A 288,358-nucleotide genomic window follows, 5' to 3' on the forward strand; every position below is an offset into this window, starting at 1 on the left:
ACCAAGATAAAACGTCTCCAATTCGCACAGGAACACAAGGATTGGACAGTCGAGCATTGGGAAAAAGTCATGCGGTCCGATGAATCACGTTTCCAGTTGCATCATGCAGATGGCAGAGTAAGAATTTGGCGGAAACAGCATGAAAGCATGCATCCCACATGCATGAGTACAGCCCTTCAAGCTGGTGGGGGCAGTGTTATGGTTTGGGGCATGTTTTCCTGGCATGATTCGTGTGGAACAACGTCTGAATAGCACAACATACCTAAGTATCGTTGCTGATCAAGTTCATCCTATCATGTTGATGGCGTATCCCAATGGAGACGGCTTCTTCCAACAAGACAATGTGCCATGCCACGGTGCTCATATTGTGTAGGAGTGGTTTCAAAAACATGAGGGAGATTTTACCTTGCTTAGCTGGCCCACCACAATCGCCAGATCTCAATCCAATTGAGCATTTGTGGGATGAAGTTAAAAGAGCCATCAGGCAGCTGGTTCCACAACCATCAAATCTCACAGAACTGGACAGTGCTATTCATCAGGTATGGTGTCAGATTCCTTGCATCACCTTTCAACATCTTGTGGAGTCAATGCCAAGAATAATCGTTGCAGTATTGAAGGCAAAAGGTGGCCCAAAGAAGTACTGATGGGGTGGTCATAATAATCTGGCCACCCAGTATATATATATCCCACGTTCAAAGGCTGTTAACTCGTGTTGTTTACCCATATCTTCAGAAAAAAATCACTTCTACTGTCGTGGTAAACAACCTGCTTCCATATTTATAATGGTCTGGCCCAGTGGTCGGCAAACTCATTAGTCAACAGAGCCAAATATCAACAGTACAATGATTGAAATTTCTTTTGAGAGCCAAATTTTTTAAACTTAGACTATATAGGTAGGTACACTGTTATTAACTTAATTAGGGTACTCCTAAGGCTTAGGAAGAGCCATACTCAAGGGGCCAAAGAGCCACATGTGGCTCGCGAGCCGCAGTTTGCCGACCACGGGTCTGGCCCTCTAGCAACTTCAGCACGAAATTATAGCTGATTTGCCTACAAATGTCAGGTGGTCACAATAATCTGGCCATTCAGTGTATATATGTTATGGGTAGAGTTTAACAGATGGTATAAGGCCAATGTTCCAAGTGAAACAATTAGAAAAAAATGAATGTGACAAAAATTATATTTTTTAATGCGTCAGAGTGATGTGGAGACAAAAAGGACTGGATAATATTCCCAGAGAGGAGAGAACCTTTTCTAATAAGTTTATTCTCGCAAGCAATTTTCTTTCCTGAGAAAATTGGCTAATTCTGGCCTTGGATTAAGGATTGGATTTATGGCAGATAAAGGGACTTCTAACATGGGTGAAAGAAAGCAGGTGGATCTTTGGGTAGTTGCAGAGGCTGGCATGACAGATTGGAAATTTGAGGAGCCCATACAAATGCTAATCAAAAGAAAGCTAGCTGAAGTGGCAACGTTAATATCAGAAAACTGGACTTCAGAACAGGAATACTTCCTGGGATAAAGAGGAAAATTACATAATGACAAAGAGATCAATTAACCAAGAATACACACACACACAAAAGTGCACATGTACTAACAACAGATCTTCAGAATACATGAAGCAAAATATGGTAGAGTTGAAAAAATAAAGACAAATTTGAAATTATGGGTGGCAATTTCAACATGCTTCTCTCTGTGATTAGTAAAACAATTACATCAAGGCCTGTCCAGGTAGCTCAGTTGGTTGAAGTGTCATCCCCATACACCAAGGTTGTGTATTTGATCCCCAGTCATATATAAGAATCAACCAATGAATGCATCAGTAAGTGGAATAGCCCTAGCTGGTTTGGCTCAGTGGACTGAAGGGTCCCAGGTTCGATTCTGGGTCAAGGGCACATGTCGGCGGCATTGTGGGCTCAATCCCCAGTAGGGGGCATGCAGGAGGCAGCCGATCAATGATTCTCTCTCATCATTGATGTTTCTCTCTCTCTCTCTCTCTCTCTCTCTCTCTCTCTCTCTCTCTCCCTCCCTCTTCCATCCTCTCTGAAATCAATAAAAGTATATATTAAAAAAAGAAAACTAAAAGTGATAGACTGGAAGAAAAATATTTGAAAAACACATCTGGCCGAAACCGGTTTGGCTCAGTGGATAGAGCGTCGGCCTGCGGACTGAAAGGTCCCAGGTTCGATTCCGGTCAAGGGCATGTACCTGGGTTGTGGGCACATCCCCAGTAGGAGATGTGCAGGAGGCAGCTGATTGATGTTTCTCTCTCATCGATGTTTCTAACTCTCTATCTCTCTCCCTTCCTCTCTGTAAAAAAATCAATAAAATATATTTAAAAAAAAAAAAAAAAAAAAAAAAAAAAAAAAAAAAAAAAAAAAGAAAAACACATCTGTAGAGTGAGATGATAATGAAAGCAAGCTCTCAGGATTACTGTAATAATAAAATGAGATAATCCCCATGTAGATCATTTAGTACAATGCTGGTTAAAAGAAATGTTTAATAAATTTTAGGTATTGCTATTTCTAAATAACTGAAATTTTATTTCCAATTTCTATTAAAGTTATTCAAAGTAAATGATATTTAAAGGAGTGTTTTTTAATTTCTAAGTTTATAAAAATTGTATATCTTTGTTTAGTCCAAATTTTATTGCAGTGTGATCAAAGAATGTGACCGGGATGATTTCTTTTCTGGGAATTTATTAACATTTTCTTTGTTTTTTAGCAGCTAGTTTATGTTGCATGTATGTTTGAAGAGATTGTGCATTCACTGTTTATTGCATAAAAGCCCTTTACACCTATTCAATCACGCTTCCTTTTATTTTAAGTAATATTTTAAATCCTTACTTGACAATATGTTTATTGATTTTAGAGAGAGGAAGGGAGGGGGAGAGAGAGAGAGAGAGAAACATCTATGTGAGAAACATTGATTGGTTGCCTCTTGTATGCACCTCAACAGGGACTGAACCCATAACCTAGGTACATACCCTGACTGGGACTTGAACCTACAACCTTTTGGTGTATGGGATGACATTCAACCAACTAAGCCATACCAGCTATGGCCAATCAAGCTTCTTTATTGTGTTATTCAAATCCTCTCTGCCCATATTTTTTTTTCTACCTGATCTGACAATTTCTGAGATATTTTGAAGTCTTCCAGAATGGTTTGTATTTTATTTTTATTTTTTTATCTTTATTGTTGAAAGTTTCACAGATGTCCCCTTTTTTTCTCTCCATTGACCCCTTCTAGTCAGCAGCTGCCCCCTGCTCCAGGCCTTCACCAAACTATTGTCTGTGTCCATGGGTTATGCAGCTATGCATATACATTTTTTGGTTAATCTCTTCCTACCTACCCACCCACCCATCTCTGAGATTTGACAGTCTATTCCATGCTTGTATGCCTCTGAATCTATTTTGTTCATCAGTTTATTTTGTTCTTAATGTTCCACATATGAATGAGATCACGTGATACTTGTCTTTCTCTAACTGGCTTATTTCACTTAGCATAACACTCTCCAGGGCACTCTATGCTGTCTCAAAGGGTAAAAGATCCTTCTTTTTTACAGCTGCATAATATTCCATGGTGTAAATGTACCACAGTTTTTTTATCCATTCATCTACTGATGGGCATTTGGGCTATTTTCATATTTTAGTTATTGTAAATTGTGCTGCTATGAACATGCAAAAAAATGAAACTAGACCACCAACTTATACCATATACAAGAATAAACTCCAAATAGGTAAAAGACTTAAATGTAAGTTGTGAAATCATAAAAATCCTAGAAGAAACCATAGGCAGCAACATTTCAGACATCTCTTGTAGCAATATGTTTGCCGATACATCTCCTAGGGCAAGGGAAACAAAGGAGAGAATAAACAAATGGGATTACATTAAAATTAAAAACTTCTGCACAGCAAAAGAAACCATCAACAAAATGAAAAAGGATCCCACTGTATGGGAGAAGATATTTGCCAATGATACATCTCATAAAGGGTTAACATCCAAAATATAGAAGGAACTCATGCAATTTAACAAAAGAAAGACAAACGATCCAATTAAAAAATGGGCAAAGGACCTAAATAGATACTTCTCCAAAGGGGATATAGAGATGGCCAAGAGACATATGAAAAAATGCTCAATGTCACTAATCATCAGAGAGATGCAAATTAAACCACAATGAGATATCACCTCATACCTGCTCATGGGAGGACAACCAATCGATGTGTCTCTCTCACATCCATGTCTCTCTCTTTCTCTCTCTCAACCTTCCCCATCCCTTCCACTCTCTCGATAAATCAATGAAAAAAATATCCTCAGGTGAGGATTAACAAAACAAAACAAAAAAAGAAAGAAAGAAATTGAGGCACAGAGAGGTGAAGAACTGTCCTGAGACTATAAAATTGGCAAGTGGTAAGGCTGGGATTTGAATCCTGGATTTATCTAAGCTCTGAAGCCCAGGGGATTTCCCTGAGAGTGAACCTCAAGCCTGGCCGGCCCAGGAGTGTGGATCTGAATTCAGGTGAGAAACTGGAGGCTGAAGGGAGACCACAGCAGACTCTTCTCCTTAAGAGGAGTAGCTACAGTACCTTTAACACTGGAGAATTGTAGCACCAGATGTCAAGCTGAACAGACAACGTCAGCTGCTTGGGAAATTTCTGTAGACCCATGGAGACGTGTATTTTAACTATGCATTAACTAAGCTCTCAGCTCCTGCACTATTATTATGGATAAGCTATTGAGTTTTCTTATTAACCCCTTTTGCTTTTTCTTGCATTTTGCCATTTCCCCCTTGGCCCAAATAATTCCATAACTCCATTCCATAAACAAGTTATTGTTTGGCTTCTTTATGGTAGGGACTATGCTATATGTTGGAGATACATAGAACAGTACCAGGAGCCAGGGGTGGGAAGGGTAGATACAAGAATCTACAAGTATCATATAACGAGATAGTGTCTGACAGAAGACTATGGAAGCACTATAGGACCACAGAAAGGAGACAGCTAACTCAACCAGGTAGGTAGGTGTGGAGTGGGGAAAGGATAAGGGGAGACTTCTGAAAGGATGCAATTCTTGACATATGATTGAGCCCTTCAGATGATAAGGACCATAACTAAATGGGCAAGACTTTTTTGGAGGAAGAGAGATTCATGCTATAAAGTAAGGGAGCAGTGAAAGCCTCCTCCTGAGGGTCTGAGAACATAAATCAGCTACTAGAACTGCATTGGAAGCTAAATGACCTCTAGCTCCTGAGTTATCTTCAAGTCTATGAAGTGCATGTTTCTGGATTTCTGGGTGGTTACTCTGGATTTCCCAGAATAAGACTGGCCAATGATCTGTTCTTACTGTGCCCCCTTCACTCTGGAGCGCCATCAGAAAATCTACCCAGCTCCAATAGGCTATTGCTCCTACCATTACTAAGCAACTACCCTGTCTTCTGTAAGCCTTTTCAGCTTTCCTTCTTGAAGTTTCTGCTTACTCATTGCCTCTACTGGATGCTGTTGTCTAACGGTTTCTAAGATCTGCCTTCTCTTGTGTGTCAACTACTGTTCTTACTGCCAACTGCCTAACCCTTTCTCTTTATCATATTTACATTCTCCAAGAAAGAAATCATTTTGTTAATGAATTATTAACCTCTTCTTTGGGCAAAACTCTTACATTGAGAGAGAGAGAGAGAGAGAGAGAGAGAGAGAGAGAGAGAGAGAGAGAGAGAGAGAGAGAGAGAGAATGTGACAGAAACATCAATTGATCAGTTGCCTTCTGTATGCACCCTGACCGGGGATCAAACCTGCAATCTGAGCATGTACCCTGACCAGAAATCGAACCTGAGACCTTTTGGTGAACCAGGGGACACTCCAAGCAACTGAGCCACACTGGTCAGGGCTCCAGTTTGGGGAATATTTTTCTTTCTCTGCAATTCTACCTACCCACAACCCCCACTTCCTTCTCTCTCTCTTTCTCTCTCTCCCTTCTTCCCTCCCTCCTTCTCTTTCTCCCTTCCTTCCTCTCTTTCTTTCTTTCTTTCTTTCTTTCTTTCTTTCTCTTTCTCTCTCTCTCTCCCCTCTCCCTCCCTCCCTCCCTCCTTCTCTCTTTTTCTTTCTTTCTTTCTTTCTTTCCTTCTTTCTTTCCCTTGCTCCCCAGATGCTCTTATCTCCTTAATCTCCTGGCAAAATCTCAAGGAGCAAGGAACCTGGAAGGCAGATTGCTGGGCACAACTCCAGGGATAATACTGACATCGCATTCTAAGGAGCTGAAGTCCAGGAGGTTTATTTAAAATGTGACTGGTGCCCGCTGGAGTTGTCTAAGGGAGAGGCCCTGTCAGACAATTTCTTTATGCCTGGGAATGCTCCCTTGAAGCCTGTTTGGAATGAATGGGAGGGAGAATATAAGAACATAAACCAAATTACTAGTCCAATAAATTATCCTGTCACATACTTATTTTTTTATTTGTCCCCTGTATTTGTACTTCACTTTAAAAGAGATATATCAGCTGATATGTCTAGTGTTCCAATTAGGTTGCGAACATCTTGAAGATTAGAACACTACTGTGTTTACCACTTATTTTTAAATCTTTCTGAGGTTGCAGCAGGATAATTTGTACACAATAGGTACTAATAAGTGCCTTGAAATGAACTGAGGAATAACAGAATTTGACGAGGCTCTACCAGTTCAGACTGCACTGGTGCTGACTTCCTCATTGTAGGGCTCGAGGGCCTTTTCCTTGTCACATTTAGAGTTAGGCAAATATGCTTCTGCTTTACCTGCTTCTGTTCACAGCTGCTGCTGGCCTGAACTTCCGAGATATCGAATTTGTATTTGGGACCTTTCTAGCCGTAAGTCAAAATAAACACTTCTTTTAAAATTCAGACAGATGATATTAACTTGAACCTTCTTTAATAAAAGGAGAATTGTGGGTCACAACACAAACATGTGTGTGGTTCTAACAACAGTGGAAAATTTCGAAGTGAAATCAAAGCAGTACCTGGCATTCATTTTCATAATATCTTTCACTTGAAGAGCCAAGTACATTGTGAGAACTTTATCCCGTTAAACCTCAGAGATAAGTAAAGGGACCTGAATGAATGGCTTGTATAGATAGGGCCACACAGCCAGGTAGTGACAATGTTGTCAACAGCCTGCTGCCTTGCCTAGTCAGGCTACTTTGCCTGAACATACCACTGTTTCTTTGTGTTGTTTTAATATATTTGTATTGATTTCAGAGGGGAAGGGAGAGGGAGAGAGAGATAGAAATGTCAATGATGAGAGAGAATCATTGATTGGCTGCCTCCTGCATGCCCCACACTGGGGATTGAGCCCCCAACCCCAGGCATTTGCCCTTAACCGGAATGGAACCCTGGACTCTTCAGTCCACACGCCAACGCTCTATCCACAGAGCCCCACTGGCTGAGGCCCTCTTCTGTAATCTTACTTTCTCTTTTATTGGCCCTCTCCCCCATTCTCTCTCCTCACCCCTTCTAAAGCTATTAAAATAATGAAGACAAAATCATATTACAGCATTGAAACTTAATATATCAGCCCTTCTAGGAGTAGATGCATTTTTAAAACCACCAGCTTAGACCAAAGAAATTAACCATTACTTTCTGGTATGAAGAAATATTTTTTTGAAGGTGGAAAGCCTTCCTTCCTCATTCCCTCATAAGTAATAATAACATGCTGGTGATTACATATTCCTCTTTCAGCTCCTAGAAAAAGTTTGCAATGAAAAAAAAAAAAAAGCAGAGGAAGTAATGATGAAGGGGAAAGAGAAGGATAAAACATTTTGTTTTTATTTTTAAGGGGAAAAACAGGAGAATAGAGTAAAACCTTATCTTTTCTGTATCTGTAAATGACCATAATCTGTGAAAATGAAATATACACTTTAAGCACTTAACCAATATGTATCACTGACAAAACCTATTTTAGGCCAAATCTTTTGTCAGAACAATCATCACTAATAACGTAGAGTAAGTCTGTAAAATGGTCTCTCTCCCATTCTTTCCCTCTCCTATACGCTTCATTAAGGATCTGAGCACAGAGCTAACACTGGGCCATGCATCACTCACACATCCCATGTGACCTGTCACGACTTCATGCCAGTGCTCATGCTGCTCTTGACCTGAAATTCTCTTCCCTTAGTGCTCTGCCAAATGAACTTCTGTTCACCCAACGAGACCCAGTTCAAATGCTAGCCAAGAGGCCTTCTCAAACAGCTCCTTTACCCTGAGCAGGACCAATATCCCCCTCCACTATGTCTCCATAGCATTAGTAGACACAATTCTGTTTTAGAGCTCACCATCTTGTATAATAAATATATATTAATGTGTCTCTCTGCTCCGAAGAATGTAACCTACTACAAGTAGGGACCAGGTCTCTCTCTTTCTTGTTTTATATTTTCTGTGCCCAATACTATTATGCATGTTAAGTGTAGGATACATGTATATGCTATAGTCTGGACGGTATAAAAAGTTTATAGTTTCATAAAGGAGACAAGGTTTACAGGCATAGGAGAGGTATAATGTATTGGGCTAAGAAAATTAGATAACTACTGAATTCAACAAACATTTACTAAACACCTAGGAGTAAAGAATTATGCATGAGGGCTACTTAGGATAAATACATAGTCACTGCCTTTGAGGTGCTCACAACCCATCCACCTTATAGATTGCCTTTATAGGTATGTGTGCAGCACTCCTGTGGTTTAGATATCAATTTCCATGTTGTTCCTCATAACAACCCTGTGAGGTAGGTCATTATTTTCATTTTTATGGAGATGTAAACAGAGGGTTTGCATTCCCAAGTCTTCTGACTCCAAGACTGAAGTCTTTCTTCCCCACTACATCAGTGTTTCTCAAAATTTTCCATTTCTGATACACTTTTACAGGGAGGATAGACTTATACTCCCCGGGGTTGGGAAATATAAGCTCAAAATCTAATGTGTAATCTTAAAATTCATGCTTACTATAATATTTTCCATTATTTCTCACTGAGTCAAACTGAAGGTCTGAGAAAAATAAACCCCGTTGGTTCTGGGTCCTTGAAGGACCTTAGTACAAAGTTTCAACACCAGAGGGTGGCACTTACAATTTCAGAAGCACAGGACTACGCTGCTACCTTTACTCAGGGTGTCTGGGTTTGGCTGAGAACCAACACAAGCTCTGGGTAATTTCATCATGCTTTCTTTATGTTTCCAGTGGCATAATTGTATTTGCAGCTATCTCTGTAGACTATAACAAAATGTACATTCCACTCCCAGGTATTAAGTGAGCAGCGGGGGCTGTCCCTTTCCTCCTTGCGAGGGTTCTCATTCTGGCAATAAGATCCCTTCAGTCCAAACCATCTGCCACCCCTCTCATTGCCAATCGAACCTGAAGGAGTCCCAGATGTCTCCTTCAACTACCTGCTGCTGGTCCTTGAAGGCCCCAAAGGCTAAACAATCCCCTCTTTTCAGCACTGCCGCTAGAGGGCAGCTCAGGGTTGCAGCTATGCTGAGCCCTCTAGTGGCTGCTGGGGTGTCATGGTTCTTTCATGGAACCCATAAAAAACTCAGAAGTTGTACTCAGGAAGCCAGCCTAAGTGACACCCGGTAGCGAACTTTTGAAAAAAGTCTTGGTTCTCAGCTTCGTTTTTTTAAGGCCAGGTCTCAGATACATTACCTTTCTTGGATGAATCTCCCACTTCCTAGGATCTCCCCTTCCCAGGGTATGGCAATGTAGAGCCATCATTCTCTCTGGGCCAGGTGAAAAATTAGAATCTGAGAGACTTGGCAACTTTCCCCAGTGCCCTTTTACTTCCTTCATCTCCCCCACGAATATAGAGCTTATACATACATTCAAGATTTTTCAGTATAACCATGGCTTGCAGGTTCTGCAATTAGACTTGCAGGCTTCCACTCCTGGCTCTTTCATTTACTAATTGGGTAACTTTAATAATGCTCTTTAACCTAAGCTTCTGTTTCATCTGTCAAATATGGAGACTAGCACCTGCCATATACAGTTTGGGGAGGAATAACTACGATAATGTATGAAAAATGCTACGTCTGGCACACTGAAAGTGCTCAACATAAGCTATTTTTATTCTTCGAAGCTTCTGTCTAGTGCACAGCAGGTCTATCAACTTGGTACAGAAAAATACTATCTTTACCTAGGACTCAGGGTACATATGCAAATGAATTCATAAACAACCTTTATTTCCCTAAAGTGGCCACCACGCTACAGGTTATGGAAAAGGGGGCCTGTTTGTGTGAAACAGTGCAAAGGGTATTCAGGGTGCAAAGGAATCCAAGAGGCCTGGAATCTGCATGGAGGAGCTGTGTTTTGCACACAGGTGTCCTCCCCGACTCTCCCCCCGCACCCCAACCCCACCATGTGCAAGCATTCAGGGTGAATCTGGGAGTGGCGTCCAAGTGCACAGTGGTGCAAAAGTAAGAGGGTTTCCGGCCAAGGAAGGGAACTGAGCTCTCCAAAGGCCAGGAACCCAAGCCAATCAGATGCCCCGCCCACCCGGAGTCTAAAAGGTGGCAGAGCCTCATGGCCCAAAGTCCAAGCACACAGCAGGGAAAGTGGCCAGGGAATCTTGTCAGGTAGAGAGACCTGATAGAAACTGTCAAAAAAAAAAGTGAAAAGCTGAAAAGCTCAGAACACCCACGGGCCCAGAGAAAGGTCAGTGTGAGCGCAGCAGCTGTTGCATCTGGTGCCAGGGGCCCTGGCTGTCGTCTTCTACACCCAGGCAGCGGAGGCCTCCCTGATCAGCCCCACCTAGGAAAGCCAATTCTGCGCTTAAAGGGGACTGGCTTGTTTCTGGTCGGGAATCTTGCTCTTGGTGGGCAAAGCTCTCTCTTACATATGCATGGGGGGCGGGGGTGGGGGGTGGGAAGGGGGCAGAGAGTGCCACCGCGGGTTCCACTGGCTCCAAGGGGCTGGCGGCCGCAGCCTGAGCCTCCATGTTGAGAGAACCACGCGCGCTTCTTTGCAGAGGCAGGCGGGGGCCTTGGCTGCCAGGGACCCTGACAAGCCGCGACTTGAGCTGTGCCTTCGAGCCTGGGTTGGCTTGAGAGCGGCACCGGGGAGGGCGGGCGATCCCGGCACGGGGGTGCGACGGGAGGCGAGGGGAACAGCATGGGCGAAGGCACGAAAGAAGAATGAATCTGCTGCGCGTGGAGAATGGCATGGAGACTCCCCTGATTGGCGCGGGGAGCGCCGGCGGGGGGATGGCGGCCGCGGTGATTGGACGGCTGAAGTGGGGCCAGATTTGGAGGGCTTCGCATGCCGGCCGAGGAGCACGCAGCCCCGCGCCCGACCGGCCGCATCCCCTACAAGGTGGTTAATCCCAACGGGTGTTTGCCTTCGGGGGCTTCGGAGAAGCCAGCGGCGTACGCGCTTACCTGCCCCGGTTCTCCTCACCGGCCCCGGGAGAAAGCCATCCTCCCGGGTGGAGGGGCGGGGAAGGGGGGTCATGTGGATGCATTTGACTTTCCTGGCTTTGAAGATGGGGGAAAAGAAATCCCATTTCCACGCCAAACATTAAATTCGGTTTCTCCTCTCCCTCCTCCTCCTCCCTCGGGCCCTCTTTCTCTCGCCAGCACTTCCCCCACGTTTTCCTGCCCCCCTCCACCCGCGCGGCCAGTGGCCTCCTCGCCCGGCGGCGGCGGCGCGCGTTCCGGGCCCGCCTGGTCCGCGCCCGCCCTCCGCCCCCCGGGCGCCCCCCTCCCAGCCCCCCGCGCCCGCGCCGGGTCACCCGCACACGCGGGTCCACGCCCCCCCGCCCCCCGCCCGGCCGAGCGGCCGGTGTTTTGCCGTCTGCGCCGGGCCGCAGTGCGGCTGCGCGCACGGGCTGCCTCCGGGCTGGCAGCGCAGCGGCGGCCGCGCGGCGGCGGGGCCGGGAGCGAGCGGCGGCGGCGGCGGCTTGGGGAGTGGCGTGGAGCGGAGCCTGGGGCTGCAGCCGCGCGTGGCTCCCGGAGGAGGAAGCCCCAGGGGCAGGAAAGGAAGGCCGGGCCGTGAAGTCCCTGAGCAACCATTCTCCTCGGACCGGGGGGAGCCTCGCCCCCCCCGACCTCGCCTTCTGACGCCCCCTCCTCACCCCCCCTAGCCGCGGCCGCTGACGAGAGGAGGCGGCGGCGGGGGGCTGAGGGGCGCCGCCATGCCTCTCCCGCGGTGAAGCGCCCCAGCCGTCAGGAGCTCCTCGGTCTCCCCGGTGATGTCCCCCAGGCGGCAGGCGAAAGCGACTCACTCGAGCCCTGGGGTAAAGGCCTAGCTTATCCAGCTTCCTTCCTCCTCCTCCTCCTCCTCCTCCTCATCCTCCTCCTCGTCCCCTCCCCCTCCTCCTCCTCTCCCCCTTCGACCTCCCCTCCCCGCCTCTCCCCCTCACCCTTCCCCGCGCCCCCATCTCCCCTGCCTCCCTCCCACCCTCCAGCAGCGATGGCAGAGGAACAACAACAGCCGCCGCCGCCGCACCCCGATGCCCATCAGCAGCCTCCCCCCAGCACCCCCAGCCCGGGGGTGGCTCTGCCAGCCCTGGTGCCGGGGCTGCCAGGGACAGAGGCCAGCGCGCTGCAACACGAGATCAAGAACTCCATCTGGTAAGAGGATCCACCATCGCGGGGTGCAGCAGCCCGGGCACATTTCTGCTGCAAAGGGGGTGGGGGCGGCGGCGGCGGCGGCGGCGGGCATGGAGCGGCGGGCATGGAGCGGCGGGCGCCCTCACTGAACGTGGGGGTCCAGGGTCAGATGCATATTCATGGGGCCTCGGGAGGGTGGGAGGCGCGCCTCGGCCCCGGGTCTGCCGAACCCCCCCAGGCGTGCACCCCCTCCTCCGCGGGGAGGGCAGATAAACAAATTATTTGTGGTTTTCACTTGAATACGGGTCGGAATTAAGTCATCTGGCGTGATGATAGCGTGAATTTGGGACCGAGGGATGGGAGATGTGTTTACTCCTTGTTGCAGTCGTACGGGGAGGACGAAGTGTATGGTGAATTTTCACCAAACAGACACTGTGCGTAAGAATATTCACAGGCAGCACGAAGCCTAACGTGCCTCTTCCTTTCCGTTGGTGTAGCTGCTGTTTCTGAATGTTTTTGCTTTCTTTATTCAGAGATTCAATTTCTCTCCCAGGGAGTTCATTCTTTGCATTGATTGTCAAGAAAGGGCTTCTTTAGGATAAGGTATTTTTTAAAGGTGGTAGTTTACACTGTAAAATGTTGTTGTATTTTAATTTAAAATAAATGTTTTACCACCTCGTGTGTGGTTTTTAGAAACCATAGATAAAATACCCTTTGCTATTCCTTGTACGAGAATTTCCAATGTTTCCGCATTAGATTAAACTCTGAAAGACTGGTGCCAGCCTTTTAATAAGTACACCGAGTTAAGTCTGTCCTTTAGAGCCATTGCAAATATTCTTTGAACATGAACTTGCATTTTTTAAAACTGACATTTTTTAAAAAAGTGTAGTGCTATTTTAAAAATGGAAAGCAATATTTGGAATTTGGTTTCAGAGACTACTTTTAATAGAACTTTTAAAATAGAATTGTGGTATAAAAAAGCTCTGATTTAAAAAATGAAATCTTGCACGTCCATCATTGAATATGACTACTAAAATATCAAAACTCCTTTTATATTGCAATTTCAAAAGAAATGTATCGTAAAATAACTGACATTGCAGTACAATATTTACACATTTGAAAACAGTGACAATTTCTAAAATACAAAATTAAGGTTTGTTATATAGTAATTTCCATTATTTTCCTGGTGTATATCCACATTGTCATGATGCTAATATGAAGTAGGTCAGTGCAGGCTTTAATAGTTTTATACTAGCAGTAGTGGGCAGCTGAGTATCTTGCTTTCAGTTTTAATTTTAAAATGAAGTTTAAATGTTTTAAAGGTAATTTTTTGACTTTGACAGTAGTCATGTTGTGGCAACTTGAATATGTCAGGAAAATAGTAATGTGTGTATGAGTGAGTGTGTCTGTGACAGAGAGAGGGAGGGGGGGAGAGAGAGAGAGAGAGAGAGAGAGAGAGAGAGAGAGAGAGAGAGAGAGAAGGCTTTATTCTTCAATGGTGATACCCTCAGCTCCCTATTAAAGCTGTAATTTGAAGGAAGAGATGGTTAAGCTTCTGCTCACCAGAAACCAGAATGCCCCCCTACCCCCTATTAAGTAACTTGATGCAACTTAAGTGTCCCTGAAAACATCATTAAATTGAATAAGCACTTTGTTTTTTTCATTCAGGTAAGGGGCACCCAAATTAAAAAAGACTAAAATCTTTTAAGAAAGACATATTTAAAAAGTTGAATTAGTGATGTATATTTTGACTTATTATGAGAGCAATAGGGGAAAAAGAACCTTCATTTTATAGTATTTTAAAAATAAGAGTAAGTTGTATAGATAACTGACTGAAGTGTTTGAATAATGATGATAGTGGAGTGCTCTTTTTGGTAAATCATGTGATTTAATAATTCTTTCATTGATAATTTATGTTTACACATCCATTACAATTTAACTCCACTGACTTTAATGTGAGAAAACTTATCCTGAAGCAGAGTGCACTTTAGGTTTTGATACTTGCTCTGGAAAAATAATGGCCAACAAAGACTTTAATTTGCAAATGTACAATTTTAATCTTTATTTTTAAATTATAATGGCACACTTACTGGCATTTAATTTTCAACTTTAGAAATCCTATTTGCAAAAGTTGCTTCTTTATATTATATTTAAAACTTCGGAAAAACATTAGTGATCATAAACAGCATTAGGGAATATATTTAATGTATAGTCTCATATCCGATGTTCCACAAGACTGGATTTATAGATTCATCAAGTAACTATATAAAGACATTTAAAAGTGAAATACCTTCAATACCATCTATGAAATAGGGTGTCCCAAAAAAAGTATATGAACTTTAATAGCAGATAGCTCAATTTTGAAAATGAAATTTCCTTTAATAAACACTGCCTTTATAATTATTCAAAGTGTATGTATATATTTTTTGGGATACCTTATATATATATATGTTAAATTAAAATCTCTTTTTGACCATTATAAACATTTGAACAATAATAGATACAGAGGCAGAGCTGCCTCAAACAGATTGTCAAACTGCAGCGGGAAGGCCGGGGAGGGTTGGGGGGCAGGAGGTAGGGGGGTAAGAGATCAACTAAAGGACTTGTATGCTTGCATATAAGCATAACCAATGGACATAAGACACTGGGGAATAGGGGAGGCTAGGGGACTGTCTAGGGCGGGGGGATAAAATGGACACATATGTAATACCCTTTGTAATACTTTAAGCAATAAAAAAATAAAAATTAAAAAAAAATAAAAATAAAAGCAACTCAAAAAAAATAATAAAACCTCTTTTAATAGATAAGATTGCAATTCTTTAGGCGTCTCATTGTACATTTCTTTTTTTAAAAAATATATATATATTTTATTGATTTTTTTTGTAGAGAGGAAGGGAGAGGGACAGAAAGTTTAGAAACATCGATGAGAGAGAAACATGGATCAGCTGCCTCCTGCACACCCCTTACTGGGGATGTGCCCACAACCAAGGTACATGCCCTTGACCAGAATGGAACCTGGGACCTTTCAGTCCACAGGCCGAAGCTTTATCCACTGAGCCAAACCGGCTAGGGCTCATTTTACATTTCTTGAAGTAACAATGCCTTCTTATCAACTTTTTTTATCACCTGATAATATTCTGAGAGATTATCAGTTTTGTTGTTTCCTATATCAATCTTTGGTAACATTACTAATGAGAATTTTAAATTACATTAAACAGAAATAGCCGAACATTACTAATGGCAGTTTAAAATCACATTAAGCAGAAATTGTTAAATGAGTTTTGCATTTACTTTGATCCCAGAGTATATTGGACTTGCAGATCACAAACATGTCTGTACTTGTTCTCCTATTCTGCAAATATAAATATAGTATGCGATGTCGGCCTTTAGCTGGACAATAGAGTTATTTATTATCCCAGTTCATAATTACTTATTTTTGTTTGTTAAATTAAAGTGATGTTTGTCAAAAGTAAGTCCATGATAATTTCAAGCATCAAATTAGTCTTTGAAAAAGATTAAGTAGATGGTACTTAATGGGATCAGAAATTATATTTCTTGGAAGGCAGCTATGCTCACCACTATACCACCAACGCAACCTAGAAATTATATTTCTTAAGAATTGGAAATATGTATTTTAAAGATAGTTCTAGAAAATAAAGCTGCTACTAACTTGATAGTGGTGTTATATTTGTTTAATATATTTATGACTATCTTTAAGTGAAGTCCAAGTTAACAAGCCTGCATGGACCTTTCTTGATCTACCTCATTCCCAATCCATAGACTCCAGCTTGCTTATGCTACTCACTTGAAAGGGAATTTATTTGCAGAAGTGTGTTTAATACTGAATATACTGTAAGAAATGTTATCTATATTTTCTAAGCAATAGAATTTTAATATAAACTTTTCATAAAAAATGAAAACTAGTAACCTGTGTCCTTTTCGTAAATGAATATTCATAGTGTCAGCCTAAAACAAAGCCACAACCTAATCCCATTGCAAACTTCTTTAACTTACTTAAATTGCACCCCTCTTTAGTTATCTAAAAAAAGAATACCAAGGCAAGTTTTTCTTTCCTCTTATCTCCAAGTGTCTTAATAGGTGTTGTTTTTTTTCTATTTAGCTTAAACAAGCAAAAATTTACTAAGTGTTTTTCTTTGTGTTTTTGAAGCAGGTTTTACTTGAAACCCTGATAGAATAAAACTGCCGTGGAAAAAATAGAATAGAAAAAAATTACATTTGCATTCTATTCTGCCTGTTTGTGGTTATTTTTAAGAATAATCATACCTACATGGGCAGGAGTGATTAACATACTTGCAATTAGGCTATAATGTGTAGCCTACAAACCTTTTCCTAGAAATTCAAAAGAATCCCTGATGTTTTATTGTAGATAATGTTCTAATACTGTATTTACTCAACAAACAAATTCAGGGATTCTTAAAAGAATTAGTGGTTATTAACCATTGTTTTTATTTATGTAACTTTATTTTCAAGTAAGGCCTTGTAAACCTCTTAAAACAGTCTTAGAAGTTGTGTCATTGCTCTACCCACTTCATAAGAGTGAAATTGAATGACAGGTAAACTATAAGATTCCTCTGATTCATTATCAGACCTGGAAGCATTGCAGGGACCAGAGCTCCTTGTCTTTATTCAGTCTTGTGAGTCATATAGATTTCTGAATCTGGCACATTTTAGATTTACAACTATAATCAAAGTAGAATTACATATGTGGACCATTTGGGATGTTATCTAAATTCTAATTTAATCCCACATTGAGCAATTTTGTTGCACTTTCTTATTTCTCAGTTACAGTGAGCAAAGTATGGTGATCCTAAGGTTTACGTAGTGATTCCATATTAGTCCTGATTTCTGTCCCCTGTCTTAGAACTTAGTAGTTTTGTCCTTGGTTCTGGGTCAGGCAGTTTATTAACTCTGTCTGAGAAACAGTTATATTTTCTTCAACTGTAGTGAGAAACATTTACTGTAAAGCTCCTAACTGTGGAGTTTACTTTAACCGTAGCCCATGATCTTCATTTTACTTTAAAGTTAGAGACTGACTAGTACATCCACTGGCTTTCATATATTTTCCATTAATTGGTTGACATGCTATCTGCCCTGAGTTCAGTCTGTCTTACATACCAAGCACACCCAAAACTTAAGGTGCTTTTTGCTTGTCTATATTGAGGCCAGCTGTGATGGTTGCATCCCAACACTAAGTGTTTCTGATTCCAGAAAGAAAGCAGTTCCTGTTCTCCTCTATGATTTGAAACTGATGAAATTGTCTGCTCTATTGACCAGAAAGGCAAGTTAAGCAATTTCAAGCCCCTTGACTTTCTGGCCTTGTTTAGCTTAGGCAACGTGTGTGTGTTTGTGTGTTTATGTATGTTTGCATAAATAATTGACCAATTTACTTTCCCCATTGGGAGTTGTCTTTAATGATGTTATGTACAGAACTGATTTAGTTTCTATATCACTATTATTTTTTGGTTGTATTGGGGGAAATGAGCTTCACAGTGATAGAAAAAACAGAAGTGTCTCATTTGTTGTGAAACATGCTTTGAATAAAAACATGTCTAGTCACCTTTTTATATTAGAAAAATAATGTTGCACATTTAAAAGTGTTCAAATGAAAATAATTAAAATGAAATGTTGACAATTGCTCAAATTTGAGCACTTTGTGCAAGATCATTGTGTAAGTACTCGCCTGAGTACCTGCTATATATGAAGTACTATGCTAGAGACTGGCATTTGAGGAATGTCCATTTACTTGTAATATTAACCTAAGCAAAAATGTGCAATAAAATATCTCTTTTATTTAGTTAGGGGACCAGGGAAGGAGGTGACAAGTGCAAGAGTGTTAATTGTGGGAAAAATAGACCTTAGTTTCCTTGTCTAGAAAATGAAAGGTTCAATTAGATGACCTTGCAAGTTCCTGTAGGTTAAATTATGACTCTTGTTACTAAATTAATATTGACAACAATAAGAAAGCATACCATAAGCACAGTGAAAACTAACAGCATTAACTAATCATAGGCAATCAGCAGAACATTTTCACTGAACGGATTGTTAGGATTTGTCAGCCTTCCCTGGGGTTTTAGCTCTGGAAGACTATCTGAAGGTGTTACTCACTTATTGTTACCTTGTGTAAGAGTTCTTTTTTGTGAAATTCAGTCTGCAAATATTTATTGGGCATGTATTTCATTTAAAGTTAGGAGTTGTTGCTGATTATACAAAAATTATGTATGTAAAGCTATGTGGTATCCCTGTTGTTGGGAAGTATAATAGTTGTTAATTGAGAGATTGCACTGGGGGGTGGGGGGGTATTTGTATGCTTGATTTGTTTATAAACTGGTGCTCAATTCTTATAAACACCTCATACAGGAACTTTTTTCTATAGTAATGATTTAATGTTTTTAAGGCAGTGGTGAATATTGTAAATTTGGTTATGTAAATAAGAAAGGTGTGTATTCTTTTCAGAATAATTCAGGCTAGGGTAGACGTTTTAATGTGTAGTTGTGACAGAATATTCTTTAAGAACAAGACAATAAGATGGTCACTACTCCATATCGCCCACAAAACTAGACCACTCTTATCCAGTGCCTCCCTTTCCATCAGTCTTTCTGTATCTAGTTTCTTTCTCTTCTGCTTTCTCAAGGGTTCTAAGAGTTCAGGTTAAATATGAGCATCATGGAGCAGTAGGAAGAAGAATCTGCCTGCCTTGGGCAGGATAGTAAATAAGGAACAATAAGCTCTGAAGTTTAATGCACTTGATTGCTGACTATGAGATTAAGATAGTTAACACTTAACTTTCACCCACATGAATAAAAAGTAAAATGAATAATTTTTTTTCTTGATACATTTACTTTTTTTCTGTTTCATGGCTATGTGCCTCCAATTTATAAGAGGAAATAGGAAACAATGAGGCTTGGTTAATTATGCACACAGTACCTCTATCAGGCATCTATTAAGGTAACTCCTATATACATTACAAAACATTGTGTGGGAGGTGGCGTTTTGTACTTGTCATATCATAAACTGAAAGCACATAGATATTTGCTACTTGAATCTCTTATTTGGTTTTTGAATTTAAAGAGTGAGAGGTCAGAATGACAGATTGCAGTCTGTCATGTCTTAGAATTTTGGAAAATAAGAATCCATATGGTGTGAAATACCATCTCCTCCAAATAGCCTTATCTAATATATGTGTGTGTGTGTGTGTGTATGTGTGTGTATATATTTTAAACAGAATTTATTCATAATCTGGGTTTGGATAGCAAGGGTTCATGTGGCAAAAGGTACTTTCTTGCTCATTCCAACAAAGGATTAGCAAATTCACTTGAATGGAATGCTAAATCTGATTAATTAGTGATGCTTACCAAGGGCATAGGAATAGGAAGTGATGGTAGTACTATAATTATCTACCCCTTGCTTTCTGAAATCTGTAATTTTTAGGATTTGAGTTCTATTATAGGTACAGCATCAGAACTATTGGTTATCTTAGAGGGTATTAGTCCCTAGGGCTATCGTGTTTACATTTTTCTACTTGTATTTTTTTCCTTTTCTTTTTTTATGACTTTCCTACTTTGGTCACCTGATACTACCAAGTAGCTATAGGATGAGAATAGGGGATTACTGTATGAAGTGGGTACTTCAGTTTGCACTATTCATAACCCTTTTTCTTTGCTTTCATTATCTTGTATCTCTATTTATGTGCTGGTCTCTATCTGCTACCTTAAAAACCTTTCTCTTTTTTCTATTGATATAAGTGTCTAACTTGAAGATCCAGCTCATGTGCCACCCTTCAATGAAACTTTTTCCTACACACAGGGAACAATGACCTGAGTTGTATAAATTAATTTTTTTTCTAGTAGTTTAGACTGGCCTTATCTAAGATGAGTCTATTTTAGCGAATTTTTACTGAATTAATGAAATACTCCCTATGTAAACATTTCTAATATGTAAAGTTCATAGGAATTCAGAGACTGCATATGCCTGAAACAAAGCAATCACTACATAATAAGTAATTTATAATATGACAATAAAATATTGTGGTGTAGCCAAGAATTTGCCATTGTTTTTTTGCAGTATATATGGAATTTAAAAAATTTAATTAGATAAATTAAAGTTTGGAGTAAAGTTGGTGCTTTTGGGAAATTTATTTGAATAAGATGCTTTAGTTGATGTAAGTGAATCACTTGCCTAATTTGATTGTAGTCATTAGATTTATGCAGTGTGATCTAAAAAATTAACTGTCAGATTAGTAATCCCTTTTTCTGAAGGAGGAGATATTAGCAAGGAGTGTGTGGCCAAATTCTGTACACACACATTTTAAAGAAGTGAGAAGGTCAAAAACTAATCCTGAGTTTACAGAAGATAGTGGTCAAGATAGTGGAATTTCTACCAGTATCAATCCTTTTACCTAAATTTTAATGTACATTCAAAGGTAGAAGAATGAATGTAAAGTAATAATGGAGAAGAAAAAAAAGTTGGGGGTGCATGGGAACTCGGGCAGAGGACCAGGAGCAATCTCTAGCAGTCTAAGTAGTCTTGGAAGAGGACTGTACCCTGAATTGACTCTCAGTGACGGACGGCACTTCATGAAGAGCATTAGAATATTTGGTGAGGGGTCCTCTCATTCAGTCCATATCTCCTGTATCTTGGCACCTATCTATGTACTTTTCCATTATCAGAGGCAGTTTATTTTCCCCTTTTGGATTCATCTCTTTCCATGTGTTTATGGAATTTATTCTAACATATACCCTGTTTCTGTCAGCATTATCAAATTGTTTTTTCCCATTGGCTGCTTTTCCTGTTACTTTGTACATTCTTATGATGTCCTTAAAGCAGCAGCAAACAACCTTGGAGAAAAGGTTTTGCAGTAAACAAAGAGTTGATCTCTCAATGACTTAGAGAGTTCATTCATAGTCCTAAGAAAAAAATGTCATTAGGTAAGTGAATGAATAATGTAAATACTCATTTTGTAAGATGAAATATAAACAATTAAAATGCAAAAATCATTACTGTCAGTGATAAAAAAAATAAAGCAGAAAACTACTGTTTTTTAAAAATATGTTTTTATTGATTTTTAGAGAGAGGGGAGGAGTAGAGAGATAGACACATCAGATGAGAGCTACATCATCAATCAGCTGTCTTCTGCACACCCCCTACTGGGGATTAAGCCAGCAACCAGGGCATATGCCCTGACTGGAATCAAACCAGTGACCGCTTGGTTCATGGGTAGACATTCAACCACTTGGCCCACAGTGGTTGCGGGGCAGAAAACTATTTTTGACCACTAAGAAAAAGATTGAAGAACTATAGTAACTGTTCGCTAGCTGATCTTGTCCAGGGTTTTGTTGTTTTCCATATTCCTTTCTCTCCCCTCCAGTCTCTCAATTTCTATCCTGTTGTACAATATGTAAGCCCACTCATATTTTTGGTGGAGTAGGTGTGAACATACATCTTACAAGCGTTAACTGTATTTGCACTTAGGTGGTAGAACAATGTATGATATTTTTCGCCCTACTTTATTATATTTTCTAAATGTTTTTGAATGAGCGAGTGTTATTTTTAGTTTGGAAAAATACCCAAACAAGTAAAATAATGCCTTTTGTCTATCCTGCTGCTTTTCCTTTTAGCTGAGGTCTGTCCACCAGGCTTCCACCCCCACACACTGATCGATCTTCTTTCTGCTCTTGTCCCTTTTAACTCTTGCATCCTGGCTTCCAGCGTTTCTTGCCAACTCAGTGGCCCTTTTTCAGTCTTAATCTTTCAGTACAACTCTAACTTTTCTTGTCATTATGATTTCTTTGCACTTTTGAAATTCCCATTCATTCCTTTTTCAGAGCTGCCTTTGTATCAGTTACTCTGCCTGGCATTGGGGATTCCATGAGCAAGAATGTGAAATCCTGTTTCATGGACCTTACCTCTGATTGATTGACATTTTATTTTCCCTGCTCCCTTCTCAGTGGTTCTCAACCTTCCTAATGCTGTGACCCTTTAATACAGCTCCTCATGTTGTGGTGACCCCCAGCCATAAAATTATTTTCGTTGCTACTTCATAACTGTAATTTTGCTACTGTTATGAATCGTAATGTAAATATCTGATATGCTATATGTGTTTTCCAATGGTCGCAACCCACAGGTTGAGAACTGCTGCTTTAGATGCTCTTTAATTGTGAATATCCAGACTTATTTCTCAGCCATCTATTGTTTTTCTCTTTTCACTTTGCTAAAATCAAGAAATAGTTGGGCTGGGCTTGGCCAGTGTACTTAGTTGGAGTGTTGTCTGTGCACTAAAAGGTCGCAGGTTTGATTCCCTGTCAGGAGGGCACATACCCAGGTTGCAGGTTCAATCCCCATCAGGGTGCACATGGGAGGCAATTGATGGATTGATGTTTCACTCTTATATCAATATTTCTCTCTCTCTCAAATCAATAAAGTCATGTCCTTGGATGAAGATTAAAATAAAAAAGAAGGGATAGATGGGCTGAACAGACAACTCTATCATATCTACTCATTCATTCACCAGAATACAGGGAGCTACCACTATTATATTAAACTTGGCATTTTCATAGTAACCCTTCTTCTGTGCCATGGTGCTTTGGTACCTCAATTTGCTTTCATTTCCAGTTCTACTTTTGGTAGTAGATATCACTGTTCCTTCAGTCTATCAGACTCGCAGTATTGATTTCATATTTGATTTTTCTCTCATTCCCATGTCCAGTATTTTAACAAGTTGCCAAGTTTGCATTGTCACTTGAGTTCCTCCTTACTTTCCTACTTATACTCCAGGACCATAATTCAGTGCTTTACCATTTCATTCCTGGATTATTATAGCAGCAACATAGCTGCTCTCTGCTCCCCAAACCCCACTGAACTATGCTGTATATTGCTGCCAAAATAAATCTAAAATATCCTTTTTCATGTAATCCCCGTCTGAAAACATACAACTTCACCTTACCCACCATGTCATGTCTAAAGATTTTCGTCAGGTTTCAATGTGGGTGTAATCTAGCCTAATACAATCAATCCAACCCTATTTCTTGCTGTTAACCAACATTTAACTCCACTTCAGTCCAGTGGACACTTCGATATCTGCCTTTTGTGGTTCTGCTTTTATTCCTGCTTTATATTTTTGTGGAATCTCCACTTCCCTGTCTCCAAAACCTACTTAGTCATATTTTAACCGTTTTAAGTCATAGCTCAAATGACAGTACTTTAAACATTCTTTAGCTACTCTAGTCCAAATTGGCCTTTTCTTGATCTCATGTATAGTGAGTTCTGTACAATTAAGCACTTAAGCACTTTTAATATTTTTTAGTATGCTGCTGTTGTTTTTTTGTCAATTTATATTTTTCAATTACAGTTGACATACAAGATTATATTAGTTTTATTATTATTTTGTAAAATATATTTTATTGTTTTTTTTACAGAGAGGAAGGGAGAGGGATAGAGAGTTAGAAACATTGATGAGAGAGAAACATCAATTCAGCTGCCTCCTGCACATTCCCCACTGGGGATGTGCCTGCAACCAAGGTATATGCCCTTGACTGGAATTGAACCCGGGACCATTCAGTCCGCAGGCCCACGCTCTATCCACTGAGCCAGACCAGTTAGGGCTATATTAGTTTTAAGTATACACTTGTGGAGGTGGATGGGTGGTGCTCTGATGTGTTCTGAAGCTGTCCACCAGGTGCACTAGCTAAGGGGCTTCCCAGGAGGTGCAGGCTACGGTCAGCTACTACCTGTGTTCTGCCTGGGGCTACTTAGCATGAGCTACAAAGCAATCTGCAGATGGCTGCTACTTCTGCTGGGCTTAGAGGTGCTCAGGAGAGGTCAAGCTGCAAACCAAGGCTGGCTACTGCTAATCGGGCCTGGGTCCATTTAGCAAGAGATATGGAGAATGCCAAGGCCAGATGCTTGTTCAAGAGATTTTAGGAAAATCTGAAGCTTGAGCCAAGACAGGCCATTCATAAGTAAAGGAGTCAGCAAGCTTTCTCTGCAAAGGACCAGATAGTAAATATTTTTTGCTTAAATATTTTTTGCTTTGGAGGACATAGGGTCTCTGTTGTATCAAGAAAGTAGCCAGGGACAATATATGAATGAATGGATATGGCCAGATTTGTTCCACTGCTGGCAGGATTTGGCTCTTGGGCAGCAGTTAATGGACTCCTATATCCCATCACTGGGAAAACTGCTCGAAGAATACAAATAATCATTTCAATTTTCACTCCCTTTTATTGACAAACAGTAGATGATAGTCATCTGCTTAATATTAATTATATTGTAATTCTCCCTTGGATAAACCCAGGATGATGTGAAAGCATATTAGAATGCAAACTGAGTGAGGAATACTCTTAACTCATCTCCCAGTGATGATGATAAAGTATATTGACTTTTGGTTTCTGGTCTGACACATAAAAAGCTTGGGAGGCCTCACTCCTGTCAGCACTAGGAAAAAAGCTGAACAAACTGAAAATCAACAACTCTTCATAAATGCATCAGAGAATTGAGGTCACAGGGCCCTGAAAAATGGAGGCAGACAGGCAAATAGAGAGAATCACAGCTTACAGATAGATGGCAGAAGCCCAGGAATAGAAGCCCAAAGCTAAAGCCACTATAGATAGTAGCACTGTAAACTATAATTTGCTGGAGGCTTAGTGTGAGCTAGCTTGAGAATGTCCTGTTTTTAGGGAAATCCCCACATCTTCCTGAGTTTTACCTCCAGAAGCCCTACCAGGTTCTCCCTGTGAGATGTGAGAAAAATCTCTTATTTTCTACATAGGGGGAGGAGGGGTGAAAGAGGTAGTGGGAAGAGGCAAAAAGTAACCATCCTATATAATAAAAGGGTTATATGCAAATCGACCAAATGGTGGAATGACCGGTTGCTATGATGCACTCTGACCACCAAGGGGCAGACTCTCAACACAGGAGCTGCCTCCTGGTGGTCAGTGCGCTCCCACAAGGGGAGCACCGCTCAGCCAGAAGCTGGGCTCACGGCTGGCGAGGACAGCAGTGGTGGTGGCAGGAGCCTCTCCCACCTCTGCGGCAGCACAAAGGATGTCCAACTGACGGCTTAGGCCTGCTCCCAGGCCTAAGCCCTCAGTCGGACATCCCCCGAGGGCTCCCAGACTGCGAGAGGGCACAGGTCGGGCTGAGGGACTCCCTGAGTTCACGATTTTCGTGCACTGGGCCTCTAGTTTTTAAATAACCTAGAGCTCTCTCTTCTCTTTAACAAGGCCTGCCTTAAGGGAACCTGTTTTACCATAGTCTAACCAACTGGGGGTTGGGAAATACCCAATTCCAGGCCTCTCTAATCTTCCATGTGGGGGAAGGGAATCACAAGACAATAGCATCCCTCACCCTCACTTTATCACCACATTAGTAGGTATAATAATTGGATAACTGATGAAACAACCATAAACCTCAGACTAAGCTTTAATATGAAACAGAAACTATGGACACTGGCTTTTGTTTTGGGCATGATGAAGACAAGATTGGACTTTTTCCATGGTGGAATGGATGGAGATGGGAAATTGGAAACCCAGGAATGGCAGCCTTTTATTTCCATCCAAATAAATCTTGCCACATCACAGTCTTCCGTGCATGGGTCTGTGAAGTGCTTTTCTCGTGGAAGAACATGATTTCCACTGACATTGCTAGTATACCTGTTTTGCAAGAAATGTTAGAAGTTCTATAGAGAAGGAAACTGATATAGGTCAGAAACTCAGTTCTATATAAAGAAGGGTGAGGCCTGGCTGGTATGGCTCAGTTGGGTGAGCATCATCCCTGCACCAGGAGGTTGCTGGTTTGATTTCAGTCAAGGGACATACCTGGGTTGCAGGCTCAATCCCCAGTAGGGGGCGTGCAGGAGACAGCCCATCCACATTACTCCCTCTCCTTGATGTCTCTATCTCTCACTCCCTTTCCCTTCCCCTCTCTGAAGTTAATAAAAACATATTTTTTAAAAAATAACGAAGAGTAAAAAGGAATAAATGAAGATAAAATCTTCTTTATGTTTACTTGCTCTAACAGATAAGTTTGTTTTTTGTGATTATAGCTTACGGATAAGTGAAATGAATGATAGCAGTGTTGTAAGGGATCAGAAGAGGAATTGAGCATAATCTTAAAAGGTACTTGCACTAACTGTGAAGCAGTATAGTGTTTGAAAAGTGGAGTGGGATTAGTTATAAAAGAACATTGAAAACTCTAGAGTAACCCCTAAAATAATTTTATTATTTTTTATTTTTTTAATAATTAAATAGTTTTATTTTATTATTTTTTAAAATATATTTTATTAATTTTTTACAGAAAGGATGCGAGAGGGATAGAGAGTTAGAAACATCGATGAGAGAGAAACATCGATCAGCTGCCTCCTGCGCACTCCCTACTGGGGATGTGCCCTCAACCAAGGTACATGCCCTTGACCAGAATCGAACCTGGGACCCTGGAGTCCGCAGGCTGACGCTCTATCCACTGAGCCAAACCGGTTAGGGCCTAAAATAATTTTATTTTATTTTAATTAATTAATTTATTTTATTTTAAAAAATATATTTTATTGATTTTTTACAGAGAAGAAGGGAGAGAGATAGAGAGTTAGAAACATTGATGAGAGAGAAACATCGATCAGCTGCCTCCTGCACATCTCCTACCGGGGACGTGCCCGCAACCCAGGTACATGCCCTTGACTGGAATCGAACCTGGGACCTTTCAGTCCGCAGGCCGACGCTCTATCCACTGAGCCAAACCGGTTTTGGCGTAAAATAATTTTAAAAGGAAGTATAATTAATATGTTAAGAGACCAGAGAAAAAAGAATTATATAAAATGTAGAATAAAATCAGAGAAGGCAGAAATAGAAGACAAAAAGAAAGAAAGAAAAAGGACAATGAATAGAAATTAATTACAAATACGGTATATATTAATCACTTTAAATGTGAATGTTCTAAATATACCAATTTAAAGACAGATACTATCTAAATAGATTAAAAAACACATAAGACCCAACTATATGTTGTCTACACATATATCATTCACAGACTTTGGTACTTCATCATTTAGTTACCAATTATTTGTAACATACTTCAGAACATTTGCTATAAGAGTTGCAAGCAAATGGTGAGGTACTTAAATTATAAAGAACTCAAGGGAAAATGGCCATATTTTGTGCCCAGTTTAGTATATAAATTATATAATTTCCTTCATTTAGAATTAATTTTACAAGTAATTATTTAGCACTTCTTATGTAGATTCTGTTTTTTTAAAAAACTGCGTGAATAATGTACATACCATTAAATTTGCCTTTTTTAGGCATGCACTTCAGTGATTTTTAGTTATGCATTCATTACCATGATCTGATTTTAGAATGTTTTGATTTCTTTTTAAAGCATTTGAAAAGTGAATTATATTGACTGACTGGATTGATTAGAAGTGGAAAGGTTATTTAATTATAGCATTGAAGGTTCAAAGGCAATAGGAGAGGTAGAGTTTTTGTTTTACTAGTATATGTGGATGAGACTTAACAATAGGACATGGGTTTCTAGAAACTTAAAAGATGAAGTTGCTCTTGGTTTTTGGTGTTTTTTTCTCTCTCTGAGGTCTTTCCTGAAGTCTTTTTATCCTCTGTGGATCAGGCTTTCATTACTTTAGATGTGACAAAAAGCTCTCTTCTATTTAGATACTTACTACTAAAATAATTAATTAAATACTGCTTTGAGCTTCATTATAACTGGTCAAATACTTGTGTGAGTCTTATTCCTGTGGCGCACATTATTTTCAGACATTTCTACTTCATGTATTTGTAATTATAGAGCACAATGTGAACTGTCACTTTTCTGTAACATTTTAATACAGTGAGTTGATTGTACTTACTTTAATTTTCTCTTTAAGATGGTTAGAAAATTTCTCTGCCAAGCATGAACACTTAACAAAATAGAGTTACTTTATTTTAAAAACCGTGCATATATGACAGTTTTAAAGAAAAATAATCAGAATCACAAAGAGGTAGTCCAATGCCTTGGTATACTGGTAAGTCATTGTAATACATTCTGAAATTAGTTGCCTGGGTTTGCTACCCAAATCACATAATCTTTTGATGTTGTTTCCTTTTTCAGTAAAATAGAAATAGAAATAGTGCCTATCTCATAAGGTTGTAGTGAAGATTAAATGAGATAATTCATATAAAACATTTAGTATAAAATCTGGCATATGGTAAGTATTCAATAAACATTGGCTGTTATTTTTTAACCACAATAAAATTCAAAGAACTTACCATCTGTTTATAAGATTATATGATTATTTCTGAATCTTATTACTCTATTACTGTGCCTGTAATAGAGGGAACCATGATGATATTTGAAGAAAGAGTTTTTCCAGGCTGAAGAAATAGCAAATGCAAAGGTAGTGAGAAGGCCTCTCCAGGACGCCAATTGGCAAAAGTATGATGGAGTGTAACTAACCTCAGAGGTAGTGGAGGGGCAGATTTGTGTAGGGCCTTGCAGGTCTAATAAGCACTGAGATTTAGGCTTTATTCTGAGATGAGAGCCATTGGAAGGCTCTGAGCATAGGAGTAACATGACCCAACTGGTGATTTAAAAAGCTCAGGTGTGGCTCAGTGGTTGAGTGTGGACCCATGAACCAGGAAGTCATCGGTTTGATTCCTCGTCAGGGCATATGCCCAGGGTTTGGGCTCCATCCCCAGAAGGGGGGTGCAGGAGGTAGCCGATAGATGTATCAGTGTTTCTATCTCTTTATCCCTCTCCCTTCCTCTCTCTCTAAAAAATCAGTAAAAACCTTTTTTTTTTTTTTTTTTTTAAAGGCTCAGTAGGCTGTTGCTATGTTGAAAAGAGACTATAGAGGAGCCAGGGCAGAAACAGGGAGAACAGGTTATGATAGGTTACTGACATTTTACATTAGGGGTATGTGTGTGTGTAAAAGATGAAATAAATACTTCTAAATAGTTGTTAAATAGTGGTCTCAGGGTGTTGCAGTTAGCTTGAGTGATTTCATTTTCTTTATACTGTTCTCTCTTTTATAAATAATTTAACTTGAGTATTTTTATAAGCATAAACAATTTATAATTTTCTTTAAATAGAGCTGTAATAAAAATTATGCAACATATTAGACTCTGATTAGAGGGACATATTTGCATATTAAGTACAGTATCATAAATGCTATTACTAAATTTGCAAGATTTGCCTTCAAAGAGACCAAATGTTCATAATCTGTCTATTGGACTATAGTGACGTATTAGCAATTTGGAATAAATAACCTAACTAAATTAGTAAAAAGTGAGAATTAGATTGTAAAACATCCTATATAAAAAAAGGCTAATATGCACATCGACCAAATGGTGGAATGACGGGTCACTATGACGCACACTGACTGCCAGGGGGCAGACGCTCAACGCAGGAGCTGCCCCCTGGTGGTTAGTGCGCTCCCACAGGGGGAGCACTGCTTAGCCAGAAACTGGGCTCACGGCTGATGAGCACAGCAGCGGTGGCGGGAGCCTCTCCCACCTCTGCAGCAGCTTAAGGATGTCTGACTGTAGGGAAAGGGCCTAAGCCAGGGGTGGGCAAACTTTTTGACTCGAGGGCCACAATGGGTTCTTAAACTGGACCGGAGGGCCAGAACAAAAGCATGGATGGAGTGTTTGTGTGAACTAATATAAATTCAAAGTAAACATCATTACATAAAAGGGTATGGTCTTTTTTTTTTTTTTTTTTAGTTTTATTCATTTCAAACGGGCAGGATCCGGCCTGCGGGCCGTAGTTTGCCCATGGCTGGCCTAAGCCATCAGTCAGACATCCCCTGAGGACTCCCGGACTGCAAGAGGGTGCAGGCTGGGCTGAGGGACACCCTCCCCCCAAGTGCATGAATTTCATGCACCGAGCCTCTAGTTTTACATATAATGCAATTATTTTAAATAACTGGAATGAAACTATGGATTAACAATAGAGGTTCTATTTTTATTTTTATTTTTTTTTGTTAATTCTCACTAGAGGATATTTTTTCCATTGATTAGAAAGAGTGGAGGGAGGGGGAGAGAGCGACAGATAGAGACAGACAGGCATCAATGTGAGAGAGACAAATCAAATGGTTGCCTCTCTACATGTCCTGGGGTCAGGGATGTATCAAACCTGCAACCCAGATATGAGCCCTTGACTGGTAATCGAACCCATGACCCTCTGGTGTGTGGGCCAACGCTCTAACCACTGGCCAGGGCTGAGGTTCTATTTTAAAGACATGCAAATGATTATCATTATAACAATCTAGTAGCCTTATTACTATTGATTTCCTCTAGCAGTGGAGTTTTGTAAATAAATGTTTTTGAACTCAAACTCTTGTTTAAATAATTGCATACTCTTTGTTTAAGTAATTTAGATAATGGTTTCAGTACTCTAGTATGCGATTCTGGGATCTCTAATTGGCTTTGTTCCTACCTTCTTTCACCTGCTGTTCTTTAGTCTGGCCCACACTCTGCCAACACTGACACCCATCCCCACCCCCAGTAAATTTCTACTTATCCTTCAGGGTGCAACCTGTTAACTACAAAAGGAAGGAGTCTTTCCTGAATCTTTAAGGTAAAGTAGGTCCTTAATCACTCTTCTCCTAGGCTCTGATTCTTGTTTCTATGCATTACAATGCTAATGAATTGTTTGCATAATTTCTTAGTCTCTTCTGTTAGAATGTCAGTACCTTAAAGACTGGGGTTGTGTCTCTCTCACAGGTATTTTTCCAGTGCAGAATGAGTGCATGAATGCATAAGCTAACTCAGTAACTAGCAGGCTTTTAGACTTCATTTGGGGATCTGGTACAGTTTTCCTCCTCCAACTTTCCACTCTCCACCCCACCCCCTGCTGCTCCCCATGTAGTGTTTTAAGTTATAAGTTACGAAGTATAGAAGTTATAAATAAAAATAGCAAACTTGTTTTTACCATTAAAAATCTTAAGTTTTTGCCCTAGCTGTTTTGGCTCAGTGGATAGAGCGTTGGCCTGCGGACTGAAGGATCTCGGGTTCCATTCCCATCAAGGGCACATGGCCAGGTTGCAAGCTTGATCCCCAGTAGGGGGCGTGCAGGAGGAAGCCGATCAATGATTCTCTCTCATCATCGATGTTTCTGTCTCTCTCCCTCTCTCTTCCTCTCTGAAATCAATAAAAATATATATTTTAAAAATCTTAAGTTTTCTTGATATATATCATTTTCAACAGTATAAAAGTATAACTTATTGTACATTTTTGTTTACAGATAACCTTTTTAAGTGTTTAATTTAGTGTTAAAATATATAGACAATATTACAAAATAAAAACCATTTTATCAGGATTCAAATTAGTATAAAAAATACTCAAGTTGGGTGTTTTTTAGTTTAAAGTGTGAAATATTTTTCTGAAACTTATCTACATGTTCCCTTTTTCCCTAGTATGGTAGATTTTCCTGGTATATGTTATGTACTGCCTTATAATGTTTTATTGTAAAAAAGTGCTCTTAATAGAGATTTGTTAAATTTCATTATAAGGGCATGAGAGGGCGGGATGGGGATAATGTGGGGATAAGGACATATATGTAATACCTTAATCAATCAATCAATAAATGCTCCATCAATTTAAAAAAATTTCATTATAATTTCTCACTGGGGACATAGAGGAGGAGAGAAAACAATGTTGTGGTGTCAATGCCACACTTTTTTATTTTTAACCTCGGAAGTTATAACACGTCTGATTTGTGTAGCTTGACTTCTTACTGCAAAGAAAGTATGAGGGAAGGTCTGGCATATTGACAACCTATATACTTAGCTGTGATCCTTAAGGCTTACTTTGGGGTGATGTGGTTTCTTTCTCAAAGGCCATTCCCAGAGAATTCAAGATTAACTACACACTTAATTTTTATGTCTGTTTCAATTCTTTAAAAAAGTCTTCCTTACCAATTCCGCCACCCCACCCCACCCCCGGAGAGGGGGGCAAAAGTCCCCAGGATGTTCAGAGTTTTTCTTGTTTATTTATTTGTTTGTTTGTTTTTAACAAAACAGAGAAAAACTCCAAAGAGTTTCTCCAATATAAAACAGATTTGAGGAACCTCCAAACAGAAAGCAAGCTCCCTTTTGTTCTTTGGTTGGTGGTTTACCACTCTTGCTGCCATCCCAGTGTTGGGTGCCACTTTTCTTTGGAGCTGCAGTTTTGTTTTATGCTCTTCCTCTCTGGAGGGTTTCATTTAGTATATGCTCAATTATTTATAGTTTTTCATTCTATATATCACATATTTCATGATAAGGAAATCTTTGTGTACACATTTGAATACTAGTAGATAATTTATATCATCGTCACACTTTTGTTGCCCAAAATAGCAGATCTTAATACAATGTGTAGGTATTTACAGTTTCTTCTCTCTATTACTTTCTTGTTCCATCTTTGCTTCTAGCACATTTAAGCCCGGATTTTCTTTCTCAGTTCCTTTCATCTCTTTGTCTTTTTTTCTCTAGTTCCATTTCTGAAGTTCACGTGCATCTGTTTGTCACCCTACCCTAAGTCATCCCTTGCGTTCTGATTCTAGGTGACTTCCCTCTGGATAACTAATTTTGAATGCCTACACCTGTACTTCCTCTTTTTTATAGTTAATTGCCAGTTCCTCACTTTCCTTCTATTCATTCTTTAGGCAGACTCTCTCTGGCCTCCAAATATCTGCATTGGTCTATTACATCTACTTCTTTAAACTTGTATTTTATATATGTGGATCACCTAGTCTAAAACAGGATACAAGGTAATTTCCAGTAAATTGTGAAGAGAAGTATTTCCTCACAGGCAGCGCTCATGTTAATATAGTATAAGGTGCTTACAGTGGGTAATTCAGAACCTCCTAGTTTGTCTCCCAGAATGTTTCTCCATCCCTTTTGTTTTATTGTCTTGCCCTCTCTTATTCTTATCCTCCCCTCTTCTTCTACCTGTTTCCCACCCCCTCCCCCATATTTAAAAAATTATATAATTTATTAAAATGTCATGTCTGCTTTTCTTACATTTATAATTTGAGAAGTTGAAAGTTTTTTATATGAAAAAAGATTATGCAGAATCATTTAGTAGTGTAGTGTAGACAAGATGTGAGTCAGCAGGCACGTTTAACAGGAGTGTTCTAGGTAACAGCGTGCTTGCTTTAGTCTCCAGATATAAGGCTACCAAATTACAACCAGTTGAAGACAGAGATGGATTAAGCAAAAGGACACTTTGGGATTCCTAACTCCTGAAGTAAGATGTGAAATGTTATGACTTCTTTAAAGTTTCAATCTATCTGGATAGAGGTACAACTATGTCTTGCTTTTCAAAATAATAAAATAAGTCTCTATTGTTGCTGAAAATCAGTTTTTTTTAAGGAAATTGAATGTGTAGTCCAACATTGGCAGTGCAGTATAAAGAACTTAGGTTGCTCAGGCAACTGCTCTCCTGGATGTAGACAATGAACCGTGAGGGACTATAACCGAAATTCAGCCAGAGAAATCCAGTTTTTTAGGAAATTTTTCTGGGGTGCCGGTACTGCAGGGTATTGCTACTTGATTATGTAGCTGAGGTTATATGTGTTTAATCATTGTAGTAGTTTGAGATGAATGGGCTTGGCATATTGAAAACAAAACTATATATTTTGGACCTGCATAATTTGTTTTTGGATTGCAATTGTTTATCCCTTGAGTTCCAAATGTAAAACTATTACATTCAGTAATATTTAATAATGAAATCTTGTTGGTTACTGTCATTCTTTTTTTTAATTTAGAATCATAATCAAGTTGAATTTCAATTATAATACAAATATGTGATAAGGAGGCATCACAAAACAGCAGAAGGATTATTTAAGAAATGGTATGGCCCTGGCTGTTGTGGCTCAGTTGGTTGGAGTGTTGGAGTTGGTGTCAGGTTCGATCCTTGATTGGGTTATGTACAGGAGATAATTGATCAATGTTTCTCCCTCACATTGATGTCTCTCTCTCTAAAAATCAAAATATATCCTCAGGTGAGGATTGCAAAGAATAATAAGAGAAAGATGGTATTAATGCAATTGGTTAAAATGAGAGCCTCAACTCATAGCAGTCATTAACACAGATTTCATATGGATATACTAAACTATTTAACTATTTATTTTATTTTTAGTATATATTTCTGAAGCTTTCTGAAAAAAGCAATTTACTTTAAATACATATATATGGCATCAAACCTGCAACCCGGGCATGTGCCCTTGATGGGAATTGAACCTGGGACCCTTCAGTCTCCAGGGCAACGCTCTATCCACTGAGCCAAATTAGTTAGGGCATAAATATCCTATATAATAAAAACCTAACATGCTAAGTGTCTGGTCAGCCATTCAACCAATCAAAGCGTAATATGCTAATGATATGCTAGGACCGCTCAACTGCTTGTTATGATGTGCACTGACCACCAGGGGACAGACGCTCTGACTGGTAGGTTAGCTTACTGCTGGGGTTCGGCCGATCGGGACTGAGTGAGATGGGCCGGACATACCCTGGAGCCCTGCTGCGGCCCCCCCCCCCCCCCCCCCCGTCTGGCCAACCTTCCGCATCCCTCCCCAGCCCCGATCATGCACCGGTGGGGTCCCTCGGCCTGGCCTGCACCCTCTTGCTTTCTGGGCTGAGGGACCCCGCCCCCTGGCATGAATTTCATGCACTGGGCCTCTAGTATCTATAAATATAAAGAGCTAGGGTCCATAACGTCCACAATGAGGCTTGACCAAACACTGGAAGTCAGTACTGGGTCGCCACAGCAGTGCAGCGACCCAGCACTGACTGCCAAGGGGGCTGCAGATCAGGCCCGGAGAGAGGCCTGCAATGAGAGAGGCAGGATCTGATCTGCAGCCTTCATGGCAGCTGTTGATCAGCCATTGCCTCTCTTTCTTTCCGGCTTCATCAGCAGCCGCGCCTCTGTTTCTCTCCGGCCCTCTGAGGGGGCTGCTGATCAGCCCTGCCTCTTTGATCAGGCCCAGAGATAGCCCTGGAGATGCTGATTGGCATAGAAACCGACCAATCAGAACCAAATCTGGGTGAAGTGCCTGGAGCCAATGGTTGCCTAGGAGGCAGAGCTTTTGACGCTCACTGGCATAGAAACCAGCATATCATTAGCATATTATGCTTTGATTGGTTGAATGGCCGACCGGACACTTAACATGTTAGGCTTTTATTATATAGGACTAGGGGCCCGGTGCACGAAATTCGTGCACTGGGTGCGGAGGGGGGGGGGGAGTGTCCCTCAGCCCAGCCTGCCCCCTCTCGCATACTGGGAGCCCTCAGGCGTTGACCCCCATCACCCTCCAATTGCAGGATCGGCCCCTTGCCCAGGCCTGACGCCTCTGACAGAGGTGTCAGGCTTGGACAGGGGACCCCCATCTCCCCCCGATCACTGGTTCTGGCCCCCGCCCAGGCCTGAGGCCTCTGGCCCAGGAATCATGCCTGGGCAGGGGACCCCCATCTCCCTCTGATCGCTTGCTCCACCCCCCGCCCAAGCCTGACGCCTCTGACCCAGGCTTCAGGCCTGGGCAAGGGGACCATCATATCCCCCCAATCCCCAGCTCAGCCCCCCGCCCAGGCCGATGCCTCGGCCAGAGGAGTTGACCCTCATCACCCTCCGATCACCAATCACCGGATCGGCCCCTTGACCAGGCCTGAGGCGTCCGGCTCGGGCAGCGGGGACCCACAGCTGCAGCGGCCCCGCGATCGTGGGCTCCGCTTTAGGCCCAGGCAAGGGACCCCTAGCTCCCGGGACTGCCAGCTTCAACCGTGCCCAGCTCCCATTGCTGGCTCCACCCCTACTTCCTGCTATCACTGGCCAGGGCGGAAAAGGCACCTGATTCTCTGATCATGGCTGGGGGGCAGGGCAAAGGCGGCCCCAGGGCCGCCTTTGCCCTGCCCCCCAGCTCTTAGCTCCCCCGTGGTTTTCCGATCACTGTCAGTGGCAGGGGGCTTCTTCCTGCTTTCCCTTTCGCCTCCCTGCATTGTGCCTACATATGCAAATTAACCGCCATCTTGTTGGCAGTTAACTGCCAATCTTAGTTGGCAGTTAACTGCCAATCATAGTTGGCAGTTAATTTGCATATAGCCCTGATTAGCCAATGAAAAGGGTATTGTCGTACGCCAATTACCATTTTTCTCTTTTATTAGTTTAGATATTTATGCCCTAACTAATTGGGCTCAGTGGATAGAGCATTGCCCTGGAGACTGAAGGGTCCCGGGTTCAATTCCCATCAAGGGCACATGCCCGGGTTGCAGGTTTGATGCCATATATATATATATTTAAAGTAAATTGCTTTTTTCAGAAAGCTTCAGAAATATATACTAAAAATAAAATAAAGACAGATTTCATATGGATATACTAAACTATTTAACTATTTATCCATATGGAATCTGTGTTAATGACTGCTATGAGTTGAGGCTCTCATTTTAACCAATTGCATTAATACCTTCTTTCTCTTATTATTCTTTGTAATCCTCACCTGAGGATATGTTTTGGTTTTTTGAGAGAGAGACATCAATGTGAGGGAGAAACATTGATTGATTATCTCTTGTACACAACCCAATCAGGGATCGAACCTGACACCTCTTGGTGTACGGTAAAACACTCCAATCAACTGAGCCACAACAGCCAGGGCCATACCATTTCTCAAATAATCCTTCTGCTGTTTTGTGATGTCCCCATGGGATCGGGCGTAAACTGGCGGTCGGATATCCCCCAAGGGGTCCCCAATTGGAGAGGGTGCAGGCTGACCTGAGGGAACCCCCTTTCCCCCATGCACGAATTTCATGCACCGGGCCACTAGTCTATATATATAAAAGCCTAAGCGACTATTATGATCTGTCGACCGAACGACCCATCACTATGATGCATACTGACCACCAGGGGGCAGCCGCTCAATGCAGGAGCTGCCCCCTGGTGATTAGTGTGCACCCACAGCCAACCTCCCGCGGCCGTCGTCCCCCGCCCCCTGAGTCAGAGGGCCCCAATTGGCCCGATTGCCGGCCAGCCTGAGGGACCCCACCCATGCATGAATTTGTGCACCAGGCCTCTAGTATATATAATTTAAATTGCTTATAGGATCAAATCCAGACACCTCATAATTTATTTCCAGCTTGACTTTCTAGCCTATCTTCTCTGTCTTCCTTTTTCTTACACACAGTGTCTCTACCAGGGACCAGCACATTCATTTTACAAAATTTACTGTAAATACCATTAACTTGTTCCTTTTCACTACATGGCCCATCCTATCTTAATTATATTAGGTCTAGCTCTATTATATATTTAGGTTATATTTCTATCCCTGAAGAATATCCTTGCCTTGCACCCTTTGCCTGATAGATGCTTTGGAGTATTTGCTGTTCTCTGAAAACTCTCTACTATAGTCTTCCATGTCTTTTCCTTGGCTTTGGCTTTACCCTTTAGTAAGAATGCTTCCGTTTTCCCTCTGCATATTCCCCTTTCCCTCAGCTTTCAAGGCCATAATTGGGCCACTTCAGTTGTCTATTCTTTCTAGTGTTTTGTTGTTTTTTTTGCCCCCATTTTACTTGTACTTCTAGTACAGTATAGCACTTACCACAATTTGCACATACTGTACTCTTTACTCTATGTCTTTTTTTCCTAGTAGATGTTGAGCCCCTGATGGGCAGCAACCATATCTTATTCAACTTGGTATCTCCCCCAGTGCTATGTTTGCAAATATTTATGGTCTTAAGTTGATTTAAATAAAGATTTTTTACAGTTTGAATCACTAGTCAGAAGGATGTTTAGTCTATTTTTACTCATGCATTTCTTCTTATTTGATATATAATTGTAATGCACTATCTTTTTTTAAAAGAACGTTTCTATATCTTAAAAGCAGAGCATATTAGTTACAGAAAGCGGCAAAAAGGAATTTATTTCTACTATCTATAAAACATGTCTCTTTTGATTCTTTTTTACTATGAATAACTTTTTAATTTGTTTTTGTCTATTTTATGAGACTGACGCACTACCTACTGCGCTAACGAGGCACCTTGTTTTTGTCTATTTTAAATCATTGTTTAATATATTCTTTCTTAATATTTATTTAATCATCTATTCAACAAATATTAACAAGTACCTGCTATTAGGTAGGTATTCTTCTAGAACTCTGGGTTATAGCAGTAAAAAAAATAGTCATTATGTCTGCTTTTACTGGTATAAAGTTTGCATTGTAGTGGAAGGAGAAAAAATAAATAAAATATGTAAGTATGTGATATGGTAAATTCTCTAAAGAAAAGAAAAGCAGGACAAGAGGGACTATGTATGTCAGGGAGAAGATGACAGCTTTAAATATGTTGGTCAAGGAACCCTTACCAAGGTAACGTTTGAATAAAGACCTGAATTATGGAGTAAAACATGTGGGCATCTATAATGCATTTATTGGTGGGAACTAAATATCCAATAAAAAGAGAATGCTTGTTATTTTAATACTAGAGGCCCGGCACATGAAATATATGCGTGGGTACGGTCCCTAGGCCTAGCCTGCGATCAGGGCCATCTTCCCTGGCTGCCAGGAGCCGGCCCGACCCCCGCTGCCACCCATGTGGGTTCCCAGTTTGCCATCAGGTGATCAGAGCCTGACGGCTGAGGGGAGGGACTGAGAGGCCAGCTGTACCCACCCGCTCGCTGGCCCCCCCCCCGCCTCGGGTCACCCTCTGTGTGTGGGGCAGCCAGCAGGGTGGGGGCCTTGGCCTGGTTCTGCCCGATTCCCCCACCACCCACCCCCGGATCCCCATTCACCATCGGGCGATGGGAGCCTGCTGGCCGGGGAAAGAAACTGAGAGGTGGTCAGTGCACCTCATAGTGACTGGTCGAGCTGTTGTTCTGGTCGTTCTGCCGTTATGGTTGCTGGGCTTTTATTATGTAGGATTACTATTAAGATTCTGTTATATAGCCATAAAAAGATCCTCTGCCATATAATATATTCTGACTTGGGAAAATGCTTGCCATGCAGTATTAAATGGGAAAAGCAAAATATAAAACTAATTTCACCCACATTTTTTTTAAGGAATAGCTTATTGAATTTTAGAGAGGAAGAGAGAGGGAGAAAGAAATATTGATGTGAGAACACAACATTGATTGGCTGCCTGCTGCAAGCCACCTACTGGGGAATCGTGCCTACAACCCAGACATGTGCCCTTGACCAGGAATTGAACCAGCAACCTCCTGGTGCATAGGTTGACACCCAGTCAACTGAGTCACAATGACCAGGGCCACCCTAATTTTTAAAAATATTTTTATATGCATGTATATATGTAAATAGAACCAGAGGAAAAACACCGCAAATTAGCAGAAGTTGTATATGGGATGGGGGTCTTGGTTTAAATGTTTAAAAATTATCTTTATTTCTCAATTTTCTTAATGAGTATATACTAAGGTAACTTTTTAAAGTACTTAAAATTAATTTTTATATATTTTAACTACTAGATTCTGCCATAATGGAGCAACAGGTATTGAGCTTATCCTTTCTCCATAATCAACTATAAAACTGGAAAAAATATGTGAAGCAACTGGAACTTTTCTTAGCATTAGATAGCAAATTATTGGGCTGTGATATTTTGTTTTTGTGGTTTTACGTTTTGTTTAGTTTTGAAACAAATAGGTTTTATCTTATTTTTGCAGCATGCAGGTTCCACTCTCCATGTTTAATATAAAGTATAGAATAGAGGAGTTTTTGTGCTTATAGAGGTATATTTTATATGTATAATAGAGCTTTTTAAAATGAGAATTGATAGGTTATTCATTCAGCAAATATTGTTTACTCACTTACTATGAAAAACACAATTTAGTTCTGACAGTACGTTGGCAAATTAGTCTATCCCTAACATTACTCTCTTTCTTCTTATTATCTGTTAACCCCCTTCACCCATTTCTCCTATACTCCCACCCCATGCCTCTGACAATCACCAATATGTTTTCTATGTTTGGGTTTTTTATTTGTTTGTTTGTTTTTAAGGTTGCACATATAAGAGAGATCATAACATTTTTTGCTTTCTCTGACTTATCTAACATAGCACAATACCATCCAGTGCATGCATGTTGTCTCAAGTGGCAAGATTTCATTCTTTTTTATGGCTGAAAAATATTCCATCATATATATCACAATTTCTTTATCCATTCATTCATTGAAGGATATTTAGATGGTTTTCACATCTTGGCTATTGTAAATAATGCTGCAATGAACATGGGGGTGCTCATATCTTTTGAATTAGTGTTTCTGTTTTCTTTGGATAAATACCAAAAGTGGGATTACTGGGTCATATGGTAGTTCTATTTTTAATTTTTTTGAGGAACCTCCATACTGTTTTTCATAGTTGCTGCACCAATTTACATTTTCACCAATGGTGCATAAGGGTTTCCTTTTCTTCACATACTTACCAGCATTTATTATCTTTTGTCTTTTTTATAACAGCCATTCTGATAGGTGTGAGGTGCTATCTACTAGTAATTGTGGTTTTAATTTGCATTTCTCTGAGGATTAATGACATTGAGCATCTTTTCATACCTGTTGACCACCTGTGTGTCTTCTTGGAAAAAATCCCTGTTCAGATTTTCAGCCCATTTTTTAATTGGATTGTTTGTGGTTTTTAGTAAGGGCTCTGACTCTTAATAAGTAAAGGAAAACTCAAGAGGTGAACTCCCTCTGGCTTTTCAGACTGCAGCTCAGGGAAGTAGAGCCCAAACAGAGACCAAAAGTCTAGTAGGATGGAGGGAATAGTGATTGGAGTACATGACTGCTGAAGCAGGTGGGATTTGGGTTTCTAGAAAGGAGGGAGATGCTTTCAGAAATCTCCTCAGAGGTCCTTGATTGTTTGGTTAAATACTGAACTCCACATGTGCAAGTCTCTTTTCAGGAACAACTATGTATTTTTGCCTGAAAGTCAACAGGAGATTCTGGAGGTCACACAGTGCTAAGAGACAGAATTTCAACCAGCCAGATTAGAAAGTCCTTGCTGAGCACCTTAAGCATTAGTTGAGACCCCAGAAAGTCATATTTTAGGACTAAGGCTAATCTACCCATAAAGTAAGAGCTATTCTAGACCCATTCTAACAAAGCCCAAAACTAACCTTCACATTTATCGGTTGAACTGGCAGTGAATTAACTTAATGCCAGAACAAAACCAACTTTGAAGGACTTCCAGACCTTCAACAACATAATACCTATAATGTTCAGCTAAATAAAATATTATTAGACATATGAAGAATCAGGGAAGTGCACTCATTCAGAGGGGAAAAAACAAAACAATCAATTTGATCAGACCCAGAGATGACAAAGATGTGGGTTTAGCAGGCAGATATTTAAATTTTTTCTCTGGTAAATATGGTCAGGGATTTAAAAGAAAAGATGGGCATGAGCATGCACAGATAGGGAATTTCAGTAGAAATGGAAATTTAAATAAGAATCAAATAGAAAAAATCTAGAACAGAAAAATTCATTATCTGAAATGCACAGTTGACTGGATACGTTTAATGGAAAATTGGAATATGAGAGGGGTAGAACATATGTGTAAATGGAGTCCCAGAAAGAAAAGAGAGATTGGAGCAGAAGACTATTTAAAGATACAACAGTTGAGAGATTTTCAAATTTGATTAATACCCATAAAGCTGTGGAGGTCATCAAACCCAAAGCACAATAAACACAAAAGGAGGGCTTCAGTTCAGGAGGGCAGAGTACCAGTAAGTAAACTCTGTGCTTGCTTCCTCCCATGACCACATCAAAATTAGAACTAAAGTATAGAACAAACATCATAGAGAACTGCTTGAAGTTTAACTGAACAGAAATCCTATAACTAAGGATATACACAAGAAGCAACATCGAGATTAGTAGGAGTTATGGAGACACAGAATAGGCTGGTTCTATACCCATGTATGGTGGTTAAAAATCAGTAGGGTTATCTCGGCGGCAGAGGTCCCCCTGAGGACTGAGGGGTCCCAGCCCCATATCAGGCTCCCCAGCCCAGGATTTCAGTGCTAGGAAGAGAAGTAGTCCCCATAACTTCTGTCTGAAAACCAGTGGAGATTGTGGCTGAGTGAGACAGAAGGCTGCTGGAGTCCTAGGTGTTACTTTTCAGTTGTTGTTCTTTTTCAATCCTCACCTGAGGGGAGATATGTGTGTGTGTGTGTATTTCCCCCCAGTTTCTTTCAGAGAGAGTGGGAGGAAGAAAGAGAGAGAAACATCGATGTGAGAGAGACACATCAATTGCTTGCCTCCAGTATGTGTGTGACTGGGGGTAGGGAGCAAACCTGCAACCCAGGTATGTTCTCTTGACTGGGATCGAACCTGTGACCCTTTGGTGCACAGGCTGATGCTCTAACCACTAGCCAAGGCCCAGGCATTACTTTTTATTAGTAATTTTAATTTTTTAAAAATAATTATTTTTTTAAAGTATTATATATGTCCCCTATTCTCCCCCATTGACCAACTCCAGCCTGCCCCAGACCTTTACCACCCTATTGTCTGTGTCCATTGGTTATGCATATATGCATACAAGATCTTTGGTTGATTACCTCTCACCCACCCGCTCTGCCCTGGCCTTCCCTCCGAGATTCTGCACTCTGTTCCATGCTTCCAGGCTTTTTAAAATCGCAAAGGTTAGAGACAGAGATAATCTTAAAAAGCCACAAGAGAAAGACAGTTCATTATCTACAAGTGAGCTCCTATTATAAGACTCTCATCTGATTTCTCAACAGAAGCTTTGCAGGCTAGAAGGGAGTAGCATGAAATATTCAGAGTGATGAAAAGCAAGAACCCAGCTAAGCTATTGTTTAGAATTGAAGGACAGATAAAGAATTTCCCCAAAAAGATAAAGCTAAAGGAGTTCATCACCACCAAATCAGTATTATAAGAAATGTTAAAGGGACTTGAAGAAGAAGAAGAAGAAGAAGAGGAAAGAGAAGAAGGAAACTTAAAATATGAATAAAAATAATAATTACATTATCTATCAACAATTACTTTAAATGTAAATGGATTAAATACTCCAATCAAAAGTCCTAGGGTGGTTGAATGGATAAGAAAACAAGACCCTTAGGTATGCTGTCTACAAGAGACACTTCAGATCAAAAGACACACATAGACTGAAAGTAAAGGGATGGAAACATATTTCATGAAAATGGAAATGGAGAAGAAAAACAAAAAACTGGAGTAGTAGTACTTACACCAGACAAACTAATCTTTAAAACAAAAGCTATAACGAGACAAAGAAGGGCCCCACTTATGGGTATTTATCTGAAGAAACCCAAAACACTAATTCAAAAAGACATATGCACCTGTATGTTCATTGAAGCGTTATTTACAATACCCAAGATATAGAGGCAAACTAAGTATCCATCAATAGATGAATGGATAAAGAAGAAGTGGTACATATACACAATGGAATATGACTCAGTCGTAAAAAAGAATGAAATCTTGCCATCTGCAACTACATAGATGGGCCTGGAGGTATTTTAGTAAATAAAATAAGACAGAGAAAGACAAATATATGATTTCACTTATATGTGGAATCTAAAAAAACAAAATAAACGAACAAACTCATAGATACAGAGAACAAACTAATGGTTGCCAGATAGAATGCGGCTTGGGGGGTGTGGAGAAAAGGGTAAAGCGAGCCCCAGCCAGTATTGCTCAGTGGATAGAGCATCAGCCCAAGGACTGAAGAGTCCTGGGTTTGATTCTGATCAAAGGCACATACCTCGGTTACAGGCTTGATCCCCAGCCCTGGTTGGGGTATTTGGAGGAGGCAACCTGTTGATGTGTCTCTCTCACATCAATGTTTCTGTCTCCCAGTCCCTTCCACTCTCTCTAGAAATCAATGGAAAAATATCCTTGGTTGAGGATTAACAACAACAACAAAAAAGGTGAAGTGATTAAGAAGTATAAATTGAAACAGTCATGGGGATATAAGTACAGAATAGGGATTATCCTATATAATAAAAGGCTAATATGCAAATTGTCCTCTCAACTGGGAGTTCAACCAGGAGTTCAACTGAGAGCTCGACCAGGGGTCGGGGCCAGCTGGCCAACCACTGTGGCCCCTCCCCCTGGCTGGCACTGCCCCTGATCGCGCACCCCCTGCCCCACACAAATTCATGCATTGGGCCTCTAATAGTCAATAATATCAAAATAACTATGTTTGGTGCCAGGTCGATATTAGACTTATCAGGGGGGGGGTTTGTAAATTATATAAATGTCTAATCACTATGCTATACATCTGAAACTAATATAACATCAAATGTCAACTGTAATCGAAAAAAAAGTTTTTAAAAATTAAAAAATAAATACAAAGGATGGTATACTAATGCATCTCAAGTCAAATTTCTGAAAAACAAGCATAAAGAGAACATCTTAAAAGTAGCAAGAAGTTGGGGAAAGACATAGGGGAACAGTAATAAGAATGAACACAGACTTCTCATAAAAATAATAGAGACTGAAGATAAAGGAGTATATTCTTTAAAGTGCTGAAATAAATAACCAGGATTTATAAACCCAGCAGGATATTTATTAGCATTATAAGCAAATAAGACATTTGCAGATGGGCAAAAGCTAAGAATTCGTCACTATTGGACTTCACAGAAATAATACTAAAGAAGTCCTTCAGGCTAAGGGAAACACCAGTCAGAAACTCAGTTCTAAATGAAGAAATGGAGAAGGCCAGAACTGATGTTTATATTGGTAAATAATATTTTTTCTTGTTTTTTATTTTCTATGAAAATTCTATAAAACATTGCCTTCTTAAAACAAAAATCGATTGTGCATTTATAACACATACAAGTAAAAAACATGGCACAATAGCATGGAGGATAGTAGGAAGGCAGGTTGAATTGCATTGTTGTAATATGATGAAATCATATAATACTAACTAAAGGTAGACTGTGATAGGTTAAGTATATATATTGCAAATCCCTAAAGCAATCACTAAGCAAAGTGGTTTGGCTAAAAAGCCAATAGAAGTGACAAAATGGAATATTAAAAAAAATACCAGATGAAGCAAGGCAACCATATTAATATGTACCTTAAATGTAAATGTACTAAACACTTCAGTTATAAGGCAGAGATTTTCATACTGGATAAAAATGCAAGGCCCAGTTATATATTATGTATAGGAGACACACTTTAAAGATACAGATTAAATATGAAGGGAAGGAAAAAATGCTAATTATGAGAAAACTGGAATGACTCTATTAATATCAAACAAAATTTCTTAAGACCAAGTGTATTACCAGTGATAGAAAGGGACATTTCATGATGATAAAAGAGCCAATTCATCTAAAAGACAAAATCTTGAATATGTATTTGTGCCATACAAGGGAACTTTACTAAGCATCACACAAGACCCGATTAAACTAAAGGAAGAAATAAAAGTAAATATTGTAGTCTTACCAGTTAATAACTGAAGAATTATTACATTTTAGCTTTTTATAATAAACTGCCATATGTTGTCAACCTCTTTTTCTTGGTGTCATCCTGGTCACTAATTTTTGGAGGGGAGCTAAGTTTCTTCACTCATTTACATTTGTTCATTCAGTTTTAATATGCATTGACTCTCTAATTGTGCAAGTAGGTCTTTCTGTTATCTGGTATTGGTAGTGAGAATATAGGTTTGTCATAACAGACATAGATTTTCTGGTTATCTTCTAGATTTGTATTTCTTTGTACCTCACTTTATAATTAAGGTATATAAAATACTATGTATTGGAACTCAATACAGGATAGCATTATTATCTGGGAGAGTTTTTGTTTTATTTTATTATATATATATATATATATATATATATTTTTTTTTGGTTTTTTTTATATGGCAGTTATTAGAGCCTTCTTGTTGCTCACTGCACATACTGTAAAACTTGGGTCTCTGCTTCCTTCCTAAATGGAGAATAACTATACTTTTCTTTGTTATCCCTCCTTCCTTTTGGATGCTATAGATCTATAAACCAAGCTTACTGTGTTTTCCAAGTCTCCTGGTTCATAAGTCTAGCAGTATATTGCTCCAGCTGTTGTTTTCCAAATAGGCTATTCACAGCTTAGAGACACTATGCTTCTTCTGTTTTGGATTTAAGACCTAGGAGACTAATGATGTGGACAATAGTCATTAGTCAGTGAATTGTTGAAGGACTTATTGTTTAGGACTCCTCTTTTAGAGAAGGTAGAAGGAAAGATTAGTTTAAATCTCAGTCATAAGCAGGAACAAGGAATTTGGACCTTTTTAATATGTGAATAATTGAATCTGAGGATTAAACTCTGTGCTGTTGTTCATCCTATATAACAAAAGGCTAATATGCAGATTGACCAAATGGCGGACTGACTGGTCACTATGATGCGCACTGACCACCAGGGGCAGACGCTTAACACAGGAGCTGCCCCCTGGTGGTCAGTGTGCTCCCACAGAGGGAGCTCTGCTCAGCCAGAAGCCCTGAGCCGGGCTCATGGCTGGTGAGCACAGCGACGGTGGTGGGAGCCACACCCACCTTTGCAGCAGCACTAAGCCATCAGTCGGACATCCTCCAAGGGTTCCTGGACTGCGAGAGGGCACAGACCAGGCTGAAGGACACACACCACCCCCACCACCCCCTGTGCACGAATTTCGTGCACCGGGCCTCTAGTGTTTTAATAGTAATTGGTGCTGGCTCATTGCTGGAGAAATAATAAAAATGAAGGAAAAACTATGACAGATTGGTTTGGCTGAGTAAAAGAATATTGATCACGTCATTTACATGAGCTTTTTAGCATTCGTGCCTGAATACTTTGCCACAAAAAACAATTATGCATATCATTATATTTGTGTCAAATTAAAGTTATAATCAAATAAATTTCACATATCATGCAGTTCAGTTAATGTATCCTCAGACATCCTAACTGGTACTCAAGTTATATGGATATATGGACATTGGCGCATAATTTAAAATGTTTAGTGTGAAAAATAAAGTATTTGTTTTAAAATAGTTCATGTATCATTCATTTGCGCCATCAAGAGGAAGCAATCACACAAATCCAGAGTATGTAACACTCTGAACTCATCTGTCCTGGGCTCTTCAGAAAGTAAATAACAGGGGGAGAAAGTGGGAGTACTGTTCTAGACAAAAGATACAGGAGCCACTTACAATGCATGAATCTGATTTGATCTGTTCTGGGATAAAAGCTCTGTAAGGCATTCTTGAGATAATTAGGGAAAATGTGAATGTGAACAACATGAAATATTGTGGAATCATTCCTGGGGAAATCAGCTATTTATCATGAGGACTCTGAAGCCCATGGTGAGACCTATGGATGAGGAACAGCCTGTGAATGGGCCACCCAAAGTAGGTACTGCAGTCCCTGCTGCCATCCTCACTGAAACCTCATGAGAAACCCACTTAGGCAGAACCCACCCACTAAGCCACTCCCAAGTTTCTGACACACGGAAATGGTTAGATAACAAACGTTTGTTTAAACCACTAAGTTTTTAGGTAATTTATTACACAGCAATAACTAATATATACTCATTTTATGAAGCTGTTATAATCTTGGCACCCAAACCAAATAGAATATAAAAATGGCCTTTAATTCTACTATCCAACTCAAACATAGGAACAGAAAAGTAAAAAAAAATAAAAATTAGAAAATTGGAGACAGAAATGTATAAAAAAGGTAATCTTAGCTAGCTTGAGTTTATTACTGAGTTCAAGGTTAGTCCATTAGAAAATTTATTCATATAACTTACCACTTTAACAGGTAAAAGATGAAAAATTATTGATTATCTGAATTGATGCATGAGAAGAACTTTAATAACATTCAATGTCTGTTTATGATAAAACTCTTAGAAAGCTAGGAATAGAACTTCCTTAACCTGATAAAGGATACATACCTCTTAGTGAAAAAGACATAAAACACCCTTTTAAAGTTAGAACCAAAATGGGGATGCTTTTTATTACTATACCCACATTTTACAAAGTTCTTAACACATTCAGAAATAAGGAAAAGTAAAATAAAATAAGTAAAAGGAATAAGTATTGTAGGTTAATAGATATGGTAAACTCATTCTGCATAAAAATTATTGAAATTAAGATAATCTGGCAACAGTCATTTGCATTTGTATATACAATGATAATTTTATGTAAACTATAAAATGTAATTTATTGATTTGAGAGTAAGAGAAACATTAATTTATTAGTTCACTTATTTATGCATTTATTGGTTGCTTCTTGAATGTGCCCTGCCTGGAGATGGAGCTCACAGCTTTGTTGTAGTGGGGTAATGCTCTAACCAACTGAGCCCTGCCAGGACTTGTAAATAAATCTTAGAGATGTGCAAGCCTTTATTTTTAGAAGATTTTAGGACCTTATTGAAATACTTAAAATAATTTAAATCTAAATAAATGGAGAAACATAACAGGCTCATTGAAATAAAGACTACCATAAATACTTTTAAATTTCTTAAGGAGGTTGACAGAGTCAGTGCAGTTTTAATTGAAATAGTGTTTTTCAGTACACCACACAATCGGATTTTAAGCTTTTTGTGGAAGAGAAAATGGTCTATTTGGCTAAATACTCTTAAACGAAGAAGGGCAAAGTTTAAAAACTTACAATACCAAATGCTAAGACATTACAGTTATAACTACAGTGTGAATAGCACAGGGTTCCAGTTTCTCCCTATACTTACCAACACTTGTTTTATTTTTTTGATGGTAGCCTTTCTACTGACTCAAGGTGGTAGGTATCTCATTTTTTAATTTATGGACGTCCATTTTTTGAAAAGCTAGCTTTCCTTTGTGAAATTGCTTTTGTACCTTTGTCAAACGTCAATGGATCTGGTGCTCTGTTCTGTTCCACTGACCTAGGTGTCTATCACTCTGCCAATGCCATGAAAATGTCAGCTTCATAACATGAATTAGGAGGTTTTCTCACCTCTTTTGTTTTCTGGAAAAGATTATGCAGAATTGGAGTTCTTAAACGTTTGGTAGAATTCTCTAGCATTTCTGGGCATTTCTACTTATTCTAAAGTGTTCTTAATTTTGTGTCAACGTAATGAAAGTGAAAGGATAAGTCACAAACTGAGAGGAGATAGTTGCAGCACAACTGAAAGGTTAGTATTTAAAATAATATAAAGACATCTAAAGAATTTAAGAATTTAAGTAACCTTAAATTACTAAGAAAGAAAGGCAAAAAATTGGGCAAAAAGCATAACCAGGCATTTCATAAAAAGGGAACATGGTAATAGAAAAGAATACAGCAGCATTAGAACTTGGTTTGTTGTTAGAGCTCAGGGGAAGACAAATTGAGACAACCTTTCCATGCCTGCCAGATTGACAAAAATTAAATGTCTCCTACTACTGGCAGCTAAAACTATCTGTCCTGAATATTTGGTTAAGCATCACCTTCATTTTATGTTTTCTCTCCTTTGATCATGCAGGGGGAGCATTTAATCCAGATTTGGGATTTGGAAAGATCACAGAATACTTCTTGGTGTGTTTTCTTTTCTTTACCCTCCACAAACTATAGAAAAATCTCCCTCTTTTGGGAATATAACTCTTTTTACTCATATTGTTTTAATTGATAAGTTAAACAATAACTTATAAGTTTTTTTATACTTTTTGTTTCTGGACCATGACTGTTGTAGATGTTTCTATGTACATTAATTATTCTCGTTGCTTGGTTACTTATTTAACTTCGTGTTGTGAAGTTCACCGAGTTTGTAAACATGCCTAGTTTCAACTGCAGCAGTTTTAGAATCAGTTTAACCACTCCATTTGATTTTATAACATTTCTTGTTTAGTTTATAGGAGCATAGGGCAAAATAAGATGTTTTTGATAGGGTTTTAATTAAATTATTTTTTATTTTATAGCCATAATTATTTAAATGCAGGAATAGGGTGAATATTATAGCTTGACAGACAGACCTTTTATATTTGACCAAATTAAAAAGGTGTTCCTGATCATTTAGTCCTTAGAATTTGTGTTAGAATGTTAGGAACTAGACCCTCAAAGCTAGCCCAGCAATATACTCTTTTCTTAAAGCCCTTACCAGTAAAGCATTGATTTTCCCTGGGGTTATGAAAGTAGTCTTACCTATACTTCTAGATCATTATTTTCCAACTTGGGATACTAGTTCAAGATGATCTATGAAAACAGTTCTGCATTAAATGAGTTGGAAAATGCTGCATACTATAAATCTTTTTCTAACCCACCCTAAAATGGACAGAGTCCATGATATTGAATTAAGGTCTATAAATAGTTCTATAGGGATGGGGGAACCTATAATATGTTTAATTTTATTTAACTCCAAAATTCCTAGATTTACTTGAATATCAGCTACTTTTCCCATGGGATACCTACTTATATTGGGAGGAACAGGCCTCACTAAATGAGCTGTAGTCACTAATGTATGCATGCTAACTTTGCAGTTCTTTGTTCCAGATGGGTGGCTTCTAACATTTTCATACACCTTTATACTTGACAACTGTCTTTTGCCTGTTTTATGCTATAATCCCTTACTGACTACAACATATAAATGCTTTATCATCTTTGCCTGTGATTCTTGGCTGTAAATGAAGGACACTAGCTCTGACTTCTTGTGGGTGGATGGAAGGGAGATACCAGGTACTGATCACTTTACTGTTCTAGTTAAATCTAGAAAGGACTTACTCTGCATGTATCATGATAGAAGGCAGTCTACCCAAGAGATTGATAGTTTGATATACTTTTTAAGGAGTAAGTCCTATAATTAAGGAGTAAGTCCTATAATTAATAACTGATAATTAATAACTGATAACCTGTTTTGTCTCTGTATGCTTGTCTCAAAGTCAGTTATCAAACTTTCTTACATTCCTTTAAGTATAGCCCATGAGATGTACTGTGCCATAGACCTGTATTGTCAGTACACCAGCCACTAGCTCCTTGTGGCTGTCGCTAAACATATTGAGATGTTTAAAATACATACTGATTTCAAAGACTTGGTATGAAGAAAGGATCTAAAATATTTCATTGTTATTATATTGATTACATAGTGAAGTGGTAATATTTTTGATGTATTAATAACATTGCAATTAATTTCATTGTTTTTTACTACTTAATGTGACTACTAGATAATATAAGATTACTTATGTGTCTTAAATTATATTTTTGTTGGAGGGTGAGACTGTAGACACTATTCCCATAAACTGACAGTTCTTGGAGACGGAACCTCATTATTTAGGTTTTGTAAAGCTTTCTTCCCCAGGAAAGATCTCTGTTTTTGTTTATGTTTTGAAAACTTTTGGCCTAAGATTAAATGATCCTTTATCCCATAGTGTCTTTGAAGTATCCCAAGAAGAGATTATTACCAGACCTTCCTATGTGGAATTATACTTTAGACACAGGAAGAAAGATGGGAAATCTAGACCTTTCATGCTGTGTCATTGATACCTTTCATGCTATGTCATTGATAGATTATTTTACCTATTTCCATTGATAACTCTAATATCTTTTTTAAAAATATTTTTTTATTGATTTCAAGGTGGAAAGGAGAGGGAGAGAGAGATAGAAACATCAGTGATGAGAGAGAATCATTAATCGGTTGCCTCCTGCATGGATGCCCCACAATGGGGATTGAGCCTGCAACCTGGGCATTTGCCCTGACCAGGAATTGAACTGTGATCTCCTGATTCGTAGGTCAAGGCTCAACCACTGAGCCACACCGGTCAGGCAATTTTTCTACCTTTAAAATATATTAGTTTTGCCCTAACCAGTTTGGCTCAGCGGATAGAGCGTCTGCCTGCGGACTCAAGGGTCCCAGGTTCGATTCCGGTCAAGGGCACGTACCTTGGTTGCGGGCACATCCCCAGTGGGGAGTGCGCAGGAGGCAGCTGATCGATGTCATTGATATTTCTAACTTTCTATCCCTCTCCCTTCCTCTCTGTAAAAAAAAAAATCAATAAAATATATATTTTTTAAAATAGATCAGTTTTGGTATCTTCCTCTAAAGCATTGTTTATACCTTGAGTAATCTTTGAACTCCTTGGATAGCCTTCTACTCTATAGATTGGAGTGTTTTTAGATCAGGCTTCCTGCTTTTGTTTCTTTTAGTGCTTTGGGGGAGATAATTTTAATATTAACTATGACACTGGTTTTCATGTTTGTTGCCTTATATTATAACAAAAATCCTATGATTCTTGGATTAAATGGAAGACAATAGGACATCAAACTTGGCAGCTTCGTTTTTTTTGGAGTAGCTATCGGGATATTGAACCTTTCCTATACTGTCCAAATAAAATCTAGGAAAAAGTAGTAAGTCATGTCTCAAGAGTAAAGGCAGTATACGCAAGGGTCATTTTTAACTTCAAATTATTCTTTTTTATTATTAATCCTCACTGGAGGACATTTTCCCCATTGATTTTTAGAGAATGTGGAAGGGAAGGAGGGAGGGAGGGAGGGGAGAGAGAAAAAAAAGAAACAAACATGTGAGAGAGACAAATTAATTGGTTGTCTCTGAATGCAGCCCGACTGGGGCTGGGGATCGAACCTGCAACTTTTTGGTGCGTGAGCCGATGCTCTAACCACTGAGCACACCAACCAGGACAACTTTGAATTATTCTTGTAGCAGTTTACATGAGATATTAACATAGTTTCTAATCCGCGTATCTAATCCGTGCATCATTGCCTGAGTCTGCCATCTTAGAGGAAATTTCATTTAACTTTGGTCCTCTATAGCCATTCCCTCTTTGGTTTCCTTCCTTGTTTAGGAGAATCTCAGTTAAGTGTCTAATAATAAATACCATAGTTTGGTTTAATGCTTTTCAGTTTAAAAAGACAACATATTGCTGCAAGTATATTGATGGCACATAAGGTACATCCTGAGAAAATAGGTCAATTACCTTTATTCCCATGTTTTGTTTTCTAATTTAAAGATCTGCCTCCTGCCCTAGCTGGTTTGGCTCAGTAGATAGAGCGTGAGCCTGCGGACCAAGAGTCCCAGGTTTTATTCTGGCCAAGGGCACATGCCAGTGAGGGTCCTACAGGAGGCAGCCAATCAATGATTCTCTCTCATCATTGATGTTTCTATCTATCTATCCCTCTTCCTTCCTCTCTGAAATCAATAAAAAGATATTTAAAAAAATAATGATCTGTTTTATCTCTGACTCAGCTTTCTCATAACGTACTTAAGAAGATACTAAGCTGCATGCCTGTGTAATTCTTTTTCTGGAACTATGCAGTAGGGGAAGAAGAGTAATTTTCCCCACTGGGCTGTCCAGATTATTCTCTCTTGCTCTGTGTTTTAGTTTGCTTTTAAAAGTTTCATATGTTTATTATAAAAATTCAAACAACAACAAAAAGTGTAAAATGCTTTTTAAAGTATGGAAAGAGTAAAACCTCAAAAATCTCATCTTCCTATAGATGGTCTCTCTATACATGCACCCACCTCATTTTTCATTTCATTATTTTTTTGGGTATTGTTACCTGTTCTATGCACCAGGTAAATTTGCCTGTATTAGGAACCTGAGGCTGCCTCTTCGGATTAGCACTAGAGGGCATTGAAGCCTAGCAAAGAGTGTAAGACTTGGAAACTAGCCAAAACCTTTATCTTGCTCACTTACTGGCAATACCTAATGTTTTTTGGAGAAGGAAGTTCCAAACTAATGAGACCAGAGCACAATTTATTTTTTTCTTAATTAAAAACCCAGTGAAAAATAGAAGCATTAGTATCAGGTAGAATAGTAGCAGTGGTATTAGATAATGGGGCCAAATAAAAATCAATGTATGATCTTGAACAAGTCATTTAACCTTTTTGATTCTCAGTTTCCTTACTGTAAATGAAAGGTTTAGATTTAGTTTCACTTAACATTTACTAAGAATCTATTACTTGCTCGTTATTGCCATATGGCCATTATAGAAACCATCTTGTTTAATTTTCACAAAAACTTTGGAGCAGATGTCATATACCTGAAGAAGAAAACATTGCAGGCATAGAGTAGTGGCAAAATTAGAATTCTTTCTTTTACAAAAAATGTTTTTTTCTTGCTGTATTTACCATGGTTTTTCTTACTAGATAAATTTAGATAAATTGAAAGGTTCTTTTTAACTTTCAAACGTTTGTATGAGAAAAATGCCTTTATAGTATTTGACTGTACATTTGAATCTTATTGACTCTGAATTTTTATTTTATTTATTTTTAAATTTTGTTTTATTGCTTAAAGTATTACAAAGAGTGTTACATATGTCTCCTTTTTTTCCCCCTTGACATTCTCCTGGCCTCCGCTCCCCCCCAGTGTCTTGTGTCCATGGGATATGCTTATATGCATACATACACGTCCTTCAGTTGATCTCTTTCCCGCCCCCAAACTTCCCCAGCCTTCCTGCTGTAGTTTGACAGTCTGTTTGATGCTGCTCTGCCTCTGTATCTATTTTTGTTCATCAGTTTATAATGGTCTTTATTATCCATAAATGAGTGAGATCATGTGGTATTTTTCTTTCATTGACTGGCTTATTTCACTTAGCATAATGCTCTCCAGTTCCATCCATGCTGTTGCAAATGATAAGAGTTCCTTTTTTACAGCAGCATAATATTCCATTGTGTAGATGTACCACAGTTTTTTATCCACTCATTGCTGATGGGCACTTAGGCTGTTTCCAAATCTTAGCTATAGTAAATTGTGCTGCTATGAACATAGAGGTGCATATATCCTTTCTGATTGGTGCTTCTGGTTTCTTGGGATATATTCCTAGAAGTGGGATCACTGGGTCAAATGGGAGTTCCATTTTTAACTTTTTGAGGAAACTCCTTACTGTCTTTCATAGTGGCTGCACCAGTCTGCATTCCCACCAGCAGTGCACGACTGTTCCCTTTTCTCTGCATCCTCTCCAGCACTTGTCGTTTGTTGATTTGTTGATGATAGCCTTTCTGACAGGTGTGAGATGATACCTCGTTTTGATTTCCAACTCTCGGATGATTAGTGATTTTGAGCATGTTTTCATGTCTCTTGGCTTTCTGAATGTCCTCTTTTGAAAAGTGTCTATTTAGGTCCTTTGCCCATTTTTTGATTGGATTGTTTATCTTCCTTTTGTTAAGTTGTATGAGTCCCCTATAAATGTTGGAGATTAAACCCTTATCAGTGAAAACATTGGCAAATATGTTCTACCATGCAGTGGGCTTTCTAGTTGTCTTGTTGATGGTTTCTTTTCTGTGCAGAAGCTTTTTATTTTGATGTAGTCCCATTTGTTTATTTTCTTTTTAGTTTCCAATGTCCTAGGAGATGTATCGATGAAGAAATTGCTTCGGCATATGTCTGAGATTTTGTTGCCTTTGGATTTCTCTAGTATTTTTATGGTTTCTCGTCTTACATTTAAGTCCTTTATCCATTTTGAGTTTATTTTTGTGTATGGTGTAAGTTGGTGGTCTAGTTTCACTTTTTTGCATGTATCTGTCTAATTTTCCCAGCACCATTTATTGAAGACACTTTTTTTGACTCCATTGCATGTTCTTGCCTCCTTTGTCAAATATTAATTGAGCATATTGGTTCGGGTCAATTTCTGGGTTCTCTATTCTATTACATTGATTTATATGTCTGTTCTTGTGCCAGTAGCAGGCAGTTTTGAGAACAGCGGCTTTGTAATACAGTTTGATATCTGGTATTGAGATCCCACCTACTTTGTTCTTCTTTCTCAAGATTGCTACAGCTATTTGGGGTATTTTTTTATTCCAGAGGAATTTTTGGAGAGTTCATTCTAGGTCTGTGAACTATGTCGTTTGTATTTTAATGGGGAGTGCATTGAATTTATAGATTGCTTTGGGTAGTATGGACATTTTAATGATGTTGATTCTACCAATCCATGAACATGGTATGTTCTTCCATCTGTTTATGTCTTCCTCTATCTCTTTTTTCAACGTCCTGTAGTTTTCTGAATAGAGGTCTTTTACCTCTTTAGTTAAGTTTATTCCTTGGTATCTTAATTTTTTTCGTGTGATGGTAAATGGGAGTACTTTTTAAGTCTCTCTTTCTGTAAGTTGATTATTGGTTCATAGAAATGCCATAGATTTCTTGGCGTGAATTTTGTATCCTGCTACATTGCCGAATTCATTTATTAAGTCTAATAGTTTTCTGATGCAGTCTTTAGGGTTTTTTTATGTACAATATCATGTCATCCGCGAATAAGGACAGTTTTACTTCTTCATTTCCAATTTGGATGCCTTTTAGTTCTTCTTCTTGTCTAATCATAATGGCTAATACTTCCAGTACTATGTCGAACAGGAGTGGTGAGAGTGGGCATCCCTGTCTTGTTCCTGTTCTTAGGGGAAATGGTTTTAGTTTTTGCCCATTAAGTATGATGTTGGCTGTGGGTTTGTCATATATGGCTTGTATTATGTTGAGGTAGGATCCTTCTATTCCCACTTTGCTGAGAATTTTTATTAAAAATGGGTTTTGGATTTTGTCAAATGCTTTTTTTGCATCAATTGATATGACTATGTGGTTTTTATTTCTCAATTTGTTTTTGTGATGTATTACGTTTACTGATTTGCGGATATTGTACTATCCTTGCATCCCTGAGATAAATCCTACTTGGTCATGGTGTATGATCTTTCTGATGTGCTGCTGGATCCGATTTGCTAGGATTTTGTTGAGGATTTTGGCATCTGTGTTCATGAGGGATATTGGACTGTAATTCTCTTTCATTGTGTTGTCTTTATCTGGTTTTGGTATTAGGGTGATGCTAGCTTCATAGAATGAGCTTGGAAGTGTTCCTTTTTTTTTTTTTAAATATATTTTATTGATTTTTTACAGAGAGGAAGGGAGAGAGAGAGTTAGAAACATCGATGAGAGAGAAACATCGATCAGCTGCCTCCTGCACATCTCCTACTGGGGATGTGCCTGCAACCCAGGTACATGCCCTTGACCGGAATCGAACCTGCGACCTTTCAGTCCGCAGGCCGACGCTCTATCCACTGAGCCAAACCGGTTTCGGCGAAAGTGTTCCTTTCTGTTGAATTTTTTGTAGTAGTCTGAGGAGGATAGGTTTTAGTTCTTCCTTGAATGTTTGGTAAAACTCCCCTGTGAAGCCGTCTGGTCCTGGGCTTTTGTTTGCTGGAAGCTTTTTGATTACTGCTTCAGTTTCCTCCATAGTTATTGGCCTATTGAGATTTTTAGAATCTTCCTGATTAAGTTTTGGAAGGTTGTATTTTTCTAGGAATATGTCCATTTCCTCCAGGTTGTCTAGTTTGTTGGAGTAGAGTTGTTCATAGTATTTTCTAACAATCTGTTGTATTTCTGTGGGGTCTGTTGTTATTTCTCCTCTTTCATTTCTGATTTTGTTTATTTGGGTCCTCTCTCTTTGTTTCTTGTTGAGCCTGACTATAGGTTCATCAATCTTGTTTATCCTTTCAAAGAACCAGCTCTTGGTTTTGTTGATCTTTTGTATTGTTTTTTTTTTGGTCTCTGTGTTGTTTATCTCCACTCTGATCTTTATTATTTCCTTCCTTCTCCTTACACTGGGCTTTTCTTGTTGCTCTCTTTCTAACTCTTTGAGTTGTAGGTTTAGGTAATTTATTATCATTGTTTCTTGTTTTTTGCAGTAGGCTTGTAGAGCTATGAACCTCCCTCTCAAGACTGCTTTCGCTGTGTCCCATAGGTTTTGGATTGTTGTGTTTTCATTGTCATTTGTTGCCATGATGTTTTTTATTTCTTCTTTGAGCTCTCTGGTGACCCAGTCATTGTTTAATAGCATGCTATTTAGTCTCCATGTGTTTGATTTTTTTGGATTGTTTTTATTGTAGTTGATTTCTAGTTTTATGCCATTGTGATCTGAGAAGATGCTTGATATGATTTCTATCTTCTTGAATTTGAAAAGACTTTGCCTGTGACCCAATATATGGTCTATCTTTGAAAATGACCCATGTGCACTTGAGAAGAATGTATATTCTGTGGCTTTGGGGTGAAATGTTCTGAAGATGTCAGTTAATTCCATGTCATCTAGTGAATCATTTAGGATTGATGTTTCTTTGCTGATTTTTTGTTTAGAGGATTTGTCCAGTGGTGATAGTAGGGTATTAAAGTCCCCTACTATGATTGTATTGCTGTCAATCTCTCCCTTCATCTCCTTCAGAAGTTTTTTTTATGTATTTGGGTGCTCCTATATTGGGTGTGTATATGTTTACCACAGTTAGATTGCTCACTTTAGTATTATGAAGTGGCCTTCCTTATCTCTTTTTATGTCCTTCACTTTGAGATCTAATTTGTCAGATATAAGTATTGCTACCCCAGCTTTTTTTTCATTTCCATTCGCCTGAAAAACCCTTTTCCATCTCTTCACCATCAGTATGTGTGCGTCTTTTTTTCTGAGGTGGGTTTCCTGTAGAAAGCAGATATATGGTTCATGTTTTCTTATCCACTCAGTTACCCTATGTCTTTTGATTTGGGCATTTAATCCATTTACATTTAAAGTTATTATTGATAGATACTTGTTTGTCACCATTTTTATTCTTTACCTCTGTGTTCCTTCTTCGTTTCCTTTTTTTTTTTTTCAGCAGACCCTTTAGCATTTCTTGCATTGCTGGTTTGGTGGTAATAAACTCCCGTAGCCCTTTTTTGTCTGTGAAGCTCCTGATTTCACCCTCAATTTTGATTGATAGTCTTACTGGGTACAGTATTCTTGAATTCAGACCCTTCCTTTTCATGACTTTGTATATTTCATTCCATTCTCTTCTTGCCTGATGTGTTTCTGTTGAGAAATCAGTCGCTATTCTGATGGGGGATGCTTTGTAAGTAATTTTCTGACTCTCTCTGGCCGCTTTTAAGATTCTTGCTTGCTTCTTGGATTTGTGTTTTTTCTTCCCTATATCAGGGAAGTTTTCTGTCATTATTTCTTCAAACAGGTTTTCTATTCCTTGCTCAGTTTCCTCTCCTTCTGGCACCCCTATTATGCGGATGTTGTTTTGTTTCGTGTTGTCCCAAAGTTCTCTTAGGCCCTCCTGCTTTTAAATTTTTTTTTCGAGAAGCTGCTCTGCTTGGGTAATTTTTCCTAGCTTGTCTTCTAGCTCACTGATGCGGTCCTCTGCTTCTTCTAGTCTACTGTTGATGCTTTCTATGGAGTTCTTTATAGCAGTGATGTCATTTTTCTTTTCTTCTTGGTTGTTCTTCATTTCTTCTTGGTTCTTACACATATTGTTGAATTTGTCTTCCATTCTTTTCATCCACCTTATGACCATTTCTCTGAATACCTTCTCTGACATGTTGCTTGCCTCCATTTCATTTACTTCCTTTTCTGGCGATGCCTGTTTTTCTTTCATATGCGGGCTGTTTCTTTGACCTCTCTTCTCCAGGTGTTTGGTTATGTAGTTCTCTCTCTGCTGCGTTGATTTAAAGGCACAAAACACAACAAGGCACAATGCACAAGGCAATGAACACAAATGTATTCATGATACTAAGAACCCAAAATAAAGGTGACCACCAGAGAAAAGAGAATTCGGGGGTAAGGAAGAAAGAAGAAGAGAAAAAGAAAAAAATAGAAAAAGGGAAAAATATGAAATTGGGAAAAAGAAAAAAAAAGTAAGTGAGAAAAGAAAGAGAATGAAATAGAAGAGGGGAAGAAACTATTTATATGGGGAAAAAACTCCAGTAGAACAGCCACTAATCCCAACAAATTCCAGCAACAGATACCTAGAGATGATTGCAAACTCCAAACAACTAATATCAGAAGCCATAAATAACTGAAAAAAACAACAACAAAAAAGAAAAAGCGAAACAATCTCACAAAGAAGCATAAAAAACGCCCAATATAATCAACAATCAAGCAAACAATAAAATGACAGAGAGAGCGAAAAAAAATTTGGATAGTGAAGAGAAGAGAGAGGTGTATATGTACTTAGAGCAGGGGATTGGAAATTAGATATATAGGTAGGGTGATATTTTAACAGGGGGCAAAAAGAAGGAATAGGGAAAATCTAAAGCAGGAATAGGGTAAGGGAAATAGGACAACAAAAGGGGAAAAGTGAGGAAGAGAGTTTTGGCATAAAGGTAAAGTTGAGATAGAGTAAAATGATGCTAAAGGAAAGATGAAAATAGAATGCAGAACACTAATCCCAAAATAAAATAAAGAGAAAATAAAATGACACTTACAAAAAAAAAAGGTAAAATGGTGTAGTAGTAATAATACTGGTTAAAAATGAAAATGTACTAATTGAAAAGGTAAAATCAGGTGATCAAAAAAGAAAAAAATTTAGTTTCTTAAGTAAAAGGTGAAAAAAATAAAAATGTGCAGTAGTGAAGGTTCTTCACTTCCTCTACTCTTCTGTTTGGCACGCCTTAGTCATGTCAGGTATTCAGGAGAGTGTTGAAGTTCCCTACAATACATTGCTCCTCCGTATTGTAAACCACAGTCCTGATTTTAAAGCAGGCAGTATTTCTTTGTTTCCCAGTCTGCCTTTATTTGTGTTTACAGAAGAGTCAGTTCGCAGTTCAGCCCCGTGGTGGCAGTGTTTCTGGATTGACCTCGGAGGCTACAAGTCCTCTCTAGCCAGTATTTAGTTTTTGTTTTCCCTATCGCACTGAATACTGGTTTGGGAGAGTCGACTGCCCCAGAGCTGGTTCCTTGGTCGTTACTCCCCACTCTGATTCCCAGGTTCCACAAAAACAACTTTCCCCTGCAGTCTCTGTGAGTTACCCCAACTGGGCGATCTTACATATTGGGTTTAATAATCAAAAGCAAAGATTTAAGGAGAAAAAAAAAAAGCCAGAGTGAGCAATTCACTCAAAGTCTCTTCCGCACGTCCTCTCTCCACTGGCACTAAGCAGCCAGCACACTGGCAAAATCCGAGGCTGCCTTTTTGCACCCAGTCCAGCTATGGGCTGATTTTTAGAGTTCCCTTCTGCCAGAAGCCCTGTGGGACCCCTTCCACACTCGCGGATCATGCTGGACCCAGCGGCCACAAACTTTTTGGGGCGCAGACTTCCCCCGCGTGTGCATTGCTCTCTCCAACCTGAATCGCAAACCACACCTTTAGGCAAAATCTGACCTTTCCGTGAGGAGGAGCAGGGTTCGTCTGAGTCCAGGTATTCACGCTGCTTGAGATCCGGTGCTCCTAGGTTTGTAGCTGGACCCTGGGTGCCATGGTTGCAGGGTCTCTGCATGTATACACTTCCGATACACTACACTCAAGATGGCACGGTCTCCGCCGCTGAGCTGGCGCTCCGGGAGGCTGCCCGGTTAGGGGAGCCCGATCCAGCAGTCTCCAACAGTCCCCTGGAGTATAGCTGTCGCTTACCCACAAATTTACACTCTCGGTACACCCACACACTCTCCTTTCATTCTCTCACTCTCACACTGTCTTGCAGTCTGCTTTCCTTCAGCAGCCATCTTCTCCGGATCTCTAAATATATTTGAATTTTTATTATCAACCTGAAAATCTGTTTGCATTGAAAAAAAAAATGGGCAAGTAGATTTTTACCAAAGAGAACAGCAAAATTTGTTTACTAGTATTACCCTGCTTCCCCAAAGTACAGATTTTCACAGTCCTTTTAGAGCAGATTTTAATGGCAAGATTCAGCATTTGGAGTAACCAATAATCGGTGGCTGTTCAGAAAACATGATTAACAGTAACTCAGTAGACATTGGTTGTAGTTGGTGAATCCATAATTTTTAGTTTTTATATAGTCTTAGAGAGTTTAAGTTCTTCATATTTTTAATTAACATGAGAAGTTTTTAGGTCTCAAACTAGTCTCTTAGCTGTAGGACCTACATGGTTGATGTGCTTTTCTTTTCTTCTTCTTTAAGAATCTTTATTGTTGAAAGTATTACATTAGTTCTCCTCCCCCCCCCCCCCCCCACCGACCCCCATTAACCTCTTCCAGCCTACTCCCGTCCTCCTCCCGTCCTCCTCCCCACCCCAGGCTCTCACTACCCCATTGTCTGTGTCCATGGGTCATACATACTAGTATATCCATACAAGTTCATTGGTTGATCTCTTCCAACCCATCCTCCCCTCCCTTCCCTCTGAGGTTCAACAGTCTGTTCATGCTTCTGTGACTCTGGGTCTATTTTTGATCATCAGTTTATTTGGTTCATTAGATTCCACATAAGAGTGAGAGCATGTGACACTTATCTTTCTCTGACTGCCTTATTTTGCTCAGCATAATACTCTCCAGGTCCATCCCTATTATTGCAAATGGTAAGCGTCCTTTTTTGTTGCTGTGTAGTATTCTATTGTGTAAATGTACTGTAGTTTTTTTTTTATCCACTCATCTGCTGATGGGCACTTAGGCTGTTTCCAAGTCTTGGCTATCTTAAATTGTGCTGCTATGAACATAGAGGTGTGTATATTGTTTCTGATGAGTGTTTCAGGTTTCTTAGGGTATAGTCCTAGAAGTGGGATGATTGGGTCAAATGGGAGTTCTGTTTTTAATTTTTGAGGAAACTCCATACTGTTTTCCACAGTGGCTGCACCAGTCTGCAGTCCCACCAGCAGTGCACGAGGGTTCCCTTTTCTCCACATCCTTACCAACACTCGTGGTTGGTTGATTTGTTGATGGTAGCCAGTCTGAAAGGTGTGAGGTGATAACTCATTGCCATTTTGTTTTGCATCTCTTGGATGATTAGTAACTTTGAGCATTTTTTCATATGCCTCTTGGCTTTCTGTATGTCCATTTTGGAGAAGTGTCTATTTAGGCCCTTAACCCATTTTTTAATTGGATTGTTTGTCTTCCTTTTGTTAAATTGTATGAATTCCCTATTCGTTTTGGAGATTAACCCCTTATCTGATGTGTTGTTGGCAACTATGCTCTCCCATGTAGTGGGCTCTCTTGTTATTTGGATGATGCTTTCTTTTGCAGTTCAGAAGCTTGATGTGCCTTTCTTTTGAAAAGGATCTGCTAAGAACTCCCCCCTTTCTCAGCTTTTTTCCCCCTTTCTCAGCTTTTAATTTTGAAAAATGTTAATTATATACAAAAGGAGAAAAAATACAGTGAACTCTCATGTCCTTATTATTCAGCTTCAACCACTAGTCTCTTAGCTAATCTTATTTATATATACCCCCCCATTGTTTTGAAGGAAATCCCAGACATCATATAATTTCATATAAAAAAAGTTATGTGATTAACCCACCCAAAAAATCATAGAAATTCCTTAATATTAGCAAGCATACAGTCAGTGCTCAAATTTTTGTCTCATTTTTTGTTTTCTTTACAGTTTGTTTGAATCAGTACTCATATATTGCTATTGGTTAATATCTCTTAATCTATAGATCTTTTAAATTTTTTATTATAATTTTAAATTTCTTTTTTATTGTTTACTAGAGGCCCGGTACACGAATTCGTGCATGGGTGGGGTCCCTCAAGGTGGCCTGCAGAGATTGGGCCCCAGCCTCACAACCCCAGCTTGCGCCTCCAGCGTGGCAGCCCTGCAGCCCCGCAGCCCCGCTTGACACCCCACCTTGGCCTGGTGCCACCCCCTCACCTGCTCCACCATCCCACCTGCGGGGCAACCTATGGGGACTGGGCCCCCGGCCCGGCTCCCTCAGTGCCTTGGAGCCAGGCAGCAGCCCTGCCCCCCACTGCCACTGCTGGTCACCATCCACAGGGCGATCAATCAGGGCTTGGCTTCCCGCCTGGCTCCCTCAGTGCCTGGGAGCCGGGTGGCGGCCCTGCCTCCCACTGCTGCTTGTCTCTGTCTGGGGGAGGATTGATCGGGGCTGGACCTCCCGCCCGGCTCCTTCAGCGCCTCGGAGCCGGGCGGCGACCCCAGCCCTTGCCACCAGTGCTGGTTGTCATCTGCTGGGCCATTGGCAGGGTGATCAGGCCCCTGCTTGCACCTGCCTTGACCTGGCGCCACCCACTCACCTGCTCTGCCATCCCGCCATGGTCCCGCACTCATCGGGACCTGCTACTGGTGCCTGCGTCGCTGACGCCCACCATGTTCTGCACCAACACTTGGTGGTCAGTACACATCATAGCAAGTGGTCAAACTCCTGTTTGAACAACTGCCTGAGGGGACAATTTGCATATTAGGTTTTCATTATATAGGATGATTTTATTTACTTTTAGCTTGAGAGGAAGGGGGAAAGAGAGAAAAACTTGAACGTGAAAGAAACATTGTTCAGTTGCCTCCTGCATGTGCCTGGACCAGGGAATAAACCTGAAATCTGGGTGTATGCCCTGACCGGGAATCGAATTCACTACCTTTCAGTGCACGGGAGGACACTCCAACCAACTTAGCCACATCAGCCAGGGCAGATGTGAATTATTTTTAAGACAACATACTAAATAAATAAATCAAAATGTCCAGATGGGGGATTTGGGTTAGTTTCTGTGGCTTGTTTTTGTTTTTATAGTTTTCTGGCTACCCTTTGTAGTCTTTATAGAATTAGTCACTATTGCTATAGTTATTTTTTACAATTGTACAATTTTGTTTTCATTTCAGCAAACTAAAAGTGAATGTGTCCCATTTGTTACAGATAAAGTATAAGGTAAAAATACGTTTTAGGCCCTGATTGGTTTGGCTCAGTGGATAGAGCATCGGCCTGCGGACTGAAGGGTCCTAGGTTCAATTCCAGTCAAGGGCATGTACCTTGGTTGCGGGCACATCCCCAGTGGGGGGTGTGCAGAAGGCAGCTGATCGATGTTTCTCTCTCATCGATGTTTCTAACTCTCTATTCCTCTCCCTTCCTTTCTGTAAAAAATCAATAAAATATATTTTTTAAAAAATATGTTTTAGTATACAAAAAGGATCTGAAGTCAATAGTATTTATTTATGGGAGAGTTTGATTTTTTCCTGGTAAGGCTAGAATGTAAGAGCTTTTTACATTTGGTATATTGCATTGTACCTTCCCTACCTCAGATTTTTTGTGGGTGAAGTCTAGTATCTAGTGTCACAGATCTCTATTTCTGCAACACAAGAACTTTGAATCAAATACAGGGTGTCCCAAAAAGATGTATACACACTTTAACAGCTAATAACTCACTTAATTTTCACTCCTTTTCAGGTTTAACTGATTTGAAATAATGGGTGAAGCCAGACTAAGTTTTAAACAAAGAAAATTTATCTTAAAGTGCCACTAGACTTTTTTTTATGGGGACATAAAAGATAAAGTTTACAGCACAAAACCGGCAACAGTCCACAAATTGAGGGCACACAAATAAATGATGCTTGATGTTTGTGATTCCATTGCTTCACATTGTCAGTGGTACCTGGACCAGAATGGTCATCAGTTTAAAAACAGGCACGGACAACAAAAATTACTCATTTTTGTAGACTCTTAAATTTTGAAAATGAACTGTATGTTAATAAACACTGGCTTTATACTAGTAATCATTCAAAATGTGTATACCCTGTATCTAGGGATTATTAGTCACTCTGAATCCAGACTTTAGGACTCCAAATAAATGTGGAAATAGTATTGAACTTTTGGATGGAGGCCAAGCCTGGTGCTATAAGGGATGAGTGGGAGTGTCTTAGAATTATATTATCTGCGACAAACAGATAATTTATAAACAATTTGTTGAAACGGAGATAGGTTCTGAAATGTTCCTTTAGGCATACTGTTACTTACAATGTATTATATACTATGTCCTTTAGGCATACTGTTACTTACAATGTATTATATACTATGTTTGGCTCAAGACTTAAATTATTTAATTATATCATGTTTAACTCTGAAAAAGGGGAAATATTACCTGGTATTTTGGTGTAGTGTTTCTGTGAGGTAAATTAAACTAAATGGTGTTATCTGTTTGGTTTGATTTTTGTTGTTGTTTTTAAACACATGCTTCCTAAATTTACTATCTTGTTTAGGCCCACTTATTAAAAATGTTTTCCTCCAACTTCACTCTGTAATTTGATTTATCTCTCTTCCTTAAATTGTTCTGTGCTCTCATTATTGGTGTGTTTCCCCCTTTTTCATAAGATTGAGGTTTACTTTATAATATTGTGGTGATCTGACTTGATATGTAAAAGCTTGAACTGAAAGATTTAGAAGATGAGTGATTAGTATGATCCAAGGGTGGGAAGTGGGTTTGGAAGGGCAAACAAAATAGCTAGCCCAATAGTTTAAATTTCTAAGACATCAATTTTTGGCTCTCTGAAAGTTACATATATGTACATATCTATACTAATAAAAGGGTAATATGCTAATTAGACCGGACATCTTCCGGACATCCTTCTGGACATCCTTCCAGACAAAGCCACGGTGGTGGTGGCCAAGGCAGAGGCGGTTAGGGGCGACCAGGCTGGCAGGGGAGGGCAGTTAGGGGCAACCAGGCAGGCAGGCAGAGTGGTTAGGGGTGATCAGGCAGGCAGGCAGGTGAGCAGTTCGGAACCAGTGGTCCCGGATTGCAAGAGGGTTGTCGGACATCCCCTGAAGGGTCCTGGAATGGAGAGGGTGCAGGCCCGGCTGAGGGACTCTCCCATGCACAAATTTTGTGCACCGGGCCTCTAAAATACACGTGTGTGTGTGTGTGTGTGTGTGTGTATACACACACACATATATATATATACACACACATATATATATATATACATACACACACGTACACACACATATATGTATACACACACATATATATGTATGTGTGTGTGTGTGTGTGTGTATATATATTGTGTGTGTGTGTGTGTTTACTTTTGTGCGGATTTAACTTTTTTTCTTCTTCGAAGTATAGATTTCATGCCCCCCTTTTAGGAAAATGCTCTGTCTTAACACATTGCGTACCGCGTAGAAATCTCTAAGACATACGCCAGGGACCGCACGTTTTTGGGCAAAGTGCACGTTATTTAAATCATCATAATGCACTGTAGGTGTTGTTTTTCAATAATTATAACATTTTTATTTACAAAAACAATTAAACAGTTAAAGTTCCTAGTACTTTTTTAACGTATGGTACTGCGTAAAACATTTTCCTCTATGAAGAGGGACCAAACAAAATTTACATAAGTATCTAGATTCACTCCTTTTTCCGTGGGCGTGAAAAACGAGAACACTCGTGAGCGGTCCTTAACAGATGGCGCACGAAACACGAGAAAACTCCTGAGCGGTACGAAAAGTGTTAATTGTATACCCATCTGAATATGTTTAAGAGAGAGGCTCAACAAGCTAATAGGCAGCTCTTTGCATGTGGATGGGGCTTCTGTTTTCTGATTCAGTAGGTCTTGGGTGAGGCCCACAAATTTGCTTGTCTAACTAGTCCCAGGTAATGCTAATCCAGTAACCTTACCCACTTTGTTGGGGAATGCTCTTGAGATTCACATCTATGGAAGGATGGACAGGAAAAGAGCAGAGAGAAAGTTAAGCTGCAGTGCTGGAGAGTTCTGAAGCTGGAATGACCCTTCAGAGTTGCCCCAAGTTGGAACAAAGAGCTGGGCCTTTGAAACCCCATTGATCAGCCACTGGATGTGGGCTGACTCTGGAAGATGGTGTGAAGTTTTTTTCAGCATAGGCAATTCCCATAGGGGCTGACAGCTGAGGGCATTCTGCTGAAAGCACTTCCAGTGGCTGGAGGACAAACCCCTTCTTTCCTGAAAAGGGGAAATGGGGCAGTATATTACAGAGGCCATACATGCTCTTTCCTAGCTAATCCCTTCCCCCATCCTAGGACAGCCATTGTTTCTAATTTTTCTTTCATCATAGATTAATTTTGCCTGTTCTAGAACTTCATATAAATGGAATTGTATATAATGAGTTTTTCTTGATAGTGTCTTCAGCTCAGTATAATGTACACTAGATTCATTAATGTTCTGTGTATCAGATTTTTCTTAATTGCTCAGTATTCCATTCTATGAATATATCATTTTTATTCATTTTTATATTGACTTCTGTTGGATTGTTTCCAGTTTGGGATTAAAGATTAAATATTCTGTTCATATACAAATCTGTTTTGGGGGTCACACAGTGTTATCATTTCTTGTGCATAAAAACATAGGAATAGAATTGCTGTGTTATAGGATAGGTTTATATTTTTTAAATTGCTTTTGAGAGAGAAACATTGATTTGTTGATCTATTTATTTATGCATTCATTGGTTGGTTCTTGTATGTTCCCTGACCTGGGATTGAACCCACAACCTTGGCAAATTGGAACAAGACTCTAACCACATGTACTACCCGGCCAGTCCCTAAGTCAGTGATGGCGAACCTTTTGAGCTCGGCGTGTCAGCATTTTGAAAAACCCTAACTTAACTCTGGTGCCGTGTCATATATAGAAATTTTTTGATATTTGCAACCATAGTAAAACAAAGACATATTTTTGATATTTATTTTATATCAAATGCCAAAATGTATTTAAATGCCATTTAACAAAGAAAAATCAACCAAAAAAATGAGTTCGTGTGTCACCTCTGACATGCGTGTCATGGGTTCGCCATCACTGCCCTAAGTACTAAACTTTTCCAAAGCAATTTCACCTTTTACATTTCCACCAGAAATGTATACATCAAACATTTCTTTGATGACTAATAATGCTGAACATCTTTTCATGTTTTTATTGGACATGTGTACATCCTTTTTTGTGAATTATCTATTCTGGAACATTTGTGCATACTTTCTTTATGAATTATCTATTCCAGTTATTTTCTTATTAATTAATGAGTTACCTGTCTTTATTATTGAGTTGTGTCAACCTATGGTCATTGGCATCAATTTAACACCAACAGGAGTCCCCAGTTTGGGGTGTGGTGAAGAAGGAAACTATTCAGTGTGATATAGCACATCTGTGAGAACAACATTGAGCTATAGAACAACTCACTCATGTCACAACTCAATATGAAGCAGCAGTCTGTGAAACAGCATGTCAGTGGAACGGCTTTGGGGCCAGGCCCCTCTCTGGCTTGACAGCTGTGCTCTGCTCTGCCTGCTGTTCTCCACTCTGGTCTCTTGAGACATCTTTGGAGTTTCAACTTCTATGTTTCAGCTCCAGCTGGGGAACTGCAGTCTTCAGTGGAAAAGGAAAGCGCTCTCTGTGCCAGAGGGGAGCTGACTTATATGGACAGAGGTCCCCATCCTTGATCCCTGATTGGTCCATCTCATGCAAAGAGGACTCCAAATCCTTGCAGTTTGATTGGTCCAAAAAGCACTGTCCTTATTGGTCAGAATGTAGCCTTACTGATTGGTTGGTGAAAACGTTGATGGGTAATATAGTTATGCAGCTCTGATTGGCCAGAGAAAACCTCAGTACTGTTGGTTGAAATACTATTCCCAGAACTCCTTTATAAGGGCTGGCTCAGATGGCAGGAAGACAGTGTGGAAGGCTGGCAGCTTAGTGCATGCCTCTCCCTGAAGTGTGGTTTGTATGAGAGGCCTCTGTTTAGGAAAGGCTACTAGACTCTGCTTTTAAATTTGAGCCCAGTTAACCACCAGGCGTCCTTATTGATAGGCTATCTTCTTAGGATCCACAGTTGTAGGAATTCATTTAATATTCTGGGTATAAGTGTTTTATCAGCTATACTAGAGGCCCGGTGCACAAACTCGTGCATGGGTGGGGTTCCTTGGCCTGGCAGGTGACCAGGGCTTCTTGCCCAGCCCCCATCTGGGCCAATTGGGGCCGCCCACCCTGGGAGGTGGGGGGTAGGGCCCACGGGAGGTTGGCCGGCCAGGGGGAGGGGCTGCAGAGGTTGGCTGTGGGAGCACACTGACATCAGAGGGCAGCTCCTGCATTGAATGTCTGCCCCCTGGTGGTCAGTGCGTGTCATAGCGACTAGTCGACCGGTCGTTCCAGTCATTCGGTCATAACAGTCTTAACGGTTGCTTGGGCTTTTATATATATAGATGTTTTGTAAATATTTTCTTTTGGTTAGTGATTTATTTTCTAATGATGTCTTGATGAATAGAAGTTGATTTTCATTTTGATGATGGCTAATTTATTTTTTTTAAATGCTATTGCTTCGGGACCCTAAGACACTTTTGTATAGTCTCAGGTCATGATATTCTCTAATTACTTCATAGTTTAAGCTCTTATGGTTAATTTTATGATCCAACTAAGAATTTTCTATAGAATGAGGTATATTCATCTGTTTATAGATATATCCAGATATTCCATCAGCCTTTGTTGAAAGGATTTTCCTTTATGCCTTGAACTGCTTTGGTACCTCTTTTGCAAATCAGTTGAGTAAATAGAAGTTAGTTGTCATTCATATCACCTTTTCACTGCATATAATGTCACTTTAGTCTGGCTGCCTTAAGATTTGTGTTTTCATTCCTTTAACCGTGATGCAACTTTGTGTGATTTTCTTTTTAATGATCCTTCTTGGAGTTTGCTGAGCTTTTTGGATATCTAAGTTTGCATGTTTCATGAAATTTGAGGAAATTTTGGTTATATATCAGATATTTTTCAGTCTCATTATCTCTCCTCTCCAGTTGTACATAAGTATGTATCACTTGATGTACTACGAATCTCTGAAGGTCTGTTTATTATTTTGAAATCTTTCTCTTCCTTAGATTCAGTAAGATGTTTTGATTTTTTTTTCCGTTTAGTGACCTTTTTTCTGCTTTATCTGATTTTCTGTTAAGATAACTCAATGTATTTTATTCATTTCAGATATACTTTTATTTTCTAGAATTTCCATTTAGTGTTGTTTTTTCCCCTAGCTTCCATTTCTCAGCTGAGATTTCTCCCATGCATACATTTAACATGATTATATTTTACTTTAAATACTTGAACATATTTATAATACCTCCTTTGAAGTCCTTGTCTGCTAATTCTGACATCTAGATCATTTATGATTTGGTTTCTATGAGCTGTTTTTGTTTTTCTTTGACTCTAGGTCCCTTTTTTCTATTCATTCTGGTAGATTTTGCTTGTGTAATACACATTATGGGAAATATATTGTAGACTTTGGATTTTGTGAGTTTTCTCTGATGAATCTTATTTTTTGTTGTTGCTGTTGTTCTGGTAGACAGTTAACATGGCTAGATTCAACCTCCTAACATTATTAACCTCTCCTGTGATTAGGCAGCAACCGAAGGCTCAACTCAGATCTCTTACCTTTCTGCTGTTGCTTTTTGCTGGAAACCTTGGAGTCTTCTCTAAATGAAGGTTATTCAAATATTTGGGCATAGGTTATACAGAAATTTTGAGGCACCTTCCTTTCTGGGATTTCATCTCTCACTTTACAGTGGCTCTGGCAGCCCAGGTCTTTGTCCTCTGGCTCCTCTGCTGGCAAGACGCAGATTTCTGCTTCAATCCTGAGTGATCACTGCTGTGTGGGCAGATCAGTGCCCTCAGACAACAGCCTTATAAATACAAATCTTACCCGGTTCCTTTCTTTTAAGGATTCCCTCTAGTTGCTATCTGCTTTGGTTCACTCTCTTTCACCTTAGCGTTTGTTTTTATATTTTGTCCACAGTACATAATTGCCATGTGTGGGAAAGTTACTCCAATATAACTTAATTATGTCATTTTCCAAAGTAGAACATTGCAGTATTGAAGCATTATTTTATTTTGATTCATTCAAAGCATCCAATATTCAAAGTGTAAAGTTTTGAGGTTATTGGTTGCATTAACTGAAATGGGATTTAAATGCTAATTTTTATTTACTCTATAGCTATATGCAAAGGCACTTTTTAAAAAACATTTATTTGGCTCTAAATATTTATGGAAGGTAATTTGGTTGGTAACATCTTTTAAAATTACATAAACTACTGTATATCTAGACTTCATGCTTTCATTGCATTTTTACTTTAATTATTATATGACAAAATCCAAATGACTGTTCAATTACTTTATACTGGTTTCATTTGTATTATGTATTAATAGTTCACTTATATATAGTAGCTCACTTAAATTTATGTATACTGGCTTTATTTGTGTTATTTATTTCTAAATATATCTTTTCCCTCCAATTGATTACCATATTAATCTTTGCTATTATTTTTATGTCCAGGGAATCCTTTCCTGGTATGTGTTGTATATGTATGTGTATATGTGTATACACATGAGATGGGGTGGGAGAGAGAATCTACTTTTTAACAAGTTTTTAGAATTATAGATAATACTAGGGGCCTGGTGCACGAAATTCGTGCACTGGGTGTGTGTGTGGGGGGGGGGGAGTGTCCCTCAGCCCAGCCTGCCCCCTCTCACATACTGGGAGCCCTCAGGCGTTGACCCCCATCACCCTCCAATCGTAGGATCGGCCCCTTGCCCAGGCCTGATACCTCTGGCCTAGGCATCGGGCCCAGGCAGCGGGGACCTGCAGTGGCAGCGGGGGGCGCCGCGATTGTGCGGGCTCCGCCCCTGCCCTTGCAGGATGCCTCTGGCTGAGGCGTCCGGCCCGGGCAGCGGGGACCCGCAGTGGCAGTGGCCCTGCGATCGTGGGCTTCGCTTTAGGCCCAGGCAAGGGGCCCCTAGCTCCTGGGACTGCCAGCTTCGACCGTGCCCAGCTCCCATCGCTGGCTCCACCCCTACTTCCTGCTATCACTGGCCAGGGCGGAAAAGGCACCTGATTCTCCGATCATGGCTTGGGGGGCAGGGCAAAGGCAGCCCCAGGGCCGCCTTTGCCCTGCCCCCCAGCTCTTAGCTCCCCCCTGGGTTTCTGATCACTGTCAGTGGCAGGGGGCTTCTTCCTGCTTTCCCTTTCGCCTCCCTGCATTGTGCCTACATATGCAAATTAACCGCCATCTTGTTGACAGTTAACTGCCAATCTTAGTTGGCAGTTAATTTGCATATAGCCCTGATTAGCCAATGAAAAGGGTATCGTCGTACGCCAATTACCATTTTTCTCTTTTATTAGTGTTGATTATACCATTATGGCTTTTAAATACTAAACAAATCATTGTCCAGAATAGCAGACATACAGTAAAAATTATAATTCAGTGTAAACTGTGTCCTATATCTAAGTATAATACATTTGCACTTTTACATATCATTGAAAACTTGTTTATTCAGAGCATCTGTTAAAGTGATATTGTGTAATAACAACAGGTTGTCTGTAGCAGTGAATTCAGAAAACATTCTGATCATGTTTTGGGATTCACTATAGCACAGTGAATGGTAAATAGATGTGTGTGTGAGTGTGTGTGTGTGTGTGTGTGTGTGTGTGAAAAATGCAGTTTTAGTATGTAATGCCTGATCTTAATAAGGAGTTTTTACTTATTTTTTTTTTTCATAGTAGGGAAGACTACCGTATCATTCTTGTTAATCAAACTTTCTTTTTCTTTCAGCAAAACTGTACAATCTAAAGTGGACTGCATTTTGGTAAGTAAAATAACTAATCTTAAGATTCTATTTTGTAATAAGGCTTTTAATTTAAAATATATTATTCCTGAGTCAATATTTATTTTAAATCTAACCCAATTTTAGTGAATACAGCTTGACATTTAATTACAGCCTATGTGGCTATAAGCTATCTATTTCCCTATATTTCATCAATAATTAAGTCACAATCTGAGGTAATTGTATACTTTTGAAACATACTAAAGATCATGTAGCAACAAAAAACTAACCCATGAAGTGGGTTAAAATAGTACTTGATATCTTATGATATTACTATAAACCTCAATAAACTGGATATTTATTTTTCTGTTCTAATAATTCTAAAGAATTTGTTTAAAGATAAGATTTAACATGTTTGATAGGTTAGTTTTGTTGTGATAGCATATTTTGTCTTATTTCGGTTGCTAGATTTGGGGAATTAATCCCACAATAATAGTTTAAATTTAGGTTGTAGTTACAGAGCTCTAACAATTTGTTTAAATGAAAGCTTTTTAAAAATGTTTCATGGGACCCTGGCCAATGGCTTGGTTGGTTGGAGCATTAGCCCACACACCAAAAGGTGGTGGGTTCAATTCCTGGTCAGGGCACATACCTAAGTTGCAGATATGATCTTCAGTCGGGGCACATATGATAGACAACTGATAGATGTTCCTCTCTTACATTGACGATGTTTCTCTCTCTCTTAAAATCAGTAAAACATATCCTCAGGTGAGGATTAAATAAAATAAAATGCTTCATGGGTTAGTTTTTTGTTGCTATAATATACATTTCATGTTTGGATTGTTGGTCATTAGGAATTAAAGCCACCATAATAATAGTTTAAATTTAGATTGTATTTTTAGTTCCTGATATCTTCTCATAAACATGTAAGGGAAGCAGCATGCAGCTACTAAGGCTACTGGAATAGAACTGACTTCTTTCATGAAATTTCTGCTGATGGAATACTCCCTAGGTTCTAGAATATTCAATGACTACACTGTTAGATTCCCTCAAGTGTCATTATAGTTAGTCCTCTTGCTCTACTTGTGACAGAACTTTCTTATTCAGATTTGGGTCTTCTTATGAGCTAATTTTTCTTGTGGAGAAGGGAGGTTGTTTAGCGTCTGGTGTTAAAATAGTACTTGATATCTTATGATATTACTAGAGGCCCGGTGCACAAAATCGTGCATGGCGGGGGGGGGGTCTCCTCAGTCCAACCTGCACCCTCTCCAATCCAGGACCCCTCGGGGGATGTCCGACTGCTGGTTTAGGCCCGATCCTCACAGTTTAGGCCCAATCTTAAGTATCGGGCCTAAACTGGCAGTCAGACATCCCTCTCACAATCCAGGACCGATGGCTCCTAACTGCTCACCTGCCTGCCTGCCTGATCACCCATAACTGCCCCCCACACCCCCCCCCCCACCGGCCTGGTCGCCCCCAACTGCTCCCCCTCTGCCTGGTTGTCCCTAACTGCCCCCCCACCCCCAGCCAGCATGGTCGCCCCTTACTGTGCCCCCTGCCAGCCTGGTTGCCCCCAACCGCCCCCCTCTGCCGGCCTGGTTGCCCCTAACTGCCCCCCCTGCTGGCCTAGTTGCCCCCAACTCCCCTCTGCCGGTTTGGTCGCCCCCAATTGCCCCAACCCTGCTGGCTTAATCACTCCTCACTGCCCCCCCCCCACTGGCCTGTTCACCCCAAACTGCCCCTCCCTCCCCCCGCCGGCTTGGTTGCCCCTCATGGCCCCCCCCGCCACCCCCCCCCCCCCCCCCGCCGGCCTGGTCACCTACGTGACCTGTTTGGTCGTCCATTCGGATGTGACGGCCCCTGGCTCTTTACATATATACTAGAGGCCCAGTACACAAAAATTTGTGCACTCGGGGGGGAGGGAGAGGGGTCCCTCAGCCCGGCCTGTGCCCTCTCGCAGTCTGGGACCCCTCAGGAGATAACGACCTGCTGGCTTAGGCCTGCTCCCAGGTGGCAGAGGGGAGGCCCAATCCCTAGGTGCAGCCCCTGGTCAGGCTCAGAGCAGGGCCGGTTAGGGGGTTGGGGCACCGCCCCTGTCACACTCAAGGCAGGGTCGATGGGGAGGTTGCGGCGCCACCCCCTGTCATGCACAGAGCAGGGCCCATCAGGGGGTTGAGGAGCTTCCCCCTGTCACTCACAGAGTAGGGCTGATAGGGGAGTTGGGGCACCGCCCTCTGTCATACACAGAGCAGGGCGGATCAGGGGGCTGGGGCGCCGCCACTGTCACACTCAAGGCAGGGTCGATGGGGAGGTTGCGGCGTCACCCCCTGTCACGCACAGAGCAGGGCCCATCAGGGGGTTGGGGAGCTCCCACCTGTCACGCACAGAGCAAGGCCGATAGGGGAGTTGGGGCACCGCACCCTGTCACACTCAGGGCAGGGCCGATGGGGAGGTTATGGCTCTACCCTGTCACACACAGAGCAGGGACCGTGGGGGGCGGTTGGGGCGCCGCCCTCTATCACCCACAGAGCAGGGCCGATCAGGGGGTTGGGGCACGGCCAATGTCACACTCAGGGCAGGGCCGATGGGGAGGTTATGGCTCTACCCCATCACACACAGAGCAGGGCCCGTGGGGGTGGCGGTTGGGGCGCTGCACCCTGTCACACACAGAGCCGCAGGGCAATCAGGGGTTTGGGGAGCTCCCCCCTATCAGGCACAGAGCAGGGCTGATCAGGGTGTTGGGGCGCCTTCCTCTGTCATGAACAGAGCAGGGTGGATAGGGAGGTTGTGGCCCCGCCCCCTGTCACACACAGAGCCGCAGGGCAATTAGGGGGTTTGGGCGCTGCCCTCTGTCACGCTGATCCCAGTGTCAGGAGGCCTTGTGGCTCCACTGATCCTGGTGCTGGGAGGCATATTACCCTTTTACTATATACGATAGAGGCCTGGTGCACGGGTCGGGGCTGGCTTGTTTGCCCTGAAGGGTGTCCTGGATCAGGGTGGGGGTCCCCACTGGGGTGCCTGGCCAGTCTGGATGAGGGGCTGAGGGCTGTTTTCAGGCTGGCAGGTGACTGAAGCTCCCAACCGCTCCTTTTTTTTCTTTTTTTTTTATTCTGGGCCAGCTGTAGCTCTGAGGCTTGGCTCCAGCTCTTAGGCCTCGGCTGCTGAAAGCAGGTATCTGGTTTGTTTGGGTTCTATAATCGAAACACTGTTTCAACTCCAGCTCTGAGATCCCGGCTCACTGAAAACAGGTTTCTGGGGTTTTGTTTAGCTTTTATATTTGTAACAATGTTACAAACTGCTAGCTCAGAGGCCCGCAGCGCCAGGCGGGGAACGTTGGAATCCCCCGTCACTGAAGCAAGCAAGCCTCATGTTAGCTTCAAGCTGCCTGGCTGCCGGCCACCATCTTGGCTGGCAGTTAATTTGCATATCGCCCTGATTAGCCAATGGGAAGGGTAGCGGATGTACAGCTAATTACCATGTTTTTCTTTTATTAGTGTAGATCAGCCGTGGGCAAACTACGGCCCGCGGGCTGGATCCGGCCAGTTTGAAATGAATATAACTAAAAAAAAAAAAAAGACCATACCCTTTTATGTAATGATGTTTACTTTGAATTTATATTAGTTCACACAAACACTCCATCCATGCCTTTTTTCCGGCCCTCTGGTCCAGTTTAAGAACCCATTGTGGCCCTCGAGTCAAAAAGTTTGCCCACCCCTGGTGTAGATAGATTAGGTTACTAGAGGCCTGGTGCACAAAATACCTGCACTCGGTGGGGGGGGTCTCTCAGCCTGGCCTGTGCCCTCGCAGTCCTGGAACCTTCAGGAGATGTCCGAATGATGGCTTAGTCATCCCGGGGGGAACAGGCCTAAGCCAGTAGTCAGACATCCTTAGCATTGCCACAGTGGGGGGAGAGGCTCCCGCCACTGCCGCTGCGCTTGCCAGCTGTGAGCCCGGCATCTGGCTGAGCGGCGCTCCCCCCGTGGAAATGCACTGACCACCAGGGGCAGCTCCTGGGTTGACCGTCTGCCCCCTGGTGGTCAGTGCACATCATAGCAACCGGTCATTCTGCCATTCAGTCTATTTTCATATTAGCCTTTTATTATATAGGATTAGGTTCTAGGTAGGTGAATGATTAGTAAGTTCAGAGGGAAAGATGTAGCTTGATCAGCTCTGTGCTTTTTTAGCCTAATAGTTGAGAAAGTGGACTTTATGGGGATGTTTTCCCCTTTCACTTACTCGTTTTTATATTTATTTATTTATTTATTTATTTTATTTTTGCCTCACAATAACCCTTGGAAGTAGGTAATCTTGTTACCTCCCTTTTACAAATGATGAAATTGGTGCTTTTGCATTTACTTTAAAAATTATTGTTGAATACCACATCTTGGCCGATGCTAGATATAAGTGATACAAAATAAGATACTCCCTTGCTCTCAAGAAATTCAGTCTGACCCTGGCCGGGCTGCTTAGTTGGTTGGAGTGTCGACCTGTGCACCAGAAGGTTGTGGTTCGATTTTCCGTCAGGGAACATAGCTAAGTTGCGGGTTCTGTTCCTTGTCAGGGTGCATATGGAAGGCAACCAATCAATGTTTCTGTATCACATCAGTGTTTCTCTCTCCCTCCCTCCCCCTTCCCCTTTCTGTCTCTCTAAAGTCAATAAAAGCATATCCTCCAATGAGGATAAAAAAGAAAAGAAAAGAAATTCAATCTGTCAAAATATATTCAAGAGTGCTATTAAGACTTTTGAAGGTGGTGACTGGGATATTGATTGAGATCAGAGTGAATTTATAGGTAAATTCAGGGACTATTGATATTTTAATGACAAGTCTTCTAATCCATGAATGTTGTATATCTCCATATTAGTTGGTTCTTCTATAATTTCAGCAGTGACTTGTAATTTTCTGTATATAGGTTTTGTATATATTTTACTTAAATTATTTTGCTTAAAATAAGTATTTCAAGATGTTGGATGCTGTCAGGAATGGCACTTAAAAATGTTTTGTTATCCAGTGTTTTATTGCTAATATTTACATTGACCTAGTAGTCTGTGAAGTTATTAAGTTCCCATATTAGATCTAGTATCTTATATGGAAAGTCCTTTGGATTTTCTACCTACTTAATCATATTGCACATGAAAATCATTCCAACCTAAATGTCTTTTTATTTTTCTCACCTTGTTGTACTGCTAGAACCTCCAGGACAATGTTGAATAGAAATGGTGAGAGTGGATTTCCTTCCCTGTTGTTAATCTTAGGGGGAAACCATTCTTTCATTCACCTTACAGTATGACATTAGCATCATCTTTTTCATGGATGCTCTTTTCAAGTTGAGCATGTTCTCTTCTATTCCTTTTTTGCTAAGGGGAGTTTATCATAAATACTTGTTGGATTTTATCAAATTATTTTTCTGCACTTATCAAAATAATCACATGGTACTACTCTTGTATGTTATTAATGTGGTAAACTACACTGATTTTTTTAAAAATAAACCATCCTTACATTCCTGTGATAAACATACGTTGCATTATACATTTATATATTGCTACATTGGATTTACTATTTTTTTAACGACTCGTCTGTGTTAATTAGGGCTTTTGATTTGCTGTTTTCTTATAATGTCTTTTTCTGTTTTTGGATATCTGGGTAATGCTGGAGTTATGTAATGAATTTGGAAGTGTTTTTCTATTTTCTGAAGGAATTATTTAAAATTAATTATATTTCTTCTTTACTGATAGATTTCACTAGTGAAATCACCTGTGAGAAAGAATTTATAAGGCTATTAACTCTTCTGTTCTTAATGCAGTTTTGATATTTGTGTCTTTCAAGGAATTTGTTGATTTTTGCAGTATTATTAAATTTGGTGGTGTAACATTGATAATATTACCTTATTGCCCTTTACTAGCTGTAGGACCTGTAGCAGTTATCTCTTATTCCTGATAATGGCCATTTGTATCTCCTTTTTTTTTTTCTTGATCAGTTTAGCTCCAGGTTTAATAATTTTATTGATCTTCCCTTATAAATCAAGTTTTGGCTTCACTGATTTTTCTCTCTTGTTTTTGTCAGTTTTCCATTTTGTTTCTTTCCTAGTATGTATTGTTTCTTTTCTTCTGCTGACTCCTATTTTAACTCCCAAGTTTTCTAATAAGAAAACTTCAAACTTTTTTCTTTTCTATTAAAGCATTTAAAGCTATAAATTTAATGTTCTGAGCACTGGTTTAGCTTCTTCCCATACATTTTATGCTGTGTTTTCGTTATTTAATTAAATTTGTTTGCTATTTTCCATTTTGATTTATTCTTGTACCCATCGAATACTTAGATGTATGTTGGTCAATTTCTAAATGAGTATTTATTGAAACTTGTTTATGGTATATCTTAGTGTTTATTTCATATCTATTTGAAAAGAATGTGTATTTTACTGTTATTGAATGAAATGTTCTTTACATATCAGTTAGGTCCAGTTATTGTTTTTAAAGACGGTATTTATGCTGATTTTCTTTGTTCTTGTTATTTCTATTACTGAGAGGGATGCTAAAATCTCTCACTTGTTATTGTGAATTCTTTTTTCTCTCTGATCCTGTTAGGTTTGCTTCAGGTATTGAAGCTGCTATTAGAAGCATAATTATTAAGGTTTGTTATGTTTGATTTATTAATTGATTCTTTTATTATGGTATTTTCATTTTTATCTCTGGTAATATTCTGTGCAGTGCTTATTTGCTGGTATATCTTTTTCCATCCTTTTACTTTTAAGCAATCTGGGTCTTTATAATTAAAGTGTTCTGTTGTTACATCATATAATTGTGCCTTTCTTATTTAGTCTGACAAGCTTTGTTCTGTGATTACCGGTATGGTTGATATATGTATATAATTTTGATGTTGATTTCCTTGCTGTGCAAAAGGTCTTTAATTTCCCTTTATTTACAAAAAGTATTTTCCACTAAAACTATTTCAAACTTCTTTAACTACAGCTTCTAAAACCACCTCTTCTTCCATTGTCAGCAGATAATCTTACCATCCATTTCTCTGAGAAAAGTAGGTATTCCACAGAATCAACACTGTTTCTTATTCCCAATTCGATAGTTGCTTATTTCTGTACCTGTTGTCTTCCTTCCCTTTTTGCCCAACAGAAGAAATATTTTTCTGCCTGTCTTACAGTTAATCTCTTTCTGTGTAGGCGCTAGATTTTGTCTCTTCGAGAATGCACTTCATTTATTCTCTTTCTCTTGTTTTTTTTATTCTCTCATTTTTTACTTGCCTTTTCTTCTTAATAGTTAAATGTTTAATATTTTCCCCATCTATAATAAAAACATTTCCTGCAGCCCTTCTAGCTACCACCCTGTCTTGTTTCTTTCTTTTTAAAAAGAAAGTCAAAGTTAGGTAAAATGTTAATTAAATTCAGATTCATGCTTCACTTTCCATTCAGTCTTCAACACCAGTAACAAGTCTTCTAATAACTACCCCTTTGAAACCGTGTCTATCAAAGATACCATAGCCTCTTATTGCTAAACGTAATAGATGACCTCAGTCCCTAACTGACAATCATCTTTCAGTTAGCTCTCTTGATCATCCCCTTACTCCCCTGGTTCAAGTACATTCTAATTGTGTTAATTCCTTAGCTGCCACATTGTCCTGGTTTTCTGATTACATCTTAGGCTGTTCATTTCCACTTTTCCTTTAAGGCCCCCGCTCCTCTATTTAAGTCCTCTGCATTCTGTATTTGCCCTTGGTGATCTTACCTACTTTGATGGTTTCAGTTAATCTCAATATACTGATGATTCCTAATTATACATCCCCAACTTAAGCTCTAGACCCATATATCCATATCCATCTATTTTTAAAAAATTGATTTTAGAGAAAGAGGAAGAGAGAAGGAAGGGAGGGGAGGGGAGGGAGGGAAAGAAAAAAAAAAACATGGATCAGTTGCCTCCTACACATACCCTGACAGGATTGAATGTGGGTATGTGCCCTGACTGGGAATCAAACCCCATGACCTTTTGATGTATAAGATGACACTTAACCAACTGATCCATGCTGGCCAGGACTATCCATCTGTTTGTTATTTGACTAATTTTACCAGGATGCCTCATAAGTACTTGAAACTCAACTTTTTAAAAGCCGGTCTCATTGTATCATACTCCAAATTCTGAACCTATCTTTGTTAGTTTCCTATTGCTGCTGTATCAAAACACCATAAACTTCATGGCTTAAAACAATTCAAATTTATTATTTTTTAGTGTAGGTCAGCAGTCTGACACAGGTCTCACTAGGATAAAATGAAGGTATCAGCAGTGCTATGTTCTTTTTGTAGGCTCCAGGAGAAAATCTGTTTCCTTGCCTTTTGTAGCTTTTAGTAGCTGCAGCTTCAAAGCCAGCAGTTGGCTTCTGGAGTCTATATTGTATCACTCTGAAATCTCCCCTCAACCTCCCTCTTATCTGGACATTGATGATTATGGTGGGCTACTGGATAATTCAGGATAATCTTCCATCTCAATGTCCTTAATTTACATCTACAAAGTCTCTTTGTCATGTAAAATAACAGATTCACAGCTTCTGGGGATTAGAGGATTAGGATGTGAACTTCTTGGGAGAGCCCTTATTCTTTACCATACTATATTATGGTACTCACTCATCTAACCTAAAAACCTAGTGCTTGTTTTTCACTTCATCCTCTTCCTCAACCTACCTCACATTTAGTCATTCACCAAGTCCTATCAATTCTGCCTCCTTAATTGCTCCATCTCTGTCCATCCCTACTACCACTGCACTAATTCAGTTCACCACACTTGTTGGAATTATTACTACAGCTGTTTTTCTGCTTCTAGTTTCTCCACTTTCACTTCATTCTTCACAGTAAAATCACAGTTATTTGTATAAAATGTGAATCTGTTTATCTTATACCCTTGCTTAAGACCTTTTACTGGCTCCCCATTGTTCTATCTCAAGGCACTGAAGACCCTTCATCCTGAGGCCTTACTTGTATAACATCATCTTTCTCCACTCTCTCCGTGGGCTATCAGCAAGCTGTTATAGAGAACCGTTGTAGAGTTAGAGAAGAGACTGTATACGCTTAGTCTAGAACAGCATTGTCAATTAGAACATTCTGTGGTGGTAGAAATCTTCTCTATGTGCACTATTCAATATTGTAGCCACTAATCAGATGTAGCAATTGAGCTCTTTAAATGTGGCTAGCATGAGGAACTGAACTTTTATTTAATTTTAATTCATTTGAAGTTAAATACCCACATGTGGGTTGTGGCGACCATTTTGGATAGTGCTGATCTAGAACAGTGGTTCTCAACTGGAGGCACTTTTGCCTCTCAGGGGACATTTGTCACTATCTAGAGACATTTTTGGTTTTCACTATTAGCATCAAGTGGGTAGAGGATAAGGGTGCTGTTTAAACATCCTATAAAACACAGGACATCACCCCATAACAGACTTAACCCAAAATTCTCAGTAGTGTTGAAGTTGAAAACTCTGGTCTAGTGGTCTAGACTCGCCCACCCCCACTCCTTTTTTTGGGGGGTGGGGGGGCTATACCTAGTTATATTTTAATATTCATCTTAGCCCTAACCGGTTTGGCTCAGTAGATAGAGCTTTGACCTGCAGACCAAAGGATTCCAGATTCAATTTCCTGGTCAAGGATATGTACCTAGGTTCCAGGCTCCTCCCCGGCCCAGGCCCTGGTTAGGGGTGTGCAAGAGGCAACCGATTGATGTGTTTCTCTGTGTCTCTCCCTCTCTCTTCCACTCTCTCTTAACCCCTAGAGTGCCAGAAAACAGATCGTGCTCCTCCTGTCTTTCGCCAAAAGTGCTGGGAGCGCTATTGCGCTCCTCCTGCAGTGTCACTGTTAGATGCTAGTAGTTCACTCTTTATTGACAGATGGTACCTAAGTGCAGATTACTTATGATGCTGAATGTTTGTAGTTCTAAAATTGACCACTGGCATTTATCTGCCTAATTTTTTACAGGTACTACGATTTTATGAAGTTTACTCAGATTTTGTAGCCCTAAAGCTTCGAAATGGCGTCCAGTTCTAAGTCTGCTTTTATTAGTGATGATGATATTGCTAAATATGTCAATTCTTGCTGTGTAGATGACGATTTTGTGGAAGATATTGGAGAAGGGTGTCCCTCTATTTTGACCTTATATGTTTTGTTCAAATTTTTTTCTACTAGTATTTTATAATACAGTCAGCAGACAATATATGCCAAAGATGAAAACAAATGTAGTAAAGGTTTCCTTAAGTTTTTGAATATGTAACTTCATTTACTTGTGATTCATAATTTTTTACCTAAACTGCTGTAAAATCAGCAAAAATGCCTTGGCAATTTTAGCATAGTTCCTAGGATATTGGTTGGCACTCAAAGGGTTAAAAATCAATGGAAAAATATCTTTGGGTGAGGATTGGGGGAGGGGGGGAAAGATTCATCTTAGATATCATCCTCTCTGGAAAACTCTGTGATTTCTCAGGTCTGAATTTGATACATCTTCTGTCCCATAATATCCTGTGCTTACCTTTCTTTTGTGTTATGTAGTCACTTCTATGATAATTATAATTTCGTTTTTATTTGTTCTTGGCTTCTTATGTGTAGGAACCTATTCATTGGATTATGCCAGAGGCACATGAGGATGATTAATAAATATTTGTTAAGTGTATGAATGAGTATAAGTCTCTATTCAGAGTTGGGCCTGAATAAACTACGAAACTGGATCAACTAGAGCAGTGGTTCTCAACCTTGGCTGCACATTAGAATCACCTGGGAATCTTTTTAAAATCCTGATTTCTGGGCCTCATCCTCCGAAAATTCTGTTTCTTTGTTATGGGGTGGGGCCACAACATTAGTAACAAAGAAACAGAATTTCTAGAGGATGAGGCCCAGAAATCAGGATTTTAAAAGGATTCCCAGGTGATTCTAATGTGCAGCCAAGGTTGAAAACCACTGCTTTAGAGAGAAAGACCTGTTTTTTCCCCTAGTATCCTTCCCTTTTTCTCAGCTTAAGAATGCCACTTCCTTTCCCTAGTAAGAGATAACCATCCTAAATCACCCACTCTCATGCCAAGTACAGATGGAGAACTAAAACTTTATTGTATAGATTCAGGGAGGATTTAAGCAAGTGAAGTGGAACATACAGGCCAGAAACTAAGGGAAACTGATCAGCAGTTTAGCAGAATGGGTCAGAGCTAAGGCTGTGGGATGAAAGAGACCTGAGTTTGAATCTTTGCCCCTGCCATTATTGCTGTGGTTGATTCTGGACAGTTTTAACCAAATTTCTGTAAATAAATAAATAAATAATGAATGAATGAATGAATGAATGAATGAGGTAATAGTGCAGTGATGGTGAACCTTTTGAGCTCGGCGTGTCAGCATTTTGAAAAACCCTAACTTAACTCTGGTGCCATGTCACATATAGAAATTTTTTGATATTTGCTACCATAGTAAAACAAAGATTTATATTTTTGATTTTTATTTTATATATTTAAATGCCATTTAACAAAGAAAAATCAACCAAAAAAATGAGTTCGTGTCATAGGTTCGCCATCACTGTAATAGTGCCTAACCTACTGAGTTGCTGTGAATACGTATTAAGTGAAATAACTAGTGTAAATACAGTGCCTGATACATAGTAAGTATACAGGGCAGCTTCATTTGAGGGCATTGTATGTATGTGTGATTGGATAAGTGTGAATCTAATTGACTTAATTGCTATAAATTTATGTTTCTAGAAGTTTAACTTTAGTCAAGGGTCACATTTTATATTCATCACAGAACTTACCACTTAAAAATGAATGTTCACTATATGGAACCACTGAGAGTATTGAATCCCTCAAACACAGGAAGTAGAAGATAGAGAAGGGAATCACTTGGCTAAAACCATCCAGGAAGCCAGAGGTGCATATTGTAGAACAGATACCAGTATCAACACTCCATATTCCCTCCCCCTCCTTCTTTTCAATTTGGCTCAAAAGCCTTTTCAGAAAGTTTTTTTTTTTTTTTTATCTACTAGGAATGCATTCAACTGCAGATAAAAGAAAACTTCAGCTATTGGTGGTTTAAAGAAGTAAGAGTTCTTGTCATCCAATAAGTCCTAAGTTAGGCATTCAGGAAGTGGTGTAATAACTAAGCGTTGCCACCAAGAGTCCTGTGCTCTTTCTTTTTTGCTATGTCACTTCTGTCCTGTTACATCATTGATGGCTGCTGCACTTCCCCTCCTTTTGTCCAAGGAAGAAGGAAGAAGGGCAAAGGGCTTTCTTCTAGGGAAGCTCTGTCAATATTTTCAGGATACCTGCTTTTATTTTGAAAACCCACTTCAGGAATTCAGAGTAATAACCTCTAGAGTAGTGATTTTCAACTGGTGTCCTCAAAGAATTTTTAAAAACTGCAATACTTGACTATTTAGTCAGGAGCACTGGATCTCTTTCCCCTTAGAACAGTGGTTCTCAACCTTCCTAATGCCGCGACCCTTTAATACAGTTCCTCATGTTGTGGTGACCCCCAACCATAAAATTCTTTTCGTTGCTACTTCATAACTGTAATTTTGCTACTGTAAACAATATGTAATTATATATGTGTTTTCCGATGGTCTTAGGCGACCTCTGTGAAAGGGTCATTCGACCCCCAAAGGGGTCGCGACCCACAGGTTGAGAACCACTGCCTTAGAATGACAAATTTAAAAAATGACAACAGCCAAAACAATAGCCGACCAGTGTGAATGAAACAAAAGTATACCTTTTTTTTTTGGTCAGATCAGCAAAAAAATACGGTTTTTTTTGTATGCATGTGCCGCAGAATTTTAGTAATTAGTTTATGTGTGCCATTGAATGAAAATGGTTGAAAATCGCTCTTCTAGAGTAATGTCACTTGGGCACCCCTAGCTGCAAGAGAAACTAAGACAGAGTATTTTGTTTTCTACACTATTTATCAGAGCAAGATACAGAAAGAGCTGGTTAACAATATGCATGAGTCCAACCTATATGCTATACCTGCTTTCATACCCCTGCTTTTATGCACCCCCCCTAAAAAGTTCTGTACCCCTATTAAAGTTTTGCCATATAGTATGCTAATCACCAGATTCATTTTTCTTCTCCAAATATCTTTTGGAAAGAAGGACAGTGTTTTATGGCTTTGTATCTCCAGTGCTTTGCACAGTGTCTGGTATATGGAAGACACTCAGTAAATAATTGAATGATTATTCACAAATAGTAATTATAAAAAAGAATGCATAATATGTACATAATATCCTCTAAACAAAGTTTCTTTGCATTCTTTGTTGTGATTATTACTAGCATTTATTGAGTATTTATTACCATGTGCCAGACATTACATATTTCACCATTTAGTTCTCATAATTTGCCTATGAGGTTAATCTGTTATCATCTTCATTTTACAGATGAAGAAACAGGCTCAGACATGTTAAGTAATTTACCCAAGGTCATAAAACTTGCTAATTGGTAGGATTAGGCTTTTAATCCAGACCCCAGAGCCCAGGCTTTTAAAAACTATGATATACTATGTTGTTTTTTTAAATGTCTGAAATATGAGTTTACCTGTGAATTTTTTAAATATTACTTTATTTAATAATCAAGAAAATGTTTCTGAAATTAATTTTCCACCTTTAAAATTGATCTGAAATTAAAAAAATTAAAAGTTGGCTTTAGCTTACTGAATTTGAATATCAGTAATTTTAAATGCAGTCTGTTTTTTGCAAGCAGGTTGTTTGAATGCCATTTTTAAAACTTACAGTATGCTCAGTAAAAATAGCTCAGTAGTTTTAGTTATTCAAATTATTACAGTTGTGAAGACTATGGTACTATGAAATATGCTAAAAGTGAAAATATAAAATTGTACCTATGGTTTTTTTTAAATACATATTTTTATTGATTTTTGAAAATAAGGGAGAGGGAGAGAAACATCAATGATGAGAGAGAATCATTAAATTGGCTGCCTCCTGCATGCCCCCTACTGGGGATGGAGCCGGCAACCCAGGCATGTGCCCTTGACTAGAATCTAACCTGGGACCCTCTGAGCCAGACCAGCTAGGGCTATGGTATTTTTAAAGTCTAGCACTTTGCCTGCTTATCATTAAAGACAAGTGAAAGTATTTGTAAATAAAAAAAATTTTTTTTGTTAATGTTTTGATGCTTTTGCAATAAAACAGTTGATTTTAGTTAATTTTAATAACCAACATGTCTTAAATTTCTTGAGTTGTAACAATTTTAGATCTATAATATTCTACATTTATAAAGCTGATCCAATTATATTTCTCATAACCAATGTTTTAGTCAAGGTAAAACCTTACACTTGACATGTTCAATATTAGAGGATTAACTAGACCCTAGCAGAGTTTGAAAGCTGCTCAATTCATATTAACTGTCTTTATATCTTAGTTCAGTTAAATTGGTCTTACTTGATAGCCATAGCAAGGCCTAAAAGTGAGAGAAATAATACTGAACGTTTGGTGAGAGTCAACCACAGGAGGATGGGAAATAATAGTTCATGTTTCCCAAAATGTGGTTGTTGGAAGAGTAATTTCATAGGATGTTAATGTTATGCAAAAAAAGGTTTCAGAAGTCAAATATGTTTTATGAACTCTGGAACAAAAGCTATTACTAATATGCTGCTGTATATCATGAATCTTAGAAAGTATTCAGTGTGTTCCAAACTTTTCCCCCTCTTATAACTGGTGATCTAGGGCCTACTGTTTGTGAAGTGATGGGTAAAATCCGTAGGGCAAGTTTCTAGAACAGAGAAATTATTTCTCACATGTTACCATTCAGAACTATCAGGTGAACTTTCTGTTTCTATTACTGTGTTTTAGGTTTGTATACCACCAGGAAACAATCTTCCCACCAGTTTGGATATCCAGATCCCGTAAATTGATTAGTTTTGCTTTGGGGTTATTAGAAGTAATAATAGTTAAAAGGAGTAGGGCAAAGGGAAATGGCCATGTATTTTTATTTCCGTTAGGAATGGCTAATGCAAACAGTAAATAAGTTTCTACTTGTCGGGAAATCAGTTGAAAGCAAGAAGAAAAATATTCCTGTTTGATGAACTAGTCCCGTGGTCGGCAAACTGTGGCTCTCGAGCCACATGCGGCTCTTTGGCCCCTTGAGTGTGGCTCTTACTAAGCCTTAGGAGTACCCTAATTAAGTTAATAACAGTGTACCTACCTATATAGTCTAAGTTTAAAAAATTTGGCTCTCAAAAGAAATTTCAGTCGTTGTACTGTTGATATTTGGCTCTGTTGACTAATGAGTTTGCCGACCACTGGACTAGTCCATTCAGCAGCAATCCTCGTAAGATTATAAGAGTAAGAGTAGACAATCTTTGTTTACTTTTTCTCCCCATTAGCTGGAGAAATAAAAGGCTTAAATTCAGGAATAGGGGAGGCTGTGTATTTTAAATCCATTAAGTTCATATTTTAAACCTCCCAGGAAAAGTGTATTCTGCCTATTTTTAGAGCTCCGTAGTGACCAATGTTCTAAGAGAGGACTCTTACATATTGCCAGCTACTGCTAGGTTTTAAAAAATGCAGTATTGGCCCTTTTTGGCGACTGAGCCTAGCCTAATAAAACTATTGCTTTGCAGAGAATGCTGTATTTTGCACCTAGAAAGTCAAGTAAACTCACCTGGGCAAAAATTGAAAATGTCTACTGAGTTTCTTGTCATAGCTGAGTGTATGGGCTTCCTGGCTTGTCAGCTCTGCTGGGATAGAGTTTATTCGTGAGAGTTGACCAAAGGAGGACTTTCTAGGATTATCATTAGGAGAGGGAAGTTAAAAGTGATATGAGATTGCCAGAATGCCAGTTCCTTTTGGAGGTCTAAAGAAACTTGAAACTAGGTGACAGAGGCCATCATTCAGATTATTCAGTAGTGAGATAGGTTCCCTCCAAGGAAAACTCTCAATAGGGTCCTCTTGCAAAGGAATACAGTAGGAAATTCGAAAGGTTGAAATTGTGTTGAATCTGTAGTCAGTGTATCTGTTAGGTCCTGAATTCTGATTTAAGTAATCTTTAGGGCCTATGCTTTCTACCTCCTACCCCCACTGGAATAGTTTGTCCTCCCTAAGGAGGTAAACAAAAATTAACAGCCTAAGCTATGTTCTATAAAAATTTTTCTTCTTTAGAGGCCACCCAAGCCTGTTATTAGATAAACCTTAAGAACCAACTTTCTGGGCACACAAGTTGTCCATTACAAATGTAAAGGCTGAAAAGGAAATCACAACAGAGGTACTAACTACCCCCTCTGAAAAATCCTATTAAGCATAGTAATAAGCTAGTAGAAACAGGTAAGGGGAAAGCAGGGCAAGCAGTCTGTCTGTAGAAAGTCTGTTCCTTTATCTTGGATATCTATGTGGAAGTTCATATCAGGAATGCTGCAATAATGAATATTCCCTGGGTATAACCTTTCTAGTATCATTTCATCTTGGTTTGTGGCATCTTATTCATATGGCTTTCTCTGAATCTTATAAGTATATTTCAGAGATCCTGGATCCTAAAACATATGGACTGAATGACAATATCAAGCAGGCTTGGTCCAGCTAATCAAGTAGCCTATTGCTTATGGCCCTGGAAGAACTCATTCCTTGACGCTGTAAACCAGAGGAGCTATACTGGAGACCACAGACTAGATTTAAAATTTCAAATTGGTTGGCATATTTCAATATTAAAATTTCAAAATTTGAGAGTTCACAGAAAAAATTAGGTGTCTGGTTTCTCTTGAAAACCTAGGACACAGAGTTCTTATGTCTACATGACCACAGTACAAGTTATTCCTTTAACACATGATATATACTCTCCAATCTTCTCAGTCCCTGACATGTGTTTAGCTCCTCAACATAGATATTTTTGTTACCTATAGTCTACTTTAGTCATTTGCATTATCTGCCTGGCCATTGAGTTTGTGACCTCTGTGTTCCATTGTTTTGGGGTAAGGTTCTTCTGAGAGCCACAGGGTTGGGGAGCTATCACAGTATTCATAAGGACAGAGAGTGAGAAGAAAGCTTCTGTTTTTGTCTCTTTGTTAGGTGGCTTCTCTTTACTGTCAGTTCTTGCCCTGCTGGCTGTTACAACAGCCAGTCAATAGGAAGCCAAAGTAGAAGAAAGAATAGCAACTCTCTTGAGTCTTTCACGGTGCAAAACATTTTTATCTTTTTACTTCCGTGAAACCTTTCTTGATAACTCTTGTTGAAATTATATCCCCTTCCAACACTTTTTCTTTCTTTCTTTCTTTGTTTTTTTAAATGTTTTTATTGATTTCAGAGACAGAGGAAGGAAGAGGGAGAGGGAGAGAGAAACATCCATGTGAAAGTGAGAGGGAAAGGTCAATCGGCTGCCTCTGCACACCCCCTACCAGGGATTCAGCCCAAAACCCAAATGTGCCCTGACCAGGAATCAAACTGGTGACCTTTCAGTGCATGGGAGGATGCTCAGCCAACTGAGCTACACTGACCAGGGCCCAACACTTTTTCTTCATAGCATTTATCATCACGTAACATTTTTTATGAGAACCAGACTAGTAATATTAGAATGGAACTTTCTAAGATAGATTACACACTCTCAGAAATAAATGTGAGTAACTCACTCAAGGAATAATTCTTAACAAGAGGCACCCCTCCCAGATCTATAATGTGTCTTTGAGGCATGTATAATGTGTATACAACTTGAAAAGACTTCCTCCCTTTCTTCCTTATGGGAGAAAGCAGGCTTTCTCACCTCAGATCCTTGCTGTAATGAATGCTAAGTGATGACCAATGTCAACTTAATGACCCAGACTTAATTGAAATTAAAAATTTTGTTTGGGATGGCTAATTAAAATTTATTATGCCTTGAAAAGGACTTATTGTTGAATAGAAGACAGGGTTTATCTTGTGGTGGGGCACAGGGGTTACTGTTAGTAAAGACCTATCTCAGAATCTCATGTCTTCCCTTCAGTTACTTGTGGAGAAAAAATGGATGACTTTCAAAAGAAAGAGGTGTAAAATTTACTTGGAGGGGATTGGACTTGACAAATGAACCAGATTTAAATAGCTGGTTTTGTTTTGTTTTGTTTTTTTGAGTGTCACAAAAAGTAATAATCTGTATAAGGCCATGCCATTTGGAGGGTATTTTAAAACTCCTTTTATAATACATTAAGCAGATGAGGTTTTTTATCTTTAGTATGGGAGGACACCACAGGGTGTGGCAAAAGTAGGTTTACGGTCGTGAGTACATGAAACAGTTTATTACTGTATTACTATTTATTAATTATTATTTTTCATACAACTGTAAACCTATCTTTGCCACACCCTGTATAGAAAATATTTTTGTTTTATTTTTTTCTCCTTGCTAATTTTTCTGTTTCATAATTATAAAAAATACTGTAACTATTGTCAGCTAGCTTTCAAATTCATTTTATTGTCTCAAAGAGGAGTAGGAAAGGATACAATGGAAATCTCTCACCATTACCTGAAAGAAACTCAATTTTCATTAATACTATATTCAGAGATTGGCATAATAAATAAGCATTTGCTCTGGTAGACAACAAATTCATTCTTACGGTATTCTAGTTTTTCTATCTCTTTAATGTAAGTCATTTCAGACTTACAAGAAAGTAGACTAAGAGAGAAAGAAGGAAAGGTTTACTGGGAGCAGAGACAGGAATTAAAGAACGGACTTTTCCTCTTTGTGGCCTACACCTTTGTTGAGATTGTAGCTTTATAATTTTGAAGAATTGATTAGAAATTCAATTTTTTGGAAGCATAGTAGTAGCTGGGCTCTCATCTTTTCTTTCCATGCTGAAAGTTAAAAACTGACTAGAGTTGTCCAACCTCCTTCTCTCTACCACCCCATCCCTATCCCCAACTACTGGTGCATAGTGTCTTCTCAGGCAGCAAACAGAAACATTGATAATTACCAGAATAATCCAGAGAAATATATGATCAAAAAGGATGGTCACTTTTTGTAGAATTTAACTATGGACAGAGTCTTCTCCCTATTTCACAGAGACACAAATCTATGGGTATTTGAGCCCTCTGTCTGTTCAAACCATAGTACCTTGCTCTGTTAGTATTTTAGCAATATGCTCTTGTCTCAACATTTTATTTGGTCTTTAGTCATTTGGGCACTTATGTAGCCATGAAACTTGTTACCTTGTTGTTCATTATTTCAGTTTCACAGATTCAACTTCCTTTTTTATTAGTAAGCCCTGGGGAGAGGGAGGGATCAAACCGTATTTTGGAACACATTCATAAAAATAACCACTGTTTAAGTACAATTAATGTCTTGGCCATCTCTTTAACATTTTTTAAAAATACATATAATTAAATCCATTCTCAATTTTAGGTGCAGAACCTTTCCAGTATACACAGAATTTACTCAGAAATATCTTACATATCTACCTTGGAGTGTGAATTTTTCAGTGCTTATATTGCAGTCCCTTAGCGCTCCTTGAAATCAGAATTCCTCTAGGCTTGGTTGTAGTTCAGGCAAGTTGAAAAGGGTTTTTGTTATTTTTTTTTCCAGATGGTTGTGAATTCTGTAGGTTACCCAGCAGAATTAGTAAGAAGAAAGTGAGAAGCCGAAACCGGCTTGGCTCAGTGGATAGAGCGTTGGCCTGCGGACTGAAAGGTCCCGGGTTCGATTCCGGTCGGGGGCATGTACCTGGGTTGCGGGCATATCCCCAGTAGGAGATGTGCAGGAGGCAGCTGATCGATGTTTCTCTCTCATCGATGTTTCTAACTATCTCTCTCCCTTCCTCTCTGTAAAAAATCAATAAAATATATTTTAAAAAAAAAAAGAAAGAAAAAAAAAAGAAGAAAGTGAGAAACAGATTTTGAGTTTTGCTGAAGTTTACTTATCAGCCTTGCTATGCCCTAGTAACGGATGTCTTTTAAATGAACTCAGATCACATTCCTTATTTCAGAAGATTTTGAACAATTAAAACCATTTTCATTTTACATCTAATTTAGTAGGTTTATACAGTAAATCCTCACAATAATACGAGTACAGTAACAATTACTCTTTGCATTTGATTTATATTTTTTGAACTGAGAATAGAAAAAACAGTTTCCCCTTATAGTTTTACTAGGGGCCCAGTGCACGAATTTGTGCACCTTGAAAGGAACTGTGGGCGGCGAGGCTACGGTAGGCACAGGGTCAGGTCTCGGCCCATCCTCCGTGCCCTGCCCGGCCCCTCCCGCCCGAGCTCCCCCACCCTCTCCCCCGCCCCCAGTCCCCGGTCTGCCGGCAGCCCCACTCCTGCTGCCACCACTCCCACGCGCTGACAGCGCCTTCCCTGCTTGCATCCACTGAAGGCTTGGAGCGATTGGGGCTGGCGCCAGCAGTGGGTGTGAGCAGGGTGGGCACCATCAGTGGCTGTGAGCGGCAGCTGCTGCCCCGATCACCCCTCAGGAGCAGGGGGAGGTGGAGAAGTCCTCAGGGGCAATCAGGGCCGCAGCCACTGCTAGCACCTACTGATAGCGCCAAGAGATTGGGACCAGCACTGGGCACTGGCAGCGGGTGCAAGCAGCGGCTTTGGCACCGGCTGCAGGTGTGAGCGGGGCCCATCGCCAGCAGCAGGTGCAAGAGGCAGCTGCTGGCCCAGATCTCCCCTCAGGAGTAGGGAGAGGTGGAGGTGGAAAAGCCCTTAGGGGCGATTGGGGCCGGCAGCCACAGCTTGCATCCACTGGCAGCACTGAGCGATTGGGGCCAGCGCTGGCAATGGGTGTGAGTGCTGGGCAGGACCGCGGAGTGCAGTAGCAAAGAATTTTCAGTAACCACCAGAGGCTTGCTCCGATGACAGCAACCAGCGCCCCACCTTGGTCTGGTGCCCCCACTCACCTGCTCCACCATCCCACCACAACTGACGCCCACCATGTTCCACGAATGCCACCTGGTGGTCAGCGTACGTCATAGTGACCGGTTGTTTGGTTGTTCCAGTTGTTCCTCCGTTTGGTCTATTTGCATATTAGCCCTTTATTATATAGGACTAGAGGCCTGGTGCACAAAAATTTGTGCACTCCGGAGGGAGGGGGGGTCCCTCAGCCCGGCCTTTGCCCTCTCACAGTCTGGGACCCCTCGGGAGATAACGACCTGCTGGCTTAGGCCCGCTACCGGGTGGCAGAGGGCACGCCCAATCCCTAGGTGCAGCCCCTGGTCGGGCTCAGAGCAGGGCCGATTGGGGAGTTGGGGCGCCGCCCCCTGTCATGCACAGAGCAGGGTGGATTGGGAAGTTGCGATGCCACCCTCAGTCACGCTCAGGGTAGGGCCGATTGGGGGGTTGGGGCACCGCCCCCTGTCACACTCAAGGCAGGGTCGATGGGGAGGTTGCGGCGCCACCCCCTGTCACGCACAGAGCAGGGCCAATCGGGGTTGGGGCGCTGCCCCCTGTCATGCACAGAGCAGGGCCCATCAGGGGGGTTGGGGCTCCTTACCCTGTCACACATAGAGTAGGGTCAATCAGGGGGTTGGGGAGCTCCCCCCTGTCACTCGCAGAGTAGGGCCGATAGGGGAGTTGGGGCACCGTCCCCTGTCACACACAGAGCAGAGCCGATCAGGGGGTTGGGGCGCCGCCACTCTCACACTCAGGGCAGAGCCGATGGGGAGGTTATGTCTCTACCCCGTCACACACAGAGCAGGGCCCGTGGGGGGGCGGAAGGGGTTGGGGCGCCGCACCCTGTCACACACAGAGCAGGGCCGATCAGGGGGTTGGGGCGCCGCACCCTGTCACACACAGAGCAGGGCCGATCAGGGGATTGGGGAGCTCCCCCCTATCAGGCACAGAGCAGGGCTGATCAGGGGGTTGGGGCGCCTTCCCCTGTCATGAACAGAGCAGGCCGGATAGGGAGGTTGTGGCCCCGCCCCCTGTCACACACAGAGCCTCAGGGCGATTAGGGGGTTTGGGCGCTGCCCCCTGTCACACTGATCCCGGTGCCAGGAGGCCTCGCAGCTCCGCTGATCCTGGTGTTAGGAGGCATAGTACCCTTTTACTATATAGTATAGAGGCCTGGTGCACGTGTGGGGGCCGGCTGGTTTGCCCTGAAGGGTGCCCTGGATCAGGGTGGGGGTCCCCACTGGGGTGCCTGGCCAGCCTGGGTGAGGGGATGATGGCTGTTTGCAGCTGGTCACACCCCCTTCAGGGTGGGGGTCCCCACTGGGGTGCCTGGCCAGTCTGGGTGAGGGGCTGAGGGCTGTTTTCAGGCTGGCGGGTGACTGAAGCTCCCAACTGCTCCTTTTTTTCTTTTTTTTTTATTCTGGGCCAGCTTTAGCTCTGACTCCAGCTCTGAGGCCTCTGCTGCTGAAAGCAGGTATCTGGTTTGTTTGGGTTCTATAATCAAAACACTGTATCAACTCCAGCTCTGAGATCCCGGCAAGCTGAAAGCAGGTTTCTGGGGTTTTGTTTAGCTTCTATATTTGTAACAATGTTTCAAACTGCAAGCTCAGAGGCCAGCAAGGCAGGCGGAGAACGTTGGTTTCCTCGTCACTGAAGCAAGCAAGCCTCATGTTAGTTTCAAGCTGCCTGGCTGCTGGCAGCCATCTTGGCTTGCAGTTAATTTGCATACCGCCCTGATTAGCCAATGGGAAGGGTAGCGGACATACGCCAATTGCCATGTTACTCTTTTATTAGATAGGATAGTAGGTAGCTCTCAAAAAAAAAATCTCTCTCTCTCACACACACACACACACACACACACCATATAGTTCTCATAGCAAGTTAGGAAATTGAAAAGTAAGAATTCTAAACAAAAAGCATTGACAGACAGAGTCCTCATACCTTGACCTTTTCTCCTTCTTCCTTATTCAGTCATGTGGAAGCACAGCTTTCACAACTGCTGGGGCCTGAGAGAGTATATATATATCAGGCATGTGGATTGTTTCTGTAAATTAAAGAAAGGCTATAGGGTAAGGTTAGATTTTCCCCTTCTGGTCCTTCAGTCCTGGGCACTGGTGAAGAAAGATGCCTTTTAGTAACTATGCTCCTGAATTAGTGTCCCCTGAGGGGAAAGATAATTAGCATTTTTTTCACATTTTATTTTGTAGTTTACAAAATTAAGGGCAGACAAAGTCAAATGTGATTATCCTATCAATGGATACATTTTCCCTCCAGACATGGTAGCTTAACTGAAAAAACAGTCAAACTGGAGAATTTCAGCTTCTGGATTTTAAGCTGACTGTTCTAAATACAAATTTAAATTAAAAATTTTTTAAAAACCTTTTTTTGATATCAGTTTGAAAAGTAAAGAATAAAGATCTAATTATGATACCTGTTGGTCATCTTCCATGGAAACTCAGCCATTGGATTTTAAGCTGACTGTTCTAAATACAAATTTAAATTAAAAATTTTTTAAAAACCTTTTTTTGATATCAGTTTGAAAAGTAAAGAATAAAGATCTAATTATGATACCTGTTGGTCATCTTCCATGGAAACTCAGCCATTGGATTTTAAGCTGACTGTTCTAAATACAAATTTAAATTAAAAATTTTTTAAAAACCTTTTTTTGATATCAGTTTGAAAAGTAAAGAATAAAGATCTAATTATGATACCTGTTGGTCATCTTCCATCAAAACTCAGCCATTGTCAACCTGGGCATCTTCGAAAGGGGCGTATGCATCTCAACAGGAGAGTTTCTGCTGCTTCTGGAAATAAACCAGTACACCTTGGATGTAATGTCACTGTCAAGAGTTTGCATGGAAACTCCTCTATTAAGTCATTGATTGCTATAGTCTTTATAAGCATCAGCCCTTCCCCAATTTTATGACCTTGAAGAAAAAGAACTTAACACTTTAGGCAAGTGTCATAACAGGAAATACATCACTGCAAAGAAATTTATGTCAAACAGGAGAAATCCTTTTTTATTAACATTTGAGAAATTGATTCAAGATGGTCTCGAAAAACGGGAGCAGATCTCCACTCATACTGTGCCAGTGAAAAGTGGGAACATATTTCCTTACCATCTGCTTGAAGGTCTTCAAGTTTTAGTAATAAGACATAAAAAATTCTTGCTGGTTCTCTCCCATCCGTCTGGTATGTATTGACAGTTCAGACACAGATGTCCTACACAGACAAACAGAAACACTAAAAATTAACTCTTTTTAAAACATAGAATATTGTTTTAGGTATTGTTTTCATGACAGAAGACAACATGTGGAAAGTTACATATTTTGTTTCCAGTTCAACCTGGGAAAAGCTTTTATTTCTGACCTATTCTGCTTAGATTGATTCCTTTTCTCTCTAGGAGCCCAATTATTAGAAATATTTTCTAACTTGGATTTAATTAATGGCTCAGGGGGAAATTTGAATTATTTTACTCTCACCCCGAGGAAAGTCAGTGCTAGTGGAACATTGTCTTCAAAACTATAGCCAAGTCTGATGCTCAGTAAAAATCTAGGAGCCTTGCTCTTATGGTGTAGCTCCCAAGTTAGTAGAGGTCACCAGGCTAAATATTTCCTAAATTTCTTTAAATACTTGCTTTTTCAAATAAAAGATTCTATACTTGTTGATAGAATTGAATTATAAACCCTCCTGCCAAATTTGATTTTAAGCAAATCTATAATTCAGAATGTTTATGTAATAATAATATCTGTCATGCATGTATTTTAGAAATTGCTTTTAATACTCCCAAATTCACCATTTACCACTGTTTTACATATTTGAACATTAATAATCAGTCTGAATGGCTTGCTTAATGTCACAAACTAGTGAGTGGCAAATCTGGGATCAGATACAGGACTTCTGATTCTGTATATTATACCTTACCACTGTCCTACTGCTTTAAGTAGATTAGATTTAAAGGGTCAATCAAGCTCAAGTAGCAGCTGCCTCATTCATCTATAATATATAATAGAGGTCCTTTATTTTTGTTAGCTGTTAATGTATCGATAGGATACATGCCTCTTAAACCTCAGATTTATAAAAGTTTCATCAAAGCTGCTTTATTACTCTGCTAATCAGCTACTGGGTAATATTCTTATATGAAAAATTTCTATGACATAAGTTCAAGAAGAGTCAGTGAATCATTTAGATGGGGCATGAAAAATTAGAAGAGAATCAGTGAATTATTCAATAAATTATATTGGGACAATTAAACTAGCCTTGTGGAAAACTTTTAATTAGATCCCTCCCTTCTTTATATCTTAAATTCCAGAGAAATTAAAGACCTAAACACCTAAATGTGAAAAACAAAGCTTTAAAAAGCAAACATTGGATATCTTTATGGCATTGGGATAGGGGAGGATTTCAAAACAGGATGCAAAAATCACAGTTTATAAATGAAAAGATTGATATATTTGCCTGGAAATTATCACATGACTCAAAAACAAAATGAAAAGATAAGCTACACCTAGGGGAAGATATTAGCAGCACTTATAGCTAGTAGAGGATTAATATACAAACTACAGAATAAATATTCTCATATATTTTTTTAATCCCACTTTTAAATGTACAGTGATTATTTAGATGTGATCCTATGACCAGCATCACTGGGGACTTGTTAGAAATCCAGGTTCTCAGGCCCTCACTCTTGACCTACTGAATCAGAACCTCTAGAACTCTGGAGGTACAGTCCTACAATCTTTATTTTTTTATTTATTTTTATTATTTTTTTTTAGTCCTACAATCGTTAAACAAGCTCTCCAGGTGTTTGTGATGCATGAAAAATTTGACAGCTGTTGTATTAAACTCAAATGATAAATAATATGAAAAGATACTCAGTTTGATCAATCAGAAAATGTGAAATAAAACAATGAGATACTTTGGGTAATTGTATCCATGAGATTAGCTAAATTTAAATCTTAAATTTTCCTAAGGATGTAGGGAAATTGTAGCATTGCTGTAGGAAATATAAATTGGCATAACAGTTTTGGGGAGTAATTTGGAAAAACCCAATAAAATTGATGATGTATATCCTTTATGACCAAGTACTTCTTTTAGGTTTCATAGAAAACACTTGCACAGGGACATTGCAGTCACAAATAAGGACTTTCATTGCAGTAATATTTGAAATAGTGAGATTTTATAATAACTAATTACTTACTAGAGAAATGAATAAACTGGTTTCAATCCATATAACATCTATACTAATAAAAGCCTATGTGGTCATCACGCTCTCGCGCCGTGATGCCCTCGTGCCCTCATGTCGTAACAATCCATCACCAGGAAACTGGGTGCACAGCCGGGTGCGCAGCGGGTGCTCCCAGATGGGCGGGGAGCCGTAGGGGCAGGTCCCGGCTGCTCCATGCAGTGATGCCAGGGCCGGGACCACCCCCCCCCCCCCCCCCGCTCCAGCCTACCTCTTTGGGGAGATCGATTGTGGGGCTTCGGCATTGTGAGAGGGCACAGGCCAGGCTAGGGAACCCCCCCCCTCCCCCTCCACCCTACCCCCATGAGTGCACGAATTTCATGCATCGGGCCTCTAATTATTGAATAAATCTGTTTAAAAATCAAAGAATTCTGAACTAAATGCGGCAAAAGTTTGCATCCTTTAAATATGGATAGTGATACATGTGCTTCTACTTTGTAGACTTCCTTTTAAATACTTTAACATTTTACATTTTAAGTGGAGTATTAAAATATTGAAAGCATTCCCATCTGGCTCTGTTTATTTTTCAGGATTTTCCCTCAAAAGGTGATTGAGTTTAGATGAACCTTGATTTTCAGTCTAGTTGAGTGGGGAGGTATATCGAGACACTGAAAAACATTTTTAAAACAATCAGTAAATGTGAGTTTATTGAATATAAATTCCTGAGTAATTGCTATGGCCCAAAGTAGAGGGACACACAGGAATATTGTAGGATCATGTGTAAAAAAGTTACTAGAGTTTAATTTTTCACTAATATTTTTATTAATAGTAGTAAAGTAAAAGTTAAGTGGAAGAGAGCATGAAGGTTGTTCTGTGTTCTAAACTGGTATTTCCCAACTTTTTTTAGATCATGCCTATTTTGATAAACATGAATATCATATATTCTTATTTAATATAATTTCAAAATAAGTTAAATATTCTAAAAATGAATGAATGAAAGCTTTTCTTAATTACAGAGAGGAGCCCTTTTCTTCTCCCCACATTTTTATCTGCATGTATAAAAGGAATTTTGCTAGGCTGTGCTGCATAACAAAATAGGCCTGAAATATCAATGGCCTAATCACAAAATGTTATTTTCATTCACATTATGTGTACTGCACAAGTCATTGGAGGCCCCTGCTCTACATAGTTCCTCGGGAACTTTATTGACAGACACATGGCTTCAAAAGGGGGGGAAAGGATAGAGGTGACACATCTGTTCTTAACTATGTAAGCTAAGAAATCATATACATCACTTTAGCTCAGTTCAAGGCCCTGAGCTAACTGTAAAGGAAGCTGAGAAATGTAGGTGAGCAGATGGGGTTATAGGTGGAAGTGGAGTTCTTGCGATGTCTTTGATACAGAATTTTTGGACTGGAACCGGATTCTTTGTCCACAGGAATCAAAGAATGAATCCGCGAACAGAAAATGGTATAGCAAAGGTGGAGATTTATTGAAGAACAAGTACAGACTCCCACATGGAGAGAGGGAAAGAGTCCCACAGAATGGACTCCCAAGTAGGGAGGCGGAAAGGGTCCCACAGACTTCCTGTTTCCATGGTTTATAAAGGCTGCAGTTCCTGTGTCCTGATATCCCCTCTGATTGGTCAATATTCCCCTTCGAATTGGTTGCTATAGTGATTCCTGAGGCCCTCCTCCCTCCCTTTCCTCCAGGCTTTCTTCTCTTTATTTTGTAAATGTAGACCTTTCTTGGCTACTTCCAGTTCCCTTGTCTTGCGGAAATATACCTGTTGCTGCTTCCTTGTCTTATGTAAATCCAACTGTTGTTGCTCCCTTGTCTTATGGAGATGTAACTGCACCTGGTTTCCTTGTGTTATGGAAATGTACCTTCTCCTAGTCTGTAGCCCTGTGTTTTTCCAAGGACCCCAATTCTAAAAAATCCCTAAGCCTGCCTATATTTCCCTAAAATTCCTGCTTCATCTTGAGGAAAAGAATTTCCTGAGACTCACATGGGAGGATGAGTAATATTTATTCGGGTGGAAATAAACCCATGAGTTTCCAATGTCCCATTTCTTTCCATCTCCCCAGGGAAGAAGTTTAGTCTTGTCTTCAGCAGGGCCAGAATAAAGGCCACTGCCTGTAGTTTCTGCTCCGTATTAAAGTCCAGTCCAGTCCAGCATCCTGCGTGTGGTATGTGGCTGCTAAGGCCTCATGGCTATGGAGAGAGAGCGTGTGGTCAATGAGCAAGAGAGAATAAGAGAGAGGGAACTCTATGGATTTTAACCAGAGCTTCTTCAAACTAACCAATTAACTTCCCAAGATTTCATGCCCTTCTAGCCAGTCCATTGTTCCCCAGGTTAGACTGACAGGCAAGCACCTCTCCTTTGCCACTCCCACTTCTGCTCATGTGCCTATCTCCCCTTTCTCTCCCCAACAATCTAGTACCAGATGGGGGAAGGGCGGGGTGTTAATCCTCTTGGAGGAACAATGCTGGGTGAAGCTGTAGCTTCCTGGCATAGCTTCCCAGGTGACCATGCTTACAATGTCTGACTTTCCTTTATGAATATTAACTAGCTAATTATGACCATAACAATGGGATATTTGATGAACACTGTATCCCAGGTAGCTCCATGCTACTGGTCTTTGTGTAAATATTCTTCATCAGCCAAAACTTTAGAAGAGAATGAGATTGAGTGGTAGAATTCCAACACCTCAAACCTCTAAAAGTAACTCGATTTTGTTTATCTTGCATTGTACCTTTATTTTCCACTGGATCACATGATATCTAAGTGAATATAGAATCAGATAGTTAGACACAAGCTTTTCTGTCTAGAATGAGAAAGATTAAAGTATGTCTAGGTCATTGGCAACATTAAGTCTATAGCACTGCTTTGGGTTTCTTTTGTGTGTTTTTTTAAATTTTGTTTTATTGCTTAAAGTATTACAGAGAGTATTACATATGTCTCCTTTATTTCCCCCCTTGACATTCCCCCAGCCTCTCCTGTCCCCCAGTGTCTTGTGTCCATTGATTATGCTTATATGCATGCATACAAGTCCTTCGGTTGATCTCTTACCCTCCCCAGGCTTTCCGCTGTAGTTCGACAGTCTGTTCAATGCTGCTCTGCCTCTGTATCTATTTTTGTTCATCAGTTTATAATGGTCTTTATTATCCATAAATGAGTGAGATGTGGTATTTTTCTTTCATTGACTGGCTTATTTCACTTAGCATAATGCTCTCCAGTTCCATCCATGCTGTTGCAAATGGTAAGAATTCCTTCTTTTTTACAGCAGCGTAGTATTCCATTGTGTAGATGTGTTGTAATGTACCCCGCGAATCACAGAAGGACGCCTCAAGAAGTCGAATTAAAGAGTCACATTTATTGCAATCCGGGACTATGAGGGGGCATTCCCAAATCTCATAGCAATAAGATCGTGGCAAAACCAGACTTACATAGGCAAAAATCACAAAGGTATTGATTACATCCCAGGGTTTGGAATGTGGCACCTGGCTCACAAAAAAGCAAATTACAGAAGCAGAATTAAGCATGTTAATTACAGTTTCGGGTCTCTGGGTCACTGAATTGACAGAAATACATTATCTAGAGTCCTTGGGTAACCTGGGTTAAACTTAGGCATGTTATCTAAATTACAGTGTTGGGTCTCTGAATCACTGAGTTGATAGAAACACATTATCTGGAGCCCTCGGGTCTCCCGACCACTGAGTTGTCAGAACAATTTAGAGTAATTGTGCTGTCCTGGTCTCGGGACCACTGAGGCAGCTGGAACGCACCACCTGTGGCCACTAAAACAATTTAGGATAATTGTGCTGTCCTGTTTCCCAGGTACAGAAGAATGTGCTCTCTAAGACCAGTATGATAGCAATCAATGGAATAGTAATCGAATGGGATGACTTATACAATTTAGAAAATCAAAGTAACCTTTCTATTGTTAAGCCAAACAATAGGGTTAGAGTTAAACTACAGTTTCCACCTGAAATGGTTGCTGCCATACTTCAGATGTACCATAGTTTTCTAATCCATTCATCTGCTGATGGGCACTTAGGCTGTTTCCAAATCTTAGCTATAGTAAATTGTGCTGCTATGAACATAGGGGTGCATATATCCTTTCTGATTGGTGCTTCTGGTTTCTTGGGATATATTCCTAGAAGTGGGATCACTGGGTCAAATGGGAGTTCCATTTTTAACTTTTTGAGGAAACTCCACAGTGGCTGCACCAGTCTGCATTCCCACCAGCAGTGCACGAGTGTTCGCTTTTCTCCGCATCCTCTCCAGCACTTGTCGTTTGCACTGCTTTGTTTTTATAGGCAGAGGTTCAAAAAGTTTCATAAATACATGCTTCTGTGAATGGTGTGATGGATGACACAGGTCTGCTTGCTTATTTGGAGTATTATTAATTATCATCACACTGTGCATTATATCTCCACGGCTTGCTTATTTCATAACTGGAAATGTGTACCTTTTATATCCCTTTACCCATTTCACCTCCCCCGACCTCAGGCCACCACCAATCTGTTCTCTGTATCCATTTAGCTCCTTGTGTAGGGGGTAGAGATTGGGGGAACTTGTTTGTTTTCTTTGGTTGGTGGTGGTTGTTGTTATTTAGATTCCACCTGTAAGGGAGAGCATGTAATATTTATCTATTTCTGTCTGATTTACTTCACTTGGCATAATACCTCCAAGGTTCATCCATACTCTCATACATGGAACGATTTTGTTCTTTTTTATGGCTGAATGATATTCCATTGTGTGTGTGTGTGTGTGTGTGTGTGTGTGTGTGTGTGTGTGTGTAGCTCACATTTTCTTTATTCAGAAAATGATGTTTTGTATTACATTTTCTCAAACTTTGCCCATAATGATATTTAAAGGGTTTTTTTGTAACATAACCTACTTTGGATTTAATATGATAGGCATTGTTAGCATTAAGTGGTTGATGTTAATAATATTCAATAGAAAGTACCTTAGGAACTATATTTAAGACAGATTAAAGTGGGGAGAGGTTAGTGGCAGGGAAACCAGCTAGTTAGGCATTTTAATAATTTGAGAATCATTTTAAGTTCCTGAAGGGCAAGGATAATTGTTGTGTTGTTCATCTATGTATTTCCATCCTTTGTGTATGTTGTGATGTGCCATATAAGTTTATTGTCACTATAAATCATTTGTGGAACATGGCAGAAACTAAACTGAATAAAGGAACAAATGAATTCTCCTTTATTGTTAATAGAAAGACAACTAATGACATAGACTAAGTGGGTAGCTGGGAGAATATGCGGGAAAGAATTAAGAGGGATAAATAAAGGATTAAAGTGAAATGCACCAAGAAGAATAAAGAAGAAGAATAAAGTTAAGCAGATTCCGAAACACTGAACATTGGGGGACTGGAGAACAGACAGTATTAAGTAACAATTGGGGAAAGGAAATGTCAGTGTGTTTTCCTTTTTTTTTTTTTTAAGGGGAGAGTTGTAAGGATGTTGCTGGTAAATCTATTAGGTATTAGAGTGAAAGCTAATTGGAAAATGTTCCATCGATAGTGGAATGAAAAAAAAAAGGATTTAGGAGTTATTTACACATAATTGATAGATTAAATTATTTTTTGGACAAATTCTAAAATTAAGCTATTTTGTGGATGAATTCTGATGAGAATAAGAATAGACTAAGTTATATGATTTTAAGCTTTTCTAAAAAAAACAATGGATCTATGTTTAAGCTGTGTTTTATTACGTAAGAATAAATTCTGCTACCAGGAATTTGAATAATGTGCCCACATTTTCATTTGCAATACAATTAATTGCACTATCAAAATTTCACTATGATATTATTGTAATAGTATTTGTAGCACATTTAAAGCTTTTGTTCTGTGGCAAATTCAGCTGGGAAAGAAAGCTATATGGTCCTGTAGGTAGCAGAATTACTTTAAAGGGTACATTTATAGACAAAATGACCTAGTTACAGAACAGTAGCTAGAGAGCAGCGATTCTCAACCTTTCACAGAGGTCGCCTAAGACCATCAGAAAACACATATATAATTACATATTGTTTTTGTGATTAATCACTATGCTTTAATTATGTTCAATTTGTAACAATGGAAATACATCCTGCATATCAGATGTTTACATTACGATTCATAACAGTAGCAAAATTACAGTTATGAAGTAGCAACGAAAATAATTTTATGGTTGGGGGACACCACAACATGAGGAACTGTATTAAAGGGTCGTGGCATTAGTAAGGTTGAGAACCACTGCTATAGAGAATCATGTAAGTTGGTTCTCCAAGTAGCAGCCACTATTGCAAGTAGAGAATAATTAACATCTGCATAGTGCGGAAAGGGTTGTTAGCTGTACTTCAGTATTTTTAAACTCTGTTCCATCCACAGGTGATAGGATGTTCTGGGTTTTTGAGAATTAGGAAAGGATCCTAGAAATTATCTCATCTATTTTATAATTGTAAGGCTAGGCTAAGAACTAATAATAAATATTCTCTTGACTCCCAGTCTAATATTTTTCATTCTTTAAATGTGATTAAAAGTGCTAAACTTTGTCTATGATTTTATTTAGACCTAGAGCAGTGGTTCTCAACCTTCTGGCTCTTTAAATACAGTTCCTTATGTTGTGACCCAATCATAAAATTATTTTCGTTGCTACTTCATAACTGTAATGTTCTACTGTTGTGAATCGTAATGTAAATATCTGATATGCATGATGGTCCTAGGCGATCCCTGTGAAAGGGTCGTTCAACCGCCAAAGGGGTCGCGACCCACAGGTTGAGAACCGCTGATGACCTATAGTATGAGCATTAATAGGAAAGTTCCATTTTCTCTTACTTTTTACATGCAATAAACTTATCCAACATCTTAACTGTATTATTTTAATGATGAGGGGAAAAAAAGACTAGATTTTGTTTTCTTTGGCAGGTGATTCATTCAATCTGGTTTAAATTTAGATAGTATTTTATTTTTAAAGAGTTATTAATAAATTTTAAGAGAGAAACTGTTTTAAAATGATCTTTCTTTTCAATCCTTTGTAAACAGCAAGAAGTTGAGAAGTTTACAGACCTAGAGAAACTCTACCTCTACCTTCAGCTGCCTTCTGGTCTCAGCAATGGAGAGAAAAGGTATGTCTGCTTGTCTTTGCCTAACCTACAGTATTTATAGGACATCCTTGAGGTATAAGTGTGGTGTGGGTGTGTGTTTTGGTTGTTATTGTTTACACTATTCCTAAAATCATCAGAAAGCAGAGTGGCAAACAGTTGATCTTTTTAGTTCTGGATCACATTTGGTTAAGTGTTTACTTACCGTTTTTGCTAATTCATTTGTGTTCCTGGGTAAATGCTGTGAAATGCAGTTTTGGATGTGTTTTATAAATAGATTACTATTTTTATGCAGTATATAGGAATTGTGAAAATTGAAAAGAATACCAAAGAATAAGTATATAAGTTTGTGAGCAATAAAGTAACTGTAAGAATTTTTTAGGTACTGTCAGGTGAGCATATCACAGAATATTAAAAAGAAAAAAGTGAATTGCCTATAGGAAGCATGAATTTCTGATAAATGTAAGATGTTTTAAGTGTGCGGGGGTATTACTATATTTTCATATAAACATATTGTTACATCTAGAAAATTTAGAGTCGTTGGTGGTTCATGCATTCTGTTCTTAAAGTTCCTATACCCCTTTTAAAATATTTCTCAGAATTAATTTTATTCACATAACTTATACAAAGAAAATTCTGTTACTTTAAAATTGTGTGTACAAATAAAAGGAATGAAAACTTTGTTGCTTGTACCTCATTTTCCTTGGACCAAATTTTATAACTATTTTAATTATTTTCTGTCCTAGAAAATTGCGCAGTATCTTCTTTAGAATTAAATAAATTGTTATAGTTAGCTGAGATGGATGTCAGAATCGATAGAGGAGCTTAATCTATCTTAGGTGTTCATTTCATGAAATTAGTTTATAAATACACTGCCGTATAATGAAAACTTACAATATTTAGTGGTGGTGCTAGCCTGGAGAGGGGACCTAGTTATAGGAAGGAATGTAGGGGATATTTGTCCTTTTAAGATCACTCTGGTGTGAGTTATATTCTGGAGCATAGAGGGCTTTAGTAAGACTTCAGGGTAGTTACTTGAGAATGCTAAGCAAATAGGAAGTAAACAATTGCTTCCACAACTTCTGTTTTAAAAGTTTGATGATTTGGTAAGTTTATGCAAATAAACAGGCAAGTAAGTGAGCAACTATCCAGTTAGAGATAATTTTGGCCAAAACAAATACTTCATGTTGCCAATGCTCCATCACCTATGCCACTTTAAAAATGGTGAAGTGGGCTGGAACCAGATATTAACTTTAGTCCAACACTAGCTGCAGAAAATGGTCCACAACCACAGGAGGATGACTTATATATAGATAGCTGGGCATCCCCTGCGTGTCCTGAGTTAGGTTTGGTCATTTGTAGTGTGTTTACACACAATTATTTAGTGGAACATTATCTCAAAAATTCTCAATGAATTATTGTCTAGTTTGGCTAAAACGTGTTTTTGTTTTATGATTAGTGATCAGAATGCCATGTCATCTAGTCGGGCACAACAAAAGCATGCCTTTTTCTGGATTCGAAATACTCTAGAGGAACATCCTGAGACTTCACTGCCCAAACAGGAAGTCTATGATGAGTACAAGTAAGTATTATGTATATGTGTCAGGCATGGTGATGTATTAAAGAGCTTAAGTACTCTAGTTGGCTACAATGATTTATCATTGGTGAATATCACAGTGGTATATAGAGTTTAACTTATAAATCGCTGATATTCCTTCCATCTCTAAATTTCTCTGTTGGCATTTGAACAAAGGACAGGATTACTAAATAAAAGGATTTCTCTAGAGTTCATCTAGATGACTGGAGGCCTATTTGAGGTTAAGGGACAGTGGCATGGGATTGCTGAATAAAAGCATTTCTGTAGAATTCTTAAAGATAACAGGAGGGGTATGTCTAGAGTTAGAAGGAAAGTGGACGGCAGTAAAAAATAGTGCATATGGAAAAACTAAAACATGTGTTTTTTTTTATTTACAAATTTTATAAACCCAAACCTTTTATGTGTTTTTAATTTTGTTATTTATCTTCACCTGAGGACATTTTTTAAATTGATTTTTACAGAGAGTAGAAGAGAGAGACATTGATGTGAGAGAGACACATCGATTGGTTGCCTCATGCATGTGCCCCAACCGGGGCCAGGTATTGAACCTGCAACCCAGGTACATGCCCTTTACCGGGAATTGAACCTTCAAGCTTTCAGCAGGCTGTGTGGAGCGACCAGGCTGGCAGGGGGGGCAGTGAGGGGCGACCAAATGACCAAACAGCAGGCTGTGTGGGGCGACCAGGCCGGCAAGGGTGGGTGGGGGGCAGTTGGGGGCGACCAGGCAAGCAGGGGGGCATTGAGAGGCGACCAGGCCAGCGGGGGGCGGGGGGGGGTTATGGGCGATCAGGCCGCCAGGCAGAGGCGGACATCCCCCGAGGTATCCCGGATTGGAGAGAGTTCAGGCTGGGCTGAGGGGACTCTCCCCCCCCCCCCCTCCCAACACACATACTCCCCTGTGCATGAATTTTGTGCACTGGGCCTCTAGTAAATGTATAAAAAAGAAAACCAGCACCAGTAATCTCACTACCTAAAAATAAACATTTTGGTTTACTTATTTTTATTTTTTTCTAACACCTTTTCTTCATGTATATATTCTTGCTATTGTTTAAATTTGTCTCCACTATATACACAATTCTCTGAATGGAGGAACAGTTGCAAATAACATTGCAGTGAACATTCTTGACCCTATAATTTAATATAGATTATCAGAATTGGGGTGCTAGTTTAGCAAGAACCTTTATATATTAAGAATATTAACTATTAAAATATAAATTCTTAGGATTGCTATTTATTATTTAATTTTAATTTTTTATAAGTAGTTTGATCTGTCTACTTTTTTTATAGCTTGTACCATTCATTGTTATGATTACAACTTCCTCATGCCATTAGTAACTAAATACTCACATGCATTTTTCCTAGATATTTATTTCATTTTTGACATACAACCCTTTAGTCCATCTAGTATTTATTTTGGTAAATGCCAAAAGATAATGGACTCATTTTATTTTTTTCTGAATGATTAATTATCCAAACTTTATTTATTGAATTTATTTTTCTTTTAACAATAATCTATAATATAACTCATACCTTACTATAGTCTCCTGGACTGAATTATCTTCCTATGCATTTATCATTCTATTTCAGTACCATACCATTTTTAACTATTTTACCTATTAATTTTTTAAAAGCTAGTAGGATCAGTCTTCCATCATTATTCCTCTTTTTCAAAAATTTCCTTGGTTTTTATACCAATTTTTAATTTTCACACCAATTTTTTTCATATGAAGTTTGGAATCTTTTTTTTTTACTTTAAAAAAGGAAACATCAAAGGAATTATGCGAAAATTTATTTCAGAAAAATTACCTTTACAGCTAGGACTATATTTCTCATATATATATATACTAGAGGCCCGGTGCACAAAAATTTGTGCACTCGGGGGGGGGGGGAGGGAGGTCCTTCAGCCCGGCCTGTGCCCTCTCACAGTCTGGGACCCCTTGGGAGATAACGACCAGCTGGCTTAGGCCTGCTCCCGGGTGGCAGATGGCAGGCCCAATCCCTAGGTGCAGCCCCTGGTCAGGCTCAGAGCAGGGCCAATTGGGGAATTGGGGCGCCGCCCCCAGTCATGCACAGAGCAGGGCGGATTGGGAGGTTGCGATGCCACCCTCAGTCACGCTCAGGGTAGGGCCGATTGGGGGGTTGGGGCACCGCCCCCTGTCACACTCAAGGCAGGGTCGATGGGGAGGTTGCGGCGCCATCCGCTGTCACGCACAGAGCAGGGCCGTTCAGGGGGTTGGGGCGCTGCCCCCTGTCACGCACAGAACAGGGCCCATCGGGGTTGGGGAGCTCCCCCCTGTCACACAAAGAGCAGGGCGGATCAGGGGGTTGGGGCGCCACACCCTGTCAAACTCAGGGCAGGGCCGATGGGGAGGTTATGGCTCTACCCCATCACACACAGAGCAGGGCCCGTGGAGGGGGGGTTGGGGCGCTGCCCTCTATGACCCACAGAGCAGGGCCGATCAGGGGCTTGGGGCGCCGCCACTCTCACACTCAGGGCAGGGCCGATGGGGAGGTTATGGCTCTACCCCGTCACAGAGCAGGGCCCATGGGGGGGCGGGGTTGGCGTGCCGCACCCTGTCACACACAGAGCAGGGCCAATCAGGGGGTTGGGGAGGTCCCCCCTATCAGGCACAGAGCAGGGCTGATCAGGGGGTTGGGGCACCGTCCCCTGTCACGAACAGAGCAGGGCGGATAGGGAGGTTGTGGCCCCGCCCCCTGTCACACACAGAGCCGCAGGGCGATCAGGGGGTTTGGGCACTGCCCCCTGTCACACTGATCCCGGTGCTAAGAGGCCTCGCGGCTCCACTGATCCCGGTGCTGGGAGGCATATTACCCTTTTACTATATATGATAGAGGCCTCGTGCACAGGTGGGGGCCGGCTGGTTTGCCCTGAAGGGTGTCCTGGATCAGGGTGGGGGTCCCCACTGGGGTGCCTGGCCAGCCTGGGTGAGGGGATGATGGCTGTTTGCAGCTGGTCACACAACCTTCAGGGTGGGGTCCCCACTGGGGTGCTGGCCAGCCTGGGTTAGGGGATGATGGCTGTTTGCAGCTGGTCACACACCCTTCAGGGTGGGGTCCCCACTGGGGTGCTGGCCAGCCTGGGTTAGGGGATGATGGCTGTTTGCAGCTGGTCACACACCCTTCAGGATGGGGGTCCCCACTGGGGTGCCTGGCCAGTCTGGGTGAGGGGCTGAGGGCTGTTTTCAGGCTGGCGTGTGACTGAAGCTCCCAACCACTCCTTTTTCTTCTTTTTTTTCTTTTTATTCTGGGCCAGCTTTAGCTCTGGCTCCAGCTCTGAGGCCTCTGCTGCTGAAAGCAAGTATCTGGTTTGTTTGGGTTCTATAATCGAAACTCTGTATCAACTCCAGCTCTGAGATCCCGGCGAGCTGAAAGCAGGTTTCTGGGGTTTTGCTTAGCTTCTATATTTGTAACTATGTTTCAGAGTGCAGGCTCAGAGGCCGGCAAGGCAGGCAGGGAACGTTGGAGTCCTCCGTCACTGAAGCAAGCAAGCCTCATGTTAGCTTCAAGCTGCCTGGCTGCCGGCCGCCATCTTGGCTGGCAGTTAATTTGCATATCGCCCTGATTAGCCAATGGGAAGTGTAGCGGATGTATGCTAATTACCATGTTTCTCTTTTATTAGATAGGCTATATATTTCAGATAGGGAGAAAGAGCTAGAAACATCAGTGATGAGAGAGAATGATTGATTGGCTCCTCCTGCATGTCCCACACCGGGGATCGAGCCCACAACCTGTGCCCTGACCAGGAATCAAACCCTGACCTCCTGGTTCCTAGGTCGACACTCAACCACTGAGCCATGCCAGGCAGGCTAGCATTGAATTATTTTGTTATGTTTTGTTTTTCTTTTTTAAATTTTATTTTATTATTTAAAGTATTACACATAGTAGTACATATGTCTCCTTTTTTTCCCCATTGACCTTCCCCAGCCTCCCCTACCCCCCAATCCCCACACATGCCCTCCTCCCCTCCTCCCAGTGTCTTGTGTCCATTGGTTATAGCATTGAACTTCTTAATAGTAAAACTGAAAAATAGAAGATAATGTAGGACTATGTTTCTTAACTTAAATCTTTCTTATGCCCTTTAGTAAACTTTGAGGCTTTTTTCCTTCAATCAGGTTCACTTATTTTTTCTTAAATATATTCCTTGTTAATTTTTACATTTTACTTATGTTATTTATATTATGAAAAATATATTTTCCTATTGGTTTGTTTTGGTTTATAGGATATCTATAGAGTTCTGTTATTTATGTTGCAAATTTTATATTTACTGAACTTCATTTAATCTTAATTTTTCAGTTCTTTTGACTCTTCTGGGCAGAGTTTATTCTGTATATCTTCCTCATTCTCTTTATTACATTTAATAGATTTTCCTTCTGATTTTAAATAATAGCAGTGTTAGGCATCATTTGCTCTTACAGTTCTTTGATGTTAAAAATGTATCATTTCTAGTTGACTAAGACTTTAATTTATGAGACATGAATATTAAAATTCATCAAATGCTTTTTGAATATCTATTGACATTGTTATGTGGTACTTCTTCTTTGACCTCATGATATGATATATTATATAAAGATAGTCCCCAATGTGAACCCTTCTTTTATTCACTAGAATGATTGTCCTGTTCATATCAAGATCTGTAATCTTTCAGTATTCTTTTAGTTTCTGTTTTCAAGTATATTATGTAGGATCTTTGTATCTCTACCCATAAGGGAAATTAGTGTGTAATTTTCATTTTTTGTGCTTTGTCAGGTTTTGATATCAGGGTTAGACCAGCTTCATATATGAATTGAAACTCCCTAATTTTCTGTACTCTGGAACAGTTTTTACAAATGGGACTTACTTGTTCTTAAAAGTTTTAAAGAACTCACCTATAAAACCATCTAGGCCTGGAGTCTAAGTTTGAGGTAATTCTTCAAAAATTTTTGTAGTGTTCTTCTAGTTAGATTTATACTTCATTAGTCAATTTTGGTCATTTGTTTTTCCTGGAATTAATTCAGATTTTCAAATGTATTAGTATAGCATTACATATATTAGTCTCTCATAAACTGAATATCTTCTTTATCTGTTACATCCTTTTTCATAGTTCTAGTCTTATATACAGAATATATAGGGTGGGGCAAGAGTAGGTTTACAGTTGTGAGTACACAAAACAGAATTTATTCTTGTATTATTTATTAATTATTGTATTATTTTCCATAAGAAAAACTGTGAACCTACTTTTGCCCCATCCTGTGTGTGTGTGTGTGTGTGTGTGTGTGTATTTGCCCATTCTTTTATTTTTTATCATTTGTATCATTATTTTTAGGCAGTTTACATTATTATGTTTCTAAAGGTTTAATCTAAAATTGTCCATGGTCTTGAAATCTGGCCAATAGAAGAAGCTGGTGGAATGGAATGAACCTATTAGAAACTCTGGGGTATGCAAACACATAGCAACAGAGGCAGTAGCAACCACACTCTTGCTGCATGATGGAGAAACACAAGCATTAATCTTAAATGGATTTCTTATTAAGTAATATATAACCTGTTTGAACATTCTTGAAAATCTGTTTGCTTTCATTCTGGATAGAATCACAAATGTTCAGATTTGTAAACTTAACAACTTTGGCTCTAGTCTTCCCTGGCACAACTGTTCTCTCTCCAATCCTTTTTTTCTTAATCTGTTTAATGTTTTAATGAATACGATTATTTTAAATTTTTAGTGATGTGTAATCATTAATTTTGTATGTGTGACATTTTTGTGCTTACAACCTAACTTTGTATTTTCTGTTCTGTTAATCAATGTAAATTAAACTCTTAGGACATCCGCAAAGGTAGAAATAGATTCTAGAAACATGTTTGTTTTAAGAGCTTTAAAATAGTGAACATTTCATGACTTAAATGACATGTAACTGTTTATACCTATTCAAAGTCTAGATCAGGCCTAAGCATATGTGTATAATTTATAAATTTCTCAAATGTAAAATATATTATTTAATATTATAGCATCTGTATAAAGTTTAGGAAAAACTAAACTAAAAGTGATCAATTTTAGTCCCCCACAAATTTGCCAGCAAATGAGTCACTTCCACTTCACAGTCTTAAAGAATATGATTCAAATTATGCATTGATAAAAATCTGAGTTTATTACATGTCATAGGTTAAGGCAATTATTTACAGATAGACAAAACTATAAATATTAGTTTTGCTTTTTAGATTTTATCTTGAAATATAAATCACATATTATAATATTCACTTTAAAAAAAATCTTTATTGTTGAAAGTATTACATATGTCCCCTTTTTTCACCCATTGTACCCTTATAGCCCGCCCCCACTCTAGACCTCAACTTCCCTATTGTCTGTGTCCATGGTTATGCATATATGCATACAAGTTCTTTGGTTAATCTCTTCCCACCCACCTACTCCCTCTGAGATTCAAAGTCTGTTCCATGCTTCTATGCTTCTGGATCTGTTTTGTTCATCAGTTTATTTTGTTACTTAGATTCCACATATGAGTGAGATCTTGTGATACTTGTCTTTCTCTGACTGACTTATTTCACTTAGCATAATACTCTCCAGGTCCCTCCATGCTGTTTCAAAGGGTAAAAGATCCTTCTTTTTTACTACTGCATAATATCCCATGGTGTAAATGTACCACAGCTTTTTTATCCACTCATCTACTGATGGGCACTCGGCTGTTTCTAGATCTTAGCCATTGTAAATTGTGCTGCTTTGAACATAGGAGTACATACTTGCTTTCTGATTGGTATTTCGGTTTCTTAGGATATATTCCTGGAAGTGGGATTGCTGGGTCAAATGGCAGTCCCATATTTAGTTTTTTGAGGAAACTCCATACTATTTTCCACAGTGGCTGCACCAGTCTGCATTCCCACCAGAAGTGTATAAGGGTTCCTTTTTTTCCACATCCAGCATTTGTCATTTGTTGATTTGTTGATGGTAGCCATTCAGACAGGTGTGAGGTGGTACCTCCTTGTCATTTTAATTTGCATCTCTCTAATGATCAGTGACCTTGAGCATTTTTTCATGTGTCTCTTTGCCATCTGTATGTCCCCGTTGGAGAAGTGTCTATTTAGGTCCTTTGCCCATTTTGTAATTGGATTGTTTGTCTTCCTTTCATTAAGTTGTATGAGTTCCTTATATATTTTGGATACTAACCCTTTATCAGATGTATCATTGCCAAATGTGTTCTCCCATGCAGTGGGCTTTCTTGTTGTTTTGTTGATGGTTTCTTTTGCTGTGCAGAAGCTTTTTATTTTGATGTAGTCCCATTTGTTTATTTTCTCCTTAGTTGCCTTTGACTTAGGTCAGTGGTCGGCAAACTGCAGCTCACGAGCCACATGCGGCTCTTTGGCCCCTGGAGTGTGGCTCTTCCACAAAATACCAACCTCTGCGCATGAGCCACGAAGTTTCAATTGCACTGTACATGCATGCCCACATGTGGAATTTTGTGGAAGAGCCACACTCAAGGGGCCAAAGAGCCGCATGTGGCTCACAAGCCGCAGTTTGCCAACCACTGACCTAGGAGATGTATGCGCAAATACATTGCTGCGAGCGATGTCTGAGATTTTGCTGCCTATGGTTTCTTCTAGGATTTTTATGGTTTCATGACTTACATTTAAGTATTTTGTCCATTTTGAGGGTTTTTTTGTGTTATGGTATAAGTTGGTGGTTTAGTTTCATTTTTTATTTTTTGCATATATCTGTCCAATTTTACCAGCACCAATTATTGAAGAGACTGTCTTGACTCCATTGTATGCTCGTGCCTCCTTTGTCAAATATTAGAGTGTAATGGCTTGGGTCGATTTCTGGGGTCTCTGTCTGTTCTATTGAACTATATGCCTCTTCTTGTGCCAATACCAGGCTGTTTTGATTATAGTGGCTTTGTGTTATTACTTGATATCTGGTATTGTGATCCCTCCAACTTTGTTCTTCTTTCTCAAGATTGCTGCAGCTATTCAGGGTCTCTTTGGGTTCCATATAAATGTTTGGAGTATTTGTTCTAGATCTGTGAAATATGTCATTGGTAATTTAATAGGGATTGCATTGAATCTATAGATTGCTTTGGGTAGTATAGAAATTGTAATGATGTTAATTCTACCGATCCATGTACATGGTATATTCTACCACTTGTTTATATCTTCCTCTATCTCTTTTTTCAATGTCCTATAGTTTTCCGTGTACAAGTCTTTTACCTCCTTGGTTAAGTTTATTCCTAAGTATCTTAATTTTTTTGTTGCAATGGAAAGTGGGATTGTTTATTTTTTCACTTTTAAATTGTACAAGTTAGTTATTTTTTAGTGTATTTACAAAGTCTGGTATCAAACACCACAATGGCAAAATATTTTTATTCCCCCAAATCCCATATATTTTGATCATATTTTATTATAAATATATTCTGCCTATCCCTATCTTTTAGTTGGGGAGTTTAATTCATTTACATTTGCCATTGTGCTATTTGTTTTCTATAAAATGTCTTATGTTTCTTTTTTTCCTTAGTTCGCCCATTTCTGACTTCTTTTGTGTTAAATAGGTATTTTCTATTGAACCATTTTAATTCTCTTGTTTCTTCTACTATATATATTTTAAAAATCATTTTCTATAGTTGTTCTGGAGATTACAGTTAACATCTTAATTTATAAAGAACTAGTTTGGATTATGCCAACTTAACTTTAAAAATATGTATGTGTGTGTGTTTAAAAGTATGTGTGTGTGTATTAATTTCTGTTCTCTTCCCCATCCCCATTCATTTTTATGCATTGTGTACTTATTAACACAGATTTATATTTGGTGCTTTATGCAGTAGTCACTTAGATCAGATAGGAGTAAAGGGGTTATAAGAAAAAAGTACATTTAAACTGTATTGTTATATTTACCTATGAAGTTACCATTACTGGTGTTTATTTTATTTGTTCATGTGGATTTGAGTTACTGTTTGGTGTCCTGTCATTTAAGCCTGAATAACTGCCTCTAGTATTTCCTGTAGGATTGGTTTGCTAGTGATGAATTCTTTTATTTTTTTGTCTGGCCATTGAAGTCTCTACTTGGTTAGCTTAGTGAGCAGCTATTGATTAGATGGAGATTTCCTTAAACACCTTGAACCAATTAAATTTCCCAGGCTTTGTCAAAGGTTATGGGGGTAGAGGGCACTATAAATAGTTAATCAATTGAAAGCCTTTCCTTTGCCTTCACATCCTGCTTTTGGGGAGCCTCAAGTTTAGCCAGAGGTGAGAGCTTAGTTTTCTCAGGTCTTGAAATGCAACAGCTGTTTACATGTGCATGGCCTTTTAGATTCTCAGGAATGTGTCGAAGTTTTTCAAAGCTTTCATGGAAATCTTATTTCCCAGCTTTTTCTTTTAAGTTTTTGGTTAGTCTGTTGTTTGCTCCGACTATTATTCACTATCTTACACAGCTAAAAAGTTGAGATACTTGCTTGTAATTCTTGCTTTTTAAAAAATATATATTTTTATTGATTACAGAGAGAGGGAGAGAGAGAGATAGAAACATCAGTGATGAGAGAGAATCATCATCGGCTGCTTTGTGCACACCCCCTACTGGGGATCAAGCCTGCAACCCTGGGATGTGCCCTTGACTGGAATCGAACCCAGGACCCTTCATTCCACAGGCTGCCACTCTATCCACTGAACCAAGCAGGTGGCTAGTGCTGTAATTCTTTTCTAACAACTTCTCCAACCCATCCTTCCACCCGCAAGGGAGAAAGTATTTTACAATCAGCAAGCTCCCAAGACAGGTCAAATAACATTCTGTAGGTGGAGTTTTCTATAGAATCCATCTCACAAGACAAATAATGAAAGTTCTTTGGGATAAGGCTTTGAGAACACTCCACAACTGTGTTATGTTTATTCTGGTGACCACCAGGCTGAACCAGAAATACAGGCTATTACTTTTCAATGCTACTGCTGGAGAATGGGGGAATCCCTAGGGCAAGTTAAAATGGTACAAAGCTATTTTTATTGAAAACCAGCTATTTTCCTTGCATAAATACTTCCTAGTTTTCTGCAAGCCTTGGGTTAATTTCCAGAGTTTCTTTTTTTTAAATTAAAGAGTATTTCTAATAAAAGAGCAAACATAAGGTCAGTAAACAAAATGGAAAAAAAATAATGTGCATACAGATAACCCAATAAACTCAATAAGCATGCTTGATTAATGGGCAGATATTGGGCATTTCACCTAACACATAGAGAATATATCTTTTTCAAGCACATTTGTTGAAACATTTACCAAAAAATTACCTTGGACTAGGCTACAAAAGAAGGCTAAATACTTATTAAAAAATGTATATCATGCAGATCACATTTTGTGATTACAACAAATTAAATAAATTTGAAAACTTAGATACAGTGAGATTTTGCTAGAAAAAAATTGTTTACATTGAGACAGTATCTATATACCAGTTGACTATACACAGTGCTTTTCTTTCTCAAGTGATATCTAACAGTGAAATCTTAAATTTTTTTTAATTTAAATTCTTTATTGTTGAAAGTTTTACATATGTCTCCTTTATTCCCCCATTGACCTCTCCCCAGCTGCTCCCACCCCACAGCACATGCCCTCACCCCCCTACTGTCTTTGTCCATTGGTTATGCTTATATGCATGCATACAAGTCCTTTGGTTGATCTCTTACCCCCACCCCTTCACCCTCCCCTACCTTCCCTCTGAGGTGTGACGGTCTGTTCAATGTTTCTATGTCTCTGGATCTTTTTTTGTTCATCAGTTGATATTGTTCATTATATTCCACAAATGAGTGAGATCATGTGATACTTATCCTTCTCTGACTGGCTTATTTCGCTTAGCATAAAGCTCTCCAGTTCCATCCATGCTGTTGCGAATGGTTAATAGTTCTTTCTTTTTTATAGCAATGTAATATTCCATTGTGCAGATATACAGTAGTTTTTTAATCCACTCATCTGCTGATGGGCACTTAGGCTATTTCCAAACCTTAGCTATTGTAAATTGTGCTGCTATGAACATAGGGGGGCATATGTCCTTTCTGATTGGTGTTTCTGGTTTCTTGGGATATATTCCTAGAAGTGGAAGTACTGGGTCAAATAGGAGTTCCATTTTTAATTTTTTAAGGAAACTCCATACTGTTCTCCACAGCGGCTGCACCAGTCTGCATTCCCACCAGTAGTGCACGAGGGTTCCTTTTTCTCCACATCCTCGCCAGTACTTGTTTGTTGATGATAGCCATTCTGACAGATGTGAGATGGTACCTCGTTGTTTTAATTTGCATCTCTCAGATGATTAGTGACTTTGAGCATTTTTTTCATATGTCTCTTGGCCTTCTATGTGTCCACTTTCAAGAAGTGTCTATTTAGGTCCTTTGCCCATTTTTTATTAGATTATTAATCTTCCTTTTGTTAAGTTGTATGAGTTCCCTATAAATTTTGGAGATTAAACCCTTATCCGATGTCACATTGGCAAATATGTTCTCCATGCAGTAGGCTTTCTTGTTGTTTTGTTGATGGTTTCTTTTGCTGTGAAGAAGCTTTTTATTTTGATGTAGTCCCATTTGTTTATTTTCTCCTTAATTTCCATTTTCCTAGGAGCTGTATCAGTAAAGATATTGCTACAACATATGTTTGATATTTTGCTGCCTATGGATTCTACTAAGATTTTTATGGTTTCCCATCTTACGTTTAAGTCCTGTATCCATTTTGAGTTTATTTTTGTGTATGGTGTAAGTTGGTATTCTACCTTCATTTTTTTGCATGTATCTCTCCAATTTTCCCAACACCATTTATTGAAGAGACTGTCTTGATTCCATTGTATCTCGTACCTCTTTTGTCAAATATTAATTGAGCATAATGGCTTGGGTTGATTTCTGGGCTCTCTGTTTTGTCCTGTTGGTCTATATGTCTGTTCTTGTGCCAGTACCAGGCAGTTTTGAGAACAGTGGCTTTGTAATATAGCTTGATATCTAATATTGTGATCCCTCCAAATTTGTTCTTCTTTCTCAAGATTGCTGCTGCTACTCGGATTTTTTCCCCCCATATGAGTTTTTGGAGAGTTTGTTCTAGGTCTATGAAATATGCCATTGGTATTTTAATAGGGATTGCATTGAATCTATAGATTACTTGAGGTAGTATGGACATTTTAATGATGTTGATTCTACCAATCCATGAACATGGTATATTCTTCCATTTGTTTATGTCTTTATCTCTTTTTTCAACGTCCTGTAGTTTTCCCAGTACAGGTCTTTTACCCCCTTAGTTAAGTTTATTCCTACGTATATTAATTTTTTTTGTTACAGTGGTAAATGGGGTTGTTTTTTTAGTTTCTTAGGTTGATATTGGCCCACTTTTTCAGTTTTTTCATTGTTTTTATAGAGATTAATAAAACATGGGGAAGGAGAATAAAAATGTTGAGATTTAGAATGCAATCAAGCTTAACTTGCTATCAACTTAATATAGACAGTTATAGATATAAGTTGTTATATGTAAGCCATTTGGTAATCACAAAGCATGAACCTATAGTAAATACATAAAAGATAAAGCAACCCACTTATCACACCACTAAAGGATGTTATCAAATCATAAAGGAAGGGAGCAAGAGAAGAAGAAACAGAGCAACTACTGAAACATCATAAAACAACTAAAAAGGCATTAAGTTCATACCTAGTAATGATTACTCTAAATGTAAATGAACTAAATTCTTCAATCTGACAATGTAGAGGGACTGAAAAGAATAAAAATAAAAGACCTATTTATATGCTGTCTACAAGGAGACTTGCTTTAAATGTAAGGACACACAGAGACTAAAAGTGAAGGAATGGAAAAAGGAAACCAAAAGGAAGTTGGGGTAGCTATACTCCTATCCACCAAAATTAGCTTTAAAACAAAATCTCTAATAAGAGACGAAGGTGTTATATAATAATAAAGAGGTCTATCCATCAAGAGGATATAACATTTGTAAACATATACTCAAATAGGAGCACCTAAATATATAAAGCAAATATTAATAAATTTAAAGGAAGAAATAGACAACAATACAATAATGGTAGAGCACTGTAATACTGCAACTTACGTCAGTGGATTGATCATTCAGACAGAAAAATCAATGAGGAAACATCAGCCTTAAACATGTTAGACCACATGGACTTAACAGATATATACAGAACATTCCATCCAAAAGCAACAGAATATATAGTCTTTCAAGTGCACATGGATCATATATTAGGCCACAGAATAAGTCTTAATAAATTTAATAGAATTGAAATTATGCTAAGCATGTTTTCCGACCACAGTGGTATAAAACTAGAAATCAATTATAAAAGAAAAACTGGAAAATTCACAAGTATGTGGAGATTAAACAATGTGCTACTGAATGACCAATGAGTTAAAGATGAAATCAACAGATAAATTAAAAATTAACTTGAGCCCTAGCTGGTTTGGCTCAGTGGATAGAGGAATGAAAGGTCCAGGGTTCAATTCCAGGAAAGGGCACGTGCCCAGGTTGCAGGCTCGATCTTCAGTAGCAATGTGCAGGAGGCAGCCGATCAATGATTCTCTCTCATCATTGATTTTTTTCTCTTTCTCCCTCTCCCTTACTCTCTGAAATCAGTAAAAATATATATTTTTAAAAAATTAACTTGAGACAAACAAAAATCTTATATAATAAAGCAGTAATATGCAAATTGACCATTACTCCAACACACAAGATGACCACCCCCATGTGGTCAAAGATGGCTGCCCCCATGTGAACAAAAGATAGCTTGCAGGGGAGGGCAGTTGGGAGTGACCAGGCTTGCAGGGGAGGGCAGTTGGGGGAGGTCAGGCCTGCAGGGGAGGGTAGTTAGGGGTGACCAGGCCAGCAGAGGAGGGCAGTTGGGGGCAGTCAGGCCTTCAGGGGAGGACAGGGGCAACCAGGCCATCAGGGGAGGACAGTTAGAGGTGACCAGGCCAGCAGGGTAGGGCAGTTGGGGATGACCAGGCCGGCAGGGGAGGGCAGTTAGGGGCAATCGGGCCGCAGGGGAGTAGTTAGGTGTCGATCAGGCTGGCAGGGGAATGGTTAGGGGGTGATCAAGCTAGCAGGCAGAAGCAGTTAGAGGCAATCAGGTAGGCAGGCGAGTGGTTGGGAGCCAGCAGCCCTGGATTGTGAGAGGGATGTCTGACTGCCCGTTTAGGCCCAAGGATTTAGGCAGTCCAGCATCCCTCAAGGGGTCCCAGATTGGAGAGGGTTCAGGCTGGGCTGAGGGACACACCTCCCTCCCCCGCCCCATGCCCGTATTTCGTGCACCGGGCCTCTAGTGGAGATATAACATACCAAAATTTATGGGATGCAGCAAAAGCAGTTCCAAGAAGGAAGTTCATAGTGATAAATACCTATCTCAAGAAACAAGAATATATAATGGGGTAAGAACAGTCTCTTCAATAAATAGTGTTGAGAAAACTAGACTGCCACATGCAAAAAAATGAAAATTGACAAGTATCCTACATCATACCCAAAAATCAACTCAAAATGCATTAAAGACCTGAACATAAGAGCTGAAACCATAGAACTCCTAGAAGAAAACAGGCAGTAAGGTTTTGCCAGTGATTTTTTAAAAAATATATTTTTATTGATTTTTATAGAGAAAGGAAAGGACAAAGAGAAACATGAATGTGACAGCACAACATCGATCAGTTGCCTCCTGCACAACCCCCACCTGGGATTGAGCCAGCAACCCGGGCATGTACCCTGACCGGGAATCAAACTGGCAACCTTTAGGTGCACAGATGATACTCCAACTAACTGAGCTACACTGGTCAGGGCTTGGCAATGATTTTTTTCAATGTGACACCAAAAGTAAAAGCAAAAATAAACAAGTGGCACTACATCAAACTTAAAAGCTTTGCATAGCAAAGTAATCCATCAACAAAATAAAAAGGGAGAAAATATTTGCAAATCATATATCTGATAAGGGGTTAATACTTAGCAAAACATATGAAGAACTCATTCAACTCAACAGCAAAAACAAATTTTTTTTAATTAAAAAATAGGAATCTCTGAATAGACATTTTTCTGAAAAAAACAAATAGATGGCCAGATGTCTTGTAAGGTGCTGAACAAGACATTAATCATTAGGGGAATTTAAATAAAAACCACATTAAGCTGTAATATAACTTTAAGTATGCCATAGTTAAAAATGACAAGCAACTTTAAAGAAACACACAAAAAGACCAAAAAACCCCAAGAAACAAAATACAAAACCCCACCAAACCCAAAAAACCAATGCCCACTGGCTCCTATGACAGGGGAATTTAAATAAAAACCACAGTGAGATAATTGCCTCAGGCTTGTTAGAATGACCATTATCAAAAGAACAACAAATAGCCCAGCCAGTGTTGCTCAGTGGTTGAGCATTGACCCATGAACCAGGAGGTCATGGTTCAATTCCTGGTCAAAGTCAAGTACCTGGGATGCGGGTTCGCTCCCTGCTCCTGGTCGGGGCTTGTGCTGGAGGCAACCAGTCGATGTGTCTCTCTCACACAATGTTTCTCTCTCTCTCTCTCCGCCCCCCAGCCTCCCTTCCTCTTTCTCTAAAAAGCAATGGAAAAAATATCCTCATGTGAAGATTAACAAAAAAGGGGGGGGGGGATAAGAATTCAGATGAAATTGGATTAGTTCTGTTTGACAAGCAAATTGGTCACTTTGACACTTAATTTTGCCAATCTTATACCTATCACGTCTACCAAATTTAAAAAAATGTTGGTATTCTATATATATAAAAGCCTAAGCAACCAGCTGACCAGCCAATAGCTGTGACACACAATGACCACCAGGGGGCAGATGCTCAACACGGCAGCTGCTGAGCTGCGGTGACTTGGTAGCTGAGGTTCTCGAATAACGCACCCATAACCAGAGAGGAGGGAGCCCGATTCCAGGGTGTGTCCCCCGAGACCTTCCCTCTCACAATCCGGGACCCCTCAGGGGATGTTGGAGAGATGGTTTCAGCCCAGTCCCCGCAGGCCAGGCCAAGGGACCCCACCAGTGCAAAAATCCGTGCACCAGGCCTTTAGTACTGATATAATGAAAAAAACATCGTAATCTAAGCACAGAGAATAAGAACGAATATCCTCTATCTCTCACTAGGCTCATTGCCCTGCTTCTCTTTATTTGGTATCCATTTTTTAGGCCCATCTGCTCATGCTGTCATAGGTGCCAGTGGGCATTGGTTTTTTGGGTTTGGTGGGGTTTTGTTTTTTGTTTCTTGGGGTTTTTTTGGTCTTTTTGTGTGTTTCTTTAAAGTTGCTTGTCATTTTAACTATGGCATACTTAAAGTTACATTACAGTTTAATGTGACTCTTAAATCTTGTTCGTAGTGATGAGAATAAAATGGTGAACCACATATACAGGGTGGGTAAAAGCAGGTTTGCAGTTGTGAGTACACGAAACAGAGTTTATTCTTGTATCATTATTTATTAATTATTGTATTACTTATTTATATTATAACAATAAGCCTACTTTTGCCCACCCCTTAATCTGGCCACTGCCCTGAGTGAGGAGACAAGAAAATTTGCTGTTAGATAGTTATAAGGCATAAGAAAAAGAAAAAAGAGTACACTGATAGGAAATGTGGTTAGGGTTTGGCAAGAGGGCATTGCTTTAGATAGGGTAGCCAGAAGAGATCCTTTCAAAATCATAACATTTAAGCTGGAACTTGAAGGATAAGAAAAATAATGGTCCAGGTAGAGGAAGCAACATGTGTCTGGTTCCTTAAAGGAGCTTCATTCACATTTTCTTTCTGTGCTGGTTTAAGCCTTAAAGATGACTGATCTAACTTGGTACCATAATGGTTATGACTTAATACAGTTCAGCACCCAATAGTGGTCACTCCTTCAAGTTATAACTTAAATCTTGATCCCTGAGCCGGAATATTGCATTTAGTCTCAATTATCTGATGTATCTAAATACTTCTGTAGAGGGAACTCTAATATGTGTTAGCTCCTCTCCCTTCCTGCTTGTCAACATTATTGGGAATGTGTTTGCTGGGCATCTCTTCCCCTCCCCACCACCAGAGGAACAGGTTTTGGTGTGGAGATAGGTAGGGTATAATCAAAAAAAATACCCTTGTCTCCAGACCTACCCCTTTTATCTCTATTAAGATTCTCAGGGGTCCCTGCCTCCTCCTGAGGATCTCCCAATTCAACTGCTTGTGTTCAGGTCACTTCAGGAATGTTGCCAGGATACTTATTCTGCCGTCTATAAGAACTCAAGTCAATTTCAATTAATTTGCCCTGCCCAAGAGGCCTTCCCGTTGTTTTCCTTTGTTTCTTCATCCGAATCTCTCTGACTCTTCACCACATGTCTTCATCAAGAAGTTGCTCTGGTTGATGCTAAAAAGTAGGGGGGGGGGGGGCCGCACAGGGAGGTGGAGTGAGGGGGTGACTTGATTGAAGTACTTGGGAATGCCTCTGATTTCCTCTTTGACATTTCTCAGGTAGTGGTTCTCCCAGTGGCCAGCAGTTGTGAGGAAGGCTTTGGTAGCCAGAACAAGATGTGGCCTTGGCCTGCTGCTGAACTGGTAGAGGAGGGTTTGTTCTTCTACCCATGGCTGGCACCTTTAGAGAGTAACAGGACCTGTGGTTCCAGGAGTAATTAATTAAGACATAGTTTGTTTCCCTGGTCTCAATTGAAGTTACTGCCTTACAAAGTACTTTTTTCCTGGCAATGATAAGAATGGTAGGACTGAGGACCTTTGGAACTTCTCTCTGTGGCTTTATTTTTTCTCTTATGGGTAAAATGAGTGTTGGTATAGATGACCTCTAAGGTCCCTTTTAGTTCTAATATATCATGTTTCTATTTTAAAACATGTAGTAGTTTTGTCTCTAATATTTGGCATACACGTGTTTATATTGGAAATTGTCCCAGTATGTGAGCTTGATACATATGTGGAAATTTGTAGCCCTACTGTTTGAGCTGGATACACTCAGTTCAGAATGCTGGGTTATACCACCAGTACCTCTGACTGAAAGCTTGGATGCTGTTGAAAGCAGCAGTACTGAATACCCTGAGAGTAAATAAGCTAACCAACCGGAGTTATCTCCAGAGAAGGGTGACCATATATTGGTGAAAATTGTGGTGAATCTCTTGAAAATGTGTTTTTCACTTTGTCAAATGCATCAAATTGTGTTGCAATAGCACTGTGCTGTGTAATTCTGAGTTCTGTTGCTCTCTAACTGGCCCCTCCTTGTTTTGCAGGAGTTATTGTGACAATCTTGGTTACCATCCACTAAGTGCTGCTGACTTTGGAAAGATCATGAAAAACGTCTTTCCAAACATGAAGGCACGTCGTCTGGGCACGAGAGGCAAATCGAAATATCCTTTACCAGAATGGTTTTTCGTAATCTCTCTAAGTTCCCACTTATTACAGAGCATCTGTTGTGTTTCAATGACCAACTATAATTAGAAATAAATTTGAATCTATAAGTACAAACAACTCAAAAGAACTTAGTAGAATAATTGCAAATATTATTTTCCCAGCAATTTACCAAACTGTAAGAGAGATAAATAATGGTCATTAAGTTTATGATAGATTTCACCTTATTCTGTCATTGTAATGTGTCTGATCTTTTCTTCAGTAGTGAGAATGACCGAGGCATGCCACAGTACAGCAATTATAAATTATCAATAAAAGTGCAGAAAGGTGTTAGCTTACCTTCACTCCCTCCTCTCATTTAGAAGCATAGGATCTCCTTTGCAAAATATATAACATTAAAAAAAAATGTCTTAGGGAACTTATACTGGAAGACTACAGCTCTCTTTATTTTTCAGCCAACTGTTTAAAGCGAGGTCCCTCTTGTGATGGAGAAATACTTAGGAGCAAACAGAAATAAGGAAATGAAAATTAAGGATTTATTAAAGTTCTCCCTACTCTTGGAAGAAGGTAGAGGGTCTCTGTATCATATTAGAAGTCCTTCATCTCTCTCTGCTCGGCTCCTGGCCTTTTTCACAGCATAAAAATTCACTGCTATGGAAGAGAGGAGAGGAAGGGGAAGGTGGAAGGCTGCTTTTCTAAAGTGGTTCCAGGTGTTCTTTAACCACTTGTTACATGACCTGCCCTTGTTTTCTGAGTACAAACAAAAACATCTTGATGTGTCTTTGGCATGTTGCAGGTGATAATCCTGTGTGTTTCAGTGGAAAAAGGGAAATGAAAAGGTTAAAGCCCTTGTGACACTCAGAGTTGTTTCTGTCCCGGTGCCCTGGGCTGAAGTTTCCTTTCTCGGTTCCAGGTTTCCATCTGGGTATTTCTTTCCTTCTGACCTGTTTGTTACTGGTGGCTGACACAGCTTATTAGAAACATTTATTCATTAAATTTATAACAGATGAGAATTATTTTGTTTTATTTAAGACAGTAACATTCTGCAGACTATTTCCATTTCAAAAGAGTAAAAATCCTGAGTTTATAATATTAAAGTTTTTCTTACTGAAAACTCAAAGTAGATGTTATTTCATTATGATTTTATTTTCATTTCATATATGGTTACTTTTCAAGTGCTAATTATATAAGCAGTTCATTTAATTTGGAATACTTGAGACCTTAACTGTTCATTACATATTGCTACAGTGGACTAAGAAAAAAAGCTTTTGTTCATATGCCAACACTGCCCAATCTTGACTTTCACAAAACTGGAGATGGGGTAAGAATTCTGCCTTCTCTTTTTAATAAGTTGAATTGTACCTTAAAATCAACATTGAAATGCATACTGCATAGTCTCATTTAGATAAAACCAGGGACCAGGAACTCTGCCTTTTACAGAATAAGTGAGAAAAAAAGTCAAAAGTGACTGAAAAATGTTAGTGTATATGACTTAAGTCAACATGACTTCTGAAATTAGGGAGAGCAAGATAGATCTAAACTTACTGATATGTAAATATATCTAAAATATATGTATTGTCAGGAGGAGAATTATTACATTTTAGTAATATGTGTATTATAAATGTTTTCAGAATAGGAAATATGACTACTGGTATAGTTTTATTGATATCAGAATAGGTTTTATAAACATCAAAATATCTGTTAGTCTTCATATATGCTTACAAGCATTTTAAAAATATATATTTTTATTGATTTTAGAGAGAGGAAGGAAGAGAGAGAAACATCAATGATGAGAGAGAACCATTGATCAGCTGCCTCCTGCAGGTCCCTTAAGGGGATCGAGCCTAAAATCCGGGCATATACCCTGACCTAGAATTGAACTGTGACCTTCTGGTTCATGAGTTGATGGTCAACCACTGAGCCACACTGGTGGGGTTTACTGGTAACAAGCATTTCAATGTTATATTCACAAGCTGCTTATGGCTGTGTGCCAGTGGGTACAGGCATAGGCCCTTTACCTACAAGACTGATATGCCTGCCGACAGGTCAATTCATGATTCTTTCACCTGACGGACTTAGATCTTCTAATTAAGAATACTTATCTTTAATGTGCTTCAGTTTAATTACTCTGAACTTTCTCCTAAAAGTTAACGTTTTCTTTTCCTTTTGTTTAGTTGGAAGCTGCTGAACCTTCTGGGCAGCTTCAAAATATTGACGAGGAAGTCATTTCTTCTGCTTGCCGTCTTGTGTGCGAGTGGGCCCAGAAAGTGTTAAGCCAGCCATTTGACACAGTCTTGGAATTGGCCCGCTTCCTTGTAAAAAGTCATTATATTGGCACCAAGTCAATGGCAGCTCTAACTGTAATGGCTGCAGCACCACCAGGTACAAAATTATTGTTAACAAGGCAAAACTGACAGAGGTGTTACTGTCTTTGGAGTGGGTAGCAAAAAAAGTTTAGCTAAAGAACTTCTTTGTCTTTTTAGTATTCATGAGTTCACCCTTAACTTCACTTAACACTAAATTCATTTGGGTTTGTTGAGCCAACAAAAATAGTAATAACAACAGTCCCTCTATTTTAAAGCATAAAGCTATAGTTATTTATATTGCTCTTCTGAGATATGAGACTTTTAAGATTTCCCACTTGATAATTAACTTTTCCATTGCTGTTTTAAAATTTAAAGAGTACATATATGTACTTTTAAGTATATATGTGTACCTAAATTAGTAAATATTAGATAAGATTAAATTTTAAAATTACTTGAAAGACAACTATCCCAGAAACTAATGCTTATTAAAAAAAAAACTGATCTCTGGACAATGTGAGAGATGCCTTAGTCTCACAAAAAATAAACTATATTTCTGATCATAAATTCCTAACTGGGCAGGTCATGGTGGGTATTCATGCCCCAGGCCTATAACTTCTTTAGTAAATGGTTTTAAGTCAGATCTAGGTCATCTAGGTTAACACACCTTTGAAAGAGTTGAAGTAATACCTTGGACGGGGGTATTAACCCTCAAGAGAGCACGTAATCTTGTTAATGCTCCTATAATTCAGTCTCTACCTTGCTTTCTCCCACCTCCATGCAGTTCCCTCCTTAATTTCACATGCATAAAAGAAGCTGCAGAACTGTTATTCTCCCAGAGTAATTTGCTCCCCTGCATATGTGGTCAGTTTGGCTCAAATAAACTAAAAAATCAAAAAAATAAATAAACTGTTTGAAACATTACTATAAAATAATAAGAATGGTTTTTAATATGCAAATGAGCATTCTCATTCAAATAGAAATTTTAGAATTGATAGTTTTACGAATTGACAATATCAGAATAAATTACTTCTTCCTAAATTAATGGTTATGTAAACTATCAGATTAAAATTTTTAAGTGTCTCATTTCAGTCATACCTTATAAGCCTAAAAATGAGTAAGTAATTTATGTTATTACTCTAGGAAATTATAATTTCCAGGGGGAAAAAAGTGTTAACATGAAACTTGTTTTCCAGAGATGATTCTTCTGATTGTTTATTGTAAACTAGTGGCCTGGTGCACGAAATTCATGCGGGGGGCGGGGGTTGTCCCTCAGCCCGGCCTGCACCCTCTCCAATCTGGGATCCCACAGGGATAGGGCCTAAACCGACAGTTGGACATTCCTCTCGCAATCTGGGACCACTGGCTCCTAACCGCTCACCTGCCTGCGTGCCTGCCTGATCGCCCCTAACCACTCTGCCTGCCAGCCTGATCGCCCCCCCCCCCCTCCTTTCTGGCCTGATCACCCCTAACTGCCCCCCTTGCCAGCCTGATTGCCTCCAACTGCCCCCCCCCCCCCGTCAGCCTGCTTGCCCCCAACTTCCCCCTCCCCCCTGCTGCCTGCTCACCCCTAACCTCCTCTGCCTCGGTCCTACCACCAAGGCTTTGTCCGGAAGGTCTCCTGGAAGGTCTCCTTTTCTAATTAGCATATTGCCCTTTTATTAGTATAGATATCTTTAAATTTACAAAAGATTTATCTCAGCCAGAACTATAGTTTCTAAAATAACTTCACTCTTTTATCTTAATCATTTTAATATTGATATTTTTCATTCAGTTTATACTTTTCAGAAGCTTTAAAGTTCTGTGGTATGTGTGTGTGTGTGTGTAATTGTTTTGTCCTTTCAACTTATGGTCAATTGAGGACCACTTCAGCAAAATAATCTCTTACTAGAGCCTTGTCATAATTTTTTCTGTTTGCATATACTTGCGCATGGGCAGGAGAGTGCTTGGGCAGCCTTGTCTAGCTAGACATCTTGCATGTGCCACCTCATTTGTTCTCCCAGCGGTTCTAACAGCTTTGGTAGAATTCATCTTATCCTTTGAAGGTGAATTTGGTTTTTTATAAATTTAGTCTGCATATTATATAGAACAGGTTGTGTTACAAATGTTCTTTTGTGAGTCAGCTGCTTGGAACTCATTCCTGTCCAGAAACCCTGGCAGGAGGGATAAGACAGCTTTGAGCCTTTGGCAGGGACTTTCAAGGATGCAGGTGTCCAGAAGCCAGAGCTGAGACTCGGGGCCAGGAGGAAGCCATGCAATTTGAGCTAAATTTGAAGAGAAAAAAATAGTACTTAGGTGATAAAGGGGGGTGAGGGGTCAGAAGATGAGTGATTATTGAGGAGTGGAAGAGAGCTCACAGTCACATCTTTCTCTCCTTCCTGTCTCCCCCTCCTCAAGTTGTTGTTAACAAAACAATGAAAAGCAGAAATTGGGCTGGGAAAGGCAAGGTGTACCAGCAGGATGGTGTTGTCTTCTCATTTCCTTCCCACTGTTTTTTACCAGCCACAGCTTACTTTCTAATGACCCTAATGCCACACCGTAAATGTGAAATGAGCTTTTTAAAAAATTGTGTTATTTGATCAATTTTTCTGAAAATGTGTCTCTTGCCTATTTCATCATTCCTTTTTCTCAGTGTTGATCTTCACTACTGCAGTAAAAGGTTTTCTCCATGACACTTTTTCAAAATATCTTAACCTCAGTTTTATTAAGAACCTATTTACTTTCTAATAGGTCCTACTGAAATAATTAATTATACAGTAGCAGTTAAAAGAGTAGTAGTATCATTTTTCAGAATTTCTGGTAGAATTAAAAGCTTCCCCATACAATTTTTTTCTAAGATATGGATGGTTTCAGCAAATATTTATTGAGTGCCCCTCATGGGCTGAATATTAAAATCATAAAAATTCATGAATTTCTATTAGAGAAGGAGAGAGGAAAATTTCTGACATCTACTGATAAAATATAAAACCTGCTCTCTTGGCATTTATTTATCTTAGCTTCTGCACATTTATAACATAGCTCCTACTCTTCAAAATCTTGATCTGTTATTGTTGGTTGAACTGAACGAACCATATTTTAAGGTGTCCCACTAAAACCGTATTAACAAATGTTTATAAATTGGAAGGCTAATACTTATGCTTTATAAAAAAATTTTGAGTTAAAATTTGCTGGGTTTTGTTGCTTTGTCCAGTAGAGGGGTACATACTCAAAGAAATTTCAGAGGGAAGGTGGGTGATTAGGTGGGAAGAGATCAACCAAAGAACTTACATGCATATATGCATAACCCATGGGCACAGACAATAGGGTGGTGAAGGTTTTCAACAATAAAGATTTTTTAAATAAAATTAATAAAATTAAAAAAAGAAAATGAGCTGTAACTGCCTTTTATGAAAGAGAGTATTTACTGTAACTCTCCTTTTTGTTTATTTTCAGGAATTAAAGGAATTACACAGCCTTCTGCTTTTATACCTACAGCTGAAAGTAATTCCTTTCAGCCTCAAGTGAAGACTTTGCCATCACCTATAGATGCTAAACAGCAATTGCAACGGAAAATTCAGAAGAAGCAGCAAGAACAGAAACTACAATCCCCTTTGCCAGGAGAATCCTCAGCAAAAAAATCGGAAGGCACGACAACCAGTGGAGTGACTAGTCTTTCCAATGGAAACCCTGCGATCCTCTCTCCTCAGCCTATTGGTATCGTTGTGGCAGCTGTCCCTAGTCCCATTCCGGTAATATCATTAAAGTGATTGGTCTTTTGGGGATGGTGGGAAATCAGTCATTTAATTAAAAGTGGCACATGAGAAGGAGTCAGGTATAGAAGATTCAGTTATAAACTGATTTTGTGACCACAGATAGATTCAGCTTTACTTGGTTGCCTTTCATTCAGAATATACCTTGTTGATTACAAAATGAGCTATAACATGAACATAAGTAAGAATGCAAAGGTCCAAGATTTATAAAATATGTAAGAGAGAAGTCATTTTCAGAGTTGTTTCATCTCTAAGCCAGGACGATGCAATTGCAAACTTTTTTTGGTTTAAACTGTTTTTTCTTTTTAACATTCAGATAGAGCAAAATTTAATGTGTGTTGATGATACTTGTACATAATCCTAGCTCTGTGGCTTGCTGGACATAGGACCTTGGGCAAGTCCCTTAGCTACTTAGCTACTGTTTCCTTATCAACAAATAGAAGTTATGTTCTCCTTTCCTGTCTCACACAACTGAGGTTATTCTGAAGGAGGTTTTTAAAATAAGAGTGCATCTTGCTAATAAAACAAGGTGGTATTTTATGTTATAGATGATATTATAAAGGAGATATTTCTTTTTGTTGTTGTTCTTATCATCGTTGTCATTAATGCATGAACTACCTAGTAACCAAATTCTTGCACTATTCTCTGTAGAGCAAACTTGAAGAGACATTAGTTTTATCTGAAACCTGCCCACAGTGGTTTAGTTACTAATGTCCAAGACAGACCATTTATAAGACTGTCTCCTGTGAGTGAGTCATCTTCTGGGCACAGACTCCAGTAGATTACCTTTATAGTCATGTGTTTCTTCAAGATTTTATCTCTTCCTATAATCTCCTTAAAAATCATTGTTTTAGCAAATATTCATTATCTTAATGTTCTTATATATTGTATGTTGTAACTATATTGTGCTTATGTTACATTCATTAGAATATATGTCTGATTGTATAAAACTGATCTAGAAGAACTCTCATCTAATGTAGGAACTGTCTTTTTTTCTTTTTAGCATAACATTTATAATGCTTTAATACTGTGTAAATATGTGGTTTATTGTTCATATCCTAGACTTGTTAAATCTGATTTTTTTGTTTTTCACTTTTTAATAGGTCCAAAGGACCAGGCAGTTGGTAACATCACCAAGTCCAATGAGCTCTTCTGATGGCAAAGTTCTTCCTCTCAATGTACAAGTGGTCACTCAGCACATGCAGTCTGTGAAACAGGCACCAAAGACTCCTCAGAATGTCCCAGCCAGTCCTGGTGGGGATCGTTCTGCCCGGAACCGCTACCCTCAGATCTTACCTAAACCAGCCAACACCAGTGCACTCACCATTCGCTCGCCAACTACTGTTCTCTTTACTAGCAGTCCCATCAAAACTGCTGTTGTACCCACTTCACACATGAGTTCTCTAAATGTGGTGAAAATGACAGCAATATCCCTCACACCCAGTAGTAGTAGTGCCCCTCTTAAACATTCTGCCTCAGTAAACAGTGCTACAGGAACAACAGAAGAATCAAAGACCTTTCCACAGATCAAGAATGGTTCTGTTGTTTCACTTCAGTCTCCTGGATCCAAGACCAGCTGTGCCGGGGGAACGTCTGCTGTGGAAGTCAAAATGGAACCGGAAATATCATCGGATGAGCATCCTGTACAGTGCCAAGAGAATGCTGATGGTACTAAAGCTCCTAAAACAACGCCTAGCGCCCTTTCGGGACAGAAAAGTAATTCAGATGGAGTAGTGCAAAAACCTTCACCTGAAGGTGTCGCCGAAATAAAAGCAACTAAGGTCTGTGACCAGAGGACCAAATGTAAGAGTCGCTGTAATGAAATTCCACCAGGCACTTCGACAGGCAATAATCAAAGCACTATCACTCTCTCAGTTGCCACTCAGAACTTAACATTCACCAGCACCAGCTCACCATCTAATGGTGACTCAATAAATAAAGACCCTAAATTATGCACTAAAAGTCCAAGAAAGCGACTGTCTTCTGCATTGCAAGAATCCCAGGTGCCTCCTGTAAAGAAACCAATTGTGGAACAGCTTTCTGCAGTTATCATAGAAGGTCAGAAACCAGGCAGTGTTAAGAAGGACCAAAAGGTTCCACATTCAGGGAAAGCAGAAAGCTCAGCAGCAGGTGCTCCGATTCCTAGCATGGTATCAATAAATGTCAACTCGCACATGATGGCAAACCCATCCTTGAATTCTTCTACCCTTATCACTGGTGATTCAGCTTTGGAACAGCAAACACCATCATCATCTCCAGATATAAAAGTAAAACTTGAAGAGAGTATCTTTCTCTTGGACAGTGATTCAAAAACAGATGGCAGCTTTAATCCAAACGAATGGCAACAGATCACTAAGGATTCTGGGTTTGTGTCTGCTGCCTGTGAACAACAGCAAGATATCAGTGTTATGACAATTCCTGAGCACTCTGATATCAATGACTTAGAGAAATCTGTCTGGGAACTAGAAGGAATGCCGCAGGACACATACACCCCGCAGCTACATAGCCAGCTACAGGAATCTTCTCTGAATCAAATACAAGCACAGTCTTCAGATCAGTTACCTCTACAGTCTGAACTGAAAGAGTTTGAGCCTTCTGTTTCCCAAACAAATGAAAGCTACTTTCCTTTTGATGATGAACTTACACAAGATAGCATTGTGGAGGAGCTGGTGCTTATGGAGCAGCAAATGTCAATGAACAATTCTCATTCTTACGGTAACTGTTTGGGAATGACCCTTCAGAATCAGTCGGTAACTCCAGGAGCTCCAATGTCATCTCACGCCTCCAACACCCACTTCTACCATCCAATCCATAGCAATGGCACTCCGATCCACACCCCCACCCCCACCCCCACTCCTACTCCAACCCCTACCCCAACCCCAACCCCAACCTCTGAAATGATTGCTGGATCTCAGAGTCTGTCACGGGAGAGCCCTTGTTCCAGGCTAGCCCAGACCACACCTGTGGATAGTGCTTTAGGAAGTAGCCGACATACACCCATCGGCACTCCACATTCTAACTGCAGCAGTAGTGTCCCTCCCAGCCCTGTTGAATGCAGGAATCCATTTGCATTTACCCCTATAAGCTCCAGTATGGCATATCATGATGCCAGCATTGTCTCAAGTAGTCCTGTGAAACCGATGCAAAGACCCATGGCCACACACCCTGACAAAACCAAGCTTGAATGGATGAATAATGGGTATAGTGGGGTTGGTAATTCATCAGTTTCTGGCCACGGCATCCTCCCAAGCTATCAGGAGCTAGTGGAAGACCGTTTCAGGAAACCTCATGCTTTTGCTGTGCCTGGGCAGTCTTATCAGTCCCAATCCAGACATCATGACACTCATTTTGGTCGTTTGACTCCTGTCTCTCCTGTGCAGCATCAAGGTGCCACTGCAAATAACACCAACAAACAGGAGGGTTTCGCAGTCCCTGCTCCTCTCGATAATAAAGGAACTAATTCATCTGCCAGCAACTTCAGATGCCGGAGTGTGAGCCCTGCTGTTCATCGCCAACGTAATCTTAGTGGAAGCACCCTCTATCCAGTATCTAATATCCCCCGCTCTAATGTGACCCCCTTTGGAAGTCCCGTCACCCCAGAAGTTCATGTTTTCACAAATGTTCACACAGACGCATGTGCCAACAACATAGCTCAAAGAAGTCAGTCAGTTCCATTGACAGTCATGATGCAGACAGCCTTCCCGAACGCTCTTCAGAAGCAAACAAACAGTAAAAAAATAACCAGTGTTCTGTTGAGTAAACTGGATTCTGAAAATGATGATGCAATGAGAGGTTTGGGCATGAACAACCTGCCCTCCAATTACACAGCTCGGATGAATCTCACTCAGATTTTGGAAACTTCCACTGTTTTTCCTAGTGCCAATCCTCAGAATATGATCGATTCCAGCACTTCTGTCTATGAATTCCAAACACCATCTTACCTCACCAAAAGTAATAGCACCGATCAGATCAGTTTTTCTCCTGGAGATAATCAAGCACAATCAGAAATCGGAGAGCAACAGTTAGATTTCAACAGCACTGTTAAAGACCTGTTGAGTGGCGATGGCTTGCAAACCAACCAGCAGCTGGTAGGTCAGGTGGCCTCTGATCTCACGAGCACTACATCTGATTTCTCTAGTGATATCAGGTTGTCTTCTGAGCTCTCAGGCAGCATCAATGATTTAAACACGTTGGACCCAAATCTACTGTTCGATCCAGGTCGTCAGCAGGGACAAGATGATGAAGCTACACTGGAAGAATTAAAGAATGACCCATTATTTCAACAAATCTGCAGTGAATCCATGAGCTCTATGACTTCGTCAGGTTTTGAATGGATAGACAGCAAGGACCATCCTACTGTTGAAATGTTGGGTTAAATTGTGTTTTATAATATGTAGCACACTGTATCTAAAGACATATGTATTGTATTTGTCTTAATGGAAGTGCCTCCCGCAGCAGAAACACTTACAATTAATTGTGACATTTTCAAAGTTTGCTGCATAAGTGGTTTCTTCTTCAATAGGAAATGGTTAGACTCGCCTCAGTTCTTAAAAAGTTTCTGAAAAGACAGTAGGCTGTAGAAGAACAAGTATTAGGTCTTAAATTTTATAATGTTCCCCATTTTAATCACATTGTTTGCTAGTAAACATTTGACTAACCAGCTTTTACAAGAGCAGTCTAGAGCTTTATTTTGTATAAGTTCATTTTAATTCATCGGTTGATCTGCACAGAATTTAGAGGAAACCATTGATTTTAGACATAAGCTTTTTGTTGTTGTTGGCATTATCTTTTAGATATGAAATCATAGATAAGGTGAATTGTAGGCAAGAAGTTCTTCCTCGAAACAGGGATAATATTCAGGTTATTTTAAGTATGTAGGCTTGAAGCATAGAGCTACTGTAGAATGAGAAATCTCTATAGGACTTTCTGGGGCTTCAGTACCATTTGCACCTGCAATGAAGGGCTTAAATAGGAAAAATATAACGAAAAATTCAATATTAATTTAAGGAAAGCAAAAGCTGCACTATAATTTTTCAAAGGAAAAACTAGTAGCCATTTATGTTTGTGACCTTGCATTAATCTTATTTTAAAAAGTTGATTTTAATACGGAGCCAACATACATACACATACAGACACACAAAACAGATAACTCCAAGCATTGTAATTTAATAGAATAAATACAAGCGTTTTAAAAAATTATTTTATGTTTATTTGGTAACTGAGGCAGGGGAATTGAGAAGGGCAATAAAGCATTTTCTTAGTTTCATTACAGTGGCTGCATGCACATATTAAAATTCTATTTAAGATTTATTTTGAACTTTTAATTATAATATTCTTAAGTCCTCAACGTAGTAACTGACTCCATCACTCCTCCTGAATGTGGTAATACAGTTTGATCATGAGACCTCTTTGAGAACAAGCAGGAGGGAGGTAACATAAAAACCTGAACAAAAACGTTTCACCACCTGAGGTCTGAAGCCACAAACCTTTCTTTATATTTGTGATAAAACAAAGGGGGATATCAATATTACTTGAAGAAGAGGAGCATTTTATTACATGCTTAATTTATTTATTGTGATAACCACAATTGCAAAATAAGCACTCAGGATTTGTTTTAAAATGTTTCTCTCCATGGCTCCCATTTTGTTTTTCGAATAATTGTTTATGAATTTCACGTTGACACAAATCTGCTCACTAGTTGACAGCTCCATTTAACTGTTTTCAAGATTACTTTGAGAAAGATTTAGAAATTGCCATTAGGTTTCTAAGCTAACATTAAACCATTGCTATGCTACCTTGAACCCAGCTAAGTTTTCCTTTACCTCAATTAGTTAGCCAATCAGAAGACTACAATCAGTGACTGTTTAACAATTGTAATGAAGGGTTTAATTTAATAAGGTTTCATTGTTCACTAAATTTGCAAGGTAGGGTATTAATATATTTTGATAAATAAATGGTGCTAGGGTTGGCTCACAGGTTTATATACCGTTATGTCCTAGTTATTGGCACTTGTGTATGTTTGCTGTTATCTTGATTTAATGATCTGTTAGATTTTTTTTCTTGATGCTAGTTATTTCTTCACTGTACATTGAGACACAGCACTACTGCACACCAAAGTATGCAATACCCAAAGGAAACTGTGTGATTTCTTGTAACAAATGATGGGAGCCTTTCTCTATGAGATACTCTGAAAAGGAGACTTTGAGGCCATTCTAATCCCATGTTTACATTATTAGCTTCCTACTAATATAAAAATAATGGAAAATTTTTTGATAAAAAAAATAAAAACTGGAGGATTTTTAACCCCTGTACAGTATTGCAGCAAACACTTTAAATTTGGTTGAATTCGTCCAGCAAACTTTCTGGGGTTCATATATTGCACTAAATTTGTTGAACCTGTGGTAGGCACATCTCTTAGGATAAATGCAACCAATACAGTCCACAGATTAAACTTTTTAAATGTGTTTCATTATGAAAAGACAAAATGTCATCAAAGTGACAGATAAAATTGTCTTATGTAGCAATGTGCATTGATCTCAATGAGATATTTCTATTTCTTATTCTCTTACATGAGAATATTACAGCAGGAAGAATTAAGTTTAGTTTGCTTCACCATGTTAATACATGATCACAAATGTGCATGAGTGTTATTGACTTATCTTGTACAGTACTAGGTATTCCTGTAACCACTTTTTTTTTTTCTTGGCTGTATTGAAACTGGTTCAGTGTTAACCAGACAAGCATAGTTATTCACAAGTTATTTACTTTTTTATGTTTACTAATTCTGCTTAGTTATTGTTGAATATGTTCTTTATTTTTCAGGTTATTTTCATTGTTTTGATGTTTAAAACATTTTGCATACTGTTTATCATGATAAGACTTCATGAAGTAAATAATTTTGCATATAATTGCAATAAGCACTGACTTTTGAACTGAAAAGAAGGAAAGTGTTTTGTGCAGTGCATCTGAGGTTCATATAAGAGTCTTGTACTATAATGTGCTTAACTACATCATAAATGACAAAAACAAGCCCTGTTTCATGTTTCATTTAGTGCAAAGTCAGATTTCCCCAAAGTTTTGTTGTCTGTTGTACCTGCTAAAACTACAGTAGTTGAATATTGCAGTAGCATTTCAGTTCTCTTTTTTTATTGAAAGTGCTCAAAAATTGTTTTTTAAATGTTTTCAAAATCAATTAAAAAACATTTTATATTAAACTGACTGGATCCTAAGGTGATTTACGGATCTATTTTATATAGGCAGCAAGCCGTTTTATAAACAGACCTGATGCCGTTCTTCCTTCGAGCTCATGAAATTAAGGGAAATGAATAAAAATCAGTATGAGGCACAACACTGCTGCTGATCTCTCTGCTATTCACCCAGCGGATACACCACACTCACTCACCAGAACGCTGCTGTTCACTTAGGATTTATTACCAAGGAATGGCACATGGCATATAGTTTTATGGTGTCCAAAAACAAAATATTTTCTTTTGCTCATCCATATAATGTTTGCTTTAAAGTGTTATCCTATGGAGCTTTGAAAAGAAAAATAATGGGGGAAAATGGAGACGATTTTTAAAGCAAAGCTGTATTTAAAAGTAATTTAGGCAAACCAGAAATACAAAGTGGTAAGTACTGAATTTGCAAATCACAACCTGATTTGTAGGTCTAGAAACGGGAAAGAGTAGCCAGAAATTTCAACTCCTACAGAGTAATGAAACCAGGGTCAGGATGGAGTCTCCTCTTGAAACGGATGAAGCAACATAACTTGTTACAGGGACTGTGACATATTGTAGCCAGGGCCTCAGCCAAATAGCCTGCTTGTCTGTAGGTCTGTGATAGCCCTTCTGCCACCACAGGACTGGGGCCCTGAGTGGACGGGTGGTGGAAGCAGTTAAAGGGAAAGGAGAGAAGAGGGATTCAGAAGGAGGAGGTGAAGAGCAGGAAGACTCCCGCACAGATGAGCCTCAAACCAAAGTTCTGAAGTACTTGAAGAAAATGAAACCAATCCTAAGAATGACAATCAGCAATCTCAAGATAAAAATAAACTACTTAGATGTTAATTTAAAATATTTTAGGATTATCAGTGACATAATGGAAAAGAAAAGTTTACTCAAGAACAGATAAGAACCAATGGTTATAAGTATGAAAATCAGGGGTGGGGGGTTGTAGAACACTTGAGGTGCTTTTGGTTGCTAGTAAGAAAACCTAACACTGGCTAAAACCATAAGGACAGTTATTTTTAGCCTAAGAATTTTGGAAGAGCCCTGACTGGTTTGGCTCAGTGGATAGAGCGTCGGCCTGCGGATTCAAGGGTCCCTGGTTCAATTCCAGTCAAGGGCATGTACCTTGGTCGCAGGCACATCCCCAGTGGGGGGTATACAGGAGGCAGCTGATCGATGTTTCTCTCTCATCGATGTTTCTAACTCTCTATCCCTCTCCCTTCCTCTCTGTAAAAAATCAAAATAAATTTTTTTAAAAAAATTTTTTTGGAAGAACCAAATGCTGTATTTCTGTTCTATCATCTTCAACTTTGTTTTTCTGCGTCTATTGCCTAGTGGTCAGGATGGCTACCACAGCTCCAAATACTACTTTTTTGTACATTCCAAACAAGGTGTTAACGGGCAGCTCTCAAGCTTTTATCAGAAAGGAAAAAATCCTAGAATCTCCTATCCCACCCTCCAACCCCCATTTAGTCTTACTGGACAAAACAAGGTCAATAGCCCACCCTAAAGCCAATTAGCTTAGATTCTTGATTCTGTATTGTGGAGGGCTCATTTCCTTGCGTTCCAATGGACAACAGTGTGATGATTATGGGGTGGGGTGTGATGGGGGATAAATGGTGATAGGAGACCTGGCTTGGGGAGGGGGGGGGGGGTGAACACAATACAGTGTAAGATGATGTGTTACAGAATTGTGCACCTGAACCCTGTATAATTTTATTAACCAGTGTCACCCCAATACAATAAAAATAAAGTGAGTTCCATAACGTAGGGAAGATACTAGGGACTTAAAATCTTGTGCCTACCTTTGAGTGATGCTCAGTTTTGTAAATAACTAATTACATATTCTTAAAAGAAGTGCCGCCCGGCCAGCATGTCTCAGTGGTTGAGCATCAACCTATGAATCAGGAGGTCATGGTTCAATTCCTGGTCAGGGCACATGCCCAGGTTGTGGGGGCTCGATCCCTAGCGGGGGCCGTGCAAAAGGCAGCCCACCAATGATTCTCTCTCATTGATGTTTCTCTCTCCCTCTCCCTCTCTGGAATCAATAAAAATAAATTTTTAAAGAAAAGTGCCAAATAGAAGTATATGTAATGTGCTATGTAGTAAAAAAAAAAAAAAAAAAAAAAAAAAAAAAAAAAAAAAAGGTGATAATTTACACCGAGGAACCAAGAACAGGACAAAAGAAGGTTCTTAGGAAGGACTACATTTAGAAGTAGACTGTTTGCTGGTGTGAAGTGTGAACTGGTATTCTGCATTCCCTCTCTGAGTTGAAAAATAAACCCTAATTGCCTCAGCACCTGCCACCATAATAGACAACCAAAATTTTGATTTTGTTACATCTATAAAGTAGAGGTTGATTTTGGTGTACGTTGCTATAAGTGTGTTTCTAATAATTAGAATTAACAAATTTGTGGATGGGCTTATCCATAGTATATAATGGGAAATTTTTGAAATGTATATGACCAGCTGTGGAACTATAATCGGCTTATAAGGGTAGAAAGTAGGGGGTTGAGGGGGACTAAAAACCCTACAAGTTTCCAAAATAGGTTTTATATATAGTACTTAATTTTGGAGAGAAGGGAAAATGTATCATGAGAATGGTATTACTATATATGTAATATTTCCTTGCACTAGACACTATTAAATGCTTTGCTCATATTCTCATTTCCTCATGGTATCAATTCTGAAAGAATATTACTTTTCAGATGAAACAATTTTAGCTCAGAGATTAACTGGTAGGGGTAAAAGCTAATAACGGGAAGAGCTGGGATAAATTCGGTCCCAAAGCCTAGTGTTTAACCATCATGCAAGACTGAAGATACTTGTTCAGGCTACAAATTTGATTTTGGTGGCTTCTTTGAAATTTCCATTCTGGTTTAAAACTTATGATCAAGTTTGATTGTATGGGGATTTTATTTCTCTTTAACCTCTAATTCCTATATCTCTTATGCTTTCTTTTAATTTTTGTTGCTTTGGGATTTGACCTGTATTTTATAATTTTTCTCTAAATTATTCAAGTTCTCCCTCCCCCCACCTCCCATGGAAGTACATGACATAACATTGAAAGTCAAGGGAGAAATAAGATTTAAATACAATATTTTGTTTTATAGCTTATTAAGCACATTTCTTAGATGTATACTTAATCACATTTTATTGAATATGATTAAGTACACATATAGGTTAATAAAATTATATAGGTTTAAAATGTACAATTCTATAATACATCATCCATTTTGTATGTGTTCATCTCCCCAAGTCATGTCTCTTTCCATCACCTGCCCCATTTCCCCTCTCCTGCCTCCCCCACCCCCATTCCCCCTCCTGCCTCCCCCACCCCCATTACCCCTCTCCTGCCTCCCCACCCCCATTCCCCCTCTTCTGCCTCCCCCACCCCCATTCCCCCTCTCCTGCCTCCCCACCCCCATTCCTCCTCTCCTGCCTCCCCCACCCCCATTACCCCTCTCCTGCCTCCCCCACCCCCATTCCCCCTCTCCTGCCTCCCCACCCCCATTACCCCTCTCCTGCCTCCCCCACCCCCATTCCCCCTCCTGCCTCCCCCACCCCCATTACCCCTCTCCTGCCTCCCCCACCCCCATTACCCCTCTCCTGCCTCCCCCACCCCCATTCCCCCTCTTCTGCCTCCCCCTCCCCCACCCCATTACACCTCTCCTGCCTCCCCCACCCCCATTACCCCTCTCCTGCCTCCCCCACCCCCATTTTCCTCTGATAATGACCATACTGTTCTGTTGTCTATGGGTGTGTTTTTGTGTTTGTTTTTCTTTGCTTAATCCCTTCACCTTTTCCACACAGCCCCCTACCCTTTCCACTCTGACAGCTATAAGTCTGTTTCTATTTTGTTAGTTTATTTTGTTCATTGGATTCCACATAGAAGTGAATTTATATTTTTAAACCGCTTTTAAATTTTCACCAGGAAATAAAAAATTGGTTGTTTGTTGGACAAATACTGTGCCAGGTGCTGGAGAAGACACCTGCCGTTTTGAAATTTTGCAAGAGAATGAGGAAGATGCAATGAGGTCGCTGAAGCAGAGCCTGCTGTTGGCCACTAGCAGCATTCTCCTAGCCACCTGCAAGATAGACTGCCTTCTCCAGCTCCCCGTAGTTACGTGGAGCCACTTACCAAGTAGCCAACAGAGGTCATCAAAAGGTTTGTGTACAAGTTTTTTGCTTCCTTCCTCCCTGTAGGCTGGGCTGGGATGCACGTGTGATGCCTTAGAACTCTGGTAGGCTATCTTGGACTTTAAGGCAAAGCCATGTGCTGAGGATAATGGAGTGACTATATAGAATGAGCCAGAGGCCCTGATGACTAAGGGAAGCTGCCCTACTAGTCCCAACCGTTTGCCTCTGGGTGTGTTTTACATGAGAGAAACTAATTTCTGGTTTAAGTCATAATTGCTCAATGCAAATTCAAATTATTTTTTCAGCATTTAAAATATTGTAATGAGAACATTCCTCACCATCTTTAAATAAAAAAGATGTGCACTTTTTAATCTGAAACAGCTCTGGCATTCGGACTGAATTGCCTCCTGGTCCACAGGCCTTGGACGCCACCTCACTACTAACTCCCCAGTGCTCTGGAGGCAGGGGTGAGCCATGGCCTCCTCTGTCGGAAGTCCTTGCAGCAAGCTCAGGGGTTTGATTCTTATCAAGTGTTTAACCACTTTTAGTTTCTGCATTCACTGAAGGATGCTCTTAGGAACTTGAGGAGTATGAACTTTTTCTAATCCAAGCATCTTTATCCCATTTTCCCCCAAAAAATGGTTGTCTTTGTATTTTTCATTCTGCTTACAGGATATGAGAGTGCTGTGGATCCCGTATTTTCATGATCTGCAGGTGAAGGCTGAAACACTTCATCTGGGATTCTTGGTAAATTTATGATGAATCCAATCTGTAGATGAATCCAATCTGGAGTCTCCAAATGAAGACTCCACACCTTTTGTCACAGTTTGTAGTCTACCTGGCAGGCTCTGAACTAATGAGTGCAAACTCCTGGCCCTGAGTGTGGTGACTGTGCTCTGGACAGGCAGCAGTTGCTAAATGCTGTTCAGTCTGTACTTACCACTGACAGGAAGCTGAGCCTCGGAGACACCACCAAGTGCTACACACAAACTCCGCCCACAAATTTATATTCTAACCAACCTAGCCTCTAGAAGGTTTAAACAGTTATGAGGAATGTTAGATTAGCATGAGGATCATCAAACAACCATGGATTCCCCATCATGGGACATGGCATCTCTTTTTTATTGTGATTGATAAATGGGAGCAGCTTAGAATACGCTGAGTTAGCACAGCATTTGAATATTGTTCCCTAGTTGTCCCCAAAAAAGATAAAGATAAAATTAGGTGGATTATAAGCTGCTTAAACAACTAAAGAAAATTAATGAATGAAATTGAAAGGCAATATAGGCATTTTAGTTATTTGGTGTCAGAACTGGGTTTAAGTCTCAACTGCCAGTTAAACTATCACCCTGGGTAAATTAGAGAGATTATAACCATCTGATCCATCTGGAGAGCATCTTCTAGGAGAGGGCCACATGGTTCAGAACCGTATTTTTGCCAACATCTTGAATGAAGACACAAAAAGTTGCTGCAGCATATATTGTGGATTGGTTTGCTCAATTTCATCCCAGCCTCTTCCTGGTATGCAGAGCCTGGGAAGCCCAAACTACATTTTTTAGACTTCCTCACAGCAGAGTTCTGGATATGAATTACATTCCCTCTACTTGATGCATTCCTGAAAGATTTGGAGGATGAAAATGAAGCAGAAGTGGTCCTCCTACCTACCCCCTTTGGATGACTTTCTTGCAAGCAAGGTCCTCGTGACGAAGCTTAACAGCCCAGTGTCCTAGGGCCCATTCTTGAGATTCTTAGGTTCTAAGGTTCATGTTCCAGTGACAGGTCACCAGTTCTGTGAATGGCAAGATGCCGTCGAGTGGTGGCAGTGATGGGAGCAGCAACAGTATCAGAACCTTTCTGGTCTGGCTTCCTGATCTCCAGTGGCTCCAGGTATGAACTCATTCCGCTGATGGTTGACTCTACCATATTGTTCTGGGAGTTATTTCTAGGGGCCTGGTCTAAAACTTGTTCTCCCATTTATGCATAAGCTCCTAATTCCCTGTATTAAGTCTTTTTCAGCTTAAAATGCCTAGAAAAAGCATTTCTTACATTTAACTCTGATTCATAGCCTAGAGGCTAGGAGTCAAGAACATCTGAGAGCTAGACCTGCTTCTGTCATTCTTTTCCCCTTTCTGTGCTTTATTAAGAAAAATGATCCATGTCCTGGTTACTTCCCAGAATCTTGTGAAGTTACATAAGATATGACAATATTTTGTAAACCCTAAGTATACACTATTATGGTTGTTCTAAATGCTTACATGAAAGGACAGATATATGCTCTGAAAATGTAAATAAAATACAACTATAGACAATGGAGAGAATATATGCAAACACTTTTTTAAATTTTTTGCATTTTATATATTTTTAACTTTTCAATAATATTGGTGGTGTTAGAATAGGTGATTTTGCTGAAACTGTTGTATATATAATGCAAACTATACAACGGGTAACTGTGTGATGTTCTAATTCTATGGTTCTATGGTTCCTGCCTTTCCTATATGAGCTGTGTCCCTGAATAACCAAATAACATAATGGGGGGGGGGTGGCTCTATGGCTCTATATAGAAATATTCTAGCTAATAAATGAGGAAGGAGTGATAAAATTGGACTATCATCATTTTTCAACCCATAATGAACTGAATCAATCCAGACAATAGGCATTGATAGCTACCAACATCATAAAAAGAGGCAAACAGACATGTGTCTCATAACAAAGGAACACAACTCACAATGAAGTAGTCTTGCCTCCAAAACTTATACTGAAATCTAATCAAGTCTCTCTATCCAATTACCAATATACGCAAAGTACATAGATTACGAAATAGCGTGTCATGGGGATGCAATCAGTAAAATCCAGAGTCTGGGAAACTCTACTGATCAAGCAGTCAAATTTTTTTAACAAATACATTTAAGGGGCAGAGAGCAATGGGAGGGGAACCTGTAGAGTAAAAGGGACTTTTTAAAAGTCTATTAAAGTTCATATTAAAATTTAAAAATACAAATAAAGAAACTAAAGTATAATGCTTAGGGATGCACAAATAGGTGATAAAACATAAAGAAAAGCAAAGAAATGATTGCCATAAAAATCATAGTAAGTGGACACAGAGGGCTTCTTGGATGACTGCCGAAGGGTGGGTTACAAAAGTTTGCTTACAATAATTTATTAACGTATTAATTTATTTTATGTGGCTTTCTGTATCTTATATTTTTCAGTTAGGCAGTATGTTGAAGATTGACAATTATAAGAAAATTTGCTGGTATGGCTCAGAGGTTGAGTCTCAACCTATGAACCAGGAGGTTCAATTCCCAGTCAGGGCACATGCCCGGGTGGTGAGTGTGCAGGAGACAGCTGACCAATGATTCTCTTTCATCATTGATGTTTCTCTCTGTCCCTCTCCCTTCCTCTCTGAAAACAGTAAAAAAAAAAAAAAAAATTTAAAAAGAAAGAAAATTTGCCTTTCCTATATCCATTATATTTAGGATAACCAAATATCCATACTTGATACAGGAAATTTTTCTTTAGTAAAAAATTCCAGGTAATAAATGTGGAAAGAGGGATAAAATGACCAAATTAATACTTTACAATCCCTATTGATAAATAATCCAGACAAAGACCAATAGATGAAATCGATAGGTAGGAGATGGATAAGAAATTGTATAGTGGAAGAATCAGGTCGTTGCCACCTTAACCCACTGATCAGTCTTGGCACTACTACCGATAAACATGGGACAAGCACACATTGGGTAACTTCCGTTTACAAGAAATGCAGGAGGTAGAGGAGCAAGTTAAATACCACAGGGACACAACCAGACCAGTCTGGACTCGAGAACATTCTCAAGGAAGCTTGAGAATGGTTTTCTCAAGTCAGTGGTATAAAGAAGTGGGGTGAGGAGGGCTGCCATAGGTTAAAATAGACTTAAGAGCCATAAAAACCACATGCCATGTGTGGCCTTGTTTAGAACGTGATTCAAACAAATCAGCAGAATAAAGATGTTTTTGAGATAATTGGGGAAATTTGAATACGGGCTGGGTATTAGTCAATCACAAGGAATCATTAGGCATAATAATAGCATTTCACTTGTAAGAAAATCTCAATACTATTTAGAGATGCACACTAAAATGTGTAGAAGTGAAAACATAGGATGTCTGGGATTTACTTTAAAATACTTTGGTGAAAGACAAAGGAAAGCAATAAAATCTTGGTAATTATTTAGTCTGGGTATGAGTTTATATAGATTTTTTTAAAAAAAAACCTATATATGTTTGAACATTTTTTTTTATTTTAAATGGCTTTGTGATTCCCTGTTCTAGTAAATAAGATATTTAAAATATTATTTAGCTTGAACTCGTTTGGCTCAGTGGATAGAGCATCGGCCTGCAGACCAAAGGGTCCCGGGTTCGATTCCAGTCAAGGGCACATACCTTGGTTGCAGGCTCCTCCCCAGGGCTCATGCAGAAGGCAACCAGTCGATGTGTTTCTCTCACATCTGCCTTTCCCTCTCTCTCGCACGGTCCCCAAAAATCAATGGAAAAATATCCTCGGGTGAGGATTAACAAAAAAAATAAAATAAAAGATATATATATATATATATATATTACTTAAACGCCAACCTCCTTTGGATGGTATTGATGGCATCACACACTCGGCTTCAAGGCCCATGAGCTGAGATGAAGGCAGGGACAGCTTCCCTAAAAGAAAATCAGGGCTGTTTCCAAAAGAAGGGGAATCCCAGCCAGGCAAAACACCCCAGAACAGATGTCCACTATTGTTCCCACAAACCTTTCTGAGCTTCGTTTTTCAAAATGAATGGGGACAAATAGAACCGCTTGCTGTTTCCTGAACAAAGCACACACTCTGATGCCTCTGTCTTGCTCAGGGTGTTCTCCTTTTTTTTCTTTTTCTTTTTTTTTAATGAATCATACTTCAAGTCTACCTCAACCACCACTGAGGGGGGAGCCTTTGCCCCTGCCTGTAAAATAAGAAGACTCCTGTGGCCTCTGTGATAGCATTCTTTATGCTTTGTATGTACAAGCATGTATGTGTCCATATCCCCACCAAATTGGGAGCTCCTTAAAGGCCCGCCCCTTTCATTGTATGCCTCAAAGCACCACGTCCAGTGACCTGGCTATGGCCGGGGCACTATCCTAGTTTGCTGAATTGAATTGCCACTGATGCTTTCAAATAGAGTTTCTCAAGAAGGCACAAAATATTAAGCTGAGAAATCGTCATCCTTCATCAGAGCAATAAATAGAACATTTTATTATCTAATCTCTCTTGCCTCTTTGAAGCCATTGGAGTAAATCTTAGATCCAAATTGTCTATAGCCAAGATGCCTGCTTTGAGATTGGTAGGGGGAGACTGAGATGTGTTTGCATTTTGAAATATGTTAATTTCTTTGCCAACCTCAGCAGATGGCCTCCCTGATGGCTTGTAACAAAAATTTTAACTGATTTGACAATAGCCTTATGGTCTTCCTGGTTGGATGCCAAATATTTGCATTAAACAAACCTTTGATTAAGCTACTATTTTATTGTGTGAGTTTGTAAGTGGAAACATTCTCTTCCAATAAAAATATAATCTTTTTATATTTCTATTTTTAATTTGGTGATGGGTCGACTGTGGTCTTTGCAAAATTATGCTATATTAATATATATTTTTTAAATTAAAAAGTTCTTTTGTAAAGGAAGTCTTGAGTTAGGCGTGTGTTTGCATTTGCAGGTCAGAAGTGCTTCTTTTTCTTGTCTGCGTGAGGTGGTCCTAAATAGGGGAAGTGGGCTTCACCTACAGGAAGGGAGGGAGCAGAAGGCTAACATTTCTTGAGCACTGGGATAGATACCTTCACTTAACTGTTCCAAAAAGCTAAGGTCAATTTGGGGCTTTGAACATAATCACAAAGTGAGGGCGAGTCCCTCCTACTTCTCAAAGATCCGCCATCCACCCACAGGAAACTCCACTTCTCTGGAGGCCCTCACTGTAACCTTCCTAAGTTTGCCCATCTCCAGTGGTCTACATGTTTTTATCTCATCACTTATTTAACTGATTCCTGGGTCCTTAGAACTGATATCTTAGAGAAGTTAGGTCACCCTCCCTCCTTGCTCAGATGGAAAAACAGGGTTTGGAAGTCGAGACCAGTACCCACGCTGCCTGGCTGTGGCCCAGTACTTTTTCCGCTACAAATTCAGGGCCTCCCTGAGAAGGCGCAGGGGAGGTGAGATGAGATGAAGCAACCACATGTACAGTTTCCTGTGACTTGTAGCTGCAAGCACCCTGCACTGCTAGGCCTCTCCTGCTGCTGGCTGCTCCCTCCACACTGCGCTTCTGCGTCTTGGCCCTTCCCCAACCACCTTTGTAACTGGACAGCATTACATGAAGTGTCTGTGTGTGTTGTGGGTGAGGACAGATCCCAGGGAAGAGACTTCCATGAAAACAAATTCATATTTGGTTCCTTTTCTCTATTCTAGAGGCAGAGATGCTCAAGCAAGGTGGTCTTCCTGCACAGATGTGCCTGGTTATATATCGGGCGTCTTCTGGAGAAGGGCTACATCGCGCTCTGCCTGGAAGCATGCCACCTGGCCTTCTGCCCAGGTCGCCTGCATCATCCATTCCGTGGCTCATTTCATGAGGAAGCTTTGTCACTGGATGATTTTGGCTCCATGGTCCTGATTCCTTCAATGAATGCCCAGGATGTGGCATTCAACCTTGTAATGGTTTTCTTCTAGTTCTGGATGGAAATGATCAGATAATGCATTAAAGCTAGGCTGTTCCTGAGCCCTTTAAGTCTTCAGGCTGCTTGATACCAGGGACAAAGACATATATTTTTTCTATTCCCCCAAATGAACACTCATATGAAAGATATGTAATAATTAAATCTCCCTTATTAATTGAATTCTGCCAAGAGATGAGCAACTCCCCAGACGGATATCAGAGCCAGGCAAAGCGGCTGTCAGCTTGAGGATGGCATCTGTTGGAGCAAACTCCTGCTCTCCCTGGCTTCTTGATCCAGGCAAAAGACACAAAAAGTTGTTGCATTGGATACCTGCCTTGAGCTCTAGATCAAGGCAAAATGCCAAGGCTTACATGAGCTTTTGCTCCCCATTTCCTACCGTGAGCTCTCATTAGCAGACAGCAGGTAGGAGAGCACGCTTTCAAAACTGAAAGGAAGTCAATGGGGGAATGATTTGCTTTACAGAAATCTGTTCTGCATGCAAGGTTCCGGGAATATCTTAAAATGTGGTCCATTACAGGTTAAATGCAACATCTAAATAAACCTCAGATCATCTAGCCCAGTGGTCGGCAAACCGCGGCTCGTGAGCCACATGCGGCTCTTTGGCCCCTTGAGTGTGACTCTTCCACAAAATACCACGTGCAGGCGTGCACTACAGTGCGATTGAAACTTCATCGCACATGCGCAGAAGTTGGTTTTGGGCCTGGACGAGTCTATTTTGAAGAAGTGGCTCCGAAGAGGTGGATGTTGGTTGGTCGGGCCCGGCACAGGTGGCTGTGGGATACGCAGTGCGGGGGAGGTGTGCGCTATTCATGCAGGAGTTGAGGGAGCCAGTCAGTCAGCAGTCTAATGTGCAGTGGTTAGTGCTAGTCGCGTTTGCAAGTCGCGCACGGGTGACAAAAGTACCTACTCGAAGCATAAAGTTACCTGTATTTTTCCAACCAGCTGCAAATCCTACAGGTATTTTTGTCATCAATTTAAGAATTGTAATTCTTTTGTGTTGGTGGCTTTAATATTATAAAATGAAACATTTTGACATGGCTACAAAGAAGAAGCAAAGAAAAACGGAAGATGAAAACTGTGAATTTAAAGTTGAATGGACCGAGACTTTCACATTTATTCAAAACTTAAATGGCCTTCCGACCTGTCGTATTTGTCAGGAAAAATTGGCGCATAACAAGAAATCAAATTTGACACTTTACAACTAAACGCGTGTCATTTAGTACTAAATATCCTGTCGGTGATGCAAGGAAGAAAGCAGTTGAGGAACTTCAGAAGAGTCAAGAAAAATCAAGTTCTGTATTTAATTACTGGATGCAATCTTCCAACGATGTTAATATTGCAAGTTTTATGGTTAGTCAAGAGATTGCTAAGAGAGGAAAACCATATACAGATGACGCATACATAAAAAATTGTTTTATAAATGCATCCGAAGAGCTATTTCGGGATTTTAAGAACAAAGCAGATATTCTAAAAAAAATTTAAAGAGTTACCATTGCCTGCTAAAACAGTGAAAGATAGAACAGTCAAAATGTCTTAGAATACAGCCAACCAGCAAGTCGAAGATCTTAAATTGGTTTCAGCTTTATCAATAGCAGTTGACGAGTCTTGTGACATAAATGATACAGGGCAAGTTTCACTTTTTGTACGATTTATTTCACCTACAGGTCCTAAAGAAGAACTTTTAGGATTATTGCCACTCAAAGGTCAAACACGTGGAGAGGATATAGCAAATGCTGTAATTGAGTGCATTGGAAACATCATATTCCACTCGATAAAATTGTCTCAATTTCAACAGACGGGTCGAAAAGTATGACCGGTGTAAGAAACAGGTTTGTTGCTATTTTGAAAGAAAAAAATTAATCACGAGATACTTACTTACCATTGCATCATTCATCAAGAAGCGCTTTGTGCGCAGATATTTCCAGAAGAAATTTGCAAAGTTATGGATTTGGTGTATTTCATGGTAGACATTACGTCTCATCTAAATCAGCTTAATCGTAAACTACAGGGGAAAGGAAACACAGTTTTTTCGATGTTAGAAGAAGTTATTTCATTTGAAAACAAATTACCTCTTTTTGCTCAAGATTTTGAAAGAGAAACTTTGATTCACTTTCCACGCCTGTTGAAACATTGCCAAGAAAATAATTCTAATATTGACATTTGCTATTTCAAAACAACACTTTTCAATATGAGGGAAGCTTTTCCCAACAGGTTTCAGGAATTCAGAAACAGCAAAGCGACGTTAGCCTCTGTTAACACTAGATTGCCCAAGGAAGTCATTTTGACTGCTTTTTAATTTCAATTAGAAAAACAATTATGTATATAAGGACACAATGTCTTAGAATTTTGTGACTTTTTGTACAACATATAAATGCGTTTATTAATAATTGTAGTTACCTCCCCCTCCTTCATTTCCGGTATATATATATGTGTGTTATACCTATATTGCCCAAAAGCAGTCATTTTGACTGCTTGGGGAAATTTTAACTCTTATTATTGAATTGAGTAAATTTCTTATATGACCAGTTCGGCTCTGTATTGAAATAACAGTTTTCATTTTTTTTCGATTACCGTCACATGATAACATACAAGTACATGATAAATTGTCGATACTTGATAAGTTGCAGTTGCTCAATAAGCTAAACTAGTACTTGTTATTCGAATCTTTATGCAGTGATACTTGTTCTAATAAGTTGTTTATTTTATTTCTTTTGTGCCCTAAATTCATGAAAGAAATGTCGAATAGAAGTGAGTTATTGGAAAAGCTAAGGAACATAAGTGAAGAGTGCTCCGATATTATTCTTTCACAATGCAGTCATTTTGACTGCTTTTGGGCAATATAGGTATATACTAAATTTCAGTTTTCTAGTGTTAAAAAACCTCTCAATACTACTGTAACAGAATTAAATTTTTCTCCCTTTAATATTGACATTGGCAACTTTGAAATGCAATTGCTGGATTTAAAAAACAAAGAACTGTGGAGCTTGAAATTTGAACGTCTTTGTGCTGATATAGAAATATTGGAAAAAAATAAATGTGAACTTAGTTCACAGCACAAGTGGTCTGCTTTGAAAGACCTGGAGAAGGAAGATATGTTGATTTTTAACACCTGGAATAGTATTCCTGACTCATATAATCAACTGAAAAACTAGCGTTTGCTGTTCTTTCCTTATTTGGGTCTACATATTTATGCGAACAATCATTTTCAAGCATGAATCTTATCAAGAGTAAATTGAGAAGTCGTCTTATTGATGAGAACCTGGAATTGTGCCTAAAATTAAAAACAACAAGCCAAAACCGGTTTGGCTCAGTGGATAGAGCGTCGGCCTACGGATTGAGGGGTCCCAGGTTCGATTCCGGTCAAGGGCATGTACCTGGGTTGCGGGCACATCCCTGGTGGGAGATGTGCAGGAGGCAGCTGATCGATGTTTCTCTCTCATCGATGTTTCTAACTCTCTATCTCTCTCCCTTCCTCTCTGTGAAAAATCAATAAAATATATTTAAAAGAAAAAAACAACAACATACAAACCTGACTTACCCAAACTTTCCAAGGAGATGCAAGGCCATTGTTCACATTAGTGTTTGTCAGTCATTGTCATGATTTAATTTTATGGATATTGTAAGGTAAATTATAAGGAATTTAATTTTATCAATAAATACTATTGTTATCAAGTATGATATCAAGTTTTATTCAACATACCTATAGTTTAACTAAGACTTAAAACTTTAAATAAAGTTTATTAAGTTAATATTAGGGAACGTTATGGAGTGAAAGAAGATGTAGTGTCGAGGATTGAGAAAGGTATGTTGAGATGGTTTGGACATATAGAGAGGATGAATGAAAGAGATAGACGAAACAAGTATACAAGACGAGTGTGGATGGGAGAGTTGGAAGGGGTCGACCTCAGCAAACGTACCTCGATCAGTTTGAGGGTGTTTTTAGCAAAGGCCAGTTTTTTTGTTTTGTTTTGTTTTGTTTTAAACATATTTTATTGATTTTTTTACAGAGAGGACGGGAGAGGGATAGAGAGTTAGAAACATCAATGAGAGAGAAACATCGACCAGCTGCCTCCTGCACATCTCCTACTGGGGATGTGCCTGCAACCAAGGTACATGCCCTTGGCCGGAATCGAACCTGGCACCTTTCAGTCCACAGGCAGACGCTCCATCCACTGAGCCAAACCAGTTAGGGCAGCAAAGGCCAGTTTAGGAGTACCCTAATTAAGTTAATAATAATGTACCTACCTATATAGTTTAAGTTTAAACAATTTGGCTCTCAAAAGAAATTTCAATCATTGTACTGTTGATATTTGGCTCTGTTGACTAATGAGTTTGCCGACCACTGATCTAGCCAATGACATGTCTAGATGATCTTTAAAATGCTTCCCTTTCATCATATATGCATAGAATTATCTTTCTAAAAGAAGTAGGAAAAATAGGAATGTTAATAAACTAGAGGCCCAGTGCACTGATTCATGCACTGGTGGAGTCTCTAGGCGTAGCCTACAGGGATCAGGCCAAAACTGGCAGTCCAACGCCACCTGCCGCTCCTTATCCTGGCCCCGCTGTGCCTGCCGCCACTGCCGCTCTGTAGGCTTGCTGCAGCTCTGCTGTGGTCTCCGGGCTGCTGCGGCCAGTTGTGAGCCCTGAGTCTCGCACCCCTCAGTCAGCTGAGCAGTGCTCCCACTGTGGGAGCACACTGACCACCAGGGAGCAGCTCCTGCACTGAGCATCTGCCCCCTGGTGGTAAGTGAGCATCATACTGACCAGTCGACCGGTTGTTCGGTCGCTTAGGCTTTTATATATATAGACTAGAGGCCCAGTACACGAAATTCATGCACGGGTGTGTGTGTGTCCCTCAGCTCAGCCTGCACCCTCTCCAATCTGGAACCCCTCGAAGCATGTCCGACTGCCCATTTAGGCCCGATCCCACTGGGCAGTCAGACACCCTTCTCATAATTCAGGACTACTGGCTCCCAGCCGCTTGCCTGCCTGCCAGCCTGATCACCCCCTAACCACTCCCCTGCCAGCCTGATCGATGCCTAACTGTTCCCCTGCCAGCCCAATTGCCTCCAACTGCCCTCCCCTGCAGACCTGGTCCCCCCCAAACTGCCCTCCCCTGCAGGCCTGGGTCCCCCCAACTGCCCTCCCCTGCAGGCCTGGGTCCCCCCAACTGCCCTCCCCTGCAGGTCTGGGTCCCCCAACTGCCCTCCCCTGCAGGCCATCTTGTGTGTACATGGGGGTGGCCATCTTGTGTTGGAGTGATGGTCAATTTGCATATTACTCTTTTATTAGGATTAGTTCATAGTTGTGAAAATGTTTTACAATATTTCTAATGTTCAATCCCTTATTAATTTGCATGTAACTTTAAAACTTTTTATCAGGGAAATTTCAAACAAATATATAAGTTAAGAGAACAGTACAATGAACCCTCATGTACCTTTAACTCAACTTAAATAAGTTTCAATTCACAGTCAATCTCATTGCATCTGTACCCCAACCCATTTCCCCTTGCCCTCCAGAGTATTTTGAATCTCAGATATATCATTTATTTTAAATATTTCAACAAGCTGTAACCAAAGTTCTCAAAAAAGACTGTTTAGATCACTCCTGATTTTTAGTAGTCAGCAGTTGCCTAAAATTTTGATAGTTTTTGTAAAAATAAGCACACATTTATTATAAATTTCTTTACACTAAGATTTAGGTACTTCATTCATTATACATTCAGAAAAACTTATTAACTGCTTATTATACATTCAGCTTATTTGGAGTATGAGATTTATTGGGATGATCACTCTGTAACTATATAATGTCTAATCACTGGGGTGTACATTTGAAACTAATATAATATTGTATGTCAACTATAATCGAAAAATAGAAAATGACTTAAAACTGAAAAAAATGCAATAAGAGAGATTTATGTCTTCTTGAGAAGTAACACAGTGCATGCCTCCATATAGATTAAAGCTGAAGCAATCTGTAGTATCAATGAGGTACTTTGGGAGAGAGTATCAAAATTAAGTTAGATTAAAGCAAAAATTGCATGCAGTTTTTCAGTTTTACCACTAGGTGGAGAACTCATCTTCTCACCAATATGAGCGAGACCAATCTCCATTGCCTGCTTTGAGGAAAGCTTCACGCTAGGGGCTGCAGATGATCAAAATTAAGATGCAGATGGTGCCTTAAATGCTCCTGTAGTCTGGTGGGGAAAGGCAAGACCTCAATAATCTATATTTCAAAGCAGAATACAAACATCAAAATACGGACAAGAAGTTCTATGGAAAATAAAAAGAAAGAATAACTCCAAAAAGTTAGAAGTTTTTTGGATGAGGTAGTACAGTGTTTGAGTTTTGAAGTTCAAGTAGCATTTCAACAGGCTGGGTTGAAGAGTGCTGCATAAACCCACACAGAGGCAGAAAGGCATGGTAACGTGTCCGTGGAACACCAAACAGTACAGTTTTCTTAGCGGGGAAAAGACAATATGTAGTTTAGAACTATAATGCGGAGAGGAAGAGGTTATAACTATTCAATCAGTGACGTGGGAGTTGGGCAGGGGGTTGGGGGGGTGGTGGTTTCTTTGAGGCTCCAATCAATGATCCAGGCTCTTCTCTTCCAAATTCCTTCCTCAGGCAGAGTCAGGACTCCCTCTTCCCCTTCAAGGGCACATACCTCAGTTGCAGGCTCAAACCTCCCCCCCCCCGGACCCCCCACTACCATGTGTGAGAAGCAACCAATGGATGTGTCTCTCACTCATCACTGTTTTTCTCTTTCTCCCCTCTTCCTCCCTCCCCTCCACTCTCTCTGTTAAACACACACACACACACACACACACACACACACACACACTAAACAAATGAAAAAATATCCTTAGGTGAGGATTTTAAAAAATATCTATTGAAGTAAGAATATAATGAATGCAACATTTTATTTTTATTTTGGGAGGAGAGAGAGAAACATCGGTTGGTTGCCTCCCACATGTGCCCTGTAGGCCCCAACCAGGAATGGAACCCATCATCTTTCAGTGCACGGGATGACACTCCAATCAACGGAGCCACACTGGCCAGGGGGTCGTGAGATACTTTGAAATATATTAATGTGTTTTTATTCTTGTACTTCTTTGACCACAACTTGCCCTCTAATTTTTAGCCTGTTTGCATTAGGAAGGATTAGGATTTTAACAGCAGGAATGCACAGAATCATTATTTAACCCTCGAAGCCCATTTCAAAAGCAAGAGTCTTAAAAACCAGGGGTATATTTAGGATCTAACCAGGAAAACAGAACTTAAAAAAGAGGAAACATAATGTAGGTAACTGGATTCGCAAGAGATGAGAAGACAGCGAGCATGGTGAGGTCACCCAGAGATGAACACCAGAAAGACTGGAGAGGCAAAGGGAGGGGACTGTTAGTGCAGGAAGCTGGACCCACAGTGGAATAGAGATACCGCGGAGACAGAGAGAAATGCTGACTTCTCCCTTCACACACAGTGGCTGAACCAGCCAGAGCGAGCTGCTATCGCGGCCTGCAGGCATCAGCAGCAAACCAGAGCATGGGCAGCAGCAGGGCAGGAAAGGACTGGGGGACGAAGGAGCCAAATCTGTGCACCATTTACAAAGGCCGGCCATTTGCGATAGAACAGGGCTTTGTTCTGCGTTGTTTTGTTTTCAATGTCTAAAACATTCTCTTTAAATCTCTAGGTCCAAAGGACGGGAGGGCTAAGTTTGGTGTTTTGTTTGTTTTTTGTTTTGTTTTTATTAATCTTCACCTGAGGATATCTTTCCATTGATTTTTAGGGAGAGTGGAAGAGAGAGGGAAAGACAGAGAGAAACATTGATGTGAGAGAAACACATCGACTGGCTGCCTCCTGCATGAGCCCTGGGGAGGAACTTACAACCAAGGTATGTGCTCTTGACTGGAATCGAACCCGGGGCCCTTTGGTCCGCAGGCCAACGCTCTATCCACTGAGCCAAACCAGCTAGGGCTAGAGTTTTTAATATAACCCACAGAGTATAGTACATGAGCTGATGGTTATTTTCCGTCACACAAAAAGGCAAGCAAAGCCTCCCTGGATTGGAAGGAGAAGCTTGGAGCAGAGGCTGACGGGGCAGGATTCTCAGGCTGCATGAACGGGGACAGGTGAGGACACAGCCTCAAGCCTGGGGTTCCTAGAGAAGGGGTTTGGGCATTATTTTTTGTCCGAGAATTTGGGAGGACACCGTCTTAAAGAATGCCCCACACCAACACGGGAGCGACAATAGAGTAGCAGTGGTGGGGTGGGGTGTTGAGACACAGAAACAGCCTGTGATTATCGTTTTCCATGGGTTTTCTGGGATTACGTGATTCCTGGACAAGGTCCAGAGCAGACACCTTGAGCGGGAGGCCCAGGCAAGCACCATGTGCATCCAAGCAGGTGACGGCTAGTGGTGCACGCAGCAGAGACTAAGCCACCTCAGCTGGACAAGGTGTCGCCTTAGGCCAGCAAGGTGCAGGGGTCAGCAGATCTGTGGGCGGGCCAGGCACTCCTCCCCACAGCACGATGCTGGCTGCTGGCCACCTGCCACCTGTACTCGGAGCACAGCCCGGGGGTGAAAAGGTAGGAAGGTTACAAATAGAGTTTGACTCTGAAATAACTACATTTGAATCCCAAGTTGGTTAGTAGGGTGGGAAAATAATTATCCTCTGCCCTTCGAAGTTCTTAGCTGAGGGACCTATAACAAAAGACAGCTCGACAAGAAAAACATGAACCGAAGTTTATTAACATGTATCATGCATATAACGCATGGGAGACCCCAGAGGTGAGTATCAAAGGTTGGGATAGAACTTTAGAATATGTAGTGTCTTAGCAAAGGAACCATAAATTTTAGAGAAATAACAAGACAAAGGAAAAGGAGCTGCGTCTCCATGGGTGGTGGGAAACTAATGGGAGATAGAGGCTGGGCAGTAATGGTTGATATATAGATTCTACTGGAGCCATCTCTGGGTTGGTTAACTTCTGTCCTTCCTGGTAGAGAGAGGCAGTGGGACACCTTTGTAAATGTATGTCCTGCTTTTTGGCAAATAGCGGGAGCTTTTCTTTCTTTTTCTTTTTTTAAGGAAACTGTTTCATAGACAAATAGAATTTTAAAATATTTTAATTGAGGTATAATTGACATAACATATTAGTTTTGGATGTACAACATAACGATTTGATATTTGTACACATTGCAAAGTGATCACCATAATGAATCCAGTCAACATCCATCACCACAGATGATTACAAATTTTTTTTCTTGTGGTGAGAACTTTCATGATCCACTCTCCTAGCAACTTTCAAATAAGCAATACAGTATTATTAACTATCGTCACCAGGCTGTACATTACATCCCCTGTGACTTTTTTTGTATCTGTTTCTTCTCAATAGCCTTTTGCTCAAAATAATCCTTATCTCAAAGTGGCATATTTGGGGGTGGCAAATTCTGCTACTCTTCATTTAATTTTCCAAAAGAGATGAGTTTTTAAATTAGACATATCTGAGTTACCTTGAAGGGGCAGGATGAGCTGTTGAATTTGTAGAAATGACAGCTTGCTTCTATTTTTTGTCGACAAATAAAAAAACTTACAGTTCGCCCAGCCAGCATGGCTCAGTGGTTGAGCATCGACCTAAAACCAGGAGGTCATAGTTCGATTCCAGGTCAGGGCACATGCCCAGGTTGGGGGCTTGATCCTCAGTGAGGGTTGTGCAGGAGGCAGCTGATCAACGATTCTCTCTCATCATTGATGTCTCTCTCTCTCTCTCTCTCTCTCTCTCTCTCTCTCTCTCTCTCTCTCTCTCTCCTTTCCTCTCTGAAATCAATAAAAGTATATTTAAGAAAAACAACACAAAAACAAACTTACATTTCTTTCCACCTGAACCTAAACTTTAAACCTATTTCATGTGCATGGTTTCTGGCAACTGCACCTGCTCTGAATTTAAACACAAACCACACACACACACACACACACACACACACACACACACAAATCTTTCTCTCTCTCTCTCTCTCTCTCTCTCTCTCTCTCTCTCTCTCTCCCTCTCTCTCTCTCTCTCACACACACACACACACACACACACACACACACACACACACACACACACACTACTTTTCAGCCCTTCGATGGCCTTTGTTCTAGTTACTAGGCTTTTCCCTGGAGTAATAAATGCCATTCTAATGGGTGGAGAATCATTGAGCAACAAGTGTCATTTTTGGAAAGAAAGCAAATCTTGGTTAAACATTTCCAAGTATCACCCAAAATTCCAAATTCATTTCTTCTCCAAATGAATTATCCTTTGTCACCACAAAGACACTTACTCTCTAGATGTCCCCACTTCTAAGGAGCCCTCTGTGTAGAATCTGTTTTTCTCTCTCTTTGCAAGCCCTCTAACTTTACCTTAGGTGGCCTTGGTCTTAAGCAAAATCCTCACAGCCATCCCTAGTCAGGCTTCCCTTCACTCTCCTACTGACCACACCTCTAATGAAGCTTCGGCCAAGATGTACGGAGCCTCCCCTGATGGGGGATGAGCTTCGGGTGGCATTAGATGGGCCTGGAGTGGAGGAGTGCAGGTTGAGCACCGCTCAGCCCTAGGGCACCACTCTTACCCTACACGCATGCATCACACCACCGCCCACCTGTCAGCTCCTCCTCACTGTCCTCTGTTCCTGCCGCTAAGTGCAGAACCTCTGGCCCAGTTTCACAGAAGCTTCTCCTCTGCTGCAAGCGCGGGAGGAATTGCGGTTTGGAGTGTGGGTGGCAACTTGGGAACCTGCCTGTTACTTGACTTTCAAACAATCCACCTGCTTTTGCTCATTTCTCTCTCTCTCTCTCTCTCTCTCTCTCTCTCTCTCTCTCTCTCTCTCTCACACACACACACACACACACACACTCACACACTCACACACTCACACACTCACACACCTCACCCTCTGTCTGGTGAGGTCCTCAGCACTTCTAATTCCTGAGCATTTCCAAGGTCCTCTGGCTAATTCCACTCACTTCCCACTCTTTAAATCCTGGAAAGGTGAGGGGGAAATATTAGGTGGGGGCCCCTCCAGACAATCTTAAGATACTAAGCAAGCTGAAACAACTGTAGGAAAATAAAATTCTCATATAATTAAAAGAAAGCTCCAGATTCAAGGTTAAAAAATGGATGCACAGAGAGCACTGAGGTCACTGAGATGGCAATATCCCCGTGTCAGAGCCACAGTGGCCGTGGTCTTCCCAAGAGTGCAGCTTCCTGGGAGATGGACACGGCCTGAGTGATGGAAGCAGAGACCCTCAGATGTAAGTGTCCTCTTCAGAGATGCATCTGACAGGGCTCAAACCCTGATGGAAATAGAATCCACCAGCTCTCAGTGTATGGGGCAACCCTTCAACCCCCGGAGCCACACCAGTGGCTTGAACATGCGGCTTCTAAAGTAGAAGATGTATATCCTTGATGAACGTATATATTCCATCTCATTCTCTCTTTCTCCAGAACATAAATCCATAGAGCACGGTGCTATATTGAGTTAGTCAGCAAAGCCAGTCTTTTTGACTTGGGCTTAGATAACTATATTTTCTCTAAATACATACTTTGCTGTTGTCAGTCTTGAAAAACTGGGTTGGATGGAAGCTGCTCTTCATATTCAGAAGCCATTCCGGGCCAGTTTTTCATTTCTTTCTCTGTATCTTTAGCCTGTACTGCCCTTTGCTCTTTCAAATGGAGATAATTTGATCAACTAATACTTCACAAGGGAGCCAAGAAGACTCGTTGGGGAAAGGATCATTTCCTCAATAAGCGGTTCTGGGAAGACTGGATAACCACATGCAGAGCAATGAAATTGGACCCCTTTCTTTCTTTTTTTTTTATTGCTTAAAGTATTACAAAGGGTATTACATATGTGTTCTTTTTTCCCCCCGCCCTTGACAGTCCCCTAGCCTCCCCTATCCCCCAGTGTCTTATGTCCATTGGTTATGCTTATATGCATGCATACAATGGACCCCTTTCTTATACTACTCACAAAAAGCACCTCAAAATGGGTTAAAGATTTTATGTAAGACCCCAAAGTATCAAACTCCCAGGAGGAAAACATAGGGAAAAGCTCCTTGACATTGGTTTTGGCAAGTACCTTTTGGAAGTGACTCCAAAATTACAAACAAAAAAAGTGTTGGCTAGAACAAACAGTACACTTTTGGGGCGACCTGGAGCTTTCTCAGGCAGGGACGTTAAGGGGGACCAAGATCATCCTAGGGATGAGGCCTTGAGCTGTTAGAGACCATGTTAGTTAAGTCTTTTAATGTGGGGGGAGGGTAGTGAACAAAAAAATCATTTGTGCTGAGAATCTTAGTTTGTATAGGCCAAGGTTGAGAAGAGGGCTCAATGGGTCCTAGCTAGAATTTGGTCGAGGAGAGAATATCACTCTCCACCTATCAGGAGCACATCGTCCTTGAATCTTTAACTAAAAGAAAAAAACTTGCATGCTGTTTTCCCACCTTATTCCAGCAAAAGCATTTCTTCCTTCTGAACTAATAGCATCTATTATAGTACTTCTCATATAGAAAATTATTGCCGTACCTCTTAGCAAATTTCATCATCTTATTTCGTTATGCACCTGCTCATGCATTTGTCTTGGCTACCCAATTAGGTCACAATTTCCTGTAGGAACATCAGGCTAATGTCTCTGACACCTTTTTACAGTTAAAGGTTCTGTGCAGTGCTTGGTTCAACTGGAAGGGACCAATCCATTTTCATTCATTCCAAAACTTTTTAATGGGTACTCACTATATGCATATCATTTTTCCAAGTTTAGTAACACCCAGGCTCAACTTTTATTCTTGGCTCTCTCATTTCCCCATCAGATTCCTACAACATACTAGAGAACTCAAATACATGTTTTCTTTGCAGGTTTAAAAAACCAAATGGGCAAAGGATTTGAAGAGACATTTTTCCAAAGAAGACATATGATTGGCCAACACGTACATGAAAAGATGCTCGACATCACTAAGATGCTTGCTATCTCACTATGATTTGGATTTGCACATCAGGGAAATGCAAATCCAAATCATAGTGAGATATCACCTCACACTTGTTAGAATGGCTATTATCTAAAAAACAAGAGGTGAGTGTTGGAGAGGCTGTGAAGAAAGGAATCCTTGTGCACTATTTTTTGGGAGTGTAAAGGAAAGGTTTGGTTCCTATTCTCTTTTTACTTAAATTAGTTTGAGTTGGAAGAAGAATCTCATGAGCTTCTGCTGGAAGGCTTTACCAAAGGAGTGACTTTTAAGTTGAATTCAGACAGATGAGTAGTATTTATTTTTATGTATTTATGTATTTATTTATTTACAAAACAAAACAAATTATTTTATTTTATTAAAAATTTCCAGTTTATAACCAAAATATACAACCACTACATTTAAAATCAGGGTGAGTAGTATTTAAATGGGAAAGGGATGGAGAATAAAAGTCTAGCAGTGGTTCTCAACCTGTGGGTCACGACCCCTTTGGCGGTCGAACGACCTTTTCACAGGGCTTGCCTAAGACCATCCTGCATATCAGATAGTCACATTACGATTCATAACAGTAGCAACATTGCAGTTATGAAGTAGCAATGAAAATAATTTTATGGTTGGGTCACAACATGAGGAACTGTATTTAAAGGGCCAGAAGGTTGAGAAACACTGGTCTAGGGCAAGGAAATAAATAGCCTGAGCAAAGACCTTTGAGTGAGAAGGAACAAAAAGCATGTTGACGATTTCAAAGAAGGCCAATGTGGGTGGATTATAAGAAGCAAGGGTTAAGGGTAGTGCAAGAATTTGAAGAAGGTAGAAAATATACAGAGTGAATATTCTTGGTCCCTACCTGTGATCCATTTGCCAAACCTCTTTCCTCATTGACCTCCAGTTTTGTTCAGGTACCAGCGCTTATCCACAGACTTTGCGTCTCACAGGAAGATCCTTGGCTCACAAAGTAAAGGTAGTAATCCTGCCGCTGGCCAGCAAATGGCTTAGGGATGGGAATGTGTCCCAGTGTGGCAAATGATATTTGCGTTATTGAAACCGTTTAGGAAAGTTCTTCCTTCTATGTGAGTGGTAGTGATGGAAAGTCAATCTCGCTCATCCATATTGAATGACGGCAAAGGACCCCGTTGCCTCACTTGCTGCTGGCAGGCATTGTGTGACCTTGAGAGGAGTCCGCCTGAGAACAAAACCTAAACATTAGAGGAGGATGGAGCTAAGGGAACTGCAAGAAAACAGGGCAAGAGCCCTGAGCATACTGTACCTGAAGCCTGACTATGTCTAGACTTCTAGGTATGTGAGCCACATTCATTGTTTAAGCCTTGGCGTTGGTTTTCGGTTATATGGAGCAGAGAGCCTCTTAACTGAAACAACAGATGTCCAGGTATAGGCCCCCGAATGATAAGTCTAGTATGGAATCAACTGGACAGAGGACTGGGAGTTCTGGTGAGAAAATCATAAGAAGAGAATCTAGTTTGGTGTGGTATGGGGCTGACGTAAGAAATGTCCAAACCTGTGGAGAATTTTTACTTGTAGAGTTTATTTGAGCCAAACTGATGACATATGCAGGGGGAACAAGATCTCAAACATTCCAAAGATTAACAGTTTTGCAGCTTTTATGCATTTGAAATTAAGGAGGGAATGTACATGGAGGTGGGAGGAAGCAAGGCAGGGAGGGGATTGGTTACAGGATAGTTGACAAGATAATGTGCTATTTGAGGGTCAATACCCCCTTAGAGAGGTATTGCTTCTGGTATTTCAAAAGTGTGTTAACCTAAATGCACAAGAACAATGGACAGGCTGGCTTAAAACCTTTTACTAAAGAAGTTATAGGCCTGGGCATGACTACCCACCATGACCTGCCTACTTAGGAATTTATGATCAGATTACCCTATGAGGTTACTTCCTATAGACCTCCCCCTTTTTTGTCCGCACTGGTGTTTTTACTCCGCTTTTGTTGTTGCCTACCTTTAGTAAGGTCTTGTATAAACCGTACGCTAGTTGGATTTTCCTTGCCCATGAGACTGTGCTGAGAGTGCCTTGAACCAGATTCCAGGTTCCTCCAGATACCTTTGAATTCTAGATGTACTCATGCCCCTATGCCCTCTGCTGGCAGTGGTTCCGTTTATGGATCATTTCACTCTCCAGTGTATGCCGAGCTGTATGCTATTTGTTAAACATCATGCCAACTGTTGTGTGAAACACAACTCCTTTATCTGAAACACACACACACACACACACACACACACACACACACACACACACACGACATTTATGTGTTTAGTAACCGTGATTCAATCCTTTGAGGGGGCAGATATGAGGCTTACATTGTAAAAATGCAAACAGCTTTGAAGATTGTTAAACACTCTTAAAGGGTGTGTGGCCCATGGATTATCCCCCGCTACCCATTTTCCTGCTGGTTCTTGCCATCCTTTTCCTTTCTTTCCTCAACCCCCAGCACTTACAGAGTATTCCAGTCACTCCAATTTTTTCTGTCTCTAAAATACAGAACAATTCAACTCTTCAATCCCAAATTTAGCTGTAGGCTCACTTTGCATATCCAGGTGTTCAGCAGAACAAAAGGGACTTTCTTATAACATAATCCACTCTCTTTGAAGAGACTTGTCCTTCTAAATTAGCAAATTTATTATTTATTTATTCATAATTTTTCTTTATTGTTGAAAGTATTGACTCCTTCTAGCCTACCCCCGCCCCCAGCCCCAGACCTTCACCACACTATCTTGTGTGCCCGTGGGTTATGCATATATGCAAATATGTTTTTTGGTTAATTTTAAACATTTCTGTTGGAACATTCCAGTCTTCTCATTTGCACTAGGGAATATTAAGGATTGGTTAATCATGTCTAGGTCCGTGTGCTCATGAAAGGTAATTGGCAAGAGATCCCTCAAATCTAGCTGCTTTTGCTCTTGTGGATGTTACACTTTCAATTCTGGTGTTAGATCTGGATTTTATTATTGCCATTAAGTTAGATGGCATTCCCTTACAGTACAGATGCCAGTTATATAAACTTCTTGTAGCCAAACATTCCAAGGCATTCAATTAGGCATCTATCATTCATAAGATTTTTTTTGGCCACATTACTTACAAGGCACTTGCCTTTAAAAACAAATTTACTATTTACCTCAAGAATAAAACCAGCATTTTCCCTGGCAACTTAAGTTGGATCTCAGTAAGAAATCAAGTGTCTTGGGAGGAAGGGGAAAGGAATGTATTATAATGATCCAGAGAATTAAAACACACACACACACACACACACACACACACACACACACACACACACACACCTGTTCTTGGGAAGGAGAGAAATGAGAACAGCTCTGGAAGCTCTGGGGACCCCCGAGGGGGAACTCATTGACCATCTTTTAGGCGCCAGCTTGGGGTAACTTGGCTCTAACTGCCTTCCATCTGTTTGTCTCTGCTAGAGATTTTATTTTATAAACCATTTAGATGGAAATATAGCATATAAAGTGCACAGATCTTCAGTGTACAGTTCACCAGGTGAACACACTCACGTAACTAGCACGCAGATCAATGTCCCTATCAATGCCTCCTCCCAGTTGTTACCCTTCAAAGGTATTCGTATTCTGATTTTATCACACAGATTTGTTTGCCTACTTTTGAGCTTTATTTAAATGGGATCACTTAATGTCTGGCTTCTTTTGCTCAAGATTGTGCCTATGAGATGTATCCTTATGGTTGCATAGAACAGTAGCTTGCTCTTGTTGCTGTAGAGTATTCTATGAAGATTATTTTCCTGACAGACATTTGGATTGTTTCCAATTTGGATATTATAAACAAAGCTACAAATGAATGCTCTTGCACATGTCTTTTGGTTCACATATGTTTTCATTCTTAAGAGTGGCATTCCTGGGTCATCAATAAGCATATACTCAGATTTAGCAAATATTGCCAAACAGCTTTTCAAAGAAGCTGTGCCAATTTACATTCCCACCAGTAGAGGATTAGGGTTCCAATCACTCCACAGCCTTGCCAGTGCTTGGCAGTGTCATTTAAAAATTTGTATCCTTTCTGGTCAATGAGCAGTGTTATCTCATTGTGTGCAATTCCTTGTGGACTAATGATATTGAGCACCTTTTCATATGTTCATCGAATAATTAGATCTCCTCCTTTGTGAAATGTCTGTTTAAGTATTTAAAAACTTTGTGAAGTATTTAAGTATTTTATTGGGTTGTCTGTATTTTTAAAATTGTTTATTTTATTGAAGTCTTTGTTAGATTCCACACCTAACACTTCAGTTCCCAGGAGACTTTGATTGTCCTAGCTTGGACCACATCCTCACCCTTTGGTCAGGGTTGTGGGAACTTGTGACTGGCATTCTTTCAGAATTATAGAAACTGACAGTGAAGGAAGCTTTCCAAAGGAGGACCCATTGAGCAGTCAAGTGGTTTTCATTTAAATACTCATTCTCTCCTCTGGCCAGTGTGGCTCAGTGGGTTTCCTGTGCATTGAAAGGTTGCCGACTGGATTCCCAGTCAGGGGCTACCTGGACTCCATCCCCGGTAGGGGGCGTGCATGAGGCAGCCAATTGATGTTTCTCACGTGAATGTTTCTCCCTCTCCTCCTTTCTCTATAAAAATCAATTTTTAAAAATCTTAAAAAAAAAAAACCCTCATCCTTTGCTGCTTCTTTTTAACTGACAGTGTCTGGGAGCCATCCTGAGCCAGCATTTTGATTCCTCATTTGACCATAAATGTTAAGCTATCCTATAAAGTCCTCTGGTTCTTAGTAATTCTAAAATCATTTTCTTGCAATATTATCATCACATATGAATCAGAAGTAATTTTAAATATTTATCTTTTCATTCTTACACCAAATCTTACATAATTTGTATTTCTTATTAAAACCTTATATTAATCTAGCACTGTATACTTAACAATATTTTCATTCATTGTCTCACTTATGTTCTCACTAATTCTTTATAGTATAAAATGTAGATTAAAATTTCTTCTTTAAAAAAATTAATACATTATAGATAGACAAGGCTAAAGTCCCTGTTGGCCAAATCCCCAAATACCAGTGAACCCCTCCCTAGAAGTAACCATTGTTATAAGTTTGATATGCACAGTTCCACTTGCATAGGAAAAAGTATACATTGTTCTGTGACTTGTTTTTATAATTTCAACACTTGGTCTTATAATCTACAGTGTTGCATATTCCTCTAACTTATATAGTACATTTATATTTATGAAAATATAGGGAATCAACATACCATAATTTATTTAAGCTATTCCCTTATTGATATTAATTTGGTTGTTTAGATTTCACGTTATTTCCTATGAATTTTTCACACAATAGGGAAAATATTTTCATACATAAGACAGATCCAAAAAGCTCAATATAGAACAGGGGGGGGGGAGGGATACATTACTTTTGCCATCAGTATTTTTGCATTTATTCTTCAATAAACATTCTTGTCCTTCAGCATCAGTTAGCACATGCAATGAGAGATGTGCATTGCTATTCTAAGATTCTGTGATTCTATAAGAATTTCCAATAAGAGATGCCAAGTTGTGTTCTGTACTTTTACTGTTCATTAGACAGAAATAGTGTTTTAACCTCAAAAAATATCTCCTTAGAAGTGATTTTATTTTTGGCCTCAAAAATGAGTCAAGAGAAGAAGGAAGACATCAAATGCAATGAATTTATCTACCAAATTACTTGCAAATTATCTATTTGCACTTGCGTCTCTTCAACCAAAAGCTAAACAAGTTCGGGCAGGCAGACTAAGACCTTTAGCTTAATTTGTAAGTGGTTACCTGCAAAACCCTCAAGCCATTTTATTACGCACCATCTTTTGATAACAAAACTGGGATATTAATGTTCACTAGAAATTCTAACTTGGAAAACAGTTTACTCAATGGCTTAGACAGTTGAGGCCATTTGTAACTTAGAAATGATGCCTTGTTTCAGAAATGTGGCGTGTAGAGCAAGAAGACAAAATTACACCCACAGGCACACATACACAAACCACATTACCTATAGGATAATTTTTACTGTTTAAATAAAATATTGAGCTTCTAATTGTTTGCCAATTTGTCTTCTTGGCCTTATCTGAAGGTAATGTTATTTTTATTCACACATTTGAATTGTTTTCAAGTAACAGTGTAGAAGTCCTCATTTGTAAGACCTTTATATATTATAATAAAATAGAAGCAATTTCTTAAATATTTAGGTCAAAATCATTTTTTATGGATAGATTTTTTACTTCAGATTTAAGAATAGTTAGAGTAAAAGAACCCATAAGTACAATGTCTTTTACTCTCTCAGGAAATAATATAAAATATTTTGCAATTCAAATAGTTATCATTCTATCTTTTTAATAATTCAGACAGGTATTTAAAATCCTAAATGCCATTCATTTTAGGTAGAAGTTCAACAACTCATCGTAGAAAGATTATACAATTGTAGTAATTATTAATATTTTTTTCTAACCCCTCTATTTGATTTTATCATTCAAAAATGGTTAATAATTACAAGTGAATGTTCTTTTGAAGTTTATTTTAAATTTGGGAGTGAAAACAAGCAACAGCATTTTCTCAAAGTTTTGAGCTACAGAGCATTAATGGTATAGATACGGTTTATCTATTGTATAATTGAGTAGTCATGAGCAATAAGAGAACAACATTAAACCCATAAATATCAAAATTTCATGAGGTAAAAATATGAGTGTCGCATTTCCCTCCATTGCTAGGAAATATCATCTTTTATTCATTTAATAGGTAACTGTTGACTGGGTTCTATGGTAAGTTAATACACACAATTCCTATATTCAAGGAACCCACAGATTAATTCAGAGAGTGCTACAAGTCAATTTATAACACAACTAGAGGCCTGGTGCACAAAATTCGTGCACAGGGGGTTGTCCCTCAGCCCATCCTGCACCCTCTCCAATCTGGGACCCCTCAGGGGATGTCTGACTGCCGGTTTAGGCCCCATCCCTAGTCAGACATCCCTCTCGCAATCTGGGACCCCTGGCTCCTAACTGCTCACCTGCCTGCCTGCCTGATCGCCCCTAACTGCCCCCCTGCCAACCTGGTCACCCTCTAACTGGTCCCCTGCCAGCCTGATCACCCCTAACTGCCTCTGCTTCGGCTCCCGCCACCTTGGCTCCGGCTTTGTCCAGAAAGAAGTCAGACGTCCGGAAGATGTCCAGTTGACCTGGTCTAATTAGCATATTACCCTTTTATTAGTATAGATTGTTAGGTATTGTAAAAGAGGTATGAATAATTTTTTGAAAGACATCAAATTTGTTTTTTTAAAGGTAAGATGGAAGGCTGTGACACAAAACAACTAAGTCTGTCTGGGGGAATAGTGAGAAACTTCAGGGAGCAGGTGGCATCTGAGGTGGACCTGGCCAGGTAGCTGTTGGTTAGAGCACAGAGAGGTGAGGCCACATGCCAAGGAATGCCAACAGCTGCCAGGGCTGGAAGAGGCAAGAAAGAGATTCTTCTCTAGAGCCTTCAGAGGAAGTGCAGCTTTGCCAACACATAGATTTTGGATGTCTGGCCTCCAGAACTGTGAGAAAATGAATTTATGTTTAAGCCACCCAGTTTGTGGTAAATTGTTACAGCAGCTCTAGGAAATGAAAACACCCAGATTTTCCATAACTCTCTGGACTGGCAGGAGCACAGATAGAGTGGTGAGTAAAAAATGCAAGTCACTTTGTGATTCAATTTATATAAAGTTCAAAGAAACAAAAATGAACAGTGTGTTATTTAGGAATACGTATACATTGGATGAAACAATTAAAAAAAACACAAGGAAATGATAAACAGAATTCAGGAGGAAAGGGGATGGAATAGGAGGGCATGAAGGAAACCCAAAAGTTGTTGGTAATATTCTTTTTCTTATAGTGGGTGTTAGATACATAGTGTTCATTTCATTGTTAGACATGTTTTATGTTGTCTAATGTGGTAGTCACTAACCACAGTGACTATTTACATTTAAATTAACTATAAAATTTCTTATTTGCACTAGCCACATTTCAGGTGCTCAGTAGCCAGGTTGAGCTAGTGGCTGCCAACAGCCAGGTGAGCTACTGGCTGCCATATTGACAGTGGAGATAGGTAAGATTTCCCTCATTGCAGAAAGTTTTATTAGACAGTTCTGATCACAGTGACTATCTCCAAGAAGAGGATCTGAGCCTTTTATAGCACTTGAGTTTTCCCTCAAGGTTGGAGAATGGCAGAACCCCCAGTTAGATTTGTGGAATTCACAGGCAGAGGTGACCTATGTCCTGGCACAGCCTTACGTGGAAAGCTTTGCAGAAGTACCCACCATGTCTACCACACACTGAGTGGACTGGAAGCAATACTGCAGAGTGATGCAAAGGCTGCGTACCCAGAGCCGGCTGCAGACAGGCCCTAAGTCTCTGCAATCGCAGAATGATGCAGAAGGGCCAAGGGCAGAAAAGAGAGGTCACAGAATCAGTAGCTGCCTGCTTAATTCGTTATGGTTTTGGGTTCAGACAGAAGGAATAAGAAGTCATGAGTAAAATCAGTGGCATTTGGAATTATCTTCAGTATTATAGCAGCTGATGCTTTACTTTATAAACCCCTGGAACGTGGGTTATTTTATTATGGGCTTCAGGATATATATGTCTATACTAGAGTCCCAGTGCATGTAATTTGTGCACTGGCCGGGGGGGGGGGGTGTTGTCCCTCAGCCCAGCCTGTACCCTCTCCAATCTGGGACATCCCTCTCACAATCCGGGACTGCTGGCTCCCAACGGCTTGCCTGCCTGATTGCCCCTAACCGCTTCTGCCTGCCAGCCTGATCACCCCCTAACCACTCACCTGCCAGCCTGATCAACACCTAACTGCTCCCCTGCAGGCCCGATCGCCCACAACTGCCCTCCCCTGCTGGCCATCTTGTGGTGGCCACCTTGTGATGACATGGGGGCAGCCATCTGTGACTACATGGGTGTGGCCATCTTTGTGGGAAGGTGTGACAGTCAGTTTGCATATTACTTCTTTATTATATAGGATACTTCCTATCCACTCATTAAAAATTTTAGTAGCACTAATGCAATAGTGACATGAATATTCTACTTAAAATTAATTATAAAAAGGTGTATCAGAGCCCTGGCCAGGTGGCTCAGTTGGTTGGAGTGTCATCCGGTACACCAAAAGGCTGTGGGTTCAATTTCAGTCAGGGCACACACCTAGGGTGTTGATTTCACCCCCAGTCATGGTGAATATGGGAGGCAACCTGTCGATGTTTCTCTCTCACATCAATGTCTCTCTCTCTCCCTCTAAAAACCAATTTTTAAAAAACATATCCTCAGGTAAGAATGAAAAAAAGTGTATCAGAGAAAGAGAGGTTAGGGAAAAGTATTATTTCTAAAGTAAAAGGATATATTGAATATTTTCAGATTATTTTACTACTGATCCACTAAAAAATAGTTATGTTTACAAAACAAAGGAATTAATGTTATGATGGCTTTTTAAAAATATACGAATATATATATATATATATATATATATATATATATATATATATATCCCACATTCAAAGCCTGTTAAATCGCATTGTTTACACATACCTTCAGAAAAAAATCACTTCTACTGTCGTGGTAAACAACCTGCTTCCCTATTTATAATGGTCTGGCCCTCTAGCAACTTCAGTGCGAAATTATAGCTAATTTGCCTACAAACGTCAGGTGGTCATAATAATCTGGCCACTCAGTGTATAATCTTATTGATTTCAGAGAGGAAGGGAGAGGGAGAGAGAAACATCAATGATGAGAGAGAATCATTGATGGGCTGCCTCCTGCATGCCCCCTAGTGGGGATTGAGCCCACAGCCCAGGCACGTGCCGTTGACAGGAATTGAACCTGGGATCCTTCAGTCCACTCTATCCACTGAGCCAAATCAGCTAGGGCTACGATGGCTTTTTAAATTTAGTTAAGCCAACAACTCCTGACCATTCTGGAATTTTGCACTTGTTTATTAATTGCCACCTCGTTTCTCCTGCAATACAGATGATTAAATTTGGATTGTGTATTGATAGAATTCTGATACATCATATAAATGCAGTGGGCCCTGCTAAACATAATGAAAGTATGACAAAATCTTATATAACAAACTAATAATGTGGGCTACAGTCTTGTTCCCACCTTTCAGCACTTTAAACAGTTTATTCTGAATTTCTTAAAGGAACTTTAAATTAGATTTTTGAGATTATAGAGTTCTGCAAATTTCTACAACTGCAGAAAAAATGGCAATATTACTTCTGACAATGAGTGTTTATAATTTCCCCCTTTCTTTATGGGTCCTTTTTTGGTGGGGCGTCCTCCTGTGATTGTGGAACCATAAAACCCATTAGACATGGCCCTAAAAATCACATGACTGTCCCATAGCACAGGGGGTCCTGCTCACTTTATTTGTCCCCCTTCTCTCTCCCTTCCGGTGGTGCTGCAGGTCAAGGCTTAGCTCCGCGGGCTTAGATGATGAGCCTGGAGGCTGGGAGTGGTAGGCTTTAAAGATAGGCCACGAGGCAGAAAACACCTTGTGAACTGGCGCAGTGCTTACAAATCACAGGGGGAGAATGTCAGTTCCCGAGTCCACCCTTTCAGGCTTCCCCATTTGCTGTCACGCTCAGGCTGGACTTTGCCGGGAGCTCCCAACGTCCAGCTTCCGTTGGGATCACAGCCTTGACCCACAAAGCATTTTTATTTATTTATTTATTTATTTATTTATTTATTTATTTATTTATTTATATCTATTTATTTTGAGAGAGAGAGAGAGAGAGAGAGAGAGAGAGAGAGAGAGAGAGAGAGAGAGAGAGAGAGAGAGAGAGAGAGAGAGAGAGAGAGAGAGAGAGACCTTATTTATACATTCATTGGTTGCTTCTTGTATATGCCCGGACCGGGAATTGAACCCACAACCTTGCATATAGGGACCACGACGCTCTAACAAACTGAGCTCCCCGGCCAGGGCGAAGCCCGCGATGTTCCGCTTGTGGCGAGGCTGGGAGAAGCACTCCTGACCCAGGTGTCCGCGAGAGGCGAGTTCGGGCGGATCTCGGGGGACTGGTTGCTGAGGAAAACCGCAGCTTTGTTTCCCAGGGGAAGGGCGGCCGGTCGCCAGGCCTCCAGCGCCAGCTTGGCGCAGAGCCGGGGGGCATACGACGCCTCCAGGCGGGTCTACGGGCCACCCACCCCCGGCGAAGGGGGAGAAAGGTGCGCCCCGCCACGCGCGCCCCCGCCGCGCGCGCTCCCAGCCCCGGGCCCGACGCTCTTCCTCGCCCACTAGCGCCCACTGGCCAGGGGCGGCGCTGCGGACGCCGGGGGAGCGCCGCCTCCTCTTCCTCCCGCCTCCTCCCGCTCCTCTCCCCCACTCCGGTCCCCGCTCCCTGGGCGGGGTGAGCGCGTCCGGTCGGCGGTAACCGCTCAGAAATGGCAACGAGCGCGGTGGAAGTGTTCGGGCTCCAGGAGGACGAGGTGCGGGGGCCGCGGGGTTGCGGGGTTGCGGGGCGGGCTTCCCATCGCGCTGCCCAGCGCCAGACACCAGGGATCCGCAGCAGGGATCCGCATTTTCTTCGGGAACCTGTGGACTCCACTCCCCGCTCCGCCCCTCTCCGCCCCGCCGCCTTCCTCGTCAGTTTCCTTCGGGAAGTGTAGCCGAGGGGGCTCGGCGGCCGGCGGCGTGAGTGCGCGCGAGGACGCGCCCCGCCGGCCAGCGGCTTCCTGCCACCCGCTCCCCGCCGCCGAGGGCGTGCGCTCCGGGAGGGGCGGCGGCGGAATCCCCGGGAGCTTAGCATCCCGGCCGGTGCTGCGCCTGCTCTGGCACAGGCCCGCTGGACGCCACTGGATGCACTTTGACCTGAAGGCTTGCACGGGAATTGTGGCTCGCTGTTTTGGTTTTTTCTTTTTTTTCTTTTTTCTCCGCAGCCCTTTTTAACCCTCCCTGGAGTCGGGGATGGGAAAGCGGGCAAATAGATGGTCTTCCCCGCGTTTAGTAACAAGTGTCACGTGTGGAAAGCGCATGCTATGTTTCACTGGTCTGTATTGATACTTAAAAAGTCGAGCTGGAAAAGTATAACTATGTTAAAGAACTCCCTGTAGCTGTTCGCTTTGAAAATTAAGTTCTGCTCTTTGAAAAGGCAAAGCTGCCCCTTCTCAGTTATGCCTTACGCTTATTAAAAATAAGCCACTTGGGAAGGGTTGTTCTGTTTTAAAGGAGGTAGGTGGGAGGTGAAAGACTGACTATCTGGTCTACAGTTTGGAGTGGGGAAAACATCAGATTTAAGCGTTCCTGTTGATTAAACTGTCACAGGTATCTGTTTGCAAGATTGGACCCATTTAACTAAGTCCTTCAGCCTAATTGCTCAGGTATCTTCTAACAGTGTTGTAATAGTGCCTCCTCTGAGGAACGCGGTATCTTCCAACATCTGTTTAAAAATGTCGTTTACATTTCTCTTGAAAGTTCTTTGTGTATAAACAGTGGGCAACTTGTTGATGCAGGCAAGTTATCTCAGAGGGTTTTGAGAATGATTATGGCCAGGCGATTAGACTCATTTCTTAGTGACTGCTGCCGGAACAGAAGCAAAGGGTGGGTGGACCAATGGTGGCAGCTCCGTAGTCCCTTGGAAACAGTGGTCAATATGTTTAGCTAAAAATAATACCCAGCTAATGTTCTATAGAAGAGAGCAGAGGAAAATCTTGCAGTATTGAACCTACGATAGCGTTCTTATCAGTCAGGGTTCCTGGCTTGCTACAATCAGCTGTCCAATGCAGATAACCTCCAGCTGGATCCTCCACAATCTGGCTGGCCTTGGACTTTCTTTCCCCGTTGTTGTTGTGGTTGTTGTTGTTGTTGTGTGTTGTTACAGGGTGTGGGCCCTGCTCTTCCAGATTTCTCATCTCACTCCCCTCAGAGCCAGTTGATCATAGAGCATTGCCAAAGGTATCATTCACTGTTCTCTCCCCCTTGGAACAGGGTCTTCGTTTACAGTTATTTGCTTCTCAAATCACCCCGCTGAGATGAAACTATTTGTGGCTGTTCGTGGGTGGTCATTAAGCAACTCCCTGCGAAGGCCAGAAACTCCACCCTTTGAAATGAGGTTTTCCTGAACTTGCTGAAGGATTTGTACTTCTGGAAAGTTTAATGGCGTGGAGCCCACTCTGATTCGCATGATGGGGGTCTGGTTGTCAGTCCCAGGACTCAGAAGTTTCTTCCAACTCCTTCTGTAGACTTTGTCCACGTGGAGAAAGAGGATGAGACAGGAAGATAAAAGACGTGATGGTGGTGTTGTCTTCCACTTCTTCCATTGTCATTTAGGTTATTCATTCAACATTTATTAACTGCCTGTTCTGCTTCACACAGTTTGTTAGGCACTGGGGATTCAGAGAGAAACAACAGTCCCCGCCTGTTCCCTGAGGAGCTCCCAGTCTGGTGGGAAAGAGACAGAATTTGCTTGTTTTCGGGTAAAGGCTGTCATCGCATCGCTATTATTTGTCATTTATTTTCAGCTCCATCACAAAAATGAAAGAGGGCTTAGAAAAGCCTCCCCCTCCGTACTTTTTAAGAAGAAAAACATTGTAGCTATGTCACTTTCTAAAACTCAGACTAGTCTGGGAATAGATAGCCCTCTGCTGTTTATGAAAAGGCATTTTTTTTCTATTACAGCCATAAAAGAAAGATGATTCTTATTTTAAATTTAAAACTGAAACAAGGAGAAAGATGAATAGACATGGGATAGAAGCGAGTGAGACAACTGTAATTTAACCAGCATATACTGAATAGCCACTTTGTCACACTGTATGAGCATATTAGTGTTGAAGTGAGTTGTAGCTCTTCTTCCACTTGTATCTTTCAGTAAGAGATGTCTGGTCCTGGCTCCACATGCAGAATTTTGCCATTAAAGCATAACAAACTAAGGAAGTAGTGTAATATAATTTCCACCAAATTTGCTCTGTCAATAAGTTAATTCCCACGAATCTTTGGTGAGGAGGAGTGTGGTAGATATGGGGACTGGAAATCAGCATCCCTTCCTGCAGCAGACGTCCCTGCTATCTTAAGCTAACCACCCTGCATCCCAGGCTCTCCTGCACTTAACATCTTGGAAATAGGTTGTGAAATAGGTTTCCTAGTTAGGTGCACTTAAGGTTTGTTTGGAAGGTGGAAATGAAGTACCACATAACTTACTGTCTGTTTGCTTGTTATTTTGCTTTTTCTGCTGACAAGCATGGCCATGCAGACACTGAGTTTTTCTGCAGAAGTGTTCTAGTACCTGTTAACGCTGGCTTGTGGGTATTGATAGGAAATTGCCAGCAGAGAGTGGTGGTGGTGGCTTCCTGATGTCTTGATTGGTACATTCTTTAAAGTCAGCAGGTCTGTGATGGCTCCTGATTACCTACTTCTCTGGCTGGGGCAGAAGCGGCAGCTTCCTGGGTGGGCCCGCACTGAGGAACTTCTGGGTCCTCTGAAGGCCCAGCCTGTAGCCTGCCCCTCTAGCACTCCCAACGATTTTTGTAAGCACCTCATTCCCTGTATTAACGTCTTTCTTCCTAAAATATTGAGTGACTTCTATTTCCTGTAACTGAAACCTGATTGAAACAAAGGAAGAGAAGGGGGAAAAATAAAGAGGAAAGAGTTGAGAGTCTTCGCTCCACCATTTTCACATATAGAAGAATGGGTGCCTTTGATGGTGTCAGTGACCACAATGCATAAGCAACAGGACAACTAGGAAGTGTATGTTCTGACTCCTCTAGACCCACTAATGCTGAGCAGAAACAGACCCTGCCCGCACTGGCATTATACGGAGCCCAAACCTCTAGTCCAGTGGTTCTCAACCTTCCTAATGCCACGACCCTTTAATACAGTTCCTCATGTTTTGGTGACCCCCAACCATAAGATTATTTTCGTTGCTACTTCATAACTGTAATTTTGCTACTGTTATGAATCGTAATGTAAATATCTGATATGCAGGATGTATTTTCATTGTTACAAATTGAACATAATTAAAGCATAGTGATTAATCATAAAAACAATATGCAATTATATATGTGTTTTCCGATGGTCTTAGGCGACCCCTGTGAAAGGGTCGTTTGACCCCCAAGGGGTCGCGACGCACAGGTTGAGAACCGCTGCTCTAGTCTCTACTCACAAAAAGGAGAAGCACATTTGAAGCAGCGGCTGTGTTAGTATTTAGCCCAGTCTTTGACGTATTGTTTATGCCATTCCTGCTTTTCTGCAACTCTTTAATATTTCTCATGGGTTTCCATGGGACCAAAGAAGTGCATAAATATAGTTTATTTGTGGCAATTTGCTCTTTATTTTCAACCAACAGAAAGTTTGCAAGTACAGTGTGAAGAACTCTAAATTCTCCTCAGTCAGATTCTCCAACTGCTGACATTTTACCACAATTGCTCCATAACCATTTTTTGCCATTTTCATTGGTCTTTTTCTGAGCCATTTGAGGACAAGCTGCAGATACAATGCCCCATCACCTCTAGATACTTTAGAATGTCTTTTTCTGAAAAAAGAATACTTTCCTACGTAGCAGCCATCCAACCCTCTAAAATGAAGGAATCAGATATACAGGATGTCCACTCCACAGATCCCATGCAGTCTTTGACAAGTATTCTCCCATCCAAGTACTAACCAGGCCCGACCCTGCTTAGCTTCCGAGATCAGATGAGATCGGGCGCGTTCAGGGTGGTATGGCCGTAGACGACAAGTGTTCTAATACTTTTTCTTTTTCCTTTCTGATTCCTGGCCCCATTTAGGGGCATTTGGTGTCTGGACTTATGTATTTGCAGTCTCTTGTCTGTGTGAGTTCCTTAGCCTTTCTTACCCTTAATAGTTTTAAGGAGTACAGACTGTACATCCTGTAGGATGTTCCTTAGCCTGCCCATGTGAAGGTCATGCTTTTTGGCAGGTATCGCAGAAATGACCCTGTGTTCTCAGGGCATCCATCAAGGGGTACGCGATGTTGACTAGTCATCACTGTCGACGATAACCTTGATCACTTGGTCCTTTTGGTGTCGGTAAGGTTTCTTTTTTGTAGTGCCACCATTTCCCCCTTTATAAGTGGTTAGTATTTTCTGGGGACATAGTCAGAGATTATGGCAGTACCCTACCCTTCATTCATCCAATCTCCATCCACCCGTTTTAGCTTCCATTGATGATTTCCAACACTGTGTCTTTATTTCCAGTTTTACTAATTGGCATTCTATGTAAGAAGAGCTTTCCTGTCTTTTTACTTATTTATTCATTTGTTTATTTATATCAGCATGGACTTGTAGAATCCCAGCTTATTCACTAGGTTGTAATTAATTACTGTCATTGAATATTTTGTTGCTTAAATTATCCAATGGGAGTCCTTCCAGGAAGGTTCTTACGTGGCATGTCTCCATCATCCTTTGGACACTTCTTTTCCTTCTGGCAGAAGATGTTCCAGGTTCCTCTTACATCTTGCCTCGCCCATTTGGTAGAAAATGTCCTTAGGAGCCAAGATCTGGGTGCTCAGTGTGCTCATTGCTACTGTATGTCATCGCTCTTCAACCATCTCAGGAAACAGAATTAAAAAGTGTGTGTGTGTATGTGTGTGTGTGTGTGTGTGTTTGTGTGTGTGTTGCATGCGTATGTATACATAAATACACACATAAATCTATAGTTATTTCTACATCAGTCTTTATATAGATATTTAAAAATCATTAATTCATACCAACTTCTCTAATTCAAATATAATATCTCAGGGTTCTTTGTAGCCCTAAGTGCCTTCTCTCACAGTAAAAATTCTGACTTTCATTATCTTCATTATATTTACTTATGTGCTCAATCCATTTACTTATGTTTTTGGTGTAACTAATTTTCTAACCATGCAGGCCTCTCCTCTGCCACTTGTACACCCCACTTTCCCCCCCCCAGTGGGAGTACTACTGTTACATCTCTATGCAACACCCTTCTCCTCTGTGTCCTATGCCAGTGGGTACTCAACTGAGCATCTCTGTATGGCACCTCCGTCGTCCCCTCTGTGCCCCATGCTGCTGAGCATGCTGACCATGCACCTCCATGAAACTACTCCCTGCCCCCAAACTCTGCCTAAGGTAGGCCTACTGACTCCTCTGCACCAGGAAGAGAAGATGAGGAAAGTTTACACACACACACACACACACACACACACACACACACACACAGTTAGCTATTAGCAGTTCATATATTGCATAGGGATATAATCTTGAAGGGTCCTTAGAAATAAATTATTTAGGGTAAGCAGAGGTATAGAACATGTAATTTGACTAGGTTAGAATTCTGGCCTTATCATTTAATGAGCCATTGGCTTAGGTATTTGACATCCTTCAGAGCAGGATATTTAAATCAGTCGATTCTCCCATCCGCTAGCTGTATCTGGTATTAGGAATATTCTGCAATGCCTGGAGATGTGTAAGATTGCTGATTTGAATTGCAAACCCCACTGTTTTACTGAATTCTATGGCTTCTCTCTCCTTGAAGCTCTATTTACTCCAGCTCCCTTGCCAATTCTATCTCAGTTTTAAGAGGATAAAGGAATGGAGAGGTTGGAGAAGTCTGAAGATAAATGCAGGGAGAAAGACTGCATAAACAAATGAAAAAAGGTTTTGAAAGGCATTTTCTGAAAGTCTTGAGGAATAAATATGTCTGTAGTCAACGTTATAACTTCATGGCCTGACCAAATGTCTGGTTTCCACTGATGTGAGACATGTTAGGGCAATAAAGAAAGTAATGTAAACAAACAATCATGTCAGTGCATAAAGATGCTTTTTTAAAAAGTGTTTTTTATTGACTTGAGAGAGAGAGAGGAAAGGAGAGAGAGAGAGAAACATTGATCTGTTCCCTGCCTCCTGTAAGCACCCTGACTCGCAATCTGGGCTTGTACTCTGACAGGGAATAGAACCAGCAACCTTTTGGTGCATGGGACGATGCCCAACCTATTGTGCCACACCGGCCAGAGCTAAAGATGCTTTCATATAAATATTCTTCAGTGTGGAACACAACCTACATATAATATTAGCTTCCTTTAATTTACACCAGCTGCATGGCTGGCGCCAGATTACGTGTTCTTATACTTTAGCTGTAAGTCTTGCAAAGATAGGTATTGTTATCCCCACCTTACAGATAGTGAATCGGAGATTGTGATTTGCTCAGGGACTCACTTGTGGGAGGGAGCAGATCTGGAATGGAAACCTGGTCTCTTTAGTATCAAAGACTTGGTCTTTCCATTGTGCTGCTGTAAATAATTGCCCAAATAAAAGAATTTAACAGAAGAGATTCTCAGGAAGATGATAAATGGAACAGGAGCAAAATCAACTTGTGATTGTTTTTATGTCTTTACTCCCATATCTTCTGTCTTTTTGTCATTATAGCTTTAGGGTGGACCTCTGAAGTAATTGAATTTTGTATTTACTTAACAAATATTTGTTGAATATTTATCATGTAGGAGGCATTTGAATTGAATCATGAGGTTATAATGATGAACGACAGACTTTGCTGAATGTATAGCTTAGAAGGAAAGAGAGACATTAAATATATAATCAGACATACACGTTTTATAAATGTCATGAAGGAAAAGGAGAGGGAGATGTAAGGTGAAAGTATGTAACCGAAAAGATGAAATAATCTTGTCTGATATAGAACGGTGAATGTAAAAGATGTGATGAAGAGGAGCATAAAGAAGACTAGAGGGGTAGGGCAAGAGGACGGTGGTAAATAATTCTGGAGAGGTGAGGAGAGCAGGGTGTAAAGGCCATTTATCAAGGATTTTAAATTGGACCCCAAGTGGACTGGAGACTCACTGAATGTTTACGTGCATGTCATCATACGTGCATGTCATCATCAGCAACATTGTTTTTTAAAATAATGTTTGTTTATCATGTATTTAACATTGTCTTTGCTTGTTACTTGTTCATTTCTTCTTGCATCTCTAGCTTTCCATTCGGGATCCCTTTTCTCTGCCTGAAGTACGTCCACTAGAATTTCTTTCAGTGAGTGTTTGCTGGTAATGAACTTTCTCAGTTTTGTTTTTGTCTGAAAATGTTGGAAAATGCTTTCCTTCTTTTTTCAGGGAGAGGTGGGGAAAGGAGTAAAATTTACAAACAGATCTTTAAAGTACAATAATTTTCAACCTGTATAACTAGCAACCCACTTAAGATATAGAGTATTGACATCACTGAGAAATGTTTCCTTGAGCTCCCTCTTTTTACTCTTCCTGGGCAACGTTTTAATCACCATGGATTAATTTTGCCTGTTCTGGAACTCATATAAATGGAATCATACAGTGTGTACTCTTTGTGTCTAGCTTCCTTTTTAAAAAATAAAAGATGAAAGATTTATTCTCTCTGAAGAGAAACAAGAGTATGGATTCTTTTGTTTAATGTAACGTTTTTCAAAGTCATCCATGTGATTGTATCAGTAGCTCAGTCTTTTTATCGTTGAGTTGTATTCCATATGAATACACCAAATATTTATCCATTCTCCTTTTGATGGACGCTTTGATTTTTTCCAGATTTTGGCTATTATGAATAAAACTACTGTGGAATATGATTATCAGCTTGATATATATGCTTCCAGAGATGTTTCATGTATAAATAAGCATATACTGTGCTGTCAGATTTAAAAGTAATGTGCAGATGTAAAGTAATGATTAGCTGTTCTTTTTCGGAAATTATGTAGTACTGATTGAATAAATGAAGTTACAGTTTTGTAAATGGGGAATACTCCTGCAACTGCCTTAACTACAACACTTCCCTTCTTACTCTCATGCTCTTCACCTGTGGTTCTCAACTTTCGTGTCCATCAGAATCCCCACAGGCTGCTGGCCCCACCACAGAGTGTCCGACTCACTCCATGCGGGGCCTGGAAATTTGTATTTCTGGTAAATTGCCATGTAGTGTTCATACTACTGGCCCAGGGAATGCACTTGGAGACCCATGGCTCTCTTGTAAATCTAAGGATTCTGAGTATTCTAGTTTATCATGGTTATCACCGCTAACACTCCCGAGGAGCTCTGACCATAGCAATTATATAACAATCATATACCCTACCTTTCATTTACTAGGATGGTCCTGATTTTATGTATTTTTCAATAAAGGTGATCTAGCATTTATCTTTTTATAAAAATTTTCAAGTAAATTTACACACCAGAGGAAGAATACTACTGTCAATCCATAGTTTCCATTTTTACTTTGGAAAATATGGTCACCATAAATTATATAGCAGATATTGCAGAAAAATAAAAAAAGAAAACTACACATCCTGCCCTCCTATTGTAGCCATTTTTTTGTTAAATAAATATTTAGGGTTTATATTAATGCACTAGGTAAATACAGTAGTATTCACATCTGAATTATTATACCTTATAGTTATTTATTGCACATATTTTTGTTGTTGTTAATCCTCCACTATGTGCCAAGTATTCTTCTGGATTCTGTAGAGAAAACAAATATAATGAAAAGCTGAGTTTCTCAAGCTTCAAAATCTCACAATTTTAAGAAAACACATACTTGATTGCCTCAGATACAAGATAGTATGTGATCGATGCTGTATAAATGAGCCTCTAATGAGAAGGGAAGATTCATGTCAAGGCTTTTAGGAAAAATGGCATTTGGACTTTAAAGAAAGGACAGAACTTTTTAAATAAAAAAATAATTTAAAAGTTATAACAAATTTCAGAAGTAAAAGAAAACCCTTTGTCATCTCATTTTTAATAGCTATTTTCATATTTCCTTCTGATTTTTATCCATCTGCATTCATGTTTTTACAGAGTTATCATAGAATAGGTAACATTCTGCATCTTGATTTTTCCAATTAACATTATCATTTTCTGTTATTAAGTAACATTAATAATTATACGTTAATGGCTTCAAAGGGATCTGCTCAGATGATATAGGACTTTAACAATGAAGGGGTAGGAGATAGGGAAGTATATCTCAGGCAGAGGGAACCCAAAGATAAGTCAACACAAGCTCTGTCTTTTTTTAAAGACTAGACAGAAAGATGGGAGAATGATAAAAAGAGCAGCACAAAGTCTCCCAAGACCTATGAGAGATGGAAAGACCTAAGCTCTGCATTTCCTATTCCTCATATTATTTTTTGGAGAGGGGTCATTGACAGAAGATTAAGGAGCAGGAAGTCGCTGTTTTTATGAATTGTGGAGAAAATCTCAGCCCGGAAAGCTGCTTTTAATTACTGAATCTGTCTGTATAGATAACATTAACATTTTATTTCACCAAGTCATTGAGAAAAGCCGCCTGCATAAGTTTGCCAATTTGCAACTTTTTCACTTTCATAGATCAATAAAGCTCTCTTATGAGTGGAGGGGAAGATTCCAGCTTTAGTGAAGAGCTGTGATGGTGATCTGTTTAAAGATAATGTCCCCATATTGGTTAAGGAAAAGATGTTTTATTTTCGTTTCTCTTCTGCTCATTTGAGCACTGTCCAGATTTGTGTTAATAGTACTTTTAGTATCATGATTCTAACATTGCAGCTCTTATGCTCTTTTCCTTCATTTTCAAAAATGATGGGAAATGTGATCTCTGTTTATGGGTGTGACTGAAGAGATCAGTTTGAACAGTTTTCTAGCTAAATTTATAAAATGAAGTTAAATGAATACAAATATCAAAATAAATGGCATTTCTTATTTAATTTTTATGAAAGAATCTTAAAACAGCATAGTTTCACATCAGTTAACCATAGCATCTAATGTAATTCGTTCTGATTTTTGTGGTGGGAAATGCAAGGATAGAGTTGAAAAGTTAAATTGTCTGTTACTGTGAGTAATTTATCATTTCCTGGAATTGTTTTTAATTAATGCCTGTTATGTTTTTCCTCTGGAGACTTCTGGGGGACAGTTCCAGTAAAGGCTCCACAAATATGGATTAATTTTCTTAGAGCGTTATGATGATCTCTTTTCTCAAGTTCATATACAAATTATAAACACTTGTCTACACTTAGAAAAACTAAGATCAAATAACATGCATTATTTGCTGATAGAACTTTTTGTTGCATTTAACATTATTTTGTATTAGTTTCAGGTATACAACATAGTGGTGAGACAATCATATACTTTAAAAAGTGTCTCCCCTGATATTGTAAGTACCTGCTTGGCACCATTCATAGTTATTACAATATTGTTGACTAATCTGATGCCACTTTTGATTATACCTTACGACTGCAAAAAGTTTGTACAAATTGTCATTACAAAAAATATTTCTAATTTCCAGAATTCAGTCTTGAAATTAGTACCTTGTTTAATAAAGCATAGCCACTTCCCAGTCAAATGGTATAGTGAGAACTTGGCCAATAGAATACGTTCATGGGTTTATGTATGCAGTGACTTTCCAGGGAAAAAAGGTAATCTGAAAATCTCTTCCGATTTTTGCAAATCAATCCCCATAGAAAACTGAAACTTCAGTTTACATTTCCCTTTCTGGTTTTCAATTCTATCTTTATTTCTGATACCTAGCGACTGCCCTTTTTATAAGATCAGCGAAGTATTTAGTTTTAATCAGGGATAGAGAAAGTTATATTTTATCTGACATCTCTAGTTAAGGATTTTTGTGCTATCTAAAGTTATCATCTGAGTTTGGGAGCTCATAGATTATTTCAATTATCATATCATTTCCGTGAAAGCTTCAGGAATGAGGGTGGTTGTAAACATTTAGAAATGGAGGAAGGTTGAAATAAATGCTATATGATATGTATACAGGGTGTCCCACCCAAAGTGTATATATACTTGAACAGCTGATAGTTCAATTTTGAAAATGAAATGTATTTTTTATAAGCACTATAATTATTCAAAGTGTGCGTATACATTTTTTGGGACACCCTATATTTTCTCCCACCCAGACCTCTCCCCAGAAGGTAATATCACTATTTGAGGTGGGATAATTTTAGAATCGAATCAGTAAGGCAGATATATGTTGGGCAACATTTATTTCGTTGTTTTTTTTTTAATCTTATAAATGCTACTGTGGATACTCTTGTGCCGATGTCCATGAATACATGAATAAGTGTTTATCTAGGGGATATATCTAAAAGTAGAATTCCTAGGTTACTGATTTAGAACTTTAGTAAATATTCCCAAATATCTCTTTAAAATGACTCTTCAATTTACACTTCTCCCAACAGTGTATTATAGTTCTCTCTGATGACTGGTGAGATTGAGGATCTTTTCACGTGTTTATTGGCCATTCTCTTTGACTTCTTGTATTAGGTTATTTATATTTCACTTACTGGTTTTTAGAAATTGTTTATATTTTCCGGATAATCGTAATTTGTCAATGGTACATATTTTAGATATTTTCACCCTGTTTGTCCCTATGACTTTTCATTTTGCTCATGTTACCTTTTATCATACAAAAGGTATATAATTTTGATGTAAAATCTAACAGTTTTTCTCAATAGAGTTTGTAGTTTTAAAAATTCTTCCCCAATGTCAGAAATATTCTTCAGTTTCTCTTTTTAAAAATATATTTTTATTGATTTCAGAGAAGAAGGGAGAGGAGATAGAAACATCAATGGTGAGAAAGAATCATTGATCGACTGCCTCCTGCATGCCCCCACTAAGGATCAAGCCTGTAACCTGGGCATGTGCCCTGACCAGGAATTGAACCATGACCTCCTGGTTCATAGCTTGATGCCCAACCACTGAGGCAGGCTGGCTGGGCTTCTTCAGTTTCTATAAAAAAATTTTTTTTCACTTCAAACATACATCGTTTTTATTTTTTAATTTAATTTTATTATTTTTAAAATTTATTTATTGCCTAAAATTTTACATATGTCTCCTTTTTTCTCAATTGACACCGCCGCCCTCCACAGTCATTCCCATCCCAGGCAAGCCCCTACCACCCCAGTGTCTGTGTCCATTGGTTATGCTAATATGCATGCATACAAGTCTCTTGGTTGTTCTCTAACCCCCCTCCCCTGCCATTTGTCTCTGGATCTATTCTGTTCGTCAAATTATGTTGATCATTATATCCCACATGTGAGTGTGATCATGTGATTTTTATCTTTCTCCGACTGGCTTATTTCGCTTAGAATAATGCTCTCCAGTTCCATCCATGCTGTTGCAAATGGTAAAAGTTCTTTCTTTTTTATAGCGGCGTAGTATTCCATTGTGTAGATGTACCACAGTTTTTTATCCACTCATTGCTGATGGGCACTTAGGTTGTTTCCAAATCTTAGCTATTGTAAATTGTGCTGCTATGAACATAGGGGTACACATATCCTTTCTGATTGGTGTTTATGGTTTCTTAGGATATATTCCTAGAAGTGGGATCACTGGGTCAAAAATGGGAGTTCCATTTTTAAGTTTTTGAGGAAACTGAGTACTGTTCTCCACAGTGGCTGCACCAGTCTGCATTCCCACCAGCAGTGCAGGAGGGTTCCTTTTTCTCCACATCCTCTCCAGCACTTGTCGTTTGTTGATTTGTTGATGATAGCCAGTCTGACAGGTGTGAGATGGTATCTCATTGTTGTTTTGATTTGCATCTCTTGGATGATTAGTGACTTAGCGCATGTTTTCATATGTCTCTCGCCTTCTGTATGTCCTCTTTTGAAAAGTGCCTATTTAGGTCCTTTGCCCATTTTTTGATTGGATCGTTTATCTTCCTTTTGTTAAGTTGTATGAGTTCTCTGCAAATTTTGAAGATTAAACCCTTATCGAAGATAACATTGGCAAATATGTTCTTTCTTGTTGTTTTGTTGAAGGTTTCTTTTGCTGTGCAGAAGCTTTTTATTTTGATGTAGTCCCATTTGTTTATTTTCTCCTTAGTATTCATTGCCCTAGGTCTAGGAGCTGTGTCGGTAAAGATATTGCTATGATATATGTCCGCTATTTTGCTGCCTATGGAGTTTTGTAGGATTTTTATGGTTTCCTGTCTTACATTTAAGTTCTTTAGCCATTTTGAGTTTGTTTTTGTGTATGGTGTAAGTTGGTGGTCTAGTTTCATTTTTTGCATGTATCTGACCAAATTTCCCAGCACCATTTATTGAAGAGACTGTCTTGACTCCATTGTATGCTCTTGCCTCCTTTGTCAAATATTAATTGAACATAATGGCTTGGGTTGATTTCTGGGTTCTCTGTTCTGTTCCATTGACTATATGTCCTTGTGCCAGTACCAGGCAGTTTTGAGAACTGTGGCTTGGTAAAATAGCTTGATATCTGGTATTGTGATCCTTCCAGCTTTGTTTTCTTTCTCAGGATTGCTCTGGCTATTCGGGGTCCTTTTTTATTCTCGGTGAATTTTTCAAGAGTTTGTTCTAAATCTTTGAAAAATGCCATTGGTATTTTAATGGGGATTGCCTTGAATCTGTAGATTGCTTTGGGTAGCATGGACATTTTAAAGATGTTGATTCTATCAGTCAATGAACATGGTATATTCTTCCATTTGTTTATGTCTTCCTCTACCACTTTTTTCAATGTCCTGTAGTTTTCCTAGTACAGGTCTTTTACGTCCTTGGTTAAGTTTATTCCTAGGTATCATAATTTTTTTGGTGCAATGGTAAATGGGATTGTTTTTTTCATTTCTCTTTCTATGATTTCATTATTGGTGTATAAAAGGGCCATAGATTTCTGGGTGTTCATTTTGTATCCTGCTACTTTGCTGAATTCATTTATTAGGTCTAGTAGTTTTTTGATGGAGTATTTGAGGTTTTCTATGTATAGTATCATGTTATCTGTAAGGACAGTTTTAATTCTTCTTTTGTTATTTGGATACCTTTTATTTCTTCTTGTCTGATTGCTATGGCTAGCACTTCCAGTACTATATTGAACAGGAGTAGTGAGCATGGGCATCACTGTCTTGTTCCCATTCTTAGGGGAAATGAGTTTAGTTTTTTCCCATTGAGTATGATGTTGGCTGTAGGTTTGTCATATAAGGCTTTTATTATGTTGAGGTATGATCCCTCTATTCCCACTTTACTGAGAGTTTTTATCAAGAAAGGGTGTTGGATTTTGGCAAATGCTTTTTCTGCATCAATTGATATGATTATGTGATTTTTGTCTCTCAATTTGTTTATGTGAGGTATCACATTTATTGATTTGCGGATATTGTACCATCCTTGCATCCCCGGAATAAGTCCCACTTGGTCATGGTGTATGATCTTTCTAATGTAATGCTGGATTCGATTTGCTAGAATTTTGTTGAGGATTTTAGCATCCATGTTCATCAAGGATATTGGCCTGTAGTGTTCTCTCTCTCTCTCTCTCTCTCTCTCTCTCTCTCTCTCTCTCTCTCTCTCTCTCTCTCTCTCTCTCTCTCTTTCTCTTTGTGGTGTCCTTATCTGGTTTTGGGATTAGGGTAATGCTGGCTTCATAGAAAGAGTTTGGAAGTGTGCCTTCCTCTTGAATTTTTTGGAATAGTCTGAGGAGGATAGGTTTTAGTTATTCTTTGAATGCTTGGTAGAACTCCCTTGTAAAGCCAGGGCTTTTCTTTGCTGGAAGATTTTTGATCACTGCTTCAATTTCTTCGGTAGTTATCAGCCTATTCAGGTTTTTTTATTCTTCCTGATTTGAGTTTTGGAGCTTGTATTTTCCTTCTTATAAAATTTTTGAAGTTTTCTTTTTCACTTTTAGACTTGAATGAGTCTGGAATTTATTTTTATATGCAGTATAAGATAGTGATTGAATATTATTGTTTATTCTTTGCTCATTTTTACTCTTTCCTCTGAATTTCCAAATCCTTTAAGATCCATGAAAAAAATCCAAGGGGGAAGAGTTGAAATTGAATTCAGCTTATAGGTTACTTTTGTGAAAACAATATTATTTTCATCTATGAACATAGTGAACTCTTAAATTTGTTTTCTTTATGTTCTTCAATAGTTTTAAAAATAATTTTATCCATAGAGTTTTAAAATCTTTTTATTAAGTTTACTTCTGTGCCCAACAGTTCACTTACTTGGAAATTTTTAAAAATATGTTTTCTGTGTTATAATATTTTCTTACCCACCTTTTAATTTTGAACAGTTTCACATCTAAAGGACAAAGAGCCTGTATACCCATCGCATTGCTAGTATTTTGCTTATTCCCTGTGTTTACACACACACACACACACACACACACACACACACTCATTTTTAACCTCTCACTTGTTGAGCCATTTGGGTATGTTGCAGACTTTTTATACTTTATTCCTAACTATTTCAATATGTTTATCTTAAAACTAAGATGTTATTATACAAAACCTCATCTTAGCATTTTACGATACTCAATAAATTTAATATAGTAGCAGTACAGTATAGTTTTATTTAACATATAATCTATTGAATGGGATTATAACAATAATTACCGTCTTAAAATAGTTATTAAAAATGATTATGAACTCTTGATTTGTGTTATTGTGTACATAGCAACAGTGATAAATTCATATTAGTCTTAATAACAGCTACAGATTTTCTTGAAAACAATGATAAATTCTTAATGTAATAATTTGACTATTTTTTTCTGGCTTTTCTTAGTGGATAATCAAATCATCTACAAATAACACATGGTTTTCATTTTTTCCAATATAGCTTTTAATCAAATTAATTTTTGTTGTTGTTGTTGTTAATCCTCACCCAAGGATACTCTTTCCATTGATTTTTTTAAAGAGAGATTGAATGCGAGGGAGGGGGAGAAAGAGAGAAACATCAGTGTGAGAGAGACACATTGATGGGTTGCCTCCCACATGCACCCTGCCTGGGGGCTGGTGATTGAACCTGCAAACCACGTAACTGCCCCTAACCAGGAATCGAATCCACGACTCTTTGGTGCCTGGGGCAATGCTCCAACCACACTGGCCAGGGCTCCAATTAATTTTTGTGAAAAATTCCTCCAATTAATTTTAATAACCTGATTACTGTATTTTTTTTAAAATATATGTTTATTGATTTCAGAGAGGGAGAGAGAGATAGAAACATCAGTCATGAGAGAGAATCATTGATTGGCTACTTCCTGCACACCCCATAATAGAGATTGAGGCGACAACCTGGGCATGTGCTCTGACTGGGAATTGAACCTGAACTTCCTGGTTCATAGGTCAACACGCAACCACTGAGCCACACCGGCCAGCCTGGTTACTGTATTTGATGTATATATTTAAAGGTATGTGTCTTAGATAAGTTGTAAAGTAAATGAAAATAAAATAAACATTTTTATATTTCAGGAAAATGTTCGAATTGTGAGGGTGAAAGTGATAGCTGGAATAGGCCTTGCCAAGAAGGATATCTTGGGATCTAGGTAAGTATATTAGTATATTAATTTGGGTTGCAATTTTAAAATTTGTACTCGTTAACTAATTTTTTTCTAAATGTTGATTAGATGAAACATTAAATAATTTATTAAATTGTTGTTCGATGTAGAATAATAATATTTTCAATTGGTGGTTTACTAAATTCCTTCATATCTGAGTTACTGAATTTGTGAAATTAGACAAAGGTACAACTCATAAGATACATTTATGATTTCTGCTTCTGGGCATTGATAAAATAGGCTGTGGGCAGTAGATGATGAATAAAGGCCCAGGTGGATCAAGAGAAGGGGATGAACAAACACCCTACCCCGTGCCCCGTCTTTGGTAAGCAGCAGGCCCTGGGGTCGCAGAAATGGAAAGGACTAGTGGGGCTGACTGCTTTCCTGTGCTGTTGGTTCCCAGGCCAGGAGGAAGGAAGCGGGGAGCAGTACCCTGAGCGTGGTTCCCTCACTCCTGTTTATTTCCTTGTTTGTGCTAATGCTGGGCAGCCCTCACTTGTCCCTTTCAGGCACCATGGAGGGAGGGGCAAGGGCCAGACCCGGGTTCCAGGGCACAGGCCTGCAGCTTCTGGCTGTGTGCATAGCGTGCTTTCTCCCCCAGAGGGATGTATCTATTATGATGACCACACACTTAGCAGTTTAACCCTTTGAGTGGCAACCAATATCTTAGGAACTATGCTAAAATTGCTAAGGCATTTTTGCTGATTTTACAGCAGTTTAGGAGAAAAATTATGAATCGCAAGTAAATGAAGTTACATATCAATATCTTCCACAAAATCATCGCCTTCACAGCAAGAATTGACATATTTAGCAATATCATCATCACTAATGAAAGCAGACTTAGAACTGGACACTGCAGGAGGAGCGCGATTGTGCTCCCCGGCACTCTAGGGGTTAAAAGAATACACGTTTATTATCTCACTAGAGACCTGATGCACAAAATTTGTGCAAGGGTAGGCCTTCCTTCCCCTGGCTGCCGGCACCGGCTTCCCTCCAGCTACCAGCACCCAGAACCTGGGTTTCCCTCTGGCTTTTGGCACCTGGGCTTCCCCCAGCTGCCGGCAGCCAGCCCTGGCCCTCCCCCACCACCACCATACTCGCCTCGGCCTGGCGCGCTGCCCCAGTCTGCAGCCACCCCCCCTTCCCCGTTCCCCTTTGGGCGTTTGGGGCCTGCCAGTTGTGGGGAGGGACCAGGAGGTTGGCCAGTTATATACATTTTGTCATTTTTCTGTAATGTTTTGGTTAGAATTCATAGGTCCTTCCCACATTTAAGAGGAGTGTAACACAAGGACATGAACACTAGAACATGGGGATAATAGAAGCTTCCCTATTGTTTATAACTGCCATAAAAATAACTCAAACAATTGCAGATTTTACGTTCTTTTCAAGTGCATGATGCATTCACCAACATAGGCTGTGTATAGAGCGAAGAGACAAGTCTCAGTTTTGAAAAGATTGAAATTATATGCAGGATGTTCTCTGATAACAATGGAATTAAGTCAGAAACCAATAACATTAAGATATCTAGAAAAATCCCAAGTATGGGAAATAAAACAATATACTTCTAAATAATCTATAGGTCAAAGAAGAAATCACAAGAAAAATTAGAAAACATTTTGAACAAAATGAAAATGAAAATACAGCAATATCAAAATTTGTAGGGTGCAGCTAAAGTAATATTTAGAGGAAAGTTGAGATTTTTAAAATGTTTAACTTAGAAAAGGAACAGGACCTAAGTGAATGATTTGAGTTCTAATTTTAAGAAATTAGAAAAAGAAGAGCAAATTAATTCTAAAGTAAGTAGAAAGATGAAAATAATAAGGATAAAGTGAAATTAGTGAAATGGACAATGATAGAAAAAATCATTGGAATCAAAAGCTTGTTCTTTGAAGTGATCAATAAAGTTTCAAAACTTATATCTGACAAAAACCTTTAATTCACAATAAATAAAGAGCTCTTACAACTCTTCAATAATACCATAAAAAAAGCCAATTCAGAAATGGGAAAAATCTTGATTTTTCTTCTCCGTGTCTTTTTCCTTACTGATTTTTTTTTTTTTTTTTTTAAGAGGGAGAGAGAGAAACATCAATTGGTTGCCTCCCGCACATGCCCTGACTGGGGATTGAATCCACAATCTGAGTATTTGCCCTGACCAGGAATCGAACCCACGACTCTTTGGTTCATGGGAGAATGCTCTAACCAATCGAACCACACTGGCCAGGGTGTCCTTCTCCATGATTCTTTGTAAAAGAGGTTATGTGACATAATTATTTTTGACTGAAAGCACTTTACTTTTATTTTATAAAAAGAGATTATACCCACGAGATAACTTGGAGCGACCTGAGGTCTTGCAGGGCTAGTTCTTGAAAATTAGTGAATTAACTATATTAACCCAAAAGAACATAATAATAAAATCAAACAAAAATGTTTAAATCTAAAAAGATTGCAAATCATTAAATTGGGACTAAATGGTTTTTTTTTTTTGGTAATTTAATTCTTTGTGTATTTCACTTAGCTTTTAAACAAGATGCACAAATTACTGTAATTACTTACCCCTGCCTAACGAAACCTTTTAATTATACAAAATAATTGTAGGAATTGTTAACAAGGAAATTTCTGTGATTTTTTTTCAAATAGTTTGAATATCTAAGTTTGGGAATAAGCAACAATTAATTTTTTTCTTAATTTTAACAGTGATCCTTATGTGAGAGTGACGTTATATGACCCAATGAATGGAATTTTAACAAGTGTGCAGACGAAAACCATTAAAAAGGTCAGATTTAGCAGGATTCAAAAAAAAATTTAAATATACTGTTTTAAATTTATATGACAAAATATAAAAAATTAGTTACACTATGTTTACTGTCTTTTAGACTTTGAATCCAAAATGGAATGAAGAAATATTATTCAAAGTAAGTATGCATTTTATTTCATCAAAACAGCACATTTTTTTTTCTTAAAAGGTTAGAATAAGTTCTCACTTATAATATTAGAAAATGTATCTTATAAGAGTTTGTCTAGATTTTTAGAACATTTTAAAGTTAAATCTAGGTATTCCCAAGAGGACATGGCCCTGATCATGTATTTCATTACAAAAAACCATATATTCAAGGTAAGGGAATGAAGGGGTAAAAGATTATTGTAAACTTGGAATTATCTTATTCTAGTTTAATTGTGATTTAGAGACTATATGGTAGTCTTATTCTAATTTAGCATATTTTGATGTTTTTCCTTTAAAGGTGAATCAATATTTGTGTCTCTCTAGTCATTTATTAAATAGACTGATCCAGGCAGGAAATAAGGGCCTTCCAGGAAGTGGATACATTTCTTCATTTACACGGTTCATGCACATTCCTGCCTTCCCCTGCACACTGACTCACTATACCGTAAGAGCAAGCCCTGGCAGGTTTGGCTCAGTGGATAGGGCGTTGGCCTGCGGACTCAAGGGTCCCGGGTTCGATTCCGGTCAGGGGCATGTGCCTTGGTTGCAGGCACATCCCCAGTGGGGAGTGTGCTGGAGGCAGCTGATCGGTGTTTCTCATCGATGTTTCTAACTCTCTATCCCTCTCCCTTCCTCTCTGTAAAAAATCAATAAAATATATTTTTAAAAAAAGAAAAAAAAGAGCAAACTCCAGTCAGCAGTTACTCCAGGCTCCTCAGGAGGCCCCTCAACCTGAGAACGTCTCCTTATGCGTATCTGTCAGAGTCCTTAACCTGATGTTATACACATCTATAAAACTATTAAGGATTTTAGCAGGATCCAATTTCAAAATGTAATATTCAACATGTCACCAAGATTATATACAACAAACCATGAAAATCTGACCAATTCTCAAAAGAAAAGGCAGTCAATAAATGCCAGTCCCAAGATGACCCAGACATTGGAATTACCTGTAAAACCCTGTAAAGCAGCTATTACAACTATTATAACCATGCTCCCTGATGTAAAGGTAAACACTCTTATAATTGGTGGAAAGATGGATGTTCCCAGCATATAAATTGAAACCACAGAAAAGAATGAAATAGAAACATTAAAATTTAAGAACAGAATCTGTGAAATTTTAAAAATCACTAGATGAGCTTAATAACAAAATAGAGATAACAGTGAAAAGAATCAGTGAACTTGAAAATAATCAATAGAAATGATCTAATTTGAAGAACAGAAAACAAATATAGGAAAAAATTAGTAGAGCTGGAGGGACCTGTAGATAGTATTAAAGGAATCTAGTATTTGAAGTCTCAAAGGAGGGAAAAGACATAGAACAAAAATTTGAAGAAATAATGGCCAAAAAATTCCAAATTTGGTGAAGGACATGCATTTGTAGATGAAAGAAGTTCAGTGAAACACAAACAGAGTACATGCAAAGAAAACCATGTTCAGACACGTAATGAAATTGCTGAAATCAAAGAAAAAGAAGAAATCTTAAAAGCCGGAGAAAATGGCACATTATGCATTGGGGCACAATTCATTTTTCATCAGAAATTATGATAACACTGTATAATTAAGGTAGTAAAGGAAAAAAGAACAGATATTTACTATTTCTGTTTCTTTTCCTTTGTTTCTGAAGTCTTAACTTTATCTCTGATATCAATTACCTTTAGCCTAAATAATTTCTTTTAGCATTTTCTTTAGAGCAAGTCTGCTGGCAGTAAATTATCTTATTTTTCCTCAGCTTCAAATACCTTTATTATATACTGTCATTCCTGAACGATATTTTTTAAAAATACAGAATTCTGAGTTGACTGTTCTTTTTTCCTTTACTACCTTAATTATACAGTGTTATCATAATTTCTGAAGAGAAATGCATTGGTCCCCAATGCATAATGTGTCATTTTCTCCGGCTTTCAAGATTTCTTCTTTTTTTTTTTTTTATTTCAGCAATTTCATTATGTGTCGGAACATGGTTTTCTTTGCATGTACTCTGTTTGGGTTTCATGTCTTTCACCAAATTTGGGGCTGGCACCGTCACAAATGGGCACAACTGAAGCACCCATAAGGGGGCAGTACTCCACACAGATGGGGTGCCAGTTTACTCATTAACCCAGAGACCTCAGTATGAGGCTGTGTCTGCAGCAGAAAGTATGCATGGGACCAGGAACACAGGAGTAGGAGCAGGAGTGGCCCCGCTCATTGCCAAAGACCCAGTGGAAGACTATGAGCTTCTCTTCCCTGCCGCTCGGTTCTGCTGAGTTAGAGGTCCCAGTCCCACACTTTCTAGGCACACGGCAAGGGTCCTATCAAACCAGCCTACAACAGCGGTGAGGGCACTTTGGGCTCCGTGCATCCAGGAGCCGCAGGCGACTGGGGCGATTTCTTGGTTGACCTTGCAGGTAAAGCCATTCCCCAGGGTCTGTCTGGTTTCTGCAGGGATCAGACGAGGGGATTAAATGAACATATTATAGGAGCCACACTTGAATCCTTTAGGTCTTTTCTGATGGTACCAAACTCTAACGTTCCCACGAGGTTGCAATATTTTTGTTAGTTTTTTAAACAACTTTATTGAGATACAATTCACAGAAGATACAGTTCACTAGCTCAAAGCATACAGTTGTTTTTAGTATATTCACAGAGTTGTGTAACCATCACCAAAATAAGTTTTGAACATTTCATCATCTCAAAAAGGAAACCCCATACCTACAAGCTGTCACTCTCCATTTTCCCTCAACACCTGCCCTGCTCCCACACAACCACCGATCTACTTTCAGTCTCTTAGATTTGCCAGTTTTGGACATTTCATATAAATGGTATCATACAATACGTGGTCCTTTGTGTCTGACTTCTTTCACTTAGCATAATGCTTTCAGGGTTTAATCATGTGATAGCAGAGTGGTTCTCAACCTTCCTAATGCCGCGACCCTTTAATACAGTTCCTCATGTTGTGGTGACCCCCAACCATAAAATTATTTTCGTTGCTACCTCATAACTGTAATCTTGCTACTGTTATGAATCGTAATGTAAATATCTGATATGCAGGATGTATTTTCATTGTTACAAATTGAACATAATTAAAGCTTAGTGATTAATCACAAAAACAATATGTAATTATATATGTCATTTCCGATGGTCTTAGGCAACCCCTGTGAAAGGGTCGTTCAACCCTCAAGGGGGTCGCGACCAGCAGGTTGAGAACCACTGTTATAACATGTGTCAGTATTTCTTTCTTTTTTATTGCCAAATAATAGCCCAGTGTATGGGTAACCATACTTATCCATGCATCGGCTGATGGACATCTGGGTTCTTTCCACTTTTCAACTATGATGGATAATGGTGCTGTGCACATAACATTTGTGTACAAGTTTTTGTGTGGACATAGATTTTCATTTGGGGAAGTTTATACCTAGATGTGGAATTACTGGATTATATGAGGAGCTGCCAAACAGTTTTCCAAAGTAGCTGTACCATATCACACTCCCACCAACAGAGAGTTCTCCACATGTTCGATAGTACTGGTTTTTATCTGTGTTTTTATTAGAGCCCTCCTTGTGGGTGTGAAGTGGTATCTAACTGTGGTTTTGATTTGCATTTTCCTGTGGTTAAGGATGTTGAGCATCTTTTCATGAGCTTATTTTCCAGTTGTATATCTTCTTTGGAGAAATGTCTGTCCAGATCCTTTGCCTGTTTTATAATTGGGTTACTTGTCCTTCTGTTACTAAGTTGTACTTATTTATCTTTCTATATTAGAAGTTCCTTGTCAGATACATGTTTTGCAAAAATTTTCGCCCATTTTGTAGGCTGTCCTTTGATGTTATTGATCGTGTCCTTTGATGCACAAAAGTTTTATATTTTGATTAAAAATTATCTATTTTTTCTCTTCTTTATCTATTGTTCTCTTTTGTTGCTTGTGCTTTTGTTGTCGTTTCTGTCTTAGATGTACTGTCTTGACCAGAGAGAGGACAGTTTCAGAGGCTTCCACCTGGCCTTCTCCCTATGAGCTCTTACCCCACAAGCCGTGGAGTCAGTGTGGTGGTGGTAGTGAGGAGATCCAGCTTCCAGGATGTCAATCCCAATCTTACACTTGTAAACCAGGGCAATGACTACTGGGTGGATCCACAGAACCGGTGGACTCTGGGTAAGCTGAACATTAGCCAGGACTCTATTATCTCATCCTACAAGGGAAGCCATGGTGATGCTTTGGGTTTCTAAGTGTCGACACAGACCTCGTTTCCAACAGTCCTCAGTATGTCTGAGTATTCATTTTCCCCATTACACCATCACCCAAATAAATGGCTGTAGTCCTTTTGGGGGAGGAAGGCAGGAGTCATATCATACACACTTCCTGCAATGACGCAAGGTCCTCCTTCTAAGGACTAGGGACCGTCTTCAGTGCGTGGGCTTTGGATCAGAATATTGGCTCAGGTTGGGGCCTGGAGGAGAGATTGTGACTTTTTTAAAATGGAGAAACTGTCCTTAACATTCACTTCTCCATTGTTGTCTTCTCGTGATCATACATGTGACGCAGCGCCTTCATTGGCCACCTGCCGGTTTTGGTAGGAATGCCACGCCCTATACTCTGCAGGCCCAGTCAGCTCTGCTTCACAGCTCCTCCGATCTGTCGTGTTAGAGTACTTGTAGCCCCCTGATTCTGGCAGTGAAATGCCACCGGCTGGCCTCGATTACTGGAGGAGGGGAGGATATCTGTTTGCATGGCTACTTGCATAGAGCCCAGCTCTGTGACCCCCCTCTCCTACCTTCAGTCCTAGCAGCAGAAGAGAGCCACCACTGCACTGCTTGGGGATGCTGCTGCCCCGTCACCAGCACATGCCTGATGACTGTGGTTAATGGTGTATCCTCTGGGAACAAAAATATGATAGGCATTTTGACCTCATGTAATTTATATATTAGAGGCCCAGTGCACGAAATTTGTGCAAGAGTAGGCCTTCCTTCCCCCGGCTACTGGCACCGGCTTCCCTCTGGCACCCGGGACCCAGGCTTCCCTCACAGCCCCAGCTTCATCTAGAAGGATGTCCAGTCTAATTAGCATGTTACACTTTTATTATTGTAGATATATATAAAACCCTAATATGCAAATAGACCGAATGGTGGAACAACCAGTCCCTATGACGTATGTTGACCATGGGGGGCACGTGCAGAACATGACAGGTGTCAGCAGCAGGTGGCAGAGTGCAGAACATGGTGGGCGTTGACTGCGGCGGGATAGTGGAGCAGGTGAGCGGGGGCGCCAGACCAAGGTGGGGCGCCGGTCACTGTCATAGGGGTGAGCCTCTGTGGTTACTGAAAATTCTTTGCTCCCGTGTGCTGCGGTCCTGTTGGGTGCTTGCACCTGCTGCCGGCACTGGCCCCGATCGCTTGGTGCTGTCAGCGGGTGCTAGTGGCAGCTGCCGGCCCCAATCACCCCTGAGGGCTTCTCCACCTTCCCCCTGCTCCTGAGGGACGATCGGGGCAGCAGCTGCAGCTTGCACCCACTGACAGTGCCAGCCCCACTTGCACCCGCTGCTGGTGCCGGCCCCAGACGCTCCGAGCTGTCAGAGGGTGTGAGCAAGTCCCGTGCCATCAGCGTGTGGGAGCGGCGGCAGCGGGAGTGGGGCTGCGGGCAGACAGGACCAGGGCTGTGGTGGGAGAGGCTGGGACCTGCCCCTGTGCCCACCACAGCCTCGCAGCCCACAGTTCCTTTCAAGGTGCACGAGTTTGTGTGTGTGTGTGTGTGTGTGTGTGTGTGTGTGTGTGTGTGTGTGTGTGTGTATGTTTTTTTGTTTGTTTGTTTGTTTGTTTTTTGGCCACTTTCGTCGACCATTTTACTCCTCCTCCTCCCCTCTGCTGGGGCAACACAGGCATTTCCAGTTGGCTCATTATTTTTTCAGGCTTCTAGGAGCCACCCTAGCAGTAAATTTACCTCATCTCATGGGGTCCTGGACAGGATATTAAACCCCAAGTCAGTGAAATCTTGCTTTTCCAGTTTTCTGTTTCTGCCCCTTTGATCAGGCTTTGTCATCCCAAGGGTATTTCTCTGGCTCCCGCTAGTACATGCCATTTAATTCTTGAAGCTGCTTCCAGATGTAATCATCTCTTTTATCCTATGTCAGGCCCAGCTGGGTTATGCTGGGATTTCACACTGGCTGTTACCGTGGTATGCGGAGAGAAGGTAGAGAAACTCCCGAGGAGGGACCTTTTCCTGTGGGGGAGTGCCGGGGTCCAGCCCCAGCAGGTCCAGGGGTCCCCAAAGGTGTGGACGGAGTCGGCGAAGAAGGAATGACATGGAGACAGCGTTCAGTTGATCAGCAGCCTAGCCAGGATCTCCAGCCAAGTTCTGGTCTTGATCTCCAGAGAGGCTCTGCTTCGGATCTCCAGCCAGGTTCTGTGGCCAGGTCCTGGTCAGGTTCTCTTGCCAATCTCCGCAGTCAGGTTCAGTCCAGGATCCCTGCCATGCTCTCTCGCCAGGCTCTGCCTCCAGGCTCCGAGGCCAGTCCCTGTCCAGGATCCTCCGGCATGCTCTCGCCAGCGAAGTTCTTCTGTCTCTAGAGAACGTTCTGTGTAGGTTCTGTGCCTAGGCTCTGTCTCTCTTGGTCCTGTCTTCCAAGCCCTGTGTCCTTAGTTCTGTGTTCTGAGTTCTGAGTGTTTCTGTCTTGTTACAACTGTATTTATACCAGTTGATTCAATCCTATCAATCTCTATTACAAAGGTTAGGGCGTTTCTTATCTCCATTCCAGGGAGAAAAGATTATGTAGTTTAAGCATGATTGTTCGTAGTTAAAGGGATTAATTACCCGCCTGGCACTTAGTTGAGGGGTTTTATTCCCTCCCTAACTTCAGGGGAAAATCCCTACCTGGGGATTCAACCTTTCTCGGAGAGGTGACCTTGGTTAAAACACAGCGCCAAGAAGGTGAGCAAACATATTAAGAACAGTATGCCATATATGCCAGGTCCCTTGAAACAGCAAGGATGGACCGGCTCCCGGCAGGGGAGAAGCCCGGGAGTGTCTTCCTGCGTGCGGGAGCTGCTAGCTCTTATTACAGAGGGACGGGCTGCTCTGCAAGCTCTGAGGGGTAGGGACCTGCAGAACTAAAATCTCGCGAGTATTCACCCAGATCCTCCTATCTGTGGGATAGGAGTCAGGGTCCCCGTTTTCCCAGCAGGGCCCTGACTTGAACATAGTAGACATGCAGTGGCTGAGCATTTAAATGTCTGTGAGCTCTGTAGTTCTGTCAAATTCGAGAATGCCCCCATTATCTTCCTATAAGTCATCGATACAGCATAGTAGTAACTAGCCAACTCCATTGTTTTTGTAGGCATTGTTCTCCCCATATCTTTCAAGTGCCTTAAACATCACACCAGGACAGATCCTCAGAACACCACTGGAGAAATCTTTAGCAATTGGGCCATCACCTTATGCCTGGGACTTGATGTGTCCTCCATTCAGCTCAGGATGGGGAGCTCCTGGCCTTCCAGGTGAATGTGGGCTGGTCCTAAAACCCCGCTACCTATATCGTCACTGTTGGCTTTGGGCCCTGTGAGAAACAGACACCGAGATGGGATTACAGATGCAAGAGGTTTATTAGGGAAGCACCTGTGAAGGTCAAAGATGGAGGATGCTCATGATGTTAGGTCTCATCAGGATGCAGCCCCAACCTGACGAGGTGCGAAAGGATGGGAGAGGAAGAGCTGCGCCCTGTAATGCCATTCTGAGCAAGTCTTATTCAGGCTGATGGAGAGTTTCGCAGCAAAGTTTCTGTTAGAGAGGTCCTGTGTCGGGCAAGAATGGCTGGGTTCTTGAACCCCCACTGTGTCCAGTCTTTGGTAGCAAGCAAGGAGAACACAATGGGTAGATTCAAAGGTGCAGGTTCCACTCGGGGCTGTCAATCTACTACGCAGGCTCTCTTACAAGAGATCTGAAAGAGGTCTGAGTGGCGCAACTCTGGCTGTTTGTTACAATTATGATGTTTAAGGATGCATATTATAATCCTTAGAGCAGCTACTAAGAAATTAAAACAAAATTATCTGTAAGAATCCAAGAAAGGAAGTAAAACATAACACCAATAAATACTTAATTATAGGGGAAGAAAAGAGGAATAAAGACAAATAGGAAAGAAAGAGAAGGATGATACTTGTAAAGCCAACCATCTCAATACTTTCTTTTAAAAAAGCAAGATTCAGCTATATGCTATTTACAGAAGATACAATTTGAGTATAACTACACAGACAGCTTAAAAGGAAAAGTACAGAAAAAGATTTATCATGCAAACACAAAGCTAAGAAAACCTAAACAAAACCCAGATGTTGTTGTATTAACATTAGATGAAGTAGACTTCAGGATGAAGAATGCCAGTATTATCAGAGATAAAGAGGGATATTTCTTTACCATAAAAGGGCTTATTTATCAAGAAGACATACAATCCTAAACTTGTATGCACCTAATAAAAGAACTTCAAAATTATGAAGCAAAATTGACAGAACTAAATAGAAGAATAAATAAATCCAGAATAATTGAAGATTTTATTACCCCTCTCTCAATAACTGATAAAGCAACTAGACAAAAAAGTCAGTAAGTACATAAAAGCTTTGAAAACCATTATCAATCAACTTAACCTATTTGTTATGTATAGAACATTATATCTAATATCTAAAGATTATATATTTTTATATGCCCATGGAACATCCACCAGGATGAGGTTACATATTGTGCCATAAAACAAGTCTGAATACATTTTAAAAGGTTGAGATTCAACAGAATATGTTCTCTGACTACAACAGAGTTAAAATAGAATTCAGCAACACAACTATATCTGGAAATTCCACAAATATTTGCAAATTAAGCAACATTTGAAATAAGCCATAGCTTAAAAAAGAAATTGTAAGAAAAGTTAGGAGACATTTTAACTGATTGATAAAGCATACATATCAAAATATGAGATAAGCTAACTCAATGCTTAGAGAAAAATTTGCACCTTTATATATTTATATACAAAAGAAAAAAAAAGATTAAAAATAAGTTATCTAAATATCTACAGAGAGAGAGAGAGAGAGAGAGAGAGAGAGAAGGAAATAAGAATGGAAATCAATAAAATGGAAAATGGATAAAAAGTAGACAAAATAAATGAAACCAAAGCGATTCTTTGATATGATATGGCTAGCCCAAATAAGAGAGGATGGAAAAAATCTCAACCAATATCAAGAATGAGAGGAATATCCTATAGACAAAAAAAAAGGTAATATTATGGACAATTTAATGACAATTTTAAATAAGCTAAAATGGAAAAAGGCCAAAAATATAGCAAAACCAGTATGAAAAGAAATAGAAAATATGGTTATCTGTTAGAGGAATTAAATTTGTGATTAAAATTTTTTTTAATTTAATATTATAACAAAATCTTTGCATTATTTTTTATCTTGATTTCTGATTAGAAAGGATGCTTGAAAGTCAGTACTACTTTGAATTAGAGATGCTACCACAAAAATAAGAAGGCCATTTGTAAAGGCTAAACCAGGCTCGGGACTCTACTGCCTTTTGCTCATTGTTTCTTTTACTGTAATTTTACTGTTACCAGGTATTCCAGCCAGCATCATTTTATTCTGGGGTCATAGGCGGCACATTTATTTCAATCAGAATTTTGTAAATTTATTGCAAGGATAAATAGATAACCTGTGGATCAGTGCTAATTCATCACAGCCAGATATAGAACTGAGAATACAGGGTGATTTAGTACTTTCTGTACAAAGGACATGATGATGTGTGGCCTCTACTTTCCTCCTCGCTTATATCATTATTTATACATAGCACAAAACATTGTAATTGAATGCATTCACATAAAAATGTCTATTGAGATAATATACCACAGTAAAAGTTTGGTTATTGGGCATTTGGCCAAATGGAAATTGTGGTCAGAAGTTGAAGGAAGCCTTTATATCTTTGAGAAAACATGAAGTTCAAAGTAAGTTTTTCTGGAGAACTGTTATTGTTAGAGACAAACAGGGGACACTCCACATTGAAGTTAGTGCTCAATAGCAAGGTAGAGTAAAATCTGCAGTTATAGTTGCTCCGATGAGACTGAGGGAGGCAAGTTACCCATTAGGTGTAATGTACACAGTATGGACTCTCTAAGCCTACTGCGTGCACGTGTGAAAAGGCAGCCCACTCCGTTCCCTCTGTTCCCACGGTGCTTGCTTTGTATCTGCAGTATTCATATTCATCCTATTATATTTACATAATGTGTATACGTTCACATATACGTGTGTTACGTTGCAGAAGCAGTGCAACTTGTACATAATAGATATTTTAATAAAGAGAAATAAAAATCAGCCATAATTTAATCTCCATAAAACCACCACTGATAGTGTGACCTAGTATTTTTTATCCATATATTTATCCTCATTCACTTCCACACACACATACACACACACACATACACACACACACACAAAGTTAGTGTGATATTCTCTGTGCTGGTTCCCCAGGCACTTTGCTGATGCTGGTGAATGAGGTGGCTACAGTCCCCACCCTCAGTGAAGCTCAGGGTCTGCTGCGGACCCTGTGAACAAGTTTCTCTCATTACTAGTGTGCTGGGCATTATGAAAGTAAAAGCCCTGTGTAGGGAGTTGAGTATCAGGGGGATATAAGGGAATCGAGGGGATTCCCTAAATAAGTTTAGGAAATTCAGGCGAGGTCCTCCGAGGAAGGGTGTCATTTGGGATGCTTTCAGCTTCAAGCAACATATCTGAAGGAGCAGGTAATGTTGTCTTAAAGAATACGCACACTGTTATCTCTAATCACAGAGGCACACGTAGAGGAAGGGTGGTGACTGCAGCAGCTGAACAGAGTCACGTCGGACCCAGCCTCTCTGGGATTCTCTTGGCTGTCTGTCCTTGGTCACGAGATGCTTGAAACAGCTCCAGACGTCATAGCCTCGCTCCATGATGCCCAGGGGCAGAAACAGGAGAGTCTTTCCCCTGGTATTTGTCTTAAAACTTTCCTAAAAGTTCCCCCAGGAAACTTTGATTTATATCTCTTGGGCCAGAATTGTGTCATGTGTTGATTTTTAACCTGGTCCCTCGTGAGGAGAATGGAGTTACCCTGAGGCTTAGAGGAATCAGGATTCAGCCCCTGAGGGTGGCGAGTGACACACATGATCATCTAGTATTTGAATAAAATCAGAGTTATGTTGGCGAGGAAGTAGCCGGACACCGCATTAATAAAGCACTAAGTAAATGATGGTACATCCATACAGTGAAATCCCCATCAGCTGTTTTAAAAGACTGATGTATATGTATTGACAGAGCATTAATTTCAAAATATGTTAAACAAAGGAACAAAAGTGCAATACATTGTATACATGATACACTTTTTTTTTTTTGGTAAAAACAGAAATTTAAAAATGCTTTCTCAAATGCTGGTATTTGCAGGGGGAAAAAATTCTGGAAGGACCAAAGAAACTGTATTTTCTCTGAGGGAGGGACAGGGATAAGAGAGAGTTTTATAATTCACTACTAGAGGCCCGGTGCACAAAAATTTGTGCACTCGGGGCGGAGAGGGGGTCTCTCAGCTTGGCCTGTGCCCTCTCGCAGTCTGGGACCCCTCGGGAGATAACGACCTGCTGGCTTAGGCCTGCTCCCAGGTGGCAGAGGGCAGGCCCAATCCCTAGGTGCAGCCCCTGGTCGGGCTCAGAGCAGGGCCGATTGGGGAGTTGGGGCGCTGCCCCCTGTCATGCACAGAGCAGGGCAGATTGGGAGGTTGCGATGCCACCCTCAGTCACGCTCAGGGTAGGGCCGATTGGGGGGTTGGGACACCGCCCCCTTTCACACTCAAGGTAGGGTCAATGGGGAGGTTGTGGCGCCACCCCCTGTCACGCACAGAGCAGGGCCAATCAGGGGGTTAGGGCGCTGCCCCCTGTCACTCACAGAGCAGGGCCCATCAGGGGGGTTCGGGCTCCGTACCCTGTCACGCACAGAGCAGGGTCGATCAGAGGGTTGGGGAGCTCCCCCCTGTCACGCACAGAGCAGGGCCCATCAGGGGGTTGGGGAGCTCCCCCCTGTCACGCACAGAGCAGGGCCCATTAGGGGATTGAGGAGCTCCCCCCTGTCACTCACAGAGTAGGGCCGATAGGGGAGTTGGGGCACCGCCCCCTGTCACACACAGAGCAGGGCGGATCAGGGGGTTGGGGCGCCGCAACCTGTCATACTCAGGGCAGGGCCGATGGGGAGGTTATGGCTCTACCCCGTCACACACAGAGCAGGGCCCATGGGGGGCAGTTGTGGTGCCGCCCTCTATCACCCACAGAGCAGGGCCGATCAGGGGGTTGGGGCACCGCCACTCTCACACTCAGGGCAGGGCCGATGGGGAGGTTATGGCTCTACCCCATCACACACAGAGCAGGGCCGGTGGGGGGGCGGGGACCGGTTTGGCACACCACACCCTGTCACACACACAGAGGGCCGATCAGGGGTTGGGGCACCACACCCTGTCACACACAGAGCCACAGGGCGATCAGGGGGTTGGGGAGCTCCCCCCTATCAGGCACAGAGCAGGGCTGATCAGAGGGTTGGGGCGCCTTCCCCTGTCACACACAGAGCCGCAGGGCGATCAGGGGGTTTGGGCGCTGCCCCCTGTCATGCTGATCCCGGTGCCGGGAGGCCTTGCAGCTCTGCTGATCCCGGTGCTGGGAGGCTTATTACCCTTTTACTATATAGGATAGAGGCCTGGTGCATGGGTGGGGGCTGGCTGGTTTGCCCTGAAGGGTGTCCTGGATCAGGGTGGGGGTCCCGCTTGGGTGCCTGGTCAGCCTGGGTGAGGGGCTGATGGCTGTCTGCAGCTGGTCACACCTCCTTCAGTGTGGGGGTCCCCACTGGGGTGCCTGGCCAGTCTGGGTGAGGGGCTGAGGGCTGTTTTCAGGCTGGTGGGTGATTGAAGCTCCCAACCACTCCTTTTTTTCTTTTTTTCTTTTTATTCTGGGCCAGCTTTAGCTTTGAGGCTTGGCTCCAGCTCTGAGGCCTTGCCTACTGAAAGCAGGTATCTGGTTTGTTTGGGTTCTATAATCGAAACGCTGTTTCAACTCCAGCTCTGAGATCCCGGCTGGCTGAAAGCGGGTTTCTGGGGTTTTGTTTAGCTTCTATATTTGTAACAATGTTTCAAACTGCAAGCTCAGAGGCCGGCAGCAGCAGGCGGGGAACGTTAGCTTCCTCTGTCACTGAAGCAAGCAAGCCTCATGTTCACTTCAAGCTGCCTGGCTGCCGGCCGCCATCTTGGCTGACAGTTAATTTGCATATCACCCTGATTAGCCAATGGGAAGGGTAGCAGAGGTACAGCTAATTACCATGTTTCTCTTTTATTAGATAGGATATATCTTTTTTATTGTTTGGGTTTTTCTTCCATGACTATGTATCTATAATTTATTTTTATATTTGTTGACTATAAATAACTAATTGTATAGAGAAACAAAACAGAAATACACAAAATAATAAAAATGCTAAAATACTTTCTATTTATATAATGCTTTATGCTTATACAAATATTTACCTAATTCATTTAACTTTTTATACAGTTTTTTTAAAAATGTCCTTACAATATATGTCTACACAAAAACTTGTACATGAATGTTCAGAGCATCATTATTCATTATAGTAGAAAAGTAGAAAAAAACCCAGATGAGTGGATAAGGGAAAGGGGTACATACAAACAATGGAATATTATTCGGCTATAAAGAGGAATGAAGTAATGATACATGTTACAACATGGGTGAACCTTGGAAACATTATGCTAAGTGAAAAAAGCCAGTTACAAAATACCACATATTGCATGATTCCGCTTACATTAAATTTCTAAAATAGTCAAACTTCTGGAGACAGAAAGTAGAGGTTGCCTGAGAATTGGGTAGGTTGGGAGAATTGGGATTAGGGGTTACTGCTAACGGGCATTGCCTTTCTTTATGAGATAATGCAAATGTGTTAGAATTGTGATGGTGGTCACACATTCTATGAATATACTAGAAATCATTGAATTGTACACCTTCAGTGGGCCATTTGTCTGATATTTGAATTAATTCTCAATAAGGCTATTTTAAAAAATATGCCTACATCGTTTTCCCCAGAATCCACCAGCTACATTTCCAGGCACTTCATTTTGTTTTTATAAACACCATGGAATAACTTGACACTTATCAATACTTTCGTTCTTCTTTGAAAATTTGGTTACTCTAGCAAGGTTTATTTTCTACTATTTTATGCATTTATAGACTTACATACTTATCCTTTTTTCAGAAGACCTATGGCCAATATTTTTATTTCTTCTGCTCTCATCTTTCCTATAAATATGATCCTCTGAACTATTTTTTGTGACCATAGGTTTAATCCTATTTTTAATACATTTATAAAAAACACACCTCATCAAAGAATTCACACATAGCTTAAAAATGAGGTTCTGTAAAGGGGCTCATAGTGAAAAGCAGCAGACTTTGGTGCCCCATCATCCTCCCTGTTTCTCTGAAGGGACCACTTTTTAACTGTTTCTGTTTGTTTTCTGGTCATTATTCCCGTATTGCTCAGTAGCTCATACATTCATGTCCCCAACTGACTTCTAGCCATAATAGATGAGTAAATAGCTAACTTATATTTGGCCAGTAGTTTGGCCCCTCACATACTCGAGGCTGAAAATAATTTGTCCTGAGAAACTTGAAGACGTTGCCTTTACCTCACTGGGCATTGTGTTGTAGTTGAAAAGTCTGATTCTTGCTCCTGTGGGGGTGATCCTTCTCTCTCTGAAAAATCTGATAATTGCCTTTATCCCAGTGTTTGAAAATTTCATAGTGCTAGGCTGTGTGTGTACAGTTTTAAAAATTCATTGGGTTGGGCCTTTGGTAGAAGTTTCAGTTTAAAGACAACCGTTTCTCTTCAGCTCTGAAATTTCATGTGTGAATAATTTCTGTAATAATGTTCTTTCCTCTGTACATAATGTTGTTTGGGGATTCCAGCTATTTGGATACAGGGCTGCCCAAACTGAAGTCCATCTTTCTCAGCCAGTATCCTCATGTGACACACAGAACACAGAAAGTGGTTTGAGTGACTTTCTCACATCTTCCAAGGATGGTTTTAGCCACTACCATTGTAGCTACATAGGAGAGAAATTAATAGATAACGTACAGTGAATGTCTTAGGATGGGTCAGCAAAATTTTTCTTAAAGGGCCAGTTAGTAAATATTTTAGGTGTCGCCAGCCAGGAAGTAATAATTGAGGCTATAATATGGAAACTTATGTATCCATTTAAAAATATAAAAAACGCCGAAGCCGGTTTGGCTCAGTGGATAGAGCGTCGGCCTACAGACTGAAGGGTCCCAGGTTCGATTCCGGTCAAGGGCATGTACCTGGGTTGCGGGCACATCCCCAGTGGGGAATGTGCAGGAGGCAGCTGATTGATGTTTCTCTCTCATCGATGTTTCTAACTCTCTATCTCTCTCCTTTCCTCTCTGTAAAAAAAATCAATAAAATATATTTAAAAAAAATAATAAAATAAAAAACATTATTATCTTATGGGCTGTAGAAAAAAAAAAGCAGGTGGCTGAGTTTGGCTCACAAGGCATAGTTTGCATAACCTCTCTTTTGGGTCATCAGAACCTAATTCTTTCACAGCATCCGTTCAGCAAGCAGTGAGTATAGTCTGTTTCTAGTGTATTTGGCTGGGCAGGGGGACAGTGGTAGGAGACAGGCCTGGAAAGGCAAATTGGATTCAGATCAGAAGCATCATTCCATGCTCAGGTTTGGATTTTATTCACTAGGCCGTTAGGAATAACTTTTGAGTTGGACAGGAAACATGGCCCAAACTGTCTTTTAGGGTCAGTCACTCCAGTTTTAGTAGGAAATATACATTGAAAAGAGAGGATAGTTGTGGGGAAAAACCTGTTAGGAAGCTATTCGTTATGGCCTGAACCAGGACAGCAGAGCCTCATTAGAGTAGACATGATTCCTATTTTCTTAGATTATTCATTGTTTTTGTTTTGTGTTGTTTATATATGTCTTTATTGATTTCAGAGAGAGGAAGGGAGAGGGAGAGAGAGATAGAAACATCAATGATGAGAGAGAATCGTCCTTCGGCTGCCTCTGGGACGCCCCCTACTGGGAATCAAGCCCGCAACCCAGGCATGTACCCTACCTGGATCGACGCCCAGCCACTGAGCCACATGGGCCGGACTGGAATATTCATTTTTATATTTAATGTCTACAGTGTCTGCCAGGTACTTGGATAGACACCGAGACTTCTGGTTTCCCCCTCAAAGTGTTTTCCATGGCCTTGTCTCCCTCCGTATTCCCCCGGGGACAGTCCCAGGCAGAGCTCTCTTCCCTTCGTGCCCGAATTACTGCACTGCAGTCCCTGTGGACCCCAGGGTCTCTCTCCAGTCCAGTTCATTTTGTGTATCACTTGACAAAAATATTTACATGGGACCTTACATCAAGTCATTTTCCTTTAAAAGCTTTTTTTTTCTTCCCTACCAAGCAAATCTTAACTCCTCTTTTGGAGTTCAGTTACTTCAGCCTGGCTCTACCCTAATTAACTAGATATTTCTTGCCACTTTCTAATGACAAAAAATGTTCCTATTGAGCTCCATTGAGCATGTTCATTCTGTCCCCATGCCTTTCCTCATGCCATCATCTTGCTGTGAATGTTCTCTATCCTTTCTTTTTCAAATTCTTCCCATCTTTCAAGTCTCAGCTCAAATTTCATCTCCTCCCCAGAACTTCCTCTACATGTTCTTAGAAAAGATCATTATCTTACACTATTTTTCTGTCCCCCTGGTGTCTAGCTCTTGATTGGGTTTCCTTCCTCAGAGCTGTTCCTGGTTACAACATGGCTGCAGGAGTGCCCGCTATCCCATCCAAGTTCCAGGCAGGAAAGAGAAATGCAGAGGGCCTGAGGAACATCTGTCCCAGTTGAGACAGCCCATTTAAAGAGCTCTCCCAGAAATCCCATCCAAGGACTGCCATCAGGTTGGCCTCCCTGGTCCCCCTGACGTGCAAAGGAATCATTTTTAGGTAGACGTATTCAGAGTCTCAACGTTGAACAAGTCCATGGTATTTTGATCTGGGTGTTGATGACACAGTAAAAAAATCACCAAGCTGTATATTTAAGTATAAAGTGTACATTATGCTTTACTGAATATATGTTATACTTCAAATAAAAACAGGTATCCCTCCAGAGTTCTGCAGTGTGGTGACTTTGGGCACATCCCTGCAGGTAAAATCAGGATTATGTTCTCAGAAGGAAGTGAGAGTGGACATTGGGTTAGGTATCTTAGTAGCACTGTCACACTTATAGGAAATTTTTATGAGGGCTATCAATACTTTTTATATGTAAAGCTTTTTATATTAACATATCACTTTTTTTAATGCAATGTATTTACCATAGGGAAAAAAAACATCCCAAATGTGAGAATGTTTTATACATCGTCTTGTATTAGCCTGAGTAGGGAAATATATTTATCATAGGAAAAATGATTGTAGTGTTTCACTTCCTGTGTTTTTCCTTTACTCACACACAGTGTTTTGCTCCTGATACTTCTGGTCACCAAACATGTGGAGGTTATTTTCCCCACACTAGGCACTTCTGTGCGACACCGACCGAGCGTCCTACATTTTAACTCAATTCTGACACCACCTTCCGGGAAATAGGGTCAGATCCCACAGGTTCAGGGCTCAGCCCCACAAGCCTGACCTCATTTCAGATACCAGTGGAAAGTAGTAGGTCCCCAGGTTCCCCTCAGCTTCTGTCTGACTTGGCTGCAAATCAGATGTTCCTATGACCCCCTCCTCAAGTTCCAATTATTTGCCACAACAGCTCAAAGAGCTCAGAGAAACACTTACCTATGTTTGCCAGTTTATTAAAGGAAGTAATAAAGGATATAAACAGCCGGGTGAAGGGAGACCCAGGGTGCGGTCTGGGAGGGCACCTGTGGAGTTGGTGTGTACCACCCTTTTGGTGCATGGGTGTGTTCAACCTGAAGTTCTTCGAACCCTTTTGGGATTTTTTCTGGAGGCTTCATCACGTAGGCATGACTGATCATTAATTCCATTTTCAAACCACCTCTCTTCTCAAGAGAATGAGGGTTGGGGTTGAAAATTCCAAGCTCCCAATCATGGCTTGTTTTTTTCTGGAGAGTAGCCCTCATTCTGGAACCACCCAGAGTCACCGCAGGAAATTACAAGGGCTTCAGGAGCCCTGTGTCAGAAACCAGGCATATATATATATATATTTTTTCTATTATCTTACACATTTTAACCTGTATAAAATGTATAAGATAATATATGTATAAAATTATTAAGTATTTTCCTTGTTTTTGATATCAAACACTTAAAAAAATAGTTTTTTAAAAAAAATGTATTTTTATTGACTTCAGCGTGGAAGGGAGAGGGAGAGATAGAAATATCAATGATGAGAGAGAATCATTGATTCAGTGATGAGAGAGAATCATTGATTGGCTGCCTCCTGCACTCCCCACACTGGGGATTGAGACTGCAACCCAGGCATGTGCCCTTGACTGGAATCGAACCCTGGACCCTTCAGTCCACAGGCCGACGCTCTATCCACGGAGCCAGACGAGCTAGGGCTAAAAAAATACAATTTAAAAATTGTTTCAATATTTTATTAGTTCCAGTTGTACAACATAGTAATTAGACATTATATAACTTACTAGGTGATCATCCCAATAAGCCTAGTACCCATCTAACCCCATGCACAGTTATTACGATAATATTGACTATACTCCCTATTCCAGCCGTGGGCAAACTATGGCCCGCGGGCCGGATCCGGCCTGTTTGAAATGAATAAAACTAAAAGAAAAAAAAAGACCGTACCCTTTTATGTAATGATGTTTACTTTGAATTTCTATTAGTTCACACAAACACTCCATCCATGCTTTTGTTCCGGCCCTCCGGTCCAGTTTAAGAACCCATTGTGGCCCTCGAGTCAAAAAGTTTGCCCACCCCTGGCCTATTCTGTACTTTACATCCCCGTGACTGTTTTAAACTGGAAATTTGTACTTCTTAATCTCTTCACCTTTTCACCCAGTCCCCCAGCTCCCTCCTATCTGGCAACCATCAATTTGTTCTCTGTATCTAGGAATTTGTTGGTTTTGTTTGTACATTTTTTTTTAATTCCACATAAAAAGTGAAATCATATGGTATTTGTCTTTCTCTGACTTATTTCAAATATTAAGTAGATTTTAACTTGTTGAAATACTTCAGCAAAAATGAAAGCATCAGTTTGAAAAATAAAATACTGCATGTTAATTTTTACTCATGTGTAAAATATAAACAGTAAGTGGAAACTCAGTTTATATTTTTGACTGCTCCTATACTTTTAAAAAATATTTTTTGTTGATTTCAGAGAGGAAGGGAGAGAGATAGAAACATCAATGATGAGAGAAAATCATTGATCGGCTGCCTCCTGCACACCCCACACTGAGGATCGAGCCCGCAACCTGGGCATGTGCCCTGACCGGGTATCGAACTGTGACCTCCTGGTTCATGGGTGGATGCTCAACCACTGAGCCATGCTGGTCGGGCTGTACTCTTTATAGTAGAAACAATAAATTCCTTTATCAAATCAGTACTGAAAGGATTCAGACACTAGTTCCCATAAAAGCAACACCTACTTTGGGTAGTCCTAACCTGATAAATATGAAGTGAGTAAATAAAGTTGATAAGAGTTTTAAATCTAGTCTATATTTTTAAGTATAGGCAAACATTTAAATAAATTTTTAAAATTTTTTTTTTACTTCCTTTCATCCTGTTTTGGAAAAATTGGATAAATATACAACCAAATCCACTTTGCTGTTATGGTCAGCTTTTGTATTAAGTATCTCATGTAATCGAAAATATCTTGGAAAGAACAGGAATTAGGAAATGGCAACAATTTCAGGCACTTATTCTCAGTCTCTGTGGTGATGTCCACTTGTGGTTAAAGGAAGGTTGTATTTCTCTTCCTTAGGTCCATCCTCAGCAGCACCGGCTTCTTTTTGAAGTATTTGATGAGAATCGATTGGTAAGTTTATTGTGTGGGTGAGAGATATGAAGCCAAGGTGTATTTCAGCCAAGCAGCAAGGAGAAGTGGTTTGGGAATCTGTGACAATATGGAGATGATTTGGGGTGGTTATGGAGAATCCGGGCAATATGGTGAGGTAGCTACAATTTATTTTTCTCCTTCCATTCTCCTCCCAGGTCCCTCTCCTGATAGTCAGTTCTCAGTAGGTTACAAGGTCTTCCTCAAAGCCTATGGTGACAGGAGATGACAGGGAAGCCAGCCTCTTTGTCTTGCCTTCTCCCACTCTCATCCTTGTACCCTGGTCAGTGGTCCAGAGTGTCTTGGGCTGTGTCTCCCCTCACTCCAGTGGATTTTGGGGGGTTACCTGTGTCCAGTTACAACATCCTGTCCACTCTTTTATCCCCACTCAGCTGTGGAGGAAAGCTATCCTCTTTGCATCAATAAAATTAAGTCCTCTAAAAGATCGTCATCTCTTACAGAGGCAAAAGGCAAAGTTAAACCTGATCATTTTTAAAATGATAGTTACAGTTTCTGATTTCCTAAAGACTATCTTGAAGCTCTTTCCTCTTCCTAATTTTGTCTCTTTGGGACCCTATTTCAAACCCTCTTACTTTGAAATCTTACATTTACACGTTAAACCTGTAAGATTTGAATATGAAAGTACAAGAACAGTGTTACGTGCTCAAAGCTTATCTGTGATTAAACAGAAGCACCAAAAAAATAGTTAAACAGTTTTATTCATTTTTTAGGTAACAAAGACACTGGATTTTTTTTTAAAGAATCGGTTTTTAGTATTAGACTACATAATATATTTTTTCCTTAAATAAATTGTAACTACACTAGTTACTGAAGATATTTCAAACACAATCTATTAATTAGCCCTGTAACATCCAGTTGTCCTGTTTTGCTGCCAAAGTAGATTTCATCACTGACTGGCAGTCTGATATTTTAAGGCTGAGTGGCAGGTGTAGATGATTTGGTTATCAATATGGTCAGTTGCAGAGCTTTTTTTTTTTAAAAAAAATCTTTACCCAAGGAGATTTGTTTCAATTGATTTTTAGAGAGAGAGTGGAAGGGAGGGAGAGGAGCAAGAGAGAGAGAGAGAGAGAAGAAAACATCAGTGTGAGAGAGACACACTGACTGGTTGCCTCCCACATGTGCTCCTACCAGGGCCAGGGGTTGAACCTGCAACTGAGGTAGGTGCTCTTGACCAGAAATCAAACCCGAGACTTCTTGGTCTGAGGGCTGACATTCTATCCATTAAGCCAAACTGGCTAGGGCCGTTGCAGAGCTTTTTGTTTTTTGTTTATATTTTTGGTTTTTCTATAGAATAGCGAATGGTTGTTTTTTTTCCTTCTGTCTCTACAAATCTGTTTTTCTTTTAGATAGGACCAAGTGAAATTTAGTATTGGCGGTTTTTAATTGTGATTATACATACAAAAGTATATATAACATAATTTTTATTTTAAATAATAAGACAAATATCTGTGCACTCTATTACTTAACTTAAGAACTGGAACATTACCAAAATGTTCAAACTCCCCTATGTCCCTTCCCAATAGCATCTCCTTTTCTTCCCCCACAAGTAGTATAGCACCTTGAATATTGTGTTTATCATTTTTTGCTTTAAATATTTTTATCATGCATATATGTATCCCTAAAAAAACATAATTTCATTTTGCATATTTTTGAATTTATTAAAACAGTATCACTCTGTATTATATTCCTCCATGGCATGCTTTTTGGTTAATGTTATATTTGTCAGATTGATCCATAATACATTTTCCTTAATCTGATAATCCTATAATATCTGAATTTATGCCTTTATCCACCTTAAGTGTTAGTGTTTCAGTTTTTTTTTTTTTGCTATTACAAATTGATAAAAATTCTTGCTATCTTTCCTAAACATATCTCTAAAATTCATATTTAGGGTTGACTTGCTGGGTTGCGGTATTACTGTGTTATTTTTCTGTTGTTATTGACACTGATGTGAATTTTCTCCCTGATTCTTGGGCACATTCTTTATGTGAGTTACTTGCATTGTCCACAAGGAGGGATAGCTCATGTTTGTGCTTTTCACCCTATTGTCTAGGCTCTTTTTGCCAGTAACTTCAGTATGGCATGACTTTCTTCATTGCCAGAATTGACATTCTCATACTCTGATCGGTGCATTAAACTCCTTGAGTGTTTAATATGGATAGAGTACTTCACAGGGAATCATGATGTGTCTAAAGAAAAAAAAAAAGCATGGTCTCTAATATCAACAATGGGATATTTCTGGAGTTGTAAACATGATATATGAAATTTTTTTAAACCTTTAAAGCTGAAAACAAAGACAAAAGAATGCATTGATTGGGATAGTACAGATTTCCAAACCAAGCTGTCCTACCTGTGATTTGGCACATAAGCTTGTACCCTAGACAAATCATTCAATCCTTCTGAAAATATTTTCTCATGTTTAAAAAAAATGGTGATAACAATATTTGCCTACCTATCTGATAAATATATTGTGATGATAAAATTAGACAGTGGCTATTAAAGCACTCAGAAAATTTTTCATCATGATTCAAATATAAAGAGTTACTTAACATTCATGGACTCACTCATTAATGCCTCTCTGATACCATATTTTTTATATTAACTAAGGTATACTATTAAGGTGTCACTGTGCTACATACTCCACTGTGCCTTAGAAACACAGCTTTTCTCAAGCTCACTTTACTAGAAAAAAGGAGCAAGAAATAATTAGAACAGGGTGGTATGTGTCATTCTAATCCTCTGATTTGTTGCTAGTTCCAGCAGGAAACTGAAATGTACAGATTACCTGAGATATCATACAAACTATAGCCATTTGTGGAGTAACAGGCTTGATTATATAGCAAAAATTGGTCTATTCCACTGTAAATGTAATTTTATCTTTATTCTCCTGTAGCATTCAGAACTAAATTAAAAATGTATTCTTTCCTAGCAAATTCTCTTTGAAAATGTACATTGAAGAGCACAAACACAATTTTTATTGATTTCAGAGCCAAAGGGAGAGGGAGAGATAGATAGAAACATCAATGATTGGCTGCCTCCTGCATGCCCCCTACTGGGCATGTGCCCAGACAGGGAATCCAACTGGCGACCTCTTGTTCATGGGATGGACAACCAGCCAACTGAATCACACCGGCCAGGGCCTCTGCAAAAATTTCAAGCATCATTTCTTCATGTTGGCTGTAGTGCTTTTTCTATTTCTTTGGAGTAGTAGCTGGATCAACTTAAAAAATTCTATATAATAAAAGGCTAATATGCAAATTGTTCCCTTCGGAGTTTGACCAACCTGGAGTTTGACTGCTTGCAATGATGTGCACTGACAACCAGGGTGCAGTGCAGAATGAAGGAAGGCCCCAATTGGCCCTGATCACCAGCCAGGCCTAGAGACCCTACCCATGCATTAATGCCGTGCACCAGGCCGCTAGTGTGTGTGTGTGTGTGTGTGTATGTATGTATTATGTATGTGTGTATGTGTGTGTATATATGTATGTGTATGTATGTGTGTGTGTGTGTGTGTGTGTATATATATATATATATATATATATATATATATATATATATATATATAGCATTAGGCAGCCAGAGTTACTGCAGTGACCATTCATCCATCTGTCCAGCCACCTCTCTGGTGTTAGTTACTTCATGCTTACTTTGTGCCCAGCATGAACTCAGAAGAAATGTTTAGTTATGGTCCTCACACTTCTGGAAGCTTAAAATCTAGTTAGGGGACATGAAACTGGTGTTTATAGTGAAGCTTTCCAAAGAGAAAACATTTATCTGGCCAAATACTTGACTGAGGTTCATTATTTTATATGAACAACCTAGGGAGCTTTCTTTGCTTATGACCTGGAAGTTTTAAGTCATAGGCATGAGCAGTTAGAGCTCACTGATTAGATCTCTGTTAGAAGTGATCCATTCTTTGAATTATCAGATTCCTAACTTAATTCAAGAAGGAAAGCTGAAGTCATTTGAAGGCAAAGTGAAAAGATTACAACTTTCCTTCTATAAATAAAAAGTAAGGGAATATTTACTGAATCTGTAAAATTATAAAGGCAGTAGATTATATAAAACCAAGAATATAATAATTTTATTACTGAATTTATAATTTATTGTGTACATTCTAAAACAGTACTGTTTCATTCTGGTCAGAAATATAATTTAATTAATTTCATGTTTTTATTTTTCCCTGTCTTAATTGATTTAAAAAACTGTTTAGAAAATTGTGACTGAGAACAGATCTGTCTTATGGAGTTTTCTTTTTTAAACAAAGTGCAAGTATATATTTTACATATTTGCTTTTACTTAGAGAGAAAAAAAAACCTTACTTAGAAAAATACAACTTGGGTGTAGTACCATGTGGTGTAAACAACTGAACTATTTTACTTTTTACTTTCCTATGAATGAGCCAGTATATATTTATTACTGGAGTTCCAGCTATAAAATTCAGGTAAGGGGTTTAAATATACCCTAGAGTATTATTTAAAAATAAATTTGTTTCTTTCAAATAGGGTACCAGCCTTGGTCTATGACATTTGGGACAGAAATTAAAATATTAAACTTTTATTACCTAGTAAACTGAAAATAAAGTAAAGGTTAAATAAATACAAAGCAGAAAAAAATATATGTACAAAATCACAACCCCTAAGAGGACAAACAGTCTACTGTTCTCTACTGTGAGTGCTTTATCAGCAGTAGTAATTCCACCGCAGGGGCAGAGCTAGTACTCAAAAATGTAAACAAGTATGTACTTTGTTTATATAAAGAAATATGCAGCATGGTGTGTATTTCTTTATAGATATCAAACAGCTACATGGATTGTTTCAGTGCACCAGTAGGGGCCAGCAAAGAGTTCTTAGAGTTTTTCAGGACAGAATTGGCATTGAGATATGTTTATTTGATGTGCTACATTCTTTTGAGACTTCTTTGCTTACCAAAACACTCTCTTAAGTGAATAAATTGCAGAGACAGTGGGATAAAATATCTTGTGTGCTCAAACTATATTGGGGCATAGTTTTTCTGTCTAATCTGCATATATTTCTAATGGAATGTTTGCTTATGCTATTTCTTGGCAGAGTTTTAATAGTCAAAATATAAATGGCATCATTTAAAGACTGTACTACTTGGCTGGAATAGACCCCAAAATTATAGGAGAAATGCTTGGTGACAGCTTCTCTTAAACTTTTTTTTCCCCTCTCAGCCGTATGCTCAATTTTTGCAATAGTATTACTAGGCAAATTTTGTATTTCTATCCTTCAGCTTTCACTTTGTATAAGAAGTGTTTTGGAAGCTAAAGTATTTATCTGTTTGATCTCATGCTAAATTTTAAATGCACACCACAGTTTTGGTATTTCCAAATTGCATAACTGTCGGAACTTATCTTAAAAAACAAAAAACGTAACAGTCTCTATTCATTTCTACATTAACTAACTTGACTAGATTCCTAGTATGGCTACTATTTGGAAATTCAATCCTCGATTTGATACTCAATTACATGGGGTTTCATTCCTACCAACTTCCTGTAATTCTATCCCTATGGGTAAAAATATTAGTGGTCAGACTGCGCTGGAGAAAGTATAGGCACTGTGATTCCCGTAGTTAAATGTTCATTTAATAGAGCTGGAGTGAAAAAAAAAAAACTGTTTCAACTGGAAATGCTAGAAGATTGTTGTTCTTGTGTTACTCATTCATGCAAACTGGAGAAGGTATAATTGAAACAAGGTTGGCAGTGTGCGACGCAGTGTGCTTGCTGCAGCTGAGCTCAGCTGAAAGGTCGCTGGAAATCAAGTGCTTTGTAACTGAAGGCATTTTGACTACAAGCAATTCAAGACATTTTGGAAGCGTCAGTCTCAGGAATGGGTCGTCTTTTTCTTCCCGTGATATCTGGTATCTAATGTTTTACTTAGGGTAAAGCCTACTACTTGAGAGCCCTTTCAGGCACCACAAATGATTTTTTCTTTCGACGCAGTGCAGCTGCTTCTAGCCTGTCTACCGACAGAGATCTTTGTTATGACTTTCAGCCCTTAACATGTTTGGAAATGAGAACAAATGGCACAAAGCTTACGATTGCACTTTGCAGCCAGAAGAAGCAATACTTTTCCTCTGTCGGAAACCTCCGGAGATGATCTGGATAGCGATGCTCACATGGGCTTCAAACGACCCACGCGGATTTCAACGTCCAACGTTGTTCAAATGAAGCTGACTCCCAGACAGACTGCACAGGCTCCGTTAATAAAGGAAAACGTGAAGTCTCAGGAGAGATCATCTGCTCCTTCACCTGAAAATGTTAATAAAAAGAGCAGCTGCCTCCAGATTTCACTGCAGCCAACCAGGTACGGTAGCTGTCTTCAGTCCAGCAGTGCCTTAGCCGATGGGGAGGATGCTCCGTTCGCCTGTGTCATGAAGGATGGCATTTACAGCAGCGCTGTGGTTGATAATGAACTGAATGCTGTGAATGATGATAGCTTTTTGAGCAGTCCTGCCATTTGCAGCGGTAGCCTTAGTAACTTTTCGACCAGTGAAAATGGGTCTTACAACAGCAACGGCAGTGATTATGGGTCATGCACCAGTATCACAAGCGGAGGCTCGTACACCAACAGTCTCGTCAGCGACAGCAGTGGTTACACATTTCCGCCAACCGATGAGACGTCTTTTGGTGGAAATTTATCTTCGGACAACACCTCCAATAGAAGTATGCCCAATAGGAATATTACTCCGTGTGAAATTTTCTCAAGAAGTACAAGCACAATTCCTTTTGTCGAGGATGACTTGGAGCATGGACTCGAGATTATGACATTGTCAGTGGGCAAAGACTCGAAAATTCCACTAAAACGTTGTTCATCCTTAGTCATTTTTCCTCGGAGTCTTTCAAATACGCCACCAACTTCTCCAACAAGTACGGGTACTCTTCCAAGCAAAGGATCCTATCAAACCTCACACCAGTTTATTATTTCTCCCGGTGAAATTGCTCACAGTGAAGATGGTACTGGTGCTAAGGGATTTCTCTCCACAGCTGTCAATGGGCTTCGGCTATCGAAAACCATCTGTACTCCCGGAGAAGTAAGAGACATACGACCACTTCACGGGAAGGGCTCATCACAAAAGAAAATGGCTATTGCAAATAATAGTCCAAATCAGACTGTCTTTGAAAAGTCATCGGAAGGATATTCGTGTGTCTCAGTGCATTTCACCCAACAGAAAGCAGCCACATTAGATTGTGAAGCTGCGAATGGTGATTGTAAACCAGAGATGTCAGAAACTAAGCTTAATTCTCATCCAGAGTATATGAAGCTTACGGATAGGACATCTGCATGTTTACCGTCCTTCCCAAATGTAGATTACCAAAGAAATAGCAATGGACAGTTGGAAAGACCAAATTTACAGATAAACAAAAACCATGCTATTTTACAAAGAAGTATTTCATTAGGAGGAACTTACCCAAATGTTTCCTGTTTATCCAGCCTTAAGCACAGTTGTTCTAAAGGGGGACCATCTCAATTACTCATAAAGTTTGCATCTGGAAATGAAGGTAAAGTTGATAATTTACCAAGTGACAGCAGCAGACGTTTCACAAATGAACTATCTAAATCTTCGAAGCATTCTTGTAAGGTAAGTTTCCTATGGTCTCGGTAAATGTTAATTTATATTAGAATAAGTTTAGGAAATAGTTGGTTAAAATTTATTATACCTAAACAGTTTTATATACTTTCCTGGTCCTTAGCTAGCAAATATTTTTGTAGTAATGAACTTTATATTTGTAAATCTAAAGAACCTCTTATAATTTGTCACTCTATTTATTTTACCAATGTAGAAAATATTCATTAAAAGAAAAACTTTCAAAAGTGATTTAGGCCGTAAAACATTTCTGTAGCATAAAAACAAGCTTTAAATAATAACACTTTGCCTTGGTATATTTACTTTTCCCTCCCCTCAAGTGGCATCATATTTTAATGTCTAACTTCATTTTTTATTCCAATTTTCAAAATGCTTATTTAGTACTCGCCCCTCCTTAATCATTGTGACATAAAGTAAAATGTAGAATGCATATTTAAAATATATATTTTTAAAAACCTATGTGAAAATCTTGTTATAAATGAACATGGAGAAAACTGTTTTTTTAAAATATGAATTTATTAGATCATTGTTAAAAACTATTATGTTCCTATTTGAAGCAGAGGAAAAATAAATGGCATTTTCATTTGTGTATACCCTTAACCACAGGAATTTTGTTTCCACCCTATTTTTCTTTAGTTACCAGTTAAGACTGCCTTCTAGAATGTAACTTACTCTTTCAACAATATTAAAATTTAAATTTTATCATTTTGAATTTGGTTTCAATTGCTAGGTATTTCCCATAATTTTCTAGTAACCTTATTAATTGTTATTTTGACAATTTTGCTTTATTTTATTAGTAATTTTACTCTAATGAATCTCAACCAAAACATTTCTTTATGTAATGTGGCCTTTCCAAAGTATCTTAAGTGTTTGGACCTTAAATAGATTTAAAACATTTTTGTGTTTGGAAGGTCTGGCCAGGATATTAAAACATTTTTAATACCGGAAAATTAAAAAAATATTCTGACTAAAGCAATTCTTGATGACAGTACAAAACAATTTTTTTTTTTTTGCGGGGGGAGGAGGAGTGGAAACTTATCAGTTTATTTGTGTTTATATAACACTCAATATCTATATGAACGATTAAAAAAAACTTCTGGATAAGTAGCTTAAAGTAAATAAAATATTCAGTAATTGCTAGTTTGTTTTCTCTTTTGAAATCTGGTAAATATAATCATTGTTATCCAATGCTTCAGATGTTAATATCAGCAACTACTTTACTGAAGATGAAAAGGGTCAGATTTCATATTCTGATCTATTTTTTAGAATTGTTAATTCTGCTTACAAAACTGTTTAAAAATCAGCTTTAGGAGATGATAGTCTACTTAACTGTTGTGCCCCCTAAAAGAAAGCAATGAAGTGATACTATAAAGAAACATATATTAATAGTTTGCTAATTGAATTTACATGTACCTTGTAAATTTATTTTACTTTTTATGAAATAATTAATCTGTAAGGAATAATTAACCTAGAAATACTTATAGAAATATCCTTAAAATAGTTGATTTTGTGGCAGTGGTATAGTTTGTTGTTGTTTATGCTTTTGAAAATAGTATTTTTAATGTTTTTAATAAAGTGTGACTAAATACTTTTGCATGGCTAAAAATATGCACTTTTATTGGTTTTATTTAACTTAGTAAGCTTACAAATATTTTTTTTGTGACAGCCAAATGCCTAGCTTTGTGCACATTCTATTTTTTGGTAGATTATTGGATTATAAAATAGTTCAAAAGTGTGTAATTTTCCAGAGAGCTTGAAATTGTTCTCTTTTTAAGTGTTTATTAAACAACTCTTTATAAAAGTATAAACAATATAGTGACCACTAAATTCAACATATTCTAGATTGAAATTGATCTAAATGTTTGATGGTAAGTCAAGGGCTTGTTTTAAGAGGAAAGTACTAATGTTTTTTCTAAACATAGCAGTGGCAACAATAATGGGATTTTAGAAATAATCCCATGTTTATCAATAATTATATATTAATCTAATTATAGTGGTATATTGTAACTCATTTATAAATAAACAGCTCCCAAAATATTTCCCATGACTCCAGTTAGTCTGGGTTAGTGTTCTGATATGCTGAGCCTGGATTCACATTTAACAAGTTGATATTAGAGTAGCATTTAGTAATGTCAGCTATCTGTACCGAGCAGCCGTGAAATTAAATCACTGCTTTGGTCAGGGACCCTTGATTCTAAAGCACTAGCGGACTACATATTCTTTTCTTATGTGTTAGGCTCTAGCAGCATGGGATCCATTTTCTAGCTCTCTATAATCAGCAGCCCATTAATGGCTACTTTTTTAAATTGAGTGACAACTTTTACCTGCATCTACGACAGGGCTCTGTTCTGTGTTTACAACTGAGAATGAACATGAGCCTTGTAGTCTGCATGCTGGTGTTTATTTTATTTATTTGCTATCAAAGACTATACCAATAACTGACATGTTTACTACATGCACTTTTTGAGAAACAGTATTACTTTTGTAATGGCTTTTGATCTGAAAGTAGGTATTTGATGTTTGAACATTGTATGTAATATTTTGTCAAGTCTATCAAGAAGTAAATCAAGGAACTAAGGTAGTTTTTATCCAGTTATAGAAATTACTATTCATATTTCTAAAATCTGTGTAATAGTTTACTCATTATCATTTTATTTTTCTCTATCTGTTGTTTTCTAAATCTCATATATTATGTTGTGTGAGGATATTCAGAGTTTTCATTACCTTGTTATTTAAAATACCTTAGCATTTTGCCCAAAGTTATATATTTCTTCCATTCTTCACTATATGCATATTTTTATCAGAAAGTTTGGCTTTACATTTTTTCTTTTTGTTATGAAACTTTTTTGTTCATTTTCTGTTACTTAATCCTGGGTAGGTAAATTGCTTAAGCTTAGTATAGTAAGATTTTAAAAGACTATGTCTCAGTGATTTCAAAAGCCTTTAACACTAATCTCAAGATTATAAGTTTCAATAATTTAGTTGTTCTTCCTAAAATAAATGTCTTAAATATATACTTATTTTAGTGTTCCATTATTTTCTTGGTTTTCATTTTATTAACTTTAACAGCATATTTAGAGACATTTGGTTAAATTTATTTTGAACAACACTTAATCTTTCCTATAAAAACCAATGTAGTTTTGCTCTGGCTGTAATGGCTCAGTTCGTTAAAGTATTGTACTGTGCACCAAAGCGTTGCTGGTTCAATTCCTGGTCAGGGCACATGTCTGAGTTGTGGGCTCCTTCTCTGGTGGGGAAGTGCAGGAGGCAGCTGATGGATGTATCAATGTTTCTCTCTTTCTCCCTCTTACCTCCTCCCTCCCCAGCCTTTACTCTCTTCCTCCCTTCTTCTTTCCTTTCTCTCTAAAAAAAATCAATTTAAAAAACCCAATATAGTTTATAAATATTAACTCTCAAACTGTGATGCAACATTGTTAATGACCAGTTTTGGAAATTTAGTGAGAAATTTATGCTTGTATATTTCTTAGAACTGAGGCACTATAATACTAATTTCAGAGTGGGTCAAGGAGTTGAATTGTTTGCTTCAAAAATACTTTTACTTTCTCTGTAGATATGTCTTCTTTAATTCATCCATTTAGCACACATTTGAGTCCCTACTATTTACCAGGCACTGACCCAAGCACTGGGAATAAAAGATAATAAAGTGCAGTCTCTATTTTAGGAGCTCCCGTTCTAGTAATAGAGACACACTAGTAAACAAAAAAATTTTCAGTGTAATGTGCGATGTACTGAATGAAATAGAGGCGTGTATGAGAAAGTGAGAAAGATGCAACAGTGTTTGTCTGGAGAAGAGGACCTGGTTGGTAGAAGAAGGCTTTGCAGGGGAGGTGACCTTTGAGCTGAGCCTTAGTAGGTGGGTTGGAGTTCCCCAGGCAGAGAAATCAAGGAGGATATGCTAGGGCGGTGATGCCCAGTCTCAGCACTGTTGACATGTAGGGCGGTTACTTTTTGTTGTATGGGGTTGGTCTGTGCCTTTTAGGATGTGTAGCAGCATCTCTGGCCTCTATCCACTGGAGGCCAGGAGCACCCCTCTTCCCCAGTTGGGACAATCAAAAAATGTCTCCAAGTCATTGCCAAATGTCTCATAGGGACAAAATTGACACCTGCTGAGAATCATTGGTCTAGGCCAGCAATTTTCAACCTTTTACGTTGCATGGCACACATACAGTAATTACTAATATTCTGCGACACACCATAAAATATATTTTTTTGCTGATCTGACAAAAAATAGGTATAATTTTGATTCATTCACACTAGATGGATACTTTTGTGTTGGCTGTTATCATTTTTTTATTTGACAATTTAAGGGAAAGGGGGTCCGTGCCACTGACTAAATGGTCAGGTATTGCATGTCTTAAAAGTACTTGTGGCACACAAGTTGAAAACCACTGCTCTCAGCAGAAGCAGTCAGTTGCACATGCAAGGCCAGCTGTGTGAAAGAATCGCCCTATAAAGGGTTGAGTGTGACTCAAGCATAGGGAGTCCAGGGATATGGGAGGAGATGGTGAACTAAAAGTGGGTTGGAGTCCCCTGGGGTGTGATCCCTCATGCTGAAGAGAAAGCAGCGTCAGCCTCCTGCGAACGGAAAATAGGCAACGGAAGTCTTTACTTGCAAGTGTAATGTGCTCATTTCTGTGTTTCTAAGTAATACGTTTATGACACTGTGGATTATAAATGAATCAATTTTTTAACTTAAATTTTTGGGTGAATGGTGATGTCATGAACTGAGATGGGGTATTCAGGAGAAGGGGCCAGATTGGAGAGTGAAGAGGAAGTCAGTGATTAAGTTTATGTACTGGGAGGCTTATGTACAGGGCAGGTGGAGATATAGGACCAGTGCTCAGGGGAGCTATCAGAGCTGGAAATGGAGGTTGGGAATTAAGGGTATAGTCAACTGAAAAGCATGAAAGTGAGACAGGGATTGGGGGTGGGTGGGAATAAATCATAACTCTGGGGAGACAGTGGAAGAAGAGATAAAGAGGAGACTAAGAAAGAGCCACTAGAGGGCAGAGAGTCCTGAAAAGCATAAAGGTGTGGAAGGCAAGGGAAGGAAAAATTCAAGGTGGGCAGCATACAGGGCCACAGAATTTACGTATCCTTCAAATGCGGCAGAAAGGAGGTCCTTGGGGACATTAGCAAGAGTATTCTCAGGAAAATAGTGGAAAAGCCTGGTTGAAATAAGAATGAAACGGGTAAGGAAGCAAAATAGCAAGTGAAGGTTGCTTGCTAAATGTCACCAAATAGGCATGAGATACTGTAGGCAAGGTATATATTTAGTGGCTGCTATATAGAAGACAGTATTAGGTGGATATAACACAGATTCTCTTACTACAAGAACATTGTAGTCTATATTCTGAGGGGTGGGGGGAAGCTGTACCTCTCTGTTCTTTCATCTTAGAACTATACAATAAGGGAGTGTACGCGGTAAACACCAAAATGGAGATTCAGCAATAGGAAATGAAGGAAATTAGAAGTGGAAACTTGAGGCCACCTATGAATAGTCACAACTCAATTTGAGCAGCACTACTCTTTCTTAGTCTCCTCCCTACCACCAAAAATAAGACAAAGCTAAAACGGAGCTTCCGTGTAGAAAGCAAGTCAGGGTTTAAGGCCTATTCCTGGAAACCATTTGGAGAGTAGGCACCTTTGTCTTTATGTCGCTGGCTTCCTCCAGGATGTGGAGCCTACCAGGTGCTAGCTATTGTGAGTCCTCACCCTTGTAAACCCACTCTCCCCTTACATTATGCATGAGAGTGGAACAAGGTAGAGCAGGAGAAGCCAGGACCAGGAGCCAATTTAGGCAGAAGGGGCTTGGCAGAGTCCCTGGGTGTGGCCAGCCAATGTGTTGAGGTCAGGAGGGTGGTTAGCAGTTCGGAGCAAATGAGTGCTGAGAAAGTGAACCAATGATGTTGTCAACATAGCCAGGAAATACCTGAAGTATTGCTCAAGTGTGTGATTCAGTATTCTTTGTTTGCCCATGTGTGAGATTGGAAGACTATGGTCAGATGAAGACAGACATGGAAGAGATGTATAAAAGAAAGCCTTTCAAAAACAAGAGGTGAACAGATCTATCTCGATTCAGTGGCATCTTTTGGGGAAGGCCCTCAACATGGGAGCCATTATTGAAAAGCAATTTTACCTTCAATGAGATTTAACTAAATGGCTTAGATGTAACTAGAGCAGGTCTGAGAACTTGGAAGGGCAAGCAGGAGCATGTCTATGTGCCTTGTAGCTCAGTTCATGGCAAGTCACAACAGAGAACACCTTGACCAAGAGGATGTCTCTGTTTAGGCTGGAGAGTATCTGTGTGGGGAGGTGTGGTGTGTGTGTGTGGGGGGGGGGGGAGATCAAGCCTTCTCTTGACTTAGATGTATTACAAAACCATAACACTCTGAAATATTTTGTGCTTACCTTAACAGAAAAAAATACTACTAAGCAGCAACAAATTTACATCAAGGATATTGGTAGTAGAGCAGACAATGTCTTTAAATTCAGTTGTTCATTAAGTAAAGAAATATTTTTAACAGAATTTGTATCTTTAGTCTCCCTTACAGAAGCTGAGAGTGTAACATTTTATGATATAGCTACAATAATATTATCCAGGACTACTTAATTTTTTTCTTTTCTTTTTCTCTCAATTTTTTGTTGGTAGGTATTGCCTTCTAGTGCTTTAGGGGTTGCAGTTGGAGAGTGGCATGTTGTCAGTTGTTAAATGCAGATTCTGGTTCAGTAGGTCTGTGGTGGGGCCTGAGAGTTCCGTTTTTCCAACAAGCTCCCAAGTCATACCAGTGCTACTATTTCCCCAAACACACTTTGAGAAGCAGGGTTTAGGACCGTTCATTTATGAGAGCAGTAATACAGTTCATAGTTGAAGTATTCAATGGGTCCCTCTCCTGCTTTTACATTAAGAAGAGCTATAGGTATACTATGGCCAAGGCCAAATAATTTGCAAAGAGATTTAAATCCACTTAGGCATTTAGAGTGGTTATTGATTGAGACCATGTAATACATGATTGTCCAGACCAAGAAAAATCTGTGAGCAAGGTTGCCTACCTGCCTCATAAAAGAACCTTAATAATATATTCTTTCAGAATTCTATTAAATTTCCCAGGTTTACCTTTTAGTTTCATCTAAGGACTTAAAAACATTGGTCTATAAGGCATGCAGTTCTACTTAAAGAAATCTATTTATTTCACCATGGCTGTTATCCTAGTTTATTTGAAATGTTATATTTTTCTTCATTATGCTGGCTTATTCAAGCAACATCTATCCTCCTCTTTGTGAACATTTTTAGTCTTTTCAATATTCTTTTCTCTAGCAGTGCCAGATAAGGTACTACTAAGAATGTTTAAATATTGCATATGGTTTATGTAATGAATTGAAACACCATATATAATACATGCTGAGTTATGAACTGTCCTTTTGAGAGCTCTATAAGGAAAAAGTTTAAAAATTCTTTATGTATAACTTCAGTGCTTCTTAAAATTATATATTACTTCTCTAGTATAAATCAGTATATGAACATCTTAGGAACTGTTCTTCCATTCAAGCAGCTTAAGAAATCTTATTGATGGCTGGTTGTTGTAGTCTTTATGGCTACCAAATGGCTTAGCTTAATTTCAGGGAGCCTCATAAGATGAAAAATAAAATGAGAAAAAGGAAACATAGCTAGAAAAAAGTTAAAGATGGAAATAGATAGGCAAGCAAGCAGGCAGGCGACTGTAAATTTTCTAGAATTGATGAGAGGAGAATTCTAGACAAGGGATTAAGCAAATGGGTAATCTTTTCTGGGCTCTGATTTACTAGAATGTGATTCCCTAAATCGGGGACCTTTTTGTCTTATTCGCTGTTATAGCACCAAGACCTAGACCAGTGCCTAGCGCAAACGAGACACTCAACAGACATTTAGTAAATTAATGAATGAAGACAGGAGACCCTTTGGGATGGGGTCGAGGTGACTGGAGAATCCTGAGAGATGGGGGTAGCCAGACAGCCTTGCACAAACAGATAACCAAACTAGGATATTTAAGTGATGACTGTAATGATGAGTGGGAGCTACTTGATGCTTCATGCTCTGCACGAAAGAGTGGCACTCTTAAATGAATACCTTGTCCCCGGGGTGGGTGCCAGTGGGATATTATGATCGTGACTCAAGGATTAGTTTCCACAGTGGAGTCTGATTCATAGCCTACGTATTCCACTGACTGCTACTGTAGAACTATGTGTCTGGATGGAGGTTCAGACCGAGTTTTCTAAAGAGAAGATTGAGTGGGCCAACACTTTTAGGGGTATTTAAACACAGGCCATTTGACTGGCTGTACATTTACCATTGTTTCATAAAACGACTTCATGCCAGGCTTGGTGTAAGAGCTGGGTTCTCAGAGTCGTTCCTGGAGTCTCAAGTAACTGTTTTAGCTGGGAATGACCTTTCCCTTTTGTACCAAGACTGAAAGACTGAACCCTCTCAAAGAGTCACAGAGCTTAATGGAAACTCAAGTCATCTTCAAAGCAAAGGAGTTTAACAAGTATTTATCAGAAATAGAATATGTGCCTGCTGTAAGTGGCAAATATTATTCCTGGCACTGATGAGTTTATAATTTAGATGGGAAGACAACATAAACCATTGAAATAAACAAACCAAAGTACAATAATGTGTAATATATAATAATATCCCTATTCTTACTTCAGACAGGTGAGCAGCTAAGGTCTGAGATATGTGGTTGCCTGTATAATTTTAAACCAGCTTTAATTTTTATCAAGATAACACATGTGCCTATTTTTAAAATCAGGTGTTATTTCTTTGAAGATTTCTCTGTTCTCTCTGCCTCTTGGATTGATCTGATAATTTCCTATTCTCTCCTGTTTTCTGTCTCTTGGCCTCCTTATCCTATTTTCTGGAAGATTTCCTTCAAGTTGCTCTTCCTTATCCTATTTTCTGGAAGATTTCCTTCAAGTTGCTCTTCTTTAATTTTAAAATTTTGGTTATTTTAATTTCCATAGTTTTATATTGTTTTTGTGATGATTCCATGTTTTTATTCTTATTTTACAAAGACAATCTTTTTTTTTTTCTGCTGGTATCTTCATTGAAACATTAAAATATAATGCTATCTATTGGGGGAGCATGCTGGAACATTCATTACATAGTTAATAAGAGTTTCATTTAGTGGTTCTGGTCTGTATTGAAAACAGTTTGCCAAAGTCTGCTTGGTACATATTACATCTAAGAGTGTTCAAACAGTTAACTACCCGTATTATAGAATGAACAAGTAATTGAAACACTAACAGGAGACTGTTCTAGACAGAATTTGCTAGTAGAGTTTAACAAATGTATTGAATAAATACAATGCTTTACTTTAGAATATTTTATTCCAGGTTTGTTTTGTTTTGAAATGGGTCCTACATTGTCTCTGGTTCCTGTGGGTCAGTTTGTTGTTATTGTTGCTTGTTTCTTGTTGTTATTGGACACTTTTCTCCAGGAGTCCAGTGAACCTTGCTGTCTGTCCCTATTTGAGAAGGAGTCACTGAAGTGACCTGGAGGCCCTGTAGTTGTGTTGTGTGGGGCTTCGCAATGAGTGGGCTTCCTTGTCGGGAGACCTGTCACTCAGCATCTGGAGGTCTTTCTCAGAGATCAGTTTGTTTCTCCAGAAAAGGCACTCCCAGTGGTCACCCAGTGATGTTTGCTAGCCATGGAAATGAAGGTGACTTCTTTCTATAGGTTCTGAAGCTGGGTTAATTCAGGGTAAAACATGCCTTAAAAGTAATATTTACTTACCAAATTCTTAAGGCCTGATGATAATTTAAATAATTTACTGGTACAGTAAGTGAGGGGCCTGGTTTTCATGCCTGTGGTCTGAAATATACTGAATACATTCTATAAGTGAAGATATTCCTAGAAAGACTAAATTAAATATTCTTTATAATAGAATATACGGTTTCCTTAACATATTTCCCAACCTTTTACATTTCTTGGCAATACACTTAAATGTAAGTGTGTATGCCTGTCACTCTGAGGAAGAGAATAGACCTATTAAAAATGGGCTTGGAAGGAAAAAGAGACCATAATGACCTTCTACTAGAATGTATGAGTGCATGCTCACTGCCACCAGAACTTAAAACTTCAACTGTGATATTTTTTAATTTGGAGAAAATCCTGCTTGTATGCTTTTAAACTCTTAACCCTCTATGTGTATCTGTAAAACTTTAAACCAGGTAACATATACACATTTCAGACAGCTCTCTGAGATAGTGGTTCTCTCCATATATGAGACAAGGAACAAGCGCAGAAAAGTTAGAATGACTTACTCAAGATCATAAATCTAGTCCATGTCATATAGAGGCCAATACTCAGGTCTGTTATATGTTCTGCAGCACTTTTCTGCAGCATCACAAGCCAAGAGGACTTTCATTCTACCCCGCAGCAGGGGGAGTCCACAAAATAAAGCTGCTTAGGGCAGGTTATTCTAGTGAAAGTAGCATCAGAAAGAAGAAAAAAGTGAGAATTGTCTAAAGGAAGATTTCCACCTGGACTCACTACCATCTGATGATGAACTTTTACACTCTGTAGACATATAGTCCAGTCAGGTCCTTTCTTATTGCCACTGGTGAGTGAAAGCTACCTTCCAGGATTATTGTTTGAGCACATTTTTACTAGAGAACCAGTTTATCTTTCAAATATTTTTTTCTATTCTTCTGACTTATGACTCAATATTTATCACTGTGCTGTTCTTTCTGATTGTTTTCATTGATCAAATAGCACATATTGTGTTTCTACCTCCTAAAACACTGTTTATGAATTTCACTCTTATGTTCTTTTTCTTCAGTAACTATTATAAACTACCTAAATCATTATAAACTACCTATATTTTTTGTTTAATTTTTCTGGAAAATTGAAGACACACACAAAGGTAGGAAGATTAATGCATTGAGCCCCCTTGTGTGTCTCCGGTGAACCCCCAGTTTCAGAGTTATCAACATTTTGACAACCATGTCATCCATCTCCTCTCCTCCGCTGTTGTTTTTTTTTTCCCTTTGGGTGACTTCTTTCTCAGGAGCATCCTTGAAAAGCTTAACCTTTCCTTAGGTATGATAAGCCGACCTATTTTTAAAAACGGGGGTGAGGGGAATTAGAATTCTGAACACAGAAGCGTGAATAAATCAGTCAGCTCAGGGGAGCTTTCTGAATCCCAGGGCAAGAACTAAACACAAAATCTTAAAACCAGAAAGTACTGTTTCACTGAAAAATGTTCTAGAACTCCATCTGTGGAGTACAGTGGCCAGTAACCACATGTGGCTATTGAGATTTTAATTAATTTAAATTAAATCATATTTAAAATTCTGAACCTCATTTGCACTACCCACATTTTAAGTGCTCACATGTGATTAGTAGCTACTGCACTGCACAGCACGGTAATGAATAGCCATTATTGCAGAAGGTCCTATTGGCCAGGGCTCCTCAGCATTCCGTTCGAGAAGCAAAGCATCGGTGCCCCTGTAACTTGGACAGGGATCCAGTGTATTGAGGACGGTACCTAGCGCCACGGTGCGTGGGAGCTGTGGTGACTGAAGCAGGGGAGCCACATGCAATGGCCATATTTTTCTCTACTGGCACCTGTCTTGCTGTTTAAGCAAGAAAAATTTGGCTTTAAAGGGATCTTTTGAGTTCTTATTTTCTTAAACAACAGTAACCCACACCCCCCCCTCCTTTTTCCTGTTTTCATTGATATATTATATTCTTGAATAAAAATTACGAGTCTCCAACCGTGGGAGAAATTTTAAAAACTGCTTATAGGTGAGGGAAACTTATATTTGACCAGATGATCAGGTCATTAAATTGTAAGAATAGTTAGTTTCTATTTCTGAAATGTTTTTTTTTAAACTGAGAAAAGATTATTCATTTCAAAAAGTAAAAAGTGTTAAATATTTCATTCTATGACTACATTAATAGTCTTGTACCAAGGACTAACAACAACAACAAAAAAAAAAACAGAGCAAAGAAAGGAAAAAGAGAAAAAAAGAAAAACTACTTTGGGAATCATTTGAGTATTATTTTGTTGTTTAGAGGTATTCTTTGGCCAGTCCTTTTGGATCTTCTCCCAATAAGCTCATTTTACCGACAATAAACCTTTGAATGTATTCGCCAGTCACTGTGCACCATTTGTGCTTAATGCTACTTGTTGATGATTAGGGGAAATACTAATGAAACTCCAACAAGCAGATTTTGCTTTTAAGACAGTGATGGCGAACCTATGACACGCGTGTCAGAGGTGACATGTGAACTCATTTTTTTGGTTGATTTTTCTTTGTTAAATGGCATTTAAATATATAAAATAAATATCAGAAATATAAATCTTTGTTTTACTACGGTTGCAAATATCAAAAAATTTCTATATGTGACACGGCACCAGAGTTAAGTTAGGGTTTTTCAAAATGCTGACACACCGAGCTCAAAAGGTTTGCCATCACTGTTTAAGATGTCTTTTGTTGTGAAATGCAAAAGAGTCGATGACATTGTCCCAACTTTTTTTTTTTAAATATATTTTATTGACTTTTTTACAGAGAGGACGGGAGAGAGATAGAGAGTCAGAAACATCGATGAGAGAGAAACATCGATCAGCTGCCTCCTGCACATCTCCTACTGGGGATGTGCCCGCAACCCAGGTACATGCCCCTGACCGGAATCGAACCTGGGACCCTTCAGTCCGCAGGCCGACGCTCCATCCACTGAGCCAAACCGGTTTCGGCTGTCCCAACTTTTGATGGGGCATTCTAAGCCAGGAAGACAAAGAACGTATATAATATAATTTGAAATTAATTTAGAAATTGGTTAAAGTAGTAGAAGGATTGGAGAGTTGAAATGATGGTAGCTTCAAGACTGCTTGCTCACGAATCAAAGAGTTTGCAGGAGGATCGTCTCATTAAAGTAGTCTGTAGCCTGAAGACTTGGATTTGTCAACAGAGTTCTCCAGACCTATGACTGCTGGCTTCTGTTTCATACACTGGAGAAACATAGTCCGTATGCAGTTCAGAGATTTATAAACTTCAGCTTCAATTACCTTCAAAGATAATTAAACTGGAATTTGGAGCGGTTAATCGAGCAACTAACCTGACAATGAGCTAAATAGTGACTTCCTTCTATTTGTAAGGCATTGCAAGGCCCTGCACAATACCGCAAAACTTAGGAATTATTTTTAACCTTCCTTTTTCACATTGTTTAAACACTCTTACAGGATATTTAAATGAATAAATGAGGTAGTTTTATCTGAATCTAAGTCTACTTGAGTTGTGGATTTCACCTCTCATGGGTGTATTTTTTTAAAAATTTGTGAGTAGTATCAATAGGAGATTAGGGTTGTAATCCCATGAGACTTGAATAATAGAGTTTCACACCAAATATTGTCAAACTGCCTACTCTGTGCAGATTGCACGTGGTGCCAAGGATGGGAGAGTGGCTCATGGTCACTAGAGGGCAGGAAAGGTCAAGAAGAGACGGAGAAGCCTGGGGAGAAGTGTCGGGAAAGCTTGCTCTGCTCCTTCATAAGGAAAACAACCTCTTACAACTCGAGAAAATACAGTTCAGTCCCAGAGGCAGGAAAGCCAGTAAATGATCCAGGAACCTGGGCCATAGTCAAAGCAGTGAGAAATGTGGTCAGGGGGTCGATAAACCAGTCTGCACCCACACATTACCAGGCCATCACACCCATGACAGAGAACTAAGTTCAAGTCCAGGTTGAAGAAGGCAGTCAGATTGTAGGGCGTGGAGCAGGTCATCTAACCCTTTCGATTATTTCTCTAATGCGGTTCAACATACTGACCCTCTTGGGATGGGCAAGTGGTACTTTAAGTTGCAGGGAAATCTGATAACCTTCTTTTGATATCGGAGCACTTCCTGTCATATTGCTGAGTTGGGTTTATAACATTAACCAACATTAACTATCACTATTTTCTTCCCGGTAAGTTCTCTTCACATCATAGGGTACTTCCTCGGATCTAAATAGCTAGTTTTTACAAAGGAGAGATTAATTGACATAAAGATGATATAACTTTCTAATAAGTCAGGCCATTTCCATTTTTTTTTAAATTGACAATTTAGAATTTACCTCTAGGTCAGTGGTTCTCAACCTTGGCTGCACATTAGAATCACCTGGGAATCTTTTTAAAATCCTGATTTCTGGGCCTCATCCTCTGGAAATTCTGTTTCTTTGTTACTAATGTTGTGGCCCCACCCCATAACAAAGAAACAGAATTTCTGGAGGATGAGGCCCAGAAATCAGGATTTTAAAAAGATTCCCAGGTGATTCTAATGTGCAGCCAAGGTTGAGAACCACTGCTCTACGTGTTAAATACCCATAAAGGCAGGGTGGATAGGGATATAACAAAGAATAAAAGTTTTCACTAACTCTTCTATATACATCCATAGCATTCTGTATTTTTACTTCAGTTTTTGCACACATTCTAATTACAGGTGCATGCTTGTCAAGCAGGCAATATTGTACACTTTATGACATCAGGAACACATTCTCCCACACTTAGCATAGAGCCTGCCTATGGAAGCCAATCACTAACATTTGTTGACCTCACAAAATGTATAATGCCCTTGGAGCGAAAGGGAACTATAACACAGATACAAGATGAAGTAGAATTTCAGAGGAGAAAATTAACACTTTAGTCTCATCAAGAAAATTTTCATTAAAATGACATTTAGCTAGGCCTCATACGTGGCTGGGATTTACACAGGCAGAGAGAGAGAGAAAGGAACTTTCCAGAAGGGAGAAGTGAGAGCAAAGAAATCACATTCTACTTGGAGGCTTATATTAATAGATAAGACTGCAAGGTAGATTGGAAAAACGCGCATGGATGGCCTAGAATCCCATGCTAAGGAATTTAGAGTTTTCCCTCTCGACCAATGTTTTTGAAAAGTGTTCCTATCCAGCCTGTAAGATACCTCATATAAAACCCATCCAATTGACAAATAAGTTTGTCTAATGCCACATTGCTATATTTCTTGGAATGTCACAATGCACACTAATAAAGTTAAGTTCCTAAAGTCCTACAGGAAATAAACTTTTGAACTTCCTTTAACCAAGTATTTCCCAAATATGTGACCACCTTTGAACTCTTTTAGTATCCAGCAAATCTATTATTCCTCAGAGCACACTTGGGAAATGATGTTTATGCAATAGCCAGCCTTCAAAGGTTTTGAAAAGAGGATTGCCATCATTAGAAAATATGTTTATATTTTTACACCTTGAGCTAGAAAGAAATGCAAATACATAGATACCTGACTCATTTGGCTTCTTCTAGAGGGATTTATCTTTGTCTTAATTTACATTGTGTGTTATCTTAAAATGACCAAGTTCATTTGGAAGTAGGCAGGATAAACAGATAAATTTAGATGCCCTGCTTATTCATGTTCAGCTGTTACTAATCATTGCTTACTCTTCCTAGTTTTCTCCAAGGATTAAAAAGAGATGTGGTTCTCAAGGTGTGACTGCTGGATCAGATGCATGAGTATCACCTGAGAACGTGTAAGAACTGAACGTTCTCAGGCCCCATCCCAGACCTACTGAGTTAGAAATTCTGGGGGTGAGGCCCAGCACTCTGTCCTTAGAAAGCCTTCCAGATGATTCTGACACACACGGAAGCTGGAAAACCACTTGAGATGGGTAACCTAAACCTTAGGTGAGGTTGAGAGCAGGAGCTTCCAGACACTTCAGCTGCCACAGCCTCTGTGTGACCATTTTAAAGTAATTACAGTATTTTAAGTTCATCTTCTCCTGCTTTCTTGTTTACAAATTAAATATCTGAGATTTTGCACAGCTTTTTGGTTTCTTAGAATTAAAGTCACCGTATCTTTCTCATCGTGACAGCCATCTGCTAAATTTGTTTCTCGTTTAGGTTATAGATATAATTCCCCAGAGAATATTAGCTTCCAGAGCCTCACAGTTTACCTTTTCTTTCCCTGGGCGCGTGGCAGGCATTCCTCAAAGGAAAAAAACAAAAGCAGCATCATAAGTAAGTGGTACAGTAGGCGCTCTGTGTCTGTTGATTTCCAATCAAGAATGAATATTTTTCTCTCCGAGGGGAAGAGCCTTTTATCCCTTTTATCAATTATGTAACTGTGGGTATTTCCTGATTAAATTATAACTTTATCCATGAGTCTTCTTTCATTTTCCTTTGTTTAGAAATGTACATTTCAAACAATGGGAAACCTTGATGAGCCTCTCCCCTCTTTTGAGGAGGGGAGAAAAGTTGTAATAAATGCGAAATTTTCTTCTCACCTGTATAGTCCTCTAGTTAAGGGGCATTCAATACAATTGCTTCTAAACGTATGTTGGAGATAATAAACTTTACTTTAGAAAATAATTATAAAATCTAGTTCATGTTTGATAAAGCACAACCTGATTCCTATTGCTTCAGATCCCTCTCTTTTGTAGCATATTAAAAATGTGATTCTATTTGAAAGTCCTCACAGTGAATTATAAACTTAACTTTAAAGCATGTAGCAGTAGAGGAACTTGTCAAGGTAAATCATCAATTTTCACAAGTTTGTGATGATTATAAAGTGGAAACCTCCAAAGAAACTGAAATTCAGAGGAGAACTCAAACTGAAACTGATTTAGACAGAGGTTTCTCCTGGTTCCCTCCCTACCCCTGTTTAGTGGGTAAAAAAAAAAATCCTTTAAAAATGTGAAGGCTGCTAGGACTGTAGAACGCATGTACCCAAATTTTCAAGCAGTATGAAGCTATTGTCAGAGAACAAGTACAGTTTGTGTCTTACAGTTAAATGTACCAGACAGACTGACCAGCTCAGCAAATCACACGGTTGGAACGCTGAATGTTTGTTTTAAGAAAAGACATCCGGTTTCCATAGCACTATGATTTTATAGCATAGATCAGATTATACTGTTTATTTAGCTAACACCATTTCCCCTCAACCTACTGAAAAGATTGAATCAATAAATCTTGAACTCTTAAAAAAATGTTTAAAATAAGCATGTCACAGCATAGAGTGAGTCTGTATGTGAGAAGGAAGGTAGAAGTTATGCCAATGAAATTTTACTTAATAAGATTTGTATACATTAGAAAAACTTAATTTAGAGTAGTTTTTGCAATCCTTTTTTCTATTTATAATGTCTCGGAAGTAGTATGAAACCATGTAGTGTGGATTTTGAGAGGATGTTCATGAAAATAGTTTTTATAAAATTTTGGAAGTAGAAAATATGTGATTTCTTCTTTTTAAAAATACTATAAATGGGTCCATTCATATAAGTTCTGCTTATTTATCCTTTGTCAAAATATTGACTTTCTAAGTGTTCAAATCAAGAAAATGTTTAACCTCTTAATTCATAAATAGTTTAAATTCTGCTTTACACAAATAGGTTTTCAGATAATTTTACTTTTAGTATCCCAGCTTCGAGCTTTTAACTCTATTTAGTCTTTTATGATCTCTGAAATATCTCTGGACTTAACTTAAATAGTGTGATTAACAATGGCTTGAACATATTTGTAGCTATACATTCATTTTGTTTCTTTTTTACTGCTTGCCCCAATTGATTTTCTTTGACTAGTGATCTGTGACATTTGCACTGAGAGAATTTGGATACAGTTGTGTGAAGACAGTAGTTATTGACACTGAGTAAGATATTAGTTCAAATACAGACTTCTTGATCTTGAATCTTTGATCTTGACTTTTTCTTTGAAAACTTGCTTTTGGGCTTACTCAGGACACTATTTCCTTCTGTAACACCCAGTCAGTCAGTCGTTGAGATCTGTTTCCATTTCAGATGAGTTCATTGTGGACTTTATTATTCTACAGAATAAAAGTTATCCTGGGCATCTATGCAAAATGATAAATATACGTTCATTCATTGAGGCATTGTTTGTAATAGCAAAATATTAGAAGCAGCCTAAATGTCTATCCATAGGGAGGGAACTAGTTAAATAAACGTTGGCATTCCTTACAGTGGCATGCTATTCAACCACCAGTGAGGCAAAGCATATCTTTGTGGACTGATGTGAGACAAGGTCCTAGAGATAGTGTTAAAAGGGGAAAATGTAAGATGGGTGACAGGATGTCAAAGAAATAGCTGAAGGGATGTCCAAACTGAAAAAACGACTGCTGTTGCCTTTTGGAAGGACAGCAGGTGAATTAGATAGCTGGAGGTTAGAAACCCTTTTTCTTTTTTTCTTTCCACTTTTGTACCCAGTATAACCTATGTTTTAAAATTACTTTTAAAAATCAACCTGATTAGAAAAGTGCTGATAGGTCAGTCTGAAAACGCAAACTAAATGCTATATTTAACACTCATGAATAAAATGCATTTTTACTGATTAAAATGAAAAGTTGGATATTGCAGCAGAAAACTTGGGCAAGGTTGTTTGGCTCTGGTTATGAGGAAGTGATTCTTCCTTTAATATTTTGCTTTTTACTGTAGACTTATCCTGGGAAATTATTTGTAACTCGGGTTTAATGGAAACTCTTTTGAAAGCCAAGTATTCTTCAAAGCTATGACACTTGAACTTATCTCTTTTGAAATTCTGATTTTTTTTTTGTAATGAAACACAATCTTCGGTCATTATTCAGCCTTATCAAAATTAATAACAGTTTGTCCTCCTAAACTTAGAGCCATCTGTAGTTTTAATTGAAGTTTTGTGAAAGAAGTTGGTTGGATTTTTCTCTTTTCATATTCTAAAAATTGTCTTAAGAAACTGAAATTACCTTTAAACTATTCAAAAAGTATTATTTACCGACTACACTGTGCCTACTACAGTTTAGAATCACCTGCTGTTCTGAATTATTTTGTAAATTTTCAGGCATTCTTAAATTAGTTGTTATTTTATTAAATGCAAATTTGCTTTATGAAGTAAGTGGCATGCAGTTCGAATATAGGAAATAACTCCTGCAAAGAAATGCTTGATATTCAGAATTTGGAACAATTGGTTGGCTAGGGAAACATTAATGAGCATCACAGACTGACTTGCTTTCACAGGAATGAATTTAAAACTATTGCTGTCTTTTTTTTTTTTTTCGTAAATGGAAAAAGAACTTCCAATTGTCCATATTTATAGCAGCCATATGTCCCAGACTTTGCAGGATAGTTCCTAGTTTCATATTCTCCATCCCCTCAGAATAGGCATATTGATTTCTAGCTTGGAAAGTGTGTTCATTCTTCTAATAGAAAGATAGTTCTTTGGGATCATTTCACTTTAAGTAGAAGTTAAGAAACTCGTTTCAGATCACTTGTTTCAAAGGAGGAAGATAATAAGATGTGTTGCAAGACATTTTGAAAATACATCTTTATATACCAGAGTGACTTGAGACATGGAAATTTTCATTATGTGGGATTCTTGTTCTATGCTTTTGTTCACAGAATGCAATCAATGAACAAGGAGTATAGAGCAACAATATATGGGATGAAATGTTTTCTTTCTGTCCTGCAGTGCCCAGGCACTGCCTCTGCAATGAAGACTGAGTATTGAGGGAAGATGTATAAGTTAAGAGTTTTTAAGAAATAAGGAGCACAATTAACACATGAAATGATATTCAATATCATTGGCCATCAAGGAAATGCAAACAAAGCGACAATGAGATACCTCTTCACATCTACTAGGAGGGCTATTATAAAAAATATAGGTGGGAATTAATGTTGGCAAAGATATGGAGAAATCAAAACAGATTTACAGTGCTGGCGGGGATATAAAATGGCACAGCCACTTTAGAGAGTCTGGCAGTTCCTCGAAAGGTTAAACTGCAATTCCACTCCTAAGTATATACTCAAGAGAAATGAAAATATATGTTAACACAAATACTTGTACTCCAATGTTCATAGCAGCATCTATCTATCTACTTACATAAAAACCCTGGGTGGTGTTCATCACGACCAGAACCACCGTGACCAAGTGGAAGGAAGTCAGTCCTGCAGGGGTTGTCTTGGCAACGGCTGTGCCCTCCCCCAAGCTGTTTCCTGGAGCTGTTTCCTGTAAGGGCAGGGTTTGAGGCAGGAACCCGCCCTGGGAGTGTGGAGGCATATCTTTATATAAAGTGTGCCGCGCCAGCACGGCCAAGGGTGAACCTGAGTGGGGGGCGGCTGAAAGGTTTAGAAAAGACAGACAAGAGAATGAAAGCCCGGTCTCGGTGGGACACTGCTTCTCTGAGAGACAGCAACCACGCCCACAGCCATGCCTTTATTTTATAGCAGATGCTACGAGGCAAAGTAAGGGCGTGACCAAGATGTTTACAAACATTCTCCTGGGTTTCTATCCTACACAACTACATGCACCTGAACTCTATCAAGCCTACATCACTCAGGCACGTGGGGCCATGTGTTCAGACCATAGGTTCAAGCTTACAACTACAGCTGTTGGCTATAATTGTGCTGGGAGGGCCCTGCCTTCCAAGCTGGGACTTGCACGTGGCAATAAGAGGACTGTGCCCTCTCATCATTCCAAGGCTTGAACCTGTCCAAAACACTGTAGTGGCTCCCCACAATAAAGTTTTAATTCTGTTTCTTTGTTACTAGTGTTGTGGTCCCACCCCATAACAAAGAAACAATTTCCAGAGGATGAGGCCCAGGAATCAGGATTTTAAAAAGATGCCCAGGTGATTCTAATGTGCAGCCAAGGTTGAGAACCACTGCTATAGATAATATTAAACATATATCTAAACATGCAATTCTTTGTCCAAAAAATGAGCATGTTCAAAAATTAAATGAAGAAAATTTGGATATACTCGATGGAGATTTTCACAAATATTTGAGTGATGATTCCATTGATTCCACAGATGATGCTGAAAAGGAAAATTTTCCCATCAAATTTCTTAATAGTATTACTCCTTCGGGAATGCTGTGTCATAAATTAAAATTGAAAGTGGGTGCAATCATCATGGTATTGAGAAATCTCAATAGTAAATGGGGTCTTTGTAATGGTACCAGATTTATTATCAAAAGATTACGACCTAACATTATCGAAGCTGAAGTATTAACACGATCTGCAGAGGGAGAGGCTGTTCTGATTCTGAGGATTAATTTGTCCCCATCTGACACTGGCCTCCCATTTAAATTGATTTGACGATGGTTTCCCATGATGCCAGCACTTGTGATGACTATTAATAAATCACAAGGACAAACTCTAGACAGAGTAGGCATGTTCCTACCTGAACCCGTTTTTGCACATGGTCAGTTATATGTTGCTTTCTCTCAAGTTTGAAGAGCATGTGATGTTACAGTTAAAATTCTAAGTAATTCATCACAAGGGAAATTAGTCAAGCACTCTGAAAGTGCTTTCACACTTTATGTGGTGTACAGGGAGATATTAGAATAAGTTTAATCACTTTGTCCGTCATTGTTTGCATCACTGTTGTTTTTATATCATGTTTTTCTTGTTTTCATATCATGTTTTTGTTGTTTTTATATCATGCCTCTGTTGTTATATCCTTTTGTTACTGTTTATTTATTAATACATTTATATATTATTTTCATATACATTTTACTAATTTTCTTTCATCTCTCACACTTCTATTATAGAGAAAGGGCAAATAGCAATATTAACCCTACCAGACCACTGTACCGATTTTTAGGTAATTTCCACAAAAAGGTGGAATATTGGCGCTAGATGAAAGATAGATGAAAGGCAGACCTATTTTCTACAATGTCTCCAAGTTCCATCTTATTCTAACCACTTGTTTGCATGTAACTAACAAACCTGAGGCCCTGAACCTAACCGTCCCCTATACCTGGGCTCCTGAGCATTAAAGAGAAAAAACCAACATGATATAGAAAAATGTTAGTTACATGCAAACAAGTGGTTAGAATAAGATGGAACTTGGAGACATTGTAGAAAATAGGTCTGCCTTTCATCTACCTTTCATCTAGCGCCAATATTCCACCTTTGTGTGGAAATTACCGAAAAATCGATACAGTGGTTTGGTAGGGTTAAAATATCTCCACTAATTAATTCCCTTTTTTTAAAAAAATATATTTTATTGATTTTTTTACAGAAAGGAAGGGAGAGGGATAGAGAGTTAGAAACATCGATGAGAGAGAAACATCAATCAGCTGCCTCCTGCACACTCCCCACTGGGGATGTGCCCACAACCAAGGTACATGCCCTTGACCGGAATCGAACCTGGGACTCTTGAGTCTGCAGGCCGATGCTCTATCCACTGAGCCAAACTGGTTAGGGCAATTAATTCCCTTTTAATGTGCACAAATCTGGTACACCAGGCTACTAGTCTACACTAATAAAAGACAAACATGCAAATTGACCATACCTTTGCTATATCTTAAGCCACACCCACCAGCCAATCAGAGTGACTATATGCAAATTAACCCAACCAAGTAGGCGGCCGGCAGCCACGGAGCTGGAGCAAGCAGGAGACTTGGTTGCCCCAGTGATGGAGGAAGCCAAGCTTCCTGCCTGCTGTGGCTGGCTCTGAGCTCCACTCAAGGCAACAAAGTTTCAATTATAGAAGATAAATAAACCCCAGATACCTGCTTTCAGCCAGCCGTGGCCACAGAGCTGGAGTGACCAGGAGGCTTGGGTTGCCCCTGGTGATAGAGGAAGCCAAGCTTCCTGCCCGCTCTGGCTGGCTCTGAGCTCCACTCAAGGCTACAAAGTTTCAATTATAGAAGGTAAATAAATCCCAGAATAAAAAAAGAAAAAGAAAAAAAGGAGAGGCTGGGAGCTTCCATCCCTGGGGGCTTGGCCAACCTGAAAGCGGCCCTCAGCCCCTCACCCATACTGGCCAGGCACCCCAGTGAGGACTCCCCACCCTAAAGGGGGTGTGGCCAGCCTGCAAACAGCCATCAGCCCCTCACCGGGGCTGGCCAGGCACCCCAGTGGTGACCCCACCATGAAGGGGGTGTGACCAGCTGCAAACAGTTATCAGCCCCTCAGCCAGGCTGGCCAGGCACCCCAGCGGAACCCCCACCCTGATCTGGGACACCCTTCAGGGCAAACCAGCCGGCCCCCACCTGTGCACCAGGCCTCTATCCTATATAATAAAAGGGTAATATGCAAATTGACCCTAACAGCAGAACAACTGGGAATGACTGGTCACTATGACACACACTGACCACCAGGGGACAGACGCTCAATGCAGGAGCTGTCCCCTGGTGGTCAGTGCGCTCCCACAGGGGGAGCTCTGCTCAGCCACAAGCCAGGCTGATGGCTGCTAGCACAGCGGTGGTGGCAGGAGCCTCTCCCCCCTCCTCAGCAGCACTAAGGATGTCCGACTGCAGCTTAGGTCTGCTCCCTGCTGGTAAGTGGACATCCCCCGAGGGCTGCCGGGCGGCCAGAGGGATGTCTGACTGCCAATTTGGGCTGATCCCCCAGGGAGCGGGCCTAAGCCAGCAGGTGGACATCCTCCGAGGGGTCCCAGACTGCAAGAGGGCATAGGCCGGGCTGAGGGATCCCCCCCCCCCACCGAGTGCACAAATTTTTGTGCACCGGGCCTCTAGTCAACACTAATAAAAGAGAAAAATGGTAATTGGCGTACGAGCTACCCTTTTCATTGGCTAATCAAGGCTATATGCAAATTAACTGCCAACTAAGATTGGCAGTTAACTGCCAACTAAGATTGGCAGTTAACTGCCAACTAAGATTGGCAGTTAACTGCCAACAAGATGGCGGTTAATTTGCATATGTAGGCACAATGCAGAGAGGCGAAAGGGAAAGCAGGAAGAAGCCCCCTGCCACTGACAGTGATCAGAAACCCAGGGGGGAGCTAAGAGCTGGGGGGCAGGGCAAAGGCGGCCCCAGGGCCGCCTTTGCCCTGCCCCCCAGCTATGATCGGAGAATCAGGTGCCTTTTCCGCCCTGGCCAGTGATAGCAGGAAGTAGGGGTGGAGCCAGCGATGGGAGCTGGGCACGGTTGAAGCTGGCAGTCCCAGGAGCTAGGGGTCCCTTGCCTGGGCCTAAAGCGAAGCCCACGATCACGGGGCCGCTGCAGCTGCGGGTCCCCACTGCCCGGGCCGGATGCCTAGGCCAGAGGCGTCAGGCCTGGGCAAGGGGCCGATCCTGTGATTGGAGGGTGATGGGGGTCAACGCCTGAGGGCTCCCAGTATGTGAGAGGGGGCAGGCTGGGCTGAGGGACACTCCCCCCCCCCCCCCACACACACACCCAGTGCACGAATTTCGTGCACCGGGCCCCTAGTATATATATAAAAGGCTAAGCGACTGTTCGACCAGCTAGTAGCTATGATGCACAATGACCACCAGAGGGCAGACACTCAATACAGGAGCTGCCAAGCATTTGGGATTCTCAAAATAAATCAACTTTCCATCGCCAGTCACAATTAGATGCAAAAAAGACTTTCTTTTGTGCCGTTGAAGCAACATTTTACCGAGGCCTTTCAGTTTTCCATTTGTCTTTTGTTCAGTTGATGTGGCATCCATTTTCCTTCCTTTAAAATCTTCCCCATTGCTTGTAAATAATCGGAAATTGCTTGCTGAGCAACATTTAATCTTTCTGCAAGTGGTTTTTGAGTTTGGCACACATCTTCATCCAATAATGCTTGTAACTGTTGGTCTTCCAACTTTTTACTGTTGACCTAGACGTTCTTTGTCCTTCACATTGAAATCATCACTTTAAAAGCGTTTAAACCAGCATTCACAAGTATCTTGAGATGGAGCATGCTCACCATAAGCTTCCCGAAGTGTACAAGAACTTTCAGCAGCACTTTTCTTCAAAATAAAGTAATGAATTAAAACTTCCCGCAAATGCTCTTTTTTTGGCATGAAATTCGACATTTTTTAAGTGTAAAAATACCTATGATGTTACCACCTTCCGAAAATTTGACATATGAAGTTTTGTTGTTGTTGTTGTTTTTTTAAATATGTTTTATTGATTTTTTACAGAGAGGAAGGGAGAGGGATAGAGAGTTAGAAATATCAACGAGAGAGAAACATCGATCAGCTGCCTCCTGCACACCCCCTCCTGGGGATGTGCCCGCAACCAAGGTACATGCCCTTGACTGGAATCGAACCCCGGACCCTTCAGTCCGCAAGCCGACGCTCTATCCACTGAGCCAAACCGGTTAGGGCAACATATGAAGTTTTGAAGCTTGTTGTCAGTACAACAAAATAGCATACATATCAAATCGCATATATATCAACATATGTGTAACTCCATCTATTGAAAAAAATCTGCATTATTAACCAGTACACCTGGTTAAAAAAACAAAACAAAAAATGTGCCATAGAGCAGCCTTAAAGGTATAATTAAAAGTTAACTTTTCCATTTCAAAAATTGTCATCTCTTGTTCTGGAATATGGCCCTAAGCTCAGCTAGTACGTTAGGCTTCAATGTCCAGCCATGCTCCTTTTATTATATGTACCTGTTTGAAATTTCCATAGACTGGCCCAGAGGAAAGGGAGCAGGGAGTTCATTATAGAATCCTTCATTTCAAATGTAACAGCTAACACTTACTGAATGCTTACTATATGCTGGGTTTTATGCAGAGCATTTTATTTTAAATATATTTTTATTGGTTTCAGAAAGGAAGGGAGAAATAGAAACATCCATGATGAGAGAGAATCATTGATTGGCTGCCTCCTGCATGCCCCCTACTGGAGATCGAGCCCACAATTCCTGCATGTGCCCTGACCAGGAATTGAACCGTGACCTCCTGGTTCATAGATCAATGCTCAACCACTGAGCCACACTGGCTGGACATATACAGAGTACTTTACATATATTATCTCAGTTAATTCTAACAAAACCCTATCAGGTAGATATGATTATTCCTGTTCTTCTAGAAGCATCTCTCTTATTGTTTTTCTGTGGGTCTTCTACTACTGTTATTCTGAGAGTTCTCTTCTCCATCATTTTCTTTGCTTCTCTCCTGCTTTGAATCCCCTATACCTGCCCTTACTATAGTGAACTCCCTCATGTTGGTGAAGTATATCCTCCATTGCATTCCTAAGAATACCAGTGTCTGACTATGTCATTATTGTACTTTTATCATTGAAAAAGATAGTTCATCTGGGTATAGAATTCTATGTAGGAAATATTTTTCTCTCATAATTTTAGAGATATTATGTCTCTTGTCTTTCAGTTTTGGTATGATCTGTTTTGTGACTCCCAAAACACTGAGTAGAATTGCTTTATCTCTGTTGCTCTGAAATGTCAAAATGATGTGTCTCACTATGGGTCTTTTTTTTTTTTTTTTCATGCAATTTGCCTAATACTCAATGGAGCCTTTCACTCTCAAAATTCATTTCCTTGAGTTCAAGGAAAGTTTCTAAAAAGTTTATATAGTATTCTAAGTGGTATACTCCAAAGTGTATAACATAAAATTCAACCATGAAGAAACATTCGACAAACCCAAATTGAGGGACATTCTGTAGTTAGCCAGTACTTTTTAAAAATGTCAAGATTGCGAAAGACAAAACTGAAGTACTTTCCAGATTAAAAGAAACTAAGGAGACGTGACAATTAAATGCAATGTGTAATCCTGAATTGGACCCTGAATCAAAATTAGTGGGGCATTTAGCAAAATTAGAGTGAGATCTGTAGGTTAACTAATAGTATTCCTGGTTTTGATCATTGTGCTATAGTTATGTAAGATGTTAACATTTGAGGAAGATGACTACTTTTTTCTTCAAGTATTTTTCTGTCCTATTTCCTCTTTCTCTTGACTGCTTGAAATTTTTTTGCAAATGCTTTTTATTTTTCATATTAGATAAATTCTATGGATATGTCTTCAAGTTAACATAAATTTTCTCCTGTCATTTTAATCATATGTTAAGCCCACCCACTGATCTTTAATTCAGATACATCTTTTATTTCTAAAATATACATTTGATTCATTTTTAGAATTTCCATTTCACTGCTGAGATTCCCCATCCATTCATTAATTATGATGATATTGTCCTTTTAAGTCCTTAAACATTTGTACAATAGCTGTTTTAATTTCCCTGTCTGCTAATTCCTAGATCTGGCTCATCTTGTGGTTGGTTTCTGTTATATTTTCTTTGATACTAGATTATATTTCTTTGTATATTTAGTAATTTTTATTGTATCCTGAACAGTGTGTGGTACAGGATGGAGACCATGAATTTTGTTATCTTTCCCTGAAGGGTATTGATTTTTGTTCTAGCAAGTTGTTAACAGAAGTCCAAATGCTATCTCTCATCAGGTGAACATCAACTGAAATCTATGCTCAATCCTCTCAGCCTTCCAGCTGTTGCCTTTCACATATGCAGTTCAAGAATCAGCTAGGAATTTGGGTAGAGTTTATATATAGATCTGGAGGGACTCTTGTGGCTTCTTTCTTTTAGGGATTGTCCCCTCACTTTCCAGCTATGCCATTAACCTCAAACTAGGTCTTCAAACAAGTAAGATTTTGGATTTCTGCTTAAGTTCTAATCCCTTCACCATATGAACTATGGAGTACCACCAGGTGGAAAGCCATTTAAATACGAATCCAACCCACTGTAGTTCTTTCTTTCTTCCAAGATTGACTCCCCTCCAGTTTCTGCCTGCTTTTGTCAGTCTATGGTGCTTTCAAGTAGTTATTTTCAGACTACATAATTATTATCTGCAAAAGGATCAATCTAATATACTCTAGTCTGCCATTACCAGAAATTATACCATACTAGGGGCCCGGTGCACGAAATTCGTGCACTGGGTGTGTGTGGGGGGCGGGGAGTGTCCCTCAGCCCAGCCTGCCCCCTCTCACATACTGGAAGCCCTCAGGCGTTGACCCCTATCACCCTCCAATCGCAGGATCGGCCCCTTGCCCAGGCCTGACGCCTCTGGCCTAGGCGTCCGGCCCGGGCAGCGGGGACCCACAGCTGCAGCAGCCCCATGATCGTGGACTTCGCTTTAGGCCCAGGCAAGGGACCCCTAGCTCCTGGGACTGCCAGCTTCAACCGTGCCCAGCTCCCATCGCTGGCTCCACCCCTACTTCCTGCTATCACTGGCCAGGGCGGAAAAGGCACCTGATTCTCCGATCATAGCTGGGGGGCAGGGCAAAGGCGGCCCTGGGGCCGCCTTTGCCCTGCCCCCCAGCTCTTAGCTCCCCCCTGGGTTTCTGATCCCTGTCAGTGGCAGGGGGCTTCTTCCTGCTTTCCCTTTCGCCTCCCTGCATTGTGCCTACATATGCAAATTAATCGCCATCTTGTTGGCAGTTAACTGCCAATCTTAGTTGGCAGTTAATTTGCATATAGCCCTGATTAGCCAATGAAAAGGGTAGCTCGTACGCCAATTACCATTTTTCTTTTATTAGTGTTGATTACTTTTTATTTTCTATTGATATTATATAGGATTGAAAAAAAACACCTTTTACATTTTTTTGGTGAATCATGGCAGTAGCTCATCAAAATTTTATAAAAACATTAAGCATATTACTAATCTTATTTTTTCTTTTTCTCTTGTAGACAAGAGATGATTTTCTAGGTCAAGTGGATGTTCCTCTTTACCCATTACCGGTTAGTATAAATGTTCATGATTTTACCTTTTATGTTTATTGTTTTTACTTTAATAAATACATAAACATATACAATGTAATTAATATTTGAGGGATATTTGATTTCTAAAATATATACTGATATCATTCCTTGAGTATATTATTTTCTGAAAACACATCTCAATTTTCTGTTTTAATTTTATCTTACATGAACCCCAGTAAGAAACAGAGCCATTGAAGTTTGTTGACATGAAAACATTCTTTGAGAAAGATCAGTTTGAAAATATTCTGTTAAATAACTAGAATGGGGAGATAGGTTATAACAATATAGACGTGAAATCTGGACCAAGCATATAACAATGGAGGAAAACGGGTTCAGGAAACATTTTATAATAAAACTGCATTGGACCAAATTTCTGACAGGGGTGTTAAAAATGAATAAAAAGTACAGACAATACAGGTTGAACTTGGGTGATAAGGGTGGTATCTCAAATAGAAAAGTTAGGAAGAAAAGCCCTTTTGTTTTGAAATATGACAGATATATTTTATTTTTTACCATACTGAATTTCAGTAGAAAAAAGGAAAAATGAAAACTTAAAAGTGGGCAGCTGACAGAGATGTGAAAATAAATTGTGTAGGGAAAAGGGACTAGAAGAATTGAGAGAAATCAATGTCGAGGTAACAGCAGAATCTCTGGGAATGATTGGCTGGCTGTCCAAATAAGAGAGATGAAAGCACTGAAGGCAAACATTGACCCTTAGATGGCCTGCGTCTGCCAGAGGAGAAGGAGAAACAGACAAGGAGAGACAGCAAAAGAACCAAGTGAAATAATGTCATGAGAATTCAAGAGTCCCACAACTGAATGGGAAGTTAACAATGCAAAATGCAACAGGGAATAAAGGATAATAAAAAAGGCTGCTGAACTTGATCAGAAAGAGAAGTAGTACTTCTTTACCATATCAGTCTTTTGAGATATTTTTGGCTCTCTACCACCTTCAGAGATTACAAGCTTTTAATAATACATTGAATTCAGTCTTATTTTCCACGCTGTTTACTTTTTCATTCTCCTAGGATTGTCTCTCTGCTCTAACCATGCCAACTTTCTGACATGGCATATTCCACTAGCCACTCTACTGTTTTTTCACTTCCTACCCTATTTTTGGCTCCACAACACACCTGTTCAACTAGTTTTAGACTGAGTTGTGATGCCTGTTGCAATTCCTATGGTGCAGAAAAGTGAAAGCACTATTGATTGTAACCATTTCATCTAAAGCTATTTTTTTCCCTCAGTTCTGACTTCAGTTATGTCTTAAATCATAGTTCATGAATAGTCTTGAAAAGTACATATTTTGGTGTTCTAGATACATCTTGAAAACCCACTGTTTTATTCTAGACAGAAAATCCAAGAATGGAGAGACCATATACATTTAAGGATTTTGTTCTTCACCCAAGAAGGTCAGTAACTATAAAATAATAACATTAAGTTTTTAAAGAATTTCTTTAAACCACTTTGAAAATTCAAAGTTTAAACCTTTGTAAATAAGCTACTTCTAAATATTTTATTATTTTTCAAAAGTTTTATTGTTATATCTGATTACAGAGTAATATATGCATAATACAGAAATTACATATATTATGTAATATGTATTATATAATATATACATAATACAGAAAAGTGATAACACCCTTTTGGGAAAGATTTGTCCCCCTAACACTTATCAGACTAAAATTTGTCATTTTATATTGTCAAGTGTACGTAATTTTGCCACACTATGCTTTAAAAAGTCACAAACATCAGTTTACCTAAAACTAATATCCGACTCGACAGGCACAAAACCAATTTCAGAAAAACCTAACTACATGTTGCGTACTTTAATAAAAAAGGGTATTTCATAAAACTCAAATATTTAGAGAAAATAACGTGAGTAAAGACTGGAATCTAAAACCCATAATCTCATTTTCCTAAACTAAATTACTTGATTTTTATCAAAATGCTGATGTTTTAAGCTCCTTTTGACCTTCGGTACCACATAGTCAAGTCTCGTCAGGACACGTGTGAGGACTGAACTGTCAGGAAGGTCAGAGTAACGCAGAGAAAGGACATCTGTGAAAACAAGTGTGTGCCTTGTTTTTAAAGCTAGAAAATACATTTGAAAAGCATACAATGGGAACATAGCAAATTTTTTTTCACTTAAAATTATTTTTAAAAATTATTCTTTGCAATATAAATATTAAAGAAAAAGGGACAGTGCTCTCTGGCTATTAATATTTACTTTTTCTAAGAGAAGTCACATATTTAAATTCTATAAAAGTCTTGGAATACAAATCTCTTTTCTTCCTTTAATTTTAGACTGATTGTGACATCTGCACACCAAGAATAACTAAATAAATATTTATTCTCTTATTTGATTGCCCTACTAGCCTGCTTTTCAATTTGTCAAATGCTTTCTAGTATCCTTACCTTTGAAAACTATAAAAATTTACATCTTCTATCTGCACTGGATATTATTGCAAGTGCAGAAAGAACTTTATTCAGATAGAAAACGAACTATATTCCCAGATTTTTAAAGCCCTATTAAGTCCAAACCCACAGACTTACTATCTAGATGGAAAGATAGGAAACCTATCATTGCAGAGAAACTCTTCTATAAAACATTGTCAGGGCAAGATTTCTGTATCTGTCTTTTATAGCAATAAGTCAGTGTTCACAGCCCCTTAAATATGGTGACAGGCCACCGTTAGCGGCCTTGGAAATAAGCATCAGGGAGTTCATTTGCCACTCAGGAAAGGTCCACTTACCAAGTCCATGCGAACTATACACAGAGGAACAACTAAAAAGATGAAGGGGTCACCGGGGAGGCATATTTCTTGAAGACAGAATAAAAGAATTAGGACTCTTGTCTAGAGAGACAAAGGCTAATTGGTAACGTAACTGATATCTATAACAATCACCGCAAAAAAATCTATATAGAAAGGTGGGACAAGCAAAGATTTCTTAAGTAAATGGGATGTTAAAATTGATGGGGGCAATAAGTCTTAAGGTAGAAGTTTAAGGAAAACAGGTTTAAAAAATTCAAATATTAACACAGCGGGTAGCAACCTGTAGCTTAGACAACTCATTATTCAAAGAGGTGATAACAATATGAAAACAGATCAGGTAAATTAGTGTATGGCAGATTCACACAGCTGTCAAAGAAGGACGCAGCGTAGGATTCAGACGGTCGCCAGGCTTTGCTCTTCCCTCTCCCATCCTCTTATACAATGTGGTAGATTCGAATCTCGAAAGCGCGTCTCCGGGGATGCCTTTCCCCATCTCCAGAATGCTGTGGCTTCACAGAGTAGGCAAAATAAAACCTCAAGTTCGCTTGTTTCACCTGGACCTCATCATCGGCCATCACCACCTCCTTGATGTCCCCTGTAATCCAGCCAAACCCAACCACAGCCATTCCCTTAATTGCACCCTAGGTTTCCCATCTGTTTCCCTGTTTTTGCTCTTTTATTCGCTCAGAGGCCTTCCCCTTCCCTGCCACAGATCAAAACCTTCATCAATCTGTGAGGCCCACCTCAAATGCCAACTTGTCTTTCACACTCTCTCTGATCTTTAACTTCAACTTCCTGAGTATCTTACTTATCTCATGACAGTTGTTTATACGTGTCTGTTCCTTTTGTTCCACTGTGTATTCCTTTTCCTAGATACCTTCTGCACTGGACCTTGTCTTTGAGTCTCCTCTAGTAGCTAGTGGGGGTTCAATAAACTCTTAGTAAATGAATGTTTTTCTCCTAGTGTTAAAGTTTTGTGAATAATTATTTTTTTTTCTACAGTCATAAATCAAGAGTTAAAGGTTATCTGAGATTAAAAATGACTTATTTACCTAAAACCAGTGGCTCAGAAGAAGATAACGAACAGGCTGAGGAATTAGAGGTGAGATTTTGTAAATATTTGGTTAAACTAAAAATGAAATACCTAATTCCTTATTTTAGTATTCTGTGAAGAAAAAATAACTTTATACAATGTGTGATATAAATTATTTACCTGGATATTTATTTATTTTACCCCACATGTATTAAACATTTCTTTCTTCTAAGGGTATTTCTATAGAATGAATGGCCATTATCAATGGAATTCTGAAAGGTTAGAGAATGGAGAATACAGTGTTATAAATGAAAGCATTTGTCATAATCAAGTCATTAACTGTTCCTAGTTTTTTGGTTTTCTAAACCATGTCATGTTCTACTTTATTATAAAACCCACATAACTTTGTAAGTTAAATACATGGAAATTTGAGGAAACTCAACTAATTAGGAACTTTTTAATGAAATGTAATTTCTTTTCCTATTATGGTTGGGGAGGAAAAGAGGGGAATGAAAAAGAGAGGAGAGAATTCAAGTGACCTACTAGGCCACATTCATTTGGGGCAAATAGAACTTAACAACTTTCATGGATGACAGAATAAGAGGAAGTCCAAGTCAAGTATTTGGGCAGAACTACTTGCACCTGAGGTGCGTGAAGAAGCCGGCCCAGCCGGTGTGGCTCAGTTGTTGACTGTCCACCCATGAACCAGGAGGTCACCATTCGATTCTCGGTCAGGGCACATGCCTGGGTTCGGGCTCGATCCCCAATTGGGGGCGTGCAGGAGGCAGCTGACCAGTGATTCTCTCTCATCATTGATTTTTCTATCTCTCTGTCCCTCTCCCTTCCTCTCTTTGAAGTCAATAAAAACATATTTTTTTTAAAAAAAGGAGAGGCCGAAAGTGTCTATTTGGAATAGAATTGGTCTGGGAATTGGAGAGTGGAATCCTAGTTGCAAGGTCTGCTATGAGCCAGCCCAGTGATTCTGTGAGTCCCTGAACTTCTCTGACCCTCAGGCTCTTTATTTGCAGAGTGACAGGGTGGGGTCAGATGAGCTCTAGGGGTTCTTCCAGCAGAAAAATTTATGATTTGAAAAAAGGACAAAAAACACCTGCCCATTGAGGTTCCCATTGCAGGAACATTATCATCAAAAGATGGCACATAGTGTATTGGCACCAACTTGCTTGGGAGGGTGTGTGTGGGGGTGTGTATGTATAGGGTGTGTGTGTGTGTGTGTGTGAGGCATACCTCCCTCAACAGCCATGCCTCTTTGCTTGAGGGTCTGATTAGATCTTCAAAAGAACTATAAAGCTGAGGAACCTCCCCAAAGACTGGGCTCTACCTCACAAACCCACATACCTTGAGAAGGGAAAGAAAGCTCAAGACTAAGCAGTGCTTTTGCTACAGAACTTTCAGGGAATTGTTTATATACACAAATGGGGAATCTGAAATAATGGGAAGAACTTTTTGTCTTTGAGTCATCCTATATAATAAAACCCTAATGTGCAAATTGACCAAACGACGGAACGACCGGTTGCTATGATGTGCATTGACCACCAGGGGGAAGACGCTCAATGCAGGAGCTGCCCCCTGGTGGTCAGTGTGCTACCACAGGGGGCGCGTCACTCAGCCAGAAGCCGGGCTCACGGCGGCAAGTGTAGCAGCAGTGGCAGTAGCCTCTCCCGCCTCCACTACAGGAGGGTGTTAGGGAGGGAGGGGTCCTGGACTGCGAGAGCCCGGGACTGTGAGAGGGATGTCTGACTGCCTGCTTAGGCCCGACCCCTGGGGCCTAAGCTGGCAAGCGGACATCCCCGGAGGGTTCCCGGACTGTGAAAGGGCACAGGCCAGGCTGAGGGATTCCCCCCTGAGTGCACGATTTTTGTGCACCGGGCCTCTAGTAGAATATCATTAGCCCTTTGACTGTCAAAGAACTTGGTGTCCTTTCTTATGTCTATAATCACTTATTTGATTACCTTTTTATCTTTTTAGTTTTCCTCTGATTTATCACATAATAATCACTTAAAAGTTTTAAGATATTTATTACATCAAAGTTTCTGACATTTTGGTGCACAGGGTATTTTGCATAATGAAATTCTGTTTGAAATGAAGGCTGTCTGCTGTAAAGAAAGAAAATTCTTTATTTAGTAACTTTTAAAAAAATTAACAGCATTTTATTATTTAGTAACCTGCTCCAAGTTCTGCCCACATGCACATATCACAGGTACCTTATTCACAGTTGAGTTTCTGTGGGCAGAGCTGCTTCGCTTCATTTGTGGTCTCCTGTCTCAATGTTTGAATTCCCTCAGAATGCACCTTATAATTTCAGTAGATGTAAGCGTGTAGGAGTTTATTTATGAAAGGCCCCAGGAATTCAAACACATGAATCTGTGCTTATTTATGTTCTGTGTAGCTAATGACCAGAGAAGTCTTGCCTTTGACATCTAGTTTGTGACTGAATATACACAATTCTACTATTTAAAGAAAACAATGGCCATCTTCATAAGAGGCTACTCTAAGGCAGCTCGTCTTCCTTAGTGAGATGAAGTCTGGCTATAAAGATATTATGTAGCATTTTCTTTTTGTACCCCTTGCAACTGTTGATTTAGGGTGTACCTATTTCACAAGATTAACATACAGTGTTGGTTGTAGCTCTGAATTCTTTGTTTCTGGCCTTTGATTCCATTCAATTGTGGGCAGTTGCATCTTTAGCTTTGAGGTTAGTAATTAAGTAACATTTGTTGATACTTAGAAAATTATTCTGTGAGGAACATTAGCTGATACATGTTCAATAGGAAAGCATTAGGTAAAAAAAATTAGAGCTCAATCTTTCTAAACAATGTTAAAATGTACAGCTGTACTTTTTCAAACTTGAAATAGGCTTTTTACAAAGGGTTCTTAAGTTAGTTTTTCCTTCTCCTTGGATTTGTTTAGATAGCATAATTCAATAAGCAGACCTTTAAGATAGAAATCCTTAAGAAGATTTTAACTATTTTCTGATACCATATTCCTAGCTCTGATTATTTTTACAGTTCTTTGAAGCAGTAACAAGGACCATCCTATCTAATAAAAGAGAAAAATGGTAATTGGCGTACGACGATACCCTTTTCATTGGCTAATCAGGGCTATATGCAAATTAACTGCCAACTAAGATTGGCAGTTAACTGCCAACAAGATGGCGGCTAATTTGCATATGTAGGCACAATGCAGGGAGGTGAAAGGGAAAGCAGGAAGAAGCCCCCTGCCACTGACAGTGATCGGAAACCCAGGGGGGAGCTAAGAGCTGGGGGGCAGGGCCGATCCTGCGATTGGAGGGTGATGGGGGTCAACGCCTGAGGGCTCCCAGTATGTGAGAGGGGGCAGGCTGGGCTGAGGGACACTCCCCCCCCACACACACACACACACCCAGTGCACGAATTTCGTGCACCGGGTCCCTAGTTTTATTAATAATTGTCATTAATCTGCAGAAAAATAATCAGTGACCATATGAAACAAAATACTTGTTAGTCTTTTTTTGAGAGTAAAATATAAAAATTCAACTCACATGCTTTGGAAATTGAAACTGGAGGAATAAAATTTAATATATACAAGGCTAAATTTTAGGTTTGTTGATCCTATATTATGATTATTTCAATGAATGGAGAGAGAGAAAAGGAAGGTAAACATAGATGGAGAGAAAAAGTAAGAGGATAGAGGGGAGGAACAGAATGGAGTTTGGGCATTAAAAAATAATAAAGCGATGCCAGTTCCCATAGAAGAGGTAAAGAGGAAAACATAACAAAGAGGAAGAAAGAAAGTGAGTTCCCATCCACATTCCTTTTCCCAGAATAATTCTTTCAGCCTTCCTCTCCCTCTGCTTCTCAGGCTTTCACAGTCCCCTCCAAGCTGACCAGAAGAGCCCAGCCTTGCTGTAGAAACCCTGCTGCCAGAAAAGACTCCTTTCCTCCCCAACTCTTCTCCCTGATCCCTCAATTTTAGATCCAGTTTTCAATATGGAAGAATTCTCTTCCGCCTTCTCAGCAATCAATTGGTTGACGCACAACAGTCCCTTAGTGTGGGATCCCCAGTGCCTAGGGGAAAAAAGTCTGTATATATTAAAGAAATTATTTTTTTGTCTGTTATCATAGTACCAAATGTTGGCCAGGTTGGCGTTTTTTTATTTCTTTATTTTTAAATTTTTTATAATGTCATCTCTGGAAATTTTTAAACATTGATTTGTTGTTGCAATGACTTATATATTCATTGGTTGATTCTTGTATGTGCCCTGACCAAGGATCAAACCCCTAAGCTTGGTGTATGGGGACAACACTTTAACCAACTGAGCTACCTGGCCAGGGCTTTGGGGCTGCTTCCTGACTTAACCAAATGCTTTTCCTTGGTCCAGAGGAGAAAGAGAAAAGTCAGATGACTTTTCAGTCACTAGAGAGTTCATTATCACAATTATTTCTAAATAATTTGCACTTCCCTTTCTTGCCTCTATATATTTCACCTTCACTTAATAATATTTTTTTTCAGGTATCAGAGAGATACTGATTTCCACTCTATACAAGGTCTATAATATAGTTTTAAAATGTTTTCAAAACATTTTTAAAGTTTCAAGCAAAATGTAAATGTTATTTTGAAAAAAACATGTCTTCATTATCATAAAAGTCCATATGATGATCTTAAAAGTTGACTGTGTGCTTATTCTTTGTTTAATTTCTGGACTTGGATATGCTAAATTACATTTTAAATATCCTCTGGCATAATTTATAAGGTCAAAAAAATCAAACATAAGCTTGATTGTTAACCCTCTGTTTTCAGCCTGGCTGGGTTGTTTTGGACCAACCAGATGCTGCTTGCCATTTGCAGCAGCAACAAGAACCTTCTCCTCTACCTCCAGGCTGGGAAGAGAGACAGGATATTCTTGGAAGGACCTACTACGTAAACCATGAATCTAGAAGAACGCAGTGGAAAAGACCAACCCCTCAGTATGTGCTGATGGCTTTCATGTTTGTAATCTGAATACATTGTGACCATTACTTTTCTTTTTGAAGTCATGTTTCTAATGCATTTGTAATAGAATAGGGATCCGTAAACTACACTAAGATATTTATGGTCCAGGGCTTAAAAAATGCTATCTTTGCTGCATGTTTTTAAAAATAATTTGGTAATATTCAAAATTATTTGAGTCACAAATACCACCCTTCTAATTGCTTCTATATTTTAATAATAAATTGTTAACTGTGCTTGTTTTTAATATTATGTAGCCACAAAGGATGCATTTTTCTCTTTAGAATTATTTAGAAAATCTTAGAGATTTTTTTACTAAAATATTATAAAATCTTAAATTCTATAGCACACTTTAAAAAATACAAATTATTTTTTAAATATAAAGGATTCAATTACAAGGATCTTTTGTTAAGCACCCATTTGCCAATCTGGTCAATATGTGCATAATTTCTACCATACACCAGATCAAGGACAGAATGACCTTCAAGAATGATCTTCATTCTAATACTAGAGGCCTTATGCATGAAATTCATGCAAGGGGCTCAGCCCTTGCAGATGCAGCAGCTTGCCTCAGCCCTTGCAGCCCCGGCTTTGTCCTGAAGGTCATCTGGAATGTCGTCCGGAAGGTTGTTCGGCTGTCCAGTTTAATTAGCATATTGCACTTTTATTATTATAGACTAGTGGCCCAGTGCACAAAATTCGTACACAGACGGTGGTGTCCCTCAGCCCAGCCTGCACCCTCTCCAATCTGGGACATCCCTCTCACAATCCGGGACCGTTGGCTCCTAACTGCTCACCTGTCTGCCCGCCTGATTGCCTCTAACCACTCTGCCTGCCAGCCTGCTTGCCCCCAAATGCCCCCCCACCGGCCTTCTCACCCCCAACTGCCCCACCTTGCTGGCCTGATTGCCCCCAACTGCCCCCCTGCCAGCCTGATCACCCCCAACTGCCCTCCCCCCGCCAGCCTGCTTGGCCCCAACTGACACCCCCCCTGCTGGCCTGCTTACCCCCAACTGCCCCCCCCTGCTGGCCTGCTCACACCAACTGCCCCCCCCCCCGCCAGCCTGATCACCTCCAACTGCCCTCCCCTCCTGACCTGATCACCCTTAACCACCTCTGCCTTGGCCCTGCCACTATGGCTTTGTCTGGGCAATGGCCATGGAGCCAGCTGGGGCGACCAAGGAAGCCAAGCCTCCGCCTCCTGCCCACTCTCCAGCTGGCTTGGCTTCCTTGGTCGCTGGGGCGACCAAGAAAACCAAGCCTCCCACCTGCTCTGGCCAGCTCCATGGCTCCCACCAGTACCACCATCTTTGTTGCATCAATTTGCATATTCCCTCCTTATTGGCTGTGGGCACCACTATCTTTATCACAAAGTGATGGTTAATTTGCATATTACTCTTTTATTAGATAGGATACATCTCCTCAGTGACATTTTTCTCATATTCTCATTAGACTATATATTTATAAATAAATTCTCCAATTATTCATATTTATTATCAACTATCCTTCTATTCCTCATAGCCTTCTGAAGTCTTTCTTTAGTTTTCTGCTTTCTTTTTTTAAAAATATATTTTATTGATTTTTTACAGAGAGGAAGGCAGAGTAATAGAGAGTTAGAAACATCAATGAGAGAGAAACATCGATCAGCTGCCTCCTACACACCCCCACTGGGAATGTGCCCGCAACCAAAGTACATGCCCTTGACTGGAATCGAACCTGGGACCTTTCAGTCTGCAGGCCGGTGTTCCATCCACTGAGACAAACCAGTCAGGGCTAGTTTTCTGCTTTCTGACACATGTAAATTTTTTTTATTTTCCATGAACCTTCTAATTTTTTGCCTGTTATAGCCCAAGTACTTTCATAGGTATTTTATGTTCTCAGATCCTCCCAAAGCAAATGAGTGATCATGGCACAGAGGCATCGATCTCTGTAAAATGACATACAGATTACAAAACTGAAGACACTATAAAATTCTGCAAAATTGTCATATTGCCTACTCAGTATTACAGCCAGCCCAACTTGAGCAGAATCACATTTCTTTCTCTATGGTTGATGTCATTTTCAGCTAGCCAAAATTAAGTATTTAGGGGGAGGGGGGGAACCTGTCAAAATTATGTGTTCTCCAACAACAGTACAGTAAGAACTGGTATTCTGACTATCCAGGGCTTATATAGCATTAAATAAATTGACAATACTTTGTTATTAAATATTTGTAAAAAAAATCTCGATCTGATGGTCTAGATAAAATAAATGTAAATAACAGAATAATATGATTAACAAATGATGGGCAATTTAGGAAAGGTACAGTAGAAAAGACCTACCCCTCAGTATGGTACCCCCATGCTTTTCTTAAACCCAGGCATACCTTTATTATTAGATCAGGACCATTACTATACTAGGGATACCAGTTAATAATGTGGATTTTTTTCAATAGATGGAGTTACACATATGTTGATATATATGTAATTTGATATGCATGCTATTTTGTTGTATTGACAACAAGCACCAAAACTTCATATGTCAAATTTTCTGAAGGTGTTAATATCCTAGATATTTTTACGCTTAAAAATGTAGAATTTTGTGCCAAAAAAAGAGCATTTGTGGGAAGTTTTAATTCATTATTTTGAAGAAAAAGTTATTGTATACTTCGGGAAGCATATGGTGAACATGCTACATCTCAAGATACTTGTGAACACTGGTTGAAATGCTTTAAAAGTGATGATTTCCTAATCTCCAAAATTTATAGGGAACTCATACAACTTAACAAAAAGAAGATAAACAATCCAATGGGCAAAGGACCTAAATAGACACCTGTCAAAAGAGGACATCCAGAAAGCCAACAGACATATGAAAACATGCTCAAAGTCACTAATCATCCGAGAGATGCAAATCAAAACAGCAATGAGGTACCATCTCACACCTGTCAGACTGGCTATCATCAACAAATCAACAAACGACAAGTGCTGGAGAGGATGTGGAGAAAAAGGAACACTCGTGCACTGCTGGTGGGAATGCAGACTGGTGCAGCCACTATGGAAGACAGTATGGAGTTTCCTCAAAAAACTAAAAATGAAACTCCCATTTGACCCTGTGATCCCACTTCTAAGAATATATCCCAAGAAACCAGAAACACCAATCAGAAAGGATATATGCACCCATATGTTCATAGCAGCACAATTCACCATAGCTAAGATCTGGAAACAGCCTAAGTACCCATCAGTAGATGAATGGATTAGAAAACTGTGGTACATCTACACAATGGAATACTATGCTGCTGTAAAAAAGAAGGAACTCTTACCATTTGCAACGGCATGGATGGAACTGGAGAGCATTATGCTAAGTGAAATAAGCCAGTCAATGAAGGAAAAATACCACATAATTTCACTCATTCATGGATAATAGAGACCATTATAAACTTTTGAACAATAATAGATACAGAGGCAGAGCTGCCTCAAACAGATGGTCAAACTGCAGCGGGAAGGCCAGGGAGGGTTGGGGGGTAGGAGGGAGGGGGGTAAGAGATCAACCGAAGGACTTGTATGCATGCATATAAGCATAACCAATGGACATAAGACCCTGGGGGGTAGGGTAGGCCAGGGTATTGTCAAGGGCGGGGAAGAAGAAAAAAAGGACACATATGTAATACCCTTTGTAATACTTTTAGCAATAAAAAATAAAAATTAAAAAAATAAAATAAAAAAAATAAAAGTGATGATTTCGATGTGAAAGACAAAGAGCATCCAGGTCAACCGAAAAAGTTTGAAGACCAACAATTACAAGCATTATTGGATGAAGGTGCATGTCAAACTCAAAAACAACTTGCAAAAAGATTAAACGTTGCTCAGCAAACAGTTTCTGATTGTTTACAAGCAATGGGAAAGATTTTAAAGGAAGGAAAATGGGTGCCACATCAGCTGAACGAAAGACAAATGGAAAACCAAAAAGTCATCAGTAAAATGTTGCTTCAATGGCACAAAGAAATCATTGAATTGTGACTGGCGATGAAAAGTGGATTTATTTTGAGAATCCCAAATGCACAAAACATGGGTTGATCCAGGTCAACCATCAACATCAACTGCAAGGCCAAATTGCTTCGGAAAGAAGACAATGCTCTGTGTTTGGTGGGATCAGGAAGGTGTGGTGTATTATGAGCTTCTAAAACCAGGTGAAATTGTTAAAACTGATCACTACTGACAACAAATAATCAATTTGAACCACGCTTTGATCGTGAAATGACCAGAATGTTCCAGAAGACACGGCAAAGTAATTTTGCTTCATGATAAAGCACCATCACACACTTCAAAACCAGTTAAAGAGACACGTTAAAAGATCTTGCCTGGGAAGTATTAACCTACCCGCTGTATTCACCGGACCTTGCTCCTTCAGATTACCACTTATTCTGATCAATGGCACACGCACTTTCTGAGCAGCACTTCAAAACGTATGAAGAAGTGGAAAATTGGGTCTCTGAATGGTTTGCCTCAAAACAAGAAAAGTTCTATTGGGACGGTATCCACAAATTACATAAATATGGGGGAAATGTGTAGCTAGCAATGGACATTACTTTGAATAAAGCGCTTTTGATGTTTCTCTTGAAATTATCATGTTTTCTTTGATTACAAAATCTGCATTATTAACTGGTACACCTAGTATATGATCAAAAATAGATAACCATTTCATTGCAATATATTACGTTTTTTAACCTAACCTGTCTTTTATTCTTCTCTCTATATTCATGCATGGGGAACTCTACTCTTGGCTTAAGATCAATTTTAGAAAATGTTGCCATATGATTCATGAAGATGTATATGCAACTCTTTAAGCTTCTCTTTTATGAACTTTCAAGAGCTACTTTAGATTATACTCTTGTAATAACATGGCAAAATAATATAATGAAGTTATTTGTGAAATTCTCAGGTAGTCATTCATTCAACAAATGTTTGTCAGACATATCACGTACACACTTTCACAAAAACTTTAACTCCATAAGGTACCAGTGTGTCCACAACTTAATCTATGCATGTTGAAAAGAATAAATTCTGATGTAACATAAGTGTTTTTTAAATGATCACAGAATATTTGGCTATAATTTTAACTCTCTTCAGACATGGGTAATAGCTTTCCTATTTCTAATATAGGGACAACCTAACAGATGCTGAGAATGGTAACATTCAACTGCAAGCACAACGTGCATTTACCACCAGGCGGCAGATATCTGAGGAAACAGAAAGTGTTGACAACCGAGAGTCAGCTGAGGTAGAAATAACGTTCTTTTTCTCGTAGATAGACACATGTTATAGCAACAGATTAAAGTATGTGTGGCTTAAGCTTATTCTGTTCATTTTAGAATTGGGAAATTATAAGAGAAGACGAAAGCATCTTGTATAGCGATCGGGCCTTCTCATCACCTCCACCATCAAGCAGCTCGGATGTTCAGACGCGCCTTGCGGAAGAGTTGAATGCCTTACTTACTGCTAGTGGAAGTTCAGCCACTGGCCAGCCAGTGTCCAGCTCAGTAAGATGTTCTTAGATTTTGTTGTAGCGTCAGGATTTTATATTATACATATTTGTCCATTCAGTATCTAACTTTTACATAACATTTTGTCTTTTCCCAGTTTTATTGAGATGTAATTGATATATAACAGTATGTTAGTTCAACATGTACAGCATAATTATTTGATATACGTATATATTGCAAAATGATCAGCATAGTAATTTAGTTAACCTTCATCACCTCACATGTTTATGAACATTTTTTTATTGTGATAACAACTTTGTCTAAATGGCATGCAGCAATGTGTTAGGGACTGTGGGACTTTACAGTGTGATCATTTTTCCAAATAGTCCCACTAATGGTGTGGAACAGAGTCTTGGATAATCTAAATGGTCATTGGAGTCCACATGTTCATTATGTCAGTGCCCTTCAGCCAGAGACCGCCATGAACACACCTGTAATTGAACAAGTTGGGTTTATTACTCATTTCAGCAAACAAGAGCACACTCTATGAGTGTCTCGGTGAGATGTGTTGGAAAAGACTTAATGGATTTAGGCTCATGTTAGGCAATTTGGGGGAGGGTGTAGGAAAGCAGGATTTTGCTTGTGCCTTGGATGCTGTCAGGAAGCAGGGATAACTCTGTCATAGGGTCTCTCAGATTTTATCTATAGCCAGGCACAAGCTATAATTAGTCAAGAGGCAGCAGTCATTCACATTTGCCAGGATAGGGAGATCTTCGGTATTTTGGGCTTGAAAATGTTCACATTTTGTCTGTGTCCAGGTGTAATTACAGATTGGTCTTGATTTTATCTCCATCCTACCGATGAGTGTCCGGCCAGGTCCTGCTTTCTCCTCCTCCGTTATGCCACAGATGTTTCCAACGCACATGTGTGAATAAGTGCTGATGTACTTAGACTAAACAAGGAGATAGATGGCACTCTCACTTCAGTAACTGCTATAGAAATTGCTGTGTGTAGGCTCCAGAAGCAAAGATTCCAACATGCACTGCCATAATGCGATCTTTATGGCTAGCTCTCTCATCTGTATCATCAAGGGAGTTCTTTTAGTGAAAGACAAAGATCATTCTCTGAGGATGCTATGGTCATTTCTAGTTGGAGTTCCCTGCTTTTCATTCAATTAGTAAATATTTATTGAGGGCCGACAATATGCAAGGCACAATATGCTCAAGTATTATTGAAATATATCCATACCCATATGTTTAAGTGATGCCTATGGCTGCTTTTACACTACATTGATAGAGTTGAGTAGTTATAATAGAGACAAAAAGATAGCAGAAGTTTGCTGATTTCTGTTTCAGCACTTTCCTCAGAAAACTTCAATGTAGACAGTTCTCTGTGAATACTCGTATGGATATCCAAGAGCACATCTGCCTGCTGCTCTCTTTCCCTCCTTTCTGCCACGTGTCTAGTCTGTCTTCCATTTTCTTTTTCTTTTTGTCAGGGGTGTGGGAAAGGCCAGTCTAAGACTTAAAGAATAAGCTATTTTGATTGACTGGTGATAAATCACACAAGATTCTATTCCCTTTTCTCCTGTTATTTTTTTATTACTATTTTAAAAGTAATATATGGTATCCATATAATGAAATACTATGCAGACACTGAAAAGAATGAGATGGCTTTGAATGTATGTATTGTGTGGAACAATCTCTAAGCTATTAGTCAGTGAAAACCAGCAAGGTACAGAACAGTGTGCTTGATGTACTATGCTTTATGTAAATTACTTTATTGACAGAGAATAAATATGTGTATGAGATTTCTTGAAGACTAAAAAGGAAACTGGTAACGTTGCTCAGCTCTGAAGGGAAGAACAGGTCAGCAGGACATGTGTCTTTGGTACCTTTTGAGTTTTATAGCGTACGTACGCATGTGTTGCTTATTCAGAAAAACAATTCTTTTAAAAGTGTTGCATGGTCATGGTGAACAATTAAAACAGAAATGAGGTATATAAAACAAAAGTTAAATCTTCCATATTACCTCTAACACATGCTTCCTCAATTGCTATTAATGGTTTGGCATATACCATTATTGTCCTGAAAATTTTCTCTATATTTATAAACATGAGTGAGCACAAATATATTTCTATATAATTTTTTTAACCTGAGATCATCTCATACACACTTTTTGGTAACTTAGTTTTTTCACTTGCTATATCATAGACGATTGGACTATTTCAGTAAATATAAACTTACTCCTTTCAAAACCAACAACAACAAAAATTACCAAACTCTGCCATATATAATGTGCAAATAAACCTTAAGGTATCATACCATCTCCTGTTGATAGATGTTAAATTGTTTATAGTCCTTTGCTATTATAAACAATGGTACAGTGGCTGTTCTGAGTTAATTTATACGTGTATTATAAATTTTGATGTCATTAAATAACAAAACTAAGATATTTTAGATAGTGACAACAACATGCGTATGGAAACCCAAGGAAAGAGAGTATATGGGATTTCCGGGAAACAAGCAATCTTGTTTGTGAGGTGGGAGGTCCTGGAGCCAAAGAGAAGAGCCAGGTCAGGACGCTCACTCAGCACTGTGTTCTGGGCTGTGGATTTTGTCCTAGTGAGGGTATAAATCACTGCAGGTCTCCGAGCTAGAGAACCAGGGTGCTGGCTCACGCTATACAATGGTCGCTGGCTGCAGCACGCCCTATGGGATGTAGATTCAAGGAAATCAGACTTGACGTCAGGATCGCGAAATCTATTAGGATGTTGCTGCAGTAATAACCAAGGTGACAAATGAGGAACACTTAACATGTTAAAACCAACAAACTTGAGCTAAAGTGGAGAGGGAGTGTATTTGTGAGCTAGTCAAGAAACAGAATGAACAGGATCTGGTGACTGACCGGGCTGTGAGGAACAGGAGTGGAGGAGTTTGGGGTCTGACTGACATCTGACTTGGGCAGCTGCTGGCCTCGCGTGCTGCCCTCTGAAGTGAGGTGAGGGTTTGAGTGGCTGTGAACAGGGAAAAACCGAATCCAGTTTGGGGCACAGTGAAGGGTGTCTGACATTCAAGGGAACGTGTCCAGGAGGCAGTCTAGGGTGGGGGAGAGGTGTCTAGAAGCTGAAGGCATTAGCACGTGGGTGGTGCTGAGAGCCCTGGGTGCTGTCACCCAGTCTCCACATCGCTTCCTAGCCAGTGTTCTTTCTTCTACCCCCTCGTACGCACCCCCATGATGTTATCAGCCTCTCAAAGACAAATCCAAGATCTAAAATTATTACCATTCTTCTTTTTATAAGAATCATTCCAGCAGAAGAGGCAGCTTACAAGCCTACACTTTTGAGGAACAGCCTGCACTTCCTGTGGTGAGTTTCATCCTCTGCCCCGCCCCCCATCATCCATGAAAATGTAAAACTCAGCAACCTTTTCTTCTTTTTTTTTTAAAAACTGAGTATGACCTTTGACTGCCTAGCACAGCGATTCTCAACCTGTGGGTCGCGACCCCTTTGGGGGTCGAACGACCCTTTCACAGGGGTCGCCTAAGACCATCGGAAAACACATATATAATTACATATTGTTTTTGTGATTAATCACTATGCTTTAATTATGTTCAATTTGTAACAATGAAAATACACCCTGCATATCAGATACTTACATTACAATTCATAACAGTAGCAAAATTACAGTTATGAAGTAGCAACGAAAATAATTTTATGGTTGGGGGGTCACCACAACATGAGGAACTGTATTAAAGGGTCGCGGCATTAGGAAGGTTGAGAACCACTGGCCTAGCGGAATACTGATCCAGCCCAGGATCTAGGCTCTGGGATAGGAGGTGCAGGGGAGGGAAATTGAGTAGTTAGTTTCTTTAAGAACGAAACCGAAGAACTGCCTCCCGCATAGTAAGAAAGCCCATCTTGACTGTGGGTGACACCGGCTTGTCTGAAGGGCTGTCCTGGCTGGACGGGGTCTGCCGCAGGGAGCACATGGTTCAGGATGATGGTGTCCAGCTGCCTTGGCTCTGTATATGGCCCGTGGCATATAGCAGCCATTCTGCCCCACACATGAAGTGTCATGTCAGAATTCAGTCACGTATATTCTGCTGCTTTGGGGTAAATGCTATGAAGCTATCAGTTTAACTCATCTGGTTTACTGTGTCATTGAAAGCTGTTCTCTTGTTGATTTTCTGTCAGGAAGATCTATCCATTGATATCAATGGGGTGTTAAAGTCTCCTTTTACTGTGGATTTTTCTCTTATGTCCATCAGTATTTGCTTTATATATTTAGGTGATACTATGTTGGGCACATAAATGTTTTCAAGGGTTATATTCTCTTGTTGGATTGAGTCCTTTCTTATTATGCAATGTCCTTCTTTGTCTGTTATTATAGCCTTTATTTTAAAGTCTATTTTGTTTGATAGAAATATTGCTACCACAGCTCTCTTTTTGTTTCCATTTGCATGAAATATCTTTTTCTATCCCTTTATTTTCAATCTCTGTGTATCTTTCTACCTGAAGTGAGTCTTGTTTTTTTTAATATATATTTTTATCAATTTCAGAGAGGAAGGGAGAAGGAGAGAGAGAAACATCAATGATGAGAGAGAATCACCAATTGGCTGCCTCCTGTACGCCCCCCACTGGGGATTGAGCCTGCAACCCACGCATGTGCCCTGACCAGGAATCAAACCACAACCTCCTGGTTCATAAGTTGATGCTCAACCACTGAGCCACACCAGCCAGGTGAAAGTGAGTCTCTTGCAGATAGCATATATATGGGTCTTGTTGTTGTTGTTTTTTAAAATAAATATGTTTTTATTGATTTTAGAGAGGAAGAAAGAGGAATAAAGAGATAGAAACATCAATGATGAGAGAGAATCATTGATTGGTTGCCACCTGCATGCCCTCTACTGGCGATTGAGCCCGCAACTGGGGCATGTGCCCTTGACCAGAATCAAACCTGGAACCTTTCAGTACTCAGGCCAAAGCTCAATCTGCTGAGCCAAACCAGCTAGAGCTGGTCTTGTTTTCTTAATCATTCAGCTACCCTATATCTTTTGATTGGAGCATTTATGCCATTTACATTTAAAGTGATTATTGAAAGGGACTTAGTTATTGACATTTTATCATTCATATTTATGGGGGAGTGTCCTTCTTGTTCTTTAACATTTCTTGTAATAATGGTTTGATGGTGATGAACTCTTTTAGCTTTTTTTTTTTTTTTTAATTTGGGAAGCTCTTTAGTTCTTGAATTTTAAATGATAGCCTCTGGGTAGAGTAGTCTTGGTTGTAGGTCCTTGTATATAACGGTTTTGAGTATTTCATGCCAATCCCTCTGACCTGCAAAGTTACTGTAGAGAAATAAGCTGACAATCTTATGGGAGCTCCCTTGTAGGCAACTAATTGCTTTTCTCTTGTTGCTTTTAACATTCTCTCTTTGTTGTTAACCTTTTGCATTTTAATTATGATGTGTCTTGGTGTGGGCCTCTTTGGGTTCATCTTGTTTGGGGTTCTGTGCTTCCTGGACTTGTGTATCTTTTTCCTTCACCAGGGTTGGGAAGTTTTCTGTTATTATTTTTTCTAATAGGTTCCCGATCCCTTACTCTCTCTTCTCCTTTTGGGACCCCTATGATGTGGATGTTTTTTATGCTTCATGTTGTCCCAAAGGTCCCTTAAACTATCCTCGTTTTTAAAAATTATTTTTTTTTATTTTTGTTGCTCTGGTTGAGTGTTTTTTCCTACCTTGCCTACCTTGATTCAGTTTTCTACTTCATTTAATCTTCTGTTGATTCCTTCTAGTGTATTCTTCATTTCAGATATTGTGTCCTTCATTTCTGACTAGTTTCTATGTCTTTTTTAATGCTTGCTCTCTGGTGAAGTACTCACTAAGTTCCTTGAGCACCCTTATAACCATTTTATTGAACTCTGTATCTGATAGATTGCTCGCCCTTATGTCTTTTAGCTTCTTTTCTGAAGATTTCTCCTGTTTGTTTTTTTGTTTGCTTCGGGCATTTTCTTTGTCTCCCATTTGGCTGCCTTTCTGTGTATTAGGTAGATCTGCTGTGTCTCCCAGTCTTAGTAGAGTGGCCTTATATGTAGTGTAAGTATCCTGAGCGACTCAGAGGCACAGACGCCCTGATCACCTGATGCTCCAGGCGCATACCTTGTGTAGGTTATGTATGCCTTCCTTTTGTAGATGAGCTTTGATTGCTGTTGGCATATCTATCAATGGGACTGACCCTCCACTGGCTGGTTATGAGGATTGGTCACAGTCCGTGTCTGAGCTGCTCCATAGGGCTGACCCCATTAAACAGAATTTGCCCCCACAGGGTCTGGTGTTTTCTGGGACCTTCCTTTGGGTGTATCACTTTTGGAGCTAATCGGGTCATGCTCTATTGTGGTTTGAAGACTGCCACCATGTATGTTGGTTCTGGGGCCTATTGGAAGAGACTCTGGTGCAGGTCAATGTTATACGCTGCCTGTGACTAGCTCTGGGCTATCTGTTAGGAGCTACAAAGCAATCCACAGTTGGTAGCTCCCTTGCTGGGCCTTGGTGAGGGTAGGAGGGGCCAAGCTTTGTACCAAGACCAGATGCCACAAGTACAAGGCCTGGGGCAGATCAGCAAAAGGCCCAAGCCACCCTGAGACCTGCCACTGCCTGCCAGCTGCCCGTTCTGCTCAGCCACTGAAAGAGCCTTGAGCAGTACTCTAGTTGCATGTGTTGGGTTCACAGGGAATCACCAGGTAAGGGCAAGTGGTGTTCACCAAATTAATACAGATTCAACTTGGCACCAGTTCTGGATCTAAAGCCATTCAGCAAAAGTCTCGGTATACCAAAGACCAGCTGCCACCTGCCTAGAGCCTGTGTACCTTTGCGGTGGGATGGGGTGTCAGGGAGTCATCAGGGTGGAGCCAGTAGAGTTCATCAGGTTAAAGCAGATTAAGAGGGAGGGATCAACAGGACAGGTGGCACATGTTGAGCATGCAGGAAGACGGCCCCTACTCTGAAGTCACACAACTCAGTTTCTCTCTGTGTGTCTCTGGCACCCAGAATTCCTCAAGTGTTTTTTAAGAAAGACTGCAATGTGGGCCCCGGTTGATTGCCCCTGGCAGAACCTACAACTCTGACCAAGTTGAGTAGCGCAAGGCCTCTGGGAGTCCTCAGGGTGGGACTAGCATAGCTCACTAGGCTAATGCCCTGAGGGGGAAGTGCTTGACCCAGGAAAGACGGCATCTGTGTGCAGTGTGGGAGAGGGACTCAACACAGGGTCATTGGTGACTGTCCCTCCAGCCCTCTCTCCAAACCCACACAAGTCAGTTTCTCCCTATATGACTCAGGTACCTTCTAGCCTACTGTCCCTCTGCTGGAGCTCCGGGTGAGTGCCTGGGAACAAGAGTTTGTGTGCAAGCCCTTTAGGAATTCGCCTCAGCTTCTAGCAGCCATCCATCTTCCTGGGTAGGAATCCCCATAGATTTTTCACAGCCAGATGTTATGTGGGCTCTTCTTCCCAGCACTTTTGTTCTGGGCTGTGGAGCTCAGCGTGAGATTGAGACCCCTGGCTCCCCGGATGGACCTCTACAGATGAGATATCCCTCCAGATTCTCAACCACTGCATGTGGGTGCAGGGCCAGCCTGTTTCACGTCTCCACCCCTCCTACCAGTCTCATGTGGCTTCTTCTGTAAATCCTTAATTACAAGACATCTATTCAGCTAGTCTACAGATGGATATTCTGGTTATTCAGGTTGATTGTTCAGTAATTTAGTTGTAATGTTTATGTGGTCATGGGAAGAGGTGAAGAAGGCACAGTTTCCATCCATTCTGCCATATTGGACTAGGTTTTCTACTGTCATGTTTTCTTAGTGTTAATACCCTCATCTTTATTGTCTACTGTTTTGTTTAAATGAACTGTTATATAATTTACTGTGTACACTTCAAAATATTATTTAAAACATGTTTCGTTTTAAAGAGGACTAGCAGTGACAAAGGGATGTGGTCTTTTTAAAAGCATTTTTTCTTAATAATATTTAATTCTCTCACTATTCTTCATGTTAGCTTTTGCCTACTTCATCTGGATTACCACCAGGTTGGGAAGAAAAACAAGATGAAAGAGGAAGATCTTATTATGTAGATCATAATTCCAGAACCACTACATGGACAAAGCCCACTGTACAGGTACCCTCAAATCTATCCCTTAACTTGTTTTCTTACATAAATGAAGCCATCATATTTCTATGGAAGCTATTACATCACTTTGTGGTATATATTGGATGCTGCTGGCATGTTCTAGTTATTTTCTGACATTAGTGCTAAGCGTCTACTATTTCCTGTGGGTCTCTGATGTGCATGAATTACCACTTGTCATTATGTAAAACAAGTCCAGTTGGGAATGAGAGGACAAAGTAAATGATCTAGTCCATTGGGTAATTTTGTAATTTGAATGGTTATGACCTTATTTAGCTAAAAGATAATCTTAGTAATTTGTATCTATTAAAGAAATTTGTGTTGATGACACATTGTCCTTGACAACAGTGAGTGCTTTTGTAAGTGTTGAGGGAAATATTTATTTTATCTTAATATCATTCTCTTGTTGAGAATAATATAACAGAAACCTTTTTCTTTACACTCAGTATTTACCACCATTAACAAATTACTGTATTCATTTCTAGACTTTTTATTTTTTAAAATAAAATTTTACAGATAAGAGAAAATTTCTTTTAGCCAAACACTTGGTCCCACTCCCCAGAGAGAACCACCTTTTTGAATTTGTTGTGTATTCTACCCTATTTTATATACTTACAAACAGAGTTAAACAATGCAAAATATTGTTTATGTCCATATGTTTCAAATTTTGCAAAAAATGTTGTGTTGTATAATTCCGAATCTTTTTTTTTTTTTGCTCAACATTGTTTTAAAACCCCATCCTTTTTTTTTTTTTTAATAGCGATCCAGTGTATTTCTTTTAACTACTGCCTAATATTTCATCAGATGACTATATTCTAATTAGCCATTTCTGTAGTGGATATTTGCCGTTCAGTTTTGTCTATTCAGCATTGGAACCCACCTCTATATATATAGAATTCCCCACCCCTGAGTCTTTGGGTGAGCGGAGACAACCTCCGGCAGTGGCACTGTGGCTTCTCTTGCAGCTAGGGCACAGCTTCCTTAGTCACGTGCAACAGCAGCAACTTTGTCAACCAGCATCTTACAGCTCAAGAATTAGCTGAGAAATGATGAATTATTTTTAAAAAACAGCAACAAAGTTTAACAGAACACTTTATTTTAGAAATGAGCCTCCAGTGTTTAGGCTTACTTATACATGTATATTCTGCCTGCAGGTTGTTACCTTTTTAACCACAGCTATTTGTGTAAACTCTATAAAACATTTCAACATGATTTAATTGATGTGCTAGGCCACAGTGGAGACCAGTCAGCTGCCAGCGAGCCAGAGTTTTTCTGCAAGCCCTCAACCACAGGTCCCCACAAGTGATTCGGCACAGCAGGTGACTCAGCCGGCTGAAATGGAGCAAGGGTTCCTTCCCAAAGGCTGGGAAGTCCGGCATGCACCAAACGGGAGGCCTTTCTTTATTGACCACAACACCAAAACCACCACCTGGGTAACTTCAATACTCTCCAATTTAAATTTATAACAACAATAGTAATCGCTTATATATAGTTCCTTGTAATCTTTTTAAGTGTACATTAATGTAACCTTCATTTTCTAGTATTCATTTAAAGATATGTTGAAATCATAATAGTATTATGTCTATTCAAGATACGTTTATGACCACTTTTGGTATTTGGGGGTATTGTCCTGTAGATACATTTACGTCCTGTATCCAATTTTGAACTCACTAGTCATAAATACTTGGGAAGATACTTAGTAATATCTTCGTAGCTCCAAAGTACTTTTGAATCCATACCTCATTTAATATTTAAAAAATAACAACTTGTAAGGCTAAGTAGAATAAGTATTTTTGTCTCAAGACAAGGGCTTAAAGTTATTTTTGCCATTGGTTCACCACTAATAGAAAAATTACTGAAAATTAGCAGCAAAATAAATAGGTTTGATTAATTAATTTATTTTAAAGACCAGTGTACCTAAAAAACCTAAAATAATTTAATAAATTATTTAATGAAATATTAAAATAATAATTCAAATAAATTGAAGTTCTCTTTTTCAACAGTTTGGTTGATTTTAATAATCTATTTTAGCTTGCCACCTTACCTTTCAAAAATATTAATAAATCAACATGTTAACAGGTCCAAAAAAGCATGTTCAGGGCTTCAGAAACAACAAGTAGTCCAGTTCACTGTCCCACTCTTTCACCCAATTTTGTTTAGAGAAGAGTCTTATGTAGCCCTAAGGCAGTGATGGCGAACCTTTTGAGCTCGGCATGTCAGCATTTTGAAAAACCCTAACTTAACTCTGGTGCTGTGTCACATATAGAAATTTTTTGATATTTGCAACCATAGTAAAACAAAGATTTATATTTTTGATATTTATTTTATATATTTAAACGCCATTTAACAAAGAAAAATCAACCAAAAAAATGAGTTTGCGTGTCACCTCTGACACGCGTTTCATAGGTTCGCCATCACTGCCGTAAGGAATGGGGCAAAATACTCTGAATGGTTTCTGTGAGAGATGATGAGTTAACACAGATCCTACTCTGAAATCTGAGAAGTGAATACTCTAGCCTGAAAATGATACTAGATCTTACATGGAGAAACTATTATTTCTCAGATTAAGCAAATGAAATAAAAGAATGGTTTAAGCCTGGATGGCGTCAGCTTATCAGGAGGTCACGGTTTCAGTTCCTGGTCGGGGACCATGTGTGGGTGGAGGCAGCTGATCAACGATTCTCTTCTCATCATTGATGTTTCTATCTCTCTCTCCCTCTCCCTTCCTCTCTGAAATCAATAAAAATATATTTGTTAAAAGAGAATAATTTAAATATTTATTGGTAGTAGAAAACATAGTATCAGATTGACTTTCATGATTTTAAAGTTATACTGTTTTCTTCATTTATTCTACCAAAAAAGGAAGATCCAAGACTGAAAATTCCAGCTCATCTGAGAGGAAAGACATCACTAGATTCTTCCAATGACCTTGGACCTTTACCTGTAAGTTTATAGAGCTGCTCCCAATCTACTTGGCTGCATTAAACATTTTGTATTTGGGACTACCGTAGTAGTTCTTTAACAGCTATAAGTAATATAATTAAAGTGTTGATGTCTTCTACTAAGGATGAAATATGCAAATTAAATTAATCATACAACCAATGGTATTTTTCTACCCATACATCTAAAACCCTTTTTGTAAAATAATTGAAATACATTCTTCATTATAGCCAGGATGGGAAGAAAGAACCCACACAGATGGAAGAATCTTCTACATAAATCACAGTATGTGCAGCGTGGTTTTTCATTACATTATTTCATAATGTTGAATTTTGTGCATAAGAATGAAGAATATCTTTTCTCTCTCTCTCTTCAGATATAAAAAGAACACAATGGGAAGATCCTCGGTTGCAGAATGTAGCAATAACTGGACCAGTAAGTCTCTTCATATCAGTATGTCCTGATGGGATTGTCCTCTAGCCTATCTCTTTAAGGATGAATGGTCAAGTGCGTAACCCTACAGGCATTGGGAGGAAAGCATATTTGCCTTTGTCACCACCCTGACTCCAGGTCTCAGATATCTCAAAAAAGCATATAAGATTATATCCTTCTCCTGCACAATAGCTTTGGGAGACTCGGAAGCCAGACAGTCAGAATGCTAAAACAGTGGGCTGCGGTGCTCAGGCTCATACTTGCCACTGTCTGAAAAAGAATGTCAGGCCACAGCAGAGCAGAGAGGAGTCTAGAGTGTACAGGTGAGGAAGTAGATAGGGCCCTACCCATTCTGGGGCTGCATCTTGAACTTTTTTTTTTTTTTAATATATTTTATTGATTTTTTACAGAGAGGAAGGGAGAGAGATAGAGAGTTAGAAGCATCGATGAGAGAGAAACATCGATCAGCTGCCTCCTGCACATCTCCCCACTGGGGATGTGCCTGCAACCCAGGTACATGCCCTTGACTGGAATCGAACCTGGGACCTTTCAGTCCGCAGGCCGACGCTCTATCCACTTAGCCAAACCGGTTTCGGCTTGAACTTTTTGGTAGAAATTATTATAGATATAAGAGATATAGATATAATATAGATATATAGATAGATATAGATATAGGTATAGATATAGATATATGACATACTCATATTTAAATATTGCCATGTAAGATTTTTATACTACTCTTGAGTCAGGTTAATAATAGGAAAATTATTATCCTCTTTTATATAGTAAATTTTCCATTTTTTAGTTATTCAGATTTTAATTGTTTTTAATTCACAAAAATAAGTAAAATTAAAGATACAGTTCTTTTAGATTATTCTTTAGTCTCCATGTTTGGTCTTTTAAAATAATGGATAAAAAAGGCAACTCCACAACGTTCAAGGAAAAAGTACATTTTTCAAATTGTTCCCTTAATGGAGAAATCACTTTGAAAGTCTCTTTAGAAATGGAAATTTTCATTTCTAATATTTCTCCTCTTGGAAGAAATTTCCTGTTTCTGGCATGTTGCATTTCAAGAATACTGAATGATGAAAATTACAGCCATAGGAATTGCTGAATATAATTTTATCTTAAACAGAGAAATTTAAAAAGTTTTAAGTTTTGTATTTGTTTTTCTTTAAGTTAAACTTTCCTTTCCAAATATTCTCTTTTAATGCCTTTAACTTATGTTCATAGAATACCCAGAGGGGAACTTTTAAAATTGTTCCAAAATAAAACAACCTAAACCTTCTTTATTTTTCCCAAAATTTCAACTCAAGGCAGTGCCCTACTCCAGGGACTACAAAAGAAAGTATGAGTTCTTCCGAAGAAAGTTGAAGAAGCAGGTTAGTGATACTTATAATGAGTTTTTAAGAATGAATGTTATGTACACTTAAGGTAATGGGAAATGCCTTTTTAAATGGATGGAGATACAAAAAAAAAAGGGAAAAGAAAATAGTAAGAGGATTTGTTCTATATTTGTAACAACTTTAAATAGTTTCCTATTGGGAAAGGATGCTTATTTTTTTTATATACCTTTAGAGACCACAATTATTTTATGTCTTTATTTTTCAAGATATCCTGTAATCTAGAAAAGTAATATTAAAAGTTTGCTTTTAAAGAACTCTAATGTAGTTTCCTGGTGGGGTTTGTGGGGATTGGGCTTGGTAGAATCTGAGCAAGAGTAGCTGCAGAGATTATCTCCTCTTGGTCTTTCACTGTGTCGGACTCTCTGGATTCCTGTTCTGCTTTGACCATTGTTTTCCAGTGATCGTCATTCATTCTCTACAGTTTCAGTTATAACAAACTATAATTTGAAAGTGCAACTGTGGTTGGAACAGTGCTCTTGTTGCTTGTCTCCTTGTACTTATCACATCTGTTCACTGCACTTCTTTCCATCATTAAAAATTTAATATGTTTGGAATTAAACTCATTATCTACGCATCTATTTCATTTCTGTTTGGTAATGACCATATTTTTAATAAACCTTTCGAATTTGCTCACCTTTTCCCCTTCCCCTGCAGTTTAGGAATACTACCAGTAGGTGGCTATATTGGGTTACATTTTCTTGCATTCTAAGCCAGACGCCTGCTTTTACACATTCAAGAGCCAACATTTAACAAAAATGAAATATAATAGGTGTTTAGTGCAACTATTGTATGCCTAAATAAAATCCTAATATATCAGCAACTTTTAAAACTCATCTTCAATAAAAATGGTTAAAATTGCTTTAGAAATTTGTTTTCTACTTCTTAAAATTCTTTGGGATTTTAAGTTTTTGTTGGTTTATTTGCCTGGTAAATATTTTCAGTCTTAATGAAAAATTGCTGGTGAAATAGGAGGACTAACTTCTCCTTTTGTCACACTGAACACTTATAAACATGTTACAATATCTAATTGTTTATGTCTTCCAGGCAGCAGGAAATATGGAACAAGGCCTTTATAAACAGGTCACAGAACACAGAACTTATAATGAAAGCAGTAATACTTATTGAGCTTTCACTATATACTGGGCAGTCTTCTTAGCAAGTTAAATGTACTATTCATATAATCCCTACAATAAGGAAGGGACTTTTTGAAATGAATAAAAGTACTTTTAATAATGCATGAGATAATTAAATCATAATGGGGTTTGAAAATCCATGCAACTAAATAACAGTGGGTATAGAATTAAGTGAAAACACATTCATGGATATCTATAGCCTTCTACTCTGCCTAAGAAAGGGTAACAGTAATGGGTTCAACATCAAATTTATAAATTAGAAGAAAAAAGCAGAATATACTTAAATCATTTAAAGTTTAAAAAAAGCAACAATAAATGAAAGAAGAGATTTTTAAAATTGTGAAATTAAATCTGTTTTAAATTACTTTGTGAGGAATAATAGACATCTCCTAAAGAAAAAAACACACAAAACACAAACCGCTCTTATAAGTGTAAGAGGACTGAAATGACATTTACATCACAATTAACATATAAGAGAAAATTAAAAACTACTATAAACTTTTAGATTTGAAGACTTATTTGAAATAATCAATTTAGACAAGTTCCTAGAAAAACATCACTTTCTAAAATTGGCCCAGGACATCAGTTAAATTTGAATATTTCTGGGAAAAGTTTTTTTAATAGAATTTTTAATATTTCAATTAAAATTGCCGTACAATATTATATTTGTTTTAGATGTACACCCCAGTAATTAGACATTATGTAACTTAAGTGATTATCCTAATAAATCTTGTACTCATTTGACACCATACATAGTTATTAGAATATTAGTGACTATATTCTCTATGCTGTACTTTATATCCTCATGACTATTCTGTAACTACCAATTTATACTCCTTAATCCCTTCACCTTTTCTACCCATCCCCCCAACGTCCCTCCCATCTGGTCCCTCCCATTCTCTGTTCTGAATCTGTTTCTATTCTGCTTGTTCATCTATTTTGTTTTTAGATTCAGTTGTTGATAGGTATGTATTTATTGCCATTTTATTGTTCATATTGTCGTCGTCTCCTCCTCCTCCTCCTCCTCCTCCTCCTCCTCCTCCTTCAAAAAGACCCTTTAACATTTCATGTAGTACTGGTTTGGTGGTGATGAACTCCTTTAAATGTTTCTGGTCTGGGAAGCTCTTTATATGCCAGGGGTGGGACTGTTATCACATTTTACAGGTGAGGAAACTGGGGCACCGAGAGATTAGATAATGTGATCAAGTTCCATGGTTGTTGTGGCAAAGCTACAGAGTCCATGTTCTCAGCCATCATGACATATATCGGTGATTAAGAGAGAAAATTTGTGAGGAAATTATCCACATTGCAACAAAGGTATATTAAGAGTTAAAAGCATGAGTGAGCGGTAAGAAACAAGGTGTCATTCCCGAAGAATAGCATAGGAGGCGAAGAATCTGACTCTCCCCACCCCCCTCCATTTAACAAAAAATCGCCGGCATGATTCAAACAATGAAATCCCTATCTGGACACATCACTCCAAAAGAGCAGACACCAAGACAGAGGTGAAAAATTAAAAATCAGCGCTACAAAGCCTTGAGCTACCTTTAAGCTTGACCTCTGCCTTATCCTTAACAATGTAGCACATTCTTTAAGAGCTGAGACCCAAGAGCTATGCCTTTCTTAACTTCTGTCCTCAGTTTCTTCATCCATAAGATGGAGATGTAATAGTAGCTTCTTCATAGCGCTGTTATGGGGCGTAATCGCATTAGCCCATTAAAATGTGGGGAACAGTGCCTCTCACAGCCTGAAAATATTAATACCTATTAAAGAGTGAATGAGACAGACTCCAAGGAGGAATGGTGGGAGCGGGGAAAATCCCTGACCTGACAGGCAGGCAACAAGTAGCAGGCAGCAGCTACATTGTAGGTCACAGGTGGGTCTTCATGGGAACTTAATATGCAAAGGACTATTCCTGAAACACCTTCGCCTGAGAGTTACTGCCACCATCGGTAGCTTCTTCTTCAGATATAAAAGTCAGAAGTCTGTGTTATTAAGTGATTAGAGAAAACGCATGAATGCTATCATACCAGCGGTTCTCAACCTGTGGGTCGCGAACAATGAAAATACATCCTGCATATCGGATATTTACATTACGATTCATAACAGTAGCAAGATTACAGTTATGAAGTAGCAACGAAAATAATTTTATGGTTGGGGGTCACCACAGCATGAGGAACTGTATTAAAGGGTCGCGGCATTAGGAAGGTTGAGAACCACAGCTAGAGGAACAATTCCTAGTCATGCTTTCCCTGAAAAGGGGTCTCGGCACAAGGTAGAATACAGTGAATTGTAGAAGCTTCCTGAGAGAGGAATTTGCCGTTGTGTTGAACTGATTTAAACCAGAAGCCTCTCTTCTCTGGGCTTTCAGAACGACATTCCAAACAAGTTAGAAATGAAACTTCGCCGAACAACTGTCCTCGAGGACTCTTACAGGAGGATTATGGGTGTCAAGAGAGCGGACTTCCTCAAGGCTCGACTCTGGATTGAGTTTGACGGCGAAAAAGGATTAGATTACGGAGGAGTCGCCAGAGAGTGGTTCTTCCTGATCTCGAAGGAAATGTTTAACCCTTATTACGGGTTGTTTGAATATTCTGCTACGTAAGCACCTTTACAGTGACCGTATACAGACAAAGACATCACTGTCCTAAAGTGCCAGAGTTGTATGGTGCAAGGAAACTGTGTGGTTCGCTGTGCCACACAGAAGGAAGAGGAGCACTAATGTTGTTTCAAAAATAACTTTTTAAATTATGGCAAAATACACTTAACATAAAATTTTCCATTTTAACCATTTTAAAGTGAGTGTACAGTTCATGGCAGTAAGTACTCTCACATCGTTGTGCGAGCATCAGCACCATCCATCTCTAGAACTTTGCCATCATCCCAAACTGAAACTCCATACCCATTCAACGCTAACCCTCTCAGGCCCTGGCAGCCTCCACTTTACTACGTTCTGTCTCTGTGAATGTGTCACCTGTAGGCACCGCATATATGTGGACTCATACAGCATTGGCTTTTTGTGACTGACTTAATTCATTAGCATAATGTCCTCAAAGTACATCTGTATTGTAGAATGTGTCAGAATGTCCTTCCTTTTGAAGGCTAAATAATATCCCATTATGCTATATAGAGGCCCAGTGAACGAAATGTGTGCATGGGAAAGGTCACTAGCAGCTGCTGGCTGCCAGCCAGGGCCTTCCTTCATTCCGCACCACCCCCTGCTGGTCCCGGAGGGGACACTTTGCATATTAGGCTTTTATATATATAGATACCACATTTTGTTTCTCCATTTATCTTTCAATGAACATTTGGGTTATTGCTCCCTTTTGACAGAAATTACTGTTTTGAAAACCATTCAATCCAGAGGTTTAATATGGTTCTAAAAGAGGTAAACAACTCTAAAAAGAGAGTGATAATTTATAATTATCGGTCATATTTAAATTTTTATGTGAAATACAGAGAGGAGCATTTAAATGTGGTTGTCTTTGCAGGGATAATTATACCCTGCAGATAAATCCAAATTCTGGATTGTGTAATGAAGATCACCTCTCCTACTTCAAGTTTATTGGCCGGGTAGCTGGAATGGCAGTTTATCATGGCAAACTGTTGGATGGTTAGTATTCAGCTTAAAACTTTCTTATGTGTAATTATAATTATTATATTATAATGTAATTATAATGTGATGATCTGATTTCTTTCACTTGGTAATCATTTTAAAAATATTTGCTTTCTTGCAAGGTTTTTTCATCCGCCCATTTTACAAGATGATGCTACACAAACCAATAACACTTCATGACATGGAATCAGTGGTATGTCATTTTCACTTACAATATATAGAGAGAATAATTTAACAGGCAACTGAATATTTTAAAGAGTTAGCTTTTAAAGATGAAGAAATTAATAGATTATAATGTTCCAAAATATAAATGAACATTTCTCCCAACATTTTATTATGAAAAACTTCTAACATATAATAAGGTAAAAAGATTTTACAGTGGACATGTGTATAGCCACTACCCAGATTCCACCACTGGCTTTTTATTTATATTTACTTATCACATACCTATTCACCCCTCTATCCATCAATCCATTTTGTTTTTCTGATACATTTCAAAGAAAGTTGCAGATATCAGTAAACTTCTCCTTAAATACTTCAATATGCTGAACAACATTTTAATGTATTTCTCACATCAGCATTTGAATTGTGATCATTTATCATGAATGGCATATGTTTTCAAAATATCAGTTCAAAGGCAAGACCTTGAGATTAGGCCTCTATAAAGAAACAGAAACGTAAGGATTAAATCCCTCACTGTGGCCCATGCTGAATAGCCTCAAACACTGTGTGCACATGGGTTCCAAGACCTCTTCCTCGGCACCACGTTCACTTTGTGTCCCCTTTCTGTGACACAATATCAGTGTGAACAGTATAATTCTTTACAAATCATGAGGTTGTACAGTTACTTGAGTTGGTTAATTGAGGTTCTGTATTTGAGGTTATTCTTTAGCTTGGGCCAGGTATAAATAACAGCCCTCTCACTGCTACTTAAACAGTACACACACAGTCTCACAGGCCACGTGAGAAAGGTGCTATGTGCTCCTGGGTAGCCATGGAAGTTACGATTCATCTGAAAGCTGCTTTATTGACCTTTAACTGGGTAATAAAATTTTTACCTCCACTGCTTCCACACAGAGATAAAGTTCTAAACTTTTAAGCAGGCCCCACTCTATTGGTGTATATATTTTTTACTCTCACATGTACTAGTCATCCATCTCTAGCTATATAAATAAGAGGGTAATATGCTAAGTGTCCGTCCGGGTAATGACATCACGTAGCACCACCTGGCTTCCTCTCCCTAGCGACTAGCCTCCTTGCAGTTTCTTCAGCCCAGGAACCCAGCTTGCTTTATAGCCAGGTGGAAACGTTTTACACTTTAACCAAATGTCTGTGAAACGTTTTCCCGTGCCTCATCTCATTTGATCCTCACAGAAGTTCTGGAGTAGGTAGATAGGAGACTTGGTGGAATCCTATTTTCTTTCCATTTGCTGGAAAATGGAGATTTAGAAAGCTTAGAAACTTGACCCGACTGAAAAGAAGAAATGGTGGACCGTGAAAATGACTTCAGGTTTTTTCACTGTGCAGAATAGTCAAACACTGCTGCAGTTAAATATTTTACCCTTTGTTCTCCCTGTGTGATCTACAATAATAATAATCTGCTTCATGTTGATATTTACTGCTGCACTGCTGACAATTACCTGAAAGAGAAGTTGGGGTGCTTCACTGGGCTGGAAAAAGCTTAGCTAAACCAGAAAGCAGGTCTAATTAAGCAAGTTTATTCTATACCTATAAAAGGCTAAGTTGACTCGCGCATGCACGATACATATAAAGCTCTCACTGGCGCCAGTTGCATGCGTTTCGATCTGTCATTGTCAGTTGTGAATATGGTTGACACTTCTATTATAGAGAAAGGGTGAATAGTGATATTAAAATATTTCTTCTAATTAATTTCCTTTCAATGTATATGAATTCGTGCACCGGGCCATTAGTCTATAATACATGTGAATGTATGGAAAAGGTGTCCAATGACTTTTTCACCTTTGGTCCCATTATTCCTTCAGACTCTCAGTATACTTCCTTTGCAGGTGCAAGTGTCTTCTTTCTATATGTATACAGATGTTAAATATGTAATTTTCCCCATCTAGGATAGTGAATATTACAATTCACTAAGATGGATTCTTGAAAATGATCCAACAGAACTGGACCTCAGGTTTGTCATAGATGAAGAACTTTTTGGACAGGTTTGTAAACTTTGATGAATTAAAATGGTACATGAAAGAATGATACAAATGTTATAACAAGTTTAGACATTAAATAATGTATATACTCAAAACATTTCTGTGCTTTATTTTTAAATTTATTTTCCAGTAACAAAAGCTGTCTCTCAGCAAGAATTTCTGCTTTCTTTGACATTTGACTCATTCCGTGTTTATTTTAGTAAAACTAATATTTTAAGTTTTCTTAGTTTTGAATGGATTTAATTTAAAACACCAGGTTTCTGGTATAACTATAATATGTATATTTTTTTTTTTCACTAAACTAACACATGAAGGTGTCATGCTTTATTTTAGACACATCAGCACGAGTTGAAAGTTGGTGGATCAGAAATAGTTGTCACCAATAAGAACAAAAAGGAATATATTTAGTAAGTATTTTGTTAGTAAGTGCTTTGCCATACTTAGTAAATACTTTGCTGGAAATAATTTCGTACGTCTTTCCAGGAAGACTCTTTGTCGTTCTCTCTCTTTCCCAGTAGCCTGCTAGAGTCACGATGTCGCTTTCTCTGTCTTTAACAATGCCGTGTCGCCCACTCAGATTCAGGGTTTGCCTTGGGCTTAGCTAGTCTTTATTTTTCGTTTGTTTGTTTCTACGAAGGATAAATATGCCTTGAATTTTTTTCTTGATTTGTGTGAAAAAGACAGACTTTTTTGTTTCTTTTAGCCTTGTAATACAGTGGCGATTTGTGAATCGAATCCAGAAGCAAATGGCTGCTTTTAAAGAGGTACGCATCTTCTTTTGTTTGCTCTTCTGTAATTGCAAAGTATAATCCATAAACTGTAAATATTGGGGCTTCTCATATCCAAGAAAAATTAGCATGTGACTTCCCAATTTAATTAGATTTTTATATTAACAAAATACTCAGTCATTCAAGAGGTCCATGCAGTAAACCTTGACAGTCCCCCCTCCCATTGCCCTTACCGTCCCCAGTCCCACACCTTTCACCTTCAGTGAGCTTAGTGAACAAAGGAACGAGAGTGCTGTAAGAATAGCGGGATATGCCATTGTTTCTTTTCCTGTGTGGGATCACACTATACCTGTTGGTTTGTGACTTGCTTTCTTATCAGATATTTACTGGAGATCTTACCATGTCAAGAGATATAGCTGTCATTTTTCATGGCTGCATTTTATTCATAATATTAATTCTTAAGTTATTTAAACTTCCCCCAACTGATAGACATTTGGGCTATTATCAGGGCATTCATTTCTTAAGATAATTTAAAATTTCCTGTTAAATATTTTTTACATAATTTTTCATTTATTCAATATTGAGTACTGGTGCTACATCAGACAAAAAGACATAAGCCGTACTATCAGGAAGCAGAGTATCTAAAACTTGAAATGGACAGATGTAAGCCTGCAGTGCTAGGGAAGCCCGGAAGAGAGGGAGAGACCAGAGTGGGGAGAGTGGAGGCTGGGCAGGGAAGGACTAGAGGGATTGGCCAGACACAGAAAGGAGGGAAATGCAGTTCTGAGAGAGCAGCAATTGAGACCGACTACACACACATTTGACAGCAGACAAGCAATTCCAGTCCTGGAAAAGAGGATGCAAAAGGTGAAACTAAACCTGGAGAGCTGGCCAAAAGCCAGATTGTGAAGGGCCTGTTAGTTTTCTCTGAAGTCCAGTGAGAGGAAGGGAAGTGGGGTTAAGATGCAATGTACACTTTAGTCAGACCATTCTGGAACTGATATGCAGTGAATTAGAAGAGGAATGGTCTAGTTGGGAAAGAGCTATAGAATCCGGGTGAAGAATGGATTAGGAACCAAGAAAGTGGTGCTGTGGGTGCATCTGAACGGTCTTCAGGAGGGGAGATCCACAGCATAGGGTGACTAAAGGATGGGTAGTTGGGGTGGCAGTATGGATTTGGGAATCGCCTGTGAATGTGTAGTGGAGCTGTGGACCAGATCAGATGGAAAATTCAAAAGAACAGGAAGGTGAAAGAGTCTGGCCACATGTGGAAACCTGGGAACACCAACATTTAAAGGATGGACAGTGAGAAAAGGAGACTTCAAAGGAATTAGCAAAGGCAGACAGAGACATAAGAGCAAAACCATCAACAGCGAAGTTTCAAGAACAAAGATGTTTTCAACAATGTACTGCAGAGAAGCCAAATGAGACATGGAATTAGACAGTGCTCACTGGATGTAGCCGCAAAGTTGCTTTGACTTTTTCCCAGGACAGCTTCGGGGAAGCAGAGGCACAGAGGTCAGATTGCAATGGGTTGAGGGAAAGACAGGAGGTGAGCAAGTAGATCTGATAACATGTAACACTGTCAAGAACTTGGCTGTGAAGAGAAGAAAGGGGTGTTTGCTCTTTGGTTTTGTTTTTAACGTAGATATGGCTAGAGTGCACTTAAATGCATGAAGAGTAAGCTGGTAAGAGAAGGAGGTTTAGTGCGGTGAGCTTGAGGAAGCAGGTGAAGCACAGAGAGGGAGTGGTACCTCCCTCCACCGCAGTGGGAAGGAGGCTGTGGTGGATGTTGGTGCTGGTTGTATGTGGGGAGGTGGAAGGTTGAGTGAATTCCATCCTGCATAATTGCCTCTATGGCTCTCTCCAATAGAAATGATCTCCTGTAAAGAAGGGGTGACATTGAGGAGGGGGGCTCGAGGAGTACAGGGAAGCTTTAAAATTGCCACTTCGAGGAATCTCTGAGAGAACAGACTAGGGACACATAGCTTCCTGCCAATATTGAAATCCCGGTTGAGTTGAGAATTGGGTTATTGTTAGGACACTCATTTCTTAAGCTAACTTAAAATCTTCTGCTAAATATTTATCACATAATTTTTCATTTATTCAATATTGAACACTGACGATGTGTCTTGTGCTGTGTCAGGCAAAAAAGCATAGCTGTCAGGAAGCAGAGTATCTAAAACGTGAAATAGACAGACACGAGCACGAATGTGTAATGGTAGGAACTGTGTGGATGTGGGCTTGCTCCAGAAGCACCCAGGAGCTGAAGTAGAGGGTTGCCCATTGACCCTGCTTACCAGGTTTTTAAATCCATTCTTTCTTCTAGG

The 288,358-nt window shown here is 39.6% G+C and overlaps 2 protein-coding genes and 1 pseudogene across 6 annotated transcripts in view; 2 read left to right on the forward strand and 1 right to left on the reverse strand.

Moving 5' to 3' along the window:
• Positions 1-11,794: 11,794 nt before the first annotated feature.
• RFX7 (regulatory factor X7) lies at positions 11,795-139,926 on the forward strand. 3 transcript variants are annotated; one of them, XM_059700354.1, is made up of 10 exons: positions 11,795-12,234; positions 12,406-12,571; positions 73,635-73,668; positions 106,666-106,748; positions 108,184-108,306; positions 126,543-126,659; positions 127,897-127,981; positions 128,835-129,042; positions 132,396-132,691; positions 133,816-139,926. In XM_059700354.1, exons 2-10 carry the CDS (start codon positions 12,411-12,413, stop codon positions 137,086-137,088), a joined length of 4,380 nt encoding a protein of 1,459 aa, XP_059556337.1. In that variant the 5' UTR covers positions 11,795-12,234; positions 12,406-12,410; the 3' UTR covers positions 137,089-139,926. The 3 variants fall into 3 exon arrangements, with proteins under 3 accessions (XP_059556337.1, XP_059556345.1, XP_059556355.1); XM_059700362.1 differs by having other exon boundaries at positions 12,409-12,571; XM_059700372.1 differs by lacking the exon at positions 12,406-12,571 and having other exon boundaries at positions 11,796-12,234.
• Positions 139,927-144,383: 4,457 nt separating this feature from the next.
• LOC132213060 (large ribosomal subunit protein uL30m-like) lies at positions 144,384-152,781 on the reverse strand (annotated as a pseudogene).
• Positions 152,782-175,138: 22,357 nt separating this feature from the next.
• Positions 175,139-288,358, forward strand: part of NEDD4 (NEDD4 E3 ubiquitin protein ligase) — a 121,081-nt gene continuing 7,861 nt past the window's right edge. Inside the window, exons 1-25 of one of the 3 annotated variants that reach the window (XM_059700393.1) lie at positions 175,139-175,294; positions 191,981-192,054; positions 194,761-194,839; positions 194,940-194,978; positions 214,986-215,039; positions 251,087-251,137; positions 252,509-252,570; positions 254,938-255,037; positions 259,766-259,932; positions 265,093-265,210; positions 265,302-265,469; positions 268,714-268,779; positions 273,465-273,584; positions 274,823-275,026; positions 276,456-276,536; positions 276,764-276,818; positions 276,910-276,968; positions 278,282-278,347; positions 281,876-282,105; positions 282,996-283,117; positions 283,243-283,313; positions 285,208-285,303; positions 285,634-285,707; positions 286,004-286,064; position 288,358. The exon at position 288,358 is cut by the window's right edge and continues 59 nt beyond it. In XM_059700393.1, the coding sequence (XP_059556376.1) occupies positions 175,250-175,294; positions 191,981-192,054; positions 194,761-194,839; positions 194,940-194,978; positions 214,986-215,039; positions 251,087-251,137; positions 252,509-252,570; positions 254,938-255,037; positions 259,766-259,932; positions 265,093-265,210; positions 265,302-265,469; positions 268,714-268,779; positions 273,465-273,584; positions 274,823-275,026; positions 276,456-276,536; positions 276,764-276,818; positions 276,910-276,968; positions 278,282-278,347; positions 281,876-282,105; positions 282,996-283,117; positions 283,243-283,313; positions 285,208-285,303; positions 285,634-285,707; positions 286,004-286,064; position 288,358 (2,263 nt within the window). In that variant the 5' untranslated portion in view covers positions 175,139-175,249. Of the gene's footprint in view, positions 175,295-191,980; positions 192,055-194,760; positions 194,840-194,939; positions 194,979-214,985; positions 215,040-220,669; positions 222,681-251,086; positions 251,138-252,508; positions 252,571-254,937; positions 255,038-259,765; positions 259,933-265,092; positions 265,211-265,301; positions 265,470-268,713; positions 268,780-273,464; positions 273,585-274,822; positions 275,027-276,455; positions 276,537-276,763; positions 276,819-276,909; positions 276,969-278,281; positions 278,348-281,875; positions 282,106-282,995; positions 283,118-283,242; positions 283,314-285,207; positions 285,304-285,633; positions 285,708-286,003; positions 286,065-288,357 lie in introns of those variants that run through there. The other 2 variants (XM_059700402.1, XM_059700386.1) reach the window with 2 other exon arrangements.

This window comes from Myotis daubentonii, chromosome 1 (assembly GCF_963259705.1).
Source record: "Myotis daubentonii chromosome 1, mMyoDau2.1, whole genome shotgun sequence".
Taxonomy (NCBI): Eukaryota; Metazoa; Chordata; class Mammalia; order Chiroptera; family Vespertilionidae; genus Myotis; species Myotis daubentonii.

Coding starts and splice junctions, on each gene's coding strand:
- RFX7 (XM_059700354.1), top strand. CDS start 12,411: ATGGCAGAGGAACAACAACAGCCGCCGCCGCCGCACCCCGATGCCCAT. Junction 129,043..132,395: donor AATGGCTGCAGCACCACCAG/GTACAAAATTAT, acceptor GTTTATTTTCAG/GAATTAAAGGAATTACACAG. Junction 132,692..133,815: donor CTGTCCCTAGTCCCATTCCG/GTAATATCATTA, acceptor ACTTTTTAATAG/GTCCAAAGGACCAGGCAGTT.